The 288,358-nt window shown below is 45.3% G+C and overlaps 3 protein-coding genes, 1 long non-coding RNA gene, 5 other non-coding genes and 1 pseudogene across 10 annotated transcripts; 2 read left to right on the forward strand and 8 right to left on the reverse strand.

Annotated features, from left to right (window-relative positions):
• Positions 1-18,486: 18,486 nt before the first annotated feature.
• On the reverse strand, positions 18,487-215,797 carry LOC139228724 (zinc finger protein 208-like; annotated as a pseudogene).
• LOC139238610 (uncharacterized) lies at positions 91,106-97,757 on the forward strand. Of its 2 annotated transcripts, none has more exons than XR_011588593.1 (3): positions 91,106-91,159; positions 95,155-95,488; positions 97,550-97,757. It is a non-coding gene; the product is annotated as an uncharacterized lncRNA (long non-coding RNA). The 2 variants fall into 2 exon arrangements; XR_011588594.1 differs by having other exon boundaries at positions 95,155-95,484.
• Positions 111,892-116,529, forward strand: LOC139238594 (zinc finger protein 239-like). Its single transcript, XM_070867485.1, has 2 exons — positions 111,892-111,930; positions 115,525-116,529. Exons 1-2 carry the CDS (start codon positions 111,924-111,926, stop codon positions 116,445-116,447), a joined length of 930 nt encoding a protein of 309 aa, XP_070723586.1. The 5' UTR covers positions 111,892-111,923; the 3' UTR covers positions 116,448-116,529.
• A 14,270-nt stretch (positions 215,798-230,067) lies between the features above and the next one.
• LOC139238626 (UPF0729 protein C18orf32 homolog) lies at positions 230,068-240,433 on the reverse strand. Its single transcript, XM_070867486.1, has 3 exons — positions 240,325-240,433; positions 236,054-236,229; positions 230,068-232,260 (listed from the first exon to the last, which is right to left on the reverse strand). The coding sequence occupies exons 2-3, from the start codon at positions 236,225-236,227 to the stop codon at positions 232,156-232,158; spliced, it is 279 nt and encodes a 92-aa protein (XP_070723587.1). The 5' UTR covers positions 236,228-236,229; positions 240,325-240,433; the 3' UTR covers positions 230,068-232,155.
• An 8,756-nt stretch (positions 240,434-249,189) lies between these two features.
• Positions 249,190-258,137, reverse strand: rpl17 (ribosomal protein L17). Its single transcript, XM_070867487.1, has 7 exons — positions 258,088-258,137; positions 254,212-254,261; positions 254,089-254,129; positions 252,366-252,500; positions 251,620-251,718; positions 249,685-249,876; positions 249,190-249,291 (listed from the first exon to the last, which is right to left on the reverse strand). Exons 2-7 carry the CDS (start codon positions 254,249-254,251, stop codon positions 249,244-249,246), a joined length of 555 nt encoding a protein of 184 aa, XP_070723588.1. The 5' UTR covers positions 254,252-254,261; positions 258,088-258,137; the 3' UTR covers positions 249,190-249,243.
• LOC139252845 (small nucleolar RNA SNORD58) lies at positions 249,441-249,513 on the reverse strand. Its single transcript, XR_011591639.1, has one exon. It is a non-coding gene; the product is annotated as a small nucleolar RNA SNORD58 (small nucleolar RNA).
• On the reverse strand, positions 250,950-251,016 carry LOC139252867 (small nucleolar RNA SNORD58). Its single transcript, XR_011591661.1, has one exon. It is a non-coding gene; the product is annotated as a small nucleolar RNA SNORD58 (small nucleolar RNA).
• LOC139252856 (small nucleolar RNA SNORD58) lies at positions 252,150-252,220 on the reverse strand. Its single transcript, XR_011591650.1, has one exon. It is a non-coding gene; the product is annotated as a small nucleolar RNA SNORD58 (small nucleolar RNA).
• LOC139252834 (small nucleolar RNA SNORD58) lies at positions 252,578-252,645 on the reverse strand. Its single transcript, XR_011591628.1, has one exon. It is a non-coding gene; the product is annotated as a small nucleolar RNA SNORD58 (small nucleolar RNA).
• Positions 257,350-257,414, reverse strand: LOC139252823 (small nucleolar RNA SNORD58). Its single transcript, XR_011591617.1, has one exon. It is a non-coding gene; the product is annotated as a small nucleolar RNA SNORD58 (small nucleolar RNA).
• Positions 258,138-288,358: the final 30,221 nt, after the last annotated feature.

Below are 288,358 nucleotides of genomic sequence, written 5' to 3' on the forward strand. Positions count from 1 at the left end.
CTAGTGGAACAGGGGATTTTGGTTCAATGTCAGTCCCCGTGTAATACACCAATACTGGCAGTCCCTAAGCCAGGCAAAACAAATCAGTTCCGTTTGGTCCAAGACCTTCGAGCCATCAATGCTATCGTCCAGCCCTACACGCTCTGGTTCCCAACCCAGCACAGATACTGTCGTTAATCCCAGCAAACGCCAAGATCTTTTCAATAATAGACCTCCAACACGCCTTCTTTGCTTTGCCGCTCGCCCAGACGAGTCAGTACTTGTTCGCCTTCACTTACCAGAGACAGCAATATACATGGACTAGACTTCCCCAAGGATTCATCCACTCCCCGACCTTGTTCTCAAGGTGCCTGCAGGAACAGTTACAATCCCTCACGTTGACTAAGGGATCCACTTTAATCCAATATGTGGACGATTTGCTGGTAGCCAGCGCAGATGAACCAAGTAATTAGGAGGATGCTAATCAGTTACTGAATTACTTGTCCTCCCTGGGATACATAGTTTCCCCATCAAAGGTCAAAATTGGCCAGTCTCAAGTCAAATTTCTTGGGATCATTTTATCAAACACCCACCGAGCCTTGGAGGCTAGCCGAGTCGAACCGATTTGCCACTTTCCAGTCCCGAGCACGGCTAAACAAATACGGCAGTGGTTGGGGATGATCAATTACTGTAGATCCTGGGATCCCTAATGTTGCCCTGATGACTAAGCACCTCACACCGTATACAAATAAGGAAGGCAGCTTTGAAATAGAAACCGCAGACGTCCAAGCCTTTAAGGAACTAAAGACAGCCCTGCTGCAAGCTCCGGCTTTGGGCCGGCCCCTCTATGACCGGCCCTTTCAACTGTATTGTACGATCTTGAAAAATTGTGCTACCGCTGTCTTAACTCAGAAACACGGGGATAAGCATAGGCCTGTTGCCTACTGCTCTTCCAAAATGGACCCCGTTGCCTTGGGACACCCTGTATGTTCTCAAATATTAACTGCCATCTACAACAGCCTTCAATCCGCCGCCAACCTTACCCTCCAGCGGGATATTGTTGCATATACCTCTCACTCCGTAGCTGCTCTCTTGGGTCAACTGCAGACTCAACATCTTACCATGGCCAGGCAAAACAGATATGAGATCTACCTACTAAATAATCCTAAGCTGACCTTTCGGCACTGTACTGCCATTAATCTGGCCTGTTTTCTTACGGAGCCACCCCAAGATGAGGAAGAACTGAGTCACGACTGTTTATCTTTAATTCAAGAGGCCAACTCGGTCAGGGAAGATTTAGTTGATGTACCAATGGAAGACCCCGACTGTATTATGTACGTTGACGGAAGCTCTTCCATTGACCCAGAAGGCGGACGAATTTCGGGATACGCCATAGTAGACCAGGAGAATCAGGTCCTGGAATCTGCTGCCTTTGAGACCGCCTATTCCGCCCAACAAGCTGAACTATTCGCCCTCACTCGAACCTGTATCTTAGCTAAAGACCTCAAGGTCAATATCTATACCGACTCTAGGTATGCCTTTGGGGTAGCCCATGATTTCGGACAATTATGGAAAAACAGGGGATTCTTAACCTCAAATAGAAATGAGATATCCCATAGGCAACTAGTATCGGACTTGTTGCAGGCCCTCATGCTCCCCAAGCGTATTGCCATTGTCAAGTGTACCGCCCACACTACCGGAAAATCTCCGGTTGACATAGGAAACCGCTGTGCTGACAGAGAGGCCAAACAGGCCTCTCGCGGACAACAAATAGTGGTGCCCAGAATGATGAGTCAAATCCTGCAGAGGATAAGTTAGCCTCGGAAAAACCAATGCCAACCATCCAAGATGTCATTAAAGCACAGGAGGACGCTCCTGAAAAAGATAAACTGTTGTGGAAAGATTATGGATGTACTTATGACAATGTTTCTAAACTCTGGACCACTCCCGCGGAACAGACTTGCATGTCTGACGAGTTGGCTCTATAGGTTATTGAATGTATGCACTTTGCTACTCATTGTGGAACAAGGACAACAAGTGACACACTTTTGGCCACTTGGTGGCACCCTAGACTCCAGGTGCTGGCCCAGAACATCAGTAGTCGCTGCCTTGTTTGCCAACAGCATAATCCAGGGAAGGGAGTCCCCTGTGATTGGGCTAAAACGCCCCTACCAGAAGGTCCCTTTGAGACCTTGCAGTTGGACTACATTGAGTTGCAAAGAGTTCAGTGTTACAAATATGTGTTAGTAATAGTAGATGTGTTTAGCAAATGGATCGAAGCTTACCCTACCCTGGACAATAAGGCTCAAACTGTTGTTAAGGTGTTAATGAGGGAAATTGTTCCTAGATATGGTATCCCAGCTCGACTGAGTTCCGATAATGGCCCTCACTTTATTGGTCAAGTTAACAAAGAATTCTGTTCCCAGATGCGCATTAACCAGCAGCTGCATTGTGCCTACCGACCCCAAGCTGCGGGACTAGTTGAACGTGCTAATCAAACTCTTAAAACCAAGCTTGCAAAACTGGTAGCATCAACCGGACTCAATTGGCTTAAACTTCTTCCCATAGCCCTATTCCAGATCCGAACTACTCCCACCGGTAAGGCTAGACTGACCCCCGCTGAGGTCATTTATGGTAGGCCCCTTAGGACCCCATGGAATCAGAATGTCCCCTCTACTGTCCAGTTCCACCACATGACTAAGGAAATGACCACCTATGTTCTTTCCCTGACTCAGGCTCTGCGAATAGCCCACAACCAGGTTCGAGATGCTCACCTCGACCTCCCAGTTTTGCCCGAATCGTCTCACGTGGCACCAGGGAAGTATGTCCTGATTAAGAAATGGATTCGAAAGGGACTAGAGCCACAATGGGAGGGGCCTTTTCAGGTGTTACTTACTACCCCCACTGCAGCTAAGGTTGAGGGGAGAAGCGCCTGGGTTCACCTGCACCACTGTAAACTTATCACCCCATAACGAACCTATTTTACAGGTTGTCCTAACCCCTGTTTCTGTTCCAGACTTCCTCTTCTCCATAGCTGAATAAGGTCATTCCTAGGAGCATCCCGACTAACCGAGTGGGTCCCGAGGAGAACAGTTTGAACCCCTGCCCGTAGTGATAGACAACCAGCTACAGCGACAGTGACCTGAGAAGAGAGGGGAGAAAACCGAACTCTTTGAATCAGCAAAATATTCGGACTATTTATCCTTGTCCATAGAGACGCTACAAGAAACATTTTGTTCTCGAGTAATTGTTAACCTAGAGCGATAAGATGAAACTGTGTCTGTGTGCCACAGTCTGTATAGTAGCGTTGGTGTACGTCAAGTGTGGCGCGTGGGAAGCAAGACTGAAGCGAGAGCTCCATGTAAACACGTTCCTATACATGTCTTATGTTTATGCGCGAAACAGGAACTTTTCTAGTTGCTGGGTGTGCTCACATATCCCTATACATTCCAAAGAGGGAATTCCTTTGCGCCCCGTTCCACTGACCCTAACTGAGACTGTCAAGTGGCTTCTGAGCCAGACTAGCATGAGAGGAGGGGGGCCAATGCAAATACAAAAGATGAAAGGCGGGTCAAGAGAGGGATCACGGAGGGCAGGAGGAGCATCATACTGTTACCGCGTGGACAACCACGGGGGCGTCACCGAGTGGGAGAGTGCTGGATATCCCATTAGTCAAACATTCCAGGGATGGTACCAACCACCCTATGACCATAAAATGGAACCCCCATTCTTAGTCCTGACCAATACCTCGGGGATCGGGAGGCCAACCGGGACCATATGTTTAACCCGAAATGACACCAGCAGCAAGGGACATATCATAGGGTACAGCGATTGCCCACACAACTTCAACATCACAACAGGTGCACGAGTCACTATCCTCTCTCACCTTCCGAATAAAACAGGTGGAGGTCTGTGGGCCCAGTCTTGGGACCCCAACACAATATATAAAAAGGCAGCGTATAACGGCACGTATTTTGTGTGCGGGCATAGGGCATATCCCTGGTTACCTAGGCGATGGACAGGGTCCTGCTATTTGGGATATGTGGTGCCATTTGTGCGGCAAACACGTATCGTGACAGAAGCACATGCCTCCAGCCGACACAGGCGAGCCCTCACCCCTGTCGAGAGGTTCTTTGGGGTCATGATGTTCCCATTCAGGATAGGACACACCATGGATGAAGTACAGAACCTAGAGAGGGTATTGGAACAGATAGCTAACTATACTGCTGAAGCTCTGGAGGACATCACGGCCGAAATGGTAGCAATACGGACCATAGCATTACAAAACCGAAAGGCCCTCGATTATCTGTTAGCTGAGAAAGGGGGGACATGTGCCCTGATAGGATCTGAATGTTGCACTTACATTCCCGATAGTTCAGAAAACATAACCAATCTCGCTGATCACATAAGAAGGGAGGTAAAGAAGTTATCCACGCCAGCAGGAGGATCTGGCTGGTTTAATTGGCTATTAGGTGGATCCTGGGGATCCTATCTCATGCATGGGGCAATTATTCTCATCGTAGTAATAATTACCTGTTGCTTGATTATTGGTTGCTTTAACCTTTGTTGTAAAGTCATGATGGCAAGGTTAGCAAACTCTCTTGTGGCCATGGGCTCCCGGGTTATGATCCAGCAAACTAAAGACCTACTCGACAAGGAGGATCAGGAAAGAGAGTGCGAACGGCTGAATGCGATACTCCTGGAATAGTCACCAGGGTTATCATGGAATGATAAAAGGGGGAGAATGAGAATGTGAATAGAGGGATTGTGAATGTGTCAAGTGGTGAAGAGAATCAGCTGAAAGAAATGTCAATCTGCAATACTTGCAGTGTCGACACAAAGAGAGGTTACTCAGAGTGTGGTCAAACACGAGTTACGCGAAAAGCGAAGTCAGGCATGAGTCAGACGAGAGACAGCTATAACAAGCCATAAAATAGGGAAATACGAAGCCCCGAAACTGTAAACAAGCTAGGCCTAGTGCCCACCCTGTCTGGGGGACCTGTCGGCCTGCCATTGGATGTATTCTGGGGGAAGCAGAAAGTGATTGGATGAACTAAGTGCTAATCAAATGTGTTCTGTTTTGAAAATGTATAACTGCTGTGGTTTTGCGCTGTAACGAGACTTATCCTGAGGGAGTTGAACAAGCTCTAATAGAGTGTGTTCCTTTATCTTGACAAGTCCCGATCGGAGAATCTTCAGTAAAGGTCTTCGTGTCGGTGTATTCGCTGAAACAGATTGAGGGAAAAAGAATCCGTATTATCAGCCTCACCTTGTAAATTGTTTTCACTTTGACTTTGGGGGAGGGAGTGATGTTGTGTAAAGTACGCACTCCCATGTTCCGCCGCCAGGGAGCGCATCCCCTGAAGTCCCAAGGGATCCCAGCACTGTATATAAGCTGGCCCCTAAGGCCTGTTCCTCACTCTGGAGTGTCTTAATAAAGACTGAGGTCACTGTTACTTTAACCTCCCTGTGTGCAGTCTCATCTGTGTTAGGAACACAATAACCTTTATGGTCTCTAATAGGCTCTACTCTTTCTTTAGTTATCCTCTTGCTCTTAATGTATTTATAAAACATCTTTGGGTTTTCCTTGATTTAACTTGCCAAAAATTTTCCATGCTCCCTCTTTGCTTTCCTAATTTCCTTTTTAATTTCAGTCCTGCACTTTCTACAGTTTCTGCAGTATTGAGCCCTCGGTATCTATCATAAGCCTCTCTTCTTTTTCTTTAAGGGAACATACTTGTTCTGAACCCTCTGGATCTCCTCCTTGAATGACTCCCATTGCTCTGACACTGATTTACCTTCAAGTAGCTGTTTCCAGTCCACTGTGGCTAATTCACCTCTCAGTTTATCAAAATTGGCTTTTCTCCAATTGAGAACTTTTATTCCTGTTCTATCTTTGTCCTTTTCCATAACTACCCTAAATCTAATTGAATTATGATCACAACACCAAAATGCTCTCCCACTGATACCCCTTCCATCTGCCCAGCTTCATTCCCTAAAACTAAGTCCAGAACCGCCCCCTCCCTTGTTGGGCTTGCGACATAGTGGCTAAAAACATTCTCCTGAATGCATTTTAGGAATTCCGCACCTTCTATACCTTTCAGACTAATTTTATCCCAGTTAATATTAGGGCAGCTGAAATCCCCGACTATTACTGTCTTATAGTTTTGCACTTCTCAGAAATCTGCCTACATACTTGCTCTTCTATCTCCCTCTGGCTGTTTGGGGATCTCTAGTGGACTCCCAGCACTCCCAAAAGTGATTGCCCCTTTTTTGTTCTTCAATTCGACCCATATGGCCTCATTTGATGATCCTTCCAACATATCATCCCTCCTCACAGCTGTAATTGTTTCTTTAACCAACACTGCGACCCCACCCCCTTCCTTTTTTTACCCCACTCCTTTTTTACCCTCCTCTCTATCCCGTCTGAAAACTCTATAACCAGGAATGTTGAGCTGCCAAACCTGCCCTTCCTTCAGCCATGTCTCAGTAATAGGTATAATATCATACTCCCAAGTGTCTATCTGTGCTCTCAGCTCATCTGCCTTATTCCCTATACTTCTTGCATTGAAGTATATACCATCTAGTACTGCCAAACGCCCTTGTTGAAATGAAATACAGCAAGTGGAGTGTGCTGCAGTCGGAAAATATCTTGGTAATCGTGATCATAGTTTCATAGAAACATAGAAAATAGGTGCAGGAGTGGGCCATTCGGCCCTTCGAGCCTGCACCACCATTCAATAAGATCATGGCTGATCATTCACCTCAGTACCCCTTTTCTGCTTTCTCTCCATACCCTTTGATCCCTTTAGCCATAAGGGCCATATCTAACTCCCTCGAATATAACGAACTGGCATCAACAATTCTCTGCGGTAGAAAATTACACAGGTTCACAACTCTCTGAGTGAACAAGTTTCTCCTCATCTCGGTCCTAAATGGCTTACCCCTTATCCTTTGACCCCTGGTTCTGGATTTCCCCAACATCGGGAATATCCTTCCTGCATCTAACCTGTCCAGTCCTGTCAGAATTTTATATGTTTCTATGAGATCCCCTCTCATTCTTCAAAACTCCAGTGAATACAGGCCCTGTCGATCCAGTCTCTCCTCATATGTCAGTCCTGCCATCCCGGGAATCAGTCTGGTGAACCTTCGCTGCACTCCCTCAATAGCAAGTTCGTCCTTCCTCAGATTAGGAGACCAAAACTGAACACAATATTCCAGGTGAGGCCTCACCAAGGCCCTGTACAACTGCAGAAAGACCTCCCTGCTCCTATACTCAAATCCCCTAGCTATGAAGGCCAACATGCCATTTGCCTTCTTTACCGCCTGCTGTACCTGCATGCCAATTTTCAATGACTGATGTACCATGACACCTAGGTCTCGTTGCACCTCCCCTTTTCCTAATTTTCCACCAATATTCTGCCTTCACGTTTTTGCCACCAAAGTGGATAACTTCACATATATCCACATTGTACTGCATCTGCCATGCATTTGCCTACTCACCTAACCTGTCCAAGTCACCCTGCAGCCTCTTAGCATCCTCCTCACAGCTCACACCGCCACCCAGCTTAGTGTCATCTTCAATTACATTCAATTCCTTCGTCTAAATCATTAATGTATATAGTAAATAGCTGGGGTCCCAGCACTGAGCCCTGCGGCACCCCACTAGTCACTGCCTGCCATTCTGAAAAGGACCCGTTTATCCCGACTCTCTGCTTCCTGTCTGCCAACCAGTTCTTTATCCACGTCAATACATTACCCCCAAAACCATGTGCTTTGATTTTGCACAACAATCTCTTGTGTGGAACTTTGTCAAAAGCTTTTTGAAAGTACAAATACACCACATCCATTGGTTCTCCCTTGTCCACTCAACTAGTTACATCCTCAAAAAATTCAAGAAGATTCGTCAAGCATGATTTCCCTTTCATAAATCCATGCTGACTTGGACCGATCCTGTCACTGCTTTCTAAATGCACTGCTATTTCATCTTTAATAATTGATATCAACATTTTCCCCACGATCAATGTCAGGCTAACTGGTCTATAATTCCCTATTTTCTCTCCCTCCTTTTTAAAAAAAGTGGTGTTACATTAGCTGCCCTCCAGTCCATAGGAACTGATTCAGATTCGATAGACTGTTGGAAAATGATCACCAATGCATCCACTATTTCTAGGGCCACTTCCTTGAGTACTCTGGGATGCAGACTATCAGGCCCTGGGGATTTATCAGCCTTCAATCCCATTAATTTCCCTAACACAATTTCCTGACTAATAAGGATTTCCTTCAGTTCTTAGAAATTTACAGCATTTCGGCCCATCGTGTCTGCGCCGGCCAACAAGAGCTACCCAGCCTAATCCCACTTTCCAGCTCTTGGTCCGTAACCCTGCAGGTTACGGCACTTCAAGTACACATCAAAGTACTTTTTAAATGTGGTGAGAGTTTCTGCCCTTTTAGGCAGTGTGTTTCAGATTCCCACAACCCTCTGTGTGAAGAAATTGCCCCTCAAATCCCCTGTAAACCTTCTACCAATTACTTTAAAATTATGCCCCCTGGCTGTTGACCCCTCTGCTAAGGGAAATAGGCCCTTTCTATCCACTATATCTAGGCCCCTCATAGTTTTATACACTTCAATGAGGTCTCCCCTCAGCCTCCTCTGTTCCAAGGAAAACAAACCCAGCCTATCCAATCTGTCCTCATAGCGAAGATTCTCCACTCCTGGCAACATCCTCATAAATCTCCTCTGTACCCTCTCCAGTGCAATCACATCCTTCCTGTAATGCGGTGACCAGAACTGCACGCAGTACTCCAGCTGTGGCCAAACCAGTATTTTGTACACTTCATTTGCAGATGAGACAAAACTTGGAAGTATATGAACAATGAGGAGGAGAATGATAGACTTCAAGAGAACATAGACAGGCTGATGGAATGGGCAGACATGTGGCAGATTAAATTTAAAGCAGAAAAGTGCAAAGTGATACATTTTTGTAGGAAGAACAAGGCGAGGCAATATATACTAGAGGGTACAATTCTAAAGGTGGTGCAGGAACAGAAAGACGAGGGGGTATATGTGCACAAATCATTGAAGGTGGCAGGACCGGTTGAAAAAGCTGTTAAAAAAGCATACGGGATCCTGGGCTTCGTAAATAGAGGCATAGAACACAAAAAGCAATGAGTTAATGAGGAATCTTTAAAAAAACACAGATTCGGCCTCAATTGGAGTTCTGTGTCCAATTCTGGACACCGCACTTTAGGAAGGATGTGAAGACCTTAGAGTGGGTGCAGAAAAGATTTATAATGGTTCCAGGGATGAGGGACTTCAGTTACATGGGGTTTAAGTTTCAGACTCTCGCTAGAACGGTACACATTGGAGAGTCCCGCCTAATTTGTAGAACAAAAATTACGCCGAATATTTACCTCGCAATTCTCCGATAGCTGTAGGCCCATTTCTAGCTCGGCGCTGCGCAGCAGGAGCTGTTGGGGGCGGAGCTACAGCCCTGCGCCAAAAACAGTGCCGGCAGCTGTGCGCGTGCGCAGTAGCTCCCGGCCCTCCCAGCGTATCCTGTCTCCGGGGCGACGACCCTATCCCTGGCCTAAGGGACGTCACCCCTATCCCCAGCCGAGTGGCCTAACACCGCTTACCTCGTCGGCGGCGGGGCCCGCCCGAAGAGTTGGCAGCAGCAGCAGCCTGGCATCGGCTGCGTGCGGGCCCCGCCCAAAGTCCTCGTCGGGGCCCATTCAGCTTCTTCTTTCCCCCCCACCCCGTTCATCTTTTTCTCTCCCCCGCCATTCATCTTCCCCCTTCCCCCGCCCCATTCATCTTCCCCCTTCCCCCGCCCCATTCATCTTCCCCCCTCACCCCGTTCATCTTCCCCCCATTCATCTTCCCCTCCTGACCCCCCCGTTCATCTTCCCCCCCGCCGTTCATCTTCCCCTCCTGACCCTCCCCCATTCATCTTCCCCCCGTTCATCTTCCCCTCCTGACCCCCCCCGTTCATCTTCCCCCCCCCCCGCCGTTCATCTTCCCCGTTCATCTTCCCCTCCTGACCCTCCCCGTTCATCTTCCCCCCCCCGCCGTTCATCTTCCCCGTTCATCTTCCCCTCCTGACCCCCCCCGTTCATCTTCCCCCCCCCCCGCCGTTCATCTTCCCCGTTCATCTTCCCCTCCTGACCCTCCCCCGTTCATCTTCCCCCCCCCGCCGTTCATCTTCCCCGTTCATCTTCCCCCCCCCCGCCGTTCATCTTCCCCGTTCATCTTCCCCTCCTGACACCCCCATTCATCTTCCCCCCCCCCCGCCGTTCATCTTCCCCTCCTGACACCCCCATTCATCTTCCCCCCCCCGCCGTTCATCTTCCCCGTTCATCTTCCCCTCCTGACCCCCCCCCGTTCATCTTCCCCCGTTCATCTTCCCCCCCCCGCCGTTCATCTTCCCCCGTTCATCTTCCCCTCCTGACCCTCCCCCATTCATCTTCCCCTCCTAACTCCCCCCCCCCATTCATCTTCCCCTCCTAACTCCCCCCGCCTGTTCATCTCCCCCCCCCCCGCCGTTCATCTTCCTTTCCTGCTCATGGCAATGTGTCTAGTCTGTACCCAAACCATCTCCTCTGTGAAGGCCGCCCATTGCTCATTTACTGATTTGTTTGATTCCAATCCACGTGGGCCAGATCACTTTTTAACTATTTGAAATGAGCCCTCCGCCAGTTGAATGATTTCACATTTAATTTTTACTTGTCCTTTACCATAACTACTCAGAACCTAATGATATTGTGATCAGTGTTTCCCAAATATCCACAAAGAAAAAATACAGAGAACATTGAGTACACGCCCCGCCGCCCTGGATAGTCTGATTCACTCTTCCACCACTGCCTCTAGTAGCCTTCCTTCTCTTGGCACTTCCCCGTACAATGGCAGGAGCTCCAACATCTGTCTACATAACATCTCACACTACCAACCAAGGCCTCAACTACTCCTTCCATTTGAGAAATCGATTCATGTGTACTTCCTCCAACCTACTATACTGCGTTCACTGCTCATAATGTGATCTCCTCTACATTAACCAAATGCACAGTAGGTGAGTGTTTTGCTGAAAATCATGGCTTTATATACAAGTCTGACTCTGACATCCCTTGCCACTTTAGTTCTGTTCCATTCCTATTCTGATTATACAATCTTTGGCCTATTCTAGCGATGCTCAATATAGGCTTCAGGACTAGTAACCCATCTTGCCGCTGGGCACTCTGCAGCCATTTGGTTGAAACATTTATTTTAGCAACTTCAGATTATTACTGTACACTCCATTTCCTTCACAGCAAATGTGGAGTAGGTCTCAGTGTCCAGAGGAGAGAAGGCAGCTGAGACCCTTCATCAGATCACAGCACTGGCAGGGGTCCAAGCTCATACAGTAATCCCGTTTTTTTCCTTTTCTTGTGACTGTTGCATTCACCCATTTTACTTGCATTTTTTCCTCTCAATTTCAGATCTAATGATCTTTTACATCATCTACTGAGCAGTTTGCAGGTTATTTAACGTATTAACTATCTCTATGGTTAGTGTATCTATGTATTAGTATATCTGCTGATTCTTTTCCTCCTCCCCTCTCTTTTTCCAACTTTACTAAAACTAATAGAAAAAAAACATTAGTTTAGTTCTAATTTATTCATTATTTAGCATATGCAGACTCAACATACGATTCCAGCCATCTTTGAGCATTGTCACCACCACCACACAATGCGTGTTGGCCACCAGATACTTCAGATGGTGGACATGATTCAATGGCATGGGTATAGTTTGCATTTGTCTAAGGACATTTGTCATTGTTTCAGAGTTCCCATAGGTAAAGATTTGAGGCACATTGTCATTGTCCAGTGCCAGGCGGTGGAGAAGCGCCCAACTAAGACCTGGCCAGTTGAATCCTGGCTGACAGTCTGTCGGGTCAGAGATGATATGGTGGTTTATAGGGACATCATCAGTCCATTTCACACCAGCAAGTTGATAAAGGAAAGTCAAAGGAATCAAGAGAGGTTGACCATATTGGGTGTCTAGAGATTCAAGTGTTGGTGGATAGAACAAATCAGACTAAATTGGCATATGCTTTTGTCACAAAGTTTATTCACCAATTTTGCTACTACATCTGGTCGATGAAGATGTGGACGAGTTATGTTGCAGGGGCAGGGGAGTAGGGTGCACTGTGCCTTACACAAGGCACATAGCAGCATGCAAATGAGTATTCATCAGCTTAATGTGCAATGAGCAAGCTCAGATGGGAGTCCAAATCATCATCGTCATAGGCAGTCCCTCGGAATCGAGGAAGACTTGCTTCCACTCTTTAAAATGAGTTCTCAGGTGGCTGAACAGTCCAATACGAGAACTACAGTCTCTGTCACAGGTGGGACAGATAGTCATTGAGGGAAGGGGTGGGTCGGACTGATTTGCCGCACGCTCTTTCCGCTGCCTGCGCTTGATTTCTGCATGCTCTCGGCGATGACACTCGAAGTGCTCAACGCCCTCCCGGATGCACTTCCTCCACTTAGAAACATAGAAGATAGGTGCAGGAGTAGGCAATTCGGCCCTACGAGCCTGCACCACCATTCAATAAGATCATGGCTGATCATTCCTTCAGTACCCCTTTCCTGCTTTCTCTCCATACCCCTTGATCCCTTTAGCCATAAGGGCCATATCTAACTCCCTCTTGAATATATCCAATGAACTGGCATCAACAACTCTCTGCGGCAAGGAATTCCACAGGTTAACAACTCTCTGAGTGAAGAAGTTTCTTCTCATCTCAGTCCTAAACGGCCTGCCCCTTATCCTAAGACTGTGTCCCCTGGTTCTGGACTTCCCCAACATCGGGAACATTCTTCCCGCATCTAGCCTGTCCAGTCCAGTCAGAATCTTAAATGTTTCTATGAGATCCCCTCTCATTCTTCTAAACTCCAGTGAATACAGGCCCAGTCGATTCAGTCTCTCCTCATATGTCAGTTCAGCCATCCCTGGAATTAGTCTGGTGAACCTTCGCTGCACTCCCTCAATAGCAAGAACGTCCTTCCTCAGATTAGGAGACCAAAAGTGAACACAATATTCCAGGTGGGGCCTCACCAAGGCCCTGTACAACTGCAGCAAGACTTCCCTGCTTCTATACTCAAATCCCCTTGATATGAAGGCCAACATACCATTTGCCTTCTTCACCGCCTGCTTAGAGCAGTCTTTGGCCAGGGACTCCCAGGTGTCAGTGAGGATGTTGCACTTTATCAGGGAGGCTTTGAGGGTATCCTTGTAACGTTTCCTCTGCCCACCTTTGTGCAACTGAATAGCAAAGTGCAAGAGCAGATGAGCATAAAGTGGAGGCATTTACTTCTCAGGCAGAGCTGGCAAGTTGGGTGAGTAGGTTATTTTGAGTTTTGACTTGCTCAGCAGTTTTCAGCAGATGATTTCTGTAGGTTAGTGACCGGTCGAGGATGACCAAGTAAATAAGGTTAGCATCATACTAAGAAGTTGACCATTTAGAATGATAGTGAGTTCACGAGAGGCACTAGTATTGTGCAATTGAAAGATGGAGCACACAGTCTTTGTGATACTCAATTCCAACCAGAGACTGATGTATTAACCTGTGGAATTGGACTTATTTTTTTGGACCTGTTGCACCCCTGTTATAAACCGTTGAGAGATTAAACGCTTGCACATATATTTTGCACTTGGAGTGCCTTATCATGATCTCAAGACATCTCAACACATTTTATACAGTAAATTAGTTTTGTAGTGCAGTGACAGTGCTGTGTGGAGGCAAACCTGGATTCTGAAAAAGCATCACTACACTACAGAAGAGCACAGTTTGAGAAATGACTGGCTGAACTCTTCGCTGGAGGTCAGACACTGAAATGGTTTCTCTCCAGTGAAACTATAACTCCAAAAATCAAATTAAATAAAAACCACCTGCACCTTGCAGGCTCCTCAACTCCATCAACCTCACTGGCTAAACCCAGGAATTCTGTAGACTCAAAGCTCAGCTTCTTCTCAAAGACCAATTAATTGCCATGGCTCCTTTCCACCACTTACAAAATATTGTCCACTTCCACCCCTCCCTCTCTTCCTTTAACACCAAAACATTAACCCACATCATTACCACATTGAAACTCGATCACCTCTCTAAACTAGAAATCATCCAGAATGTTACAGACCACTTTCTCACCTGCACTCCCAACCTCGCCACTGCTTCCTATGTCCCAAAGAACTGGCTACGATCTCAGCCTCAACTTCCAATTTTTTCATGGCCTCCCTATTCTACATCTCCCCCAGCCATATGTCTCTTTTTCACATCCTTTGATCCCAGTTACCTGCCTACTTCTCATTCCCTACTCAACCATCAACAGCCACTCCTTGGGCCACTATGTCCCCAGCTCTCTGGAACTCCCTTCCTCAGCACCTCTGCCTGATCAACTGCTTTCAAAAGTCTCTTATGGGCCCTGCTGATTCACAGTGTTTTTGTCCCTCCTCCCTTTTTCCTTCCCACATGGTGCCCATATCCTCAAAAGTGCTCCTAGACTTATTTCGTACAAGGAGCATTAAAGGAATGCAAGTAATTGCGCTAGTGGTGTTATCTGAGCTGAGCATGATCCTTTTCTCCAACATCTGCCAATATCTTGTTCTCTACTCAACCATCAAGAGCCAGCAACACCATCCTAAAACACCCAGCTCTATCTTACCACCACCTCTCTCATTCCCTGCCTTCAATTTGCCACAGTTTGTCTGACATTCAGTGTTGGGAGCAGAAATTTACTCCAATTAAACATTGCGAAGACTGAAGCCACTGTTTTCAGCCCTCACTACAAACTCCATTCCCTAGTCACCAACGCCATCTCATAAGAACATAAGAAATAGGAGCAGGAGTAGGCCATTTGGCCCCTTGAGCCTGCTCCACCATTCAATAAAATCATGGATGATCTGATCCTGGCCTCAACTGCACTTAGCCGCCCGTTCCCTATAACCCTCGACTCCCTTATCATACAAAAATCTCCACCTTAAATATATTCAAAGACCCAGCCTCCGCAGCTCTCTGGGCAGAGAATTTCAAAGATTCACAACCCTCCGAGAGAAGAAATTCCTCCTCATTTCTGTTTTAAATGGGCAAACCCTTATTCTGAAACTATGCCCCCAGGAGGGGAAACATCCTCTCTGCATCTACCCTGTCAAGCCCCCTCAGAATCTTATATGTTTCAATAACACCTCTTTTTCTTCTAAATTCCAATGAGTATAGGACCAACCTGCTCAACCTTTCTTCATAAGACAACCCCTTCATCTCAGGAATCAACCTCGTGAACCTTTTCTGAACTGCCTCCAATGCAAGTATATCCTTCATTAAATAAGACCAAAACTGTACGCAGTACTCCAGGTGTGGTCTTACCAATGCCCTTAGAAGTTAAAGCAGGACTTCCCTACTTTTATACTCCATTCCCTTTGCAATAAAGGCCAGCATTCCATTTGCCTTCCTGATTACTTGCTGTACCTGCATGCTAACTTTTTGTGTTTCATGTACAAGAACCCCCAGATCCCTCTGTACTATAGCATTTTGTGATCGCTCCACATTTAAATAATAATTTGCTTTTTGCTTTTTTATTTCGCCTACCAAAGTGGATAACCTTACATTTTTCCACACTCACTTATCCTATCTATATCCCTATGTAGATTCTTTGCATCCTCCTCACAACTTGCATTCCCACCTATCGTTGTATCATCAGCAAATCTGGCTACAGTACACTCGGTCCCTTCATCCAAGTCATTAATATAAATTGGCCACTGTCCGAGGCCGAACTAGACTATTCACAACGTTGGCATCCTATTTGACCCCGAGTTGAACTTCCAATCCCATATCCTCTCCATCACCATGACTGCCTACTTCCATCTCGAATATCGCCGATCTCCGCCCCGCCTCAGCAATCTGCGACTGAAACTCTCAACCATGCTATTGTTACCTCCAGAATCGACTATTCTCAGTAAACTACTGCTCATCCAAAACGCTGCTGCCAGTATTCAACTTGCACCAAGTCCCATTCACCCATCATCCCTGTGCTCTGACCTATATTGGCTCCCAGTCTGGTAACGCCTCGAATTTAAAATTCTCATCCTCTTGTTCAAATTCCTTCATGGCTTTGCCCCTCCCTATGCCTGTAACCTCCTTCTGCCCTACAACCCTCCAAAATCTCCGCATTCCTCCAATTCTGGCCTCTGATCAATTTTCATCTCCCCACCATTGGTGACCATGCCTTCGGGTGCCTAGGTCTAAAGCTCTGAAATTCCTGCCCTAAACCTCTCTGCCTCTCTATCCTCCTTGACCCAGCTTTCCTAATATCTCTATGTGGCTCAGTGTCAAATTTTGTCTGATAATGCTCCTGTGAAGTGCCTTGGGACATTTTACTGTGCTAAAGGTGCTATATAAATGCAAGTTGTTGTTGTCCTCACCTGATAACCTTTCTTGCCAAAACCACTGGAGACCATATGCCAACCCAACCCAGCTCAGTTCAATTACTTTGTAAACTCTTTTCTGCCCTTTCCTTTAGGTTTTCGAGGAATATAAACCATTCCTGCTAAAGAGAGTAAATGTGGATTGGCAACCAACTCCACCAATAGATGGATGTTACTAGAGTTGGCAGATGATGTCACCCAAGTGAAATACTTGCTTTGTCTTCCTTTAACTTTTCATCTTTGATTTTAATTTCAATTAACAGTCCCTCTTCCATTAGCTCATCAGGTCAAAAGTTTGTTTTATACTAATTGAGAGTTAACCAAACTTTTTCAAGAATGAAATTGCTCTATAATTACTATATTTTATACAATGAAATTAGCTCTTCCTCAACCTGTAGCGGCAGCACAATTGTGACCATAGTGCTAGCTAAAGTATGTATCTCTCTTCATAAAAATATAGTAAGGGATTTTACTCAAAATCAATTTGGAAAATAAATCAGAGGATATCATTACAAACAGAATAAGAACATAAGAAATAGGAGCGGGAGTAGGCCCTATGGCCTCTTGAGCCTGCTCCATTCAATAAGATCATGGTTGATCATTGACCTCAACTCCACTTTCCTGTGCTATCCCCATATACCTTGATTCCTCTAGACTCTATCTATCTATCCATCTATCTCAGTCTTGAAGATATTCAGAGACTCAGCATCCACAGCCCTCTGGGGCAGAGAATTCCAAAGATTCACAACTCTCTGAGTGAAGAAATTCCTTCTCATCTCTGTCTTAAATGGCCTCCCCCTTATCCTGAGACTGTAACCCCCAGGCTGTGGGATCTTGCGGAGACTGTACATGGCTCAGAGACATGGACCATGTACAGTAAACACCTCATGGTCTGGAGAAATAGCACCAACGATGTCTCCGCAAGATCCTACAAATCCTGGGAGGACAGGCACACCAACATCAGCGTCCTCGTCCAGGCTAACATCCCCAGCATTGAAGCACTGATCACACTCAATCAGCTCCACTGGGCAGGCCACATAGTTCACATGCCAGACACGAGATTCCCAAAGCAAGTGCTCTATGCAGAGCTCCTTCACGGCAAATGAGCCAAAGGTGGACAGTGGAAATGTTACAAGGACACCCTCAAAGCCTCCTTGATCAAGTGCAACATCCCCACTGACACCTGGAAGTCCCTGGCCAAAGACCTCCCTAAGTGGAGAAAGTGCATCTAGGAGGGAGCTGAGCACCTCGAGTCTCAATGCCGAGAGCATGCATAAATCAAGCACAGGCAGCGCAAAGAGCGTGCGGCAAACCAGTCCCACCCACCCCTTCCCTCAACGACTATCTGTCCCACCTGTGACAAAGTCTGTCTCGTATTGGACTGTTCAGCCACCAAAGGACTCACTTTGGGAGTGGAAGCAAGTCTTCCTCGATTCCGAGGGACTGCCTATGATAATGATGATGATGACCCCCCCAGTTCAAGACACTCCAGCCAAGGGAAACATCCTCTCAGCATCTACCCTGTCAATCCCCTTCAGAATCTTGTATGTTTCAGAATGTAAATTGAAGGAATAAATTCCTCATATTTTGCACTGTTAAGATTGCGAAACATATGGTCATCTGGTGTGGTGAATGCTGCTCAAATGAAGCATTCAATGAGGAACTGTATCAATTCCTGATTCAGCATAGTGGAGGGAAGGAGTTTATGGGAGGTGAAAAGATGGAAAATGGATGAAGAGGCAGAAGCTAAGTAGCAAAGCGAGCTGGTGAGCTTCTCAGCAGTTATTTGTGAGTACCTTTACAAAATTATGTCAAATGAGCTTTTGGACTATTTCCTGCAGTCGTGGCATAGATACAGTTCCTCCCTGGTGTGAATGCTTGTGAACTCCCAGTGCCAATTCCCACTTGAAGCCCTTCCCACACCACATTACACTGAAATGGCTGTTCTGTTGTGTGTGTGTGCGCTGATGGCTCACCAGGTTGCACAACTAGCAGAAATCTTTCCGTTGGGCACTGAAATGGTTTTTCTCCTGTGTGCGTGTTCTGGTGCGTCACTAAGTGGGATGACTGTTGCAGGTCAGGCACTGAAATGGTTTCTCCCCGGTATGTATACGCTGATGCTTCACCAGTGAGGACAGTTGGCGGAAGTCCTTCTCACACCTGGGGCATTTGTATGACCTTTCACCGCTGTGAATACGCTTCAGCCGGGACAGGTTTGAGGAATCATTGAAAGCCTTCCCACAGTCTGAACACTTGAATGGCTTTTCTCCAGTGTGCATGCCCTCATGTCTGCGGAGCCTGCACGAGTCATTAAAACTCTTCCCACAAGTCGGGGATTGGAATGCTTTCTCTGCTGTGTGCGTCCCCTCGTGCTTGCGGAGGTTGGATGAATGATTGAAGTCCTTTCCATAGATGAGACATTTGAAAGGCTTCTCTCCCGTATGGACCAGCTGCTGTAATCCGAGGTGAGAGTTTTGGTTGAAGCTCTTTCCACACTCAGAGCAGACGAAGAGCTTCTGCCCATCTTGGAAACACTGTGATATTTCAACCTCTTGGAATTGTTTGAAGTGATCATGTCGTGGAACGTTGATCTTCACTGAAAAACATAGTTTGGTTGAGGCATGCCCTCTAAAACAGATAGATCACAATTACTGTCTTTTACACATTACAGCGAAGCTCCCTCATTTTTAATTACCTTTTTCTTTGTTTCCATCGCAAGATTCCTCTTTAACTAATTTCTACCCTTTATGGATAACCATCCGTGGCTAACTAAGGAAATAAAGAATGGTATCAAATTGAAAACAAGGGCATACAATATGGCCAAGACTAGTGGGAGGCCAGAGGATTGGGAAACTTTTAAAAGCCAGCAAAGAATGACTAAAAAAATGATAGAGAGGGAAGATAGATTATGAAAGTAAACTAGCACGAAATATAAAAACAGATAGCAAGAGTTTTTCCAGGCACATAAAAAGGAAAAGAGTGATTAAAGTAAATGTTGGTCTCCTAGAGGATGAGACTGGGGAATTAATAATGGAGAACAGGGAAATGGCAGAGACGTTGAACAAATGTTTTGTATCGGTAGAAATCACTAAAAACATCCCAATAGTGGATAAACAAGGGGCTATAGGGAGGGAGGAACCTAATACAATCACTATCACTAATGAAGTAGTACTCGGAGATCAGAGGAGGTGGCGCGGGAGTCCGGGGGAGGCCTATAAAAGGCCCGTCATCGGAGGAGCGTCGACAGATCGGAGGAGGCTAGCTGGTGCAGGGAGAGAAGGCAAAAAAGTTTTTTTTTTTTTTAAATCGAATGGTGATGTCACAGCCAAGGAGATAAGTGATTGGCTGGTGAATGGTGAGTAGTTTTTCTTCTTTTTTTTTCCTTTATCAGTAAGTAACCTTTGACATTATTGCCAAATTAAATTAATTAAAGGTTAAGTCATGGCAGGAGAGCCCAGACCCGTGTCATGCTCCTCCTGTGCTATGTGGGAACTCAGGGACGCTTCCAGTGTCCCTGACGACTACATGAGCAGGAAGTGCATCCTGCTGCAGCTCTTGACAGACCGCATTGTGGCACTGGAGCTGCGCATGGATTCACTCTGGAGCATCCGCGATGCTGAGGATGTCATGAATAGCACGGTTAGTGAGTTGGTCACACCGCAGCTAAAGGTTACTCAAGTAGATAGGGAATGGGTGACCATCAGGCAGAGCAGTGGAAGGAAGGTAGTGCAGGGGTCCCCTGCGGTCATCCCCCTCCAAAACAGACACACCGTTTTGGGTACTGTTGGGGGGGATGACTCACTAGGGGAGGGCAGCAGCAGTCAAGTTCATGGCACCGTGGGTGGCTCTGCTGCACAGGAGGGCATGAAAAAGAGTGGGAGAGCTATAGTGGTAGGGGATTCAATTGTAAGGGGAATAGATTGACGTTTGTGTGGCCGCAAGCGAGACTTCAGGATGGCATGTTACCTCCCTTGTGCAAGGGTCAAGGATGTCTCGAAGCGGCTGCAGGACATTTTGGAGGGGGAGGGTGAACAGACAGTTGCCGTGGTGCATATAGGTACAAACAATATAGGTAAAAAACGGTATGCGGTCCTACGAGTTGAATTTACGGAGCTAGGAGTTAAATTAAAAAGTAGGACCTCAAAGGTAGTAATCTCAGGATTTCTACCAGTGCCACGTGCTAATCAGAGTAGGAATTGCAGGATAGCTAAGATGAATACGTGGTTTGAGGAATGGTGCAAGAGGGAGGATTCAAATTCCTGGGATATTGGAACCGGTTCTGAGGGAGCTGGGACCAGTACAAACTGGATGGTTTGCACCTGGGCAGAACCGAAACCAATGGGGGAGTGTTTGCTAGTGCTGTTGGGGAGGGGTTAAACAAATATGGCAGGGGGATGGGAACCTATGCAGGGAGACAGAGGGAAGTAGAATGGGGGCAGACGCAAAAGATAGAAAGGAGAAAAGTAAAAGTGGAAGGTAGAGAAACCCAAGGCAAAAATCAAAAAGGGCCACATTACAGCAAAATTCTAAAGGGGCAAGTGTGTTAAAAAGACAAGCCTGAAGGCTCTGTGCCTCAATGCAAGGAGTATTCGTAATAGGGTGGACGAATTAACTGCGCAGGCAGCTATTAACGAATATGATATCATTGGCATTACGGAGACATGATTCCAGGGTGACGAAGGCTGGGAACTCAACATCCAGGGGTATTCAACATTCAGGAAGGATAGACAGAAAGGAAAAGGAGGTGGGGTAGCGTTGCTGGTTAAAAAGGAAATTAACGCAATAGTAAGGAAGGACATTAGCTTGGATGATGTGTACTCTATATGGGTAGAGCTGCGGAACACCAAAGGGCAGAAAACACTAGTGAGAGTTTTGTACAAACTACCAAACAGTAGTAGTGAGGTTGGGGACAGCATCAAACAAGAAATAATGATGCATGCAATAAGGGTACAGCAGTTATCATGGGCGACTTTAATCTACATATAGATTGGGCTAACCAAATTGGTAGCAATACGGTGGAGGAGGATTTCCTGGAGTGTATTAGGGATGGTTTTCTAGACCAATATGTCGAGGAACCAACAAGAGGGATGGCCATCTTAGACTGTGTGATGTGTAATGAGAAAGGACTAATTAGCAATCTTCTTGTGCATGGACCCTTGGGGAAGAGTGACCATAACATGTAGAATTCTTTATTAAGATGGAGAGTGACACAGTTAATTCAGAGACTAGGATCCTGAACTTAGGGAAAGGTAACTTCGATGGTATGAGACGTGAATTGGCTAGAATAGACTGGCAAATGATACTTAAAGGGTTGACGATGGATAGGCAATGGCAAACATTTAAAGATCACATGGATGAACTTCAACAATTGTACATCCCGGTCTGGAGTAAAAATAAAACAGGGAAGGTGGCTCAACCGTGGCTAACAAGGGAAATTAAGGATAGTGTTAAATCCAAGGAAGAGGCATATAAATTGGCTAGAAAAAGCAGCAAACTTGAGGACTAGGAGAAATTTAGAATTCAGCAGAGGAGGACAAAGGGTTTCATTAGGAGGGGAAAAATAGAGTATGAGAGGAAGCTTGCAGCGAACATAAAAACTGACTGCAAAAGCTTCAATAGATATGTGAGGAGAAAAAGATTAGTGAAGACAAATGTAGGTCCCTTGCAGTCAGAATCAGGTGTATTTATAATGGGGAACAAAGAAATGGCAGACCAATTGAACAAATAGTTTGGTTCTGTCTTCACGAGGGAAGACCCAAATAACCTTCCGGAAATATTAGGGGACCGAGGGTCTAGTGAGAAGGAGGAACTGAAGGAAATCCTTATTGGTCAGGAAATTGTGTTAGGGAAATTGATGGGATTGAAGGCCGATAAATCCCCAGGGCCTGATGGTCTGTATCCCAGAGTACTCAAGGAAGTGGCCCTAGAAATAGTGGATGCATTGGTGATCATCTTCCAGCAGTCTATCGACTCTGGATCAGTTCCTATGGACTGGAGGGTAGCTAATGTAACACCACTTTTTAAGAAAGGAGGAAGGAGAGAAAATGGGAAATTATAGACCGGTTAGCCTGATATCAGTAGTGGGGAAAATGTTGGAATCAATTATTAAGGATGAAATAGCAGCGCATTTGGAAAGCAATGACAGGATCGGTCCAAGTCAGCATGGATTTATGAAAGAGAAATCATGCTTGACAAATCTTCTGGAATTTTTTGGGGATGTAACTATTAGAGTGGACAAGGGAGAACCAGTGGATGTGGTGTATTTGGACTTTCAAAAAGCTTTTGGCAAGGTCCCACACAAGAGATTGTTGTGCAAAATTAAAGCACATGGTAGTAGGGATAATGTGTTAACGTGGATAGAGAACTGGTTGGCAAACAGGAAGCAGAGAGTCAGGATAAACGGGTCCTTTTCAGAATTGCAGGCAGTGACTAATGAGGTGCCGCAGGGCTCAGTGCTCGGACCCCAGCTATTTACAATATACATCAATAATTTAGATGAAGGAATCGAGTGTAATATCTCCAAGTTTGCAGATGACACTAAGCTAGATGGCGGTGTGAGCTGTGAGGAGGATGCTAAGAGGCTGCAGGGTGACTTGGACAGGTGAGGTGAGTGGGCAAATGCATGGCAGATGCAGTATAATGTGGATAAATGTGAGGTTATCCACTTTGGGGGCAAAAACACAAAGGCAGAATATTATCTGAATGGCGGCAGATTAGGAAAAGGGGAGGTGCAACGAGACCTGGGTGTCATGGTACATCAGTCATTGAAAGTTGGCATACAGATACAGCAGGTGGTGAAGAAGGCAAATGACATGTTGGCCTTCATAGCTAGGGGATTTGAGTATAGGAGCAGGGAGGTCTTACTGCAGTTGTATAGGGCCTTGGTGAGTTCAGTTTTGGTCTCCTAATCTGAGGAAGGAAATTCATGCTATTGAGGGAGTGCAGCGAAGGTTCACCAGACTGATTCCCGGGATGGCAGGACTGACATATGAGGAGAGACTGGATCGACTGGGCCTGTATTCATTGGAGTTTAGAAGGATGAGAGGGGATTTCATAGAATTATATAAAATTCTGATGGGACTGGACAGGTTAGATGCAGGAAGAATGTTCCCAATGTTGGGGAAGTCCAGAACCATGGGACACAGTCTAAGGATAAGGGGTAAGCCGTTTAGGACCGAGATGAGGAGAAACTTCTTCACTCAGAGAGTTGTTAACCTGTGGAAATCTCTACCGCAGAGAGTTGTTGATGCCAGTTCGTTGGATATATTTAAGAGGGAGTTAGATATGGCCCTTACGGCTAAAGGGATCAAGGGGTATGGCGAGAAAGCAGGAAAGGGGTACAGAGGTGATGATCAAGCCATGATCTTATTGAATGGTGGTGCAGGCTCGAAGGGCCGAATGGCCTACTCCTGCACCTATTTTCTATGTTTCTATGTTACTTGGTAAAATAATGGGACTAAAGGTGTAAAGTCCCCTGGACCTGATGGTTAACATCCTAGGGTCTTAAAAGAAGTGGCTGCAGAGAAAGTGGATGCATTGGTTATAATCTATCAAAATTCCCTAGATTCTGGGGCGGTCCCAACGAATTATAAAACCGCAAATGTAACATCCCTATTTAAAAAAAAAGAGGCAGACAAAAAGCAGGAAACTATAGACCAGTTATTAAGGAAGCAGTAGCGGGACATTTGGAAAAGCATAATTCAATCAAGCAGAGTCAGCATGGTTTTTTGAAAGGGAAATCACGTTTGACAAATTTACTGGAGTTGTTTGAGGATGTAACGAGCAGGGTGGATAAGTGGGAACCAGTGGATGTGGTGTATTTGGATTTCCAGAAGGCATTCGCTAAGGTGCCACATAAAAAGTTATTGCACAAGGTAAAAGTTCACGGGTTTGGGGGGTAATATATTAGCATGGATGGAGGATTGGCTAACTAACAGATAACAGAATCGGGATAAATGGGTCATTTTCCGGTTGGCAAACAATGACTTGTGGGGTGCCGCAGGGATCAATGCTGGGTCTTCAACTATTTACAATCCATATTAATGACCTGGATGAAGGGACCGAGTGTAATGTAGCCAAATTTACTGATGATACAAAGATGGGTGGGAAAGCAAATTGTGAGGAGCACACACAATATCTGCAAAGGGATATAGATAGGCTAAGTGAGTGGGTCATACGGCCCCTCGAGCCTGCTCCGCCATTTAATAAGATCATGGCTGATCTGATCATCGACTCAGTTCCACTTCCCTTCCTGCCCCCATTACCCTTTATTCCCTTATCGCTCAAAAATCTGTCTATCTCTGCCTTAAATATATTCAATGACCCAGCCTCCACAGCTCTCTGGGTCAGAGAATTCCACAGATTTACAACCCTCCTCATCTCAGTTTTAAATGGGCGGTCTCTTATTCTGAGACTATGCCCCCTAGTTTTACTTTCCCCTTTAAGTGAAAATATCCTCTCTGCATGCACCTTGTCGAGCCCCCTCATTATCTTATATATTTCGATAAGATCACCTCTCATTCTTCTAAACTCCAATGTGTATAGGCCCAACCTACTCAACCTATCTACATAAGTCAGCCCCCCCATCTCTGGAATCAACCAAGTGAACCTTCTCTGAACAGCCTCCAGTGCAAGTATATCCTTCCTTAAATACGGAGACCAAAACTGTACACAATACTCTAGGTGTGGCCTCACCAATACACTGTACAGTTGTAGTCAGACTTCTCTGCTTTTATACTCTATCCCTCTTGCAATAAAGGCCAACATTCCATTTGCCTTCCTGATTACTTGCTGTACCTGCATACCAATCTTTTGTGTTTCATGCACAAGGATTCCCAGGTCCCGCTATACTGCAGCAGTTTGCAATTTTTCTCCATTTAAATCATAATTTGCTTTTCTATTTTTTCTGCCAAAGTGGATAACCTCACATTTTCCCACATTATACACTTAGCCTGTCTATATCGCTTTGCAGATTTCTTGTGTCCTCCTCACAGTTTGCTCTCTTACCCATCTTCGTATCATCAGCAAACTTGGCTACATTACACTCGGTCCCTTCATCCAAGTCATTGATATAGATTGTAAATAGTTGAGGCCCCAGCACCAATCCCTGTGGCACCCCACTAGTTACTGTTTGCCAACCGTAAAATTACCCGTTTATCCTGACTCTCTGTTTTCTGTTAGTTAGCCAATCCTCTATCCATGCTAATATATTACCCCCAACCCCATGAACCTTTATCTTGTGCAGTAACCTTTTATGTGGCACCTTACCGAGTGTACTGTCTTCTGGAAATCCAAATACACCACATCCACCAGTTCCTACTTATCCATCCTGCTCATTACATCCTCAAAGAACTCCAGCAAATTTATCAAACATGATTTCCCTTTCATAAAACCATTTTGACTCTGCTTGATTGAATCCTGCTTTTCCAAATATCCTGCTACTGCTTCCTTAATAATTTTCCAGACAACAAATTTTTAAATAGGGGCGTTACATTTTGAGATTTTTGACAATTTGTTCCAGGAGAGATGCTGGATTCATTTTTATTGTTAGAATAATTTAATGTAATAGCCAAATCTTAATAAAAATGAAATGAATCGAACATCTCTCCTGGGACAAATAGTCAAAAATCTCAAAATGAGATACTTCATTCTCCCCAAAGTTTCCTAGTTTTGGCCTTATTCTGCAATACATCAGGGCAATTTCTGCACGAAGGCCCTTCACCATTTCTTTTCCCTCCATTACTGCCAAAAGTAAATTTGGCCACTCTTACTCAGACTGCCCCTGGTGACTAAAAATGCTCCATTCCTCATACACTGCCTCGAATTTGATGCAGCATTTTGAACCCATGGGTCATTCTGTGTAATGTGGGCTATCACTGCAAGTAAACCGTCACTGGATTGAGAGGGAAGCTGGGAAATGAGGAGTTATAGCACCGATGATAATGGCCCGGATTTTGCGGTGGTAATGAAGATGAAACTGGCAGCGTTTGCTATCATTTACCCCTCTGAAACTGACAGCAACTTCAGGATGTAGCATTAGTCCTGAAGTTGCAGTCAGTCATTCACTGCTCTGCTGCATGTTGTGTTGAGGTACTCCCCATAGCCGGCAATCAATTCAAATCACACTGAAGGAAATTGAATTGAAAAGTAGGGAAGTTATGCTAAACCTGTATCGAACCTTGGTTAGACCACACTTAGGAGAGTACTGCGTACAATTCTGGTCGCCATATTATAAAAAGGATATAGAGGCACTGGAGAGGGTGCAGGGAAGAATTACAAGGATGATACCAGAAATGCAAGGATATATATATCAGGAAAGGATGAACAGGCTGGATCTCTTTTCTCTTGAAAAAATAACACTGAGGTGACCTAATAGAGGTCTTTAAAATTCTGAAAGGTTTTGATAGAGTGGATAGAGAGATAATCTTTCCACATGTGGGGAAGAGCATAACTAGAGGCCATCAATATTAGATAGTCACCAAGAAATCCAATAGGGAATTCAGAAGAAACTTCTTTACCCAAAGAGTGACGAGAATGTGGAAGTCGCTACCACAGGGAGTGGTTGAAGCGAATAGTTTAGATACATTTAAGGGGAGACTAGACAAGCATATGAGGGAGAAGGGAATAGAGAGTTCTGCTGATAGATTTAGATGAGGAAAGATGGGAGGAGGCGGGAGTGGATCATAAAAGCCGACTGGCTGAATGGCCTGTTTCTGTGTCGTATATCCTATTTAATCCTATGCAAAAGGACAAAAATGTCCCCTATTACGCTGGAATATCGCTGTTAAACCCGTCTCTCCTCAAAAAAGTTAAGCCTTGTTGAAAGATGTGTAACTGGGTTTTAACAGCATATTGACTGCCGAACAACTGTTCTGGCCCTGAAAAGCTAATTTTATACTTGTGGAATGTCAAATGTTCCATTAATAGTATTAAGAATTACATATGTTTTTAATATATATATTTTTAAGTTTATAATATTTCAGCTTCTACCTTGATCTTATGTCTATGTCCCAATCTTTATTTTGCTCTCGGTAAAATTTATAAAAAATAAATTAGAATCTGTACGTTTCATCTCCTGCCTTGCTGTCTGAGAATTCATCAATGGTGATTGGCTGCTTAGTGAGCTTGATGACATCATTGGTTCTGGACACTGGAAATTTGTTGGATTTGGCGCCAAATTCAAACTAAGGTCAGGAGAGCTGAAATCGATGCCACAGAAATCGCAAGATCTTTGTGGGCAGCTTGTATTCATATACAGCAGAACACAGTGTGATTTTTCCATTCTTAAGCCCCATGGGGCCTGAGTTAGCACTTCAGCACAGACCAAAAATGGAAGGTGCCAAGTGTGTATGGCTCATTCCACCATTTTACCTCTGTGCATTTACCCCTGAACCATCCATTTTTCTATTATATAATTGTCTGTATTTTACTTTCACTGACCCAAACAATTGTCCCATTTGCCGCATAGAAGCTCCAAATTTAATTCATCTGTACTTCAACCATTGAATATTGAGATTGACCACATAGGCCCTACCTACACTGCTCATATTGAGAAATTCCAGCATCAAAGAGCATAGGCACTGACTACACTGCTCATCTTTAGACATTCCAGCACCAAAGAACACTTGGTCCAGAAATGCTGATGAGGAAAATGTTGATCGTCTCAAGTAGTCACTATGCTGGCCAAGGTTCAACTAGTTTCATTCTTCATGTCTCGCTCTATTTTGTTCATATTACCAGTGAGTGCTACTCTGAACTTTTCTTTCTTCCACCCAAGTTGTAAATACTCCAAGCTACACACACCACCTCATCCCTTCAACCTTACAGTATTGAAATCAACACCCATTACAACGCTCCGTCTATAATTTTCTTTATTAGAACCTCATAATCTGTGGAACTCCATACCTTCCCTCAATCTTTCCTTCATCCCAAAGAACACTGGCTTTTAAAACCCAAGCTTGATGTCGCCTTATCATTACGTCCTGATTTACCTCATCGTCTTTGCTGCTATTCTCTCCCACAAGGGCAAGTTTGCACGTCCCCTGGTTCAAACCCTGCCCGGACATTGCTGCTTCTCCCCCACCTGCTGCACAGAGTGTGATGACGTGCTGAACTCCTGGTCACGGATTGGGTACTGAAATGTCTTCTCTCCCACGTGCATCCTCTCATGCTTGCCAAGGCTGGATCGGTGAATGAAGTTCTTCCAGCAGACAGGGCATTTGAAAGGCTTCTCTCCCATGTGGGTGCAATGGTGCTTCATCAGGTTGACCGATTGGCTGAACTCCTTCCGCAGGTCAAACACTGAAAAGGCTTCTCCCCAGTGTGCGTGCGGTGGTGAATCACCAAATTGGACAAACAGCTGAACTCTTTACTGCAGTCGGGGCACTGAAACGGCTTCTCTCCAGTGTGCGAGCGCTCGTGCTTGTGCAGGCTGGACGGGTGGTTGAAGTCCTTTCCGCAGACAGAACATTTAAATGGTTTCTCCCCAGTGTGTGTGTACCGGTGGAGCACCAGATTGGAGGACTGGCTAAACTCCTTCCGGAAGGTGGGGCACTGAAACGGCCTCTCTCCTGTGTGTGTGCGCTGGTGCATCACCAAATGGGATAGACGACTGAAGCCTTTACCACAGTCGGGGCACTTGAACGGCCTCTCACCTGTGTGTGTGCGTTCGTGCCTTCGGAGGCTGGATGGATGGGTGAAGTCCTTCCCACAGACAGGACATCTGAAGGCCTTCCCCCCAGTATGGATCCTCAGGTGCAGTTTGAGGCAAGAGTATTTATGAAAGCTCTTGCCACACTCAGAGCAGATGAAGCGCTTTTTCCCATCCTGGCAATGCTGCTGATTTTTGAAATCTTTGGATTTGCTCGCAGTGATCTTGCCTTGGATCATTTCCATTGACTGAGGCGCAGTCTCCGGATGGCAGACATCCTCCATTGGGACCGCTGATTTCTTCTAGGACAGATAGATGAAATTAGTTTCCGTTACAGTGGAGTTCGCTCACACTCAATGATCGTTTAGTTCGGACTCTATGTATCACAATCACCCCCTTCCCAAAAATCTTCCCAACCTTAGCTCTGTCTCCATGACAGACAGAAAGAAAGAAGAAAAAGTGCTTGCATTTGTATAGTACTTTTCATAATCTCAGGAATTCCCAAAGAACTTCACAGGCAATGAAGTATTTTTAAAGTATTGTCACTTTTGTAATATAAGGAAACATGGCAGCACACAGCAAGATCCCACTAATAGCAATAAGATAAATAAGCAGATAATCTGTTTTAGTGATGCTTTGTTGAGGGATAAATATTAGTCATGCCCCGGGGAGAACTTGCCTCCTCTTTTTTTGAATAGTTCCATGGGGTCCCTTTACGTCCACCTGAGAAAGCAGACAGGGCCTCAGTTTAACATCTCATCCAAAATATGTCACCTCTGTCACTCCCTTGGTACTGCACTGAAGTATCAGCCTAGATTATGTGTCCAAATCTCTGGAGCGGGGCTTGAACTCACAACCTTCTGACTCAGAGGCGACGTCCCACTACTGAGCCATTGCTGACACCTCCTTACATGGCATGGAAGAATCAGAGGGAGAAAGAGAAAATGGCATGTCTGCCTGCACTTGTACTTCCTCCTAGCAAAGTGAGGTTGAGGCCGATCTGGTTTTTAACTACACCAGGGATAAAGCAGACACTACAATTAAACGGTCAATACTTTTTATCATTTATGTGACTCATTAGTTATTGAGAATTTGATAATTTTTTTTATCATTAGTAACACAACTAAAGCCATGATCCCAACTCCCAACTGGTTTTGGCATACCCAGCTGATAATTTCAGAGTCCCACCACTGATATTGGAGCACCCTGTGCATCCTCTGAACCTTATATTGGAGACACTATAAAGAAAAGCAAAAGCAGAGAACATATCTTTAAAAGATGACTCTCCCTGCCTGGACTATTTCTTCTTGATGTGAGGCACAGCCCTGCATGTAATCTCTCTCTCTCAGCCCATGCACTTTTCACTAAAATGTTTCCAGTCATTTTGTGCTCACTGTCCCCAGAAAACGTAGGCAGAGTGCTGCAGTGGGCAGTTGGACCAGAGATGTTGTAGCTGTGAGTGTATCAGCTACACACTCCTCCACCACAGTCCACAGTGCCATGCACTGTACCTGCACAGGGCCATGCACTGCCATGCACACCAGTGGCAGGTCGGGCCATAAAAGGAGCGGAGGTGCGGCAGCCCAGGAGCAGCATGGAGGCCACTCCAGGAAGCAGCACAAGCTGGTACAGGAGGGCGACGGCAGCGAAGAGTCACGTCATCAAGGTCCAGGTCGGTAATTGGAAGTTGGCAGATACAGCAGGAGCAGCGAGAGACTGTGGAGCGATGTGATCGGAGCCCAGGGGAGGCTTGAGTTCGGGGCCAGGGGCCCAGGGGCAGCACGGGCCTGCCCACACTGTGATATATGTGTGCACTAGGTCCGTGCAGCAGAGCTAGTCTCCAGTCATCCTGGTTAACCCTTGCTACTGGACCAAGACCTAGCTCTGTCAAGCCCGTGTGGTGGCTGGTGTGCAACGGTCACCACACGTTAAAAAAATCCACGCATAGGCATCTTCCACCCCCTCAATTAGAGTTCAGGACTGGAACATTGGGTCCTTCATTGAGACATCTGTGAACTCATGTGGAAGCAAGTCATCCTCGTTTGAGGGACCGCCTAAGATGATGATGATGATGATGATGATGATGAGTGGATACTGGTCGAAAGCCTATCCCCAGAAATGGAGACAGAGAAGTAGAGGAAGGGAAGGGAAGAGTCGGAGATGCACCATGTGAAGGTGAGGGAAGGGTGGAAATTGGATTTTGAGGGGCCTGGATAGAGTGGATAGAAAGGACCTGTTTCCTTGGCAGAGGAGTCAACAACCAGGGGCCATAGATTTAAAGTAATTGGGTGGAGGTATAGAGGAGATATGAGGGGAAATTTCTTCACCCAGAGGGTAGTGGGGGTCTGGAACACTCTGCCTGAACGGGTGGTAGAGGCAGAAAGCCTCACCACATTTAAAAAATACTTGGATGTGCACTTGAAGTGCCATCACCTACAGGGTCACAAACCAAGAGCTGGAAAATGGGATTAGGATGGATAGCTCTTGGTCGGCCGGCGTGGACACGATGGGTGGAAATGGCCTCCTTCTGTGCTATAAATGATTCTATGATTCCTAATCTAAACCTTATGATACGATGATCACTCTGACCCAAGTGTTCCCCCACAGATATTTGGTCCACCTCATTCCCCAGCACCAGATCCAGCAATGCCTCCTTTCTAGTTGGGCTGAGAACATTCTGGTCAAGGAAGTTCTCCTGAAAACATTTCAGAAATTCCTACCCTTCCTTTCCCTTTACTCTAACATTATAACATATAAAAGGGGTCGGAGGGTCTAGTAAGGAGGAGGAACTGAGGGAAATCCTTATTAGTCGGGAAATTGTGTTGGGGAAATTGATGGGATTGAAGGCTGATAAATCCCCAGGGCCTGATGGACTGCATCCCAGAGTACTTAAGGAGGTGGCCTTGGAAATAGTGGATGCATTGACAGTCATTTTCCAACATTCCATTGACTCTGGATCAGTTCCTATGGAGTGGAGGGTAGCCAATGTAACCCCACTTTTTAAAAAAGGAGGGAGAGAGAAAACAGGGAATTACAGACCGGTCAGCCTGACATCGGTAGTGGGTAAAATGATGGAATCAATTATTAAGGATGTCATCGCAGTGCATTTGGAAAGAGGTAATATGATAGGTCCAAGTCAGCATGGATTTGTGAAAGGGAAATCATGCTTGACAAATCTTCTGGAATTTTTTGAGGATGTTTCCAGTAGAGTGGACAAGGGAGAACCAGTCGATGTGGTATATTTGGACTTTCAGAAGGCTTTCGACAAGGTCCCACACAAGAGATTAATGTGCAAAGTTAAAGCACATGGGATTGGGGGTAGTGTGCTGACATGGATTGAGAACTGGTTGTCAGACAGGAAGCAAAGAGTAGGAGTAAATGGGGACTTTTCAGAATGGCAGGCAGTGACTAGTGGGGTACCGCAAGGTTCTGTGCTGGGGCCCCAGCTGTTTACACTGTACATTAATGATTTAGACGAGGGGATTAAATGTAGTATCTCCAAATTTGCGGATGACACTAAGTTGGGTGGCAGTGTGAGCTGCAAGGAGGATTCTATGAGGCTGCAGAGCGACTTGGATAGGTTAGGTGAGTGGGCAAATGCATGGCAGATGAAGTACAATGTGAATAAATGTGAGGTTATCCACTTTGGTGGTAAAAACAGAGAGACAGACTATTATCTGAATGGTGACAGATTAGGAAAAGGAGAGGTGCAACGAGACCTGGGTGTCATGGTACATCAGTCATTGAAGGTTGGCATGCAGGTACAGCAGGCGGTTAAGAAAGCAAATGGCATGTTGGCCTTCATAGCGAGGGGATTTGAGTACAAGGGCAGGGAGGTGTTGCTACAATTGTACAGGGCCTTGGTGAGGCCACACCTGGAGTATTGTGTACAGTTTTGGTCTCCTAACCTGAGGAAGGACATTCTTGCTATTGAGGGAGTGCAGCGAAGGTTCACCAGACTGATTCCCGGGATGGCGGGACTGACCTATCAAGAAAGACTGGATCAACTGGGCTTGTATTCACTGGAGTTCAGAAGAATGAGAGGGGACCTCATAGAAACGTTTAAAATTCTGATGGGTTTTGACAGGTTAGATGCAGGAAGAATGTTCCCAATGTTGGGGAAGTCCAGAACCAGGGGTCACAGTCTAAGGATAAGGGGGAAGCCATTTAGGACTGAGATGAGGAGGAATTTCTTCACCCAGAGAGTGGTGAACCTGTGGAATTCTCTACCACAGAAAGTTGTTGAGGCCAATTCACTAAATATATTCAAAAAGGAGTTAGATGAAGTCCTTACTACTAGGGGAATCAAGGGGTATGGTGAGAAAGCAGGAATGGGGTACTGAAGTTTCATGTTCAGCCATGAACTCATTGAATGGCGGTGCAGGCTAGAAGAGCCGAATGGCCTACTCCTGCACCTATTTTCTATGTTTCTATGTTTCTATCCCAATCGATATTTGGGTAATTAAAGTCCCTCAATATCACCGCTCTATAGTTTTTGCACATCTTTATGATTCCCCTGCAGATTTGCTCCATCTCTCTCTCACTATTTGGAGGCCTATAGAATACCCCCAATCGTGTGATCATACGCATTTTGCTTCTCAACTCTAATCAAAAGGCTTCTGCCGCAAGGACATCCTCTCTTTCCAATACTACAATGTCTTCCCTAATCAGTAATGCCATCCCACCTCCCTTTTTTCCTTCCCCATCTTATCTGAACACCTTGTATCCATGAATATTAAGCACCCGGTCCTCGCCATTTTTAAGCCATATTTCCGTTAATGCCACTACATCATATTCCCACACGGCTAATTATGCTTGTAGCTCAATAACCTTATTCACCACACTTTGTGCATTTACATACATGCATTCTAAACCTGTCTTTGTATTCCTTGCAGTCCTTCTTAGTCTGTTCCTATCTAATATGGTATTACCTCCTTCTCTAGTACTATCCAACACTCTCACTCCTTTATGCACCTTATTCCTCTTTTCTACTTCTATATGTTGGCGCCCACCCCCTTGCCAATTTAGTTTAAACCCTCCTCAACTACACTGGTGACTGAGTATATGTACTGCTCTTGTAGTGGGAAGGTTGTCCAAGTGCCTCAGTCTGTGCCATGCTCTGTCTCCTTTGCCCACTCAAGCTAGTCTGCAGAGAGCAGCAATACCTGTATCCATATTAGTGGCACCTCAGAGCTCTATCTCTGTAGCAATGTGGGGCTCTGGAGACTGTTTCTATGCCAGCTCTAATGATGTGCTAATATTTGTGGAAGCAATCATCGTCATAGGCGGTCCCTCGAATGAGGATGACTTGCTTCCACATGAGTTCACAAATGTTTCAATGAAGGACCCGATGTGCCAGTCCTGAACTCCAATTGAGGGGGTGGAAGATGCCCGTGCATGGATTTTTTTAATGTGTGATGGCCATTGCACACCAGCCACCACACGGGCTTGACAGAGCTAGGCCTTTATCTAGTGGGGGAGAAAGGGCAGCAGCTGTATGTAAATATAGTTGAGACAGCTTCTACAGAAGGAATGGGACAAAATTCAGAATATCAGAGGGAGTGTACGAAAATAAATCAACATGATAGAAATAGTAGAAATCCACTCTTGCACGAAAGAGGAATAGGAAACAAATGCTTGGATAAAATACTAAATTTAAAGGCTAAGAGTATGACTGGAACAAAAGTAAAAATAATGTAACAACAAGCAAGTTGCAAACTGGAATCTGATGAACAGAAGAGACTGTAAAATGAAAGCTCATGAGATTTAAGGCAAATTATTGACTCGGTTAGGAGATTGGTTAGGCAATAGAAGACAGAGTAGGTATAATGGGTACAAACTCGTATTAGAAGGAAATTGTTATGTATGCAACCCTAGGCAACCTGTATCATACCGCCACCAGGGGGCTTACCTGTTGGAGTCCCAAGGGATCCCAGCATCCCTTGGGAGAACAGTATATAAGCAGGTCTCCCATGCAGTACCAACACTCTGAAGTTTGAATAAAGGAGCTAAGGTCACACTTACTCATTGTCTACAGTACTCAGTTGCATCACTTTATTATGAGCTTAACAACTGGCGATGAGATAACGAACAACCGCGCGAAAATGCAAGAACTGTTGGTATCCTGGAGAAATTCTCAGAAGGGGACGATTGGGAGGCCTTCGTGGAGCAACTCAACCAATACTTGGTGGCCAACGAGCTGGAAGGGGACAAGAACGCTGCCAAACGAAGGGTGATCCTCCTTACCATATGTGGGGCAACAACCTACAGCCTCATGAAGAATCTTCTAGCTTCGGTGAAACCAACTACCAAATCCTATGAAGAGCTGTGTACGCTGGTCCGGGAGCACGTAAATCCGAAGGAAAGCGTTTTGATGACAAGGTATCGATTCTACACGTGTCAACGGTCTGAAGGCAAGGAAGTGGCAAGCTATGTCGCCAAACTAAGGCACCTTGCAGAACACTGCGAATTCGATGCATTCCTTGAGCAAATGCTAAGAGACTTTTTTGTGCTTGGTATTGGCCATGAGGTTATCCTTCTCAAACTATTGACTGTTCAACACTATGGCCCCAAGTTTCCACATGATTTGCTCCTGATTTTTAGGAGCAACTGGTGGAGAACGGAGTATCTTAGAAATCGCAATTCTCCACATTTAAGTTTTCTGCAGTTCGAGTCAGGTAGAACAGTTTCACTTTGGAACAGAATTTTTTTTTCCAAAAGGGGGCGTGTCCGGCCACTGACACCTGATTTGAAAGTTTCCACAGTGAAAACGTACTCCAAACTAACTTAGAATGGAGCAAGTGAAGATTTTTGTAGGCCTGAAAAAACCTTGTCTACACATTAAAAAATCAGGCGCAGGTTACAAATTAGGCGTCCGGAACGAGGGGGGGGGGGGGAAGTCATTACATTCTACAATAAATCCTTAGTTATACTTATACAAATAATTCCAACCTGAATAAACATTTATAAGCAAAGAAAAGATTAAATAAACCATGTTCCTACCTGTGTGAAAGTGCTTCAGGCCGGCCTTTCAGGCAGGGAGAAGGCTGCAGGAAGCCTCACAAGTTGAGGCAGCCGTTCCTGACGGCAGGGGGGGGGGGGGGAAGGCAGTAAGGGCCTGACCGACGGCAGCAGCCGTTCCCGATGGCAGGGGGGGGGGGGAAGGCAGTAAGGGCCTGACCGACGGCAGCAGCCGTTACCGACGGCAGGGGGGGGGGGAAGGCAGTAAGGGCCTGACCGATGGCAGCGGGGGGGAGGCAGTGAGGGCCCGACCAACACCAGCTGGGGGGAGGCAGTGAGAAGGCTGCAGGAAGCCTCAGAAGTTGAGGCAGCCATTCCCGACGGCGGGGGGGGAGGCCCCCCTGCCGTCGGTCGGCCCGTCGGGAAACGGCTGCCTTAACTTCTGAGGCTTCCTGCAGCCTTCTCACTGCTGCAAGAAGCCTCAGTGCTGATCATGGAAGGGCAATGTGCTTTTATTAAAAAATGTAAAAAAATTGAACAGCTACAAAGAACTACAAAAATGGCCGAGTGCCAATTTTTCCTTCACACTGCGCGTGCGCGAACGCTCCAACGCGCACGCGCAGGGTTGCCGGCACGAAAAAAACTCATTTAAATGGTACCCGCCCCCTCCTACTGACAAAATCGGCGCGAGTGGTAGGCTCCGCCCCCTGGGCGCCGCGCCAAGCACACATCGAGCTGCAAGGCGCTCGATAATAGCGCGTTTTATTTCAGGCGCCGTTTTCGGCGCGAAAAACGGGTGCCCAGCTCGGTGGGGCGTCTGTTTTGCCGCGTGTGGAAACTTGGGGCCCTAATCTGAGCAAAGCCATAGCGATAGCCCAGATATTTATGTCCACCAACGAGAACACCAAACAAATTTTGCAGCATAGAGAGGTTTCGACTAGGACTGTACACAAAGTAATGTTGTTTTCAGGCAGGAATGCATATGGCAGAACGTACATGCCGGCAGCTGAACGACCTCAGATAAGCCAGAGTCTGCCATCAATCGTTAATGTGAGGCAATTAACACCTTGTTGGCACTGCGGAGGTGATCATCGAGCCCATCAATGCCGCTTCAAACACTATGCGTGCAAAGGCTGTGGAACAATGGGACACCTCCAGCGAATGTGCAGACGAGCTGCAAATGCTGCAAACCACCACGTTACAGAGCAGGATCGATCCATGGCAGATCAGACTGAACTAGAGACTCAAACCAAGGAGTCAGAAGTGTACGGGGTACACACCTTCACCACAAAATGTCCACCAATCATGCTAAAAGTCAAACTGGACGGAATTCCAGTATCCATGAAACTGGACACGGGTGCAAGTCAATCTATTATGAGCAAAAAGGTCTTCGACAGGCTGTCGTGCAACAAGGCACACAGGCCCAAGCATAGCCCCATTCATACCAAGCTAAGAACTTACACTAAAGAGCTGATCCCTGTTATTGGCAGCGCAGCGGTAAAAGTCTCCTATGATGGAGCAGTGCACGGACTCCCACTATGGATTGTACCAGGAGATGGCTCCACACTGTTCGGCAGAAGCTGTGACGATATCCCAGTGCTCTCGTCTGTCGACAACGCCTCATGTGCCCAGGTTCTGAGCAAGTTTCTGTCGTTGTTTGAGCCAGGCATTGGAAGTTTCTCGGGGGCGAAGGTGCAGATCCATTTGGTTCCTGGTACATGACCCATCCACCACAAGGCATGGGCGGTGCCATATATGATGCCAAAGAGAGTGGAAATTGAGCTGGACAGGCTGCAGTGAGAAGGCATCATCGCGCCGGTGGAGTTCAACGAGTGGGCCAGTCCGATTGTTCCAGTTCTCAAAGGCGACGGCAGGGTCAGAATTTGTAGGAACTATAAAGTAACGATTAACCGTTTTTCGCTACAGGATCAGTACCCGCTACCCAAGGCAAACGACCTATTTGCGACCCTGGCTGGACGAAAGACGTTCACCAAGTTGGACCTGACCTCAGCCTACATGACGCAGGAGCTGGAGGAATCTTCGAAAGGCCTCACCTGCATCAACACGCACAAAGGTCTGTTCACCTACAATAGATGCCCATTTGGGATTCGATCGGCCATGGCAATTTTCCAAAGGAATATGGAGAGCCTGCTAAAGTCAATTCCGCGCACAGTGGTTTTCCAGGACGACATACTGGTCGCAGGTCGGGACACCATCGAACACTTGAAGACCCTGGAAGAGGTTTCTAAGTCGGCTCGATCACATGGGACTCGGGTTGAAACGCTCGAAGTGTGTTTTCCTGGCACCAGTGGTCGAGTTCTCAGGGAGAAGAATCGCGGCAGACGGCATCAGATCCACCGACACCAAGACGGAGGCCATCAAGAACGCGCCGAGACCACACAACATGACTGTTATGTATACATATTTGTATTGTTATATGATGTCTGTAACACTGAATATACATTACACTGTACACACCTTACCTGTACACCAGAGGGTGCTGCTGCTGGAGACCTAAGGGTTACCTGCACACTGCAGGTAACCCAGTATAAAAGGGAGCTCACAGCTTGGTGTCCTCACTCGAGGAGCTGCAAATAAAGGACGACAGTCGACACAGTTTAAGTACCATACCCTGCCTCGTAGAGTCATTACCAAAGGTGCCTACATACACAATAGTGACGGAGTTGCAGTCGTTCCCTGGACTTCTCAACTATTTTGGTAATTTCCTATCCGGGTTAAGCACCTTGCCAGAACCCCTACATGTGCTGCTATGCAAGGGAGACGACTGGATATGTGGGAAATCACAAGAGGCTGCTTTTGAGAAAGCCAGAAATCTGTTATGTTCCAACAAACTGTTTGTTCTGTATAACCCATGTAAAAGTTTATTGCTAGCTTGCGATGCATCTTCATACGGGGTCGGGTGTGTGTTACAAGAAGCTAACGAATCGGAAACATTGCAACTGGTTGCCTATGCATCCAGGAGTTTGTCCAAGGCTGAAAGGGCCTACAGCATGATTGAAAAAGAAGCTCTGGCATGCGTTTACAGGGTGAAAAAAATGAACCAGTATCTGTTTGGTCTGAAGTTTGAGTTAGAAACTGACCATAAGCCGCTCATATCGCTATTCTCAGAGAGCAAAGGGATTAACACCAATGCCGCTGCCCGCATCCAAAGATGGGCGCTCACGCTGTCTGCATAGAAACATGGAAACATAGAAAATAGGTGCAGGAGCAGGCCATTCGGCTCTTTGAGCCTGCACCACCATTCAATATGATTATGGCTGATCATGCAACTTCAGTATCCCACCCCTGCCTTCTCTCCATTCCCCTGATCCCTTTAGCCATAAGGGCCACATCTAACTCTCTTTTGAATATGTCCAATGAACTGGACTCAACAACTTTCTGTGGCAGAGAATTCCACAGGTTCACAACTCTCTGGGTGAAAAAGTTTCTCCTCATCTCGGTCCGATATGGCTTACCCCTTATCTTTAGACTGTGACCCTTGGTTCTGGACTTCCCCAACATCGGGAACATTCTTCCTGCATCTAACCTGTCCAGTCACGTCAGAATTTTGTACGTTTCTATGAGATCCCTTCTCATTCTTCTAAATTCCAGTGAGTATAAGCCTAGCCGATCCAGTCTTTCCTCATATGTCAGTTCTGCCATCCTGGGAAACTGATCAGGAGATCCAAGAACTAATAGATCGTAAGCGCAGAACATTTCTGAGCCTCAAGCAACAACCCAACTCGGGAGCTGCAAAGCAACGTTACAGACGGTCCAAGGCTGAGGTCCAACAAAAAACCCAAGACCTAAAGAACGGGTAATATGGAGACTATTCACTGTTCTCAAGTGTGGTCTAACCAAGGTTCTCTGCTTTTTTTAATGGCCTTATTAACTTGCGTTGCTGCTTTTAGTAATATACGTATCTGTACCCGCAGATCCCTCTGCCCCACTTAGACATTTATTTTCCAGGGAGTAAGTGGCCTCCTTATTCTTCCTGCCAAAATGTATCACCTCACACTTAACTATATTGAAGTTCACTTTCCAACTACTCCTTACATAGAAACATAGAAACATAGAAAGTAGGTGCAGGAGTAGGCCATTCGGCCCTTTGAGCCTGCACCACCATTCAATAAGATCATGGCTGATCATTCACCTCAGTACCCCTTTCCTGCTTTCTCTCCATACACCTTGATCCCTTTAGCCGTAAGGGCCACATCTAACTCCCTCTTGAATATATCCAACGAACTGGCATCAACAACTCTCTGTGGTAGGGAATTCCACAGGTTAACAACTCTCTGAGTGAAGAAGTTTCTCCTCACTCCTAAATGGCTTACCCCTTATCCTTAGACTATGTCCCCTGGTTCTGGACTTCCCCAACATTCTCCCGTCAGAATTTTATATGTTTCTATGAGATCTCCTCTCATCCTTCTAAACTCCAGTGAATAAAGGCCTAGTCGATCCAGTCTCTCCTCATATGTCAGTCCAGCCATCCCGGGAATCAGTCTGGTGAATCCTCGCTGCACTCCCTCAATAGCAAGAACGTCCTTCCTCAGATTAGGAGACCAAAACTGAACACAATATTCCAGGTGAGGCTTCACCAAGGCCCTGTACAACTGCAGTAAGACCTCCTTGTTCCTATACTCAAAACCCCTAGCTATGAAGGCCAACATACTATTTGCCTTCTTCATCGTCTGCTGTACCTGAATGCCAACTTTCAATGACTGATGTACCATGACACCCAGGTCTCGTTGCACCTCCCGCTTTTCCTAATCTGCCGCCATTATATTCTGCAGATAATATTCTGCCTTCGGGTTTTTGCCACCAAAGTGGATAACCTCACATTTATCCACATTATACTGCTTCTGCCATGCATTTGCCCACTCATCTAACCTGTCCAAGTCACCCTGCAGCCTCTTAGCATCTTCCAGACAGCTCACACCGCCACCCAGTTTAGTGTCATCTGCAAACTTGGAGATATTACACTCAATTCCTTCATCTAAATCATTAATGTATATTGTAAATAGCTGGGGTCCCAACACTGAGCCCTGCAGCACCCCATTAGTCACTGCCTGCGATTCTGAAAAAGACCCGTTTATCCCGACTCTCTGCTTCCTGTCTGCCAACCAGTTCTCTATCCACGTCAGTACATTACCCCCAATACCATTTGCTTTAATTCTGCACACTAATCTCTTGTATGGGACCTTGTCAAAAGCCTTTTGAAAGTCCAAATACACCACATCCACTGGTTCTCCCTTGTCCACTCTACTAGTTACATCCGCAAAAAATTCCAGATTTGTCAAGCATTTTATTTTTATTCTAGACAGGGATGTACAATTGTTGAAGTTCATCCCATGTGATCTTTAAATGTTTGCCATTGCCTACCCACCGTCAACCATCTAAGTATCTTTTGCCAGTCTATTCTAGCCAATTCACGTCTCATACCATCGAAGTTACCTTTCCTTCAATTCAGGACCCTAGTCTCTGAATTAACTGTGTCACTCTCCATCTTAATAAGGAATTCTACCATATTATGGTCACTCTTCCCCAAGGGGCCTCGCACAACAAGATTTCTAATTAGTCCTTTCTCATTACACATCACCCAGTCTAGGATGGCCAGCCCTCTAGTTGGTTCTTCGACATATTGGTCCAGAGAACCATCCCTAATACACTTTTCTTCTTTCTATCTTTTGCTTCTGCCCCTATTTTAATTCCCTCTCTCTCCCTGTATAGGTTCCCATCCCCCTGCCATATTAGTTTAACCCCTCCTCAACTGCACTAGCAAACACTACCTAGGAGATTGGTTCTGGTCCTGCCCACGTGCAGACCGTCCGGTTTGTACTGGTCCCACCTCCCCCAGAACTGGTCCCAATGTCCCAGGAATTTGAATCCCTTCTTTCTGCACCACTCCTCAAGCCATCAAGCTATCCTGCAATTCCTACTCTGACTAGCACGTGGCACTGGTAGCAATCCTGAGATTACTACCTTTGAGGTCCTACTTTTTAATTTAACTCCTAGCTCCCTAAATTCAGCTTGTAGGACCTCATCCCATTTTTTACCTATATTTTTGGTACCTATATGCACAACGACAATTGGCTGTTCACCCTCCCTTTTCAAAATGTCCTGCACCTGCTCCGAGACATCCTTGACCCTTGCACCAGGGAGGCAACATACTATCCTGGAGTCTCGATTGCAGCCGCAGAAATGTCTATCTATTCCCCTTACAATCGAATCCCCTATCACTATCGCTCTTCCACTCTTTTTCCTCCCCTCCTGTGCAGCAGAGCCATCCATGGTGCCATGAACTTGGCTGCTGCTGCTCTCCCCTGATGAGTCATCCCCCTCAACAGTACCCAAAGCGGTGTATCTGTTTTGCAGGGGGATGAACGCAGGGGACCCCAGCACTACCTTCCACTGCTCTTCCTGTTGGTCATCCAACCCCTATCTGGCTGTGTACTCTTTTCCTGCGGTGTGGCCAACTCACTAAACGTGCTATTCATGACATCCTCAGCATCGCGGATGCTCCAGAGTAAATCCACCCGCAGCTCCAGTGCCGCAATGCGGTCTGTCAGGTGCTGCAGGCAGATATACTTCCCGCACATGTAGTCGTTCCAGAGTCCCTGAGTGCCCACATAGCACAGAAGGAGCTTAACACGTGTCCGAGCTCTCCTGCCATGACTTAACTCTTAGATTAACTTAATTTGGCAACAACAATGCTAAAGGTTACCTACTGATCGGGAAAAGAAAAAGAAAAACTACTCACCAATCACCAGCCAATCACTTACGCCCTTGGCTGTGATGTCACCTTTCAATTTCTTTTTACCTCTTTGTTTACCTTCTGGCCCTGCTGCAGCTGCACCGGTAGGCCTCTCCGACGATTGATGGGCCTTTATAGGCCTCCCGAACTCCCCGGACTCGCGCTGCTCTGAACTCCCACCTCTCCGACAATTGATGGGCCTTTATCGGCCTCCTGAACTCCCTGGACTCGCGCTGCTCCGAACTCCCACCTCTCCGACGATTGATGGGCCTTTATAGGCCTCCCGAACTCCCCGGACCCGTGCTGCCCCTTGTTGGCTTAACGTGATGCGGCGATTGTCGCGGCAAATATGTAACTATCAATTAAAAAGGAAATGATCAATTAGCATCATTGATGAAGTAAGGATGATTAGTACTTGTTCCTTCACTCTCAAGGTGGGGAGTCTGTAAGGATTTAGGAATTAACATCTTTTGCTGTCGACATCACCATCATGCCTTACGTAGTCTAAGGATAAGGGGTAAGCCATTTAGGACTGAGATGAGGAGAAACTTCTTCACCCAGAGAGTGGTGAACCTGTGGAATTCTCTCCCACAGGAAGTTGTTGAGGCCAATTCACTAAATATATTCAAAAAGGAGTTAGATGTAGTCCTTACTACTAGGGGGATGAAGGGGTATGGTGAGAAAGCAAGAATGGGGTACTGAAGTTGCATGTTCAGCCATGAACTCATTGAATGGCGGTGCAGGCTCGAAGGGCCGAATGGCCTACTCCTGCACCTATTTTCTATGTTTCTATGTTTCTAAAAACAACTGCTGATACATTAAGAGGGAACAAAGACTATTGAAACTTCAGTCACATCAGCACCATCAGATACAACTATGCAATTCGCCACAGGCCAGGCACAGAGAACTACGCTGATGCTCTCAGTCGGCTACCATTATCCACCACCGGGGTAGAAATGGCACAGCCTGCAGACTTGCTCTTGGTGATGGATGCATTCGAAAACGAAAAGTTACCCATTATGGTCCGCCAGATCAGGACCTGGACCAGCCAGGATCCTTTACTGTCCCTTGTAAAAAACTGTGTCCTCCATGGGAGCTGGTCCAGCGTCCCAGTGGAGATGTATGAAGAGATCAAGCCATTCCAGCGGCGCAAAGACGAAATGTCCATATAGGCGGACTGTCTTTTGTGGGGTAATCGTGTGGTTTTGCCTAAGAAAGGAAGGGAAACGTTCATACGCGACCTACACAGTACCCACCCAGGCATAGTAATGATGAAAGCTATAGCCAGATCCCATGTGTGGTGGCCCGGCATCGATTGAGATTTAGAGTCATGCGTGCGCCAATGCAACACTTGCTCTTAACTGAGCAATGCACCCAGAGAGGCACCGCTATGTTTGTGGTCATGGCCCTCCAAACCATGGTCTAGGATCCACGTTGACTTTGCTGGCCCATTTCTCGGCAAAATGTTCTTGGTTGTTGTGGATGCTTATTCAAAATGGATTGAATGTGCAATAATATCTGTAAGCACATCCACTGCCATCATCGAAAGCCTACGAGCCATGTTTGCCACGCACGGCCTGCCTGATGTCCTTGTCAGCGACAATGAGCCGTGCTGAATTCAAGGAATTCATGATCCGCAATGGGATCAAGCACGTCACATCTGCCCCGTTCAAGCCCACATCCAACGGCCAGGCAGAATGGGCCGTCCAAACCATCAAGCAAAGCTTGAAACATGTGTCAGAAGGCTCCCCGCAGATCCGCCTGTCCCAAGTCCTGCTCAGCTACCGCACCAGACCCCACTCGCTCACCGGAGTTCCCCAAAGGGCACTCAAATCAAGGCTCTCTCTTGTCCACCCTGATCCCCATGATCACGTCAAGGGCAGGCGACATCAACAAAGCATGTCCCATGATAGCGCAAACATGTCACACGATATTGAAGTCAATTACCCTGTATTTGTACTCAACTATGGACATGGTCCCAAATGGCTTGCTGGCATAGCCAAAGAAGCGAGTAGGGTGTTTCAGGTCAAACTTGCCAATGGACTAACTTACAGGAAGCATTTGGACCAAACCAAACTGCAACTCACAAACAGCCACGAGCAACTCGACGAGGACACCACCCTTCAACACACACACAAGTGGCAACTGACATCACGGTTGACCACAAAGCTGAACTCACCATCCCCAGCAGCCTGGCAAGGCCGGCTGCCCAGCAGCCCAGTGAAGAACCACGCAACTCACCCACACCTGCATTGGTGCCGAGACGATCGACAAGGGAGCGAAAAGCTCCAGATCGTCTCACCCTATAAATAAGTGTACTGTTGACTTTGGGAGGGAGTGATGTTATATATGCAACCCTAGGCAACCTGTATCATACCACCACCAGACGGCTTACCTGTTGGAGTCCCAAGGGATCCCAGCATGGTACCAACACTCTGGAGTTTGAATAAAGGAGCTAAGGTCACACTTACTCATTGTCTACAGTACTCAGTTGCATCACTTTATTATGAGCTTTACAGTAATGACTAGTGTTGTTCCACAAGGATCTGTGCTGGAGCCTCAACTATTCACTACATTTATTAATGACTTAGATAATGCAATAGAGAGCCATATACCCAAGTTTGCTGATGACACAAAGATTAGTGGTATAGTAAGTAGTGTAGGCGGGAGCATAAAATTTCAAAGAGGCATTGATAGATTAAATGATTGGACAAAACTGTGGCAGGTGGATTTCCATGCAGGCAAGTATGAGGTTATCCATTCTGGACCAAAAAATGGTGAAAAGCTAGGAACAGTGGAGGTCCAAAGAGATTTAGGAGTCCATGTCCACAGAACACTAAAATGTAGTAGTAAGGTACAAAAAGTAATCAAAAAGGCTAATGGAATGTCAGCCTTAATAACTAGGGGACTAGAATATAAAAGGGGAGGAGGTTTTGCTACAGCTATACAAAAACCTGGTTAAAGCACATATGGTGTACTGTGTACAGATGTGGGCACCGCACCTTAGAAAGGATATATTGGTCTTGGAAGGAGGGCAGTGCAGATTCACCAGAATGTTAGCAGGGTTCCAAGAGTTAGATTATGGGGAGAGATTACATAAACTAAGCTAGAATATAGAAGGTTAAGGAGGATTTTGAAAGGAATCGATAGGGTAGATAGAGAAACTTTTTCGGCTGGTGGGGGGAGTCTAGGACAAGAGGGAATGTAACCTTAAAATCAGAGCCAAGCCATTCAGGAAAGTAGTTAGGAAACACTTCTTCACTCAAAGGGTAATAGAACTCTCTCCCACAAAAAGCAGTAGATGCTAGCTCAATTAATAATTTTAAATCCAAGATTGATAGACACGGTTAAGGGTAATGGAGCTAAGGTGGGTGGATGGAGTTAGGATGCAGATCACCCATATTCTCATTGAATGGTGGAACAGGCTCGAGGGGCTGAATGGCCTACTCCTGTTCCTATGAAGCAGATCACATGATTTCATAAATAGTTAACATTCAGTGGAAACTAATATTTACAATCCATTCCTGATAATTCAATGTAATTTTTTTGCACTAAGAAAATTGGAATTATCCAATCATTTGAATCAAGCAACATAAGTAACATAGCAAAGTGGGAACTTAGTGCTAAGAAATTGAATTAAAAATAAGACATTATAAGCATTCTGAACAAGGTAAAAGCTGTGTCCTTAGTACCATTTAAATCTCACAATATTAACTGACTTGGAAAATAGAGGGATTTTACTGGGAAAACTGTACTTCTTCTCAGCCGATCCAATTATAGCCTGAATTAGTATCATGAAGCTGAACAATATCTCCTTTTGTCATGCACATAAACATGATCATCTGCTTCTTAGTACATTAAAACTTTACATTATCCCACAACCAGTGGCAACAGACTAAACCTTGATTGTATGTTGCACAACTGAACTTCCTCATTTTTTTGAAGAATTTTATGTTCCTCAGATGAGTGGCATTTTTCTTCATGTGTGAGCCTGGGTAGAGAGTATCAACACGCTATTTAACTTCAGAGCCTCAGGGGGGAATATTACTCTCACTTTCCAGCAGTAGTCATAGGATAGTGATCCTTAGCCCATAGATACTGAGGCCAATTACAGCACCGAAGCATTGTCCTAACCAAGATATACTAAGTGATGAGGAAGTGATTCTCACATCTTCTTGGTCAGTATAGGTCAGTATCACAATTTTGCTTTTACCCACGGAGGTATTATGGGAAGAACCAAGAGAGCCCAGTTATTATAATACAACAACAACTTGTATTTATATAACGCCTTTAATGTGGTGAAATGTCCCAAGGCGCTTCACAGGAGTATTATGAGACAAAATATTTGACACCGAGCCACATAAGGAGAAATTAGGGCAGGCGACCAAAAGCTTGGTCAAAGAGGTAGGTTTTAAGAAGCATCTTGAAGGAGGAAAGAGGTAGAGAGGCGGAGAGGTTGAGGCCGGAAATTCCTAAGCCTGGGGCCTAGGCAACAGAAGGCATGGCCACAAATGATTGAGCGATTATAATCAGGGATGCTCTAGAGGGAAGAATTAGAGGAGCACAAATATCTCAGGGGTGATGGGGGTGGAGGAGATTACAGAGATAGGGAGGGATGAGGTCATGGAGGGATTTGTAAACAAGGATGAACATTTTGAAATCGAGGCGTTGCTTAACAAGGAGCCAATGTAGATCAGCGAGCACAGGGGCAATGGGTGAGCGGGACTTGGTGCGAGTTAGGACACGAACAGCCAAGTTTTGGATCACCTCTAGTTTATGTAGGATAGAATGTGGGAGGCCAGCCAGGAGTGCATTGGAGTAGTCAAGTCTAGAAGTAACAAAGGCATGGATGAGGGTTTCAGCAGCGGATGAGCTGAGGCAAGGGCGGAGACGGTTGATGTTACGGAAGTGGAAACAGGCAGTCTTAGTTATGCTGCGGATATGTAGTCAAAATTTCAGGGTCAACTATGACACCAAGTTTGCGAACAGTGTGGTTCTGCCTCAGACAGGAACTGGGGAGAAGGATGGAGTCAGTGCCTAGGGGACAGAGTTTGTGGCGGGGACCGAAAGCAATGGCTTCGGTCTTCCCCATATTTAACTGGAGAGCATTTCTGCTCATCCAGAACTGGATGTCGGACAAGCAGTTTGACAATTTAGAGACTGTGAAGGGGTTGAAAGAAGTGGTGGTGAGGTAGAGCTGGGTGTCATCAGTGTACATGTGGAAACTGACACGTGTTTTCAGATAATGTCGCCAAGAGGTAACATGTAGATGAGAAATAGGAGGGGGCCATGGATAGATCTATGGAGGACACCAGAGGTAACGAGGCGGGAGTGGGAAGAGAAGTCGTTGTAGGTGATTCTCTGGCTACGATTAGATAGATAAGAATGGAACCAGGCGAGTGCAGTCCCACCCAACTGGAGAGGTATTGGGGAAGGATGGAGTGGTCAACCAAGTCAAAAGCTGCTGACAAGTCCAAAAGGACAAGGAGGGATAGTCTGCCTTTGTCACAGTCACAAAGATGTCATTTGTGACTTTGATGAACACCGTTTCGATTCAGTGGCAGGCACGGAAACTGGATTGGAGGGATTCAAACATGGAGTTGCGGGAAGGTTGGGCATGGATTTGGGAGACACTAACACGTTCAAGGACTTGAGAGGAAAGGGAGTTTAGAGATAGGGCGGTAGTTTGCAAGAATGGAGAGGTCAAGGGTTGGTTTGTTGAGGAGAGGGATGATGACGGCAGATTTGAGGGAGAGGGAGATAGTATCCGAGGAGAGAGAACCGTTAACAATGTCAGCTAACATGGGAGCCAGAAAAGGAAGTTGGGTGTTCAGCAGTTTGGTGGGATAGGGTCAAGGGAGCAGGAAGTGGGTCTCATGGACAGGATGAACTCGGAGAGGTCATGAGGGGAAATAGGAGAGAAACTGGAGAACGACATGAGTTCAGGGCTAGGGCAGGGGGACCTTAGAGGACAAATCTTAGAGACAAAGAAGTCCATGAGCTTCTCACACTTATTATTGGAGATGAGGTTTGTTGAGGAGAGGGGTTTAAGATGGCGGTTAGCAGTGGAAAATAGAAGCTGGAGTTTATGTTTGCATTCCAGAATGATTCTAGAATAGTGAGCAATTTTGGCAGACGAGAGCAGGACCCGATAGTGATCTGGCTGTGAATGACTATACCAGCTGTCCGCCGTATCTGTTCAAGTCTGCGTCCCATGGACTTAAGGAGCAAAGATCAGAACTGTACCAGGGGAATGGCCAGGGTGAGATAGAGGGCGCAATTGTTTTAATAGAGACTAGGGCATCAAAGGTGGTGAGGGTGTGGTTGAGTAGATCGGTAGCTGCAGAAATGTCATGGTGAATGGAGGGCCAAAGGCTGGACAGTTGGGAGTTCATAAGTGCAGTTGTAAGAGAGTGGGATAGTTTTTTCCAAGGGCAGCCACAGAAAGATGTAGGGTTGAGGATGGAAGGGGGAATGTGGGTGGAGAGTGATACAAGGAAGTGGTCAAAGATGGCCTTATCTGCGATTTACACGATAGGAGTAGCAAGGGCACAATAGATGGCTAGGGTCTTGGGAGGCAGGTGGAGAACGAAAATTTTAAATGAGAGGCGAGAGGGGTAGAATAAGGTGAGATGCTCAAAGAAGGAGAGTGTGCCAGAAGAGTAGGGGGACAGACCAAGGTGTGATTTGCTGACATCACCACCATGGCAGTCTGAGCGGGGCAAGTGGTGGAAGGTATAGCCAGGCAGGGAGTCTTCATTTAAGGGTAAGGTGTCATCGCCCCTCAACCAAGTTTTCATGATGTTGATGCAATGATTGACGATAAGCTTATAGAAACATAGAAACATAGAAAATAGGTGCCCTTCGAGCCTGCACCGCCATTCAATGAGTTCATGGCTGAACATGCAACTTCAGTACCCCATTCCTGCTTTCTCGCCATACCCCTTGATCCCCCTAATAGTAAGGAAAACTTCTAACTCCTTTCTGAATATATTTAGTGAATTGGCCTCAACAACTTTCTGTGGGAGAGAATTCCACAGGTTCACCACTCTCTGGGTGAAGAAGTTTCTCCTCATCTCGGTCCTAAATGGCTTACTCCTTATCCTTAAGACATTGGGAACATTCTTCCTGCATCTAACCTGTCTAAACCCATCAGAATTTTAAACGATGAGATCCCCTCTCATTCTTCTGAACTCCAGTGAATACAAGCCCAGTTGATCCAGTCTTTCTTGATATGTCAGTCCCGCCATCCTGGGAATCAGTCTGGTGAACCTTCGCTGCACTCCCTCAACAGCAAGAATGTCTTTCCTCAAGTTAGGAGACCAAAACTGTACACAATACTCCAGGTGTTGCCTCACCAAGGCCCTGTACAACTGTAGTAACACCTCCCTGCCCCTGTACTCAAATCCCCTCGCTATGAAGGCCAACATGCCATTTGCTTTCTTAACCGCCTGCTGTATCTGCATGCCAAGGGATGGCAAAGGCCTTGTTCACGAACGGACATTCTGGAGGGACATTCAGAAAGGGTCGGTGATGGCTACCCCACTGACAGCGTCCACTGGGTCAACGCTGGGGGGAATGAGTTGGATGGGGAGGAGATTGGCAAGATTAGCCCCCCAGTGGGAAGGCTGGGCAGAAAGGTCAGCGAGAGAGTAGGCTGGGACTGTTGGGGTTGCTGCTCGTAAGGAGGCAGGGACAAGCGCCTCGATGGGCCCTTCGTAGAATGCCAAGAGAGGCACAGAGGGAAGCTGTAGGCTTATCTGAGAGGGAGTCAAGCCTGGGGCAGCAGCAGGAGAGTAGGAAGGTCAAAGAGTAATGAAGAATTCGGGTAGGGATTTGGGAGAATAGAGTATCTGAGAAAGGAGAGATGAAAAGAGGCATGACGACAGGAGAGAACGGTCAGGGAGAGATAAAGAGAAATTAAAAGAGGGGAAAAAAGTGGAAAAGTATCAAATGGCTCAGGTCCGAAGCAGCTGCCAAAGTGAGCACGCGAATGGACCGGAGAAAAGCTCAGGTTACAAAGGCCTGCTTAAATGTAGTAGTTAATGGGATACAATAGTAGGGAGACCAGAGTCAAAGTCAGAGGTCTCATTGAAGTGAAAAGCCGACATGAGCAGGATGGGGCCGGCACAGAGCATCGACGAACCCCTGTCCAAAGCAGGCGAGTGAAGTCCAGAAGCTATGTGAAATGCAGAGAGTTCGAGGTTGTGCCATAGGAAGGAGAGTCGGTAGCGATGTAGAAAGTTGATGGAGAAGTTCGTAAGCCACCCTAGATCAAAGCAGTAGAGAAAAAGTAAAACCACAGCCAGTGACCAGCAAAGTTGAGAACCAGTAGAACGAGTGAAGCAGCAGCTGCTAGCTAGAAGCCAGCAGAGCTGAAAAGCCAGTAGAACCAGTTCAGCAGAGATACAAACGCAGTTTAAAAAAAAGCTTTATCAGCAGAGATAGAGAAACAGCAAGTAGTCTTACAGTATAATCCAGTGTAGTTCAAAGCAGAAACGTAGTCTAGATGTCCAGTGAAGTCTAGGAGATCGGAAACTAATTTGACAAAAGAAGTCAGCAGCAAAGGCTTGAAGCGACTAAAAGCAGAGCAAAGCTGCAGCCAATGAGTCAAACAGTGTAGTCCATAGAGCAACGTTCACGAGTGATGGAAATCAAGTTTCTTCAGAGATCCAGCAGTGAGAACAAAGAACAAAGGCACGCCAGGGGATAGGCAGTGGGCTCTGCAGGCTTTGAACTTGGAGCTTTAAACTTGTAGGTTGAACTTGTGGTTTGGGCTGAAATGCCTTCACTATCAGAAGCAGGGTATCTTAAGCAATGGAAAAAAGATTTGGGGAAAAAAGGGCAAAGGATGGCCATGGATGATGACAGATACAGTTGAAGAGAAAAGCAGGTCAGAAAGGAGCTTTCAGCCCAGGAGCCATCTTGCCAGGTCCCCACATGCAAGGACAATTACAATTTGACCTTGAGGTATACACAACATGGAAATCAACACGGAGCAGCTCAGAGCCATGCCTCTCTCCCTAAATGTTTAGGTTCAGCACTCCCCAACAGTTTGTGATAAGCATGTGCAAACTGCTGCTTTCTTACTCCTGCACGCCTTGGGACGGGTAGACTTAAGGGAGAGAAATACAAATCGCTGTAAACTTTTACAAGCCTATTTAGTAGTCTATAGCCTGAACTGCATGGATTGGTGGGGTGTTTAACTGAAGGCTAGAAGAACATGAGAGTGCTTTGTTCATCCTAAACTGGGCAACATTGTTCTTCTACCTTCAAGCAGACAGCATTGTTTCCTCAAGGTGCCCAATTTAATTTTTAATTAAAATAACATAATGGAGATGTTTTGACTCAGGATTTGATGTCCTTTTTGTTCAGCTATCTGAAGTCTAGTGCAGATACAAGTTTCTTTAGATTTTTGGTGTCAAATGCAACAAGTGAACAGTTAAGAGCGACTGGGATGTAGCCTCGCTCAACAGATGGAACGTGGGACCTGTTAAAAAAAATTAAGGAAGTCACCAAACCTATGGTACTTATGCAACCATAGACTTTGCACATGGTAAGAATAAAAGTTGAACCATGCTGAAACCATACATGACAACTGTCCGCAGGTTATGCAGTCAGTACTTTAGACCTAATGTCTGCTTGTCCACATTAACAGATGAAAATGAGTGAAGATTTAAACTTCCTGTGTTCCAGAGGTCACGGCATGAGCTTATTTGTAATACACATGCAGGCAGCTGATGCTACTCCTACGCTCAGAGGATATGAAGATATTTGACTTGCTCTTGAATGTGCTTGTCAATAAGGGACAGATTCAGTTGCTGAGCTGGCTTTCCCTCAGTTCTGAGATTGAAATGGACCTCCTCTGATCCTCCAAGCTCTTCCTCTCACTGTTACATAACATGTGCTTTTCCCATTCCTGCACTTGTAACCGTTACAATTTTAGGGCTTTATCAGATACTTCTTTTGTGAACGGTGACAAAGACTACTCTCCTAATCAAGCCTCACTCTCTTCAAACCAGAGGATATCAAAATATCTGATAATGCTGTGTTGTCCAAGTTCCGAATAGAAACCATGTTACTTTAATCCGCTCACTAGAATCAACACGATCCCGCCCATGTTTCATAGTTTATAAAATTAAATAGCAGCAAAAAACAATATAGCAGATTTCACTTGATTAACTTAAACTTCCTTCTTGGAAACAAAATAATGAAAGACAAAATACTTTGCTAACTCTCAATACCGTTGAACTTGGACCAATGTCTGTAACATAAACTTATATGCAAAGGTTAATTTCTCTCCAAGTAATGTCCAAGTGTATGCCTCTATGTCAATGGCCCAGAAAAATTAAAGATCTACTGCAAGACTGGGTGATATATCTGTTGAAACTGGAACAAAGGAACTCAAATAGGTATCTTTCATGGGGGGGAGGGGGTGGGGGGCTGGACTTGGACAGGTTAGGTGAATGGGCAAATGCATGGCAGATGCAGTATATTGTGGATAAGTGTGAGGTTATCCACTTTGGTGGCAAAAACAGGAAGGCAGATTATCTGAATGGTGACAGATTAGTAAAAGGGGAGATGCAACGAGACCTGGGTGTCATGGTACATCAGTCATTGAAGGTAGGCATGCAGGTACAGCAGGCAGTAAAGAAAGCAAATGGCATGCTGGCCTTCATAGCGAGGGGATTTGAGTATAGGAGCAGGGAGGTCTTACTGCAGTTGTACAGGGCCTTGGTGAGACCACACCTTGAGTATTGTGTGCAGTTCTGGTCTCCTAATCTGAGGAAGGACATTCTTGCGATTGAGGGAGTGCAGCGAAGGTTCACCAGACTGGTTCCCGAGATGGCAGGACTGGCATATGAAGACAGACTGGATCGACTAGGTTTATAGTCACTGGAATTTAGAAGAATGAGAGGGGATCTCATCGAAACATCTGATGGGATTGGACAGGTTAGATGCAGGAAGAATGTTCCCGATGTTGGGGAAGTCCAGAACCAGGGGTCACAGTCTAAGGATAAGGGGTAAGCCATTTAGGACCGAGATAAGGAGAAACTTCTTCACTCAGAGAATTGTGAACCTGTGGAATTCTCTACCACAGAAAGTTGTTGAGTCCAGTTTGTTGGATATATTCAAAAGGGAGTTAGATGTGGCCCTTATGGCTAAAGGGATCAGAGAGTATGGAGAGAAAGCAGGAATGGGGTATTGAAGCTGCATGATCAGCCATGATTATATTCAGTGGTGGTGCAGGCTCGAAGGGCCGAATGGCTCACTCCTGCACCTATTTTCTATGTTTCTATAACTAAATAAAGTTGTCAATCATCTGAAGGATTTAAAATACTGAGTACCTGATGGCATAGAATCTCACCCCGGTTTGTCTCTTTCTCAGAATCAGAATTAAATGTTTATTGAGCTTTTTCTCATGTACTAAACAATCAGCTTGTGTGACTTATTTCAGAAGAAAGCAAGCTGGTAAACAAGGTTGCAATTAATTAATTATCATAATAAGAACACTGCTTCATTGCTCTGGCTCAAGGCAAAAATACATACTGGCTCAATGAAATGCACAGTCCCCAAATAAAGTTTTTTTTTTTAAAAGAACATCTAAACTCCAGAGACACCATAAAGAAAAGGAAAAGGAGGTGATGAGGGAAATTCTCTTTGTTTCACTGACTTCACGAACGGTCACAAATCTGAGAAAGCCTCTAGGCTTCCTATCTGCCACGGTTTCAATTCAACCAACTTCAGTCACATTACTGAATGTGAAGTTACAGCAAATTAAGAACAGATACACAGCTAGAGCACTGTGTGCAGTTCTGGTCACCATATTACACCATAAAGATGTGTTTGCACTAGAGAGGGTAGAGAGGAGATTTACGAAGATGTTGCCTGGACTGGAGAATGTTAGCTATGAGGAAAGATTGGATAGGCTGGGTCTGTTTTCTTTGGAACAGAGGAGGCTGAGGGGAGACCTTATTGAGATGTATAAAATTATGAGGGGCATAGATAGAGTGGATAGGAAGGACCTATTTACCTTAGCAGAGGGGTCAATAACCAGGGGACATAGATCTAAAGTAATTGGTAGGAGGTTTAGAGGGGATCGGAGGGGAAATTTCTTCATCCAAAGGGTGGTGGGGATCTAGAGCTCACTGCCTGAAAGGGTGGTAGAGACAGAAACCCTCACCACCACATTTTAAAAGGACTTGAATGTGCACGTGAATTGCTGTAACCTACGGGGCTACAGACCAAGAGCTGGAAAGTGGGATTAGCTCTTTGTCGGCCGGTGCGGACACGATGGACCGAAATGGCCTCCTTCCATGCTGTAAATTTCTATGATCAATGCTATGTATCTGGAATCAAATTCCCCATGGGAGAAACTAGACCCTGTAATGCTGCATTGAAACTACTTTCTTTTCATCTTTTAAATATCTTTTTTTTAAACTTGCATTTACATTTCAGACCTTTAGGATATCCCAAAGTATTTCACATTCAATCAATTACTTTTGACGTCTAGTCACTCTTACATAAGTAAATGCAGCAGCTGGTTTCGTGCATAGCATCTCATTCAAAAAAAAACAGAAGCTACGACAATGCAACACTTCCTTAGTACTGCACTGAAGTGTCAGCTTAGATTATGAGCTCAAGTGCTGGGAAGGGATTTGAACTTACTACCTTCCTATTCAAGAGGTTAGAGTGATACATTGCTACTACTGAATCAAGTTGAAAAAAATATCTGTAGCCCTTCCGGGATACGTTATTTTAGTTTGAATATCAGAATTATACCTGTAGTAGACTCCAGAAGACTAAACACACCAAATAAAGTGGCAAAAATCACCAAGCAACTAGCATGCTCCCAGACTCCCCTAAAAATATTGTGCTTCAACACACACATCCTGTTAGTCTTTTGTGTGCTGAAGGGCTTTTCTTTTTTTTTTAAGTGTCAGCTTGGTTCAGTAATAGCACTCTCATTCTCTGAATCAGAGGTTGTGGGTTCAAGCCCCACTCCAGGACTTAAGCTAGGCCAACACTTCAGAGCAGGATGTGTTGTATTTTCATAACATAAGAACATAAGAACATAAGAATTAGGAACAGGAGTAGGCCATCTAGCCCCTCGAGCCTGCTCCGCCATTCAACAAGATCATGGCTGATCTGGCCGTGGACTCAGCTCCACTTACCCGCCCGCTCCCCATATCCCTTAATTCCCTTATTGGTTAAAAATCTATCTATCTGTGACTTGAATACATTCAATGAGCTAGCCTCAACTGCTTCCTTGGGCAGAGAATTCCACAGATTCACAACCCTCTGGGAGAAGAAATTCCTTCTCAACTCGGTTTTAAATGGGCTCCCCCGTATTTTGAGACTGTGCCCCCTAGTTCTAGTCTCCCCGACCAGTGGAAACAACCTCGCTGCCTCTATCTTGTCTATCCCTTTCATGATTTTAAATGTTTCTGTAAGATCACCCCTCATCCTTCTGAACTCCAACGAGTAAAGACCCAATCTACTCAATCTATCATCATAAGGTAACCCCCTCATCTCCGGAAGCAGCCTAGTGAATCGTCTCTGTACCCCCTCCAAAGCCTGTATATCCTTCCTTAAGTAAGGTGACCAAAACTGCACGCAGTACTCCAGGTGGGCCTTATCAATACCCTATACAGTTGCAGCAGGACCTCCCTGCTTTTGTACTCCATTCCTCTCGCAATGAAGGCCAACATTCCATTCGCCTTCCTGATTACCTGCTGCACCTGAAAACTACATTTTTGGGATTCATGCACAAGGACCCCCAGGTCCCTCTGCACCTCAGCATGTTGTAATTTCTCCCATTCAAATAATATTCCCTTTTACTGTTTTTTTCCCCCCCAAGGTGGATGACCTCACACTTTCCGACATTGTATTCCATCTGCCAAACCTTAGCCCATTTGCTTAACCTATCCAAATCTCTTTGCAGCCTCTCTGTGCTCTACACAACCCGCTTTCCCACTAATCTTTGTGTCATCTGCAAATTTTGTTACACTACACTCTGTCCCCTCTTCCAGGTCATCTATGTATATTGTAAACAGTTGTGGTCCCAGCACCGATCCCTGTGGCACACCACTAACCACCAATTTCCAACCCGAAAAGAACCCATTTATCCTGACTCTCTGCTTTCTGTTCGCCAGCCAATTCTCTATCCATGCTAATACATTTCCTCTGACTCCGCGTACCTCTATCTTCTGCAGTAACCTTTTGTGTGGCACCTTATCGAATGCCTTTTAGAAATCTAAATACACCACATCCATCGGTACACCTCTATCCACCATGCTCGTTATATCCTCAAAGAATTCCAGTAAATTAATTAAACATGATTTCCCCTTCATGAATCCATGCTGCGTCTGCTTGATTGCACTATTCCTATCCAGATGTTCCGCTATTTCTTCCTTAATGATAGTTTCAAGAATTTTCCCCACTACAGATGTTAAACTAACTGGCCTATAGTTACCTGCCTTTTGTCTGCCCCCTTTTTTAAACAGAGGCGTTACATTAGCTGTTTTCCAATCCGCTGGTACCTCCCCAGAGTCCAGAGAATTTTGGTAGATTATAACGAATGCATCTGCTATACCTTCCGCCATCTCTTTTAATACCCTGGGATGCATTTCATCAGGACCAGGGGACTTGTCTACCTTGAGTCCCATTAGCCTGTCCAGCACTACCCCCCCTAGTGATAGTGATTGTTTCAAGGTCCTCTCTTCCCACATTCCTGTGACCAGCAATTTTTGGCATGGTTTTTGTGTCTTCCACTGTGAAGACCAAAGCAAAATAATTGTTGAAGGACTCAGCCATTTCCACATTTCCCATTATTAAATCCCCCTTCTCATCTTCTAAGGGACCAACATTTACTTTAGTCACTCTTTTCCGTTTTATATATCTGTAAAAGCTTTTACTATCTGTTTTTATATTTTGCGCAAGTTTACCTTCGTAATCTATCTTTCCTTTCTTTATTGCTTTTTTAGTCATTCTTTGCTGTTGTTTAAAATTTTCCCATTCCTCTAGTTTCCCACTAACCTTGGCCACCTTATACGCATTGGTCTTTGATTTGATACTCTCCTTTATTTCCTTGGTTATCCACGGCTGGTTATCCCTTCTCTTACCGCCCTTCTTTTTCACTGGAATATATTTTTATTGCGCACTATGAAAGAGCTCCTTAAAAGTCCTCCACTGTTCCTCAATTGTGCCACTGTTTAGTCTGTGGTTCCAGTCTACTTTAGCCAACTCTGCCCTCATCCCACTGTAGTCCCCTTTGTTTAAGCATAGTACGCTCGTTTTTGACACAACTTCCTCACCCTCAGTCTGTATTACAAGAATGCCATCTTTCAGACTAGTCATTGAATTGTCTGTTAAGGTGGATGCAAAATATTCCATGCTACTATTAAAAAGGAACAGGAAATTCTCCTGGTGTCCTGGCCAACATTAATTTCTCAATCAAAACAGATTAACTGATTTATTTCATTTGCTATTTATGTTTTATGCAAATTGTCTACAAAACACTTCAAAAGTAATTAGTAAATTATGAAACACCTTGGGATATCGTGAAAGGTACTGCATAAATGCAAGTTTGTTCTTCCTTTCTCTACATTATGAATATTAAGCTTGCCTACACCTCACGCCTGTAAACCCCATTGCACTCAGTGTCCACTTGCCACAGTAGATGCTTGTTGTCGTTTTGAGGTTGGCACCTCCCTGGAGGGGAGCAAAGAGAGGAGATTCCAGTCTACAAAGGCATGGTGAATTTAACACAAGTCAGAACAATGTGCAGACTAGACAACTGTACATAATGAGGGCAATCTGGAGAGGACGATGACGATCTGAATGATGTGAGGAGCTGGATGGACCTCACCATTCCCCCAACCCATTTACAGAAAAATGGCGGAGCCAGTAAGCACCCTGAGGGAGGAACCCTCCTCCACAGCTAGAAATTAAAACTATGGCCCCATTTAACGCCCCTGGCCTGCACGGTGCCGACCTCCATCTCACTTACCGAACGGGCTGCATCAAAGCGTCGCTTTTACCAAATTCCGTTCTTTCGCGATCTCCGCCCACAATACACTCGAAGCACCTTTGATGAGGGCGGTTAACGCTTATGCAGATCGGCGGCTTTCTGAAACGCGGAGCACTCTGGGTACAGCAGCTCGCCATTATCGAGGCTTCCCAAGAGTGAAATGCTTGAGAAATTGTCCACAGTTTTTCCCTAGTCATTACCAAGCTACTGTGTTGCGATTCCTTTCATAAATTCATTCTGTTTTTGAAAATTAGAAAATGTTAACTGCAATTTTAGATTTGTGAATCGTTGAAACCTATCAAAGAAAAAAAAAATCATGTCCTATATTAATCATTCCTAGGAAACGTTCACGCAGGGAATCGTTAGAAACTAGACACATTCTCACAGAATTTAAAGATAATACAGCAAACGTGGAGGAATTAAAATTTAAAATGAGACTTAGAAAGAGATGTAACAAATCGAAGGTAATACAACAGAAAATCAAGCCGAATATAGAAATTATACAGGGGAAACAAAAAACTATTTAAAAAGGCTAAGAGAGAAAATGAAGAGAGACTGAAAAGTATGGAAAAATGCGGAGATACTGGCATTGGATCTAAAATGCTAACACAATATAAGGTCAGACATTTGGGTTGCGTTCTCAATGGATGGAAGTAACAAGAATATAAGAAGATCATATTAAAATATGGATAATTATTTTCATATTTAAAAATGATTTGAAAACCAGAGTATTATTGGCTTGAAGTTGAAAGTACAGTGGACTCCCAAACAAACCAAGCGTCAAAAATCTAAATTTTCTGCATGGAAAGGCATGCACCCAGAGCCCGTGAAAGTGTAAATAATTCTGCTTTCACTGTTCACATTTCCTTTCAGAAATTTCTAAATCAGCACTCTATCGCGTACTTTTATGTCATTTTTTCTTTGCAATATAAGCAATGTGTATACCTATCGCTGAAGCTCACTTCCCACTTTCAATGTAACTACTTATTTTCGCATGCTACTGGCTTGCAGTCAAGTTGTTTTTAAGTTACCAGGCCTACTGGTACTGTCAGCTTTTCAGCTTTTGCCAATTTCTAGTTTGGCACATCCAGATTTGGCTAGAATGAATTTTAATTGTAGCCTTATCAACTGTTCCTTTATTACTTACCACTATTTAATTTTGTGGATAGACTTCTAGAGTCCCTAAAGGGGATGAAATTAGTGAACACTAACAAAAGGTATGGGCTACTCAGAGATAGTCTGCATGGATTTTTAATGGGAACCTTGTGTTTGACAAATTTATTTTTTGGAAAGAAATCACCCCAAGCATATAGATAAAAAGAATATACTGTATGTCAACTTTCAAAACGCAATTGATAAAGTGATTAAGCCAGATGGTATTACATTAGGGGCTCTGCACAGAGTGGGATTAAACGGCATGCACTTAAACAGAGTGTTTTATTTGGTAATTTGGGAAGAGTGGGAATTCGGAGAAGGGGAAGGAATTGCTGCTTTTTGCCTGCGCTACTTGTAGTGCTTTGTGTTACAAATAGAAATTTGACTTCATTGCGAGAGGGATGGAGTACAAAAGCAGGGAGGTCCTGCTGCAACTGTATAGGGTATTGGTGAGGCCGCACCTGGAGTACTGCATGCAGTTTTGGTCACCTTACTTAAGGAAGGATATACTGGCTTTGGAGGGGGTACAGAGACGATTCACTAGGCTGATTCCGGAGATGAGGGGGTTACCTTATGATGATAGATTGAGTAGACTGGGTCTTTACTCGTTGGAATTCAGAAGGATGAGGGGTGATCTTATAGAAACATTTAAAATAATGAAATGGATAGACAAGATAGAGGCAGAGAGGTTGTTTCCACTGGTCGGGGAGACTAAAACTAGGGAGCACAGCCTCAAAATACGGGGGAGCCAATTTAAAACCGAGTTGAGAAGGAATTTCTTCTCCCAGAGGGTTGTGAATCTGTGAAATTCTCTGCCCAAGGAAGCAGTTGAGGCTAGCTCATTGAATGTATTCAAGTCACGGATAAATAGATTTTTAACCAATAAGGGAATTAAGGATTACGGGGAGCAGGCGGGTAAGTGGAGCTGAGTCCACGGCCAGATCAGCCATGATCTTGTTGAATGGCGGAGCAGGCTCGAGGGACTAGATGGCCTACTCCTGTTCCTAACTCTTATGTTCTTATGTTCTTATTACTCATAACTTAATCTAGATCAAGTAAGTAGTCAATAAACTAAACTGTAAACTATGTTACTTAAATACAAATTTAATTACATTTAATTAAATAGAACAAGGTCATATAGGGATGGCAGTGTAGGTGGTGTGCCACAACTGCACCATGTGGGAATTTGTGGAGAGCATTGTGATCCCAGACAACCATGTTTGCATCTTGAGGAACTTCAACTCAGAGTTGTTGAGCTGGAGTCTGAAGTGCAGACATTGCAGGGCATTGGGGAGGGAAGAGTTACCTAGACACTTTGATCCAGGAGGCAGTCATACCCCTTAGGTTTGTTAGTGGTACAGGGGCAGGGTTAAAGACATCTCCTCGCAGCTGGAGAAGTATTTAGAGTGGGAAAGAGAGGATTCAGTTGTCATGGTCCATGTAGGAACCAATGACATAAGTAGAACTAGGAATGAGGTTCTGCTGAGAGAGTTTGAGGAGTTGGGGCCCAAATTAAAAAGCAGAACCTCACAGGTAATAATCTCTGGATTGTTACCTGAGCCACGTTATAGGGATAAGCAGATTAGAAGGTTAAATGTGTGGCTCAAAGAATGGTGTGGGAGGCAGTGGTTTTGCTTCATGGGGCACTGGCACCAGTACTGGGGAAAGAGGGAGCTGCTCCATTGGGACAGGCTCCACTTACACCAGGCTGGAACCGGTGTCCTGGTGAATCAAATAACTGGGGAAGTAGACAGGCCTTTAAACTAATGAAAGGTGGTGGGAGGATTCAGGAAAGAGTAAACTTAAAAGCAGCAAGAGGAATGTCAGGGCTCTAGAGCAGAGCAGAGTTTGGGGTAAGAATAAGCAGAGTGGGTCAGGAAGGGACAGAGAGAGTAACAAAGGTAATAGGGCATCAGTGACTAAGGTAGCATCAGGGAAAAATAGAAAAAAGTCAAAGCTAAAGGCCCAAAGCTGAATGCACGAAGCATTTGCAACAAAATAGCTAAATTACTAGCACAGATAGAAATTAATAGGTTAGATCGAATAGCCACATGTTTGCAAAGTGACCAAGGTTGGGAACTAAATATTCCAGGATACTTAACTTTGAGAAGAGATAGGCAAAATGGAAAAGGAGGAGGGGTAGCCCTCAAACAGTAGTTGTAAACTAGGGCAGAGTATAAATTAGAGGTGCATGTAACAAGGGTAACATAGTAATCATAGAAACATAGAAAATAAGTGCAGGAGTAGGCCATTCGGCCCTTCTAGCCTGCACTGCCATTCAATAATTTCATGGCTGAACATGCAACTTCAGTACCCCATTCCTGCTTTCTTGCCATACCCCTTGATCCCCCTAGTAGTAAGGACTTCATCTAACTCCTTTTTGAATATATTTAGTGAATTGGCCTCAACAACTTTCTGTGGTAGAGAATTCCACAGGTTCACCACTCTCTGGGTGAAGAGTTTCTCCTCATCTCGGTCCTAAATGGCTTACCCCTTATCCTTAGACTGTGACCCCTGGTTCTGGACTTCCCCAACATTGGGAACATTCTTCCTGCATCTAACCTGTCTAAACCCGTCAGAATTTTAAACGTTTCTATGAGGTCCCCTCTCATTCTTCTGAACTCCAGTGAATACAAGCCCAGTTGATCCAGTCTTTCTTGATAGGTCAGTCCTGCCATCCCGGTAATCAGTCTGGTGAACCTTCGCTGCACTCCCTCAATAGCAAGAATGTCCTTCCTCAGGTTAGGAGACACGGAAGAAGACACAAAAAAACTCCCAGAAATAGTGGAGAACCAAGGGTCTAGCGAGAATGAGGAACTGAAAGAAATTAGTATTAGTAAAAAAAAAGTACTTGAGAAATTAATGGAACTGAAAGCCAATACATCCCCCAGACCTGATGGCCTACACCCTAGGGTTTTGAAAGAGGTGGCTATAGAGATAGTGGATGCATTAGTTGTCATCTTCAAAAATACCAAAGATTCTAGAACAGTTCCCGGAGATTGGAAGGTAGCAAATGTAACCCCACTATTTAAGAAAGGAGGGAGAGAGAAAACGGGGAACTACAGATCAGTTAGCTTGACATCAGAGTAGAGGAAATGCTAGAATCTAACAGGGCACTTAGAAAATAATAATAGGATTGGACAGAGTCAACCAATTTATGAAAGGGAAATCAAGTTTGACAAATCTGTTATGTTAGAGTTTTTTGAGGTTATAACTAGCAGAATAGATTGGGGGAACCAGTGGATGTGGTGTATTTGGATTTTCAGAAGGCATTCGATAAGGTGCCACACAAGAGGTTATTAAACAAAATTAGGGCTTATGGGATTGGGGATGATATACTAGCATGGATTGAGGATTGGTTAACGGACAGAAAACAGAGAGTAAGAATAAACGGGTAATTTTCGGGTTGGCAGGCTGTAACTAGTGGGGTACCGCAAGGATCAGTGCTTGGGCCTCAGCTATTCACAATCTATATCAATGATTTGGATGAGGGGACCAAATGTAATATAGCCAAGTTTGCTGGTGATACAAAGCTAGGTGGGAATGTAAGTTGTGAGGAGGGTAAAAAGAGGATTCAAGAGGATATAGACAAAGTGAGTTGGCAAGAACATGGCAAATGGAATGTAATGTGGAGAAATGTGAAGTTATCCACTTTGGTAGGAAAAATAATAAAAGCAGAGTATTTTTAAATGGTGAGAGATTGGGAAGTATTGGTGTTCAGAGAGACCTGGGTGTCTTTGTACACAAATCACTAAAAGTAAACATGCAAGTAGAGCAAGCAATTAAGAAAGCAAATGGTATGTTGGCCTTTACTCATACTCAAATCCTCTTGTAATAAAGATGTCTTACTGCAATTATATAGTGCCCTGGTGAGACCATTCCTGGAGTATTGTGTACAATTTTGGTCTTCTTACCTAAGGAAAGATATACTTGCCATAGAGGGAGTGCAACGATGGTTCACCAGACAGATTCCTGGGATGGGGGGATTGTCCTAAGAGGAGAGATTAAATAGACTAGGCCTATATTCTCCAGAGTTTAGAAGAATGAGAGGTGATTTCACTGAAACATACACATTTTTTACAGAGATTCATAGATTTTTGGATATTAAGGGAATCAAGGGATATGGGGATAGTGTAAGAAAGTGGATTTGAGGTCGATGATCAGCCATGATCTTATTGAATGGCAGAGCAGGCTGGAGGGGCCAAATGGCTTACCACTGCTCTTATTTGTTATGTTCTTATTAAATAACAGTGTACAAGAAAGAACTAGTCATTAATTAAAATAGAAAGTGATGACATAATAGCAATAATCAAGATATGACTGCAGCTGCATCAGAATCGGTAATGAAATATTAAAGGTTATGAAACAGTTTGGATTGGGAAGGAAGGAAAGAGGTGTAGTGGTATTAATTCGATATAGTGTCATAGTACTAAAACCTAAAGAATTAAATAAAGAACTGGTCTGAAGGGAATTCCTTTGGATTGAGCAAAGTATCAGTCACACTAATGGGAATTTATTATAGATTCCTGAACAGTGGAAAGGCAATAGATGATGAAGTTTGTCGACAAATCGTATATTAATTGTAGGAGATTTCAGTTCTCCCAAAAGAGACTAGAGGGGAAAAGTTTGTGGTGAGATTAGTATTAGGTGTATGCACAATAGTATGGCGGGCATACGATTGAAGTTTTTAAAATGATAAAGAGATTGGGATACAGCCTAGTTAAATAGGTTCTTTGTAAAGAGATAAGGAAGTATTACGTTTCACGGAGTCATTGACATCTGAAACTAAATCTCAAGTCATGAGGGCCGGTGGTCCAAAAATGGGGTCAGGTCAGTTACTGCCCTGTTTACACTGGTGCTCTAGCCATGATCATCTAGGGTCAGGTTTCAGGTTGGAGGCCACTTATAATATGCAAATTGGGATCCTATGACAAACATAGCATCCTGGTTTGAAATTTTGAGATACATATGGGTGGAGTATGCAACATGTGCTCTACCCATTTGTACGAGACATTGAGCAACCTAACAAGTGGTCCTTAAAGGGACACCTGTAGACTGTGCAGGATATGTTTAGTTTTGTTTTTGTTGGGGCCATGAGGAGCAGGAGTGTTTCTACTGGGGCCACAAAATCTCCCAGCCTGTGCAAGGCCTCCCTAGGGTCATGCCCCCTGAGGCTTCGACTGTCGGCCGCCTCAGTATGGCAACTGACCAATTTCGCACACTCCCACGACTGGCTCGCTGCAATGAGGTGCCTGTGGCTCACTGGTGGCATGTGAAATGAGGCCTTAAAATGGTTGGTTAAAATTGGGACTGTGTTAAATACAGTCCTCGAAAAGGATCTTGACAAGTCTTGACAGAAATGTATATTTCCAGTTACTAAGTTGCTAGTTAGCTGTGATTGTGCTGAGTGATTGGACAACTACTGTCACCCTGCTTGCTTGCCGTAAGGAGTCAGATAGGAATTTCTTGAATTGGCCGCAGGTTTTTTTTTGTTTGCTTGTCCCAGGGGATAGCACAGTGAGTGAACAGTGTGCAAGGTTGCACAACTGACCGAGTGGTGTGGGCTTTGCGTTCTTTTCTCCTTGCAGAACAGGCGTAAGGGGCTAAATGGCCTGAAACTGTTCCTATGTTTTTTGTATATTCAAAAATGAAAACGGGGAGCTCTACTGTAGTACATTCTAGACTGTTATCTCAGTCAATATGTTGCTGAAACTAACAAACACAGATGGTGTTTGGGAGAAGTGAGTAAGGTTCACAGTTGAGCCCTAAACACACCATAAACAACACACTTTGGACACTTTTAGTCTATCATATTGTGTTTATAAGTTACGTTATTATATCCTGAAGACAATTTAATATAAAGTTACAATGTACATACAGGCTTGTTCATTGAACAGTACCTGTATTTTATTGAAAGATGTCTCTATATTTATTTACTCTTAGAATACACTCACACATTTTAGGTTGATTTTCTTTAATATACTGGCGTGTGTACATACAGCCTGTTATATTTTAATATTTAGGTGATTAAAGGTCTATAATTTTGTAAGAACATAAGGAATAGGGGCAGGAGTAGGCCATTTGGCCCCTCGAGCCTGCTCCGCCATTCAATAAGATCATGGCTGATCTGATCATGGACTCAGCTCCACTTCACTGCCCATAACCCTTTACTCCCTTATCCCTCAAAAATCTGTCTATCTCCGCCTTAAATATATTCAATGACCCAGCCTCCACAGCTCTCTGGGGCAGAGAATTCCATAGATTTACAACCCTCTAAGAGAACAAATTTCTCCTCATCTCAGTTTTAAATGGGTGGTCCTTTATTCTAAGACTATGTCCCCTAGTTTTAGTTTCCCCTATGAGTGGAAATATCCTCACTGCATCCACCTTGCCGAGCCCCCTCATTATCTTATAAGTTTCAATAAAATCACCTCTCATTCTTTTGAACTCCAATGTGTATAGGCCCAATCTACTTAACCTATCCTCATAAATTAACCCCCTCATCTCCAGAATCAACCTAGTGAACCTTCTCTGAACAGCCTCCATTACAAGTATATCCTTCCTTAAATAAGGAGAGCAAAACTGTACACAGTTCTCCAGGTGTGGCCTCACCAAAATCCTGTAGAGTTGTAGCGGGACTTCTCTGCTTTTATACTCCATCCCCCTTACAATAAAGGCCAACATTCCATTTGCCTTCCTAATTACTTGCTGTACTTGCATGCTAATTTTGTGTGTTTCATGTATGAGGACCCCCAGATAGAAAGATAGAAACATAGAAAATAGGTGTAGGAGTAGGCCATTCGGCCCTTCGAGCCTGCACCACCATTCAATAAGATCATGGCTGATCATTCCCTCAGTACCGACTTCCTGCTTTCTCTCCATACCCCTTGATCCCCTTAGCCGTAAGGGCCATATCTCACTCCCTCTTGAATATATCCAATAAACTGGCATCAACAACTCTCTGCGACAGGGAATTCCACAGGTTAACAACTCTCTGTCTGAAGAAGTTTCTCCTCATCTCAGTCCTAAATGGACTACCTCTTATCCTAAGACTGCGTCCCCTGGTTCTGCACTTCCCCAACATCAGGAACATTCTTCCCGCATCTAACCTGTCCAGTCCCGTCAGAATCTTATACGTTTCTATGAGATCCCCTCTCATCCTTCTAAACTCCAGTGAATAAAGGTCCAGTTTATCCAGTCTCTCCTCATATGACAGTCCAGCCATCCCTGAAATCAGTCTGGTGAACCTTCGCTGTACTCCCTCAATAACAAGAACATCATTCCTCAGATTAGGAGACCAAAACTGAACACAATATTCCAGGTGAGGCCTCACTAAGGCCCTGTACAACTGCAGTAAGACCTCCTCCTGCTCCAATACTCAAATCCCCTAGCTATGAAGGCCAACATACCATTTGCCTTCTTCACCGTCTGCTGTACCTGCATGCCAACTTTCAATGACTGATGAACCATGACACCCAGGTCTCGTTGCACCTCCCCTTTTCCTAATCTGTCACCATTCAGAATATTCTGCCTTCGTGTTTTTGCCACCAAAGTGGATAACCTCACACTTATCCACATTATACTGCATCTGCCATGCATTTGCCCACTCACCTAACCTGTCCAAGTCACCCTGCAGCCTCTTAGCGTCCTCCTCACAACTCACACCACCACCCAGTTTAGTGTCGTCTGCAAACTTGGAGATATTACACTCAATTCCTTCATCTAAATTGTTAATGTACATTGTAAAGAGTTGGGGTCCTAGCACTGAGCCCTGTGGCACTCCACTAGTCACTGCCTGCCATTCTGAAAAGGCCACTAGTCACTGCCCGCCATTCCATTTGTTCTGCAGCATTCTGTAGTCTGTCTCCATCTAAATAATATTTTGCTTTTCTATTTTTCCTGTTATGTCTTTAGATGCTCTGATAATGACTCCATGAGACAATGTGTTGTACTTGAACTGTAGTGAGGATTACACCTGGTGGACTGCCTTTTATACTAGGCCTGGCACACCTATACAGGTAACCTACAAGTCTCCCACTGAGGTGCCCCTGGTGGCACACCTTGTAATAGTACAAGCTGTAACCATGTAGGATACATGACACTTCCTACCAAAGTGGATAATCTCACATTTTCCCACATTATACTCCATCTGCCAAATTTTTGCTCACTCATTTAACCCATCTATATCCATTTGCAGAGTCTTTGTGTCCTCACAACTTACTTTCCCACCTATCTTTGTATCCTCAGCACATTCGGCTATTCTACACTAGGTCCCTTCATCCAAGTCATTAATATAGATTGTAAATAGTTGAGGCCCCAGCACTGACCCCTGGGGCACCCCACTTGTTAGTTTGCCATCTGTAACAGGACGTTGGTGAGGCCACACCCAGAGTACTGCGTACAGTTTTGGTCTCCATATTTAAGGAAGGATATACATGCATTGGAGGTAGTTCAGAGAAGGTTCACTAGGTTGACTCCTGGAATGAAGGGTTGTCTTATGAGCAAAGGTTGAGCAGCCTGGGCCTGCACTCATTGGAGTTTAGAAGAATCAAAGGTGTTCTTATTGAAACATAAGATTCTGAGGGGGCTTGACAGGGTAGAGACAGAGGATGTTTCCCCTCGTGGGGTAATCTAGAATTAGGGGGCATAGTTTCAAAATAACTGAGGATGTAACTAGTAGAGCGGACAAGGGAGAACCGGCAGATGTGGTCTATTTGGACTTTCAAAAGGCTTTGACAAGGTCCCACACAAGAGATTAGTGTGCAAAATTAAAGCACATGGTATTGGGGGTAATGTATTGAAGTGGATAGAGAACTGGTTGGCAGACAGGAAGCAGAGAGTCAGAATAAAAGGGTCCTTTTCAGAATGGCAGGCAGTGACCAGTGGGGTGCCGCAGGGTTCAGTGCTGGGACCCCAGCTATTTACAATATACATCAATGAGTTAGATGAAGGAATTGAATGTAATATTCCCAAGTTTGCAGATGACACTAAGCTGGGTGGCGGTGTGAGCTGTGAGGAGGATGCTAAGAGACTGCAGGGCGACTTGGACAGGTTAGGTAAGTGGGCAAATGCACGGCAGATGCAGTATAATGTGGATAAGTGTGAGGTTATCCACTTTGGTGGCAAAAACACGAAGGCAGAATATTCTGAATGGTGACAGATTAGGAAAAGGGGAGGTGCAACAAGACCTGGATGTCATGGTACATCAGTCATTGAAGTTTGGCATGCAGGTACAGCAGGCGGTGAAGAAGGCAAATGGCTTGTTGGCCTTCATAGCTAGAGGAAATGAGTATAGGAGCAGGGAGGTCTTACTGCAGTTGTACAGAGCCTTGGTGAGGCCACAGCTGGAATATTGTGTTCAATTTTGGTCCCCTAATCTGAGGAAGGACATTCTTGCTATTGAGGGAGTACAGCGAAGGTTCACCAGATTGATTCCCAGGATGGCAGGACTGACATATGAGGAGAGACTGGATCAACTGGGCTTGTATCCACTGGAGTTTAGAAGAATGAGAGGTGATCTCAAAGAAACATATAAAATTCTGACGGGTTTGGACAGGTTAGAAGCAGGAAGAATGTTCCCATTGCTGGGGAATTCCAGAACCAGGGTTCACAATCTAAGAATAAGGGGTAAGCCATTTAGGACCGAGATGAGGAGAAACTTCTTCACTCAGAGAGTGGTTAACCTGTGGAATTCCCTACCGCAGAAAGTTGTTGAGGCCAGTTTGTTCGATATATTCAAAAGGAAGTTAGATATGGCTCTTACGGCCAAAGGGATCAAGGGGTATGGAGAGAAAGCAGGAAAGGTACTGAGGTTGAATGATCAGCAATGATCTTATTGAATGGCGGTGCAGGCTCGAAGGGGCAAATGGCCTGCTCCTGCGCCTAATTTCTATGTTTCTATGTTTATAATAAGGAGCCGCCCATTTAAGATGGAGATGAGGAGGAATTTCTTCTGAGGGTCGTGAGTCTTTGAAATTCTCTACCCCAGAGAGCTGTGGAAGCTGTGTCATTGAATATATTCAAGGCCGAGGTAGACAGATTCTTGAACAATAGGGGAGTCAAGGGTTATGGGGAACAGGCAGGAAAGTGGAGTTGAGAACAAGATCAGATCAGTCATGATCCCATTCAATGGCGGAGCAGGCTCGAAAGACCATATGGCCTACTCCTGCTGCTACTTCTTATGTTCTTAATCTTTTAATTCCAGAGAATACAACTCTAGTTTGTCTAAACTTTCCTCGTAATTTAACCCTTGGAGTCCAGGTATTATTCTAGTATATCTATGCTGCACTCCCTCTAAGGTCAATATATCCTTCCTTAGGCGTGGTACCCAGAATGGAACACAGCACTCCAGGTGTGGTCTAACTAGGGCTTTGTATAGCTGTACCATGACTTCTAACCCCTTGTATTCAAATCCCCTAGATATAAAGGCCAGCATTCCATTAGTCTTTTAGAATTTTTTTGTACATGTACATTTCATTTAAATGATCTATATACATGGGACCCCAAGTCTCGTTGGATCTTCACTACTTCTAGCTTTTTACCATTTAGAAAGTACTCTGATCTATTTGGGTCCAAAGTGGATGACCTCACACTTGCTATACTGAAATCCACTTGCTACAGTTTTGCCCATTCACTTAATCTATTAATATCCCTTTGTAATGTTATGCTTTCATCTAGACTGCTTCCAATCCCTTCATCTCCTCAATCATTCTGGTTGCTTTCTTCTGTATCTTTTCTATAGTCGCAATAAGCTTATTCTGCTGTAGTGACCAGTACAATGCTGCCATAATCTCGAGTGCAGCTATTCTCACCTCTCCTGCCATTCTGCTCTTGTCCATGCCTGGATTAAGGCAGTGATGAAGTCTGGCGGAGTGATTCTGTCGAAACCCGAACTGAGCGTTAGTGAGCAAACTTTTGAAGAGTAGGTGTTGCTTGATGGCACTTTTGCTAATTGTTTTATTACTTTCTGATGATTGGGAGGAGGCGGATAGGATGGTAATTGATGGATGGTAAAGATTGTAATCAGCAGGGCACAGACAGACTGGTGAAATGGGTGGACACATGGCAGATGAAATTTAACGCAGAGATATGTGAAGTGATTCATTTTGGTAGGAAGAATGAGAAGAGGCAGATTAGGAAAAGGGGAGGTGCAACGAGACCTGGGTGCCATGGTACTTCAGTCATTGAAGGTTGGCATGCAGGTACAGCAGGCGGTTAAGAAAGCAAATGGCATGTTGGCCTTCATAGCGAGGGGATTTGAGTACAGGGGCAGGGAGGTGTTGCTACAGTTGTACAGGGCCTTGGTGAGGCCACACCTGGAGTATTGTGTACAGTTTTGGTCTCCTAACTTAAGGAAGGACATTCTTGCTATTGAGGGAGTGCAGCGAAGATTCACCAGACTGATTCCCGGGATGGTGGGACTGACCTATCAAGAAAGACTGGATCAACTGGGCTTGTATTCACTGGAGTTCAGAAGAATGAGAGGGGACCTCATAGAAACGTTTAAAATTCTGACGGGTTTAGACAGGTTAGATGCAGGAAGAATGTTCCCAATGTTGGGGAAGTCCAGAACCAGGGGTCACAGTCTAAGGATAAGGGGTAAGCCATTTAGGACCGAGATGAGGAGAAACTTCTTCACCCAGAGAGTGGTGAACCTGTGGAATTCTCTACCACAGAAAGTAGTTGAGGCCAATTCACTAAATATATTCAAAAGGGAGTTAGATGAAGTCCTTACTACTAGGGGGATCAAAGGGTATGGCGAGAAAGCAGGAAGGGGGTACTGAAGTTGCATGTTCAGCCATGAACTCATTGAATGGTGGTGCAGGCTAGAAGGGCTGAATGGTCTACTCCTGCACCTATTTTCTATGTTTTCTATGTTTCTATGTTAAACTAAATGGTACAATTTTAAGGTTATGCTCAATCTTTATAAAACATTGGTTAGGCCCCAGCTAGAGTAATGTGTCCAATTCTTGGCACCACACTTTAGGAAGGAGGTAAAGGCCTTTGAGAGGGTGCAGAGGAGATTTACTAGAATGGTACTGGGGATGAAATACTTCAGTTACATGGAGAGACTAGCATAACTGAGATTGTTCTCCTTAGAACATAGAAGGTCAAGGGGAGATTTGATAGAGGTGTTAAAATCGTAAAGGGTTTTGATGGACTAAATAAGGAGAAACTGTTCCAGTGGCAGAAGGGTCAGCAACCAGAGGACACAGATGCAAGGTATTTGGCAAAAGAACCGGAAGTGACAGGAGAAAAAAATTTGTGCAGTGAGGTATGATGAACTGGAATGCACTGCTTGCAAACACTTCAGCTTTGTCTCTTGCACTCATTTGCTGAACTTTGCTGTAGTTGAGGTTGGAGATGTTCATGAAGCCTTATTTTCCCATTTGTTGCCCGATTATGCATCACCAATCTTGACTAGATATGCTTGGGCTATCTATTAGCTGTGAGATTACTTTGCTCTGTTGATAGCCTGCTGCTTTTGTTGTTTAGTGTGCAGGTAGTAGTTTCACAAGGGTAGTGTTCCATTCTAAGGTGTACTTGGTGCTGCACCCATCTATATTTCCTCTTGAACCTGGGTTGGTCTTCTGGCTGGATGAAGATGATGAAGTGAGGGTTGCAATTGAGTGGAATGAACTAATAATCCAGAGAAGATGAGTTTAAATCCACCATGGCAGTTTGAGAATTTAAATTCATGAAAGAAAAATGGAAATAAAAGCTGGTATCAGTAAAAGTTACCACGAAGCTGCCAGATTGTTGTAAAAAAACAGCTGGAACACGAATGTTCTTTAGGGAAGGAAAACAGCTGTTCTTACCCAATCTGGCCTATATGTGACTCCAGTCCCACATCAATGTGGTTAACTCTTAATTGCCCTTTAGCAAGCCACTCTGTTCTATCAGATTACTGTAAAGAATACAGACTGCAGCAGTTCAATAAGGCCCATCACCACCTTCTCAGGGCCACTGGGGAGGGACAATAAAATGCTGGCCTTGCCAGTGACACTCCCATCCTGAGAAAGAATAAAAAATGTGTTGCTGCTGATGGTCCAGTTTGGCTTGCTAAAACTGTGCTCATTCTGCCCCACTTAGCACGGTGGTACTGTCTCCTATATGAAGGAGGGTGTCCTCACTGTGAAGATGGGACTTTGTCGTCACAGGACGTGCAGTGGTTGATGCTCTCATGGAATTACACATCAGCTACAGATAGTTTGATGAGGAATAGATCAGGTAGGCTACTCCCTTATGTTGGTTCACTCACCACATGATGTAACGATCTCCTTCTGGAGATGGTGTGCTTGTCCAGGAGTGGTACTACTAAGCCATTCCTGGTGGAGGACATTGAAGGTCACCCCCACCCTACCCAGGGCATTCTGTGCCCTTTCTTCTCTCAGTGTTTCCTCCAAGTGGTGTTCAATATGGATGTGTACTAATTCATCAGTTGAGGGGTTGTAGTAGTGTTAATAAGCTGGAAGCTTCTTGGGCCTTCTTTGCCCCAAGGCCTTCCTTCATGGGGTCTAGAGTCAATGTTGAGGACTTCCAGGGCTACACCTACCCAAGTGTACACCACTATACATCCACCCCTTATCCTGCTAGTGGGACAGCACATACTCAAAATGATGATGAAGTTGTCTAGGATAGTGACTGTTACGACTCTGTTTGACTGTTCTGTGGGACAATACTCCTAACTTGGACACCAGTCCACAACTATTAGAAGATTTTGTAGGGTTAACTGAGCTGAAAATGCCCATGTTTTGTCCTGAGTTGATAGTTGGGTTGTTTCCAATAGATTTTTCTCTTATAATTCTGTAGCAGTGGAGAATTGAACTGGAAAGACTGGAGCTCTGAGTGAGCAGGAATATTGCAACTATATTTGCACCTGTATCAGTTAAAACTGTTGACAACAACCATGCAGTTGCATTAGCCTGTGGGAGTTGGAGTTTTTAATGTGCCAAGTCTGCATGTTGACTCCAGAGTTTACTCACTGGGTAACTCCACATGAATTCAAAAGTGAGGGAGTGATGCTTCAGTTGTACAGAACCTTGGTCAGATCCCTTCTGGGATATTGCTTTCAGTTTTGGACACCGAACCTAGGGGAAGATATATTGGCCTCGGAAGGGTTACAGTGTAGATTCACCAGAATTATACCACTGCTTAAAGCGTTAAAATATGAGGATAGGTAGCATAAACTTGGCTTGTATTACTTTGAGTTTAGATGGTAAAGCATGATCTAATGGAGTTATTTAAAATGACAAAGGGCTTCAGTAAGATAGATACAGAGAAAGTATTTCATCTAGTGGGGGAATCCAGAACAAAAGGGCATAATCTTGATATTAGGCCATGTTGCAGTGAAATCAGGTAGCACTTTTTCACGTAAAGAGTAGTGGAAACCTGGAACTCACTCCCCCAAAAGTCTGTGGATGCTGGGTCAATTGAAATTTTCAAGACTGTGATCCATAGGTTATTGTTGGGTAAGGGCATCAGGGATATGAAACAAATACAGGTACAGAGGCTCGAGGGGCTGAATGGCTTAATCCTGTTCCAATAAATTGTTACTGAAACAGAGTCCATAAATTCTTTTATAAGCTATTATCTAATTCCTATTTAAAAGTGGAATGTTAAAGGGTATGGGGAATGAGCAGTAGATTGGGATTAGACTAGGTGGTTCATGTGGTGAGGAATTGACCCATTTCTGTGCTGAAACATTCTAAAGTTCCATGGTTGCTGGCAATGCCTTAAAAATTCAATCAAAATGGTTCTTCTTCATATGCAAATCTATACAGCAAATTTCAGCAGGCTATTTAGACCCTGTAGACTGTCACAGCGGAACTCAATCCTGTTTTCATCCAATGCCTACAAAATCCATTTAGCAAGAAAAGGGGGGGGGGGGTCACTCAATGATCCGAAGCAAGAATTGGCCCTTATATTCTCTCTCCCTTCACCCAGAGGCTTTGAGGTCACTGGAAATGCCACGAATGCATCCTGTAACCCAGACACCCTATCCACCGTTCCTTCAACCACCGTCTGCCCCACCTGTGACAGAGACTGTAGGTCCCGCATTGGATTCTTCAGTCACCTGAGAACTCATTTCTAGTATGGAAGCAAGTCATTCTCAACTCTGAGGGACTGCCTATGATGATGCTTCTGAAATAATCCCCTTGTGAGCAGTTTCACAGGAGCCATTATAGGACCACAGTGTCAACGTGTCCTCTTCACACAGGGTGGTGTAAGCAGCAGAGGCCAGGAAGGGGAAAGGCAACAAACTTGGTTTGTACTACTTTGTAGCAGAAAATATATATCTTTTTTAAAAAAAGAAACAAGTTTAGCAGCTTTTACTTTTAAGAGTCCACAAGGAAATACTATTTAAAAGCAGAGATTATTTAAACTGAAGCTGTCTGGATTTCATTACATTTACTTACTCTACTGTGGTTTACAGCCCTGGTCCCTGCCTGATCACATTTCCTGAATGTGGCACAGTGCAAGGAAGTAATAACAAAATCTTGCATTTTAAAGCACTTCCCATGCACGCGGAAGACATCACAGATCACTTTACAATAAGAAAAGATGCAATCGGCACTAAGCATGGGGAAAGAGGAAAGAAAATGGAAAGGCTAAGCCAGGCAACCAAAAGCATGCTTTTTTAAAAACAAAAAAGAGGGTTTTTGAAAGCTGGGAAGGGTATGGCGAGGTGGAGGGAACGGAGTAGAGGATTCCAGAGGTCAGGCGGGTAGTTGATGAATGAGCAGCTGACAATGGTCCGGGGGCGGGGGCATGCGGGGAGTGTTCGCGTGAAAATGTATGCCAGGATCTTTGGCAAAAGGACATTACAAAAGGTAAGCTGGGGTCAGTATATGGAGCAGCTCACAGCACAAAATGGAGCTTCTCCCGTCAGGGTTATGGCAGTTTCATGTCACGTTTCGTCCACTGTGTACAAGAAAATAAAACGGTGCCGCGGTTCTCCATTTGAAGGGGCGACTTCACGTGTGTGTTTTATTTGTTCTCAGGATGTGGGCAGTGTTGATAACGCCACATTTACTGCTCCTCCCCTTCATAAAAACCACAGGTCATCAAATGTGCGCTGTGGATGTGGGGCTCTTCTCTACGCCCAATGATACTGACCCACGGGCTCCAGCTTCCCTCGCAAGGGGCCATTCATGTATCTGCCCAGGCAGTGGGTGTAAGTGGACTATCAGGCCATCGTTGCTGAGCTCGGTCAAGTCCCCAACCAATGTCCATGCACACATTTCCAACAAAAGCCACAGAATTGACCCCTTCATCAGCTCAGCTAACAGCGCAGAGCAGGGGTGGAAGAGTCCAGCACTTTGAACCTTCTGGGTGTGTATGGCTCATTGTGTTACCTGTATCGGAGAACGCCCAGCAGGGTGCGTTGAAGGCTAGTCTGGTACAGACACCGTACTGAGGGGAGCCAGTGCACCCGATCGCCCTTCCCTGTGAAAGGTTTATCTGCTGTGTGTGCGCTGGTGACTGGTCAGATTGGAGGAGCTTTTGAAGCCCTTCCCACAGTGGGGGCATGGATAGGGTCTCTCGCCAGTGTGTGTGCGTTGGTGCTTTACCAGGGACGAATGCTGGTTGAAGTCCTTCCCACACACCGAGCAGGTGTACGGCTTCTCTCCGGTGTGGATGCGCTGGTGGGTCGCCAGGTTGTGCGACAGACGGAATGCCTTGCTGCACACCGGGCACTTGTAGGGCGTCTGGCCGCTGTGGAGCAGCCGGTGCTTCGCCAGCGAGGAGTACTGTTTGAAGTCCTTCCCACACTCGGCGCACTGGAACGGCCGCTCTGCTGTGTGCGTGCGCTGGTGTTTCACCAGCAAATGGGACAACTTAAAGCCCTTCCCGCAGACCGAGCACAGGTAGGGCCTGTCCTCCGCATGGGTGCGCTGGTGGACCAGCATGGTGGACGACTGGCTGAAATCCTTGCGGCAAATTGGACACTGGTACGGCCTCTCGCCTGTGTGTGTGCGGCGGTGTGTCACCAGGTGGTGCGAGTAGATGAACGCCTTCCCGCACACCTCACATTTAAAGGGTCTGTCCCCTCGGTGGACGCGCTTGTGGCGGGACAGGTTGGAGGAGTCATTGAAGCTCTTGCCACAGTCCAGGCACTGGAAGGGTTTGTGACCAGTGTGCTGGACCTGATGGGTTTGCAGCTTGGCACGGTGAATGAACTGCTTTTGGCACTCCGGGCATTGGAAGAGCTGCTCCCCAGTGTGAAGCAGCTGGTGCAGTTTCAGCTGCGAGTACTTGTCGAAGCTCTTGCCACATTCAGAGCAGATGAAGAGCTTTCGCCGGTCTTGAAAATACTGCCAATGTCCCGAGTGCTGGGAGTTGCACGGCTTTGAGCCACCTTGCTCTGGCTCCCTCGCTGAAAGTTCAGCCTCCACTTGGCGCGTCTCCACTGAGCTGTCGAGCGCTCCTGCAACAGATAAAACCACTTCAATTTAATTTTTCAATGTTGTTAAATAACACAATCTAATGTTCTCCCCTTCCCTCCTAAAATAATGTCAGTTGTGGCTCAGTGGGTAGCACTCCCACCTCGGAATCAAAAGATTGAGGGAATCGAGCACATAATCTTGGCCAACACTTCATAGAAACATAGAAACATAGAAAATAGGTGCAGGAGTAGGCCATTCGGTCCTTCGAGCCTGCACCGCCATTCAATGAGTTCATGGCTGAACATGCAACCTCAGTACCCCATTCCTGCTTTCTCACCATATCCCTTGATCCCCCTACTAGTAAGGACTACATCTAACTCCTTTTTGAATATATTTAGTGAATTGGCCTCAACAACTTTCTGTGGTCGCGAATTCCACAGGTTCACCACTCTCTGGGTGAAGAAGTTTCTCCTCATCTCAGTCCTAAATGGCTTACCCCTTATCCTTAGACTGTGACCCCTGGTTCTGGACTTCCCCAACATTGGGAACATTCTTCCTGCATCTAACCTGTCTAAACCCGTCAGAATTTTAAACGTTTCTATGAGATCTCCTCTCATTCTTCTGAACTCCAGTGAATACAAGCCCAGTTGATCCAGTCTTTCTTGATATGTCAGTCCCGCCATCCCGGGAATCAGTCTGGTGAACCTTCGCTGCACTCCCTCAATAGCAATGTCCTTCCTCAAGTTAGGAGACCAAAACTGTACACAATACTCCAGGTGTGGCCTCACCTGTACAACTATAGCAACACCATTCAGATAATATTCTGCCTTCGTGCTTTTGCCCCCAAAGTGGATAACCTCACATTTATCCACATTATACTGCATCTGCCATGCATTTTCCCACTCACCTAACCTGTCCAAGTCACCCTGCAGCCTTTTAGTGTCCTCCTCACAGTTCACACCGCCACCCAGTTAAGTGTCATCTGCAAACTTGGAGATATTACACTCAATTCCTTCATCTAAATCATTAATGTATATTGTAAAGAGCAGGGGTCCCAGCACTGAGCCCTGTGGCACTCCACTAGTCACTGCAGTATTGAAGCAGTGCTGCACTGTCAAGGGTGCCATCTTTCGGGTGAGGGGTTAAAAATCCCATGGCACTATTTCGAAAACGAGCAGGGGTGTCCTGGACAATATTCATCGCTCAACCAATACCACTAAAACAGATTATCTGGTCATTATCACATTGCTGTTTGTGGGATCTTGCTGTGTGCAAATTGGCTGTCGCATTTCCCTTTCTCACTGCCCCTAGCCTGAGCACTGTGACCTTACCCCTGCACCCAGAGGAAAAAGCCCTACTCCCGACCGGACACAGGAGCCATTTCTTAGTTCTCTAAAGTATTTGCGTCACTTATATATAGATAGTGAAATGTTTGTAGGCAATGTGTGACATGTACCTCTGAACGTAGCTAAACCACTTTTATTAACGGCATCTCACGCCCTGGGATTCACCTTTATAATACCTGCACACCCAGTGGCATCCTCTTGCCCAATGCTCCCATATCCCACTACCATCATGCTCACAAGTCCCAACATCACCACTTCCACACTCCTAACTCACCATTCTCAGATCGCAGAATTTCTCTCCACCCCCACCCCCACCCCCACCCACCCCCCCCCTCCCTCCAATATTCTGACATCCAAGTTGCTCCAGCTGATGAACTCACACACCCTTACACTACAAAACTACATCACATCTCCTTCTCCACACATCTACAAGTCTCCTATCAAACTGCAAACTCTTCCCTGCCATCTTCCTATGGATTCTGGACTTTCATTTTTTTTTAAAGACATAAAAATGAGTATTTCAGATATGGATTTACTCACAAAATTTGAACCTTAAAATGCTTCTAACACTCATAATATTTTGCAATAAACACAATTTCATTTATTGAATCAGTGGACATAAAAGATCCTGTGGCCACTTTCAAAGAAAAGTAGGAGTTTTACATACACACATTGTGTTTCTAATCGTGAAGTGGCGATTCCCAGTGGCCCACAAGTTTCCTTGTCTCCTTCAAAAACCTAAGCCATCTGGTTCAAACGATTTGTTATGGTTGTAATGTTCTGCAAAACCAACCACGGAGACATGTGGCAGGGAGAATGGGAAGATGCCATGTTTAAAATGACCAACTGCAGCCAACAACCTGTAAACCACGGAGGATGATGGGACTTTGGCCATCCTGGCCACCCTGTTGCAGGGGCACGGAACCGGACGGGGGAGGAGCCAGCTACCGTAAGGGGGAAGAGTGTACATTCGGTTCTTCCAGGAAAATGGATACAGGCAACTTTATATTTTAAAAGGACATTTCTCCAGCTTTTCATGTAAAACCCTCACAGAAGAGGCAACATGTCCAGGCAAAATCTCCCCAGTAATACACAAGGCAACACAAAGGGTGTCAGTTTGAATAATTAAACAAAGGCCCACAGGTCTGATGCAATCATTTTGGCCAGCCCAGACAGAGTGGCACCTCTGTCGAGATAGTGAACAATCATCTTCATTCACCCCATCAGCGAGCGACAGGATACAGATGTGGCTAATCTCCCATTTCAGACAGATCGATACACATCGAACTGCCATTCACACCCCATTTTATTCAAGGAAGACCCAAGACAATGGCATGCAGTTTTGGCACGAAGATGAACGGACTATAAGAAAAGCTGCAAAAACACACAAGGAGGTTTTTTTTTTTGAGGTTGGAAGTTGGAGTCAGCTTTTGCATTGAGTTGTAGAGTTGAGTTAAGAAGGTGGGAGTCAGATTTCGTTGTGGTTGAGTTGAGTCAAAGGGGAGTTGAGTCAGCTCTTCACAGGGCCCTCGCTCTGGGGAAGGTATGCTTAACTCCAGCAGCTTTTTGCTTAGGAGCCAACCGAGAGACAAATAGATGAAACCGACGCAACATCGAGGAGGAAAACCGAACCAACCAACAACGTAAAACCCAACCCAGAGGGATCCCGAGCTGAAATAAGCGCCCCCAGAACCCCGGAGTTGATGGGGTTTGGACTATACTCACAATCCTCTCAGACTCAATTTATGATAGGAATTGGTAAGAATGGTGGAAGTGGGAGGTGGGGTTGTGTGTGAGTGGAATATTTCAACCTCTTATCTTCCCCTTCCCTGTTGTGAGAATTTTACGTGTTGTTGAGTGAGATTGCGCCATTACTCCTATTTGCGACCTCTTCCTATGTCCTCTATCTTTGTGTTTATTATTCTAAATAAACAACATTAGCCATTTTGCACTCTTACCCACTGTGTCTGGTGCCTCATTACTCACCCATCCTCATAAATCGCACGTACAGAACCTCAGGGGAGTGTGGATTTGAACCCACAGCCCAAGCTCCCCTTACTGGGTCAGTTCCTTCATCTCATCAAATATGGCGAGAAAGCAGGAATGGGGTACTGAAGTTGAATGTTCAGCCATGAACTCATTGAATGGCGGTGCAGGCTAGAAGGGCCGAATGGCCTACTCCTGCACCTATTTTCTATGTTTCTATCTCTGCAACACTGATTTTAAAAATCCTCTAGGATACAGAGTGTGCTGGAACAGCTTTATCCTGGAGTTGACCCCTCTTCAGGAAGGGATACTGTGCCTTCAGATGTGCTATAAATTTAAGAAGTGCATGAAACTCCTCCTGCAGACAATGCACACCACACAGTTTCTTGCCACACATGAATACATTAATGATTGATAAATGGGTGAGTGATACTCAAGTGCTGGATTGGGTGAAACCTTTTCTACAGGTGGTTACTGGAGTGACTCCTCCCTGGTATAGAGGCACGAGAGTGCAGGACTGGCCGAAGGCCTTGTCACAGGTTGTGTGTTTCTCCAGCTACAATGCACAGATCAGTATACCACAGTTGTTGAAGCTTTTGTGAAACATTAAGCACCTGTATAGCTTCCCACCACTGCATATCTTCTTGTATTCAACTGAACAAAGTTCTTCCAGTGGGGGGGGGGGGGCGGGCGGGGGGAAAAGAGATGTGTATGTACTCGTAATGATTGTTGGCCAGCTGCTACAAAGGGAACATTTATAATCATCTTCTTCACTGACTGGCAACTAGTATCCTGTGTCAATTAAATGGATGAAGTGTGTCTTGGGGAAGGGAATGAGACACCTCAGCCAATTTATTTATAAAAGAACATAAGAAATAGGAGCAGGAGTAGGCCATTTGGCCCCTCGCTCCGCCATTTAATAAGATCATGGCTAATCTGATCATGGATTCAGCTCCACTTCCCTGCCTGCTCCCCCTAACCCGTTATTCCCTTACCGCTCAAAAATCTGTCTATCTCCATCTTAAATATATTCAATGACCCAGCCTCCACAGCTCTCTGGGGCAGATAATTCCTCAGATTTACAACCCTCTGAGAAGAACTTCACCCTCATCTCAGTTTTAAATGGGCAGCTCCTTATTCTGAGACTATGGCCCCTAGTTTTAGTTTCCTCTATGAGTGGAAATATCCTCTCTGCATCCACCTTGTCGAGCCCCCTCATTATCTTATAAGTTTCAATAAGATTACCTCTCATTCTTCTGAACTCCAATGTGTATAGGCTCAACCTTTCATAAGTCAACCCCTTCATCTGTCGAATCAACTGAGTGAACCTTCTTTGAACAGCCTCATGGAAGTATATCCTTTCTTAAATACAGAGACCACAACTGTACACAGGACTCAAGGTGTGGCCTCACCAATACCCCGTACAGTTATAACAGGACTTCTCTGCTTTTATACTCTATCCCCCTTGCAATAAAGGCCAACATTCCATTTGCCTTCCTGATGACTTGCTCTACCTGCATTTGTGTGTTTCATGCACAAGGACCCCCAGGTCCCTCTGTACTGCAGCACTTTGCAGTTTTTCTCCATTTAAATTATAATTTGCTTTTCTATTTTTTCTGCCAAAGTGGTTAACCTCACATTTTCCCATATTGTACTCTATCTGCCAATTATTTGCCCACACACTTAGCCTGTCGATATCCCATTGCAGATTTTGTATGTGTCGCTCACAATTTGCTTTACCACACATCTTTGTATATCACTAAAAGATACCTGCAATTAGTGAGCAACTGGGCATGAATGGTAAAGATTAAGTATTGAAGGATGTAGAATAGGCATCACTGATGGCTTAATGATTAAATACAGCAACTGGAATTGAATCATGCAGATCAGGATACTTCCAGCATCAAACTTTGTCTGTGCTGAAAGTTGATCTTAGTTGGTGTGCTATCATTGATCTTAGTGCTCCGAGATTAGCAAAAGGAAACACTTTGCCAGGGCTCCTCCTCCTGATCACTACCCAGTAATGCATGCATCTAAGGATGTTGGGTAAAGCCATGGTAGCACATAAGATAGAAGTAGGTGAGCTGTTTGGATAATCATTATAATCTGGTTAGACCCAAGGGTGGTGCAAGAATATTGGACTTTAAAAGGAGGAGCCTTTATAAAAGGCATGCCTAGTAACTATCAATAAATGCTGGATATGGGATGCACATGCTCTTCCTATTGGACACATTCCCACTTACATTCAGAGAACTTTGGTTCAGTTGGCAGAGTGTGCGCAGGAATACTGCTGTGGTTTAATCAAAGAATCAGAGATTTACAGCACAGAAGGAGGCCATTCGGCCCATCATGTCCATGCCGGCCGACAAAGAGCTATCCAGCCTAATCCCATTTTCCAGCTCATGATCCGTAGCCTTGTAGCTTATGGCACTTCAAGTGCATATCCGAGGACTTTTTAAATAGTATGATGATTTCTGCGTCTGCCACCCTTTCAGGCAGTGAGTTCCAGACCCTCTGGGTAAAAAAGGTTTCTCCACAAATGCCCTCTAAACATTCTACCAATTACTTTAAATATATGTCCACTGTTTATTAACCCATCCACTAAGGGAAATAAGTCCTTCCTATCCACTATCTGGCCCCTCATAATTTTATACACTTCAATAAGGTCTCGCCTCAACCTTCTCTGTTCCAAATAAAACAAACCCAGCCTACCCAATCAATAGCTAAAATTCTCTAGTCCAGGCAACATCCTTGTAAATCTCCTCTGAACCCTCTCTAATGCAATCACATCTTTCCTGTAATGTGGTGACCAGAACTGCAGGCAGTACTCTAGATGTGGCCTAACTAGTATTTTGTTCAGTTCAAGCATAACCTCCCTGCTTTTATATTCTATGCCTCAGCTAATAAAGACAAATATCCTGTATGTCTTCTTAACCACCTTATCTACTTGTCCTGCTACCTAGGGATCTGTGGGCATGCAATGCAAGTTCCCTCTATTCCTATACACTTCTCAGGTGTCTTACAATTTATTGTGTATTCCCTTTCTTTGTTAGCCGTCCCCAAATGAATTACCTCACACGTCTCCGGATTTAATTCCATTTGCCACTGTTTTGCCCACCTGACCAGTACATTGATGTCTTCCTACAGTCTACAGCTTTCATCTTCATTCTTCAAAAGTGTCAGCTGTGGCTCAGTAGTTAGCACGCTCGCCTCGGAGTCAGAAGATTGTGGGTTCAAGTCCCACTTCAGGTACTTAAGCATATAAATCTATGCTGACACTCCACTGCAATGCTGAGGGAGTGTTGCACTGTCGGAGGTGCCGTCTTTCGGATGAGATGTTAAACCGAGGCCCCGTCTGCTCTCTCAGATGGATGTAAAAGATCGCATGGCACTATTTCGAAGAAGAGCGAGGGAGTTATCACCGGTGTCCTGGCCAATATTTATGCCTCAATCAACATATTTTGTATTGGTCTTCACGATAGAAGACAAGAAAAATATCCCAATAATGGATAATCAAGGGGCTATAGGGAGGGAAGAACATGAAACAATAACTATCACTAAAGAAAAAGTACTCAGTAAAATAATGGGACTAAAATAATGGGACTAAAATCCCTTGGACCCGGTGGCTTGCATCCTAGGGTCTTAAAAGAAATGACTGCAGAGATAGTGGATGCATTGGTTATAATCTACCAAAATTCCTTGGATTCTGGAGAGGGCCCAGCAGATTGCAAATTGCAAATGTAATGCCCCTATTTTTAAAAAAAAAAGGAGGCAGACAGAAAGCAGGAAACCATAGACCAGTTAGCATATCATCCGTCATTGGGAAACAGCTGGAGTCCCTTAACAAGCAGGCAGTAGCAGGATATTTGGAAAAGCAGAATACAATCAAGCAGAGTCATCATGGTTTTATGAAAGGGAAATCATGTTTGACAAATTTGCTGGAGTCCTTTGAGGATGCAACGAGCAGATTAGATAAGTGGGAACCAGTGGATGTGGTGTATTTGGATTTCCAGAAGGCACTTGATAGGGTGCCACATAAAAGCTCACGGGGTTGGGGGTAATATATTAGCATGGATAGCAGATTGGCTAACTAACAGAAAACAGAGAGTCGGGATAAATGGGTCATTTACTGGTTGGCAAATGAACTAGTGGGGGTGCTGCAAGGATCGGTTCTGGGTCCCAGCTATTTATAATCTATGTTATCAATACCATCATCATAGGCAGTCCCTCGGAATCGAGGAATACTTGCTTCCAGTCTAAAAATAAGTTCTTAGGTGACTGAACAGTCCAATACGAGAATTACAGTCTCTGTCACAGGTGGGACAGACAGTCGTTAAGGGAAAGGGTGGATGGGACTGGTTTGCCGCACGCTCTTTCTGCTGCCTGCGCTTGGTTTCTGCATGCTCTCGGTGATGACTCAAGGTGCTCAATGCCCTCCCGGATGCACTTCCTCCACTTAGGGTGGTCTTTGGCCAGGGACTCCCAGGTGTCGGTGGAGATGTTGCATTTTATCAAGGAGGCTTTGAGGGTATCCTTGAAACGTTTCCTCTGCCCACCTTGGGCTCATTTGCTGTGAAGGAGTCCAGAGTAGAGCGCTTGCTTTGGGAGTCTTGTGTCAGGCATTCAAACAATGTGGCCCGCCCAGCAGAGCTGATCGAGTGTGGTCATATTAATGACTTAGATGAAGGGACCGAGTGTAATGTAGCCAAGTTTGCTGATGATACAAAGATGGGTGGGAAAGAAAGTTGTTAGGAGGACACAAAAAATCTGCAAGGGGATATAGATAGGCTAAGTAAGTGGGAAAACATTTGGCAGATGGAGTATAAGGTGGCAAATTGTGAAGTTATTCACTTCGGCAGGAAAAATAAAAAAGCAAATTATTTAAATGGAGAGAAATTACAAAATGCTGCAGTAGAGGGACTTGGGAGTCCTTGTGCATGAAACACAAAAAGTTTATATGCAGGTACAGCAAGTAATCAGGAAGGCAAATGGAATGTTGGCCTTTATTGCAAAGGGGATGGAATATAAAAGCTGTACAGGGCATTGGTGAGGCCACACCTAGAATATTGAGTACAGTTTTGGTCTTATTTAAAGGAAGGATATAGTTGCATTGGAGGCAGTTCAGAGAAGGTTCACTAGGTTGATTCTTGAGATGAAGGGGTTGACTTATGAAGAAAGGTCGAGTAGGTTGGACCTATACTCATTGGAGTTTAGGTGATCTTATTGAAACATAAGATACTGAGAGGGCTCAACAAGGTAGATGCAGAGAGGATGTTTCCCCTCGTGGGGGAATCTAGAACTGGGGGCATAGTTTCAGAATAAGGGGTTGCCCATTTAGAATGGATATGGAGGAGGAATTTCCTCTCTGAGGGTTGTAAATCTGTGGAATTATCTGCCCCAGAGAGCTGTAGAGGCTTGAATATATTTAAGATGGAGATAGACAGATAATGGAGTGAAGGGTTATGGGGAGCGGGCAGGGAAGTGGAGCTGAGCCCAAGATCTGATCAGCCATGATCTTATTGAAAGGTGGAGCAGGCTCGAGGGGCCAAATGGCCTACTCCTATTTCTTATGTAAGAAAGGTATGGCAATAATCATGGATGATTTTAATTTTCATATTGTTCGGCTAACTAAGGAAGTAAAGGATGGTATCAAATTGAAAACAAAGGCATACAATGTTGCGAAGAATAATGGAAGGCCAGAGGATTGGGAAACTTTTACGTGGTACTTTGTCAAACGCTTTCTTAAAATCCATATAGACAACATCCACTGCATTCCCTTCATCAACCTTCTCTGTTACTTCATCAAAAAATGAAATTAGATTAGTCAAACATGATCTGCCTTTTACAAATACGTGCTGGCTCTCCTTAATTAACTAACACCTCTCCAAGTGCCTGTTAATTTTTTCCTGATTATTGTTTCTAAAACCTTACCTACCACTGATGTTAAACTGACCAGCCTCTAGTTACTAGGATTGTCCTTACACTCTTTCTTGAATAAGGGTGTCACATGTTTCACTTTCCAATCACCTCCCCCGCATCTAGAGAAGATTGGAAGATTATGGCAGGCCCTTCCGCTATCTTCATCCTCACTTCCCTTAGCAACCTGGGCTGCAAGCCAACCGGACTAGGCAACTTATCCACTCTAAGCACATCTTGCCTATTAATTTTCACCCCATCAATTACCTCTACCTACCATCTCCACTTCTACCGATATTTTGTCAGCATCCTCTTCCTTAGTGAGCACCAATACAAAATATTCATGAAGTATTCTATACTTGCCCTGCGCCTCTAATCGTATATTATCTTCTTTGTCCCTAATAGGCCCCATCCCACATCTTACTACCCTCTTACTATTTACATGCTGATAGAAGATTTTTGGATTCCCTTTTATGTTAACTGCCATTCTATTCTCATGTTTTTCTCTTTGCCAGTCTTATTCTCCTCTTCACTACCCCATTCAACTTGTTGTATTTGGCCTGGTTCTCACTTGAAGAATCCACCCAACATGCATCATACGCACACTTTTTTTGTTTCATCATATTTTCTATCTCCCTCCACATCCAAGGAGCCTTGGCTTTGGTTCCTTTACCTTTCCCTCTTGTTGGAATGTACCTAACCTGTACCTGAAACATCTCCTCCTTAAAGATCACCCATTGTTCCCTTACAGTTTTTTTCTGTCAATCTTTGGTTCCATTTTACCTAGGCTAGATCCCCACTCATCCCATTGAAGGTAGCCCTCTTCCAATTTAGAAGTTCCACTTTAGATTGTTCCTTGCTCTTCTCCATTCTTTTGCATTTGGGGAGGTCTAACAGGGCAAGGGAAGACACATTAAATGGTACGACAATGAAACGTGTAGAGGAATAAAGGGACCTTGGAGTGCAGGTCCACAGATCCCTGCAGGTAGCAGGCCAGGTAGATAAGGGGGTTAAGAAGGCATAAGGAATGTTTGACTTTATTAGTTGACGCATGGAATACAAGAGCAAGGACGTTATGCTTCAACTGTACAAAACAGGTTAGACCAGAGCTGGAGTACTGTCTGCAGTGATGGTCACCACATTACATGAAAGATGTGATTGCACTGGAAAGGGTGCAGAGGAGATTTACAAGAATGTTACAAAAGCAAAATACTGCGGATGCTGGAATCTGAAATAAACACAGAAAATGCTGGAAATCTCAGAGGGTCAAGCAGCATCTGTAGAGAGATAAACAGAGTTAACGTTTCGGGTCGATGACCCTTCATAAGAACATAAGAATTAGGAGCAGGCCCCTTGAGCCTGCTCCATCATTTTATGGTTATGGGGAACGGGCAGTGAAGTGGAGCTGAGCCCAAGATCAGATCAGCCATGGTCTTATTAAATGGCAGAGCATGCTCGAGGGGGCAAATGGCCTACTCCTGCTCCTATTTCTCATCATCATAAGCAGTCACTCAGAATCGACTTGCTTCCACTCTTAAAATGAGTCCTTAGGTGGCTGAACAGTCCAATTCGAGAGCCACAGTCCCTGTCACAGGTGGGACAGATAATCGTTGAGGGTAAGGGAGGGTGGGACAGATTTGCCACATGCTCTTTCCCCTGCCTGCGTTTGATTTCTGCATGCTCTTGGCGATGAGACTCGAGGTGCTCAGCACCCTCCCGGATGCACTTCCTCCACTTAGGGTGGTCTTTGGCCAGGGTCACCAAAGGATGATGTCATTATGCGGGTAGCATTAGCCTGTGTATTGCCTCTTGGCGCCTCTACTAAAGAGCCTACTCAATTTCAGCCGGGGTTTGGACGCCGCTTAACGACGATGGTAGACATTTGCCGCCCGTTTGCCACCTACCGCCAGCGGTAACAGGTGGCGTCCACAACCCAATTTCGACCCCCTAATGCCTACAGTTTTATAGCATGTGTAGGTTATTCATAGTGATTTACTAATACATGCTTGCTAAGGATGGTCCTGACCTTGAGTTCGTTGCATCCTTTTTATAGCAGCATTGGAATTCTCCTGGTGTTCTATCTCAATGTTTGAACCTTGACCAACATCATTAACACAACTTATCTAGTCAATTATCTCATTCAGGTCCCATTCCAGAGACTTGAGCACATACATCTAGGCTGACACTCCAGTGCAGTGCTGAGGGAGTGCTGCACTGTCAGAGGTGTCGTCTTTCGGATGAGGCGTTAAACCGAGGACCCATCTGCTCTCTCAAGTGGATGTAAAAGATTCCACGGCACCATTTCAAAGAAGAGCAGAGGAGTTATCCCCCGTGTCCTGGACAATATTTCATCATCATCATAGGCAGTCCCTCGGAATCGAGGAAGACTTGTTTCCACTCTTAACATGAGTTCTTAAGTGGCTGTACTGAGCAGGCATTGATGCCGAGATCCAACAGTGCCTCCAGTGCGCCAGTGCAGCCTTTGACCGCCTGAGGAAAAGAGTATTCGAAGACCAGCCCTCAAAATTGTCACTAAGATCATGGTCTTTGTAGTAATACCCGCCCTCCTGTGTGGCTCAGAAACATGGACCATGTACAGTAGACACCTCAAGTTGCTGGAGAAATATCACCAACGATGTCTCCGCAAGATCCTAAAATTCCCGAGAGGACAGGTGCACCAACATTAGCATCCTCAACCAGGCCAACATTCCCAGCATCGAAGCCTTGACCACACATGATTAGCTCCGTTGGGCAGGCCATATAGTTCGCATGCCAGACACGAGAATCCCAAAGCAAGCGCTCTACTTGGAACTCCTTCATGGCAAACAAGCCAAAGGTGGGCAGCGGAAACGTTACAAGGATACCCTCAAAACCTCCCTGATAAAGTGCAACATCCTCACTGACATCTGGGAGTCCCTGGCCAAAGACCGCTCTAAATGGAGGAAGTGCATTCGGGAGGGTGCTGAGCTCCTCGAGTCTCGTCGCCGAGACCATGCAGAATTTAAGCGCAGGCAGCAGAAAGAGCTTGTGGCAAACCAGTCCCACCCACCCCTTCCCTCAATGACTATTTGTCCCACCTGTGACAGAGACTTTGGTTCCTATTTCTAATGTTCTTATCCTTTCTTTAGGTTTTATAACTGAAATCACATGGTTTTCTATTGCTTATGACCTTGTCCCCTTCTGCTTGAACCTGCAGAGTGTAGTTTTTACTTGTTAACTTTCATTGGTTTAAAAATGCATTTACTCCTATGTGCTTTGTTGCTTTGGCTTGCAGAATTGTCTGGAGTAGAGTAGAAAAATTCCAGCCTCAGTGTCATGTCTACCCTTCCAAGCTGGCTGGTCAGTGATCAATTGTAAATACTGTGGACCCACTTGGCTGAGGTATCAGATTATGGAGCATAGATTATCAGATTATAGAGTTGAACTAACTCAAGCCTAAAAGAGACTCTTTACATCACCTTCAGCCCCACATCCCCAAAGTAGGATAGTCCCTTGTTTGTTATTGAACAGTTTAAAAGTGCAGGGTTTTAGATACCATGAACTTGTCAAGATTGGTATAATGAGCAACAGAATTTACCATAAAATGTGAATGTATTGCCACCATTATCCTGACAAAAAGAGCAGGTGTCAAGAGGAATATTTTAGATTGCTGAGAAAAACCTCAAGAAAAAGCAGCAAAGCGCATAGGAACTAATGCCTTTCAAATCAATGAAAGATAACAAGCAAAAACTACATTTTGCAGGTTCAAGCAGAAGGTGACAAACAATACCTTGTCTAATAAAAATAATTTCCGAGAAATGGTAAATTCTACCTTTTGTAATTTAGGATAGCAGTACTAAATGAGAAGTTTACCTGCCGTTGTGTGTAGCATCTCCAGGAATTTTAAATGTTTCCTTTATTTTGATCCTGTTCCCTGCTGCAGTATCAATTCATAATGAACCACACCTCTCCCTTTAGCTCATCCCATCTACATCCGCATATGCGCACTTCTTCTGCCTCACAGCAGCAGAGAATTTTCTACTGAACGCTGAAGTCTGGGTAACGTATTTGCCATTTCAGTACTGCTGTAGTAGATTATTATATACATTTAAGCGAACTTAGGTGGGAATGTCAATATAATGAAATTAAAATTTTAGTTAATTTCTGAATCGCAGCGAGCGTGATAACGCCCGCGCTGATTGATAGTTTGATTGACAAGACAAATAGTGCATAAAGTAGTTAACGTAGAGCTCTGGATAATCCTCAGTGCGGTGTCGGGAGTATTCTCAAAGGAAAATTCTGTGTATGATGCGGTCTGACATTTTAACAAAATCTAAATTATTGGTTCTGCCTATGTGCACAATCTTCCTAAAGCAGTTCCCCGCCCTGCCCCAGGATATGTTGGCAATGACGCCTCATCTGACCCAGAATGCATTACGCTGCTAAAGGTCCTCTATCGCCAAAAGCGCAGAGCGCCTGAGCATGCGCACAAGCCGGCCGCGGGTCACGCTGGGAGCAGGAGAGGAAAGGAACAGATTTGAAGCCGCTGTGGGCGCTCGGTGAGTGAGTGAAGCTGGTTGCGGTTGCTGCTGGGGGGTGATTGAAATAGGGGTAGCTGACGGAAAGAAGTTCTAATTTCCAGCTGTGGAAGGACGGCTCTCCGTGTTATTTGGTTCTGTCATTATGGCCGCTTTTCTGCTACTTTGAACAAAAAGCGAAAAATGCCCTGCTGGAAATCTGGAACCGGAATAGAAAATGCTGGAAATATCCAGCAGGTCAGGCAGCATCTGTGCAGAGAACAGTCAAGTTGATTGAGTCTTGACAAAGGTCCGCACACCTAAAATCTCAACCTGGCGGTTTTCTTCACAGATTCTTTCTTAAAAATGTATTGGTTCATGGGATGTGGGTGTCGCTGGCAAGGCCAGCATTTATTGCCCATCCCTAATTGCCCTTGAGAAGGTGGTGGTGAGTCGCCATCTTGAACCGCTGCAGTCCGTGTGGTGATGGTACTCTCACAGTGCTGTTCAGGAGGGAGTTCCAGGATTTTCACCCAGCGATGATGAAGGAATGGCAATATATTTCCAAGTCAGGATGGTGTGTGACTTGGAGGGGAACGTGGAGGTGATCGTGTTCCCTTGTGCCTACTGCCCATGTCCTTCTTGGTGGTGGAGGTTGTGGGTTGAGAGGTGCTGCCGAAGAAGCCTTGGCGAGTTGCTGCAATGCATCCAGTTAAGTTTCTGGTCAGTGGTGACTTGCTTTCCCCCCTCTTCCCCCCCTCCCCCCACAAGATGTTGATGATGGGGGATTTGGTGATGTCATGGGGTGGTATCTAGACTCTTGCTTGTTGGAGATAGTCATTGCCTGGCACTTGTGTTGCGCAAATGTTACTTGCCACTTATCAGCCCAAGCCTGAATGTCAAACAGGTCTTTCTGCCTGTGGGCATGGACTGCTTCAGTTTCTGAGGAGTTGCAAATGGCACTGAACACTGCAGTCATTAGTGAACATCCCCACTTCTGACATGATGATGGGAAGGTCATAGATGAAGCAGCTGAAGATGTTTGGGCTTAGGACGCTGCCCTGAGGAACTCCTGCAGTGAGGTCCTCGAGTTGAAATAATTGACCTCCAACAACCACAACCATCTTCCTTTGTGCTAGTTATGAATCCAGCCAGTGGTGAGTTTTCCCCCTGATTCCCATTGACGTCAGTTTTACTCTGGCTCCTTGATGTCACACTCGGCCAAATGCTGCCTTGATGTCAAGGGCAGTCACACTCCCCTCCCTTCTGGAATCCAGCTCTTTTGTCCATATTTGGACCAAGGCTGTAATGACATCTGGAGCTGCGTGATCCTGGAATACCCAAACTGGGCATCGGTGAGCAGGATATTGGTGAGTAAGTGCCGCTTGATAGCATTGTTGACGACACCTTCCGTCACTTTGCTGATGATTGAGAGTAGACTGAAGGGGTGATAATTGGCCAGATTGGATTTATCCTGCTTTTTGTGGACAGGACATACTTGGGCAGTTTTCCACATGGTCGGATAGATGCCAGAGGTGTAGCTGCACTGGAATAGCTTGGCTAGAGGCACTGCTAGTTCTGGAGCACAAGTCTTCAGCACGACAGCTGGGATGTTGTCAGGGACCAAAGCCTTTGCTGTATCCAGTGCGCTCACTGCTGGGTGTTTACAGAATTTTCTGTTTCTGCTTCCCTCAGCTTGGCTGTTTTCATTTCTGTTGCCCAGCCTGGAAAATTAACCCAAATACTCCAGTCTGAGTAAAGACAATTCCAAAATATTTTACATTTTCTTCTCATCACAGTTTATGATCCTATTGAAGCAACACTGAGTTTCTGTTGTTTATCTTTGTATATATTATACTTATTTTGGATACAGGTACAATGTTATACCTGTATCAAAATAAGTATAATATATACATACAGGTACAGTACCTGTATCCAAAATAAGTATAATATATAAAAAGATATTGAAATCCGGAAACCTCGGGACCGAGACCGTGCCGGTTTTTGAATTTTGGACCTTGTTGGCACTCCTCACCGCCCGCCGATCTTATGCTCGCTGATTCTCACTGCCAGCACTGCGCTTTTTACTGGTTTTCTCGTCCCTCGTCGCCAGCTTAGCCACCTCAAAAATGTTCGGTTTTCGGACAATTCCGATCTTCGGACAGCCAGATTTGAGATGTTGTACTTATACCTTAATTGACACAACTCTCTTTAACCATCTTCTCCAGAATATTTAAAAAAATATATATATTTTCTGTGGGCAATTTTAATGGTCATCTATGCTGCCCCTCTGACATTATCTGCAGCAATGGGGTCAGTTTTCACATGTTTGCTGATGTAAACACACCCAGTGCTACCTCTCGGGCATCACTCAATTCCATAGCCATCAGAATCATGCTGTCAGATTGTCTGTTTAACATTTAAGTGGAAGAACTATCTCCAGCGTTGGCAAGACTGAAGCCATACTTTTTGGTTCCCATTTTAAAAACGGTATCCATCTAGCCACCTGGCTACTCACTCAGGTTGAAACCAAAGATGTACCCCATTTACCCTTGAGCTGAGTTTCAAAATCATGTCCTAGCCATAAGCAGGGCCATTTGCTTCTAGCTCAGTGACGTTGCCTGCCTTCATCTTTACCTCTGTCCCACTGAAATCCTTATCTACAGTTGCATTAACTCCTGTCTCGATTCTCCAATGCCAGCCTCCCAAGCTCCTCCTTGCATTATCTCCAATTATCCAAAACTCAGTTTGCCAACAAGCCTGCATTAGCTTCCTGGTCTCCAACTCACTGAATTCAACATCCTTATTCTTATTTGCAAGTTCCTCCACAGCCTTGCCCACCCTAACTCTGCAACTTTCTCCAGTGCTATGTCCTGACCCATGTTCTTTGCGGTGCTTCAGCAGCTGATTGCCTCTCGGCAACCCAATCATAGTAGGTACCAAACCATGGATATATGAATGCATATTTTCATTGCCAGCCTCCAGCAGTTGTTGTTCCAAGTCTCGGGGTTTCCTCATCAGCAACAGGCAAACCACTTTGAGCCTGGTAAAATAACTTGCACAAGACAATTGGGATGTGACTTATTGGTCAGATAATAGTTTGTACATTTTAATATCTTTGCACAGGAGCCTGGCAGTTATTTTGAATGTTGGCTACTGCTAACTGCTTCCTCAAGCTGCAAAGAATATTGTGCCACTTCAAAGATATCCAAAAAAGCACTCTGATGTCTATCTGCTTACATTTTGTTCTGGTCAATTTGGTCAGCATGACTGCTCAGTTGGATACAGAGGGATAAGCTAAAAGATGCCTTTGAACCCTAGTGAGTGGCAGCTGTATTTGTGTGAGCAAACACTGCTTTAAATCCAGTATCTGACTGCCCAGTGAGAGAGGAGGTATTAAGGGGGTTAGCAGCTTTGAAAGTGGGTAAGTCCGCAGGTCCAGATGAAACGTATTTCTGACTGTTAAGCAAAACAAAAGAGAAAATAGCAGAGGCTTTGACCATTATTTTCCAAACCTCTCTGGCTTCAGGTGTGGTGCCAGAGGACTGGAGGACAGGAGGACTGCTAATGTGGTACCTTTTGTTTAAGAAGGGAGAAAGGGATAGACCGAGTAGTTACAGGCCAGTCAGCCGAACCTCGGTGGTGGAAAAATGATTGTAAAAAGTACTGAAGGATAAGATAAATCTTCATTTAGAAAGATGCAGATTAATCTGGGACAGTCAGCATGGATTTGTTAAGGGAAGGGACAACTTGATTGAATTTTTTGAGGAGGTAACCAAGAGGGTCGATGAGGGTAGTGCGTTTGATGTAGTGTATATGGATTTCAGCAAGGCTTTTGATAAGGTCCCACATGGCAGACTGGTCATGAAAGTAAAAGCCCATAGGATCCAGGACAAAGTGGCAAGTTGGATCCAAAATTGGCTCAAAGGCAGGAAGCAGAGGGTAATGGTTGATGGGTGTTTTTGTGACTGGAAGACTGTATCCAGTGGAGTTCCGCAGCGTACAGTACTAAGTCCCTTGCTTTTTGTGGTATACAGGTTGAACCTCCCTTATCTGGAAACACCCATCGTCTGGAACCATTCTCGGCCACCGGGTGGCGCATGCGCAGAACTCCGACATGAACAAATTGAAGTCCTTCCTCGCTGCCGACTCCCACAATCGCTGGCCTGACCCCGCGATCCAACCCCCCCAATGATCTCTCTGCTGCATTCCCAGCCCCAAGCCAGCCAGCCCCGATATCCCCTTGCTTCGTACCTATACCATCCAATTTAACGTGACCACCCCTCGTCTGGAAAAATCTCTTATCTGGAACAAGCCAGGTCCGCGGGGTTCCGGATAAGGGAGGATTAACCTGTACATCAAGTCTAGTGGGTATGATTAAGAAGTTTGTAGATGATACTAAAATCGGTTGTGTGGTTGGTAATGAAGAAGAAAACTGAAAGTAGCAGGCCAGTTAGATAAGGTGGTTAAGAAGGCATACTTCAGGAATGCTTGCCTTTATTAGTCGAGGTACAGAATACAAGAGCAGGGAGGGTTATGCTTGAACTGTATAAAACACTAGTTAGGCCACAGCTAGAGTACTGCGTGCAGTTCTGGTCACCACATTACAGGAAGGATGTGATTGCACTGGAGAGGGCACAAAGGAGATTTACGAGGATGTTGCCGGGAGTGGAGAAACATAGAAAATAGGTGCAGGAGTAGGCCATTCGGCCCTTCGAGCCTGCACCACCTTTCAATACGATCATGGCTGATCAGTACCCCATAGAATCTTGGCTACGAGGACAGATTGGATAAGCTGGGTTTGTTTTCCTTGGAACAGAAGAGACTGAGGGGAGACCTCAATGAGGTGTATAAAATTCTGAGGGGCCTGAATAGAAAGGGCCTATTTCCCTTAGCAGAGGGGTCAACATTCAGGGGGCATAAAATTGGTAGAAGGTTTAGAGTGGATTTGAGGGAAAATTTCTTCACCCAGAGAGTTGTGGGGGTCTGGAACTCACTGCCTGAAAGGGTGGTAGTGGCAGAAACCCTCATCACATTTTTAAAAAGTACTTGTATGTGCACTTGATGTGCTGTAACCTGCAGGGCTACGGACCTAGAGCTGGAAGGTGGAATTAGGCTGGAGAGCCTCTTGTTGGCTGGCATGGACACAATAGGCTGAAATGGCCTCCTTCCGTGCTGTGGGAGTCCCTGGCCACAGATCGCCCTAAGTGGAGGAAGTGCATCTGGGAGGGCGCTGAGCACCTCGAGTCTCATCACCGAGAGCATATAGAAACCAAGCGAAGGTAGCGGAAAGAGCGTGTGGCAAACCTGACCCACACACCCCTTCCCTCAACGACTATCTGTCCCACCTGTGACAGGAACTGTGGTTCTCGTATTGGACTGTTCAGCCACCACACCTAAGTACTCATTTTAAGAGTGGAAACAAGTCTTCCTCGATTCTGAGGGACTGATGATGAAACTTCTATGATTCTATGACCAGGTATATCTGTTGAATGTCCCTGTCTGCTGCAGTTTCTAAGTATTTTGAATGTTATTTCTTAGGCTGACTTTTTCCTCGCCAGCAGTTATTCTGAAACCAGCAGGGATGGAGCAGTCCAGACTCCATGGTAGTAGTTATGTAAGGGACTCCATTTCAAGGATTGGTTTTATGTAGAATGTTAGTGCAGGTGCACGCCTTAGATGTTTTTGATACTCTGAAGAGAATAATGACTGTAAATCTGCTGTTTGTATTTAATTCTATTCATTTAAATGTTTAATAAATTAGTGTATCAGTTTATAGTCTAAAACACTTTGATAGAGCGTTTATTCTTTCACTTACTAAAGTTAAAGGAATCATGCGTGGGCACCTGGCATAACCATATGCTGGACTGTGAGAACGTTTCTCTGTTTGACCTCTGGGATTGCTGCATTTACCTAGATGTTGGGCAAGTAAAGACATGCTGGGTCTTGGGGCTTCACTTACGGAAATGGTTAGTGTCACAGAATTGAAGGAAAATATCTAATGTAATGTGGAACCATTCTGAGTGATCTTTGCTGTACTGCTCCCAATGTATCTCCTTTGTGTGGCATGGTGACCAGAATTGAACACTTTACTCCGAGCGTGCTTTGACCAGTGTGCGTTGTAAAGTCTCAGCATAATATCTGTAGATTTGTGTTCTTCTGTTGTTGCTATATATGCCAACATTCTATTTGCTTTTTTAAACTGTTTTGTCATATTGCCTTGACATTGAAAAACAGCCATTGTTCCTGGATCTATGTCTCTCTGCTCATTTTATTCCATTCATTGTGTATATATTTTTGTTTTTTTCACCCAAAGTGCAATACTTTACATTTTTCTCCATTCCATTTTATTCTCCATTTACCTGATCATTTTCAAAACGAATTGAAATACTTCTGCAAACCTAACGAACTTCTGTCTCTACTCTATTGTAGTATTGAAAGTTTGTACTTGATCTCATCATCCAGTAATTGTGATCCATCTGCTCCGGGAGAGGTCTGCGGCCCCAGTGAAGGACGTGGACTCCATCAATGGCGGTGTTCCAAGATAGGATGATCGCATCAAGTAACTCCAAGGAATTGGGATGTTGGCAGCATTGCCAAGATGGGCAGAAGAGATTCGTTTGCTCTGACTGCAGCAAGAGCTTCAAGAAGCAATCTCAACTCAAACTGCACCTGCGGGTCCACAGCGGGGAGAAGCCCTACAATTGCCTGATCTGCGGGAAGCCGTTCAGCCATCCGTCCAACCTAGTGATGCACCAGCGCACGCACACTGGAGAGAAGCCGTATCGGTGCCAAGACTGTGGGAAGCAGTTCAGTCGCTCGTCCAATCTGGCGATGCACCACCGCACAAACACTGGAGAGAAACCATTCCAGTGCCCAAGCTGCGGCAAGGAATTCAGCCAGTCCTCCTCGCTGTCGCTGCACCGGCGCACCCACACAGAGGAGCGGCCATACCATTGCGGAACATGCGGGAGGGGCTTCCAGCTCCTGCACCACCTGGTGATTCACCATCATCGGCACACCGGAGAGAGGCCATTTCAGTGCCCAACCTGCGGGAAGGAGTTTAGCCAGTCCTCCAGTCTGCTGATGCACCAGCGCATGCACACTGGAGAGAGGCCATTCAGGTGTTCGGTCTGCAGCAAGGGCTTCCTGAACTCATCCACTCTTATCCAGCATCAGCACACACACACGCAGGAGAGGCCATTCATATGCTCCGTGTGTGCGAAAGGCTTCCGCCAACGATCATCACTGGTGAAGCATCAGCACACACATAGACACTTTCAATGTGAGAAAGTGATTCCTTCAGTTAAATTGAGCTGATGGATTCTTCAGTTTATAATCCTGTCTTATCTTTTGCACACAACACATTAGTATCAGAATGAAATACATATAGTACCAAGTACTATAGTCAGTGTGACACTTGGCCAGATGCATCTGAACAGATACATTAATTCTGCTACAGCTTGAGAAAGTGCTTGTTTTGTCCAGCAATGTGAAACTGCTCCATAGCTAGACGTGACTGGGCCAAATGGCAACTTCTGTGCTGTAAAATTCAATGATTCAAGATCCCTCATCAGTGCAATTACAGGTAAATTATGTGTCTTTTTTTTAATACAAAACTTACTTTTGTCCACCTGGAAAGGGAGTAGGAGAGAGACAGATAAGGGAAATTAAAACCAAGATAAAAGTAAACGGCAAACAACCAAGTCAGGTGTTTCCTGAGTGACATAATCCAAAAACACATCAGGTTTCACATGTACGATGATGATACCCATCTTTACTTCACCACTTCTTCTCTCAACCCCACCACTGCCTCTGTTGTCAAACTGCTTGTCTGACATCCTGTCCAGGATGAGCCGGAATTTCCTCCAATTAAACATTGGGAAGGCTGAAGCCATTATTTTTGGTTACCGCCACAAACTCAGTTCCCTTGACACTGATTCTCTCCCCATCTTCAGCCACTGTTTGCAACCTCAGCATCATATTTGACCTTCAACTGAGCTTTAAACCCCATCACAAAGATAATCTACCATCTCCATAATATTGCCCTGCGTCGGCCCATCTGCTGCTGAAACCCTCATCGGTGTTTTTTACCTCCAAACTCGACTATTCCAATGCTGTCCTGGCCTGCCTCCGATCTTTTACCTTCCATAAACTTAAGCTAATCCAAAACTCTATTGCCTGTATCCCAACTCTCCCCAAGTTCCGTTCACCCATCACCCTTGTCGCAGCTGACTTACATTGAATCCTGGTCCAGCAATGCCTTGAGTTTAAAATTCTCATCCTCGTGTTCAAATCGCTCCATGGGCTCACATCTTCCTATCTCTGTAATCTCCTCCAGACATGCAGCCCTCCAAGAAATCTACGTTCCTTCAAATTTGGCATCTTGTGCTGCATCTACTTCCTTCGCCCTACCATTGACGGCCGTGCCTTCAGTCATCTATGCCCTAAGCTCTGGAATTGTCTCCCTAAACCCCTATGCCTCTCCATCTCTCCTCCTTTAACATGCTCCTTAAATCCCAACTCTCTGACCAAGCTTTTGGTCACCATTCCTAATGTCTCCTTTGGCTCAGTGTCAATTTTTATCTGATATTGCTCCTGTGAAGCCCTTAGGAATGTTTACTGTATTAAAGGTGCTATATAAAAGTTGTTGTTGTTATAGTCTGGGCTCTTCTATAATGTGAAAAAGGGGAGGGAAATTTGTGTCTCACTTTTGAACGGGGACAATAAACAGTCTAATGTTATCGTTAATTTTGTCTGACTGAGTAATATCGGGATGGGCGAGGGGGGGGGGGTCCCTCCTGCTGCTGTTACGTTGTTTCAAATCACATGTTTGTAGAATTTTTGTACTGTTGTATTCCACAGTGGTAAGATTAAGCAATACAAATAATATTTGTCACCCTTGATAGCTTAATGAATGCCAATCCTCATTATCTCGTGACCCTTCAATAAAGTATATGTATGTTGCTTTCAGATGAGAACTGGTTCAAGTTCGGTTGTGATGCATTCGATATTCAAAAAGCTCATTGGCACACAGTCAGTGCTCTCACATGAAGAGGGCCACTTGACTAAGGTACTGGCGTATGCCCAGCATCTGTGCAATCATTTCTCATGATTGAATATATTTAAGGTGGAGATAGACAGATTTTTGAATGATACGGGAGTTGAGGGTTATAGGGAGCGGGCAGGAAAGTGGAGTTGAGTCCAAGATCAGATTAGCCATGATCTTATTGAATGGCGGAGCAGACTCGAGGGGCCAAATGGCCTACTCTTGCTCCTATTTCTTATGTTCTTATGAGTCAATGCTAGGGAGTCTTGTGCTGCCATCTTCACTCCAATACATAAATAATATAAACATACACACGATCAACATCTGCTTCCAGATGAGAGATTAGAGAAGGAACATTAGCAATATATCTGGAAAAGGACATGGAAAGTATAAAGGATAAATTTAAAACTTTTTGCAAAGTTTGCATTAAATGGTATTGTTACGCGATGCAATTCACATAACCAATAGGAAAAATCCCATTTAAACCAACACACTTTAATATTGTATGCCACATTTCTTTGATACTGTAAATTCATCACCTCACATTGCTCCAGCTACCAGTGACTGATCTGTAATGATCACTGCTTCACTCTTATGCCATACAGCTCAAAGATCTCTCCAGTTTGGAAGGACGAAATGCACAGTCGTGCTGCTAGGTATTTTTCACAGTTGAAATGGACATAGTCAGACAATGCCCTACATCCATCCTAGTCGCAAGACTGAAAACAATCCTAATAGTACCAACGGCAATTGAAAGTTTTTAAAGTAAGGCTGAAGAAATTCTTGCGCAAATGGCTGTACCACGATTGGTCCTTAACAGTACCTGATCTCTATGGTATTGTTGTACACCAGCACAGGACAGAAGTTTGCACTGTTTTCAAAATGACCTCTGAAATTCCTTGCTGTTTTTTGAGCACTGTTCTTCCATAATTTCATTGGCCGAGAATAGTACGTACTTGTGGCAACCTCCATGCCTGACCCAAGTCAGATTGGATACTGACTGGAGTTAGACTTCAACTAGGGTGGATCCCTGTTCCAAGGTACTAGGCTGAATTTTCTGCTCTTGGCCACCTATTCTACTGTCATAAATCGGGTGGCTAGAAGTGGAAAATGGATGTGATACTCGTCTGCCAGAACTGCACCCACTTTGATGCCCACCTGAAGTGGATGTTCACAATTGCTAAAGAATCTCTTGTACTGAAGATAATTCAAAGGACAATGAATCTGCAACTTTTAATTCATTTTTTTTTTCTGCTGACTCTCTCGGTTGGTTTTTAGTGCCAAGTCCCTGACTACTATGTGTGCAGGAAGTGTGTCCAGCTGCAGCTCCTGACAGACCGCATTCTTGCGCATGGATTCACTCGAGCATACGTGAATAGCACGTTTAGTGAGTTGATCACACTGCAGGCAAGGTTACACAGCCAGATAGGGAATGGGTGACCATCAGGAAGAGCAAGGGAAGGAAGGTAGTGGAGGGGTCCCTTGCGGTCACCTCCCTCCAAAACAGATATACTATTGGGGGAAGTGGCAGCAGCCAAGTCCATGGCACCAGGGGTGGCTCTACTGCACAGGAGGGCAGGAAAAAAAATGGGAGAGCTATAGTGATAGGGGATTCTATTGTAAGGGGAACAGATAGGTGTTTCTGCTGCCGCAAATTAGACTCCAGGATGGTTATGTTGCCTCCCTGGTGCTAGGGTCAAAGATGTCTCGGAGTGGCTGCAGCGCATTCTGGAGGGGGAACATCCAGTTGTCATAGTGCATATGGGTACCAACGATATAGGTAAAAAACGTGATGAGGTCCAACAAGCTGAATTTAGGGAGCGAGGAGTTAAATGAAAAAGTAGGACCTCAAAGGTATTAATCTCAGGATTGCTACCAGTGCCACGTGCTAGTCCAAGTAGAAATAGGATAGTTCAGGTGAATACGTGGCTTGAGGAATGATGCAAGGAGGAGGGATTCAAATTCCTGGGGCATTGGAACTGGCTCTGGGGGAGGTGGGACCAGTACAAACTGGACAATCTGCATTTGGGAGGACTGGAACCTATGTCCTAGGCAGAGTGTTTGCTAGTGCTGTTGGGGAGAGGTTAAACTAATATGGCAGGGGGATGGGAACCTATGTAGGGAGGCAGATGGAAGCAAAAAAGGGGCAGAAGCAAAAGGTAGGAAGGAGTAAAGCAAAAATGGAGGGCAAAAATCAAAAAGGGCCACATTACAACATAATTCTAAAAGGACAAAGAGTGTTAATAAAACAAGCCTGAAGGCTCTGAGTCTCAATGCGAGGAGCATTCATAATAAGGTGGATGAAGTAACTGCGCAGATAGCTATTAACGGATATGATGTAATTGGGATTATGGAGACATGGCTCCAGGGTGACCAAGGCTGGGAACTCAACATCCCGGGGTAAACATAGAAACATATAAAAATTGGTGTAGGAGTAGGCAATTCGGCCCTTCGAGCCTGCACCACCATTCAATAAGATCATGGCTGATCATTCACCTCCATACCCCTTTCCTGCTTTCTCTTCATACACCTTGATCCCTTTAGCTGTAAAGCCATATCCAACTCCCTCTTGAATATATTTAATGAACTGGCATCAACAACTCTCTGCGGAAGAGAATTCCACAGGTTCACAACTCTGGGTGAAGAAGTTTCTCCTCATCTCGGTCCTAAATGGCTTACCCCTTAGCCTTAGACTGTGACCCCTGGTTCTTGACTCCCTCAACATCGGGAACATTCTTCCTATATCTAACCTGTCCAATCCTGTCAATTTTATGTGTTTCTATGAGATCCCCTCTCATTCTTCTAAACTCCAGTGAATACAGGCCCAGTTGATCTAATTCTTCTCATATGTCAGTCCTGCCATCCTGGGAATCAGTCTGGTGAACCTTCGCTGCACTCCCTCAAGAGCAAGAACGTACTTCCTCAGATTAGGAGACCAAAACTGAAAATATTCCAGGTGAGGCCTCACCAAAGCTCTGTACAGCTGCAGTAAGACCTCACTGCTCCTATACTCAAATCCCCTAGCTATGAAGGCCAACATGCCATTTGCCGCCTTCACCGCCTGCTGTACCTGCATGCCAATCTTCAATGACTGATGTACCATGACACCCAGGTCTCGTTGCACCTCCCCTTTTCCTAATCTGCCATTCAGATAATATTCTGCCTTCGTGTTTTTGCCACCAAAGTGGATAACCTCACATTTATCCACATTATACTGAATCTATCATGCATTTGCCCACTCACCTAACCTGTCCAAGTCACTCTGCAGCCTCTTGGCATCCTCCTCACAGTTCGCACCGCTACCCAGCTTAGTGTCATCTGCAGACTTGGAGATATTACACTCAATTTTTTCATCTAAATCATTAATGTATATTGTAAACAGCTATGGTCCCAGCACTGAGCCCTGCGGCACCCCACTAGTCACTGCCTGCCATTCTGAAAAGGACCCATTTATCCCGACTCTCTGCTTCCTGTCTGCCAACAAGTTCTCTATCCACATCAATACATTACCCCCAATACCATGTGCTTCAATTTTACACACCAATCTCTTGTGTGGGACTTTGTCAAAAGCTTTTCATAAATCCATGCTGACTTGGACCGATCCTGTCACTGCTTTCCAAATGCCCTGCTATTTCAATCTTTAATAATTGATTCCAACACTTTCCCCACTACTGATGTCAGGCTAACCGGCCTATAATTCTCAGTTTTCTCTCTCCCTCCTTTTATTAGTCAGGAAATGGTGTTGGGGAAACTGATGGGACTGGAGGCCGATAAATCCCCAGGGCCTGATAGTCTGCATCCCAGCGTACTTAAGGAAGTGGCCCTAGAAATTGTGGATGCATTGGTGGTCATTTTCCAAAATTCCATGGACTCTGGATTAGTACCTATGGATTGGAGGGTAGCTAATGTAACCCCACTTTTTTTTAAAAAGGAGGGGGAGAGAAAACGGGGAATTATAGATCGGTTAGCCTGACATCGGTGGTGGGGAAAATGCTGGAATCAATTATTAAAGATGTAATAGCGCATTTGGAAAGCAGTGACCGGATCGGTCTAAGTCAGCGTGGATTTATGAAGGGGAAATCATGCTTGACAAATCTAGAGGTTTTTGAGGATGTAACTAGTAGAGTGGATAAGGGAGAATCAGTGGATGTGGTGTATTTGGACTTTCAAAAGGCTTTTGACAAGATCCCACACGAGATTCGTGTGCAAAATTAAGGCACATGGTATTGCGGGTAATGCATTGACGTGGATAGAGAACTGGTTGGCAGACAGGAAGCAAAGAGTGGGAATAAACGGGTCCTTTTCAGAATGGCAGGCAGTGACTAGTGGGGTGCTGCAGGGTTCAGTGCTGGGACCCCAGCTATTTACAATATACATTAATGATTTGGTTGAAGGAATTGAATGTAATCTCCAAGTTTGCAGATGACACTAAGCTGGGTGGCGGTGTGAGCTGTGAGGAGGATGATAAGAGGCTGCAGGGTGACTTGGTCAGGTGAATGGACAAATGCATGGCAGATGCAGTATAATGTGGATAAATGTGAAGTTAACCACTTTGGTGGCAAAAACAGGAAGGCAGATTATTATCTGAATGGTGACAGATTAGTAAAAGGGGTGGTGCAACGAGACTTGGGTGTCATGGTACATCAGTCACTGAAGGTAGGCATGCAGGTACAGCAGGCAGTAAAGAAAGCAAATGGCATGCTGGCCTTCATAGCGAGAAGATTTGAGTACAGGAGCAGGAAGGTCTTACTGCAGTTGTATAGGGCCTTGGTGAGACCACACCTTGAGTATTGTGTACAGTTTTGGTCTCCTAATCTGAGGAAGGACAGTCTTGCGAGAGAGGGAATGCAGCGAAGGTTCACCAGACTAATTCCTGGGATGGTAGGACTGACATATGAAGAAAAACTGGATTGGCTAGGCTTATTGTTGTGTATGCCCGCCTGTTTACTGTGTGATGTCTGTAACACTGTTATGCCACACTGAATGTACCCGTATACTGTACACCAGAGGGTGCTGCTGCTGGAGACCTAAGGGTTACCCAGTATAAAAAGGAACTCTCAGCTTGTCCTCACTCAGGAGCTGCAAATAAAGGACTACAGGTCTACACAGTTTAAGTATCATACCCTGCCTCGTGGAGTCATTACTAAAGGTGCCTACATACATGACACTTATACTCACTGGAATTTAGAAGAATGAGAGGGGATCTCATAGAAACATCTAAAATTATGATGGGACTGGACAGGTTAGATGCAGGAAGAATGTTCCCGATGTTGGGGAAGTCCGGAACCAACGGTCACAGACTAAGAATAAGGGGTAAGCCATATAGGACCGAGATGAGGAAAAATGTTTTCACCCAGAGAGTGGTGAACCTGTGGAATTCTCTACCACAGAAAATTGTTGAGGCTAGTTCGTTGGATATATTCAAGAGGGAGTTAGGTGTTGCCTTTACGGCTAAGGGGATCAGGGGGTATGGAGAGAAAGCAGGAATGGGGTACTGAAGTTGCATGATCAGTCATGATATTGAAAGGCTGAATGGCCTACTCCTGCACCTATTTTCTATGTCTCTATGTTTCTCTCCAGCATCATTACTGCCAGCTCCACCAAGTGTTTTCCTCTGGTATTTTCCCTCTAACAGTATTACTGGCACATGAGGGATTTCTCAAAGAATCCCTCATTTGAGGTGTTTGGAAGAAGAGCAGAATCTATGCAGGGATGCCAAATTGCCAAGCATCACAAAAGAAACTCCCTGCCCCCTATTGGTATCCTCACATTTGCATCTGCAGATGTATGTGACCTGACCTCACTTTGGCAGACAATTGGGGCATGGTGAGGCAAAGTAAGGTGGGACAGAAGACATGATACCACTAAGAGATGCAAATGCCTAATTAATTCCAATGCTAGAAGCTTCTGTGGAAACATCCCAGTCACAGTATATTATGTTTATAGTGGTACTGCCTTGAAGAAAGTATGCCAGGGTGATGAACAGACAGGGTACTTTGACTGGCTGTACCTGCCAAAATGCCACCAACCATAGTTGGAGGCCCTGATGCCCCAACCTGACAATTACCTTGTGGAACTTTTGTCCTATGTGCAATATGTAAATTGGGGTCCAAATCATCAGACTGAGATGAAAGCTGTGACATCTGCAGTTTTTATTTCAGATTTCTAGTTTTTCTTATTTTATTTGTTTTCCTTTGGTTAGTCGGCAATGTCTTTGAAAGTTAGGTCAGGATATGTATAGTACTTGCACATTGTTAATTAAACACTAGATGGCACTGATTGTAGCAATTATACTCCTAGAAACATAGGAACCTGACTCCGAGCTTAACCATTGTCAATCCTGCTGGAAAATATCCTCAAAGGTCAAGGAAACCTCCAAATCGTTTGGACTTGTAGATAGATAGTAGTGGTTTTCATTATGGTTCTGGTGTTGGCATAATCCATCTTTCCTGTGCACTACCGGAGAATGCTATGGTTATTTTTAAAATAATTTTATTGTAAGGTGTAGCTGCTGAATTTCTTTGCTTTTTTTTTAAGCTGTTAACATGCTTATTTTTTGGAGATTATTTATTTTCACCTTGTAATTCTGGTACTTGCATATTGTTAATTGAACATTAGATGGACCCTGATGGGAGTAAGCACTTTGCAGCAATTACACTCCATGGTCTCTTTTGTAATAAGAACATAAGAATTAGGAGCAGGAGTAGGCCATTCGATCCCTCATTCCTATCATTCAATAAGATCATGACTGACTCACTTTCCTGCACTATCCCCACAATCCCTTGATTCCCTTAATTTCCAAAAATCTATCGATCTCTGTTTTGAATATACTCAAAGATTGAGCCTGCAAAGTTCTCTTGGGTAGAGAATTCCAAAGATTCACCACCCTCTGAGTGAAGAAGTTTCTCCTCATCTCAGTCCTAAATGGCCGATCCCTTATTCTGAGACTGTGACCCCTGGTTCTAGACTCCTCAGCCAGAGGAAACATCCTCCCTGCATCTACCCTGTCAAGCCCTGTAAGAATTTTGTATGTTTCAATGAGATCACCTCTCATTCTTCTAAACTCTAGAGAATGTAAGCCTAGTCTACTCAATCTCTCAAAGGTCAATCCCCCCAGCCCCCCCCCCCAATCCCAGGAATCAGTCCGGTGAACCTTCACTGCACTCCCTCCATGGCAAGTATATCCTTCCTTGGGTAAGGAGACCAAAACTGTACACAATACTCCAGGTGTGGTCCCACCAGGGATTTATATAGATATCTTTACTCTTGTACTCAAATCCTCTTGTAATTAAGGCCAACATAACATTTGCTTTCTTAATTGCTTGTTGTACCTGCCTGATAACTTTCAGTGATTTGTGTACAAGGACACCCAGGTCCCTCTGAACACCAACATTTCCCAATGCTTTTGTTATTCTTTGATTGAATATTCTCGAGGGTATGGAAATTAAAGCACCAATTTGCATGTATATTGAGACATAACACAGGTGATTGGGGGTTCCAAGGAATGAGTCCGTATTGGCAGGCATGTTCAATCACACAGAAAAGTTTGGAAACCACTAAATTACAGTAATGAATTTGTGAAACAGACGTCCAGCAACAACAATTGATATCAGTTAACTCCTATACAAGGCCATTGGATTGCCACATGTATAAGTGTTTATATGAGTTTGTTGCAGTGTGCCCCCATGCTAGATGGGGCTATCGTTATGAGTGCTGAGCAGCACAGAAAGATATTGACTCCTCCCATGGTCATTGCTTGCCTGTGGCTAAAAGGGGTTTGGAGGATTTGTAGGGGATTGGGAAGAATATGCCTGCAGGAAGTAGCCCCACATCTCCCGCTGCCTTAAAAACAGAAAATGCTGGAATTCTCAGCAGGTCAGGCAGCATCTGTGGAGAGGAAGCAGAGTTAATGTTTCGGGTTGATGACCCTTCGTCAGGCCACCATAACCAATGCCTGACACAAGACTCCCAAAGCACGCGCTCTACTTGGAACTCCTACATGGCAAGCGAGCCCCAGGTGGCCAGAGGAAATGTTTCAAGGTCACCCTCAAAGCCTCCTTGATAAAATGCAACATCCCACTGACACTTGAGTCCCTGGTCAAAGACCACCCTAAGTGGAAACATAGAAACATAGAAAATAGGTGCAGGATTAGGCCATTCGGCCCTTCGAGCCTGCACCGCCATTCAATGAGTTCATGGCTGAACATGCAACTTCAGTACCCCATTCCTGCTTTCTCACCATACCCCTTGATCCCCCGAGTAGTAAGGACTACATCTAACTCCTTTTTGAATATATTTAGTGAATTGGCCTCAACAACTTTCTGTGGTAGAGAATTCCACAGGTTCACCACTCTCTGGGTGCAGAAGTTTCTCCTCATCTCGGTCCTAAATGGCTTACCCCTTATCCTTAGACTGTGACCCCTGGTTCTGGACTTCCCCAACATTGGGAACATTCTTCCTGCATCTAACCTGTCTAAACCCGTCAGAATTTTAAACGTTTCCATGAGGTCCCCTCTCATTCTTCTGAACTCCAGTGAATACAAGCCCAGTTGATCCAGTCTTTCTTGATATGTCAGTCCCGCCATCCCGGGAATCAGTCTGATGAACCTTCGCTGCACTCCCTCAATAGCAAGAATGTCCTTCCTCAAGTTAGGAGACCAAAACTGTACACAATACTCCAGGTGTGGCCTCACCAAGGCCCTGTACAACTGTAGCAACACCTCCCTGCTCCTGTACTCAAATCCCCTCGCTATGAAGGCCAACATGCCATTTGCTTTCTTAACCGCCTGCTGTACCTGCATGCCAACCTTCAATGACTGATGTACCATGACACCTAGGTCTCGTCGCACCTCCCCTTTTCCTAATCTGTCACCATTCAGATAATAGCCTGTCTCTCTGTTTTTACCACCAAAGTGGATAACCTCACATTTATCCACATTATACTTCATCTGCCATGCATTTGCCCACTCACCTAACCTATCCAAGTCACTCTGCAGCCTCATAGCATCCTCCTCGCAGCTCACACTGCCACCCAACTTAGTGTCATCCGCAAATTTTGAGACTACATTTAATCCCCTCGTCCAAATCATTAATGTACAATGTCAACAGCTGGGGCCCCAGCACAGAACCTTGCGGTACCCCACTAGTCACTGCCTGCCATTCTGAAAAGTACCCATTTACTCCTACTCTTTGCTTCCTGTCTGACAACCAGTTCTCAATCCACGTCAGCACACTACCCCCAATCCCATGTGCTTTAACTTTGCACATTAATCTCTTGTGTGGGACCTTGTTGAAAGCCTTCTGAAAGTCCAAATATACCACATCAACTGGTTCTCCCTTGTCCACTCTACTGGAAACATCCTCAAAAAATTGCAGAAGATTTGTCAAGCATGATTTCCCTTTCACAAATCCATGCTGACTTGGACCTATCATGTCACCTCTTCCCAAATGCGTGCTATGACATCCTTAATAATTGATTCCATCATTTTACCCACTACTGATGGCAGGCTGACCGGTCTATAATTCCCTGTTTTCTCTCTCCCTCCTTTTTTTAAAAAGTGGGGTTACATTGGCTACCCTCCACTCCATAGGAACTGATCCAGAGTCTATGGAATGTTGGATAATGACTGTCAATGCATCCGCTATTTCCAAGGCCACCTCCTTAAGTACTCTGGGATGCAGTCCATCAGGCCCTGGGGATTTATCGGCATTCAATCCCATCAATTTCCCCAACACAATTTCCCGACTAATAAGGATTTCCCTCAGTTCCCCCTCCTTACTAGACCCTCTGACCCCTTTTATATCTGGAAGGTTGTTTGTGTCCTCCTTAGTGAATACCGAACCAAAGTACTTGTTCAATTGGTCTGCCATTTCTTTGTTCCCCGTTATGACTTCCCCTGATTCTGACTGCAGGGGACCTACGTTTGTCTTTACTAACCTTTTTCTCTTTACATATCTATAGAAACTTTTGCAGTCTGTCTTAATGTTCCCTGCAAGCTTCCTCTCGTACTCTATTTTCCCTGCCCTAATCAAACCCTTTGTCCTCCTCTGCTGAGTTCTAAATTTCTCCCAGTCCCCAGGTTCACTGCTATTTCTGGCCAATGTGTATGCCACTTCCTTGGCTTTGATACTATCCCTGATTTCCCTTGATAGTCACGGTTGAGCCACCTTCCCTTTTTTATTTTTACGAGGAAGAGCATCTGGGAGAGGCGCTGAGCTCCTCGAGTCTCGTCGCCAAGAGCATGCAGAAAACAAGCGCAGGCAGTGGAAGGAGCGTGTGGCAAACCAGACTCCCCACCCACCCTTTCCTTCAACTACTGTCTGTCCCACCTGTGACAGAGACTGTAATTCCCATATTGGACTGTTCAGTCACATAAGAACTCACTTTGAGTGGAAGCAAGTCTTCCTTGATTTCGAGGGACTGCCGATGATGATGATGGACTAGACACGTTTTTAAACTGTTTCCTACAGTCAGTGCACGGATCCAGTCTTTCCCTTGTGTGAATTTGCCTGATGTTTTACCAACGACAGCATTTAGTGCACACCCCTTTAATCATATGATATAACCATCAACCTGAAACGTTAAATCTGTTTTTCTCTCCACTGATTCTGTCTGACCTGATGAGTATTTCCAACATTTTGTTTTTGTTTCAGATTTCTAGCATCACAGTATTTTACTTTGAGAAGATGGGGTTGGTCTCCTTAGAACAGAGAAGGTGAAGAGGAGATTTGATAGGTGTTCAAAATTATGAACCATTTTAATAAGAGTAAATAAGGAGAAACAGTTTCCAGTGGCAGAGGACACTGATTTAAGGTAATTGGCAAAAAAAACAGGCAAAATGTTTTTAATGCAACGTGTTGTTGTGATCTGGAATGGACTGCCTGAAAGGGTGATGGAAGCCGTTTCAATAGTAACTTTCGAAATGTAATTGGATAATTATTTGAAGGGAAATATTTACAGGGCTATGAAGAAAGAGCAGGGGAGTGGGACTAATTCCCAAAGAGCTGACACAGGCACGACTGACCTCCTGTGCTGATAAAGGCGTCCCGGCCTGTGCGTTAAATGCTGTAGTTACAGTGAAGATAAAAGGGCCCGGTCTGTGCACTAATTGCTGTACTTGTAGTGCAGATAAAGGGTTGTGCATAAATGCTATAATTACAGTGCCGATGAAAGGAACTGTGCATTAAATGCTGTACTTTTAGTGTTGATAAAGGGGCCCGGAGTGTCTCGCGCGCTTTCAATAACCCTCAATGATAAATGCAATGTGCGTTGCAAATGACAGCCAGCACGAAACCTCTCCTTACACCTTCCACATTTAACCAAACGGTCTGGGTCCATCTACTCTGCTCGCTTTCCGCGTTTCCGAGAGGACCTCAGCACACAATACATTTGTGTACATGAGCTGTTGAGATAGAAGGCTTTCACATACGCCATGCACTCTGGGTGACGTCATTCGCCATTGTACTGGGGCCTTGAGAGCAAACGGCCGAAGAATTTGCCTATGTGGCATAGTCATCTATAAACTCTCCTATTTCGTTGTAAAACAATAGTCAGAGAATGGGAATTTAAAACTTTGTCTGAAATAATAAAATTCACGTCGATACATTTATGAAAACCCAAAACATAAAAATACATTACCCAGAGTTCCGAGCGCAACAGACACTTCCAGTCCTAGAAAAAAGCACTGCGCATGTGCAGAAGTGTATTAAATGAAGTGGCAATGCATTGTGGATGGAGTTTGTGGGTTGGTGCCGACAATGGCAGGTAAACGTTTCGTTCAGTTAACATTTAAATACAATGAGGGCCGTCAATTTATTGGAGCGTATTTTTTTTAAGTATTTAATTTTTAAGCAAGACCTTATTTTAATTCCCTTCTGCCTAGTTACAGGATCTAATTATTAACATGGTCATTATTATATAATTATTGGTTTGATTTGTACATATTCATGTATTCCCGTGTCATCTATTGCCTGTGTCCAAAAAGTCATCTGTGTGATCTCTTCTTACAGCTCTATGACCACCACCCTCAATACACACCGAGAAGCTTTGGTTCGATTTGTCTGTAATAGCTTCTAGTATCTCATCCAAGGCTATAGTGAGGGGATGTCATTGCCCTTATCACATAGTGGTTTTAAAAAAAAATCAGCTGAGGTACTTACTCCTTAATTAGAAGGACTTAGACAGCATTTACAAATGGATAGAATTATCGCAGACAAAATTCAATGCACCTTGAAGCTGAGGTAGTCACCTTTGGTGAGACTATCTTATGGTGCAGAAAAGGTTTACGAGAATGATTCCAGGAATGGGGGACTTCAGTTACATTGATAGACTGGAGAAGCTGAGGTTGTTCTCCTTGGAGCAGAGAAGGTTGAGAGGAGATTTGATAGAGGTGTTCCAAATCATGATTATTTGTTAACCTAATTAGTTTTTGGTGATGTTGGTTGAGAGATCAGTATTAGCCAGGACACTGGGGAGAATTCCCCTGTTCTTCTTCATAATAGTGCTGTGGGATCTTTTATGTTCATCTGAGAGGACACATTGGGTCTCAGTTTAACGTCTCATCTGAAAGATGACACCTGTGACAGTGCAGCACTCCCTCAATCCTGCATTGGAGTGTTGGCCTGGATTATGTGCTCAAGTCTCGAGTGGGGCTTGAACCTACAAACTTCTGACTCAGGCGAGAGTGCTACCAACTGAGCCACGGCACGCATGCTAATACAGTACTACAATGAATAGAAAAGTTTAATCCCGAGTGGTGTTTCAAATTAAACCACAATTGCAGGACAAGGGGACAGAGGTAGAAACTGGTAAAAGGCAAGTTCAGGACTGATATTATGAAGCATATAATCAACTAATGAGTGATTTGTACCTGGAGGTAAGGTAGTAGAGGCACAACTCTATTCACTTAACTAAGCGTCATTGATGCTGTATTGGGGGATTGTATGTTTCCATGGAAGAATGGTCTTCCTTGTCTGTACTTAGCTTTGTGATTGCTATCCACTGACCTCTATTGTAAAGAGTACATGTGTTGGCATTGGGTGAGGGAAACTTTGGGCTTGGCTGTGATAGTGCCATCTCCCCCACCCAGGGGTGCAAACATGGAAAGGGTTGAAATACTTGAGAGTCCTCAACTGTGAACTGTATCCCAGCAACAATCAGCACTTCAGGGGAGGAGGGTAAGAATAAATAATTGTCCCATTTCACCCAAGCACTCTACTTGAGGCAGCCCATTTGGACGTGTTCAACCTACAGTTTGATCTGTTGACATCTCTGAGCTAGGCATATCAGGATTGTATCTCCATAATTGACAGTTAATTGTTCACTTTGCTTAAAGTAGAAATGGGGGAGACAGAATTATACTACAACGGACAATTACAGCATAGGTTAGAAGAGCAAAAGACTTACTTAACATAGCCAATCAATTCCCTCTGTAACTGGAAAACCCTTGGTCCCCACTCCAGCTCCCTAGGTTTCTCAGACCCAGAACCCCCCCTACCGAGTTCTTAGTCTTTAAGCCCTGGGCAGAGGGTGCATTCAGTGGATCTATCACTTTCCCAGTGATCCCAAATTCTATCCCTGTAGAGATGACTAGGGGGACAGGAAGCAAAGAGTAGGAATAAATGGATTTATGGAATGTGGGTAATGATGTGCCCCTGAGATCTACTCTGGGACCACTTTTGTCATATAAATGTTTTGGATATGACAGAAAAAGAATGATACTGAAGCTTGTCAATGCCACAAAATTAGGGTGCATGGCAAATTGAGAGCAAGAAGTTGCAGGAGGATATCGACCAGTTAGCAGAGTGGGCAGATGGGAGCCAATCTCAAATTAATGCAGAGAAATGTGAAGTAGTACATTTTGATGAAATACGATAGTGAATGGAAATACAAGGTATACCCTAAATGATAAGAGTCTTAATAGAATGGAGGAACAAGGAGATGTAGGGATGCAGAAACATATACCGTTGAAGGTGGGAGTGCAGATAGAAAGGCCATTTGTCTGATTCAGTGCTGTGGGAGAAGTGGAAACTGGACTCAAATGTCTGGATTTTCAGGTGCTTTGCGACCGGGTTTTCGCCACGTTTTGACCCTCCGCGGTGAAAGCCTGGTTGTGATCCTCGGTTTCTTGTTTGTGGCGGCGCTTGGAAGCACCGCTGGGGAGAGCTGCGCCGGACGTGTAACAACTTGGATTACATTACCGTCTGAATTTCGGCACTCTCCTGACCCGTACGGCGCACCCTGAAGACCACCAGGTAAAACCCAGCAGTGCAGCCTTGCCAGCAGCGGTAAGTTAGAAAACCTGAAAAAAAGGTAGGTTAAAGTTTTTATTATTTTTTTTGCAGCGATTTGTTAGGAAAGGGTCTTGGTGATGTTTCTTAAATGTTTAAAAACAAATTTTTTTCCTCCTTCCAAGGCTTCTCTCGCAGCGCTCCCAGCCCCGCCACTAAAGTTGGCAAGGATTGCGTTTTTGTGCCACGAATAATTGTGCAACGCCTCTCTGCGAGGCGTAGACCCCAAAGGCCAAATGTTAGGCCTTAAATCGGTAACTCAGTGAAAATGGTAATTTTCACGTATCGCTTATGTTTTCGCCCAATAACGGAGAAACCCAAAAATCCAGCCCAAAGGATTTGAACAGGGAGTTACAGGAGAGATGTGCATAGAGCTGGGAGGCACAACATGTTCAAAGACCTTAGACAGAAAAGAGAGGTTGGAGATAGGCTGGACAGAATAGTCAAGTATTTTGAGAGGGGATAATAATGGTGGTTTTAAAGAGGTAGGGATGTTATTTGAGGAAAGGGAACTATTGTCAGTTAGCTTGGGGAGCTAGGAAGTAGAGCTGGGTGGGAACTTAATTGAGGGAGCAGGACAAGGGTTTCCTAGACAAGATAAGCTTGGAGAGGGTAGAAGCGGAGATGGGTACAAAGTGCGGAGAGATGGTGGTGTAGGACTGAAAACGAGAGGATACAGCAGAGGCAGCTTAATTTGTAGAGCTACCACCCACTGGCTCCATCTAAGCCTTACACTCTGGAAATTCCTCGTCGAACCCTCTGCCTCCAACTTCCTCACCTCTAAGACCTTAAAACTCACCTCTTTGACCAAGCTTTTGATCTCCCATCCTAATATTTCCTTCTTTGGCTCAGCATTCATTTTCTCTGAAGCATCTTGGTACATTTTTCTGTGTTAAAGGCACTATACAAATGCGAGTCGTTGATGTTTAATCATGATTTTTCCTGACTCAAAAACAATGTAATTATTGTCGGCCCACTCACTAGTTGCCGTACATAGATCTGGGCCACTGCTTCAAACGGTTGGCTCTGCCTGCTGTAATAGGCAGTAATTGTGATCCATCTGTTCTAGGAGAGGTTGATAGCCTTAATCATGGATGCGAGGATGGCTCCGAACCAGACATTGTCCATCGGCCTGCAGGAATACTCCAAGAAAGGAATACTTTAAACAATTCCAAGGAAATTAATCATTCCCAAGATGGACAGTCGAAGGGTATCCATGCTGAGTACAGTCTCCACAGCCACGAGCGTGTACACACCGGTGAGCCATCCTTAAAATGCCCTGAGCGTGGGAAAGAATTTGCTCAGTTGTTCCCCCTGGTGATGCACCAGCGCACATTCGCAGGAAAGAAGACGATTCAGTGTGAGACATGTGGCAAGGATTTCAGTAACTTGTCCAGCCTCCATAGTCATAAGAAAACACACGCTGCGGAAAAGGCCTTCAAGTGTCCTGATTGCGAGAAGGGGTTCTGCCAGTCGTCAAGCCTGGTGGTGCATCAGCACACGCACACTGGAGAGAGGCCGTTCCAGTGCCCTGCGTGTGAGAAGAGCTTTAGTGACCCATCCAACCTCGCCAGGCACAAACGTAGTCACACCGGGAAGAAACCTTTCCAGTGCCCGGATTGTGCCAGTGAGTTCAGCCAGTTGTCCGATCTGGTGAGGCACCAGCGCATGCACACGGGAAGAAGCCATTTCGGTATGAGATTTGTGAGAAGGATTTCAGTATTGCCTCCAGTTTCCGCCGCCATAATCGTGTGCACACTGGCGAGAGGCCCTTCAAGTGCCCTGACTGCGGGAGGGGGTTCCACAAGTTGTTCAGCCTGGTGCTGCATCAGCACACGCACATGGGAGAGAGGCCGTTCCAGTGCCCAACGTGCGAGAGGAGTTTTAACAACCCATCCAACCTCGCCAGGCACAATCGCAGCCACACGGGGGAGACACCGTACCAGTGCCCAGATTGTTGCAGAGCATTCAGCCAGTTGCCCTATCTGCTGAGGCACCAGCGTGCACACACAGGGGAGAAACCCTTTCAGTGTAAAGTTTGCAGGAAGGCTTTCGGTACGGCCGCTAGCCTCCGCAGCCACCATCGTGTGCACACTGGTGAGAGGCCCTTCAAGTGCCCTGACTGCGGGAAGGAGTTCAGCCAGTTGACTAACCTGGCAGTTCACCAGCGCACTCATTCAGGCGAGAAACCCTTCCAGTGTTTGTGCTGCAAGAAAAGGTTCAGTCAGCTCACCAGTCTGGTGATGCACCAGCACACGCACACAGGGGAGAGGCCGTTCCAGTACCCAAGCTGCAGCAAGAGTTTCAGTAACTGGGCCAGCTTCCGCAAGCACGAGCCCGTGCACACGGGAGAGAAGCCGATCCGTTGTGCCACCTGCGATAAATGTTTCAGCAGCTCGTACAGCCTCTGCGTACACAGACGCATTCATGCCGGGGGGAAAGCGCTTCAAATGTCCTGACTGCGGGAAGGGGGTTCTGCCAGTTGTCAAGCCTGGTAGTGCACTAGCACATGCACATGGGAGAGGGGCCGTTCTAGTGCCCTACATGTGACAGGAGTTTTAATAACCCATCCAGCCTCTACTGACACAAGCGCAGTCGTGCGGGAGAAACCTTTCCAGTGCCCTGACTGTGGCAAGATTTTCAGCCAGTTGTCCGATCTGGCGAGACACCAGCGCGCGCACACGGGAGAAACCCTTTCAGTGTGCAACCTGCGGGAAGGAATTCAGTACCTCGTCCAGCCTCCGCAGCCACTATCGTGTGCACACTGGGGAGAGGCCCTTCAGATGCCCTAACTGCAGGAAGGAGTTCGGCCAGTTGACTAGCCTGGTGATTCACCAGCGCATTCATTCAGGCGAGAAACCATCCACTGTCTAAGTTACAGCTGTGAGCTGTGAGGAGGACGCTAGGGGGCTGCAGCGTGACTTGGACAGGTTAGACGAGTGGGGAAACGAGTGGCAGATGCAGTATAATGTGGATAAATGTGAGGTTATCCACTTTGGTGGCAAAAACACGAAGGCAGAATATTATCTGAATGGTGGCAGATTAGGAAAAGGGGAGGTGCAATGAGACCTGGGCGTCATGGTACATCAGTCATTGAAAGTTGGCATGCAGGTTCAGCAGGCAGTGAAGAAGGCCTTCATAGCTAGGGGATTTGAGTATAGGAGCAGGGAGGTCTTACTGCAGTTGTACAGGGCCTTAGTGAGGCCTCACCTGGAATATTGTGTTCAGTTTTGGTCTCCTAATCTGAGGAAGGACGTTCTTGCTATTGAGGGAGTGCAGCGAAGGTTCACCAGACTGATTCCTGGGATGGCAGGACTGACTAATGAGGAGAGACTGGATCGACTGGGGCTGTATTCACTGGAGTTTAGAAGGATGAGAGGGGATCTCATAGAAACATATAAAATTCTGACGGGACTGGACAGGTTAGATTCAGGAAGAATGTTCCCAATGTTGGGGAGATCCAGAACCAGGGGACATAGTCTAAGGATAAGGGGTAAGCCATTTAGGACTGAGATGAGGAGAAACTTCTTCACTCAGAGAGTTGTTAACCTGTGGAATTTCCTACCGCAGAGAGTTGTTGATGCCAGTTAATTGGATATATTCAAGAGGGAGTTAGATATGGCTCTTACGGCTAAAGGGATCAAGGGGTATGGAGAGAAAGCAGGAATGGGGTACTGAGGTGAATGATCAGCCATGATCTTATTGAATGGTGGTGCAGGCTCGAAGGGCCGAATGGCCTACTCCTGCACCTATTTTCTATGTTTCTACAAGAAAGGGTTCAGTCATTCGTCCAATTTGGTGATAACACCAGCACACGGGAGGAAAACACATCCAGTTTTCAATCTGTGGGAAGGAGTGCTGCCAGTTCTCCAACTGGGTAGTGTATCAGCACACACAAACTGAGGAGAAGCCATTTCAGTGCCTGTGAGAGGTGTTGTAGCAGCCAGTCGGTGCCTGACCTGCGGAAAAAGGTTCACCCAGCATTCATCTTCTTGATGTACGAGAGAACGCCGTTGATGAGAAGTCATTTCGGTGCCTGACTTGTGGAAAGACTTTTATCAACTCATCCAATTTCCACAGGCATGAACAATTAAAAACAAACATTCAGTCTCTGGCGTACGCATCATTGGCAAGCCTGGCATTTATTGCCCACCTCTGTTTGATACAACTGAGTGGCTTGCTGAGGCCACTTCAGAGTACTGTTGTGAGTCAGCTACATTGGCATGGGACTGGGTTCTAACGACAATCTGACCGCTTTGTGCTTTTTATTTCCAGATTTGTTTTAAACCAAATAGTGGGATTTGAACTCAAACTTATTAGACCAGGTTGCTGGATTACTAGTCCAGTACCATTGCCACTATATGATTGTACCTTTTCTAAGATAGCCATGGGAAGTTTTAAGCAGCCCCTGAATACACCAACACATGCACAGAGAATAGAAGTTCTTCCAATGCCTTAAACTGTAGTAATGAGTGTGATGAATAATAAATATCTCGTTTTTATATTTAATGGGATTTTGGTAACTGGCCATCTGATGACCACTTTAATTGGATTTCTTCCTGCTGGACACATAGTGCCTGTATTAGTGTGTTGATGTCATTTCTGAATGATGTCACTCTACTGAATATGATAAGTAGCCAAAGCAGTTTCCTTGATACCTGTGAAACCTAATTTAATTGATCACTCTGTCACTACGTAACCATTTTAATGGCTGGTCACGTTTGGTTAACTGTAAGCACTACTTGTCTCAATTTTGGGATAATTGTGAAAGATACTCTTTGCTTCAGTTCTATTCAGGCTTTGAAGCAAAACAGTGAATATAACTGTTGCCCCTTAGCTAGACTTCTCAGTGACTTTCCACTCACCAGGCAGTTGGATAAGCTACAGCTGGTCAATAATGCTTTGTGAATATCTGATGACTGATACAAACCTTTCCTCCTAGATGTATATTCCAAGCTAGGAGAATTGTTTAACACTGCATGTCTGAGGACTTCTGATCTCCTGCAGTAACTTAGCAGGACATTGTGAACATCTGAAGAAACAGTGTTAATAAATGTTTTTAGCCATTTGTGCCTTTTCTGTGGGAGTTCCATCGATCTCCCGCTGGACAAACCCTGTGGAAATTCCAGGTGTTACTACTGTTGAGAAGAGTTTAAAGTACAGATGAGAAATCAAATGTCCTTTTTACTGTAGTATAGAGATATATGCTGTCCTTATTCTTCTGTCTAATTTTACTCCATAAAGGACCCTAATTCATAGTTCAATGCCTGAGATATACAGTTTCAGTATCATTTGTCTGTCTAGCCGAGATTGAGTAATTTATATTAGATTCGGTCTTTGATACTCAGACTAGTGGGAGCCTTGTTCCAAAGTATGGATGTTTATTACAGTTATAAAAGAAGCCAATACATGTAAAGCAGTTAAAATACAAACATTATACTTATAACATAGTAAATAAGTAACAACATCTACAAGGTTTTGAGGTGATCAATCCCAAGTGGTCTTGTGGTAACAGTCTCAGTCCAGTCTCACTCCGAGAACGTTCTAATATTTCTGCATTATATACATTAAATCACTCATTATGGGGACTTCAGCCGGCTTTTGTGCCTGTATGTCAGTCAGTTTCCAGTTTGTTTCTGCACATTTTGAAATGTGCAATCAACCAGCAGTTCCCGTGTATGATCCCATAAACATAACATAACCACAGTAGACAGCGTCTTCTGATATAGATTACAGTTACACAAACTGCTAACAATAACATTGAATTTAAAGGGCCTATTCTACTGAAAAACCTGCAAAAAGTGCTTTTCTCACAATCAGTATGTGTATTGGCACCTACTATTTTCAGTGAGTTTATTGGCTATATTAGGGGTTTATTGTTCAACTCTGGTGTGGATATCTGAACGGAATATATGGAATTAAGGACAGTAAAGTAAACTGGATATATGAAAATGTATAAAGCCATGGAAGAATAGCTGGGAGAATGTCAGATTGCAAATAGTGCAACATCAGCACAGTTAACAGTCTTTCTCAAGGTTTCAAGTTACTAATCCTGCCAATAACATAAATTGTAACATGAAATGAATATATGGATAAATCTGCAGAATTGCAAGGTCTCAGCTGGTAGTCACACCACTAAATTGAAACATTCAGAGGCAATGCTTGAGCTTTCGTAAAAACATCTCATATAGATTGACTAATGAGTGGCTGAGTTAGAATGTCAATCTAATTGTATTTTGTTATCTATTTTCAAAACTGTATAACTGTTGTCGCTTTACGATGTAACTTCACTTATCCGTAGGGAGTGTGTATGCTCGATCGAGAAAGTATATCTTCTGTCTGATAAGTTTTGCCGGCCGGTAAAATAAAGACTGCTTTGTTTAAAGCACAAGAGGTATTCGACTCAGTAATTTTACTGAACCAGATTGAGAGAAAAGAATCTACATTTACACTGGCATTGCTACCTCATAGATTACTTTGTACATAAGATCACTGTGCCAAGTTTGATTTTTGCCCATGTTTTTCTTTATTAATGTTTCTATATTGTTAGGATCATCATGGAAGGATTTAAATCTAGGCTGCCTTGGGATGGGGTGGAGTGGGGAAGAGGCACAGTAACCCTACTCTAGACATGATGGTTCAGATATTACTTGTTATGCAAGTTACTATAGTTGTAGATAACCCACAGGGGTCAGTTAGCGGAAATAGGTACATTCATTGTCGTCATTGGTGTAATAAATAAAAAGTATATTGTTTACATACACTTCTATGGGCAATGTCTGTCTGTGTATCTGTTTTTTCCCCCCAGTCAGTGTGGTGTGTGAACCAACAGAAAAAAATATTTTTGAAGAGTTAAGCTCTAAGGTGAGCCCCTGTAAGCAAGCTGTATCTTGTCTTGTTTTCATAACTTGAGGGTAAGTAATATGTTGCCACTGTAGAACTGCATACTGTTCATTCATGTATTTAAACCAGCAGTTGGCTCAAAGTCTGTGCCTTCTCTTAATAGAGCGCTATTTCAGTTCCTTCTGTAGAACTGTACACTGTTCATTCATGTATTTGTACACAAATAAACCAACAGTTGGCTCAAAGTCTGTGCCTACTCTTAGTAGAGTGCTATTTCAGTTCCCCTTCTGTAAAGCATAATTTAAATGCTGGCATGTTACAGAAAAAGCGCTCTGTAAATTGCCTGAAGGGTATCTTCAAGATTCATCTGAAATATGTTTTCAGAGTGGAGTTTTAGCCTGACAACTGGGGTCAGTAGTTGAACTGAATGTTGGGAACGACATGCAAATAAAATCAATGTAAAACCACAAAGTTTCCCAATGTCAAACCATAAAGGCTTCTATGGTAATCAAGTTATAAATGTTCCTACAGACAATAAAGCCATTCTTTGCGAGTGTTTGAAAACCATTTCGAAGGTTCATCTAGGAAATAGTTGACACAACATGTCATGTCACGCCTTATCATAGCTGCATGGACACCTGTGTGAAAGAAACAAGAGCCCACAACTGGCACTTACTGAGACTTAAAGATAGTGGACCATTAAACGGCTAATGGGAGGAGGAGGCTCCATGAATATCCCCATCCTCAATGATGGCGGAGCCCAGCACGTGAGTGCAAAAGACAAGGCTGATGCGTTTACAACCATCTTCAGCCAGAAATGCTGAGTGGATGATCCATATCGGCCTCCTCCTGAGGTTCTCACCATCATAGAAGCCAGACTTCAGCCAATTCGATTCACTCCATTTGATATCAAGGGGACCTGTAGGTCACATTCTCGTTATGTAGGCCAGAACTAGGTTAGCCGATAGCATATGGTTCTATAGTAGACCTATGGAACAAGCTACCGGCTCATGTGGTAGATGCTGATTCACTGAATTCCTTCAAGTGAGAGCTGGATCTGTTTTTGAGCAGTGAGATCACCTCATACAAAAGGTAGGTACTGTATAATAATCCGGGCCAGAGTGGTCTCCTCGACTAGTTTTGCTTGCGTAAGTGGGGCGGGAGAATTTTGTTTCCTTGATTGGTCTGGGTTTTTTCTTTTTCACCTCTTCCAAGAGATTACATGGCTTTTGGGTGCATGAGAAATGTGTATATTGTGATGCACAAGGCATTGCAGTTGTGTGGGACAGGTTGGGTATGCCAGTGGATCTTTTCCTGTCCGTCATTGTTCGATTCTGCTAATTGGCTTAGCTCTGACATACCCTGACCTTCAACACATATACATTTAAGCCTTAAAATGCCCTGACTGCAGAAAGTTCAGCCAGTTGACTTGTTCAGCAGAGAAAATATTCCAATGTTTGATCTGCCAGTAGTTCAGTTTTGTAATAAGAGTCTGAGATGAGGGGCGGTGAAGGCTAAGCCAATTGGAAGATATCATTATCCATGCAAAAGCGGATGGCCAGATCCAAGTGGAACAGATCACTCTGCTGCCAAAGAGGCTCATTGACCGAACACACCAGAAGCCAACACCTGCATCCCAGAGAAGGATGGAGATTCACTCAGTCACACCGATTGTAAGGACATGGTTGTACAGCTCTAAACATTGCTAAACACAGACTTTAATCTATCCAGTAGACTGATAATCCAATGCTATTAACCTGTCAGTTATCTAGAGGCTTACCTCACCGATTTATAGTAGTCTCAGAAACTGGCCTCAACTTTCATTTAATACTCAGAGCCCAGTTAGTTCTGAATTAGTGACATTACTGAATTGTTGTTGCAACTTCTGTTACTCATTTTGTTAAGTACCTCTGACCGTACATCTATTGATATCTAATTGCTTGTATACGCAATGTTCAACTTTAAGTTGTGATCTCATAGTCAATAAATAGTTGTTAGTGCATGATTCATTGTCTGGCTTCTTCTTTGCATTAACTCTTGCCAAATTCATCATTCAGTCTGTACCAAGTCCTGGTCACCAATCACCCTGGTGCTTACTGACCTACATTGGCTCCTGGTTAAGCAATGCCTCAATTTTAAAATTCTTATCCTTGTTTTCAAATTCCTCCATGGCCTCGCCCTTCCCTATCACTAATCTCCTACAGCCCCACAACACTGAAATATCTGTGCTGCTCTAACTCTGGCCCCTTGCACATCAATTGCTCCAAAAGTGGTAGCTATGCTGTCAAGGCCCTAAACTCTGGAATTCCCTCCCTAAACCCCTCTTCTTTTAAGATGATCCTTAATACCTACCTCTTTGACCAAGCTTTTGATCATCTGCCGAAATATCTCCTTAAGTGGCTTGGTGTTTAATTTATTTTTATTATAAGGCTCCCGTGAAGCACCTGGGGATGTTTGTTTATGTTAAATGTGCTATATAAATGCAAGTTGTTGTTGTAGCCTGTGAATATCCCAATTAAGAGTTGGTAAACTGAAATTCAGTCGAAACTGTGGTTTAAGACAGTTCAGCGAACCAACTCTGGCATCCTTCACTCCAGGACCTACGCTGGGTCTTAAATCCGATTGTTCTTTAGTGAGGAGTTAAGAGAAGGGGTTAATAATTTGCAGATTCCTTAACCTACATTTGTTAGGATACCGAAGGATAAGAGGTAAGCCATTTAGGACTGAGATGAGGAGAAACTTCTTCACTTAGAGAATTGTTAACCTGTGGAATTCTCTACCACAGAAAGTTGTTGAGGCCAGATCATTAGATATATTCAAAAGGAAGTTAGATGTGGCCCTTGCGGCTAAAGGGATCAAGGGGTATGGAGAGAAAGCAGGAATGGGGTACTGAAATGGGATACCGAAACCCAGTATTCTGATATATTTCATTAGCTGCTATATGGAGTAAGGGGCCTTTGTTACGATTACTGGGTCATGGTAGTGTATTTAAGTAGATACTGGGTGGAAAAGGAGCATTCTGGATCATAGAGAACATGAGGTCTGCTTACATGACTGGCCCAAGAGAATATCTATCATAGAAACATAGAAAGTAGGTGCAGGAGTAGGCCATTCATTCCTTTTGAGCCTGCGCCCCCATTCAATATGATCATAGCTAATCATGCAACTTCAGTACCCCATTCCTGCTTTCTCTCCATACCCCTTGATCCCTTTAGCTGCAAGGGCCACATCTAACTCCCTTTTGAATATATCTAATGAATTGGCCTCAACAACTTTCTGCGGCAGAGAATTCCACAGGTTCACAATTCTCTGAGTGAAGAAGTTTCTCCTCATCTTTGTCCTAAATGGTTTACCCCTTATCCTTAGACTGTGACCCCTGATCCTGGAGTTCCCCAACATCGGGAACAATCTTCCTGCATCTAGCCTGTCCAATCCCATCAGAATTTTATGTTTCTATGAGATCCCCTCACATTCTTCTAAATTCCAGTGAATATAAACCTAGTCGATCCAGTCTTTCTTCAAATGTCAGTCCTGCCATCCTGGGAATCCGTCTGGTGAACCTTCGTTGCACTCCCTCAATACCAAGAATGTCCTTTCTCAGATTAGGAGACCAAAACTGCACACAATACTCAAGGCGTGGTCTCACCAAGGCCCTGTACAACTGCAGTAAGACCTCCCTGCTCTTACTCAAATCCCCTCGCTATAAAGGCCAGCATGCCATTTGCTTTTTTACTGCCTGCTGTACCTGCATGCCTCCCTTCAATGACTGTGTCATGACATCCAGGTCTTGTTACACCTCCCCTTTTACTAATCTGTCACCATTCAGATAATCTGCCGCCTTGTTTTTGCCACCAACGTGGATAACCTCACTTATCCACATTATACTGCATCTGCCATGCATTTGTCCATTCACCTAATCTGTCCAAGTCCCCCTGCAGCCCCCTCGCAGCCTGCACTGCCACCCAGCTTAGTGTCATCTGCAAACTTGGAGATATTACATTCAATTCCTTCATCTAAATCATTAATGTATATTGTAAATAGCTGGGATCCCAGCGGCACTCCACTAGTCACTGCCTGCCATTCTGAAACGGACCCGTTTATTCCCACTCTTTGCTTCCTGTCTGCCAACCAGTTCTCTATCCACGTCAATACATTACCCCCAATACCATGTGCCTTAATTTTGCACACTAATCTCTTGTGTGGGACGTTGTCAAAAGCCTTTTGAAAGTCCAAATACACCACATCCACTGGTTCTCCCTTATCCACTCTACTAGTTACATCCTCAAAAAATTCAAGAAGATTTGTCAAGCATGATTTCCCTTTCATAAATCCATGCTGACTTGGACCGATCCTGTCACTGCTTTCCAAATGCGCTGCTATTACATCTTTAATAATTGATTCCAGCATTTTCCCCACCACCGATGTCGGGCTAACTGGTCTAATTCCGTGTTTTCTCTCTCCTTTTTTAAAAAGTGGGGTTACATTAGCTACCCTCCAATCCATAGGAACTGAACCAGAGTCCATGGAATGTTAGAAAATGACCACCAATGCATCTATTTTTAGGGCCACTTCCTTAAATACACTGGGATGCAGACTATCAGGTCCTGGGGATTTATCGGCCTTCAGTCCCTTCAATTTTCTTAACACCATTTCCTGACTAAAGGATTTCCCTCAGTTCCCCCTTCTCGCTCGACTCACGGTCCCCTAGTATGTTCGGGAGGTTATTCGTGTCTTCCTTAGTGAAGATAGAACCAAAATATTTGTTCAATTGGTCTGCTATTTCCTTGTTCCCCATTATGAATTCCCCTGATTCTGACTGCAAGGGACCTACGTTGGTCTTCACTAATCTTTAATCTTTTTCTCTTCACATATCTATAGAAGCTTTTGCAGTCAGCTTTTATGTTCCCTGCAAGCTTTCTCTCATACTCTCTTTTCCGCTCCTAATTAAACCCTTTGTCCTCCTCTGCTGAATTCTAAATTTCTCCCAATCCTCAGGTTTGCTGCTTTTTCTGGCCAATTTATATGCCTCTTCCTTGGATTTAACACTTTTCCTAATTTCCCTCGTTAGCAACCTTCCCTTTATTACTCTTATGCCACACAAGGATGTACAATTGTTGTAGTTCATCCATGTGATATTTAAAGTGTCTGCCATTGTCTATCCACTGTCAACCCTTTACATATCATTCTCCAGTCTATCCGAGCGAATTCACATCTCATACCGTCAAAGTTTCCTTTCTTTAAATTCAGGATCCTAGTCTCTGAATTAACTGTGTCACTCTCCATCTTTATGAAGAATTCTACCATTTTATGGTCACTCTTCCCCAAGGGGTCCCGCATGACCAGATTGTTAATTAATCCTCTCTTGTTACACAAGACCCAGTCTAGGATGGCCTGCTCTCAAGTTGGTTCCTCGACATATTGGTCTAGAAAACCATCCCTTATACACTCCAGGAAATCCTCCTCCACCGTATTGCTACCAGTTTGGTTAGCCCAATCAATATGCAGATTAAAGTCACCCATGATAACTGCTGTACCCTTATTGCACGTGCCCCTAATTTCCCGTTTGATGCCATCCCCAACCTCACTACTACTGTTTGGTGGTCTGTACACAACTCCCACTAACATTTTCAGCCCTTTAGTGTTTCGCAGCTCCACCTATATAGATTCCACATCATCCAAGCTAATGTCCTTCCTTAACTATTGCGTTGATTTCTTTAACCAGTAACGCTACTCCATCTCCTTTTCCTTTCTGTCTGTCTGTCCTTCCCGAATATTGAATACCCCTGGTGTTGAGTTCCCAGCCTTGGTTACCTCGGAGCCACGTCTCCGTAATCCCAATTACATCATATCCGTTAACAGCTATCTGCGCAGTCAATTCATCCACTTTATTACGAATGCTCCTCACACTGAGACGCAGAGCCTTCAGGCTTGTTTTTTTAACACACTGTCCTTTTAGAATTATGTTGCGATGTGTCCCTTTTTGATTTTTGCCCTTGATTTCTCTGCCCTCCACTCTTGCTTTTCTCCTTCCTACCGTTTGCTTCTGCCCCCTTTTTATTTCCCTCTGCCTCCCTGCATAGATTCCCATCCCCCTGCCTTTTTAGTTTAAACCCTCCCCAACAGCACTAGCAAACATTCTGCCTAAGGTGCAGACTGTCCGATTTGTACTGGTCCCACCTCCCCCAAAACCGGTTCCAATGCCCCAGGAATTTGAATCTCTCCCCCTTGCACCATTGCTCAAGCCACGTATTCATCTGAGCTATCCTGCAATTCCTACTCTGACTAGCATGTAGCACTGGTAGCAATCCTGAGATTACTACCTTTTGAGGTCCTACTTTTTAATTTAACTCCTAGCTCCCAAATTTAGCTTGTAGGACCGCATTCCATTTTTGTACCTATATGTACCATGACAGTTAGCTGTTCCCCCTCCCCCTCCAGAATGCGCTGCAGCCGCTCTGAGACATCCTTGACCCTTGCACCAGGGAGGCAACATACCATCCTGGAGTCTCGTTTGCGGCCGCAGAAACACCTATTTATTCCCCTTACAATAGAATCCCCTATCACTATAGCTCTCCCACTCTTTTTCCTGCCCTCCTGTGCAGCAGAGCCACCCCTGGTGCTATGGACTTGGCTGCTGCTGCCTTCCCTTGATGAGCCATCTCCCCCAACAGTAGCCAAGCTGGTGTATCTGTTTTGGAGGGAGATGACCACAGGGGACCCCTGCACTACCATCCTTCCACTGCTCTGTCTGATGGTCACCCATTCCCTATCTGGCTGTGTAACCTTTACCTGCGGAGTGACCAACTCACTAAACTATTCACGACATCTTCAGCATCGCGGATGCTCCAGAGTGAATCCATGCGCAGCTCCAGTGCCGCAAAGCTGTGACAGTCATGTTTTGGTTCATATTGAATGTGGTCCTGTCTATGGAAGTGGGCCATTGCATTTTGCATGAGAAAAAGTATCTGTAGTGTAGCTGAATTGTGAAGCTCAGCCAGTTTCCCAACCTGGTGATGCAACAGCACATATCATGTGCACACACACACACACACACACACGCGAACATTAATTAACAAATGCTGGAAACACTCAGCATGTCAGGCACAGAATCTGTGGAAAGATGTGACAAGTGAACATTTCTGGCATAACCTTTCATGAGAACTCAGTTCTTCATCGGAACTTATTTCTGATGAAAGGTTATTTATGCCTGAATTGTTAACTTGTCACTTCTTTCCACAGATGCCCTACCTGACTTGTGTGTTTCCAGCATTTGCCATATTTTGTTCTTTGACTTTTAATTAAGCCAGGAAAAAATTGTTGGCTGGTGTGAATGACACACTCTTGTATCTCACTGGATAATGGACTGTCAAGGGAAGTATTAAGCCATTAATACATTTTTCCTATGTTTACTCAGAATTCACCATGCAAAGGTGAATAGGCCATTTAAGCCTCTGGCCCAAGAACGAGAAAAGATTGAACCACAAAAGCATGGGGAATTAGGGTTTTACTGAGTGAAACAACCAAAAGTTAGTTTGGTGCGTGGTCGAGAGCTGTTGATAAAGAGACTCACTCCATTGACTGTTAAGAGCAGTGTAGCTTTAATCCAATATATACCATTTACTGCTGCCATTGTAAATAAAAATGTTGTGCTGTTCTGTATGTGTCCTACTTCTTTCATTTCTGTAAATAAATAGAATGAGGTAATTTAGAATCCAAGGCCAGCCCATATTGTGTGTTGATATCATCTTCTGAAGTAGCTTGGAGAGAAGTATAGGGCAGTGATCTCGGATTGTGAATCAGCTGAAGGATACCAGGTCTCTACAAGGGCAGAAACATCTGGTTCATAGAGGGCGAGACCTATTTGGAGACCCAGGAGATCACATGGGGTGGAGTGTAGAATGTTTCAGTATAAGGGATGTCGCAGTTGTGTGAGGCGGACGGGTGGGCTGGGTGCTCTTTGCCTTTGTTCATGGGTTTATATGTAACCTTAAGGGCTGCTGACCAATGGCCGTGTGGCTCTTTTTCGGCCACAATGGGCCGAAATGGCCGTCTCCTACGCTGTAAATTTCTATGTTTCTATTTACAGGAAGTGTGGCAAGACCACTAAGATGAAAGGCTCATTAAAGTATCAAATTACATAACACTGGTGCAGTGAATTAAGAGAGATAACTCTTCCCTCCCAAAATAACAGCCGAGAAAATCAAAGCAAGCAACAAGAATTGAAATGACAATCACAACTGGTCACTATTTATTAAAACTCAAAATCTAAAGTTATACTACTTTGCAAACTGTCAATCTCAAACTTCACAAAGTCCATCTCTAACTACTGAAACAATTTATTTTTCATAATATAACTCAGGCTAGAGTATGATTCCACGGGTATCGGCCATCCCGTCATACTTATCCAAGTGGTTTTTCTTCATATGCAAGCCCAATCAACACATGTTGGCAGACTATTAAAAGTATAGGGGTACATTACAGTCAATAACATCTTGCATTTATATAGTGTTTTTAAACATAGAAAAGAGTGTCCAATGGTGCTTCACAAAGGCATAAACAAAAAAGTGGTTGCCGATCTAAAGAAAGAGATATTCGCAAGTGACCAAAAGCTCGGCAAAGAGGTCAGTTTTAAGCAGGATTTTAAAGGAGGAGAGGCACAGGGAATTTGAGCAAGGAGCCTAGGAGGTTACCAATGGGGGAAGTAAAGGGAGAAGAGGTGCACAAGAGACCAGAGCATCAGAGAGTTTGAAGGGTCTGTAGGGTAAGAGAGAGCCCATACAGAGCAAGGCCATGAAGAGCTTTAAATACACAGGTGAGAATTTAAAATTTGGGGGACTGGGAGCCAATGTTCATAAAATGACGTAAAATCTACAGCACAGAAACTGGTTATCAGGCCCAACTAGTCTATACTGCTGTTTATAATCATGAGCCTCCTCCCGTATCTCTCTCCCCTTCTTCCTCATGTATGCATCAAGCATCTACTTAAATGCATCAATGTTATCTGCTTCAGCCACTGCATGTGACAGCAAGCCCCAAATTCTCACCAATATATGTGTAAAGAAATTCCTGCTAAAGTTTTTATTTAATCTGTTTGGGTCAATGGGGACAGGGGTGACATGTGAGCAGGGTTTGGTACAGGATACGATATAGGCAGGAGAGATTTAGATGAATTGAAGTTTGTGCAGGGCGGAGAATGGGATGCCAGCTAGGAGATCATTCGAATAGATGAGTTTAAGGTGACAAAGCACAGATGAGGGTTTCTGCGATAGATCGGCGGGATGCGGGCGTTACAGAAGTAGGTGGTCTCTGGGATGGAGAGGATATAGGATGGGAAGTTCCGCTCAGGGTCAAATCGGACGCAGAGGTTCAAAACAGTCCAAGACAGAGAGAGAGGCATAGAAAGTGAGTAGAAATAATCTACTACTGTCACAAGGGATGTAATTTATGACTAATTAGGGTTGTTTCGGTGATATGCAAGGGTGGATCAAGGCCTTAGCACAACTGCATCTAGAATAGTGTGTCCAGTTTTGGTCCCCTAACATGGCTGAGGATAACTAGGTCTTAGAGAAAGTTCAAAGGATAGCAAGAGTCTGAGGTTATTAAGCTATCAAAATAGGTTCAAGGAAGGGGATCTGTTTTTTCACTGGAGAAGCAAAGACTTCAGGGTGCCATGATTTAAGCTTTTAAAATGATGGTGGGAACAGATTCTTCATGGGTGGATAGGTTGTTTCATCTAGATAGGGATGGAAGAACCACGGAGCATCAGTATAAAATACAAAAACAGGGTTTGGCTAGATGCTAGGAAATATTCCTTTTGGTAGTGTCATCAGTCTCTGGAATAGAATGCCTAAACATGCCCAAGTATGGATTCACTGCAGTTCCTCAAAAAAAGGGAGCTGGTTAAGTTCCTGAGAGTTGAGAGCTCCAATTATGGAAGTTTGATGAGGGATAGATGTACTTATGGATATCAGTTACTGCAGGCTCCTGGAGCTTGCTCGATTGTCTAGGGGTTGAGAAACTTACATAACATAAGAAATGGGAGCAGGAGTAGGCCATTTGGCCCCTCGAGCCTGCTCCGCCATTCAATAAGATCATGGCTGATCTGATCATGGACTCAGCTCCACTTCCCTGCCCGCTCCGCATAACCCTTTACTCCCTTATCGCTCAAAAATCTGTTTATCTCCTCCTTAAATATATTCAATGACCCAGCCTGCACAGCTCTCTGGGGCAGAGAATTCCATAGATTTACAACCCTGAGAAAGTAATTTCTCACCTCAGTTTTAAATGGGCGGCCCCTTATTCTGAGACTATGTCCCCTAGTGGAAATATCGTCTCTGCATCCACCTTGTCGAGCTCCCTCATTATCTTATAAATTTTAATAATATCGCCTCTCATTCTTCTGAATTCCAATGTGTATAGGCCCAACCTATCCTCATAAGTCAACCCCCTCATCTCCGGATTCAACCTAGTTAACCTTCTCTGAACAGCCTCCAATGCAAGTATATCCTTCCTTAAATGCAGAGAGCAAAACTGTATGCAGTACTCCAGGTGTGGCCTCATCAATACCCTGTAGAGTTGTAGCAGGACTTCTCTGCTTTTATGCTCTATCCCCCTTACAATAAAGGCCAACATTCCATTTGCCTTCCTGATTAATTGCTGTACCTGCATATTAACTTTGTGTTTCATGCACAAGGACCTCCAGGTCTCTGTACTGCGATACTTTGCAATTTTTCTCCATTTAAATTATAATTTGCTTTTCTATTTTTTCTGCTGAAGTGGATAACCTCACATTTTCACACATTATACTCCATCTGCCAAATTTTTGCCCACTTATTTAGCCTGTCTATATCCCTTTTCAGATTGTGTGTGTCCTCCTCGCAATTTGCTTTCCCACCGATCTTTGTATAATCAGCAAACTTGGCTACGTTACACTCGGTCTTTTCATCCAAGTCATTGATATAGATTGTAAATAGTTGAGGACCCAGCACCGATCCCTGCAGCACCCTACTATTTACTGTTTGCTAACCGGAAAATGACCCATTTATTCTGACTGTTTTCTGTTAGCATGGATAGAGGATTGGTTAACTAATATATTACCCCCCAACCCCGTGAGCTTTTATCTTGTGCAGTAACCTCTTATGTGGCACCTTATCGAATGCCTTCTGGAAATCACATCACATCCACTGGTTTCCCCTTATCCATGCTGCTCGTTCTATCCTCAAAGAACTCCAGCAAATTTATCAAACTTGACTTCCCTTTCACAAAACCATGCTGACTCTGCTTGATTGAATCATGCTTCTCCAAATGTCGCAGTTTTTTTCTAAATTGGCACAATATATTTTGTGTGCTGAAGGGACAGGCTGGGTGAACTAGTAGGTCTTTTCTTGTCTTTTTTTCATATGCTCGTAATATATTTTCATATAAAACTGGGATAGAAGAACTGGAAAATACGGTTACAAACTGAGGAAAAAACAATCTCAGTTGGCTTAAAGAGGACTGATTTGCTCAGGCGTTCGAAGTGCTATAAGTCGTGTAAGCTTTATCCACCTAAAGGCATGCAGGGTATCAGCATATCAGAAATTCAAACAATGGTTCCAGGGATGAGGGATTATAGTTACGGTGGGTAGACTGGAGATGCTGGGGTTGTTCTCCTTAGAGCAGAGAAGGCCAAGAGGAAACATAGAAACACAGAAAATAGGTGCAGGTGCAGGCCATTCGGCCCTTCGAGCCTGCACCACCATTCAATATGATCATGGCTGATCATGCAACTTCAGGACCCCTGTTTTCTCTCCCTTTTTTAAAAAGTGGGGTTACATTAGCTGCCCTCCAATCCATAGGAACTGATCCAGAGTCCATGGAATGTTGGAAAATGACCACCAATGCATCCACTATTTCTAGGGCCAGTTCCTTAAGTACTCTGGGATGCAGACTATCAGGACCTAGGGATTTATCGGCCTTCAATCCCATCAATTTCCCTAACACCATTTCCTGACTAAAGGATTTCCCTCAGCTCCTCCTTCTCGCTCGACCCTTGGTCCTCTAGTATTTTCGGGAGGTTATTCCTTAGTGAAGACAGAACCAAAGTATTTGTTCATTTGGTCTGCCATTTCCTTGTTCCCCATTAGGAATTCACCTGATTCTGACTGCAAGGGACCTACATTAGTCTTCACTAATCTTTTTATCTTCACATACCTAAAAATGCTTTTGTAGTCAGTTTTTATGTTCCCTGCAAGCTTACTCTCATACTCTATTTCCCCCCTCCTAATTAAACCCTTTGTCCTCCTCTGCTGGATTCTAAATTTCTCCCAGTCCTCAGGTTTACTGCCTTTTCTGGCCAATTTATATAGAATCATAGAAGTTTACAGCACGGAAGGAGGCCATTTTGGCCCATCGTGCCTGCACCGGCAGCCGCGCCTCTTCCTTAACGATCCCTAATTTCCCTTGTTAGCCACAGTTGAGCCACCTTCCCCATTTTATTTTTACGCCATACAGGGATGTATAATTGTTGTAGTTCATCCATGTGATCTTTAAATGTCTGCCATTGCCTATCTACCGTCAACCCTTTAAGTATCATTCACCAGTCTATCCTAACCAATTCACGTCTCATACCATCGAAGTTACCTTTCTTTAAGTTCAGGACCCTAGTCTCTGAATTAACTGTGTCACTCTCCATCTTGAAGAATTCTACCATATTATGGCCACTCTTCCCCAAGGAGCCTCACATGACAAGATTGCTAATTAATCCTCTCTCTTTACACAAGACCCAGTCTAGGATGGCCTGTACTCAAGTTGATTCCTCGACATTTTGGTCTAGAAAACTATCCCTTATACACTCCAGGAAATCCTCCTCCACAATATTGCTACCAGTTTGGTTAGCCCAATCTATATGTAGATTAAAGTCACCCATGATAACTGCTGTATCTTTATTGCACGCATCCCTAATTTCCTGTTTGATGCCATCCCCAACCTCACTACTACAGTTTGGTTGTCTGTACACAACTCCCACTAATGTTTTCTGCCCTTTGACATTTTGCAGCTCTACCCAAATAGATTCCACATCATCCACGCTAATGTCCTTCCTTACTATTGCGTTAATCTCCTCTTTGACCAGTAGCGCTATCCCACCTCCTTTTCCTTTGTCTATCCTTCCTGAATATTGAATATCCCTGGATGTTGAGTTCCCAGCCTTGGTCACCTTGGAGCCATGTCTCCGTAATCCCAATTACATCATATCCATTAACAGCTATCTGCGCAGTTAATAATTAATGAAAAATATATTCCAGTGAAAAAGAAGGGCGGTAAGAGAAGAGATAACCAGCCATGGATAACCAAGGAAATAAAGGAGAGTATCAAATTAAAAACCAATGCGTAAAATAATAAGGTGGCCAAGATTAGTGGGAAACTAGAAGATTGGGAAAATTTTAAACGACAGCAAAGAATGACTAAGAACGCAATAAAGAAAGGAAAGATAGATTACGAAAGTAAACTTGCGCAAAACATAAAAACAGATAGTAAAAGCTTTTACCGATATATCAAACGGAAAAGAGTGACTAAAGTAAATGTTGGTCCCTTAGAAGATGAGAAGGGGGATTTAATAATGGGAAATGTGGAAATGGCTGAGACCGTAAACAATTATTTTGCTTCGGTCTTCACAGTGGAAGACACAAAAACCATGCCAAAAATTGCTGGTCACGGGAATGTGGGAAGGGAGGACCTTGAGACAATTAGTATCACTAGGGGGGTAGTGCTGGACAGGCTAATGAATCTCAAGGTAGACAAGTCCCCTGGTCCTGATGAAATGCATCCCAGGTTATTAAAAGAAATGGCAGAAGTTATAGCAGATGCATTCGTTATAATTTACCAAAATTCTCTGGACTCTGGGGAGGTACCAGCGGATTGGAAAGCAGCTAATGTAAAGCCTCTGTTTAAAAAAGGGGGCAGACAAAAGGCAGGTAACTATAGGCCGGTAATGGGGAAAATGCTTGAAGCTATCATTAAGGAAAAAATAGCAGGACATCTAGATAGGAATAGTGCAATCAAGCAGACGCAACATGGATTCATGAAGGGGAAATCACGTTTAATTAATTTACTGGAATTCTTTGAGGATATAACGAGCATGGTGGATAGAGGTGTACCGATGGATGTGGTGTATTTAGATTTCCAAAAGGCATTCGATAAGGTGCCACACAAAAGGTTACTGCAGAAGATAAAGGTACGCGGAGTCAGCGGAAAATGTATTAGCCAGCCAATTCTCTATCCATGCGAACTGAAAGCAGAGAGTCGGGATAAATGGGTCCTTTTCGGGTTGGAAATCGGTGGTTAGTGGTGTGCCACAGGGATCGGTGCTGGGACCATAACTGTTTACAATATACATAGATGACCTGGAAGAGGGGACAGTGTAGTGTAACAAAATTTGCAGATGACACAAAGATTAGTGGGAAAGCGGGTTGTGTAGAGGACACAGAGAGGCTGCAAAAAGATTTAGATAGGTTAAGCGAATGGGCTAAGGTTTGGCAGATGGAATACAATGTCGGAAAATGTGAGGTCATCCACCTTGGGGGGGAAAAAAAAAAAAAACAGAAAAAGGGAATATTATTTGAATGGGGAGAAATTACAACATGCTGCGATGCAGAGGGACCTGGGGGTCCTTGTGCATGAATCCCAAAAAGTTAATTTGCAGGTGCAGCAGGTAATCAGGAAAGCGAATGGAATGTTGGCCTTCATTGCGAGAGGGATGGAGTACAAAAGCAGGGAGGTCCTGCTGCAACTGTACAGGGTATTGGTGAGGCCACACCTGGAGTACTGCGTGCAGTTTTGGTCACCTTTCTTAAGGAAGGATATACTAGCTTTGGAGAGGGTACAGAGACGATTCACTAGGCTGATTCCGGAGATGAGGGGGTTACCTTATGATGATAGATTGAGTAGACTGGGTCTTTACTCATTGGAGTTCAGAAGGAAGAGGGGTGATCTTATAGAAACATTTAAAATAATGAAAGGGATAGACAAGATAGAGGCAGAGAGGTTGTTTCCACTGGTCGGGGGGACTAGAACTACGGGGCACAGCCTCAAAATATGGGGGAGCCAATTTAAAACCGAGTTGAGAAGGAATTTCTTCTCCCTGAGGGTTGTGAATCTGTGGAATTCTCTGCCCAAGGAAGCAGTTGAGGCTAGCTCATTGAATGTATTCAAATCACAGATAGATAGATTTTTAACCAATAAGAGAATTAAGGATTATGGGGAGCGGGCGGGTAAGTGGAGCTGAGTCAACGGCCAGATCAGCCATGATCTTGTTGAGTGGCGGAGCAGGCTCGAGGGGCTAGATGCTAGATGGCCTACTCCTGTTCCAAATTCTTATGTTCTTATGTAATTCACCCACCTTATTACGAATGCTCCTTGCATTGAGACTCAGAACCTTCAGGCTTGTTTTTTTAACATTCTTTGTCCTTTTAGAATTATGTTGTAATGTGGCTCTATTTGATTTTTTTCCCTTGATTTCTCTGCCCAGCACTCTTAGAGAAAAATAGAAAATAGGTACAGAAGCAGGCCATTCAGCCCTTGTGAGCCTGCACCGCCATTCAATATGATCATGGCTGATCATTCAACCTCAGTACCCCACCCCAGCCTTCTCTCCATACCCCCTGATCTCTTTAGCTGTAAGGGCCACATCTAACTCCCTTTTGAATATGTCCAATGAACTGGACTAAACAACTTTCTCCTTCTGCCCCATTTTTACTTCCCTCTATCTCCCTGCATAGATTGCCATATTAGTTTAAACCCTCCCCAACAGAGGTGTTAAAAATTATATGGAGTTGGATCACAGATTAGCCATGATTTCATTGAATGGCAGAACATGCTCAAGGGGTTAAATGGCCTACTCCTGTTTCTAGGTTCCTATGAAGGGTTTACAAATGGTAAATAAAGAGAAACTGTTTCCAATGGCTGAAAGGTTGATCAACCAGGAGACCCAGATTTAAGGTATTTGGCAAAAGAACCCGAGGCGACAGGAGGAAAAACATTTATTATGCAACAGAAATCTGTGTGTGGAGGCGGAAGATGTGGGTAGGATTCTTAATGAATACTTTGCTTCTGTTTTCACAAAAAGAGAGGGGTGATGCAGACTTTGCAATGAGGGAGGAGGAGTGTAAAATATTAGACAGGATAAATATAGTGAGAGAGGAAGTATTAAGGGGTTAGCAGGTTTCAAAGTGGATAAATCTCCAGGCCCAGATGAAATGTATCCCAGGCTGTTACGAGAAGCAAAATAGGAAAGAGCAGAGGCTCTGACCATAATTTTCCAATCCTCTCTGGCTACAGGTGCAGTGCCAGAGGACTGCTAATGTTGTACCTTTGCTTAAAAAAGGAGAAAGTGATTGGCCTGTAATTACTCGGTCTGTCAGCCTAACTTCGGTGGTGGAAAAATTATTGGAAAAAATCCTGAGGGACAGGGTTAATCTTCATTTGGAAAGACATGGATTAATCAAGGACAGTCAGCATGGATTTGTTAAGGGAAGGTCATGTCTGACTAACTTGATTGAAATTTTCGTGGAGGTAACTAGGAGGGTCGATGAGGGCAGTGCGTATGATGTAGTGTATATGGATTTTAGCAAAGCTTTTGATAAGGTCCCACATGGCAGACTGGTCACGAAAGTTATAGCCCATGGGATCCAGGGCAAAGTGGCAAGTTGGATCCAAAATTGGTGTTTTGGTGACTGTAAGGCTGTTTCCAGTGGGGTTTCGCATGGCTCAGTGCTGGGTCCCTTGGGTTTTGTGGTATACATCAATGACTTGGACTTGAATTTTGGGGATATGATTAAGAAGTTTGCAGATGACACTAAAATAGGCTGTGTGATTGATAATGAAGAAAGCTGCGGAATGCAGGAATATATCAATGTACAGGTAAGGTGGGCACAACAATGGCAAATGGAATTCAATCCGGATAAGTGTGCGGTAATGCATTTGGGGAGGTCTAACAAGGCAAGGGAATACACATTAAATGGTATTACACTGAAGTGTGCAGTGGAACAAAGGGATCTTGGAGTGCAGGTCCACAGATTCCCTTAAGGTAGCAGGCCAAATAGATAAGGTGGTTGAGAAGGCATATGGAATACTTACCTTTTATAAGTTGAGGCATGGAAAACAAGAACAAGGAAGTTATGCTTGAACTGTATAAAACACTGGTTAGGCCGCAGCTGGAGTAGTGTGTGCAGTTCTGGTCACCACATTACAGGAAAGATGTGATTGCACTGGAAAAGGTGCAGAGGAGATTTACAAGAATGTTGCCTGGACTGAAGAATTTTGGCTATGAGGAACGATTGGAGATGCTGGGTCTGTTTTCTTTGGAACAGAGAAGGCTGAGGGGAGACCTCATTGAGGTGTATAAAATTATGAGGGGCCTGGATAGAGTGGATAAGAAGGACCTGTTTCCCTTGGCAGAGGGGTCAACAGCTAGGGGCATAGATTTAAAGTAATTGGAGGAAGGATTAGAGGAAATATGAGGGAAAATATCTTCACCCAAAGGTTGGTGGGGGTCTGGAAATCACTGCCTGAAAGGGTGGTAGAGGCAGAAACCCTCACCACATTTAAAAGATACTTGGATGTGCACTTAAAGTGCTGTAACCTGCAGGGCTATGGACCAAGGGCTGGAAAGTGGGATTGGGCTGGATAGCTCTTGGTCAGCCAGCGCGGACACGATGGGTCGAAATGGCTTCCTTCTGTGCTGTAAATTTCTATAATTCTATGATTCTAATGAGTGGTCAGGATTTGGAATGCTCTACCTGATAGGGTGGTGGATACAGATTCACTAGTAGCCTTCAAAAAGGATAAACACTTGAAGGAGAAAAAGTTTCAGGGATATGGGGAAAGAGTGGGGTAGTGGGACTAACTGCATTGCTCTTGGAAAGAGCCGGCGCAGACTCGATGAGCTGAATGGCCTCCTTCTGTGCTTACTATTTTATGATTAATTCTTTTCATTGCATTCATTGAGTTGTGGAGCAGATTGTTAACTGGTGCATTGGATGCTTCACAGTTAAAGGAATCAAGAAAGGAAATCGATTATTTCTTGATTCGGGTGGATGTTAGGTGGGGTCGAGGTATAAAATGGAGGTCCTGAGGCTGGCCTCGAGCCAGTTCTGACGAAAGGTCACCGACCTGAAACGTTAACTCTGTTTCTCTCTCCACAGATGCTGCCTGACCTGCAGAGTATTTCCAGCATTTTATTTATTTTTTTTTTTTTTAAATTTCAGATCTCCAGCATCCGCAGTATTTTGCTTTTGTAACTGAGTTGATTAGCTTCCGAGTGATCACTTGGCTTTGTGCACAAGCTGATGTCTGTGCAGCCACAATAAGCTCTTGAATGGTTTCCCACAGTCAGTGCACAATTGCAGTCTCTTCCTGTCATGCGTGCGTTGGTGCTTCGCCAGCGAAGACACATGACGGAACTTTTTCTCACACTGGTACAAGGGGCAGGCGAACGGTCTCTCCTGTGTGTGCGTGCGCTCGTGCTGCAGCAGGTTGGACGAGATCCTGAAGCCCTTGCCACAGTCAGGGCACTTGAATGGCTTCTCTCCTGTGTGGATGCGCTGGTGCAGCACTAAGCTGGACAACTGGCTGAACTCCTTCCCACAGGTCGGGCACTGGAACGGCTTCTCCCCTGTGTGAGTGCGCTGGTGTATCACCAGGTTGGATGACTGGCTGAAGTCCTTCCCACACACAGCACACCGGAAGGGTTTCTCCCCGGTGTGAGTGCGTCGATGCAACAACAGGCTGGACGAGTGGCTGAAGTTCTTCCCGCAGGCCGCGCAGTGATATGGCTTCTCTCCGGTGTGGGTGCGCTGGTGCATCACCAGGTTGGCTGAGTGGCTGAACTCCTTCCCGCACTCGGGGCACTGAAACGGCTTCTCCATCGTGTGGATGCCCTCGTGCCGGCGGAGGTTGGACGCATCGCCGAAACCCTTGCCACAGGTCGGGCACTGGAACATCTTCGCTGCCTGTGGCGGCTTGATGGGCACGTGCACGCGCCGCTGGTGCACCGCCAGAGCCGAGGACTGGCTGAAGTCCTTCCCGCAGCTCGGGCACCGGAACGGCTTCTCTCCCGAGTGCGTGCACCCATGCCGGCGGAGGTTGGACTCCTGGTTGAAGTCCTTCCCGCAGAGGAGGCATTTAAAGGGCTTCTCTCCAGTGTGCGTGCGTTGGTGGATCAGAAGCGTGGATGACTGGTTGAATGCTTTGCTGCAGTCTGTGCACCTGAACAGCTTCTCTCCCAGGTGTGTCCGTTCGTGTCTGTGGAGACTGGAGGGGTATTTGAAGTCTTTGCCACAGATGGGGCATCTTAAGGACGTCTTCCCTGCGTGGACCTGCAGGTGAAATTTCAGGTGTGAGTATTTGGTAAAGTTCTTGCCACACTGGGAGCAGATGAAGCACTTCTGCTTCTCCTCCACACGCTGATGATATTCTGACGCTTTGGGATTTCTCAAAGTCATTCCATCATGGAATATCTCTGTCGACCGAAGGTCAGAATCCGGTTGAGGTGTGTGCTCCATTGGGACTCTTTCCTAGAATAGAGAGTTTGCAATTATTGTCTGTTACAGGTCACAGTGGAGCTCTCTCGCTCTTATTAACTAGTCCTTCTTCTGTGGGAACTATGATGTAGTCGGAATATCAGAAAATGACTAAATCCAGAGAAGAGAAATGAATATAGAATTCAAGGGTGCAGAAATGTCCACTTTCCTTGATTCACTTGCAGAGTTTGAGAAGTACCTACAAGATTCAATGAACAAGTATAAAACCTGTTGATTATTCAACTCTACCTCTGAGACAAAGCAAATGTTAAAAATACATTTGATTATGAAAACTTGCATTTATAAAGCACCTTTCACAACCTCAGGACATCCCAAAATGCTTTACAAACAATGAAGTACTTTAGAAGTGTAGTCACTTTTGAAATATAGGAAACACGCCAGTCAATTTGCTCACAGCAAGGTCCCACAAACAGAAATTGGAGCAGGAGTAGGACTGTCGGCCCCATGAGCCTTCTCTAACATACAATAACATCTTCTATCTTAACTCCCCTTTCCCACCCTATCCCCATATCCCTTGATTCCCTTCGTGACCAAAAGTTTATCGATCTCAGTCTTGAATATACTCAATGACTGAGCATCCACAACCTTCTGGGGTAAAGAATTCCAAAGATTACAATCCACGGAGTGCAGAAATTTCTCCTCATCTCAGCCCTGAATGGCCGACCCCTTATCCTGAGACTATGACCCCTATTTCTAGAAATGGTCTCTTTTATGTTGGTGGTTGATGGTGGATTTAAATTATGGATTAAAACTAAGGATTGTAAAATTAATAAAATGTGGCTGAGACAATCTGCTTGAACATGGTATAAATAAGACCAAACAAATTTTTACCCAGGATCTTTAGTTTAAGAAAAACCTGGTATAGCAGGGAAAGATGTACACATTTGCTGTAACCAATGCAGGGGTTGGAGGACCACTAGAAGAGGAAATGATAGGTGGAAAATTAGGCTTTTTGAACACATGCAGTCAACACAGCATGAAATGTTTTTGCTGGAAACCTGTACCACATATTCACTTCTCTGGAGAAAAATTCTTCCAATGTAATCTAGTACTGTTACTCTCCTTCATGAAGTAATTCCACTCCCTCATTTGACATTTTACACTATATGTGGAGTTAACGGTCCGTGCATCAAAATGATCTGCCGTTTTACTTAGCTCAGTGTTGTTACCACAAGACAAGTCGCACATTATTTCCAAATGACCTCTTTCAGCAGAGAGTTTGTGGGATTGGAATAAAATGCCCCACCCCAGCACTTTCTCCCCCTCACTCCTGATGGTGCTAATTGTTGTTGGGTTATCTAGCTCCACAGACACCACCCACCCTCAGTGACCTCACCTCAGTGGCTATTCGTTTTATGTGAGCCCAGCTAATGGGTCAGCAAGCCAATTAAATGCAGGAACCTTACCCCGCTAGCAATCAGCAAAGAGCCAGTGAATATCATCATCACAGGTGGTCCCTCAAACGAGGATGACATGCTTCCACAAGAGTTCACAGATGTTTCAATGAAGGACCCGATGTTCCAATCCTGAACTCCAATTGAGGGGGTGGAAGATGCCAGTGCGTGGACTTTTTTAACGTGTGGTGACGGTTGCACATCATCCACCACACAGATGCGAGAGAGCTAGGCCTTTATCCAGTGGCAAGGGTTGAACCAGGACGACTGGAGACCTGCTCGGCTGCACAGACCTAGTGCGCACACATATTGCAGTGTGGGCTGGCCCATGCTGTTCCTGGGCCCTTGGATCTTCTGGGCCCCGTACCTTCGCCCATGTTGCTCCAGGGCCCGGCGCTCCAACTCTGTTTATAGCCCTGACCTGCGATGGTGTTCTCACACAGGTCAGGGCAGCCCACAATGTAGACCACGATAATGTGCATGAGGCAATAGTCAGTCACAGTTAGAGTACCATGTGCTGGGCTGGGCACCCCATTAGAGAGAGGATAAAACCACACAGTGCTGATTCATCAGGATGCGATCATGGACAAGATACTGTGACTATTTCCACTGCAGCAGAGAAGGCCAAGAGGAGATTTCATGGTTTTTTTTTTTAATTATGAAGGGTTTTGATAGGGTGACCAGGGAATCAGTGATAAGGGGGCGGGGTTATCAATTTAAAATTCACTGAACGCGAGGTTCACTGGGAGTTGCTCGGGAGTCAGTGAGGCAGAAACCATCGCATCTTTTAGGGGAAGATATCATGAGGATGCCAAAGGGGCTATAAAAATGCAGGTTTTTCTGTCTCACATGGATGTGTTGGAAGTACAACAACAAAACAACAACTTGTATTTATATAACTCCTTTAACATATTGGTGTCAGCCATAGCTCAGGTTGGTAACACCCTCACCTTGGAGGCTGAAGGTTGTGGGTTCAAGTCCCACTGCAGAGATTTGAGCACAAAAATGAAGGCTATTCATTGAATGACACAGTACAGAAGGAGGCCCGTCAAGCCCGTGCTGGCCATCCACAAGAGCACCTCAGCTAATCCCACTACCCCGCCCTTTCCCTGTAGCCCTGCAATTTTTTTTCCTTCAGGTACTTATCCAATTCCCTTTTTGAAAGCCATGATTGAGTCTGCCTCCACCACCCTTTCAGGCTGTACATTTCAGATCCTAACCACTCATAGAATCATAGAAATTTACAGCACGGAAGGAGGCCATTTTGGCCCATCATGTCTGTGCCAGCCGACCAAGAGCTATCCTGCCTAATCCCACCTTCCAGCTCTTGGTCCGTAGCCCTATAAGTTACGACACGTTAAGTGCACATCCAAGTATTTTTTAAATGTGGTGAGGGTTTCTGCCTTTCAGACTGTGAGTTCCAGACCCCACCACCCTCTGAAGAAATTTCCCCTCATATCCCCTCTAAACCTTCCCCCCATATCCCCTCTAAACCTTCCCCCAATTACTTTAAATCTATATCCCCTGGTTGTTGACCCCTCTGCCAAGGGAAACAGGTCCTTCCTATCCACTCTATCCAGGCCCCTCATAGTTTTATAAACAGACCCAGCATCTAATCTTTCCTCATAGCCAAAACTCTCCAGTCCAGGCAACATCCTTGTAAATCTCCTCTGCACCCTTTCCAGTGCAATCACATCTTTCCTGTAATGTGGTGACCAGAACTGCACGCAGTACTCCAGCTGTGGCCTAACCAGTGTTTTATACAGTTCAAGCATAACCTCCTTGCTCTTGTAGTCCATGCCTCGGCTAATAAAGGCAAGTATTCCTTATGCCTTCTCAACCACCTTAGCCACCTGGCCTGCTACCTTTAGGGTTCTGTGGACCTGCACTCCAAGGTCCCTTTGTTCCACTACACTTTTCAATGTCGAACCATTTAATGTGTATTCCCTTGCCTTGTTCGATCTCCCCAAATACATTAGCTCACACTTATCTGAATTGAATTCCATTTGCCACTGTTCTGCCCACCTGACCAGTACATTGATATCTTCCTGCAGTCCGCAGCTTTCTTCTTCATAATCAACCACACAGCCTTTTTAGTGTCATCTGCAAACTTCTTAATCATACCACCAACATTCAAGTCCAAGTCATTGATATATACCACAAAAAGCAGGAAACCCAGCACTGAACCCCACTGGATACAGCCTTCCAGATACAAAAACACCCATCAACTATTACCCTTTGCTTCCTGTCTCTGAGCCAATTTTATGATCCACCTTGCCACTTTGCCCTGGATCCCATGCGGTTTTATTTTCGTGACCAGTCTGCCATGTGGGACCTTATCAAAAGCTTTGCTAAAATCCATATACACTGCATCATACGCATTGCCCTCATCGACCCTCCTGGTTACCTCCTCGAAAAATTCAATCAAGTTAATCTGACACGACCTTCCCTTAATGAATCCATGCTGACTGTCCTTGATTAATCCATGTCTTTCTAAATGAAGATTTATTCTGTCCCTCAGGATTTTTTCCAATAATTTTCTCACTACTGAGGTTTGACTGGCCTGTAATTACTCAGTCTATCCCTTTCTCAACAAAAGGTACAACATTAGCAGTTCTCCAGTGCTCTGACATCACACCTGTAGCCAGAGAGCATTGGAAAACTATGGTCAGAACCTCTGCCAATTCCTCTTTTGCTTCTCTCAACAGCCTGGGATACATTTAATCTGGGCCTGGGAATTTATCCGCTTTCAAAGTTGCTAAGCCCCTTAATACTTCCTCTCTCACTATGTTTATCTCGTCTAATACTTCACACTCCTCCTCCCTCATTGCAAAGTCTGCATCGCCCCTCTCTTTTGTGGAAACAGATGCAAAGTATTCATTAAGAATCATAACCACATCTTCTACCTCCACACACACATTTCCTTTGTGGTCTCTAATAGGCCCCATGCTTTCTCTAGTTATCCTCTTGCTCTTAATGTATTTATAAAACATCTTTGGCTTTTCCCTGATTTTACTTCTCAACATTCTTTCATGCTCTCGCTTTGCTTTCTGGATCTCTTTTTTAATTGCACCCCTGCACTTTTTATACTCCTCCAGAGTTTCTGCAGTATTGAGTTCTCAGAATCTGTCATAAGCTTCCCTTTTTTCTTTATCTTACCGTCTGTCCCTTGACATCCAGGGGGTTCTAGATTTGTTAGCCCCACCTCTTTTTTTTTTAAATAAAGGGAACATACTTGCTTTGTACCCTCAGGATCTCCTCCTTGAATGCCTCCCACTGATTTACCATCAAGTAGCCGTTTCCAGTCCATCTTGGCCAAATCGCATCTCAGCTCAGTAAAATTGGTTTTACCCCAATTGAGAACTTTTTTTCCCTGGTCCACCTTTGTCCTTTTCCATAACTAACCTAAAGCTTACTGAATTATAATCACTAGCACCAAAATGCTCTCCCACTGATACCCCTTCCACCTGCCCTTCTTCATTCCCCCTAACCAAGTCTAGAACCGCCCCCTCCCTTGTTGGGCTTGTTACATACTGGCTAAAGAAGTTCTCCTGAATGCATTTTAGGAATTCTGCACCCTCTACCATTCACACAGCTTTTTTCCCAGTTAATATTAGGGTAGTTGAAATCCCCCACTATTACAGCACTGTAGTTTGTACACTTCGCAGCAATTTGCCCACATATGTGTTCTATCTCTCTCTGACTATTTGGCGGTCTATAGTACACTCCCAGCAGTGTGATCACCCCTTTTTTGTTCTTCAATTTAACCTATATAGCCTCATTTGATGACCCCTCTAACATATCATGCCTTCTCACAGCTGTAATTAATACAGCAAACCCCCCTCCCCTTCTTTTTTACTCCTCTCTCTATCCCGTCTGAAAACCCTGTAACCAGGAATGTTGAGCTGCCATACCTGCTTTCAGACATGTTTCGGTAATGGCTAGATCATACTGCCAAGTGTCTATCTGTGCTCTAAGCTCATCTGCCTTATTCCCTATACTCCTTGCATTGAAGTATGTACCATTTAGTGGTGCCAAACTCCGTTATTGATATTTTCAAACCCTTGATCCTTCTGTCTCCCAAGTTCACGTTCTACTTTTCTGCTGCCCAGCTTTGCTTCTCTCCCCACTGAATCTATTCTCCGGTTCCTCCCCCTGCCAAGCTAGTTTAAACCATCCCCAACAGCACTGGCAAACCCTCCTGCGAGTATACTGGCCCCGGCTCTGTTGAATTGCAACCTGTCCAGCTTGTACAGGTCCCACCTCCCCCAGAAATGGTCCCAATGCATCAGGAATCTAAATCCTCTCGCCTGCACCATCTCTCCAGCCATGCGTTAATCTTCTCTATCCTATTTCTGTATTCACTAGCACGTGGCACTGACAGTAACCTAGAGATTATTACCTTTGAGGTCCTGCTTTTTAATCTTTCTCCTAGCCCCCTAAACTCTGACTGCAGGACCTCATCCTTCTTCCTATTGTCATTGGGTCCGATGTGGACCATGACCTCTGGCTGTTCACCCTCTCCCCCCAGAATGTCTTGCAGCTGCTCAGTGACATCCTTGACCCTGGCACCAGGGAAGCAACATATCATCCTGGAGTCACGTCTGCGGCCGCAAAAATGCCTGTCTGCTCCCCTGACTATCAAATCCCCTACCACTGTTGCTCTTCCATTCTTCCTTCCCCCCCCCCCCCCCCCCCCGAGCCATCCGTGGTGCCGTGGACTTGGCTCTGGCTGCATTCCCCAAAGGCACCATCACCCACACCAGTACTCAGAACAGAATATTGGTTGGAGAGCGAAATGCACTCCGGAAACTTCTGCCCTACCGGCCTAGTCCTCCTCTTCTGTCTGGTGGTCACTCACTTCCTCCCTGCCTGCACACTCTTTAGCTGCGAGGTGACCACCTCTAGAAACGTGCTACCCATGAAATTCTCAATCTCGTGGATGCACTGCAGTGGCTCAAGCTCCGAAACACGAAGCTCAGGTTGCTGCAGCTGACTATACCTCCTGCACACATGGCTGCCTAAAAATGTTTTTCTTCATGTCGCCTTTGGTTCTTTTGCCAATCACCTTAAATCTGTGTCCTCTGGTTCTCGACCGTTCTGCCAATGGGAACAGTTTCTCTCCATCTACTGACTAGACACCTCATGATTTTGAACACCTCTATCAAATCTCCTCTCAACCTTCTCTGCTCTAAGGAGAATAACCCCAGCTTCTCTAGTCTATCCACATAACTGAAATCCCTCATCCCTGGAATCATTCTCGTAAATCTTTTCTGCCTCCTCTTTAAGGCCTCCACATCCTTTCTAAAGTGCAGTACCCAGAATTGGACACAATACTCCAGTTGAGGCTGAATTAGTGTTTGTAAAGGTTCATCACAACTTCCAGTGCAGTACTAAGGGAGTGTTGTACTGTCAAAGGTGCCATCTTTCAGATGAGATGTTAAACCGAGGCCCTGCCTTCCCTCTCAGGTGGGCATAAACAAGCGCTTGGCACTATTTCAAAGAAGAGCAGAGGAGTTATCCCTGGTGTCCTGGCCAATATTTATCCCTCAATCAGCATCACTAAAACAAATTATCTGGTCATTGCAACATTGCTGTTTGTGAGCGCTTGCTGTGCGCAAATTGGCTGCCGTGTTTCCTACATTACAACGGCGAATACACTTCAAAAAGTACTTCATTGGCTGTAAAGCATTTTAGGATGTCCTGCAGCCGTGAAAGGCGCTATGTAAATGCAAGTCTTTCCTTTAGTAAAACATCCCAAGGCACTTCACAGGAGCGTTATTAGAACAGGTGGCCAAAAGTTTGGTCAAAGAGGTAGGTTTTAAGAAGCGTCTTAAAGTTGGAAGGAGAGGTTTAAGGAGGAATTCCAGAGCTCAGCGCCTTGGCAGCTGAAGGCACGGCCGCCAATGGTGGAGCGATTAAAATGAGGGATGTACTTGGTAACCAGTGGTTTTAAGTTAAAGGCAGACAAAATAATCTTTGTATAAAAAAAAGCAATTTACTTTTTTTTTAAATCGATTATTTCACTTTAAACCTCCAGCCCTGTTTCGGACACTGACACCAATCACCTACCATTGTTTACAGAGGCTCCGGAGATCCTGCAGCCCCCATCCACACTGCACTGTGACCTGTCCGATTCAACTTCCGCACATGCGCGGCGCCATCCTCGAGCCGCTGCTGCCATAGAGGACTTTCTGCCCGCTCTGAATGCTGGGTAATGTCGATCGCCATGAAAAGCGCAAAGAAGAAATCCTGCAGTTATTTGTATTATATAAAAAATGCTTATTTTCCAGAGAGATCATTTTTTTCGAGAACTGAGTTTTAATTATTAGGTTCGAGAAATTTAATTCTGTTAGAAGGTTAATGACTTCCTGCAATATTCGTTTTATTTATATTTTATAGATTTTTTTTCATATTTAATATTTAATTGCAAAGAGCTTAATAACCACAATTTATGTTGAAGATTCGAATCAATTTCCAAAAATTGTTAATCCTGCTGATAACATTCTTGGGAATGGAGTATTACAAAGAGAAGGATAGGTGGATGGAGGAGCCCAATTCCTGCTCAGAAACTTACTGTCACTGAGCTCGTCGCTCAAGTCGGGTGGGATTTGAAAGCGAGATCGGGCATGGCGAGCTTCGTAAAAGGGTGGCTGCAATTCGAATGAGCTGTCTGGGTTGGGAGGAGCATGGAATCAGTGGCAAGGGAGTGGAGCTTACAGTAGAGCCTTGGTCATCCCATTGTTCAGTATGAGGAATTTTTGACACATCCATGACATGATATCAGACAAGCAGTCAGATAGCACTGAGTATTGTAAGGTCATCGGTGGGAGAGTTGGGTGTTGTCACCCTATATGTGATAGCTAGCCACTGCAGCAGCAGAATCAACAACACGGCGGTCGGAAGCAGCTTGGAGCGGAGGTCGGAAGCAGCGAGGAGCGCAGGTCAGAAGCAACAAGGAGCGCAGGTCGGAAGTGGGGAGGAGCAGAGAGATAGACCGACGAGGAGCGGAGTTCGGGTCCGGCGAGGTCCGGATGTCGGGACCAACGAGATCCGGAGGTTGGGACTGGGTCTGGATGAGGCATGGAGGAGTGGAGAGATCGGAGCCAGAGGTGGAGCAGCTTGGAGAAGACCAAGGGAAGGTGCAGCACGGGCCAATAGTGAGGCTGTGAGGTCATGAAAGCTCACATTGCCTACTATGAATTCCATGTAGCGAGAGGTCCTGTGGGAAGGAGGAAGGAAGGACAGTAGGAGTATGTTTGAGTTTGTGTGTATTTATTAGCATATGCGGCAGAGCCTGGTCTCCATATGTCTTGGATCTCCTTGCCACTGTACCAAGACCTTGCTCAGTCTAGTCCATGCAGTGGCTGGTGTGCAACGGCCACCCCATGATAAAATAATTCAAGCACAGGCATTTTCCACCATTTAAAATGAGTTCATCCTTTTGAGTGTGGAAGCAAGTCATCCTTGAGCCGAGGGACTGCCTATGATGATAAAGATAGGTACTTCATGCCTGTGAGTTATGTCACCAAGGGGCATCATGCAACTGAGTAAGAGGAGGGATTATGGCTAGAGGAAAAAATAAACAACTAAAAGTTAAGAACATAAGATCATAACAAATAAGAGCACGAGTAGGCCATATGGCCCCTCGAGCCTGCTCCGCCATTTAATACGATCACAGCTGATCTGATCATGGACTCAGGTCCACTTCCCTGCCCACTCCCCATAACCCCTTATTCCCTTATCAGTTAAGAAACTGTCTATCTCTGTCTTAAATTTATTCAATGACCCAGCTTCCACAGCTCTCTGAGACAGTGAATTCCACAGATTTACACCCTGCTGAGAGAAGAAATTCCTCCTCATCTCAGTTTTAAATGGACGGCTCCTTATTCTAAAATTATGCCCCCTAGTTCTAGTCTCCCCTATCATTGGACACATCCTCTCTGCATCCATCTTGTCAAGCCCCCTCATAATCTTATACATTTCGATAAGATCACCTCTCATTCTTTAAATTCCAATGAGTAGAGGCCCAACCTACTCAACCTTTCCTCATAAGTCAACCCCCTCATCTCCAGAATCAACCTAGTGAACCTTCTCTGAACTGCCTCCAAAGCAAATATATCCTTTCCTAAATGTGGAAACCAAAACTGCATGCAGAATTCCAGGTGTGGCCTCACCAATACCCTATATAACTGTAGCAAGACTTCCCTGCTTTTATACTCCATCCTCTTTGCAATAAAGGCCAAGATTCCATTGGCCTTCCTGATCACTTGCTGTACCTGCATACTAACTTTTAGTGTTTCATGCACCAGGACCTCCAGGTCCCGCTGTACTGCAGCACTTTGCAATTGTTCTCCATTTAAAAAATAACTTGTTCTTTGATTTTTTTCTGCATAACCTTACACTTTCCAACATTATACTACATCTGCCAAATTTTTGCCCATTCACTTAGCCTATCTATATCCTTTTGCAGGTGTTTTGTGTCCTCCTCACACATTGCTTTTCCTCCCATCTTTGTATCATCAGCAAACTTGGCTATGTTACACTAGGTCCCTTCATCCAAGTCGTTAATATAGATTGTAAATAGTTGGGGTCCCAGCACTGATCCCTAGTTACTGATTGCCAACCCGAGAATGAATCATTTATCCCAACTCTCTGTTTTCTGTGAGTTAGCCAATCCTCTATCCATGCTAATATATTACCCCCAACCCCATGAACGTTTATCTTGTGCAGTAACCTTTTATGTGTCACCTTGTCAAATGCCTTCTGGAAGTCCAAATACACATCCACTGGTTCCCCTTTAATCACCCTATTTGTTACATCCTCAAAGAATTCCAGCAAACATGATTTCACCTTCATAAATCTATGCTGATTCTGCCTGTGAATTATGCTTTTCCAAATGTCCTGCAACTGCTTCTTTAATAATGGACTCCAACATTTCCCAACCACAGATGTTAGGCTAACTGGTCTATAGTTTCCTGCTTTTTGTCTGCTTCCTTTTTTAAATAGGGGCCTTACATTTGTAGTTTTCCAATCTGCTGGGACCTCCCCAGAATTGCAGGGAATTTTGGTAAATTACAACCAATGCATCCACTATCCCTGCCGCTACTTCTCTTAAGACCCTAGGATGCAAGCCATCAGGTCCAGGGGATTTATCTGCCTTTAGTCCCATTATCTTACTGAGTACCACAATCTTAGTGATTGTGATTGTGTTAAGTTCCTCCCTCCCCCCCGCCCCCCCCCTCAACTCCCCATAGCCCCTTGACTATCCACTGCTGGGATATTTTTAGTGTCCTCTACCGTAAAGACTAATACAAAATATTTATTCAGTGTTTCTGCCATCTTCGTGTTCCCCATCACTAATTTCCCGGTCTCCTCCTCTAAGGGACCAACATTTAATTTAGACACTCTTTTCCTTTTGTAGAAACTCTTGCTATCTGTTTTTTCTTCAGATGCTGCTGTGTATACCCAGCATTTTCTATTTTTATTTCAGTTCTTTAGCCTTTGGGCAGGTTTCTTTCTTTATTTCACAATGTAACTGTTGTATATGAAAACTTGTGTTTACTCTGTACAGCCAACAGAGGGCTCATCCCTGGAGTCCCAAGGGATCCCATAATCCCTTGGGAGCACAGGTATTTATGGAGGCTTCACACTTTGGAGAGGCACTCTGGAGACCTGCAATAAAAGACTATGGTCACACTTTACTTTGAGCTCACAGTGTTCAGTCTGATTCTTTCTCCATACACAACAACTGCCGATGAGATACAGATAGCCAACCCAAAGATGCAGAGAACCGTGGGCATCCTGGAGAAATTCTTGGAGGGAGATGATTGGAAAACTTTTGTGGAGCGACTCGACCAATACTTCGTGGCCAACGAGCTAGATGGGGAAGAGAACGCTGCCAAACGAAGGGTGATCCACCTCACCGTCTGTGGGGCACCAACGTATGGCCTCATGAAGAATCTGCTCACTGCAGCGAAACCCATGGAGAAATCGTACAACGATTTGTGCACGCTGGTCTGAGAGCATTTGAACCCGAAGGAAAGCGTTCTGATTCGAAGTACCGGTTCTATACCTACAAAAGGTCTGAAGGCCAGGAAGTGGTGAGTTATGTCACCGAGCTAAGACGCCTTGCAGGACATTGCAAATTTGAAGGACATTTCGAGCACATGCTCAGAGACTTTTTCATACTTGGCATTGGCCACGAAACCATACTTCGCAAACTTTTGATTGTAGAGACCCCAACCTTGAGTAAGGCCATAGCGATAGCCCAGGCATTCATTGCCACCAGTGACAATACGAAGCAAATCTCTCAGCACACAAGTACTGTGAGTACAGGGCAGGTCACACATACCTGCAGCTACATGTCCGCAGATGTCTCAGAGTCCGCCATCAAGGGTGATGAATGCAAGGCCATTAACACCTTGTTGGCACTGCGGGGGTGATCATCGTTTCCATTCATGCCGATTCAAAGAGTACGTTTGCAAGGGCTATGGAACAATGGGACTCCTCCAATGAGTGTGCAGGCGAGCTGCAAAGCCTGTTAAACCTGCAAACCACCATGTTGTAGAGGAGGACAGATCCATGGAGGATCATGACGAACCAGAGCCTCAGATTGAAGAGACAGAGGTACATGGAGTGCACACATTCACCACGAATTGTCCCCCGATAATGCTGAATGTTGAACTAAATGGATTCCTGATATCAACGGAGCTGGACATGGGCACGAGCCAGTCCATCATGGGCAAAAAGACTTTCGAAAGGTTGTGGTGCAACAAGGCCTCAAGGCCAGTCTTAACTCCAGTTCGTACGAAACTAAGAACTTACACGAAAGGACTGATATCTGTAATCGGCAGTGCTACCGGAAAGGTCTCCTACGATGGAGCGGTGCACAAGCTACCACTCTGGGTGGTACCGGGCCATGGTCCCATGCTGCTCGGCAGGTGCTGGCTGGGAAAGATACGCTGGAACCGGGACGACGTCTGAGCACTATCGCCCGCTGATGACACTTCGTGTGGCCAGGTCTTAAACAAATTTCCTTTGCTGTTTGAACCAGGCATCGGGAAATTTCAAGGAGCAAAAGTGCAGATCCACCTAATTCCGGGGCATGACCCAACCATCGCAAGGCAAGAGCAGTACCGTACATGATGAGAGAAAGGGTAGAGATTGAGCTAGACCGGCTGCAAAGAGAGGGCATCATTTCCCCGATCGTGTTCAACGAGTGGGCCAATCCTATCGTCCCAGTCCTCAAGGAGACGGCACCATCAGAATCTGTGGCGATTACAAAGTAACTATCAATTGTTTCTCCCTGCAGGACCAATACCCACTACCAAATGCCAACGACCTCTTTGCAACGCTGGCGGGAGGAAAGACGTTCAAGAAGCTGGATCTGACTTCAGCCTACATGAGGCAGGAACTGGAGGAATCACCGAAAGGCCTCAACTGCATCAACACGCACAAAGTTCTTTTTGTTTATAACAGATGCCCGTTTGGAATCCGATTGGCGGCTGTGATATTCCAGAGAAACATGGAAAGCTTACTGAAGTCGGTCCCGCACACTGTGGTCTTCCAGGACGACATCTTGGTCACAGGTCGGAACACAGTCGAGCAACTGCAGAACCTGGAGGGGGTTCTTAGTCGACTCAACCGCATGGGGCTCAGGTTAAAATGTTCGAAGTGTGTTTTCCTGGTGCCTGAAGTGGAGTTCCTGGGAAGGAGGATTGCGGTGGACGGCATCAGGCCCACCAACGCGAAGACGGAGGCAATCGAGAATGCACCCAGGCCACAGAACATGACGGAGCTGCGGTCGTTTCTGGGACTCCTGAACTACATTGGTAACTTCTTACCGGGTCTCAGCACCCTGCTAGAACCACTGCATGTCTTACTATGAAATGGGGACGAATGGGTTTGGAGCAAAATCCAAGAAAATGCCTTTGTAAAAGTGAGAAAATTGTTATGCTCAAACAAATTGCTTGTGTTGTATGGTCCATGTAAGTGTTTGGTACTAGCATGTGATGCGTCGTCATATGGCGTCGGTGTGTATTGCAACAAGCTAATGATTTTGGGAAACTGCAACCGGTTGCTTATGCATCCAGGAATCTGTCTAAGGCTGAGAGAGCCTACAGCATGATTGAGAAAGAAGTGTTAGTGTGTGTTTATATGGGGTAAAGAAAATGCATCAATATCTGTTTGGGCTAAAATTCGAATTGGAAACTGACCATAAGCTACTTGTATCCCTGTTCTCTGAGAGTAAAGGGATAAATACCAACGCATCAGCCCGCATCCAGAGATGGGTGCTCACATCCGCATACAACTACACTATCCGTCACAGGCCAGGCACAGAATATTGCGCCGATGCTCTCAGTAGGCTGCTATCGCCCACCACGGGGGTAGAAATAGCGCAGCCCAGGGGAGATCTAGCCATGGTTATGGAAGCATTTGAGAGTGAGCAATCACCTGTCACTGCCTGGCAGATCAAAACCTGGACAAGCCAGGACCCCTTATTATCTCTAGTCAAAAGCTGTGTGCTTCACGGGAGCTGGTCCAGTGTCCCAGTGGAAATGCAGGAAGAGATAAAGCAGTTCCACCGGCGCAAAGATGAAATGTCTATACAGGCAGACTGCTTTCTGTGGGGCAATCGAGTAGTGGTCCCCAAGAAGGGCAGAGACACCTTCATCAGTGACCTCCACAGTACCCACCCAGGTATCGTAATGATGAAAGCGATAGCCTGATCCCACGTGTGGTGGCCCGGTATCGATGTGTTCACAGATGTAATACATGCTCGCAGTTAAGCAATGTACCCAGGGAGGCGCCGCTAAGTTTATGGCCTTGGCCCTCCAAACCGTGGTCTAGGGTACACATCAACTATGTAGGCTCGTTCTTGGGTAAAATGTTCCTCGTGGTTGTAGACGCGTACTCCAAGTGGATTGAATGTGAGATAATATCGGCTAGCACATCCGCTGCCACTACCGAAAGCCTGCGGGCCATGTTTGCCAATCATGGCTTACCCAATGTCCTGGTGAGCGACAACGGGTCATGTTTACCAGTGCTGAGTTCAAAGAGTTCATGACCCGTAATGGGATCAAACATGTCACATATGCCCCATTTAAACCAGCATCCAATGGTCAGGCAGAGAGAGCAGTGCAAACCATCAAGCAAGGCCTGAAGAGGGTAACTGAAGGCTCACTGCAGACTCGCCTATCCCGAGTCCTGTTTAGCTACCGCACGAGACCCCACTCACTCACTGGGATCGCACCTGCTGAACTGCTCATGAAAAGGGTACTTAAGACGAGGTTCTCGTTAGTTCACCCTGATCTACATGAACAGGTAGCGAGCAGGCGGCCGTAACAAAGTGTATACCATGATCGCGCAAATGCGTCACGCGAGATTGAAATCAATGATCCTGTATTTGTATTAAATTATGGACAAGGTCCCAAGTGGCTTCGCGGCACTGTCATGGCCAAAGAGGGGAGCTCGGTGTTTCGGGTCAAACTTTCAAATGGACTTATTCACCAGAAACACTTGGACCAAATCAAACTCAGATTCACGGACTATCCTGAGCAACCCACCTTCCCTATCTTTTTTGATCCCCCAACATATACACCAGTGGCAACTGGCACCATGGTTGACCACGACGCAGAACCCATCAGCCACAGCAGCCCAGCAGGACTCACCACACTAGGCAGCCCAGCAAGGTCAGCTGCACAGCAGCCCAGCGAGGGCCCAACAAATGATTCAACAACATCAGCTTTCACACCGAGATGATCAACCAGGGCAAGAAGGGCCCCAGATCGACTCACATTGTAAATAGTTACACTATTGACTTTGAGGTGGGGAGGCGGTGGGGGGGGGGGGCGGGTGTTGTTATATATGTAAACTTGTATTTACTCTGTACAGCCACCAGAGGGCTCATCCCCTGGAGTCCCAAGGGATCCCATAGTCCCTTGGAAGCACAGGTATTTAAGGAGGCTTCACAGGTTGGAGAGGCACTCTGGAGACCTGCAATAAAAGACAAAGGTCACACTTTACTTTGAGCTCACAATGTTCAGTCTGACTCTTTCTCCATACACAACAGTAACAACAGATGTAACTCTTGTGACAGATATAGTCAACAACCAAGTAATCATTGGAATACATCCTTTGCCTAGAAAACAACAACTTGTATTTATACAGCGCCTTTCACGTAGTGAAACAAGGTGCTTCACAGGAGTATTATGAGACAAACATATTTGACACCAAGCCACATAAGGAGAAATTAGGGCAGGTGACCAAAAGCTTGGTCAAAGAGGTAGGTTTTAAGGAGCATCTTGAAGGAGGAAAGAGAGGTGGAGAGGTTTAGGCAGGAAATTCCAGAGCTTAGAGCTTAGGCAACAGAAGGCACAGCCATCATTGGTTGAGCGATTATAATCAGGGATGCTCAAAAGGCAGAATTAGAGGAGCACCGACATCACGGGGTGGGGGGTTGTGGGGCTGGAGGAGATTACAGAGATAGGGAGGGGTGAGGCCACAGAGTGATTTGGAAACAAGGATGAGAATTTTGAAATCAATGTGTTGCTTAACTGAGAGCCAATGTAGGTCAGCAAGCACAGGGTGATGGGTGAGCAGGACTTGGTGCGGGTTAGGACATTGTCAGCCGAGTTTTGGATCACCTCTAGTTTACGTAGGGTAGAATATGGGAGGCCAGTCAGGAGTGCATTGGAATAGTCAAGTCTAAAAGTAACAAAGGCATGGATGAGGTCTTCAGCAGTGGATGAGCTGAGGCAAGGGTGGAGACGGGCAATGTTTTGGAGGTGAACATAAGCCGTCTTAGTTATGCTGCGGCTATGTGGTCGCAGATAATTTTAGGGTTATATATGGCACCAACGTTGCTAACAGTCTGGTTCAGGCTCAAATAAAAGTTGGGGAGGGGGATGGCATCAGTGGCTAGGGAGCGGAGTTTGTGATGAAGACCAAAAACAATGGCTTCAGTCTTCCCAATATTCAGTTGCAGAAAATTTCTGCTCATCCAGAACTGAATGTAGGACAAGCAGTCTGATAATTTAAAGACTGAGGAGAGTTCCAGAGAAGTGGCAGTGAATAAGAGCTGGGTGTCATCAGTGTACATGTGGAAACTGATGCTGTATTTTCAGATGATGTCACCAAGGGGTAACATGTAGATCAGAAATAGGAGGGGGCCAAGGATAGATCCTTGGGGGATACCAGAGGTAACGTTGCGGAGACGGGAAGAGAAGCCGTTGCAGGTGATTCTCTGGCTACGATTAGATAGATAAGAATGGAACCAGGCGAGTGCAGTCCCACCCAACTACACATCTCAACTGTTGCTCAGTCAAATAATGAAAGCTGGAAGCAGGGCTTTTGTTTCACAGAAGAAAACCATTTTGCAATGTAATACAATACATAAAAATGCCACTGTGCTGCAAGTGAAAAAAAATCAGCTAGCACCATATTCCTGCCTACTCCCAGACTTCAGCAATGCTGTTCGTAGGATGTGCTAGAGTTGGTCTCCCCTGAAGGGCAGTGGGGTTTGGTTTCCCTTCTTCCATGGGGAAACCGCCAGCTTCACCCCGATTAAGACCGGCATCTTGCTGTGTGGGAAAAGGCAGGGGACTGCGTTCGAGCTTTCACCTACCTAACGCATTTACAAAGTGAGTGAAATGGATTTTATGTGCTGCAGCCGAGAGTGGATGAAAATTCATTTTACATAAATTCCTTCTCTTGCTGCATAGGAACTAACAAAATAATGTCTTCCTTTTTGCAGCTAAACAAAAAAAAAGCAAATATCTGGTGGAGATCTGAAAGAAAGATTTACAGCGGTTTATTGTTTGGTTTCGCATTACAGCAGAAAACAAATTAGAAGTATCTGGAATGCATTAAATATAAATGTCTTTGATTTCACTGCAACAGTTTGTTCTACATATTTTAAGTATTGGTCATTTCGGATATATACCGGTGTGTTTTTAATTTGCATATGTCATGATGGTCAATATGATCTTCAAGTTCCACTGGTTCTAAAAGAGGCAGTAAACACACTCGTTCATTAAAATGAACACGTACTACATCATTGCTGTTAGTTACATGATAGTGCCTGTTATGTATGAATAAAGAGTCTGACCAGATACTGTGAGCTCAAAGTAAAGTGTGACCTTAGTCTATTATTACAGGTCTTCAGAGTGCCTCTCCAGCCTGTGAGGGCTCCTTAAGTACAGGTGCTCTCAAAGGATTGTGGGATCCTTTGGAACTCCAGGGGATGGGCCCTCTGGTGGTTACACAAGGTATTTACAAGTTTACATATATAACAATACTCCCCTCCCCACACCCCCCCCCCCCGCGCCCCCCATAGTCAATGGTGTAACTATTTACTAGGTGAGTCGATCTGGGGCCTTTCTTTCCCTGGTTGATCATCTCGGTGCAAATGCTGGTTTTGGTGAGTCGTTTGTTGGGCCCTCGCTGGGCTGCCTGGTGTGGTGAGTCCTGTTGGGCTGCAGCGGGTGATGGGTTCTGCTTCGTCGACAACCGTTGTGTCGGTTGCCACTGGTGTGTGTGTTGGGGGGTCAAAAAAGGTAGGGTCTAATGTGGGTTGCTCTGTATAGTTTGTGAATTGAGTTTGGTTTGGTCCAACTGTTTCCTGTAGATGAGTCCATTTGAAAGTTTGACCCGAAACACTCTACTCCCCTCTTTGGCTACAACAGTGCCAGGAAGCCACTTGGGACCTTGTCCATAGTTCAACACAAATACAGGATCATTAATTTCAATTTCCCGTAACACATTTGTGCTATCATGATATGTACTTTGTTGAAGCTGCCTGCTCTCTACCTGTTCATGTAGATCAGGGTGGATTAACGAGAGCCTTGTCTTAAGTGCCCTTTTCATGAGCAGTTCAACGGGTGGAATCCCAGTGAGCGAGTGGGGTCTCGTGCGGTAACTAAGCAGGACTCGGGATAGGCGAGTCTGCAGTGAGCCTTCAGTTACCCTCTTCAAGCTCTGCTTGATTGTTTGTGTAAGGTTCTGCAAAACCAACCACGGAGACATGGGGCAGGGAGAATGGGAAGATGCCATGTTTAAAATGACCAACTGCAGCCAACAGCCTGTAAACCACGGAGGATGATGGGACTCTGGCCACCCTGTACAGTAACAGACAGAGTTGCAGGGGCACGGAACCGGACAGAGGATGAGCCAGCTACCGTAAGGGGGAAGAGTGTACATTCGGTTCTTCCAGGAAAATGGATACAAGGCAACTTTATATTTTAAAAGGACATTTCTCCAGATTTTCATGTAAAACCCTCACAGAAGAGGCAACATGTCCAGGCAAAATCTCCCCAGTAATATACAAGGCAACACAAAGGGTGTCAGTTTGAATAATTAAACAAAGGCCCACAGGTCTGATGCAATCATTTTGGCCAGCCCAGACAGAGTGGCACCTCTGTCGAGATAGTGAACAATCATCTTCATTCACCCCATCAGCGAGCGACAGGATACAGGAGGTGTGGCTAATCTCCCATTCCAGACAGATCGATACACATCGAACTGCCAATCACACCCTTTTTTTATTCAAGGAAGACCCAAGAGAATAGCATGCAGTTTTGGCGCGAAGATGAACGGACTATAAGAAAAAGCTGCAAAAACATACAAGGAGGTTTTTTTGGAGGTTGGAGGTTGGAAGTTGGAGTCAGCTTTTGCATTGAGTTGTAGAGTTGAGTTAAGAAGGTGGGAGTCAGTTTTTGTTGTGGTTGAGTTGAGTTAAAGGGGAGTTGAGTCAGCTCTTCACAGAGCCCTTGCTCTGGGGAAGGTGTGTTTAACTCCAGCAGCTTTTTGCTTCGGAGCCAACCGAGAGGCAAATAGAAGAAACCGACGCAACATCGAGGAGGAAAACCGAACCGACCAACAACGTAAAACCCACCCCAGAGGGACCCCGAGCTGAAATAAGTGCCCCAGAACCCCGGAGTTGATAGGATTGTGAGTATAGCTCAAGCCCCCTCTCAGACTCAGTTTAGGATAGGAATTGGTAAGAAGGGTGGAAGTGGGAGGTGGGGTTGTGTGTGAGTGGAATGTTTCAACCTCTTATCTTCCCCTTCCCTGTTGCGAGAATTTTTCGTGTTGTTGAGTGAGATTGTGCCATTACTGCTATTTACGACCTCTTCCTATGCCCTCTATCTTTGTGTTTACTATTCTAAATAAACAACATTAGCCATTTTTCACTCTTACCCACTGTGTCTGGTGCCTCATTACTCACCCATCCTCATAAATCGCACGTACAGAACCCCAGAGGAGTGTGGATTCGAAACCACACCCCAAGCTCCCCTTACAATGGCGACCACGAAGGGACGTGCATTGAGTGAGGGTGAAGAGACAGTCAGTCTTGGTGGAGAGGAGTATAAAATGGAGGGTAGGATTGCTAGGTATGTAACAGCAAGGATAAACTGCTCAAGGAAGTGGGTGCAGGCGCTGCTGAGGGCTGAACGGCCTGAGAATGCAGCAGCCAGGTAGACCCAGAGTAAACATAGAAACATAGAAACATAGAAACATAGAAAATAGGTGCAGGAGCAGGCCATTCAGCCCTTCTAGCCTGCACCGCCATTCAATGAGTTCATGGCTGAACATGAAACTTCAGTACCCCCTTCCTGCTTTCTCGCCATAACCCTTGATCCCCCGAGTAGTAAGGACTTCATCTAACTCCCTTTTGAATATATTTAGTGAATTGGCCTCAACTACTTTCTGTGGTAGAGAATTCCACAGGTTCACCACTCTCTGGGTGAAGAAGTTTCTCCTCATCTCGGTCCTAAATGGCTTACCCCTTATCCTCAGACTGTGACCCCTGGTTCTGGACCTCCCCAACATTGGGAACATTCTTTCTGCATCTAACCTGTCTAAACCCGTCAGAATTTTAAACGTTTCTATGAGGTCCCCTCTCATTCTTCTGAACTCCAGTGAATACAAGCCCAATTGATCCAATCTTTCTTGATAGGTCAGTCCCGCCATCCCGGGAATCAGTCTGGTGAACCTTCGCTGCACTCCCTCAATAGCAAGAATGTCCTTCCTCAAGTTAGGAGACCAAAACTGTACACAATACTCCAGGTGTGGCCTCACCAAGGCCCTGTACAACTGTAGCAACACCTCCCTGCCCCTGTATTCAAATCCCCTCGCTATGAAGGCCAACATGCCATTTGCTTTCTTAACCGCCTGCTGTACCTGCATGCCAACCTTCAATGACTGATGTACCATGACACCCAGGTCTCGTTGCACCTTCCCTTTTCCTAATCTGTCACCATTCAGATAATAGTCTGTCTCTCTGTTTTTACCACCAAAGTGGATAACCTCACATTTATCCACATTATACTTCATCTGCCATGCATTTGCCCACTCACCTAACCTATCCAAGTCACTCTGCAGCCTAATAGCATCCTCCTCGCAGCTCACACTGCCACCCAACTTAGTATCATCCGCAAATTTGGAGATACTGCATTTAATCCCCTCGTCTAAATCATTAATGTACAATGTAAACAGCTGGGGCCCCAGCACAGAACCTTGCGGCACTCCACTAGTCACTGCCTGCCATTCTGAAAAGTACCCGTTTACTCCTACTCTTTGCTTCCTGTCTGACAACCAGTTCTCAATCCACGTCAGCACACTACCCCCAATCCCATGTGCTTTAACTTTGCACATTAATCTCTTGTGTGGGACCTTGTCGAAAGCCTTCTGAAAGTCCAAATATACCACATCAACTGGTTCTCCTTTGTCCACTTTACTGGAAACATCCTCAAAAAATTCCAGAAGATTTGTCAAGCATGATTTCCCTTTCACAAATCCATGCTGACTTCGACCTATCATGTCACCATTTTCCAGATGCACTGCTATGACATCCTTAATAATTGATTCCATCATTTTACCCACTACTGAGGTCAGGCTGACCGGTCTATAATTCCCTGTTTTCTCTCTCCCTCCTTTTTTAAAAAGTGGGGTTACATTGGCTACCCTCCACTCCATAGGAACTGATCCAGAGTCAATGGAATGTTGGAAAATGACTGTCAATGCATCCGCTATTTCCAAGGCCACCTCCTTAAGTACTCTAGGATGCAGGCCATCAGGCCCTGGGGATTTATCGGCCTTCAATCCCATCAATTTCCCCAACACAATTTCCCGACTAATAAAGATTTCCCTCAGTTCCTCTTCCTTACTAGACCCTCTGACCCCTTTTATATCCGGAAGGTTGTTTGTATCCTCCTTAGTGAATACCGAACCAAAGTACTTGTTCAATTGATCCGCCATTTCTTTGATCATAAAAGACCAGTGGAAAAGACAGTGTGGCTGATTTGCTTTCGGAAGCAAATACAGATCTTGGACAGGCAGGTAGACATCCTGCAGACAGAGTTAGCTGAGCAGAGAGAGGAGCTAGTATAGACCAGCAAAGAAAGGGAAAAGCTGGATCAGGATTTAAAGTGGGAGAGGCAGGAACGAGAGAGGGATGGAGAAAGCTATCGCAACCACAGGGAGTACCTTCAGTCCCATGTAACTGAGGGAAAAGGTTACGTCAGGGGACTACAGGAGGAACTTGCCCAGGCTCAGAACCAGGGAAGGTTGGGAGAGGGTAAGAGTCTCCAGCTACAGGCTGCGCTGCAGGCGTGCCACAGCAGGGCAGAGGCTGATCGTCGTTCCTTTCAGGAACAAATTGATCGGCTCACCCTGGCTCTGGCTGAAGCCAAAGCAGCCCTTGTTCTAGCCGGAGCAAAAGCTCTGGAAGTGCCCGAGACTCAAATCCCCACCCAGCCTGACACCAAAGCTCTGACCCTAGCTGAGGCAAAAGCCCTTGGCTGGGCTGAAAGCAAGGCACCCAGTAAAGGAGTGGTGTGCCTTATCAGCCCAGCCGAGGTGCAAAGGGGTAGCATAGTGAAACAGGCTGTGGGGAGGATGATTGGGTGGAAGAATCCTACAGGCCCTCTCCCACAGCCCCATTGGGGATCCCGGAGGAGAGGCAGGGTGAAATGCTGGAATCTAAACCTCCGGGACCAGCCCCAATGTGCCCCATCAGGCAGAGTAGATTCGGACCACCCGCAGTGGGTCAGGCTGAGGGTCCCCTACAGAACCAATACGTGCTTCCCCACAGTGCGACCCAGCTGCGGCAGATGGTGGCCCATGTGAATAAACTTACCCAAAAAGGAGACCCCTCTGTTCACTTTATAGAAGTAGAGCAGGTAGGAGACATAAATGACTGCGATGAAGCCGAACGGAGCAAACTGCTTCTGTTCTCACTGGACCCAGCCCTGTGTCAGGCTCTCTCTGCTGTGAGTAAGAGGGGTCAGCGAACAGTGGCCGCTCTCCAGGAGGATATCCTGGAGGCCATGGGGTTGAACGATGGCTGTCCGTTCGACCGGGTACAGGCCACTGTCCAGAGACCCGGGGAGACCCCCCAGGCGTTCGCTGATGGACTGTGGCCAGTGTATGAGGAAGCCAGTGGGGGTAATTTGGACCGAACCCAGCTGGATGCACACCGACGTGGTCGCTGGTTGCGTGCACTGGTGGCAAACAGCCTACCTGAGTTGCGCGCCCAGGCCAACCTGTGGTTCGATTTCAGAGACCCCCAAGCCACAGAGGAGACGGTGCTGAGGCAGCTGGCCCCCTCTTTTCGCAATGGCAGAATCGGGGGGGAGAAACCCACCAAGGGGAAGGTGTGTGAGATCCGCCCCAGCTCTGATAAGAGAGAGTGGAGGCAAGAAGGGAATTGGCAGGCAGGCAGAGAGGTGGTTTGCTACGGGTGTGGGAAGACAGGGCACATGAGAACGGAATGCCGGGCTCCGAGGCAGGAAAAGAGAGGTCCACGGGCCCCAACCTCAGCCCCAGTCCCCATGGCCGCAAGCCCATCCAAGCCAGCTGTGTCCAGCCCTGCCACCCTACTCGAGGGTCTCCTCGCGGCTCTGCAGGCACTCTTTACCCAGACTGGGAAGGTCGCAGCCGTGACCGGGGGAGAAGTCCCTCAGGCCCAGACCAACAGCCCCCCAATGACTAGACCCCAAGGAACCCATGTACCTCTGCCCAGTCACCTATGATGCGTGGAGCAGACCACGTGTCATGATGGGGGTTGAGGGGGTCCGGGGGGAGTATCTGCTGGACACAGGGGCCTCGTGCACCCTGGTTCATGTAGACAACCCGATCACCTCACCTCTATCCAGTGGGATCCCCTACTGCCTAACCAGCTTCACTGGAGAAGAACGCGAGGGCTTCTTCTCCAAACCACTGAAGATACACATAGGCACCCTCCACACCATGTGGAAGTGTGTCCTTCTGCCATGGGAGGGAGTGGGTAAAGGCATCCTAGGGGCAGATTTCCTCAGCGGCCAGAAAATTCTGGTCGACCTGAGGAACCACTGTCTGTGGGGCACAGCTGACACCGGGGAGAGGGAAGGTACAGCAGTCATCCAGGGGAAGCAGGGGAAGGGTTCCCTCTGCACTGTAAAGCCGAAGGAGGGATATGACCTCGGCGCTCTGGTAGATGGCGCCCCGATGATCTATCAGGCTTTTGTGCGGGCCAAATTGGTGGCATTTGCTAGGCATAAGCATGACTGTGGACGGGTAAATGCGGTCAAGGTCAGAGTAGATGGGGACCTCTGATCTCGACCCAGAAGCAGTATAATTTTCCCAGGGAGGCTGAGGCAGACCTAGAGGTCGCATTGAGATCTCAAGTAAGACAGTGAGTGTTGAGACCAATAGCCACACATGTGAACTCTCCACTTTGGCTGGTTTGGAAAACGGACAATTCTTGGAGGGCCACGGTGGACTACCGAGTCCTCAATAAAAATATCCCTGCCTATGCGCCCACAGTGGCAACCGTAGCCGACCTAGTCGCAGCCATCCCCGCGTCCGCAGCCGTCTTTACGGTGCTGGACATCTCGAATGGGTTCTGGTCCATCCCGCTGCGGCGGGAGGACCAGTACAAATTCACCTTTATATTCAAAGGACAGTAGTATACCTGGAACTGTCTTCCCCAGGGCTTCCACAACAGTCCGAGCATTTTTCATCAGTGTATGGCCAACTGCCTGAAAGAGTTCATCAGACCCAGACAGCTAGTCCAGTATGTGGACGACCTGCTGTTATTCTCCGATTCAGAGGAAGAGCACGGTCCGCTGCTGGCAGAGCTGCTGGGACTGCTGCACGAGGAGGGTTTTAAAGTAAACCCTAAGAAAGCACAGATCGGCCGGACAGAGGTAAAATTCCTGGGGCTGACTGTGCAGACAGGGGAGAGAGCCATTGATGAGGCTAAGAGGAGGGCAGTTCAGGAGTTACTGGCTCCGACTACAGTTACAGGGGTGAGGTCGTTCCTGGGTCTGACCGGTTACTGCAGGGACTTCATTGAGGATTACGCAGCCATTGCAGCCCCCCTATTCCGGCTCCTGCGCAAAGGCATGGAGTGGGAGTGGGGACTGTGATGCAGCGTTTACCCGCCTCAAGGGAGACCTGCAGAAAGCTCCGGCTCTGGGAGCGGTAGATGAGGGTGAGGAATTTTTCTTGGAGGTAGCAGCCAGCGGGGATAGCTTAAGTGCTGTGTTGATGCAACAGCGGCACGGCCAGCTGAGACCAGTGGTCTACTCCTCCAGGGTCCTCACTGAGGTTGAGAGGGGTTACTCAAACTGTGAAAGGTATCTGCTGGCCACCCACTGGGCTGTGAAGCGGTCGCAGGTGTTTACAGGAGTGTCCCCAATCACCCTCCTCACTCATCACACCCCCACTCAGATGCTGCTGGATGGGAGAATTAAGGATGGGACAGTGAGCAGCGCACGCATTGCTCGCTGGATCCTTCTGCTCTCACAGATGGATTTGAGAGTAAAAGGGATGTGTGAGCCCCGACTGGCAGCCAACATGCTGTACCCCGGGAAAGCCCACCATTGCTCCTTTGAGGGGGTCTGGGACGTGGACATAGGGCTCCGGGCAGTGATCCATCCCCACGGCCGGGTGATCTATATTGACGGGTCCAGCACAGTGGTGGCGGGGGAAAGGCTCACAGCGTGCGGGATTTATGATCCCCAGGCAGGCATTGCCAGGGCCATAAAGCTCCCAACCACCATGAGCGCCCGGCATGCTGAACTGTCGGCAGTCATGTATGTAGTCACCCACCCCGATGAATTCCCACGGCCCTATACCATCTGTTCAGATAGTATGTTTACCTGCAATGCCTGCACGGAGTACCTAGCCATCTGGTCCCGTTGGGAGTATACATCTCCAGAAGGTAAGCCCCTGGCCATAAAACCCCTACTGCAGCACATCATGCAGGCAGTAAGGACCGGGGCAGACATTTGCATTCACAAAGTAAAGGCCCATTACAAACATGAGCCCAGGGCTGCAGGGAACCAAAAGGCAGATCAACTGGCCAAAGAGGGAGCCCGAACAGGAACCAAGTGGAACCCGCTCGAGGCAGGCCCCATAGCAGCTATCTGGGGTGGACAGGGGACACAAGGGAGCGCAGGGGTGGCTTTGGCCCCGGACCTCCAGCAGGTACAGGCGCGAGATCCCGTCCTCAAATCCGTCATGGACAAGCTGACTGCGGGAGAAAAGGTCAAAGGACCGTACGGAGGCACAGGCATCCGTGTTAGGGAGAAGATGTTGTTTAAAGGAGAGCAGTGGATAGTGCCCCAGCTGCACCAGAGGGAGTTCCTTCAGCTGGCCCACGCAGGCCCTGGAGCTGGACACCCCGGACCGGAGGTCAGCTGGCAACGGGTGGAACAGGTCGGGTGGTGGCCCCAGCTCCGGGAAGACGCTCGTGAATTTTGCGCGAACTGTCTTGTCTGTGCAACCAATAATCCAGATCCCCAGAAAAGAAAGGTATCTCTAAGACATGCAAGGAGGGTAGAGGGACCATGGCAATTGATACAAATCGATTACATAGGGCCCATACCTGTGGCTAAGGGAGGGTATCGGTACTGCCAAGTTTTGGTGGACACTTTCACAAAGTGGGTTGAAGCCTTCCCTTGCCAAACAGCCACAGCAGCGGGGACTGTCAGGATTTTGGTTCGGGAGGTGTTCCCCAGGTGGGGACTTCCACAGTACATGGTGTCCGACTGGGGGAGCCACTTCACGGGACAGGTCATGCAGGCAATCCTTAAGGTGCTGGGGATTGAAGGGAAGTGGCATGTCGCCTACAACCCCCAGTCCTCGGGGCTAGTGGAGCGTATGCAAAGGACCTTGAAAGAAAAACTCAGGAAGGAGACTGAGGATTCCCCGCAGAGGTGGGTGGAGAGGTTGCCCCTGGTTTTGATGGGGATCCGGGCCAGCCAGTCGAAAAGCACGGGGTATTCCCCATACGAGCTCATGACTGGAAGAGCCATGCGAACCCCCACCCATGTACTTGCCCCGGTCCTGACGGAAGCTCAGTTAATCGAGGTGAATAGGGACCGCTTTACCAAGCACCTCAATCGGGTTCACTGGCAGGCGGCCACTAACATGAGGAAGCAGCATCAGACCAACCGATTGCTGCTGGAACCGAGCAAACACCACGAGTGGCAGGTGGGGAACCAGGTCATGGTGCGCAACTTTGCCAGGGCGGGAGTCTTTGAGCCACTATACATGGGGTCTTACAGCATTGTCGACAAGGCAAGCCCCATGGTATACGCGGTCAAGATGCCCCGCCGGGTTAAATGGTTTCACATTAACCAATGTAAGCTGTTTAACCCCAACAAGGCAAAACTTCATGGGAAAGGGCAGCCCAGAGGGATAATCCCGACAGGAAGCCCAGGCCCCCAGCCCACCACTGTAGCCCTGAGAATGTATACAGACATTGAAGTTGAGAATGTGGGAAAATGTATAGAAACAGTGAAATTGAACAAAGGATTCATGGAGGAATAGCCTTAAGAATCTCAGACTGCAAATGTTACAACATTGACACAACTAACAGACTAACTCCAAGGTCTTGCTAAGTCACACCAGTAAACTTGAAACAATATAGGGTGAGAAAGACTCTGAAAGGCTCCTTTGTGTAAAAACAGCCCATACAGATGTCGGCTCATGAGTGGACAAAGGGAAGGAGGGATCAAAGGGGATAGGCTGAACTGAATGTCACTCTAATTGTATCTTGTACTCACAATGTAAAGGCACAACGGTTATACATTTTAACGGCACTTGTCCGTAGGAAGTGGGTGCGCTCTATAGGGAGAGCATTCCTTCTTTCTGATAAGTCCCGGCCGGTGAATCTAACAATAAAGTCTGCTTTGTTATAAGCGGCAACAGTGTTCGACTCAGTGAATTCACTGAACCAGATTGAGGGAAAAGAATCCACATTTACATTTGGTGTCAGAAGTGGGATCTCAACAGACGACTGCCGAAAACATGCAAATTAAGAGCCAGACTAGCCTTGGACGAGACGGGAGGAAAGTGGCTACTGGAGTGAGTATAATTTAAATAACGCTCCAGTTTCCTTCGGTTTCAAAAGTCTGAGGAAAGTTTGGCCACTCGCTGGTTCTCAGGTAGTGTCTGAACGAGATCCAGGACAATCTGGCGAATACCTTCTAAACTTAGAATAGGGAAGGATAGGTAAATCGCGCGGCGACGCGAACCGGGCGGTGACTCGGAAGGCTAGGTTAGAATAGGTAAATCTGGAACCTAGAACAAATTAAGTAAGGCTAATCACGCGGCGACGTGAACCGGGCGGCGACTTGGAGGGATAGACAATTAAGTAAGGCTAATCGCGCGGTGACGCGAACCGGGCAGCGACACGGAGGGATAGACAATCGCGCGAACTGCGTGGGTGACGCGGAGGTTAGGGAATTACGTAAAATTAAGCCGCGGGGCGACGCGGGACTGTGTAAATTTAAAATTGTACTTATTTCAGGTATGGCGTCGATCTTGTATATCACTTGGTCCGCCTAGGCTCTGGATAAGATAACTTAAACCACCGCGGGGCGACGCGGGGACAATCGGGACTAATTAGGACCCTGATCCTACGTGGGGCGACGCGAGGATGGGTAATTTAGATAAAACTACGAATTCCCTGAAAGGTCATGGATCCAAAAATAGAGCCGGCCAAAACAATTAATAGGAAAGAAGAGAGACTTTTGTGAATGTCTGTTTTGAATGAGAAGTGCCTGTGTGATTTTGACTGTGGATAAGAAAGCCTGTTTGGGAAACCGGGGAGTTGTGGTTTGTTTTAGCTCCACTCACTTTTTCAAACAGAGTGAATTTTTTTTTAACCCTTCGTAGTGTTGTCCTGTATGTGGGAAGTTTAAGAGTGTGAACCTTATTGAATTACATATATTCGGATGATAAGTTACGGAGCTAGGAAATGCACAAAGGATAGGTTTGTTGAGTAAAAGATAAGAAATACATGGTCCCGGTGGTTGAAAAAAAAAGAATTATTTGACACGCTCCCTTACTTGTCGAAAGAAAACATGCAATGATTGATTACATTGGGTTGAAAGACATAAATTTAGTCTTGGAATGGGATAAAGAATGCCTTTTAAAAAAAGCTTCTAAGCTCAAAAAAAGTTTTAAATAAAGATTGAAATTACAAAGTTTGAATTGGGATTTTGAGATATTCAGAGAAGACACAGCAAAATACTGAGGTGGATTCAAAAAAAATTATTATTATATTAAATCTGCAGTTTAGAAGAGACATTGTAACGACCTTGAGGCTGGAACAATTGAGATAACGAAAAGCAGCCCTCAGCCTACGTGCCAGACTTCCCTCTAGTTATGGAAAAGATGGAAAAAAAAGACGCAACCTTGAAAGAAAACAAATTGAACGAATTTGAAAGAAAAAGTGTCTTCGATTGCCTGAGATTTTAAATTAACAAATTTACCGAGACCCGAGCCCTCTGTGTAAAATACAAAACCTAATTTGAAGAAAGGAGATCTTAAAAAAAAAGACGTAACGTACTAAATAGGTGCTGAAAGGAAAAAAAATGTTCTGAGATTTTAAATTATGAGAAAGTTCCACTGCAGTTTGAAAAGATGCATCACTTCTGTCGAGTTGGCAGGAGAACGCCACTAAATTAGGGCTCTCATTAATGGAAGGAGGACATGTTAAAACCGTAGACGTCTTAAAGAAAGAGTGGACGCACGAGAAACGTACTAAGAGTTCCACTGGGACCTCTGAGAAAGGTATCGATAGACTACGTAGTCAAATGGTTGGCTTTGCATTGACCGAGGCTGATGGCGAAATTGAATTTCAGTAAACAAATAGCTATTAAAAATGTGTGGTCTCGTTTTAAATCAATTTAAAAAAAAATCTTTGGCAAGTACTTGAATTAGAAGTTAAAAATTGGAGTTTAATCTAAATGCTGCCTTTCCTGATGAGAGGACTTTTATTATGACGGCTTTACTAATGATTTCTGCTGTTTAACGGATTCCTAATTTCTAAGCAAGTTTTGAAGGCACAAAGACTTTTTTTTTTCAGATGATTACGTGAAGTTACGTAATGACATCAGGTCTTCTTACAAACCTGTAAAGGAGTTAATCCTTTCCATTGGCAGCCATTTTATACTGAACATTATTAATTTGGATTTCTTAATAGAAAAAAGACTCACCTAACAGAGGAAATGGTGCGATAGTCAGAATAAAAATAAAAACAGAACTAGCTTATGTAATAATACTTGCCTGATACAATAAAGAAATTGTTAGTGTTAGTGTTTTATCAGAAGAATCACTCAACACTCAGAGACGGTTCCAACGCCAATGCGGCCTTTATTAACGCCAGCGGGGAGGAAGCCTCAGGACTGGATCCAGGCACTTCTCTCCACCGAACAAAGAAACTCATCGATATTTATATGTTTTACAATAGTTCTTTACAGTTACTCAGCCCACTTCGGCTGGACACAATCCAATCATAACGATTATAGATTACATATAGGTTTCTTTAACCCAATAGAATTCCCCTGATACCTCAGGAACTGCATGTTCGTTTTTTGTCAGCTCGGGCTGATTAATGACCTCATTATGTGAGGCAGGTTCTCCCCTTATCTCTCTCCTCGGGCTTCGGCTGTGTGAAATCACTGGTTCATTATAATTATCTTGTATCCAAGGCATTCCTGGTAGTGGGCCTCACAGAGTCATTGCTCGGTCATTGCTCGGTCAGCCCCAGTTCATTACTTGACTAACGGGGTTCCCATCATGCTTGGGCAGCCATTTTATATGTGGCCGCTTTAAACTTATATGAGTTTAGATATATTCAGCAGGTGCCTAATGCCTAGTGTTTTATATATTCAGCAGGTGCCTAATGCCTACAACAGAAATAGATACTCAAACAAAACAAATTGAAGAGTTAAAAGGCTAAGATAAATAAGCTGAAAGAGATTAAAAAAACGGGACCAGACAGATACAGATAGTACAGTGCACAGCCATAGCACCATCACCTGTGCCAAAAGTGCCAATGTACCCCACGGTGGGGAATCCATAAACCCAACCTAACCCTGACCTCCGATTTCATGGAGTGACCTCGACATGCATGGATAAATGATGAGTCAGACAAAAAATCCTGCAAAGGATAACTTAGCCTCGGAAAAACCAATGCCAACCATCCAAGATGTCATTAAAGCACAGGAGGACGCTCCTGAAAAAGATAAATTGTTGTGGAAAGATTATGGATGTACTTATGACAATGTTTCTAAACTCTGGACCACTCCCGCGGAACAGACTTGCATGTCTGATGAGTTGGCCCTATGGGTTATTGAATGTATGCACTTTGCTACTCATTGTGGAGCAAAGACAACAAGTGACACGCTTTTGGCCACTTGGTGGCACCCTAGACTCCAGGCGCTGGCCCAGAACATCAGTAGTCGCTGCCTTGTTTGCCAACAGCATAATCCAGGGAAGGGAGTCCCCTGTGATTGGGGTAAGACGCCCCTACCAGAAGGTCCCTTTGAGACCTTGCAGTTGGACTACATTGAGTTGCAAAGAGTTCTGTGTTACAAATATGTGTTAGTAATAGTAGATGTGTTTAGCAAATGGATCGAAGCCTACCCTACCCTGGACAATAAGGCTCAAACTGTTGTTAAGGTGTTAATGAAGGAAATTGTTCCTAGATATGGTATCCCAGCTCGACTGAGTTCCGATAATGGCCCTCACTTTATTGGTCAAGTTAACAAAGAATTCTGGTCCCAGATGCGCATTAACCAGTAGCTGCATTGTGCCTACCGACCCCAAGCTGCGGGACTAGTTGAACGTGCTAATCAAACTCTTAAAACTAAGCTTGCAAAACTGGTAGCATCAACCGGACTCAATTGGCTCAAACTCCTTCCTATAGCCCTATTCCAGATCCGAACTACTCCCACCGGTAAGGCTAGACTGACCCCCGCTGAGGTCATTTATGGTAGGCCCCTTAGGACCCCATGGAATCAGAATGTCCTCTCCACTGTCCAATTCCACCACATGACTGAGGAAATGACCACCTATGTTCTTTCCCTGACTCAGGCTCTGCGAATAGCCCACAACCAGGTTCGAGATGCTCACCTCGACCTCCCAGTTTTACCCGAATCGTCCCTCGTGGCACCAGGGAACTATGTCCTGATTAAGAAATGGATTCGGAAGGGACTAGAGCCACGATGGGAGGGGCCTTTTCAGGTGTTACTCACTACCCCCACTGCAGCTAAGGTTGAGGGGAGAAGTGCCTGGGTTCACCTGCACCACTGCAAGCTCACCACTCTCTAACGAACCTATTTTACTGGTTATTCTAACTCCTGTTTCTATTCCAGACTTCCTCTTCTCCATAGCTGAACAAGGTCCTTCCTAGGAGCGTCCTGACTAACCGAGTGGGTCCCGAGGAGACCAGTTTGAACTCCTACCCATAGTGATACACCGACGGTGACCTGAGAAGAGAAGCGAGAAAACCGAACTCTTTGAATCAGCAAAATATTCGGACTATTTATCCTTGTCCATAGAGACAATACAAGAAACATTTTGTTCCCGAGTAATAAGATGAAACTGTGTCTGTGTGCCACAGTCTGTATAGTAGCGTTGGTGTACGACAGGTGCGGCACATGCGAGGGAAGACTGAAGTGAGAGCTCCATGTAAACACCTTTTTGTACATGTCTTATGTTTATGCGCGAAATGGGAACTTTTCTAGATGCTGGGTGTGCTCACATATCCCTATACATTCCAGAGGGGGAATTCCTTTGCGCCCCATTCCACTGACCCTAACTGAGACTGTCAAGTGGCTTCTGAGCCAGACTAGCATGAGAGGAGGGGGGCCAATACGAAAGATGAAAGGCGGGTCAAGATGTTGGTCTGGAAGCAACCAGACTTTCAGCTGCGAGGCGGCCTGCCCTTCGGAGCTTTCCCCCAACTGTGAAAGAGATAATAACGATACTTGCTTCACACGTATCCCTCTTGCTTTCAAAGATTGCAATCTAACAGGTATCGTCAGAGGGATCACGGAGGGCAGGAGGAGCATCATACCATTACCGTGTGGACAACCACGGGGACGTCACTAAGTGGGAGAGTGCTGGGTACTCCATTAGTCAAACATTCCAGGGATGGTACCAACCACCCTATGACCGTAAAAAGGAACCCCCATTCTTAGCCCTGACCAATACCTCGAGGATCGGGAGGCTAACCGGGAACATATGTTTAACCCGAAATGACACCAGTAGCAAGGGACATATCATAGGGTACAGCAATTGCCCACACAGTCTCAACATCACAACAGGTGCACGAGTCACTATCCTCTCTCACCTTCCGAATAAAACAGGTGGAGGTCTGTGGGCCCAGTCTTGGAACCCCGAAACAATATATCAGAAGGCAACGTATAACGGCACGTATTTTGTGTGTCGTCATAGGGCATATCCCTAGTTGCCTAGGCGATGGACAGGGTCCTGCTATCTGGGATATGTGGTGCCATTTGTGCGGCAAATACGTACCCTGGCAGAAGCACATGCCTCCAGCCAACACAAGCGAGCCCTCACCCCCGCCGAAAGGTTCTTTGGGGTCATGATGTTCCCATTCGGGATAGGACGCACCATGGAAGAAGTACAGAACCTAGAGAGGGTATTGGAACAGATAGCTAACTATACTGCTGAAGCTCTGGAGGACATCACGGCCGAAATGGTAGCAATGCGGACCGTAGCATTACAAAACCGAATGTCCCTCGATTACCTGTTAGCTGAGAAAGGGGGAACGTGTGCCCTGATAGGATCTGAATGTTGCACTTACATTCCTGATAGTTCAGAAAACATAACCAATCTCGCTGATCACATAAGAAGGGAGGTGAAGAAGTTATGCACGCCAGCAGGAGGATCTAGCTGGTTTGATTGGCTATTAGGTGGATCTTGGGGATCCTATCTAATGCATGGGGCAATTATTCTCATCGTAGTAATAATTACCTGTTGCTTGATTATTGGTTGCTTTAACCTTTGTTGTAAAGTCATGATGGCAAGGTTAGCAAACCCTCTTGTGGCCATGGGCTCCCGGGTTATGATCCAGCAAACTAAAGACCTACTCGAAAAGGAGGATCAGGAAAGAGAGTGTGAACGGCTGAATGCAATACTCCTAGAATAATCCCAAGGGTTATCATGGAATGATAAAAGGGGGGAATGAGAATGTATACAGACATTGAAGTTGAGAATGTGGGAAAATGTATAGAAACAGTGAAATTGAACAAAGGATTCATGGAGGAATAGCCTTAAGAATCTCAGACTGTAAATGTTACAACATTGACACAACTAACAGACTAATTCTAAGGTCTTGCTAAGTCACACCAGTAAACTTGAAACAATATAGGGTGAGAAAGACTCTGAAAGGCTCCTTTGTGTAAAAACAGCCCATACAGATGTCGGCTCATGAGTGGACAAAGGGAAGGAGGGATCAAAGGGGACAGGCTGAACTGAATGTCACTCTAATTGTATCTTGTACTCAAAATGTATAACCGTTGCGCCTTTACATTGTAACGGCACTTGTCCGTAGGAAGTGGGTGCGCTCTATAGGGAGAGCATTCCTTCTTTCTGATAAGTCCCGGCCGGTGAATCTAACAATAAAGTCTGCTTTGTTATAAGCGGCAACGGTGTTCGACTCAGTGAATTCACTGAACCAGATTGAGGGAAAAGAATCCACATTTACAGCCCCACCGATCCCACCACAAGGAGCAGTGAGTTGCTTCACAGGTACAAACTACCCACAGATTTGGGACCCATAGGAAGGGGGATTCGCACCTTACATATGGGACGAGGACTCACCTCCACCCGTTAGGAGATCCGCTCGGACTCTGCAGCCAAGGGTGTCACCGTCCCTAGCAGCCTGTTTTACTTTCCCGAGAGGTACTAGGGGGAAAAGGGCCACGCAGGGCAGGCAGCCAGTCACTGGACGTGACCCCGCAGCCAAGGTCTCCTGACGGGGAAGGGGTTGTACCGGAGACATGGGCCGCCGACAGTGAGGAGCCTGTCTGGGCTAGCCTAGCCTAGCCTTCGGTGCGGACAGCTCAGAGCCTACAAGCGAGATAGTGGCGGCGGGTCCCAGTAGTGAGTGGTCCCTAGAAGAACTGAGGAAATGCTGTGAGAGTATTAGCTGCGAGTGGTTTCGGGTGGAACCCTTGTACAACCCAAAGCCCCCAGAGGATACAGGTGTCCCCGGCAGTGAGGAGCCTGCCGGGGGAATTTTCGTTGCTCCCGAGGGCAGTGAGCCATCCTTGGAGTGGGTGAGGGGCTGTACCAGCCCAGTAAGCACCACCCGAAGCTCGGGGGACACCTTGACAGGGGAGACAGAGGGGCCGCGGAGGTCGGTCCGGCCCAAGAGGCCAAAGGAGAGGTAGTCTCCCCCCTACATTCCCCCGCATAAAAGGAAAACCAAGGAGTATCCCAGGGATTAACACAGCCACCCGGGAAGGGTGGCAAGCAGGTTAAAAAGGAGAGCAGTAGGTGTGTACATATATATATATATATAAAGATTTCTCTCGTGTAGTGGGGCTTAAGTGGCCTCTGCAATATAGGGAGTATAACAGTGAGGCTTTTGAGCCAATAGTATAGGGAGCCTGGACTTCTTTCTTTCTCTCACTTTCTCTTTTGTGTAAGGTTTGTTTGTTGTTTCAAGTGTTTGTTAGATGAAACCCCTTGATTTCCACAGTAAAATTGCGGTTTGCGGCCAGACCGATAGGCACACACAGTTTAAACCCGTGCAGGGGTACTGTGAGGTGCAGACAGAGTGGAAAATGGGGGAGGGATGAGCCAGGGGGCTCAGGGGTTTTGAACCAAATGAGGTTTTGTCTTTCAGAAGAGGAACCAGAGATGAGGAAAATCCTGCTCCTGTGCACCTACATCAGAATGTGCATCGGCTACCGGGGAGAGACTGAAGAAGCCATCATTTTTGGATGCTCAGGTGGGGCAGGCACCGACTGTCACCACATGAGGAGGGACACCAGGGGTAGAGGGGACCGCAATATATACCCACAGGGGAAGGTGGCCAGGGTGGTTGGGGTCCAATTCCACTAGATACTCCAGCCACCTCGGGGTCACGTATGGGGAAGCATCAGTCTCCTGCCCCAGCATTGAGGTGACCACATCCCGGGTTAGGGTAGTGGTTGGGAAGAGAGTTCGCCTGACCTGTAAGGGACACATCCCGGTGGGAAGGTGGTGGTGGCTCAGGAAGCTGAGCAAGGACATGGGAAACCCGACAGCAGATTGGGAGAGATTGGACAACAGCACCTACCGGACCATCACGGGCACCCAAGGGGGAGTGAGTTTGTGTTGGAATAAATGGTGGGAGGTGGAGTTAGGAGTGTATGTGTGCATGTGGGAATCAGAGAAGATATGCCCGGCAGGCATCTCCATAGCGTTTTCCCGACAGTGTTGGGATAAAGGGGAGGGGATGGGCTGGGACCGGAGCATGGTCGCATGCATAGTAAGCTACCCCAGCTCCATCCATGCCACCGAGTTAAGCGCACACCCCAGACAGCCCCTGCCCACAGCCCCAACCGAACCAACTGACACGGACAGATGCCCTACCACCACCCAGGGACCAGAGAATGGTTTGGTTTTGGTTCCCACGGATAAGCTGCCATACCAGGGGGTCCACTACGCCGTGGCCTCCCTCATCCTAAACCTTACCGAGGTGCACCTACCTGAGTGGTGCCCAAAAGAGACAGAACGCCTCGACCAGGCTCTCCTTCGAGAAATGTTCAGGAAATTCTATGAGCTCGATTTTGGCTATTTGAATAAGACTCTGCTGTACCGTCTACAACCCAAAGACAACGTCAAACCGAAAAAACACAGAAGAGGGATCTGGAATGGTGTTTTTACCGGTTTCAACACCGGGGCATCAATGATTAATAGCATGGACAATTATGTAGCATATTTCAGATACCACATTCCATTTTTACCAGAGCACCTGACAGATCTGTTCAAAGCAGCACAAAAATCCCAGAAACATTATTTCACCCTACAACAAAAAAACCCAGTAAAATTGGGAGCCCAGAAAGCTGACATAAATTCAAGGCCCTGGTGGGATTGGGGGTTGGACGTAGAGGTCCTGGCCTGGGACCGCATCCACTCTCACGCCCTGGTAGTGGCACAGCTGATCACCATAGCCGATTTGCTGGCGATCCGCTGCCAGCTTAGGAGAAAGGGCCATCGTTTAAAAATTGAGAAAGCTATGCGGGAGGCCAAGTCAAAGGCCAAACGAAAAGGGAGGGCTAGCAAAGTCTATGCAGTATGACAGGACTGATTGTGCGAGCCGAATGTATTGCACTGTAAAGAAAAGTCTGTAGCTTGTAAAAGGTCCGTACCTACCTATCTGTAATACTATGATGTGTGATACTATGTACTATTATGATTTTGGTGGAGGGTATTGGTTGAGAAGCATTTTTACATTTTCAGTATTGTATTGATTCCAAATGTATGAATACCATTGGTGTATTTTAATGGTTTATCGTGGGTTTAGGTAAGATTTGGGGAAGATTGGCTCTGTGAGAGGGAAAAGGTTTTGCTTCACATTTTGAAAACACCCTGAGACAGAGTGTTTTAACGGGGGACTGTAAGGTTCTGCAACACCAACCACGGAGACATGGGGCAGGGAGAATGGGAAGATGCCATGTTTAAAATGACCAACTGCAGCCAACAGCCTGTAAACCACGGAGGATGATGGGACTCTGGTCACCCTGTACAGTAACAGACAGTTTTGCAGGGGCACGGAACCGGACGGGGGAAGAGCCAGCTACCGTAAGGGGGAAGAGTGTACATTTAGTTCTTCCAGGAAAATGGATACAAGGCAACTTTATATTTTAAAAGGACATTTCTCTAGCTTTTCATGTAAAACCCTCACAGAAGAGGCAACATGTCCAGGCAAAATCTCCCCAATAATACACAAGGCAACACAAAGGGTGTCAGTTTGAATAATTAAACAAAGGCCCACAGGACTGATGCAATCATTTTGGCCAGCCCAGACAGAGTGGCACCTCTGTCGAGATCGTGAACAATCATCTTCATTCACCCCATCAGCGAGCGACAGGATACAGGAGGTGTGGCTAATCTCCCATTCCAGACAGATCGATACACATCGAACTGCCATTCACACCTTTTTTATTCAAGGAAGACCCAAGAGAATGGCATGCAGTTTTGGCGCGAAGATGAACGGACTATAAGAAAAAGCTGCAAAAACATACAAGGAGGTTTTTTTGGAGGTTGGAGGTTGGAGGTTGGAGTCAGCTTTTGCACTGAGTTGTAGAGTTGAGTTAAGAAGGTGGGAGTCAGTTTTTGTTGTGGTTGAGATGAGTTAAAGGGGAGTTGAGTCAGCTCTTCACAGGGCCCTCGCTCTGGGGAAGGTGTGCTTAACTCCAGCAGCTTTTTGCTTCGGAGCCAACCGAGAGGCAAATAGAAGAAACCGATGCAACATCGAGGAGGAAAACCGAACCGACCAACAACGTAAAACCCACCCCAGAGGGACCCCGAGCTGAAATAAGTGCCCCCAGAACCCCGGAGTTGATAGGATTGTGAGTATAGATCAAACCCCCTCTCAGACTCAGTTTAGGATAGGAATTGGTAGGAAGGGTGGAAGTGGGAGGTGGGGTTGTGTGTGAGTGGAATGTTTCAACCTCTTATCTTCCCCTTCCCTGTTGCGAGAATTTTTCGTGTTGTTGAGTGAGATTGTGCCATTACTGCTATTTACGACCTCTTCCAATGCCCTCTATCTTTGTGTTTACTATTCTAAATAAACAACATTAGCCATTTTGCACTCTTACCCACTGTGTCTGGTGCCTCATTACTCACCCATCCTCATAAATCGCACGTACAGAACCCCAGGGAAGTGTGGATTCGAAACCACACCCCAAGCTCCCCTTACATTTGCACTGCTCTCTCTGCCTGACCATTGGATGCTGGTTTGAACGGGGCAGATGTAACATATTTGATCCCATGGCGGGTCATGAACTCTTTGAACTCGGCACTGGTGAAACACAGCCCATTGTCACTCACAAGGACATCAGGCAAGCCGTGCGTGGCAAACATGGCCCGCATTATCTCAATTCAATCCATTTGGAGTACGCACCTACAACCACTAGGAACATTTTACTCAAGAATGGGCCTGCATAGTTGACATGGACCCTAGACCACGGTTTGGAGGGCCAAGACCATAAGCTTAGTGGCCCCTCCCTGGGTGCATTGCTTAACTGTGAACCTGTGTTACATTTGTGCATGCAGGACTCTAATTCTGCATCGATACCGGGCCACCACACGTGGGATCTGGCTATCACTTTCATCAGTACAATGCCTGGGTGAGTACTGTGGAGATCACTAATGAAAGTGTCCCTGCTCTTTCTTGGTACCACTACCTGATTACCCCACAGAAGGCAGTCTGCCTGTATAGACATTTCATCTTTGCGCCGCTGGTACGGCTTTATCTCTTCCTGTATCTCTAATGGGACACTGGACCAGCTCCCGTGAAGCACACAGTTTTTTTACTAAGAACAGTAAGGCGGTCCTGGCTCGTCCAGGTTCTAATCTGTCGGGCGGTAACGGGTGATTGCTCACACTCGAATGCTTCCATTACCATAACTAAATCTGTGGGCTGTGCCATCTCCACCCCAGTAGTGGCCAATGGTAACCTACTGAGAGCATCGGCACGGTTTTCTGTGCTTGGCCTGTGGCGGATGGCGTAATTGTATGTGAACAACGTGAGCGCCCATCTCTGGATGCGGGCCGATGCATTCGTCTTTATCCCCTTACATTCAGACAAGAGGGATATCAGTGGCTTATGGTCAGTTTCAATTCAAATTTGAGCCCAAACAGATATTGATGCATCTTCTTTACCCCATAAACACACGCTAATGCTTCTTTTTCAATCATGCTGTAGGCCCTCTCAGCCTAAGAAACATAGAAATATAGAAAATAGGTGCAGGAGTAGGCCATTCGGCCCTTCGAGCCTGCACCGCCATTCAATGAGTTCATGGCTGAACATGTAACTTCAGTACCCCATTCCTGCTTTCTCGCCATACCCCTTGATCCCCCTAGTAGTAAGGACTACATCTAACTCCTTTTTGAATATATTTAGTGAATTGGCCTCAACAACTTTCTGTGGTAGAGAATTCCACAGGTTCAACACTCCCTGGGTGAAGAAGTTTCTCCTCATCTCGGTCCTAAATGGCTTACCCTTTATCTTTAGACTGTGACCCCTGGTTCTGGACTTCCCCAACATTGGGAACATTCTTCCTGCATCTAACCTGTCTAAACCCATCAGAATTTTAAACGTTTCTATTAGACAGACTTCTGGATGCATAAGCAACCGGTTGCAGTTTCCCAAAATCATTAGCTTGTTGCAATACACACCCGACACCGTATGACGACGCATCACATGCTAGGACCAAACGCTTACATGGATCATACAACACAAGCAATTTGTTTGAACATAACAGTTTTCTAGCTTTTACAAAGGCAGATTCTTGGCTTTTACCGCATACCCATTCATCTCCTTTATGCAGTAAGGCGTGCAGTGGTTCTAACAGTGTGCTGAGACCCGGTAAGAAGTTACCAAAGTAGTTCAGAAGTCCTAGAAACGACTGCAGCTCTGTCATGTTCTGTGGCCTCGGTGCGTTCTCGATTACCCCCATCTTCGAATCAGTGGACCTGATGCTGTCCGCCGTGATTCTTCTCCCCAGGAACTGCACTTCAGGCACCAGGAAAACGCACTTCGAGCATTTTAACCTGAGCTCCACGCGGTTGAGCCGACTAAGAATCTCCTCCAGATTCTGCAGATGCACGACTGTGTCCCGACTTGTAACCAAGATGTCGTCCTGGAAGACCATGGTGCGCGGGACCGACTTCAGTAAGCCTTCCATGTTTCTCTGGAATATCGCCACGGCTGATCGAATCCCAAACGGGCATCTGTTGTAAATGAAGAGACCTTTGTGCGTGTTGATGCAGGTGAGGCCCTTCGATGATTCCTCCAGCTCCTGCGTCATGTAGGCCGAGGTCAAAGCCAGCTTCGTGAACGTCTTTCCTCCCGCCAGCGTCGCAAAAAAGTCGTCTGCCTTTGGTAGTGGGTATTGATCCTGCAGGGAGAAACGATTGATAGTTACTTTGTAATCACGGTGCCGTCTCCCTTGAGGACTGGAACAATCAGACTTGCCCACTCGTTGAATTTGATCGGCGAAATGATGCCCTCTCGTTGCAGTCGGTCCAGTTCGATCTCCACCCTCTCTCTCATCATGTATGGTACTGCTCTTGCCTTGTGATGGATGGGTCGCGCCCCCAGAATTAGGAGGATCTGCACTTTTGCTCCTTGGAACTTCCCGATGCCTGATCCAAACAGCGAGGGGAACTTGTTTAAAACCTGGGAACACAAAGTGTTGTCGACGAACGAGAGCACTCGGACGTTGTCCCAGTTGCAGCATATCTTTCCCAGCCAGCTGCTGCCGAGCAGCGTGGGACCATCGACCGGTACCACCCAGAGTGGTAGCTTGTGCAGCGCTCCATCGTAGGAGACCTTTACAATAGCACTGCCGATTACGGGAATCAGTTCCTTTGTATAAGTTCTCAGTTTAGTGCGAATGGGAGTCAGGACTGACCTTGAGGCCTTGCTGCACCACAATTTATCGAAAGTCTTTTTGCTCATAATGGACTGGCTCGCGCCCATGTCCAGCTCCATTGACACCAGGAGTCCATTTAATTCAACCATCAGCATTATCGGGGGACACTTTGTGGTAAATGTGTGCACCCCGTATACCTCTGCCTCCTCGGTCTGAGGCTCTGGTACGTCGTGATCCGCCGTGGATCTGTCCTCCTCTGCAACATGGTGGTTTGCAGGATTAGCAGGGTTTGCAGCTCGCCTGCACATTGTTCCACAGCCCTTGCAAACAATACTTGTAGCAGCACTTGTGCTGAGAGATTTGCTTGGTATTGTCACTGGTGGCAATGAATGCCTGGGCTATCGCTATGTCTTTACTCAAGGTTGGGGTCTCTACAGTCAAAAGTTTACAAAGTATCACATCATGGCCAATGCCAAGTACAAAGAAGTCCCTGAACATGTGCTCCAAATGTCCTTCAAATTCGCAATGTCCTGCTCGCAACTTCCTGGCCTTCAGACCTTTTGTACGTGTAGAATAGGTACCTCGCCCCAGAACGCTTTCCTTCGGGTTCAGATGCTCCCGGATCAGTGTGCACAAATCATCGTATGACTTGTCTGTGGGTTTCGCTGGAGCAAGCAGATTTTTCATGAGGCCATACGTTGGTGCCCCGCAGACGGTGAGGAGAATTACCCTTCGTTTGGCAGCGTTCGCTTCTCCTGAAAAGGAAATCATGCTTGACAAATCTTCAAGAATATTTTTGAGGTGATAACTAGTAGATGAAAGGGAAATCATGCTTGACAAATCTTCTGGAATTTTTTGAGGCTGTAACTAGTAGAGTGGACAAGGGAGAACCAGTGGATGTGGTGTATTTGGACTTTCAAAAGGCTTTTAACAAGGTCCCACACAAGAGATTGGTGTGCAAACTTAAAGCACATGATATTGGGGGTAATGTACTGACGTGGATAAAGAACTGGTTGGCAGACAGGAAGCAGAGAGTCGGGATAAACGGGTCCTTTTCAGAATGGCAGGCAGTGACTAGTGGAGTGCTGCAGGGCTCAGTGCTGGGACCCCAGCTATTTACAATATACATCAATGATTTATATGAAGGAATTGAGTGTAATATCTCCAAGTTTGCAGATGACAGTAAGCTGGGTGGCGGTGTGAGCTGTGAGGAAGATGCTAAGAGGCTGCAGGGTGACTTGGACAGGTTAGGTGAGTGGGCAAATGCATGGCAGATGCAGTATAATGTGGATAAAAGTGAGGTTTTCCACTTTGGTGGCAAAAACACGAAGGCAGAATATTATCTGAATGGCGGCAGATTAGGAAAAAGGGGAGGTGCAACGAGACCTGGGTGTCATGGTACATCAGTCATTGAAAGTTGGCATGCAAGTACAGCAGGTGGCGAAGAAGGCAAATGTCATGTTGGCCTTCATAGCTAGGGGATTTGAATATAGGAGCAGGGAGTTCTTACTGCAATTGTACAGGGTCTTGGTGGGGCCTCACCTGGAATACTGAGTTCAGTTTTGGTCTCCTAATCTGAGGAAGGACGTTCTTGCTATTGAGGAGTGCAGCGAAGGTTCACCAGACTGATTCCGGGATGGCAGGACTGACATATGAGAAGAGACTGGATCGACTGGGCCTGTATTCACTGGAGTTTAGAAAGATGAGAGGGGATCGCATAGAAACATATTAAAATTCTGATGGGACTGGACAGGTTAGATGCAGGAAGAATGTTCCCGATGTTGGGGAAGTCCAAAACCAGGGGACACAATCTAAGGATAAAGGGTAAGCTATTTAAGACTGAGATGAGGAGAAACTTCTTCACTCAGAGAGTTGTTGAGGCCTCCTTAGGTAGAGGTGCTTCCAAGGGATTGTGGGATTCCTTGGGACTTAAAGGGATCAGCCCTCTGGTGGTTACACAAGGTGTTTACAGGTTTACATATATAATAGTGCCTATCTGGTAAAGTACAAAATTATAAATGCTAGTTTGATCCATAAATTCTTCTCATTTTCAGAAAAGTAAATAGAATAAATAACACTGCTGCCCTGTATAGAACTGTTATAAGGCAGTAAAATATGAAATTATAATGGTCAGTGATCCTGAACTTCCTCTTATTTCCAAAAGGGTAGCGGGTAACCGCAGCAATAAAAATCAAAGTGGCACCGCAGCTACTTCCTGAAAAGTTAGTATCGCCACCCTATCAATTAAAATAACACAGGACCACGATGCTGCAGTGACAGAATCAAATTCTGTTTTTTATTGCATGTGATTTCTAGATTTTTAGCTTTGTCTGGCATATCTTGACTCTAATTACAATGTCGATCAGTTGTTTGCTCATCATTCGTTTCTTTTAAAAAAGCATCCTTGCTTTGTCCTTCCATGTAAAGTTGAACCCAATTTTCCATATAGAATACATTTAGTTCTAAACATCTATATTAACACCAAAGCTCTCCTGATCATGAGCTAACAAGAATAGTATGAGAAGGTACCTAGTGCTTGTGGAATTGAAATCTTGCAAGTCAACTGCACCACCTGGGCACTCTCACCCGTTGTTGAACCATCTCGATTTTTAATCATTTAAATGGGATGATTAACAGTCACTTGGATAGGGGTGGATTAATTAAGTAAAGCCAGTATGGATTTGTTAAAGGTAAATTGTGTTTAACCAACTTGATCGAGTTTTCTGATCAGGTAACAGAGAGGGTTGAAAAGGGCAACGTGATTGATGTAGTGTGCATGTATTTCCAAAAGGCAAAGGATGTGCTTATTTGTACTGACAAAATGGCTGCCATGCCCCACCCTTTGTCTATGATTGGTCCCCTTGGAGGATAAGCCACACCCTGAAGTTTCACTGGAATATGTCACTGGAACCGCCCATCCCAAGGTCTCACTGACTTTGCAAATTGTAACTCGATTTACTTTAAGTTCCTGAAGCGACAGAGGACAGAGTTCCCCAGAAGACAGCAAGGGCCAGCCAAAGTGCCTTACCCCAGTCCAGGTACATCCCTCCCCCACCCCACTATAGATGGGGCAGCCATTGTGTATGGATTGTTAATAGGTTTATTGGGTATGAAGTGTGTTACGCTCATAATAAAGGATGAAACTGAATACTGTAAGCAATGAGTAAGTGTGACCTTAGCTCCTTTAACTCGACTCCAGAGTGCAGGTACTGCATGGGTGGCCTGCTTATATACAGTGTTCCCAAGGGATGCTGGGATCCCTTTGGACTCCAACAGGTAGGCCCTCTGGTGGAGGTGTGATACAGGTTGCCAAGGGTTAAATACATAACATCACTCCCTCGTAAAGTCAATAGTACACTTATTTACAGGGTGAGACAATCTGAGGCTTTTCGCTCCCTTGTCGATCATCTCAGGTGTGGGTGAGTTGATTGGTTCTTCACTGGGCTGCTGGGCAGCCGGCCTTGCAGGGCTGCTGGAGATGGTGAGGCCGGCTTCGTGATCAACCGTGATGTCGGTTGCCACTTGTATGTGTGTTGGAGGGTTGAAGTTGGTGGTGTCCTCTTCAGGTTGCTCGTAGCTGTTGGTGAATTGCAATTTGATTCGGTCCAAATGCTTTCTGCACATTAGTCCATTGGCCAATTTGACCTGAAACACCCTACTCCCCTCTTTGGCTATGACCGTGCCAGTGAGCCATTTGGGACCATGTCCATAATTGAGTACAAACACAGGGTCATTGACCTCAATATCGCGTGACAAATTTGCGCGATCATGGTACAAGCTTTGTTGATTCCACCTGCCCTCGACGTGATCATGCAGATCAGGGTGGACAAGAGAGAGCCTTGTTTTAAGTGCCCTTTTTCATGAGCAGCTCGGCTGGGGGAACTCCAGTGAGCGAGTGGGGTCTGGTGCGGTAACTGAGCAGAACTCGGGACATGATGAAAGCCATAGACAGATCCCATGTGTAGTGGTCCGGCATCGACTCAGATTTAGAGCCATGTGTGTCCCAGTGCAACACTTGCTCTCAACTGAGCAATACACCCAGAGAGGCACCGCTAAGTTTGTGGTCGTGGCCCTCCAAACCGTGGTCTAGGATCCACATTGACTATGCGGGCCCATTTCTAGGCAAAATGTTCTTGGTTGTTGTGATGCTTATTCAAAATGGATTGAATGTGTAATAATGTCTGTAAGCACATCCATTGCCACCATCGAAAGCTTATGAGCCATGTTTGCCACACTCGGCCTGCCTGATGTCCTAGTCAATAGGCCGTGTTTCACCAGTGTTGAATTGTGCAGGGAGCCTTCTGACACGTGTTTCAAGCTTTGCTTGATGATCTTAACTGTCCCTTCTGCCTGGCCGTTGGATGCGGGCTTGAACCGGGCAGATGTGACATGCTTGATCCCATTGTGGGTCATGAATTCCTTGAATTCAACACTGGTGAAACACGGCCTATTGACTAGGACATCAGGCAGGCCGAGTGTGGCAAACATGGCTCATAGGCTTTCGATGGTGGCAATGGATGTGCTTACAGACATTATTACACATTCAATCCATTTTGAATAAGCATCACAACAACCAAGAACATTTTGCCTAGAAATGGGACCGCATAGTCAATGTGGATCCTAGACCACGGTTTGGAGGGCCACGACCACAAACTTAGCGGTGCCTCTCTGGGTGTATTGCTCAGTTGAGAGCAAGTGTTGCACTGGGGCACACATGGCTCTAAATCTGAGTCGATGCCGGACCACTACACATGGGATCTGTCTATGGCTTTCATCATTACAATGCCTGGGCGGGTGCTGTGTAGGTCATGTATGAATGTTTCTCTGCCTTTCTTGGGCAAGACCATGCAATTACCCCACAAAAGACACTACGCCTGTAAGGATATTTCGTCTTTGCACCTGTGGAATGGCTTAATCTCTTCCTGCATCTCCGCTGGGACGCTGGACCAGCTCCCATGGAGGACACCGTTTTTTACCAGGGACAGTAAAGGATCCTGGCTGGTCCACGTCCTGATCTGGCAAGCCGTAACAGGTGACTTTTCATTTTCGAATGCATCCATCACCATGAGCAAGTCTGCAAGCTGTGCCGTTTCCACCCCAGTGGTGGGCAATGGTAGCCGACTGAGAGCATCAGCGCAATTCTCTGTGCCCGGTCTGTGGCGGATTACATAGTTGTATGCCAACAGCGTGAGCGCCCATCTTTGGATGCGGGCAGAGGCATTGGTATTAATCCCTTTGCTCTCTGAGTATAGCAATATGAACAGCTTATGGTCAGTTTCAAGCTCAAACTTGAGACCAAACAAATACTGGTGCATTTTTTCACCCCGTAAACGCACGCCAGAGCTTCTTTTTCAATCATGCTGTAGGCCCTTTCGGCCTTGGACAAACTCCTGGACACATAAGCAACCAGTTGCAAAATCCACGATTTGTTAGCCTGTTGTAACACACACCCGATCCCATATGACGACACATCGCAAGCTAGCATTAATTGTTTAGATGGGTTATACAGAACTAGCAGTTTGTTTGAACATAACAGATTTCTGGCTTTCTCAAAGGCAGCCTCTTGCGAATTCCCCCATACCCAGTCGTCTCCCTTGCGCAATAGCACTTGTAGGGGTTCTAGAAAGGTGCTTAACCCAGGTAGGAAATTACCAAAATAATTGAGGAGTCCCAGGAATGACCGCAGCTCCGTCACGTTCTGTGGTCTTGCCGCGTTCTTGATGGCCTCCGTCTTGGCGTCGGTGGGTCTGATGCCGTCTGCTGTGATTCTTCTTCCCAAGAACTCAACCTCTGGTGCTAGGAAAACACACTTTGAGCGTTTCAACCCGAGTCCCACGCGATCTAGCCGACTTAGAACCTCTTCCAGATTTTTCAAGTGTTCGATGGTGTCCCGACCTGTGACCAGTATATCGTCCTGAAAAACCACGGTGCATGGAACCGACTTTAGCAGGCTCTCCATGTTCCATTGGAAAATTGCCGCGGCCAATCGAGTCCCGAACGGGCATCTGTTATAGATGAACAGACCTTTCTGCGTGTTGATGCAGGTGAGGCCTTTCGAAGATTCCTCCAGCTCCTGCGTCATGTAGGCCGAGATCAGGTCCAACTTGGTGAATGTCTTTCCTCCAGCCAGGGTCGCAAATAGGTCGTCTGCTTTGGGTAGCGGGTACTGGTCCTGTAGCGAAAAATGGTTATAGGTTACATTATAGTCCCCACAAATTCTGACCGTGCTGTCACCTTTGATTACCGGGACAATCGGACTGGCCCACTCGTTGAATTCCACCGGCGCGATGATGCCTTCTCGCTGCAGCCTGTCCAGCTCAATATCCACTTTCTCTCGCATCATATCTGGTACCGCCTGTGCCTTGTGGTGGATGGGTCGTGTACCGGGAACCAAATGGATCTGCACTTTGGCCCCCAAGAAACTTCCAATGCCTCGCTCGAACAATAATGGAAATCTGCTTAGAACCTGGGCACATGAGGCGTCGTCGACGGACGAAAGCGCTCGGATGTCGTCCCAGTTCCAGCGGATTTTTCCCAGCCAGCTTCTGCCAAACAGTGTGGGCCATCCCCTGGCACGATCCATAGTGGGAGTTCGCGCACTTCTACCTCATTGGAGACTTTGACTTCTGCGCTGCCAATTACAGGGATCAGTTCTTTGGTGAAAGTTCTTAGCTTGGTGTGAATGGGGCTGAGCTTCGGCCTGTGTGCCTTGTTGCACCACAGCCTGTCGAAGGCCTTTTTGCTCATTATGGACTGACTCGCACCCGTGTACAGTTCCATGGATACTGGAATTCCATTCAGTTCAACTTTTAACATTATTGGTGGACATTTCGTGGTGAAGGTGTGTACCCTGTACACTTTTGCCTCCTCGGTTTGAGTCTCGAGTTCAGCCTGATCCACCGTGGATCAATCTTCCTCTGCAACGTGGTGGTTTGCAGAGTTTGCAGCTCGCCTGCACATTCGATGGAGGTGTCCCATTGTTTTGCAGCCATTGCACGCATAGTGCTTGAAGTGGCATTGATGGGCCCGATGATCACCTCCACAACGCCAACAAGGTGTTAACTGCCTTGCATTAACGAATGATGGCGGACTCTGGGTCATCTGAGGTCATGCAGCTGCCGGCGTGTATATTCTGTGATGTATATTCCTGCTCGAAAACAACATTATTTTGTGCACAGTATTGGCTGAAATTTCTTTATGCTACAAAATTTTATTTGGTATTATCGCTGGTGGACATAAGTGCCTGGGCTATCGTTATGGCTTTGCTCAGATTCGCTGTTTCAACAGTCAATAGTTTGCAAAGGTGAGAGGCGACAGTCCGAGGTGCGTGGAGGCCTACAAAAGGCCGCGAGTGCAGGAGTCAGGCAGCGTCAGCGAGAGGCGACAGTCCGGGGTGTGTGGAGGCCTACAAAAGGCCGCGAGTGCAGGAGTCGGGCAGCGTCGGTGAGAGGCGACAGTCCGGGGTGCGTGGAGGCCTACAAAAGGCTGCGAGTGCAGGAGTCGGCGAGAGACGACAGTCTGGGGTGTGTGGAGGCCTACAAAAGGCTGTGAGTGCAGGAGTCGGCGAGAGACGACAGTCTGGGGTGTGTGGAGGCCTACAAAAGGCTGCGAGTGCAGGAGTCGGCGAGAGACGACAGTCTGGGGTGTGTGGAGGCCTACAAAAGGCGGCGAGTGCAGGAATCAGGCAGCATCGGCGAGAGGAGACAGTCCGGGGTGCGTGGAGGCCTACAAAAGGCTGTGAGTGCAGGAATCAGGCAGCATCGGCGAGAGGAGACAGTCCGAGGTGCGTGGAGGCCTACAAAAGGCTGTGAGTGCAGGAATCAGGCAGCATCGGCGAGAGGAGACAGTCCGGGGTGCGTGGAGGCCTACAAAAGGCTGTGAGTGCAGGAATCAGGCAGCATCGGCGAGAGGAGACAGTCCGGGGTGTGTGGAGGCCTACAAAAGGCCGCGAGTGCAGGAGTCGGGCACCGTCGGTGAGAGGAGACAGTCCGGGGTGTGTGGAGGCCTACAAAAGGCCGCGAGTGCAGGAGTCGGGCACCGTCGGTGAGAGGCGACAGTCCGGGGTGTGTGGAGGCCTACAAAAGGCCGCGAGTGCAGGAGTCGGGCACCGTCGGTGAGAGGCGACAGTCCAGGGTGTGTGGAGGCCTACAAAAGGCCGCGAGTGCAGGAGTCGGGCACCGTCGGTGAGAGGCGGAGCTTGTGCAGCTGCAGGGAGAAGGCAAAAAAGAAGTAGAAAGAAATAGAAAGGTGACGTCACAGCCTAGGGTGTAAGTGATTGGTAAGTAGTTTTTCTTTTTTCTCTTCTAGATCAGTAAGTAACTTTTAGCATTTTTGTTGCCAATTTAAGTTAATCTAAGGGTTAAGTCATGGCAGGAGAGCTCGGACACATGGTATGCTCCTCCTGTACCATGTGGGAACTCAGTGACACTTCCGGTGTCCCTGATGACTATGTGTGCGGGAAGTGTATCCGCCTCCAGCTCCTGACGGTCCGCGTTGCGGAATTGGAGCTGAGGGTGGATTCACTCTGGAGCATCCACGATGCTGAGAATGACGTGAGTAGCACGTGTAGCGAGTTGGTCTTACCTCAGGTGAAGGGTCCACAGCCAGCTAGGGAATGGAAGACCAGCAGGAAGAGCAGTGCAAGGAAGGTAGTGCAGGGGTCCCCTGCGGTCATCCCCTGCAAAACAGATACACCGCTTTGAGTACTGTTGAGAGGGATGACTCATCAGGGGAGGGCAGCAGCAGCCAAGTTCATGGCAACGTAGCTGGCTCTGCTGCACAGGAGGGCAGGAAAAAGAGTGGGAGAGCGATAGTTATAGGGGATTCAATTGTAAGGGGAATAGATAGCGTTTCTGCAGCCGGAACCGAGACTCCAGGATGGTATGTTGCCTCCCTGGTGCAAGGGTCAAGGATGTCTCGGAGCGGGTGCAGGACATTCTAAAAAGGGAGGGTGAACAGCCAGTTGTCATGGTGCACATTGGTACCAACGATATAGGTAAAAAAAAAGGGATGAGGTCCTACTAGATGAATTTAAGGAGCTAGGAGCTAAATTAAAATGTAGGATCTCAAAAGTAGTATTCTCGGGATTGCTACCAGTGCCACGTGCTAGTCAGAGTAGCAATTGCAGGATAGCTCAGATGAATACGTGGCTTGATCAGTGGTGCAGCAGGGAGGGATTCAAATTCCTGGGACATTGGAACCGGTTCTGGGGGAGGTGGGACCAGTACAAACTGGACGGTCTGCACCTGGGCAGGACCGGAACCAATGTCCTAGGGGGAGTGTTTGCTTGTGCTGTTGGGGAGGAGTTAAACTAATATGGCAGGGGGATGGGAACCAATGCAGGGAGATAGAGGGAGACAAAATGGAGACAGAAGCAAAAGACAGAAAGGAGATGAGTAAAAGTGGAGGGCAGAGAAACCCAAGGCAAAAACCAAAAAGGGCCATTGTACAGCAAAATTCTAAAGGTCAAAGTGTAATAAAAAGGCAAGCATGAAATCTCGGTGCCTCAATGCAAGGAGTATTCGGAACCCAGGAGAGGGCTCTGAGCTAGTTAGAGTGGGTGAGAGCTCAGATGAACAGGACCCCAAGAAAGAATGCAAAAGGCAGGAGGCAACAGAGCAGAGTAGCGCTGGGGTAAGTGTAAACCACAAGGTGATAGGAAGGGACAATATGTATGAATATAAAGGGGCTGCAGGAGGGGTCAAAACTAAAAATCATGGTTTAAAAACTTGTATTAAAACACTCTACCTAAACGCATGCAGCATTTGAAATAAAGTAAATGAGTTGACGGCACAAATCATTACAAATGGGTATGATTTGGTGGCCATTACAGAAACGAGGTTGCAGGGTGGCCAAGACTGGGAATTACACATACAGGGGTATCTGACAATTCGGAAAGATAGACATAAAGGGAAAGGAGGTGGGGTAGCTCTGTTAATAAAGGATGGTATCAGGGCAGTTGTGAGAGACGATATTGGCTCTAATGAACAAAATCTTGAATCATTGTGGGTGGAGATTAGAGATAGTAAGGGGAAAAAGTCACTGGTGGGCGTAGTTTATAGGCCCCCAAATAATAACTTCATGGTGGGGCGGACAATAATCAAGGGAATAATGGAGGCATGTGAAAAAGGAACGGCAGTAGTCATGGGTGATTTTAACCTACATATCGATTGGTCAAATCAAATCGCACTGGGTAGCCTGGAGGAGGAATTCATAGAATGCATACAGGATTGTTTCTTAGAACAGTATGTTACAGAACCTACAAGGGAGCAAGCTATCTTAGATCTGGTCCTGTGTAATGAGACAGGAATAATAAACGATCTCCAAGTAAAAGATCCTCTCGGAATGAGTGATCACAGTATGGTTGAATTTGTAATACAGATTGAGGGTGAGGAAGTAGTGTCTCAAACGAGCGTACTATGCTTTAACAAAGGGGACTACAATGGGATGAGGGCAGAATTGGCTAAAGTAGACTGGAAACACAGACTTAACGGTGGCACAATTGAGGAATAGTGGAGGACTTTTAAGGAGCTCTTTCATAGTGCTCAACAAAAATATATTCCAGTGAAAAAGAAGGGCGTATGGGAAGGGATAACCAGCCGTGGATAACCAAGGAAATAAAGGAGAGTATCAAATTAAAAACCAATGCGTATAATAAAGTGGCCAAGGTTAGTGGGAAACTAGAAGATTGGGAAAATTTTAAACAACAGCAAAGAATGACTAAGAAAGCAATAAAGAAAGGAAAGATAGATTACGAAAGTAAACTTGCGCAAAACATAAAAACAGATAGTAAAAGCATTTACCAATCGATAAAACAGAAAAGAGTGACTAAAGTAAATGTTGGTCCCTTAGAAGATGAGAAGGGGGATTTAATAATGGGAAATGTGGAAATGGCTGAGACCTTAAACAATTATTTTGCTTCGGTCTTCACAGTGGAAGACACAAAAACCATGCCAAAAATTGCTAGTCACAGGAATGTGGGAACAGAGGACCTTGAGATAATCACTATCACTAGGGGGGGGGGGGGGGGTAGTGCTGGACAGGCGAATGGGACTCAAGGTACACAAGTCCCCTGGTCCTGATGAAATGCATCCCAGGATATTAAAAGAGATGGCGGAAGTTATAGCAGATGCATTCGTTATAATCTACCAAAATTCTCTGGACTCTGGGGAGGTACCAGCGGATTGGAAAGCAGCTAATGTAACGCCTCTGTTTAAAAAGGGGGGCAGACAAAAGGCAGGTAACTATAGGCCGGTTAGTTTAACATCTGTAGTGGGGAAAATGCTTGAAGTTATCATTAAGGAAGAAATAGCGGGACATCTAGATAGGAATAGTGCAATCAAGCAGACGTAATATGAATTCATGAAGGAGAAATCATGTTTAACTAATTTACTGGAATTCTTTGAGGATATAACGAGCATGGTGGATAGAGGTGTACCGATGGATGTGGTATGTTTAGATTTCCAAAAGGCATTCGATAAGGTGCCACACAAAAGATAAAGGTACGTGGAGTCAGAGGAAATGTATTAGCATGGATCGAGAATTGGCTGGCTAACAGAAAGCAGAGAGTCGGGATAAATGGGTCCGTTTCGGGTTGGAAATCGGTGGTTAGTGGTGTGCCACAGGGATTGGTGCTGGGACCACAACTGTTTACAATATACATAGATGACCTGGAAGAGGGGACAGAGTGCAGTGTAACAAAATTTGCAGATGACACAAAGATTAGTGGGAAAGCGGGTTGTGTAGAGGACACAGAGAGGCTGCAAAGAGATTTAGATACATTAAGCAAATGAGCTAAGGTTTGGCAGATGGAATACAATGTCAGAAAATGTGAGGTCATTCACCTTGGGAAAAAAAACAGTAAAAGGGAATATTATTTGAATGGGGAGAAATTACAACATGCTGCGGTGCAGAGGGACCTGGGGGTCCTTGTGCATAAATCCCAAAAAGTTAGTTTGCAGGTGCAGCAGGTAATCAGGAAGGCGAATGGAATGTTGGCCTTCATTGCGAGAGGGATGGAGTACAAAAGTAGGGAGGTCCTGCTGCAACTGTACAGGGTATTGGTGAGGCTGCACCTGGAGTACTGCGTGCAGTTTTGGTCACCTTACTTAAGGAAGGATATACTAGCTTTGGAGGGCGTACAGAGACGATTCACTCGGCTGATTCCAGAGATGAGGGGGTTACCTTATGATGATAGATTGAGTAGACTGGGTCTTTACTCGTTGGAGTTCAGAAGAATGAGGGGTGATCTTATAGAAACATTTAAAATAATGAAAGGGATAGACAAGATAGAGGCAGAGAGGTTGTTTCCACTAGTCGGGGAGACTAGAACGAGGGGGCACAGCCTCAAAATATGGGGGAGCCAATTTAAAACCGAGTTGAGAAGGAATTTCTTCTCCCAGAGGGTTGTGAATCTGTGGAATTATCTGCCCAAGGAAGCAGTTGAGGCTAGCTCATTGAATGTATTCAAATCACAGATAGATAGATTTTTAACCAATAAGGGAATTAAGGGTTACGGGGAGCGGGCGGGTAAGTGGAGCTGAGTCCATGGCCAGATCAGCCATGATCTTGTTGAATGGCGGAGCAGGCTCGAGGGGCTAGATGTCCTACTCCTGTTCCTAATTCTTATCTTCTTATGTACCTCATGGCCAATGCCAAGCACAACAAAGTCTCTCAGCATTTGTTCAAGGAATCCATCAAATTCGCAATGTCCTGCAAGGCGCCTTAGTTCGGCAACATAGCTCGCCATTTCCTGGCCCTCCGATCGTTGACGAACCGATACCTCGCCATCAAATTGCTTTCCTTAGGATTTAGGTGCTCCTGGACCAGCGTACACACTTCTTCATAGGATTTGGTTGTTGGTTTTACCGGAGCTAGAAGATTCTTCATGAGGCCATAGGTTATTGCCCCACAGATGGTAAGGAGGATCGTCCTTCGTTTGGCAGCATTTTCGTCCCCTTCCAGCTCGTTGGCCACGAAGTATTGGTCAAGTCTCTCCACGGAGGCCTCCCAATCGTCCCCTTCTGAGAACTTCTCCAGGATACCAACTGTTCTTTGCATTTTTGCATGGTTGTTCGTTACCTCGTCGCCAATTGTTACGCTCATAATAAAGGATGAAACTGACTACTGTAAGCAATGAGTAAGTGTGACCTTAGCTCCTTTAATTCGACTCCAGAGGGCAGGTACTGCGTGGGTGGCCTGCTTATATACAGTGCTCCCAAGAGATGCTGGGATCCCTTGGGATTCCAACAGGTAGGCGCTCTGGTGGTGGTGTGATACAGATGGCCAAGGGTTAAGTACATAACAAAGTGAATAGTGACAGTGTCGTGACTTCTGGATATCATCCCCCAGCCTCTCTCACTCTCCCCCCAGCCTCTCTCTCGCTCTTTGGGTCATACCTGCCGCTCTCGGCCGCAGTCTATCAAAAAATGTGCAGTACAAATAGTTACATCGCTCGACAAAGTCCACAGTGGCAACCTGGATACGAAATTGGCTAAGTGACAGGAAACAGAGTAGTGGTGAACGGTTGTTTTTCCGACGAGAGGAAGGTTTACAGTGGTATTTTCCAGGGGTCGGTTCTAGGATCACTGCTTTTCTTAATATATATTAATGACTTGGACATGGGTGTACAAGGCACAATTTCAAAATTTGCAGTTGGCACAAAACTTGAAAGTGTTGTGAACAGTCAGGAGGAGAGTAATAGACTTCAGGAAGACATAGACAGGCTGGTGAAATGGGCGGACATGTGGCAGATGAAATTTAACGCAGAAACATGCGAAATTATGCATTTTGGTAGAAAGAATGAGAGGAGATATAAACTAAATGGTACAATCCTACAGGGGGTGCACGAACAGAGAGACGTGAGGGTATGTGTGCATAAATCGTTGAAGGTGGCAGGGCAGATTTAGAAAGCAGTTAAAAAGGCTCACATGACCCTGGGCTTCATAAATAGAGGTATCGAGTACAAAAGTGTGGAAATTATAATTAACCTGTATAAAACACTGGTTCAGCCCCAACTGGAGTACTGTGTCCAATTCTGGGCACCACACTTTAGGAAGGATGTGAAGGTTAGAGAAGGTGCAGAAAAGATTTACGAGAATGATTCCAGGAATGAGGGACTTCAGTTACGTTGATAGGTTGGAGAAGCTAGGGTTGTTCTCCTAGGAGCAGAGAAGATTAAGAGGAGATTTGATAGAGGTGTTCAAAATCTTGAGTCTGGATAGAGTATTAGTGAAGACAAAAGATTAGTGAAGACAAACGTAGGTCCCTTGCAGTCAGATTCAGGTGAATTTATAATGGGGAACAAAGAAATAGCAGACCAATTGAACAAATACTTTGGTTCTGTCTTCACGAAGGAAGACACAAATAACCTTCCGAAAGTACTAGGGGACCGAGGGTCGAGTGAGAAGGAGGCACTGAAGGATATCCTTATTAGGTGGGAAATTGTGTTAGGGAAATTGATGGGATTGAAGACTGATAAATCTCCGGGGCCTGATAGTCTGCATCCCAGAATACTTAAGGAAATGGCCCTGGAAATAGTGGAGGCATTGGTGATCATTTTCCAACAGTCTATCAACTTGGGATCAGTTCCTATGGGCTGGAGGGTAGTTAATGTAACACCACTTTTTAAAAAGGGAGGGAGAAAGCGGGTAATTATAGACCAGTTAGCCTGACATCAGTGGCGGGGAAAATGTTGGAATCAATTATTAAGGATGAAATAGCAGCGCATTTGGAAAGCAGTGACAGGATCGGTCCAAGTCAGCATGGATTTATGAAGGGGAAATCATGCTTGACAAATCTTCTGGAATTTTTTGAGGATGTAACTAGTAGAGTGGACAAGGGAGAACCAGTGGATGTGGTGTATTTGGACTTTCAAAAGGCTTTTGACAAGGTCCCACACAAGAGATCGGTGTGCAAAATCAAAACACATGGTATTGGGGGTAATGTACTGAGTGGATAGAGAATTGGTTGGCAGACAGGAAGCAGAGAGTCAGGATAAACGGGTCCTTTTCAGAATAGCAGGCAGTGACTAGTGGAGTGCCACAGGCCTCAGTGCTGGGGCCCCAGCTCTTTACAATATACATCAATAATTTGGATGAAGGAATTGAGTGTAATATTTCCAAGTTTGCAGATGACACTAAACTGGGTGGCGGTGTGAGCTGTGAGGAGGACGCTAAGAGGCTGCAGGGTGACTTAGACAGGTTAGGTGAGTGGGCAAATGCATGGCAGATGCAGTATAATGTGGATAAATGTGAGGTTATCCACTTTGGGGCAAAAATGCAAAGACAGAATATTATCTGAATGGTGGCAGATTAGGAAAAGGGGAGGTGCAACGAGACCTGGGTGTCATAGTTCATCAGTCATTTAAAGTTGGCATACAGGTGCAGCAGGCGGTAAAGAAGGCAAATGGTATGTTGGCCTTCATAGCTAGGGGATTTGAGTATAGGAGCAGGGAATTCTTACTGCAGTTGTACAGGGCCTTAGTGAGGCCTCACCTAGAATATTGTGTTCAGTTTCGGTCTTCTAATCTGAGGAAGGACGTTCTTGCTATTGAGGGAGTGCAGCGAAGGTTCACCAGACTGATTCCCGGGATGTCCGGACTGACATATATGAGGAGAGACTGGATCAACTGGGCCTTTATACATTGGAGTTTAGAAGGATGAGAGGGGATCTCAAAGAAACATATAAAATTCTGACGGGACTAGATAGGTTAGATGCGGATAGATTGTTCCCGATGTTGGGGAAGCCCAGAACCAGGGCTCACAGTCTTAGGGTAAGGGGTAGGCCATTTAGGACTGAGATGAGGAGAAACTTCTTCATTCAGAGTTGTTAACGTGTGGAATTAGCTGCTGCAGAGTTGTTGATGCCAGTTCATTGGCTATATTCAAGAGGGAGTTAGATATGGCCCTTATGGCTAAAGGGATCAAGGGGTATGGAGAGAAAGCAGGAAAGGGGTACTGAGGGAATGATCAGCCATGATCTTATCGAATGGTGGTGCAGGCTCGAAGGGCCAAATGGCCTACTCATACATAGAAACATAAAAAATAGGTGTAAGTAGATAGAGAGAAACTGTTCCCATTGGCAGAAGGGTCGAGAACAGAGGACACAGATTTAAGGTGATTGGCAAAAGAGCCAAAGGTGATGTAAGAAAAAACTTTTTTACGCAGCGAGTGGTTAAGATCTGGCATGCACTGCTGGTGGAGGCAGACTCAATTTTATCTTTCAAAAGGGAGTTGTATAATTATCTGAAGGGAAAAAAATTGCAGGGCTACGGGGAAAGAATGAGACTAGCTGAGAGTCGGCACGGGGTCAATAAGGCAAATGGTCTTCTTCTGTGCTGTAACCATTCTATGATAAAATAAAGTTCTGATTTCAAAAGAATATTCTTTATTCAACAAGCAATGCATATTCAAATACTCAGTTCAGTTATCGTGCACCGTTGGAAGGGCATCTGTAAAGTAAGTGCTCAAGTAATCTGTATACATCTACATTCAGCTTCCAATAGATACATGGTTTAGTCTCAGAATGCACTTTGTCACAGATGTGCAATCATGCATATTGGGTTATTGTACACATGATAAAAGTTATTCTGCCTCTGCATCACCTGATTTTATACATCACACATTTTAATTCTGCATTAACATTGTGTAGATTTTCTTCAGTTTTTTTTTTCATGTCCCTGCTTTCCTGTAGTCTGCAATTTGGGTTAAGGATAAGACCCCCAATTGTAGGCAGGGGTGAGGAAGCTGGATTACTACTTGATGTGTTGCTGCCACACAATTTTCCCTTCAGGCCATAGCTGTTATATTCTGGGCCAGTCACTGTAGTGTTGTTTCTTGCAGCCTGAGTCCATTCCAAGCGGGCCAGAAGTGGTAGCACACATAAGACTTTAGTGGGTTATTGTCTGAGGGTTGTGGCAATGATTAGAGCTGCATGAGCAGTAGGAAATCAGTCAGTCCATATCGCTTTTGGCTTACTAACACTACATAAGAACATAAGAAATAGGAGCAGGAGTAGGCCATTTGACTCATATAATAAGATCATGGCTGATCTGATCTTGGGCTCAGCTCCACTTCCCTGCCTGCTCCTCATAATCCCTTAGCGTTCAAAAATCTGTCTATCTCCACCTTAAATATGTTCAATGACCCAGCCTCCACAGCTCTCTGGAGCAGAGAATTCCAGATTTACGACCCTCAGAGAAAAAATTCCTCCTCCTCGCAGTTCTAAATGGGCAACCCTATTTTAAAACTATGCCCCGAGTTCTAGATTCCCCCACGAGTGGAAACATTCTCTCTGCATCTAACTTGTTAAGGCCCCTAAGTATCTTGTATGTTTCAATAAGATCACCTCTCATTTTTCTAAACTCCAATGAATATAGGTCCAACCAACTCAACCTTTCTTCATAAGTCAACCCCCTCATCTCAGGAATCAACCTAGTGAACCTTCTCTGAACTGCCTCCAATGCAAGTATATCCCTCCTTAAATAAGGAGACCCAAACTGTACGCAGTACTCTACGTATGGTCTCACCAATACCCTATACAGTTGTCGCAAGACTTCTCTGCTTTTATACTCCATCCCCCTTGCAATAAAGACCAACATTCCATTTGCCTTCCTGATTACTTGCTGTACCTGCATACTAACTTTTTGTGTTTCATGCACAAGGACCCCCAGGTCCCTCTGTACTGCAGCAGTTTATAATCTCTCTCTATTTAAATAATCATGTTTTTTTATTTTTCCTGCCAAAGTGGAAACCCCACTTACCCACATTATACACCAAATGTTTGCCCACTCACTTCGCCTATCTATATTCCTTTGCAGATTCTTTGTGTCCTCCTCAAAACTTGCTTTCCCTCCCATCTTTATATCACCTGCAAACTTGGCTACATTACACTCGGTCATCAAAGTCATTAATATAGATTGTAAATAGTTGAGGCCCCAGCACCGATCCCTGTGGCACCCGAGTAATTAGTTTGCCAACCAGAAAATGACCCATTTATCCCGACTCTCTGCTTTCTGTTAGTTAGCCAATCCTTTATGCATGCTAATATATTACCCCCAACCCCGTGAACTTTTATCTTGTTCAGTAACCTTTAATGTGGCACCTTATTGAATGCCTTCTGGAAATCTAAATACACCACATCCACTGGTTCCCCTTTATCCACCCTGCTCATTACATCCTCAAACAACTCCAGCACATTTGTCAAACATGATTTCCCTTTCATAAAACCATGCTGACTCTGCTTGATTGAATCATGCTTTTCCAAATGTCCCGCTACTGCTTCCTTAATAATGGACTCCAGCATTTTCTCAATGACAGATATTAGGCTAACTAGTGTATAGTTTCCTGCTTTCAGTCTCCCTCCGTTTTTAAATAGGGGCTGTAAATTTCCGGTTTTCCAAGCGGCTGGGTCCTCTCCAGAATCCAGAGAATTTTGGTAGATTGCAACCAATGCATCCACTATTTCTGCAGCCACTTCTTTTCAAGACCCTAGGATGCAGGCCATCAGGTACAGGGGACTTGGCCACCTTTAGTCCCATTATTTTAACCGAGTACTTTTTCTTTAGTGATCGTGATTGTTTTAAGTTCCTCCCTCCCTATAGCCCCATGATTATCCACTATTGGGATGTTTTTAGTGTCTTCTACCATGAACACTGATAAAAAATATTTGTTCAAAGTCTCTGCCATTTCCCTGTTCCCCATTATTAATTCCCCAGTCTCATCCTCTAAGGGACCAATGTTTACTTTTGCTGCTCTCTTGCTTTTTATATACCTGTAGAAGCCCTTATTGTCTGTTTTTATATTTCTTGCTAGTTTACTTTCACATACCATCTTCTCTCATTTTTTAAGTCGCCCTTTGCTGATTTAAAAAAATTTCCCAATCCTCTGGTCTCCCACTAATCTTGGCAACATTGTATGCCATTGTTGCATCCAATGATTTCTTTAAAATCTCTAGGGTTTTTGCCTCCATTACTCGATCTGGGAATCCGTTCGGGTATTTTGGAGTCCTTGTGCGAAGAACTCCCTTTTACTAGTTTGAAGCTGTGTCCCCTTGTTCTTCTCTCACAATTTAGTTTGAGGTGATTTTTTACAGATATACCTTTTCAATGCCTTCTGAAAGTTCATGTGTGCAATATTCATTACTTTAGCTACACTCTGATTTCTTCAAACAAATGAATGACATTTTTCAAACAGGCCTGTCCTTTTCAAATCCACGCTGAGTAGTCCTACTCACCCTTAGCTTTCTGTTTACTAATTGTTACCATATAATGGACCCTATAAAAGTTTGCACACAACTGAGGTAAGATTGGCTGGTCAATAGAAAGCCTGGTTAATAAATTTTCTCTTCCTTGAACCAGGGGTGTAGTATTGCCACCCTCCAATCATTCAACATCATTTCTTGTTTTTGAATATTTTCTGAAAATCACTGTGCCATTACTATTTCTTCCCTAACCACCTTGTATATTCTGTGATGCGTGCTAACTGGGTCTGGTGACTTTTTAAATATTTGTTCATGGGATGTGGGCATCATTGGCAAGGCCAGCATTTATTGCCCATCCCTAATTGTCCTTGAGAAGGTGGTGGTGAGCCACCTTCTTGAACTGCTGCTGTCCGTGTGGTGAAAGTACTCCCAACAGTGCTGTTAGGTAGGGAGTTTCAGGAATTTGATCCTCTAGCACCTAGACAAGGGCAGCAGGCTCATGGTAACACCACCACCTGCAAGTTCCCCTCCAAGTCACATACCATCCTGACTTGGAAATATATCACCATTCCTTCAATGTCGCTGGGTCAAAATCCTGGAACCCCCTACCTAACTGTGGGAGTACCTTCACCACACTCTGCAGTGGTTCAAGGCAGCAGCTCACCACCATCTTCTCGAGGGCAATTAGGGATGGGCAATAAATGCTGGCTTTGCCAGCAACACCACATCCTGAGAATGAAGTAAAAAAAATATGGTTTATATATGAGACCGATTTGGAGTATTATGTATCCTTTTTGGCTCTGAAGGAGGACATTTTGGCTTTGGATAAGATTCAAAGAGAAACAAAAATGTTGTCCAACCTAAGTTCACTGAGCTATGTAGACTTCATGCCTTTGGTTTGGATTCACTGGAAAGGCATAGACTTAGAGAGTATCTTATTAAAGGTTATGACATCATTAAAGGCATTGATAAAATACAAGTGAACACATTGTTTGGTGAGGTGTGGTTGGTGAGTTACTTTGGATGTTTTGAAGTTTTATTTTTCCTCCACCCGAGCAACAGTATTCCAGAGCCAGTAGTAAGGACTGACTCCTTCCAGTCCTTCAAGCAGGCAACAAACACATTATTAGAGAACTTTGAGATCACTGCAAAAGGAAGGCAACTTTTGGGTAATAAATGATAGGGGTTGGGGGCCCCTGATTGCTTTTGAATGATCAGAGAAGAATTTTTGACAGCGGTTTCTTGAATTGGTTATGGCTTTGGGGGTGGGGGCGGGGAAAGAGAAGCTACAGGAAAATGTGTAAGCTCATATGGGCCCCTAGTCTTTTAGCATTTTGCGTGCATAACATAACTCATTGTTTAAGCTTAGAAGCGAACAGCACAGAATCCCCAGGTAAGTTTGGTAACATCATCATCTGAGAGAAGTGGCATAATTCTTTCAGCAATGACTGGAGCAGACACTCTGGGAATGTGCTGAAATTTAATGAAGACATTAAATAGGATGGGTGACAATGAATAAATTTGCCTCAATACCAGACAAATCCAAAATTTGGTTGTAGATTTCCACCTGTCGATAAAAGCCATATAAAAATCGATGAAAGAAATGTAAATGGGATTCCTCTGTGCCTTAGATATCCTGCAAATAACAACCTGCCCTACATCGTCCTCAGGAATTAAATATTACACCATAGGCCTAAAAATATTGATATACATGCTCCAACAATCGAGAGAATATTGTTAAAAACTACCAGTGACATAAGGAGAAACGGTTTCCAGTAGCAGAAAGGCAGAAAGGTCGGTAACCAGAGGTCACAGATTTAAGATGATTGACAAAAGAGGCGACATGCAGAAACGTTTTATTATGCAGTAAGTTATGATCTGGAATGCACTGCCTGAAAGGGTGGTGGAAGCAGATTCAACAGTAACTTTCAAAAGGAAATTGGATAAATACTTGAATGGCAAAAATTTACAAGACTATGGCAAAAGAGCAGGGGAGTGGGACTAATTGGACAACTCAATCAAGGAGCCGGCACAGGCACGATGGCCACCTTCTGCTGTGCTGTATCATACTGGATACTATGAAATAGGAATTAAAAATCAGCAAGATCCCAGTTCAGGCCAAACTGAACCTACATGGTCTGAATGGGCAATTATAATACTGGGATAGGCATTTACCACTGAGCTATTGATACGGCTTCTCTTCAGGATATTGTAAACTTGGGTTATATGTCTGCCTCGGTTTTTCCTAATGAGAAATAACTACTCACCCAGCAACACAATAGATGTTTACAAGAGAGAGTGCATACACTGTTTATTTTCTAAAGTTTACATATACACACTGAAAAATATTTTCACCTTGAAGATACCTTCAGACAGGAATCTCTCTGTGCTCATCCTAAGCACAACCATTCAGTAACTGTTTTCTGTAGACGAATGGACCATTTGATGTAATCTTTCCACAATACCAGCCCATTGCACCTTTACCGCCATGTGGCCAAGTAGACCTTGGTTTGACGTCTCCTCCAAAGAATGGCATCTATTATAATGCTGCACTAGAGTGTCAGCCTAGGTAATGTGGCCAAGTCCTGGTGGCAGAATCAAACCCATAAATCTTCTGCCCCAGAGGAAAGAATGTTACCAACTGAACCATGCTGACAAAGGTATCACCCCTAAAATATTTGGGATTATGGATGGGGCCATTTCAGTAGAATAAAATTCCTGCAAGATTTGGGAGATTTTTCCTTCCATGGTCTCTTTAGAAAAAAAAAATGGTATTTTGGGAGCCATTAAGATTTACTGCTTCAATCCCATCAAAATACTGGAAAAAAGTTTTGGCAGACATGCATCTGACATATCTGCACATTTCTAGGTTGTGATTTTACTTAAAATGTTTCCAGAAATGGGAGATGTAGTAATGCTGAGGTTTAGTGCACTCAAAAGTGTAAGCAGTTAGCTGGGGAAAATGTTGGGCCTATTAAGGACCCAAAAGGAAATCTTCATGTTGTGGCAGAGGACATGGCTAAAGTATTAAATGAGTACTTTGCACCCATCTTCACAAAGGAGGCGGATGAGGTGACGGTTATAGTAAAACAGAGGAAAGTTATGGACAGGATAGCAACAGATAGAGAAGACGTACTAAAAAGATTAGCATTACTGAAAGTTGGTAAATCACCTGGTCCGGATGGAATGCATTCTAGGTTGCTGAAAGAAGGTAGAAATAGCAGAGGCATTGGTCACAATCTTTCAATCCTCATTGGATACAGGAGTAGTGCCAGAGGACTGGAGGGTTGCTAATGTTATACCACTATTCAAGAATGGGGATAGGGATAAACCAGGAAACTACAGGCCAATCAGCCTAACATCGGCGGTGGGACAGTCATTGGAAACCATTATCAGGACAAAATAAATTTTCATTTGGAAAGGAATGAGTTAATCAAGGAGAGCCAGCATGGATTTATTAAAAGGCAAATCGTGTTCGACTAACTTGATTGAATTATTTGATGAGGTAACAGAATGTTGATCAAGATAGTGAGTAGATGTTGTGTATATATAAACTTTTGGAAGGCATTTTGACAAAGTGCTACACAAGATGCTTATTAAGATGGAAGCTCTTGGAATTATGGGGGAAGTGGCAGTTTGGATACAAAATTGGCTCAGTAACAGGGAGAAAAGGGCGGTGATGTTTTTCAGACTGGGAGGTGGTTTTACGTGGTGGTGCCCAATGGTCAGGTTTGGGTCCATTCAAACTTTTATAAACTACCTACATTCCGACCAAAGTGTCTCCCTGACAACGGAGGTAGCATGAGCCGGGAACAGCTGGAGGGAGATTTAAATATCAGCGTCTCCCTGACAACAGTGGCAGCTTGAGAGAGATTTAAACATAAGTGTCTCCCTGACAACGGAGGCAGCTCGAGCCTGGAGCTATTCCAGGTCCTGTCAAGAGGATAACATGAGAAATAAAAAGTAATAAAATTATGACATCACAAGGATGGAGGACAGTGATTGGTTCTTCCAGATTAATTGAATCACTGGTCAGGGAATTAATCTTAAAGACAGCTAATAACAGATTTAATTTGATTCAATTGCTGATTTTCTAATTTTAAACTTAATTTATTATAATTATGGTATATCTTTTGTTTAATTATAATTAATCTTTATTATATTGATTTTACTATTGTATACTCCTTATTGAATAATTTACAATGTAATTTAAATGTCGTCTTTTTTGTTTTTTCGCCTGTGTCTATCTGCGTGCGCATTTTGGCTGTCGCTTCGGACCCGAGCCTTTAACCTCTTTTTACATTTCCTTCTCGCGCTCTCAATGATCAATATCGAACATGTTGTAAAATTCTTGTGAAGGACCTTGGGACGTTTTACTACGTTAAAGGAGCTATATAAATAAAAGTTATTATTATTACACTCGGGTGTAGGGAGCAACATTATAAAGTTTGCAGATGATACGAAACTTGGCAAAGTAGTAGATAGTGATGAGGATAGTTACAGGCTTCAGGATGACAGAGGATGGTGAAATGGGCAGAAGCATGGCAAATGGAGTTTAATGAAGAGTAATGTAAAGGACTAATATGGAAAGATAGTACAGGTATACAATAAATGGCACTATTTTGAAAAGTGTAGATGAACAGAGATACCTTGGTGTCCATATACAAAGATCCTTAAAGGTGGCAGCGCAAGTTGATAAGGTGGTTAAAAATGCATATGGTTACTTGGGTTTATAAATAAAGGAATAGAATATAAAAACAAATAGATCATGCTAGAACTTTATAAATCACTGGTTAGGCCTCAGCTGGTGTACTGTGGACAATTCTGGGCACCACACTTCGGGAAAGATGTCAAAGCCTTAGGAGGGGTGCAGAGGAGGTTTACCAGGATGTTACCAGAATGAGGGACTTCAGTTATGAGGAGAGGTTGGAAAAGTTAGGACTGTTCTCCTTGGAACAAAAAAGGTTAAGAGGGGACCTAATACAAGTTTTCAAGATGAGAGGTTTTGAAAGAGAGAAAAATTATTCCTTTTGGCGAGTGAGTCAATAACTAGAGGTCATGGATTCAAAATCATTAGCAAAATATCTAACACGGGAGAGGAGGAGAATTAATTTTTTCCATTGAGTTGTCAGGATCTGGAATACTCCACCTGAAATGATGATGGAAGCTGATTACATAAATCATTTAAAAAAGTTGGATAGGTACTTGAGGATGAGGAAGTTACAGGGTTTTGGACAAAAAGCAGGGATGTGGGACTAAGCACAACTGGTCTTTCAAAGAGCCAGCACAGCAAGGCCGAATGGCCTCCTTCTGTGCTGTAAGTTTCTATGATTCTATGATTCTATGTTCAGTGTCCCAAAGCAGGGACTTCTAATCTGAGCTGTGTTCGGCATGGAGGTGTCGAGAGAGGTGGTTACTCAGGTGAAGACACCATGGAAGAAAAGTCGCCTTCTGCCCCATGCATGCATGGATGGATGGATAGAGACTAGACAATTAAAGGAGCTCGGCAGTGGTTCAATGCTAGGGTATCTGCTCCAGCCGCCCTCGTGTGTACCTGTCTACAGAAGAGAGTAATCCCTTACACATTGGGCGCATTCAATGAATCAATATAGAAACAGCTTTTTTAATATTCACTATTAAATATTTTCTTCACTCTGGTCACTCAGGCAAATGGGAAGGGAAAAAAAATGAGATTGTTCTCAATGTTATCATTAGTATTTCAGCAATATGAAACAGTGAGTGCGTGAAATATTCATACCGTGCAGCACAATTAGAAAGTCTGGCTTTCTAAACTTGGGCTGTTCCAAGGGAGAGCATTTTGAGTTCCATAAAACTAGACACAAAGACTAGTTTGGTGAAGAGTTAGGTTTATCACACAAGAAGCATACTATGCAAAATTAAAATGTGCTATCTTAAGTGCACTTTTTCCTATTGCATGTTGGTACCAGTATCTGAAGTACATCTGCTGACAATACTTCTTTCTGAAGATTCTGCAAAGACTAACTAACTTTTCCTTTATTTCCCCATGTCCTTTCCTGCATATCTCCAGTATTCCCTGAAAGCAGAAAAAAAATGAAATTTGCAAACTTGGGAGGTGTTTGGGCTGTTGCATGGAAACAAAATGTTCAAAACAATGGTCCTGAATTGCCTTGGGGCCAGCTGGGGTGGAAGTCCAGCAGCCAAATCATACCTGGGCAGAAAATAGTACACGACATGGTATTGGCAGGTTTGTGTCCGAAGATCTAATAGCAGAAGCTCCAACTGCCTCTGAAGTCTTGGCAATGAAAAAGGCAGATCCGGTGAGATGGCATCATTTATTGATTTCTGGTAGCTCTCACCTCAAGCGCCGAAAGTTTAAGACCCTGTTCAGATACTGGTTTCCCATACTATGGTGCAACAAAGTGGGGCCCACAGGAGTGTTCCAGGCTTGGACCATGGCCTGGAACACACCATAAAATTACAGGTTGCTAAATTTCAATTATATGGGGCCAATCTCATACTTGACAGAATTTTTAAAGCGGTCCCACCAGTTTTGCTCTCAAATGCCACATTTTTCTCCCTTATAAGCGGGTGTCCAAAAAGCACCGATACTGGTGCGGACATCCGCTTAACTTGCACAAATTGCCTTACCCCACAAATTCCAGTGGGTCAGTACCTCCTTCAAGTGGCACATTGCAATTCACATTCCATCACACTTACGGCAGCCGAACAGAGATTGTGGATATTCATGGCCAATGTCTCATCCAGGTGCTGATCTTGTGTGTAATGAGGTGAGCGTAGGGAGAAAGAAAGGAAGGTGACAAGATCGCACGGACTGTGGCTGTGCTGGTGATGTTACAGATTGAAGGCAGTTTTAAAGCTTTTCCTGCATCTCGTACATTTGAATGGAGTCCCTCCTGTATGGACTTTCTGATGGCTCAATAAATTGTGCGCACGATTGTATGCTTGTATGGCCGCTCTTCTGTGAGATTGGATGAGTTCTTGAAACCCTTTCCACAGCCAATGCAACAATAAGGGCTGTCGCCTGTGTTGACTTGCTGGTGTGCCACCAGTGTGCTGGAGCCCTTGATCCCTTTGTTGCAAGTTGAACACAAGTATGGTCTCTCCCCACTGTGTGTGCGCTGGTGCTTCACCAAGGACAATTGCTGGTTGAACTCCTGCTTGATTGAGGGGCACTGCTGTGGCTTTTTGCCAGCGTGCTTACGCTTGTGGGTCATTAGGTTGTGTGACAGACGGAACATCTTGCTGCATTTATACTGCAGCTCTCCCGTGTCGATCCGCTTGTGTTTCACCAAACTGGAATCCTGCTTGAACTCCTTCCCACTTTCGAATGGTTTCTCTTTTGTGTGTGCACGCCGGTGATTCACCAAGTGGCGTGATAGCTGGAACCCCTTCCCACATGTGCCACACTTAAAGGGCCTCTTTGGCGCGTGTGTACGCTGGTGCATCACCAGTGTGGATGACTGGCTGAACTCTTTCCCGCACGTTAGGCATTGAAATGGCTTCTCTCCTGTGTGTGTGCGCTGGTGCGACACTAGATGATGAGAATAGGTAAACTCTTTGTCACACGTGTTGCACTTGAATGGCTTCTCACCACTGTGAATGCGCCTGTGCCGGGACAGATTTGACGAGTCATTGAAACTCTTTTCACAGTCGGGACATTTGAACGGCTTCACTCCAGTGTGTGTGATCTCGTGTTTGCGGAGGCTGGACGGATGGTTGAAGTCCTTCTCACAGACCCGGCATTTGAAGGGCTTCTCCCCTGTGTGGACCAGCAGGTGCAGTTTGAGGTGCGAGTATTTGTTAAAGCTCTTGCCGCACTCAGAGCAGATGAAGAGCTTCAATCTATCTCGGGAACGCTGCCGACGTTCTGACCCTTTGGAAATGTTCAAAGTCATCCCTTTTTGGCACATCTCAGGTGACTCAAGAACAGAGTCTGATTGCCGCGTGTTTTCCATCGGCACTGTTAGAATCTCCTAAAACAAGTAGATCATAATTATGTTACAGTAGTGCCCAATTATTGCGGTCACAGATTACAGTGCAGATCAATTGCTGCCTGTTGAGAGTGATGCCCAATTACGGTCACAAGTTACAGAGGAACTGTCTGTCTCACCAATTGTTTTGTTAACCTTTTAACCTCCTCCTCCCTCCATCATAAACCTTTTACTCTCCTCCTCGCCCCCCCCCCCCATCATAACACTGACTCATTCTAGTATACTTTCTTTCTGTACCAACCACTCTCCGGTTTCTTGCCCAACTAAGTGTCCATTCTTCATACGTGCTTTGATAATGAATGTCAAAAGGCTATTGAATTACAGCCATGCTCAATTAGGAATTAGGACATGGCAAAGCGTAGTCGATCCGTCAGGTCCCCATCATTAACATCTGAGGGACTGGTGCCAAAGTTGGGACAACTGCCCCACAGAATAGTCAAGCAACAGTCTGACATAGTCATACCCACAGAATCATACCAATCAGCCAATGTCCCAGACTCCTCCATCATCATCCCTGTGTATGCCTTGTCCTATCGGCAGGAGAAACCCACCAGAGGTGGGGTCACAGTGGTATAAGTAGGGTGGAAGTGGTCCTGGGAGTCTTCAAGTCTTGTGGTTTCAGATCAAATATGGAAACGTGCTGCTCATTACAACCATCGCCCTAACTCAATTAATGTATCAGTACTCCTCCGTGTTGAACATGTTGGAGAAAGCAGTGAGATAGCAAGGGCACAGACAGTACTCTGGTTTAGGGACTTCAATGTCCATCACCAAGAGTGGCTCGGTGAGAGAACCAGTGACTAAGCTGGCAGAGTCCTGAAGGACATAGCTGCCAGACTAGACTTGTAGCAAATAGCAGAAACAAACAATTGTATAACCTGCTTGACCTCGTCTTCATCAAACTACCTGTAGCAGGTGCGTCTATTCATGACCGTATTTGGCAGGCATGACCACCACACGGTCCTGGTGGAGACCATGCCCCGTCTTCACACTGAGAACACCAATCATGTTGTATGGCACTAGCATCGTGTAAGTCGAATAGATTAATAGATCTTGCAGCTTAAAACTGGGCACCCATGTGATGCCATGGGCCATCAACAATGGCACAATCTGGTCTGACATATTCCTCACTCCTCCAAACCAGATGACAAACCCTAGTTTAAGGAGAAGTGTAGAAGAGCATGCCGGGAGCATGAGCAGGTGTACTTAAAATGAGGTACCAACTTGGTGAAGCTACAAGACAGGACTATATGCATGCTAAACAGCAGAAGCAGCATGTTATAGACAGAGTTAAACAATCCCACACCAACAGATCAGGATTAAAGCTCTGCAGTCTTGCCACATCCAGTTCTGAATGTGTGGTGGATAATTAGGCAACTAATCAAAGGAAGAGCCAACGGTTCCCTATAAGCTGCGCAGCCCTCTGCTGGTCTCACAGCCCAGGACCGGCATTTGCAATATTAAAGCATGAAATTGTGAGTAGGCCGTGCCCCCCCAAAAAATTACAGGAAACATTGGAGGAGACTCCATGAACATAGAAACAGAAAATGGGTGCAGGAGTAGGCCATTCGGCCCTTCGAGCCTGCACCACCATTCAATAAGATCATGGCGGTGCAGGCTAGAAGGGCCGAATGGCCTACTCCTGCACATATTTTCTATGTTTCTATGTTTCTATGTTTCACCTCAGTACCCCTTTCCTAATTTCTCTCCGTACCCCTTGATCCCTTTAGCTGCAAGGACCATATCTGACTCCCCGTTGAATATATCCAATGAACTGGCATCAACAACTCTCTGCGCTATGGAATTCCACAGGTTAACAACGCTCTGAGTGAAGAAGTTTTTCCTCATCTCAGTCCTAAATGGCTTAGCCTTTATCCTTAGACTATGTCCCCTGGTTCTGAACTTCCCCAACATCGGGAACATTCTTCCTGCATCTAACCTGTCCAATCCCATCAGAATTTTATATGTTTCTATGAGATCCTCTCTCATCCTTCTAAACTCCAGTGAATACAGGCCCAGTCGATCCAGTCTCTCCTCATATGTCAGTCCTGCAATCCCTGGAATCAGTCTGGTGAATCTTCGCTTCACTCCCTCAATAGCAAGGACGTCCTTCCTCAGATTAGACGACCAAAACTGAACACAATATTCCAGGTGAGGCCTCACTAAGGCCCTGTACAACTGCAGTCAGACCTCCCTGCTCCTATACTCAAATCCCCTAGTTATGAAGGCCAACATACCATTTGCCTTCTTCACCGCCTGCTGAACCTGCATGCCAACTTTCAATGACTGATGTACCATGACACCCAGGTCTCGCTGCACCTCCCCTTTTCCTAATCTGCCGCCATTCAAATAATACTCTGCCTTTGTGTTTTTGCCACCAAAGTGGATAACTTCACATTTATTCACATTATACCGCATCTGCCATGCGTTTGCCCACTCACCTAACCTGTCCAAGTCACCCTGCAGCCTTTTAGCGTCCTCCTCACAGGTCAGACTGCCACCCAGCTTAGTGTCATCTGCAAACTTGGAGATATTGCACTCAATTCCCTCATCCAAATCATTAATGTATATTGTAAATAGCTAGGGTCCCAGCACTGAGCCCTGCGGTACCCCACTAGTCACTGCCTGCCATTCTGAAAAGGACCTGTTTATCCCGACTCTCTGCTTCCTGTCTGCCAACCAGTTCCCTATCCACATCAGTATATTACCCCTAATACCACGTGCTTTAATTTTGCACGTCAATCTCTTGTGTGGGACCTTGTCAAAAGCCTTTTGAAAGTCCAAATACACCACATCCATTGGTTTCTCCCTTGTCCACTCTACCAGTTACATCCTCAAAAAATTCTAGAAGATGTGTCAAGCAGGATTTCCCTTTCATAAATCCATGCTGACTTGGGCCGATCCTGTCACTGCTTTCCAAATGTGCTGCTATTTCAAGGTCCACATTCCTGATCAGATCAGATCATATTTTTCCAAGAGCTCAGTCACTGTCACTAATAATTCTCATCATCATCATAGGCAGTCCCTCGAAAATCGAGGAAGATTTGCTTCCACTCCAAAAGTGAGTTCTTAGGTGACTGTACAGTCCAATACGGGAATTACAGTCTCTGTCACAGGTGGAACAGACAGTCGTTGAAGGAAAGGGTGGGTGGGGAGTCTGGTTTGCCGCACACTCTTTCCGCTGCCTGCGCTTGCTTTCTGCATGCTCTCGGCGACAAGACTCGAGGTGCTCAGCGTCCTCCCGGATGCTCTTCCTCCACTTAGGGCAGTCTTGGGCCAGGGACTCCCAAGTGTCGGTGGGGATGTTGCATTTTATCAAGGAGGCTTTGAGAGTATCCTTGGAAACGTTTCCTCTGCCCACCTGGGGCTTGCATGCTGTGTAGGAGTTCAGAGTAGAGCGCTTGCTTTGGGAATCTTGTGTCAGACATGCGAACAATGTGGCCTACACAATGGAGCTGGTCGAGTGTGGTCAGTGCTTCGATGCTGGGGATGTTGGCCTGATTGAGGACACTATCTTTGGTGCATCTGTCCTCCCAGAGAATTTGCAGGATCTTGCGGAGACATCGTTGGTGGTATTTCTCTAGCGATTTGAGGTGTCTACTGTATATGGTCCATGTCTCTGAGCCATACAGGAAGGCGGGCATCACTATAGACCATAAGCTTGGTGCCAGATTTGAGGGCCTGATCTTCGAACACTCTCTTCCTCAGGTGACCGAAGGCTGCGCTAGCGCACTGGAGGCAATGTTGAACCTCGACGTCAATGTCTGCCCTTGCTGATAATAGGTTCCCGAGGTATGGAAAGTGGTCCAGGGCTGTGCCGTGGATCTTGATGACTGGGGGGAGCAGTGCTGTTTGGTGGGATCAGGTTGATGGAGGACCTTTATCTTACGGATGTTTAGTGTAAGGCCTATGCTTTCGTACGCCTCAGTGAAGATGTTGACTACGAGTTGGAATTCAGCCTCTGAATGTGCGCAGACACAAGCGTCGTCTTCGTACTGTAGCTAGATGACAGAGGATGGGACAGTCTTGGATCTGGCCTGGAGACGATGAAAGTTGAACAGGTTCCCACTGGTTCTGTAGTTTAGTTCCATTCCAGCGCAGAGCTTGTTGAGTTTGAGGTGGAGCATTGCAGCGTGGAAGATTGAGAAGAGGTTGGCACGATGACGCAGCCCTGCTTGACCCCAGTACAGATGTGGATTGGATCTACATAAGAAATAGGAGCAGGAGTAGGCCATACGGCCCCTCGAACCTGCTCCGCCATTTAACACGATCATGGCTGATCCGATCATGGACTCAAATCCACTTCCCTGCCCGCTCCGCATAACCCCTTATCGGTTAAGAAACTGTCTATCTCTGAATAAATTTAAGACAATGTCCTGGCTTTCACACCTCGCACGACTTCCATAGATTTACAACCCTCAGAAGAAATTCCTCCTCGTCTTAGTTTTAAATGGGCGGCCCCTTATTCTAAAATTATGCCCCCTAGTTCTAGTTTCCCCTATCAGTGGAAACAACTTCTCTGCATCCACCTTGTCAAGCTCCCTCATAATCTTATACGTTTCGATAAGATCACCTCTCATTCTTCTGTGGTGGATCCGTTGGTCAGGATCACGGCTTGCATGTCGTCGTAGAGCAGGTGGAGGATGGCGACAAACTTTTGAGGCAGCTGAAACAGAGGAGGATGCTCCATAGTCCCTCGTGGTTAACAGTGTCAAAGGCTTTTGTAAGGTCAAAGAAGGCCATGTACAAGGGTTGGTGCTGTTCCCTGCATTTCTCTTGCAGTTGTCACACCGTAAAGATCATGTCCGTTGTACCCCGTAGTGGACGGAATCTGCACTGTGACTCTGGGAGGAGCTCCTCAGCCACAGGGAGAAGACGGTTGAGGAAGATTCTAGCAATGACCTTCCCAGTGGCTGATAACAGGGAGATTCCGCTGTGGTTGCCGCAGTCGGACTTGTCCCCTTTTTTAAAAGATGGTCACGATTACTGCATCTCTGAGATCTCCCGGCATGCTCTCCTCCTTCCAGATGACAGAGATGAGGTCATGCATTCGTGCCAATAGTGCTTTGCCACCATACTTTCGTGCCTCAGCAGGGATTCCATCCTGATGCCTTGTTGGTCTTGAGCTGACAGAGCTTACTCTGTCGCTAATAACGGATTCGAGTAACTTCCCCACAACAGGCATTAGACTAATAGGTCTATAATTTCCTGGTTTCTCTCTCCCACTTTTAAATAATGGAGTGACATTGGCAATTTTCCAATCTAAGCGGACAATTTCTGAATTAAGAGTTTTGTAAGATCATGACTATAGCGGACTGAGTAGACCAGCCATATCAACAATGTAGCTACAAGAACCTAGCAGAGGTTGTGTGTTCTGTGACAAGTGGCTTACCTCCCGATTGTTCAGAGCCTCCCCACCCTCTAAAATGAATGTTAAGAATGTTCCTGGGTGCTGCCGCAACAAAATTCAACATGTTTGATGCCAGCTAGGACAAAGCAGTCTGTCTTGATTGGTACCCCGGACACTGATCTTTATAACCACCACAGGAGCTTCAGTAGGTACTATGTACAGGATGCACTGTAACAACTCTCCAAACTTGCTGCAACAGCAACTTCCAGCCCCAGCAAGGGGGTCAAGAACAGCAGGATCAAGTTCCCCTCCAAATCTCACACCATCCTGAGTTCGACATAAATTGCTGGTCCTTCATCGTTGCTGGGTCAATATCCTGGAATTTCCTACCTAACACCATCACCACAAAGACTTCAGCAGATCACTACCACCATCTCAGGGCAACTAGGGATGGGTAATAAAAATGTGGCCATGCCAACAGCACTCTCATCCCAAGAGTAAATTAATAAAACACTTGCAGCCATTCTGTGCAACATCCCAGGAACAGCAATGTGATGAATGTCCAGCCAATCTGTCTTTGGCGGGGTGTTGGTTGGGACAGAAACATTTACCTACAGACTAGGAGAGCTCGCCTGTGAACACTGCCATGAGACCTTTGACCTGTCCTGAACAGTCAGACTGGGCCTGTTTAACGTCCTATCCAAAGGTTAGGGCCTCTGCTGCTGTCACACTCCCCCAGTACTGCTTAAGCGACGTTTTCAAGTCTCGCAACGTTACCCATTGGGCTTAACCGAAACGACTAATTTAATGCGAATGCAATTCGGTTTAATTTCCGACCAAAGCGGTTAAAATGGCGGATCCAGCAAACTGCCTGATTGGGGGATGGGGAGCGCTCCCTCCCCGCTGGAAATTACAACGATCTTTATAACGGCCATCCTTAATTCAAACCTTTTCCCCCGCACAGATTGGTACCGTGGCCTTACTTACCGGGACGCGGCTTTAAGAGTAAAGATGCTCCGGCGACGCCTCTCTCCGTCTCCCGTCTCCACGCAACCGCTGCTCGCAAGCGGCTGGGTGCGCGCGCAGGCGCGTGTGTAGCTGGCTGGGTGCGCGCGCAGATGGGTGGCTGCCGCTCCGGAGATCGGCGACCATCCATCGGGAGCGCGGCGCACTCTGGGTAATTCCTTCAATCAACAAAGAAATGAGGTCCGGCAGCCTCTGTGGAGGGAGGGCGCCGATTTTTTTGTCAGAAGTTGCGCTATTTCTTCACTCCGGTGGAAAGAAATAGCACAAGCAAATTGCCCACGTCTTTCGGATGAGACGTTAAACCGAGGCCCATCTGTTCTCTCTGGAGTGGACCTAAAAGATCCCATGGCACAGTTTCGAACAAGAGCACGGGAGTTATCCCTGGTGTCCTGGCCAATATTTATCCTTCAAACAACGTAACAAAAAAAAGCAAAATACTGCGGATGCTGGAATCTGAATTAAAAACAGAGAATGCTAGATATCTCAGTGGGCATCTGTGGAGAGAAAAATAGAGTTAACGTTTCAGGTCGATGACCCTTCGTCAGAACTGGCAAATGTTTGAAAAGATATCTCGACTCTTTTTTCTCTTCCCACCTATATCTGCGACTCCTCCAACGATCTCCGTCACTTTAACAGTTTCCTGGCCCCCACCAAGATGGCCTGAAGGTGCTCCACTTCTTCGCGCAGAGGCCCAACCAGTCAACATCCATCACCACCCTCCTCCGCCTGGCTGAACTTGTTCTCACATTGGACAACTTCTCCTTTAACTCCACTCACTTTCTCCAAATTAAAGGTGTTGCTATGGGAACCTCATGGGTCCGAGCTATGCCTGCCTTTTCGTGGAACATTCTTTGTTCCATTCCTACTCGGGTACCTTCCCGCACCTCTTTTTCCAGCACATTGATGACTGTATTGCATACCGTTTCCTGCTCTCGCCCTGAACTAGAAAATTTTATTCACTTTGCATCCAATTTCAACCCTTCCCTCCCCTTCACATGATCCATCTCCAACTCTTCCCTTCCCTTCCTCAACTTCTCTGTCTCCATTTCTGCGGATAGGCTTTCAACCAGTATCCGCTATAAGCCCACTGACTCCCACGGCTACCTGTTCTTTCTCCCAGTTTCTCCATCTCCGTCGCATCTGCCCCGACGACGCCACCTTTCACACTAGTGCCTCTGACATAAGAACATAAGAAATAGGAGCAGGAGTAGGTCACCTGGCCCCTCGAGCCTGCTCCATCATTCAAAAAGATCACGGTTGATCTGATCATGGACTCAGCTCCACTTCCCTGCCCGCTCCCCATAACCCTTTACTCCCTTATCGCTCAAAAATCTGTCTATCTCCGCCTTAAATATATTCAATGACTCAACCTCCACAGCTCTCTGGGGCAGAGAATTCCACAGATTTACAACCCTCTGAGAGAAGAAATGTCTCCTCATCTCAGTTTTAAATGGGCTGCCCCTTATTCTAAGACTATGTCTCCTAGTTTTAGTTTCCCCTATGAGTGGAAATATCCTCTCTGCATCCACCTTGTTGAGCCTACTCATTATCTTATATGTTTCAATAAGATCACCTCTCATTCTTCTGAACTCCAATGTGTATAGATCCAACCTACTCAACCTATCCTCATCACTCAACCCCCTCATCTCCAGAATCAACCTAGTGAACCTTCTCTGAACAGCCTCCAATGCAAGTATATCCTTCCTTAAATATGGAGACCCAAACTATATGCTGTACTCCAGTTGTGGTCTCACCAATAGCCTGTACAGTTGTAGCAGGACTTCTCTGATTGTATACTCTATCTCCCTTGCAATAAAGGCCAAAATTCTATTTGACTTCCTGATTAATTGCTGTACTGGCTTTCTGACTTTTTATGTTTCATGCACAAGGACCCCCAGGTCTCTCTGTACTGCAGCACTTTGCAATTTTTCTCCATTTAAATTATAATCTACCAAAGTGGAGAACTTCACATTTTTCCACATGAGACTCCATCTGTCAAATATTTGCCCACTCACTTAGCCTGTCTATATCCCTTTGCAGATATTTTGTGTCCTCACAATTTGCTTTCCCAACCATCTTTGTATCATCAGCAAACTTGGCTACATTACACTTGGTCCCTTCATCCAAGTCATTAATATAGGTTGTAAATAGTTGAGGACCCAGCACCGGTCCCTGCGGTACCCCACTAGTCACTGTTTGCCAGCCGGAAAATGACCCATTTATCCCGACTTTCTGATTTCTGTTAAGTTAACCAATCCTCTATCCATGCTAATATATTACCCCCAACCCCGTGAGCTTTTATCTTGTGCAGTGACCTTTTATGTGGCACCTTATCGAATGCCTTCTGGAAATCCAAATACACCACATCCACTGGTTCCCCCTTACCCACCCTGCTCGTTATATCCTCAAAAAAACTCCAGTAAATTTGTCAAACATGATTTCCCTTTCATAAAACCGTGCTGACTCTGCTTGATTGAATCATACTTTTCCAAATATCCCGCTACTGCTTCCTTAATAATGGATTCCAGCATTTTCCCAATGACAGATGTTGGACTAACTGGTCTATAGTTTCCTGCTTTTTGTCTGCCTCCTTTTTTAAATAGGGGCGTTACATTTGCGGTTTTCCAATCTGTTGGGACCGCCCCAGAATCCAGGGAATTTTGATAGATTACAACCAATGCATCCACTTTCTCTGCTGCCACTTCTTTTAAGACCCTAGGATGTAAGCCATCATGTCCAGGGAACCTGTCCGCCTTTAGTCCCTAGTACTAGTTCATTAGTGATAGTGATTGTATTACGTTCCTCCCTACCTATAGCCCCTTGATTATCCACTATTGGGATGTTTTTAGTCTCTTCTACTGTGAAGGCCAATACAAAATATTTGTTCAACGTCTCTGCCATTTCCCTGTTCTCCGTTATTAATTCCCCAGTCTCATCCTCCAGGGGACAAACATTTACTTTAGCCACTCTTTTCCTTTTTATGTACCTGTAAAAACTCTTACTATCTGTTTTCATATTTTGTGTTAGTATACTTTCATAATCTTTTATCCTCAACCAAGGATTCCCCTCTGCCATAGAAACGTAGAAAATAGGTGCAGGATTAAGCCATTCGGCCCTTCGGGCCTGCACCACCATTCAGTATGATCATGGCTGATCATGCAACTTTAGCACCCCATTCCTGCTTTCTCTCCATACCCCTTGATCCCTTTAGCCGTAAGGGTCACATCTAACTCCCTTTTGAATATAACTAACGAACTGGACTCAACAACTTTCTGTGGTAGAGAATTCCACAAGTTCACAATTCTCTGAGTGAAGAAGTTTCTCTTCATCTCGGTCCTAAATGGCTTACCCCTTATCCTTAGACTGTGACCCTTGGTTCTGGACTTCCTCAACATCGGGAACATTCTTCCTGCATCTAATCTGTCCAATCCCATCAGAATTTTATACGTTTCTATGAGATCCCCTCTCATTCTTCTAAATTCCAGTGAATATAAGCCTAATCGATCCAGTCTTTCTTCCTATGTCAGTCCTGCCATTTCGTGAATCAGTTTGGTGAACCTTTGCTGCACTCCCTCAATAGTAAGAATGTCCTTCCTCAGATTAGGAGACCAAAACTGTACACAATATTCAAGATGTGGCCTCACCAAGGCCCTGTACAACTGCAGTAAGCCCTCCCTGCTCCTATATTCAAAGGCTCTCGCTATGAAGGCCAACATGCCATTTGCCTTCTTCACCACCTGCTGTACCTGCATGCCAACTTTTAATGTACCATGACACCCAGGTCTCGTTGCACCTCCCCTTTTCCTAATCTGTCACCATTCAGATAATATTCTGCCTTCCTGCTTTTGCCACCAAAGTGGATAAACTCACATTTATCTACATTATACTGCATCTGCCATGCATTTGCCCACTCACTTAACCTGTCCAAGTCACCCTGCAGCCTCTTAGCATCCTCCTCACAGCTCACACTACCACCCAGTTTAGTGCCATCTGCAAACGTGGAGATATTACATTCAATTGCTTCGTCTAAATCATTATAAATAGCTAGGGTCCCAGCACTGAACCTTGCGGTACCCCACTAGTCACTGCCTGCCATTCTGAAAAGGACCCGTTTATTTCTACTCTTTGCTTCCTGTCTGCCAACCAGTTCGCTATCCATGTCAATACATTATTCCAGTACCATGTGCTTTAATTTTGCACACTAATCTCTTGTGTGGGGCCTTGTCAAAAGCCTTTTGAATGTCCAAATACACCACATCCACTGGTTCTCCCTTGTCCACTCTACTAGTTACATCCTCAAAAAATTCTAGAAGATTTGTCAAGCCTGATTTCCCTTTCATAAATCCATGCAGACTTGGACCGATCCTGTCACTGTTTTCCAAATGCGTTGCTACTTCATCTTTAATAATTGATTCCAACATTTTCCCCACTATCGATGACAGGCTAACCGGTCTATAATTCCCTGTTTTCTCTCTCCCTCCTTTTTTAAAAAGTGGTGTTACATTAGCTACCCTCCAATGCATAGGAACTGATCCAGAGTCTATAGAATGTTGGAAAATGACCACCAATACATCCACTATTTCTAGGGCTACTTCCTTAAGTATTCTGGGATGCAGGCTATCAGGCCCTGGGGATTTATCAGCCTTCAATCCCATCAATTTCCCTAACACAATTTCCTGACTAATAAAGATTTCCTTCAGTTCCTCCTTCTCGCCAGACCCTCGGTCCCCTAATATTTCCGGAAGGTTATTTGTGTCTTCCTTAGTGAAGACACAATGAAAGTATTTGTTCAATTGTATGCCATTTCTTTGTTCCCCATTATAAGTTCACCTAATTCTGACTGCAATTTGTCTTCACTAATTTTTTTCTCTTCACATATCTATAGAAGCTTTTGCAGTCAGTTTTTATGTTCCCTGCAAGCTTACTCTCATACTTTATTTTCTCCCTTCTAATTAAACCCTTTGTCCTCCTCTGCTGAATCCTAAATTTCACCCAATCCTCAGGTTTGTTGCTTTTTCTGGCCGATTTATATGCCTTTTCCTTGGATTTAACACTATCCCTAATTTCCCTTGTTAGCCATGGATGAGCCACCTTCCCCATTTTATTTTTACGCCAGACAGGGATGCACAATTGTTGAAGTTCATCCATGTGATCCTTAAATATCTGCCATTGTCTATCCACCGTCAACCCTTTAAGTGTCATTCGCCTGTCTATCCTAGCCAATTCACGTCTCATACCATCGAAGTTACCTTTCTTTAAATTCAGGATCCTAGTCTCTGAATTAACTGTGTCACTCTCCATCTTAATGAAGAATTCTACCATTTTATGGTCACACTTCCCCAAGGGGCCTCGCACAACAAGAATGAATCCTCTCTCATTACACAACACCCAGTCTAGGATGGTCAGCTCTTTCATTGGTTTCTCATCATATTGGTCCAGAAAACCAGCCCTTATACACTCCAGGAAATCCTCCTCCACCGTATTGCTTGGTTAGCCCAATCTATATGTAGATTAAAGTCACCCATGATAACTGCTGTACCTTTATTGCACGCATCCCTAATTTCCTGTTTGATGCCATCCCCAACCTCACTACTACTATTTGGTGGTCTGTACACAACTCCCACTAGTGTTTTCTGCCTTTGTTGTTCCGCAGCTCTACCCACACAGATTCCACATCATCCAAGCTACTGTCCTTCCTTACAATTGCGTTGATCTCCTCTTTAACCAGCAACGCTACCCCACCTCCTTTTCCTTTCTCTATCCTTCTTGAATATTGAATACCCCTGGATGTTGAGTTCCCAGCCACGGTCACCCTGGAGCCATGTCTCCGTAATCCCAATTACATTATATCCGTTAACAGCTATCTGCACAGTTAATTCATGCACCTTATTACGAATATTCCTCGCATTGAGACACAGAGCCTTCAGGCTTGTTTTTTTAACACTCTTTGTCCTTTTAGAATGATGTTGTAATGTTCATTCTTTTATTTATATTTTTTTAAATTGTGATCATTAATTTCTCCCAATTAACTTTAAATAAATTAGTATTTAGAGAATAAACCAAAGCTTTATGTTTTAAAATTTACCAATATCACAAAATTATTTTATAGCATTGTTGAAATGACTGTTAATGGACACATAATATAGATTCTAGAACGGTTCCCGCGAATTGGAAGATAGCCAATGTAACCCCACTATTTAAGAAAGGAGGGAGAGAGAAAACGGGGAACTACAGACTAGCTAGCCTGACATCAGTAGTAGGGAAAATGTTAGAATCTCTTAATAAGAATGTGGTAACAGGGCACTTAAAAAAGAATACTAGAATTGGACAGAGTCATCATGGATTTATGAAAGGGAAATCATGTCTCATGAATCTGTTAGAGTTTTTTGAGGTTGTAACTAGCAGAATAGATGAGGGGGAACCAGTGGATGTGGTGTAATTTGATTTTCAGAAGGCATTCGATAAGGTGCCACACAAGAGGTTATTAAACAAAATTAGGGCTCATGGGATTGGGGGTAATATACTAGCATAGATTGAGATTTGGTTAACGGACAGAAAACAGAGAATAGGAATAAACAGGTCATTTTCGGGTTGGCAGGCTGTAACTAGTGGAATACCACAAGCATCAGTGTTTGGGTCTCAGCTATTCACAATCTATATCAATGATTTGGATGAGGGAACCAAATGTAATATATCCAAGTTTGCTGATGATACCAAGTTAGTGGGAATGTAAGTTGTGAGGAGGATGCAAAGAGGCTTCAAGGGGATATAGACAGGCAAAGTGAGTGGACAAGAACATGACAAATAGAATATAATGTCGATAAATGTGAAGTTATCCACTTTGCTAGGAAAAATAGAAAAGCAGAGTATTTTGTAAATTATGAGAGATTGGCAAATGTTGGTGTTCAGAGGGACCTGGGTGCCCTTGTACACAAATCACTGAAAGTTAACATGCATACAGCAAGCAATTAAGAAAGCAAATGGTATGTTGGCCTTTATTACAAGAGGATTTGAGTATGAGAGTAAAGATGTCTTGGTGTGATTGTATCATCATCATCATAGACAGTCCCTCGAATCGAGGATGACTTGCTGCCACCTCAAAAAGTTCACAGATGTTTCAATGAAGGACCTAAAATTCCAGGTCCCGAACTAAATCTTGAAGGGTGGAAGATGCCTGTGCATGGATTTTTTTGACGTGTGGTGGTCGTTGCATACCAGGCACCACACGGGCTTGACAGTGCTCGGTCTTGGTCCAGTGGCAAGGATTAATCAAGACGACTTGAGACCAGCTCTGCTGCATGGACCTAGTGCACACACATATCACAGTGTGGGCAGGCCTGTGCTGCCCCTGGTCCCTCGCCTGGGCCCCAAACTCGCGCCTCTCCTGGACCACGATCACATCCCTCTACAATCCCTATAAGGCCGGGGAGTGGAAGGAGCAGCGTGGCGGCCTGGCCCAGCAGGTTGAGCGCCCCCCCCAGCCTGCGAGCACTTAAGGCGCAGGCCGGGGAGTGGAAGGAGCAACGTGGCTGTAATTATATAGGGCTCTGGAGAAATCACACCTGGAGTATTGTGTACAGTTTGCTCTCCTTGCCTAAGGAAGGATATACTTGTCATAGAGTGAGTACAACAAAGGTTCAACAGACTGATTCCTGGGATGGGGGGATTATCCTATGAAGAGAGATTTGGGTAGACTTGGCCTATATTCTCTAGAGTTGAGAAGAATGGGAGGTGATCTCATTGGAACATACAAAATTCTTACAGGGATTGACAAGGTAGATGCAAGGAGGATGTTTCCCCTGTCTGAGGAGTCTAGAACCAGGGGTTACTGTCTCAAAATAAGGGGTCGGCCATTTAGGACTGAGATGAGGAAAAATGTCTTCACTCAGTGGCTGGTGAATCTTTAGAATTCTCTACCCCAGGGCTGTGGAGGCTCTGTCAGTGAGTATATTCAAGACAGAGATCGATAGATTTTTGAATATTAAGGGAATCAAGGGATATGAGGACAGTGCTGGAAAGTGGAGTTGAGGTAGAAGATCAGCCATGATCTTATTGAATGGCGGAGCGGGCTTGAGGGGCCGAATGACCTACTCCTGCTCCTATTTCTTATGGTCTTTACCCAGAATTCTGAGCATGAAAAGAATTGCCACTCAGGGGCGGCTGGCACATGTGAAATTGTGCCTCATTGAGACTCAACACCTGTGCAACTATAGCCCAGCGAGAGTGGGTACAAGGAGACCTTGGCAGCAGAGATTTATCAAGGCTCAATTATAAGAGAGTGAGTAGATTGTGCCTACTCTCTGGAGTTTAGAAGAATAAGAGGTGATTTCATTGTAAGGGGTTTGACAGGGTAGATGCGGAGAGGTTGGTTCCCCTGGCTGGAAGGTCTAGCACTAGGGGACATAGTACTACGATATGGGGTCAGCCATTTAAGACCTGAGAAGAGGAGGAATTTCTTCACTCGGAAGGTTGTGAATATTTGGAATACTCTACTCCAAAGGGCTGTGGATGTTGAGATAGATAGATTTTTGGACTCTAGGGGAATCAAGGGAAATGGGGATTGGGCTTGAAAGTGGAGCTGAGATCGAAGATCAGCCATGATCCTATTGAATGGCGGAGCATGTTTGAAGGGCCATAAGGCTTACTCCTGCTCCTAATTCTTGTGTTCTCATGATCATACCACAGCGAGCAACAGTGCCAGGAGAACCATACCTCACTGAGAGTCTGTGCCTTCAGAAGAGGGAAAAATTGGGGGAAACAAACAAAAATGCTCTTGGGAAGGGGAGATTATTATAAGGTGGAGGAGGAATTCCCCTTTAAATTATAGCTATTTACATATACGCCCTTTAAGAGGTGTTGTGTTGCTAACCTTTCCAACATATGGTCCCAAGCATTCAAATTGATTTTTTTTCCTGAGCCACAGGCAGCTCAGTGACTTAGTGAGGTTCCAGAATGGCCTACTGATGCACCAGCCATTGGGTAGGTCGATCCACACCAGCCCCACTTGCTCGGCAATGATGAGACAATTTGTCCCGTCTTTGGTTGGCAGCATAGCCATCGGGTTCTGAAGCCCATTGATAAATTCCTGCAAGCAGCCCTCGGAGTCTCTGAGCTCGGGAAGTCAAGGTGCGCAGACGAGAACCGTCAACGCAAAGTGTTTTTCTCCCGGGTTACTAGCAGCAGTGCTGTTTTCCATTCTGGGTGACTCCTGGACAACTTGGGAGAGTTGGCAACCCTAATCTGTACTTGTTAAAATAAATGTTTTTAAACAAGGAAACAATTTTCCACTTCTACCTTTAAAGCTGCAGTGGTTCATTCTTTTATTACTTTGATTTGAAGGTATTTGCTGCCATGTCACTCACTTTTTATTTACTTGGCTCTTGTAAGAAATTGTGTGGATAGGGCTGGATAAATAGTGCACGAGGTGGAACTAGATCCGAATGGTCAGGCTTCAGGGACCTAATGATCTTTTTCTGTCGTATTTGTAAGTTCGATATATCTGAGATGGAGAGGGAGAGCAGGCACATTGGCGATTTTCTCCCATATTTCCAATAACACCAATCTCAAACTATGATTTTGCAAGAGAGCCGTACAGACCAGGAAGATTACAGGTTCAATCTGGTTATTGCTGAATTATCTAAAGGCAATGTAGGGCAATGTTGTTCGAACTACAATTAGGCTTCAACATCGGAGGAAAAAAATATCAGTCAGCATTACCTCTTCAGACTGTTACCTAGTGAGTCTTGTTGGAAAGCACATGTGTGGTCATTGGTGAGGCCAGGATTGAGCTCAATATTGACTCTCACTGGCAAATAACCTGCTGACACTTGCTATTTAGGCTCACACTTGGAGAATAGACACTTCGGCAAGGTATTGGAGGATGCTGCCCCTCTTGGAATTGTACCCCCCAGCCTGAGTCAGGAGAGGGAGAAAAAATAAATTTTACCTTCAAAAAAAATTTTGGCTAAAGCTCAAAGAGGAAGGAATTTTTCTTTTCAGCCTTTCCAGAATCAGACTGCTCAATTCCGCCACCTCTGATCCTTTGATGGAAATGCCTCGTCAAGTGGTAAGAATCCTGGATGATACAGGCTTCATTAATGTTCATTTTGGTCTATTCACCTATTAGTACAGGTAATAAATGGTCTCTGTACTGTTTGGGCTTTAAATGAGGAACCCAATAGCCAAATCTATCTATGACTAACAAGCAGAAACTCCCGAGTGGAGGGAGGATCTGTCCTCCGGATGCCAGGGCGAAGATTAAAAAATGATTACAATAATTGATCGTCTGTCTCCTGATAGCCCCTGAACCAGTCAAGTGAGGAAGATCTCAGGTTTGCTCCACGGCCTATTCTGCGTTAACTGCTGGACAAGGCTCGGTTGGGAACTAGAAAAGGCCTCAGCAGTGCTGTACTATGGAGAAAGAAAATCAGACTCCTAATCGTCATCTTAATGGCTTTTGCTGCAAAGTGCACCGACGCCGAAGTTAGCTGAGGTCAGAATTGGGCTTTTCATTGTATATCCTGTCGACATTCATTATCTAGGCTCACACTTCAGGAATTGCTGCTTCACTGAGGACCTGAGCAGTTTTGAAGTGTCAGCACTGTCATCAGAGAAGATTAGACCGGCTGAGAGCTGCGCGGCCGTGCACCGGGAACATCGTATCCAGCCTAATCCCACTTTCCAGGTCTTGGTCCATAGCCCTTTAGGCCACGGCCCTTCAAGTGCATGAGCATCTCTACCTCTACCATCCTTTCAGGCAATGAGTTCCAGACCCTAAACCACCCCAACAGCAAAGCGGCACATCTCGGATAGCAACTTTTGGATTTTTGCATTTAACTGACATTGGCTGAAGTTGATGTAGCATTTGTGCATAAATAACAGTACATGCCTGTTATTTTGATAGCAAATTGTGGCCCATAGTGACTGAATTGCAATGTTTGTATGTTTCCTTGTGGTTTTGAAATAATGAATTTCACTCAATTAATAAATTACAAAATAAAGGTTATTTAACAGCCTTTTTGAGAAAACAGTTTTAGCATTTTAGACTAACATGCCTTTACTGAAGATCTGAGGAAATATGTTTAACAAGTCTATAATTAGAAATCAAATGGTACAATTTTAAAGAGGGTGCAAGAACAGAGAGACCTGGGCGGTTCACATTCACAAATCTCTGAAGGTGGCAGGACAAGTTGATGAGGCTATTAAAAAAGCATTCTTGGGTTTATAAATAGAGGCACAGAGTACAAAAGGGAGATATGGTAAACCACTATAAAATCACTTATTGGGCCTCAGTTTGAGCATTGTGTCCAATTCTGGGCACCACACTTTAGGAAGGGTGTCAAGACCTTGGAGAGAATGCGGAGATTTACCAGAATGGTATCAGGGATGAGGGACTTCAATTTTGTGGAAAGACTAGAGAAGCTAGGATTGTTTTTCTTGGACCAGAGGTTAAGGGGAGATTTGATTGAAGTGTTCAAAATTATGAGGGGTTTTAATAGAGTGGATGGGGAAAAACTGTTTTCACTGGCAGTAGGGCAGGTAACCAGAAGATACAGATTTAAGATAATTGGCAAAAAATCCAGGAGAAAAACGAGTTATGATGATCTGGATTGCATTGCCTGAAAGGGCATTGGAAGCCGATTCAACAGTACCTTTCAAAGGGGAATTGGGTATATATTTGAAAAGGAGAAATTTGCAGGGCTATGGGAAAAGAGCAGGGGAGCAGGACTAATTGGAAAGCAGTGACAGGATCGGACCAAGTCAGCATGGATTTATGAAAGGGAAATAGTGCTTGACGAATCTTCTGGAATTTTTTGAGGATGTAACTAGAAGAGTGGACGAGGGAGAACCAATGGATGTGGTGTATTTGGACTTTCAAAAGGCTTTTGACAAGGTCCCGCACAAGAAATTGGTGTGCAAAATCAAAGCGCATGGTATTGGGGGTAATGTACTGACGTGGATAGAGAACTGGTTGGCAGACAGGAAGCAGAGAGTCGGGATAAACGGGTCCTTTTCAGAATGGCAGGCAGGGACTAGTGGAGTGTCGCAGGGCTCAGTATTGGGACCCCAGCTCTTTACAATATACATTAACGATTTAGATGAAGGAATCGAGTGTAATATCTCCAAGTTTGCGGATGACACTAAACTGGGTGGCGGTATGAGCTATGAGGAGGACGCTAAGAAGCTGCAGGGTGACTTGGACAGGTTAGGTGAGTGGGCAAATGCATGGCAGATGCAGCATACTGTGGATAAATGTAAGGTTATCCATTTTGGGGGCAAAAACACAAAGGCAGATTATCTGGATGGTGGCAGATTAGGAAAAGGGGAGGTGCAACGAGACCTGGGTGTCATGGTTCATGAGTCACTGAAAGTGGGCATGCAGGTACAGCAGGTGGTGAAGAAGGCAAATGGTATGTTGGCCTTCATAGCTAGGGGATTTGAGTACAGGAGCAGGGAGGTCTTACTGCAGTTGTACAGGGCCTTAAGTGAGGCCACACCTGGAGTATTGTGTACAGTTTTGATCTCCTAACTTGAGGAAGGACATTTTTGCTATTGAGGGAGTGCAGCGAAGATTCACCAGACTGATTCCCGGGATGGGGGGACTGACCTATCAAGAAAGACTGGATCAACTGGGCTTGTATTCACTGGAGTTCAGAAGAGTGAGAGGGGACCTCATAGAAACGTTTAAAATTCTGACGGGTTTGGACAGGTTGGATGCAGGAAGAATGTTCCCAATGTTGGGGAAGTCCAGAACCAGAGGTCACAGTCTAAGGATAAGGGGTAAGCCATTTAGGACCGAGATAAGGAGAAACTTCTTCACCCAGAGAGTGGTGAACCTGTGGAATTCTCTACCACAGAAAGTAGTTGAGGCCAATTCACTAAATATATTCAAAAGGGAGTTAGATGAAGTCCTTACTACTCGGGGGATTAAGGGGTATGGTGTGAAAGCAGGAAGGGGGTACTGAAGTTGCATGTTCAGCCATGAACTCATTGAATGGCGGTGCAGGCTAGAAGGGCTGAATGGCCTACTCCTGCACCTATTTTCTATGCATCCACCTTGTCAAGTCCCCTCATAATCTTATACGTTGATAAGATTACCTCTTATTCTTCTGAATTCCAATGAGTCGAGGCCCAACCTACCCTCATAAGTCAACCCCCTCATCCCCGGAATCAACCTAGTGAACCTTCGCTGAACTGCCTCCAAAGCAAGTATATCCTTTCGTAAATATGGAAACCAAAACTGCACGCAGTATTCCAGGTGAGGCCTCACCAATACCTTATATAGCTGTAGTAAGACTTTCCTGCTTTTATACTCTATCCCCTTTGTAATAAAGGTCAATATACCATTGGCCTTCCTGATCACTATCCTTTTGTGTTTCATGCACAAGTACTTCCAGGTCCTGCTGTACTGTGGCACTTGGCAATCTTTCTCCATTTAAATAGTAACTTGCTCTTTGATTTTTTCTGCCAAAGTGCATGACCTCACACTTGCCTTATACTCCATCTGCCAAATTTTTGCCCACTTAGCCTGTCTATGTCCTTTTGCAGATTTTTGTGTGCCCTCCTCACACATTGCTTTTCCTCCCATCTTTGTATCAACAACAAACGTGGCTACGTTACACTCAGTCCCTTCTCAAAGTTAATATAGATTGTAAATAGTTGGGGTCCCAGCACTGATCCCTGCCGCACCCCACTAGTTACTGGTTACCAACCAGAGAATGAACCATTAATCCCGACCGTTTTCTCTGTTAGTTGCCAATCCTCTAACCATGCTAATATATTACCCCCAACCCCATAAACTTTTATCTTGTTCAGTAACCTTTTATGTGGCTTCTGGAAGTCCAAATACACCACATCCACTGGTTCCCCTTTATCCACCCTGTTTGTTACATCCTCAAAGAATTCCAGCAAATGTGTCAAACATGACTTCCCCTTCATAAATCCATGCTGACTCTGCCTGACCGAATTTTGCTTTTCCAAATGTCCTGCTACTGCTTCTTTAATAATGGACTCCAACATTTTCCCAACACAAATGTTAGGCCAACTGGTGTATAGTTTCCTACCGTTTGTCTGCCTCCTTTATTTTAATAAAAAAGGGGGCATTACATTTGCAGTTTTCCAATCTGCTGGGACTGCCCTAGAATCCAGGGAATTTTGGTAAATTACAACCGATGCATCCACTATCCCTGCCGTTACTTCCCAGTCTTCTGTCCTCCCACTTCAATCTCGTTTAATTTAAACTCCATTAAATCATCCGTTTCAGAACATATAGTATGCAACAATGTGAATGTATTTTTGTAAAGATTAAATGCCAACATACTATACAACAATCACTGTGAATTTATTTTTCAAAATAGTTTTGCATCACTTCTTGCCACAGTGCCTGCTGACAAATTAAATATTTAAAATACAATTTAAATAAAATATTTTTTTTCTCTCTTCCTCTCTGTCTCCTGCACCATCTCTGGGTAAGAAAGTAAATTCCAGGCTTCTGCCAATGGTGCTCCACAACTGATACATGAGGATGGACACGGTAGGTACTTCCACAAATGGCAAGTGCACCTGGCTTTTGGACAATCACCCAGCAGAGATTAGGTCCCTAACATTGCTAGTGATACAGTGCGTGGGGAAATCACATTTGCACATTCTAACATTCCAGAAATCAGTATGCATCACACTTCAATGTTGGTTTCAATACATGGTCCCTGAAGAACAGCCTCTCCAGTGTCTCAAAAGGAGCAGAAACATACTACCGCGTCTACGTGCAGCGTTTGAGCTCAACTGTGCTGCTCAGCAAAGGGACATCTTCAGGTCACTCTCATCTGTTAGCAGCAGCTGCAAGAGTATTGGAGATCTGGAAGCAGATGGCATAGAGGTCAAAAATACCTTTTTAAATAGAAAAAAAAGTAGCCTAGCTTGAATTTCCCTACCTCCAAGTGTAGCTAGGATTGAAAACTTGTTTGCACACAACACTCCAATTCCACAGTAAATCTTTGTACAACCAACAGCCAGAACATTCAGACTATCAAGATCTCATCCATTTCCCCCCAGTTTTGTTTCTCTTCTCCCGAGGGTACTGGATTATAGTTATCCAGGTAGCAATTACCCTCTATTACCCTCACCATGCTTCATGTACGAATCAAGATCATGAGTGTTAGACTAATAGCTTGAGAAGGACATCACAGCTATGTTGAATGCTGTCCATAACCAATTATATATACACAATATAATTTGGGCAGCAGCCAGAAGTTTAAAAACCTCAGTTGAGATCTGTCCTAGCACAAGAGTTTGAGGCTATTTCTACCAGTTCAATTTCTGCCTCAGCTGAGATCAACACAGTGCAGAGCAGGTATTAGATCTGGAACCTTCGAGTCAACGTGGCTTAATGCTGCTATATGCATCAGGAAAATGCCTCAAAATAGTTTAAATAAAACTGCAAACCTTTCGATCTCCTTGCACCAGATGGGCCCCCTGCTAATGTTGCTCCCAAGATCATCCTACACTTTTCCACTTTTAAAAAGGAAGTGCCCAAACTCTGACTACATGGCTAGCATTTATTATCTATTACTCCACTTTTAGCAAAGTGTTATCTTTCACTAACTCAATAATAGTATCCATCTGCTACCTCAAACTCTTTACATGGCTGCAGGTTACTCAAATGCAAATGGCAGTACTGTCTATCCTGCCCTCACCCAATATCTATGCATGCATTCATTAATAGGTGTTACCAAATTGAAACAAAAATTTGCCATTATATGGTGGTTCAACATCACTGAAACCTCTCAATGTGGTTCATAGTGAATTATAGCAAGACAAATGAGCAGGAACTCTGCTGATTGATGGAGAGGGAGATTTTGTAAGATTACACTCACTCAGCACCTTGGGACATTTTACTACGTTAAATACACCACATAAATGCAAGCTGTTATTCAAGGGGCACTACGGCCAGTTATATTTCCTTAAGTCAGCAAAGACCAGGGAATTGAAGCAGAGATCTACTGGTCCACATGTCTTGGTACTATGCCAAACTTTGGCCACAAGGGGGTGCTTTTTCCTCAGATTTAACTAGGACACATTTCCCTTTAACTAGATTACAACAGTGCTAACATTGTAGGGTTTGGTCTCAACCAAGGAGAAGTACACATCAACACAGCAATAACACCTCTATTAAAGAGTTTAAGATCAGGAGATATATATATATATATATATGGGATAATTGTCCAAAGAAATAGGAATTATATTACAGCATTACATAAAAGAAAGTCGCTAAACAGCATGATAAAGTGCAACACAACACAAAGTGGCGAGACATCATTAGACACTTTATATCAATTGCAAGCTGGTTAGCAAAACTACTTCCATTTTTTTTTAAATATCAGGACACATATTATGCTTGACAGAGGTCTTAATCATTCTTTTTGTCCGCAGCATCTGGTGGTCCTTCTGTGGTGATGCAGTCTGTAGCTTTGCTAATGCAATTCCCATCTCCATTCATAGTCGAATGTTCAGACTAAAGAAAAAGAGACGTGATCAGTTGAAAGACTATTTGTGGGGTGAAAATAGGAAATCAAAAAAAAAAGCACAACTGCTTGTTACTTTTCCTCTTTTTCTACCCGTTTTCTCCCCAGGAAACATCCACTGTTTTGACCTAGTGGCCATCAGTGGCAGAACAAATGGGAGGGGTTATGACTTCCCCCAATCACTGAGGTTGGATAATTTTGACTGCAATTATTTAATATTGAACTTTTGAATTCTATGTCACCTTGCTATTTTGAGTAACACAAATTGCAATGTGGCATTGGAATTTGATGTCATGGCTGTGCTGTGCCAGGTCATCCAAATCTGGAGTTGGCCACCACCTCCCTCCTCTAACTTTCACTCTGCTCCAAGCCATGTGAGCTTGGCTGTTTGACTTGTTGATGGGAGAGGGGGACATCACAGCTGAGCTAATCCTATCATCTTATATCCAGCAGGAGTCATCAGGAACAGAAACATTGACCAGTTTCTCCCCCGCATGCATCTTGAAGCACATTCAGGTGAATTCTCATAGCCCTGCTATTAACCTAGCTGCCCAAGCCTAAACCAAAAATTGAACAGGGTACCATCTTGATCTGTTTTGCTCACTGCAAGGAGTAAATAATGGGGAGCATCAACCACCACATTCAGAATTTGAGGTAGGCTGGTGAAAAATGAAGGGGGTTCACGGGCAAAAAAGACAATAAAATTATAAAGTGAAATTGTAGCAAAAAACCCCACACACAATGAAAGCAAAATACATGTTCAGACAAGACAATTCATGCAAAAATCCCAGTTAGCAGCAGGAACTATTGAGAAAGGGGGAATGGGTTAAAACGTTCTCCTTAGTGGTTGCAAGTCCAGTCCAGGTGGAAGAGATAAAAAAAAGTCTTCTCCCTCGTCAGCTGTGTGGATCCAAAGCCAATAAAGTTTGCTGTGGCTTCAAATGAGGATAGGTCTTCAACGCAAACTACCTACAATTCAGCACTAAAGTGATAATCTCAGCGGGCGCAAGCACGTTTTCTGAGAACTGGAAATGTCACGTATGCAGCCAGGAATTTCCTCAAACCTGGGATTAAAGTAATTTATTGGAGAAGAGTTAGAGAGAGAGAGTTTCACTGGCCTAGAATTCCATACCTTGATGAATTTCTACAGTTCTGCACCCATGGTCTAGGAAGGAATAGCAAAACTAAAAAAACAAAAATTGGATTAAACTGTTCATTATGGAAGGGAATAAATAAAATTAATTTTAAAAGGCACAGTTGGCCAAATACAAGATGCTTTCTCAACAGTGGGGGGGGGGGTGGGGGAAGAGGGGGAGCGCTCACTGCATCTCTGTTGTAGAGATTTCAGCAGCCGCTTACAAAACAGTGCCTGCAAAGAGTCTGGGAACAGGTATTCTGCCCATCAGCATGGACCTTGTGTGTGGCAACCTAAAGAGGAAGAGGGGAATATAAAATTTTAAAATAGGGCAACAAAAAAGTACTGAGCTTCCTGTAATATTACTGAAGTTGTAGAGATCAATAAAAGAAATAGGGTGAAAATGACCATCTCCAAAAATAACTACAAAGCTGTACATCTCAAGGCCCCAACGCATTAGCCACGTTTGAAACTCACCCGTCAATGCACTGCACCACCTGATTGTTGACTCAAGCTTTTACAAGGCAGTAAACAAACTTTCTTCTCAGAATCGGTGCTGCATTATTACCAGAATCTTGCTGTGGCTGGGTCTCAGAGGGTCCCACTGAATGTGCTTGTAATGCTGCAGAGTCGCGATTTAGGAGTATTTGATGGTGATGGGGCATGGAACATATTCCCCCACTACGACAGATCATTTGAGCAAACATATAAAAAGACCAAAAATGCATCTTAACCAACCAAAACAAAAAAAGCACATGCACGATGAAGCAGCCAGACTGATGAGGTACAGCACTGGTTTGTGCCTATGATTTCCCAAGCTAAGTTATCTTAGCCAGGGTACCAGGAAAGGAAGCAGAAATTATACACAAACAAGTGAGCTCAAGGTACTCTCACCCATTGAGAAATAGATCTACAGTGCCACTGGTAGAGTGGCAAATATACATCTGCCTTCGCAGTTAGGAGACAGTAGATACCGACTGTAAATTTTAAATAGAAGCTCGCGTTGGAAAGAGTTTGAACTTCGGTGTTGCTCCCAGTTCAGCATGCATTTCACCCTTCACAAAAACTTCTTCCACATTATGTACAATATTCAAGCCCTAGTGACTTTGTACTGGTACTAGAATCTCACCAATCAATACTGCAGGTTTGCTTGAAGGGGAGAATGGATGGTGGATGTGTGGAATTTCAAGGATAAGGTGAAATCTACCAGTGTTGGAAGGATCTATGGGAGATTTCACTTTGCTCAGATCTAGGAGTTTAAAACTTTGTTTGAACATATACACCCTTCTTGTCCTGGACTATAAAGAACTACTACAGCAGATAAATATTTGGTTCCTTTATTAGTGCCAGATGGTTAATGATTTCATTCAGTGGTCGGTGCAGCACTGTAGATATTATCTGTGCTAAAACTCTACAGTTAGCAGTTTCTGAGCTTTGATCTCACATGCCTTCACTTTCTTACGTTTGTTCTTTCTCCCCTGTAACAATCATAAAGAAAAGTGAGTATTGAAAAAATAATGCAAGGAGTCAGCATGGAGCAGGACAACATCGAAGCAGATAATGACTAGAATCTTATTTCACTCAATGCCTGCTCGATTTTGTTACTAAATTCTAACCCAATGCAGACATTCCTATTGTATGCCAGCTTGGTTACTTATAACAAACCCATCGACATCCCAAGACTCAATCCAATCGGCTGAACCATATGAGCCACGAGATCCCCGTTTGGATCATCAGTCTGTACTGAGTTAGGCACAATTGGACTCCACACTCCTGGCTCGGAGAGGAAATTGACCAAAGGTTTCATTCCTGACTTACCAACAAAACCTGCTGCATTGGTGGAAGGCAGAATATGGGTTGGCTGTGGTGCCCTCTGCAGTTGAGTAGTCTACAACATTCTTGAATGAAAAACTGCATCACTACCTCAGCAAGGAGTCAAGACCATTAAATATCAGAAAGGAGGGAGATTTTGGTTGAAAGATAGAATGAAAAGCAAGCCAGCCTTTTTGAAAGTCAAGAAATTAATATTTTCTATTTATAACACTGTTTAAAAAAAATAATGATAATCCTGTGTTAACACATAGCTTGAAAATAAAATGGAGGAATTGTGTCCTGTAGTTTCTAACTCATTCTCCATAATACAAGGCTGTTTAAAGTCTCCCTCAAACTAAGTGTAGCTAAGCAATAGGATATCACATCAGGAGACATCTTAGGCCTACCACTTAAATGACAATATTCCCAGCTAATTGTCAGTGTTTCCATGGGGTGCAAATGAATTTCCCCTCCCATCCCCTTTCCCTACCAAAACGATTGGCTGGGAATCTGTTCCGAGACGCTGGACACTTACCAGAATGAGTCCCAGAGCACCCAAGGTTTGGAAAGGAGTAAAGAGCACAGGCTTTCCCTGTTATTTTCCCTCAGAAGTGCCTGGCTTCAGCTCAGAACCGTTCTTTGGTGGCACAGTTGAAATCTGTAACTCATGGATGCAAATCCATTTCTATGAATCCATGGCAACAGAAACTTCACTGGGCAAATCATGTTCCTTATCAGCCCATTTAAAAATTCTGCACTTAAACCCACGGTATAAAATTCCAGGACGCAAAATAAATCTAGTGTCTACAATAAAGTTAGAAACATAGATGCATTACCTTCATTGTTCCATTACATGCTCCCCCTTTCGGTGTAGAGATGTCCTCTTTCACAGCTCGTTTGGGCCATAGACGGGAAATAAAGGGAGAGATGAAAGGATACAAGATAGGCTCCAAGAACTTCTTGTAAACCCACAAAAGGACTGGAATGACTATGCAAGGAATGCAGACCATTGCTGTGGATCAGAGTGGGGAGGAAAAAAAACTCAATTTAAGTTATCACAAATGCAGCTCATTTATAATTTTCTCAACATATCCATCAAGTGGGCAGGCATGTAATCAATTTCCTAGCTCGTCAATGCCAACCGCCTGTTTACAAGAGCAACTTAGGGCGACTCAAAAATTCATACTATTTGATATTGAAAAAGCTAGTTTATTTTTTTTTTCCTACCCTCTTTTACTGATTACCCAGTGGAACTGTATGCCAGTGAAATGCAATGCTAGGGCCCCTGTACTTTTGCCCATGGTCATTCTTCACACGTAATTCTAAACATGCGTGTCAGCATCAAGTGGAGCATCATAACCGAGATCAATCTTAAGAACATAATAGGAGGAGTAGGCCATTTGGCCCCTCAAGCCTGCTCCGCCATTCAATAAGATCATGGCTGATCTGATCATGGACTCAGCTCCACTACCCCACCCGTTCCCCATAACCCTTTACTCCCTTATCGCTCAAAAATATAAATATATTCAAAGACACAGCCTCCACAGCTGCCCAGGCCAGAGAATTCCTTTGGTTTTCAACCCTCAAGAAATTTTTCCTCATCTCAGTTTTAAATGGGCGGCCTCTTATTCTAAGACTACGTCGCCTAGTTTTAGTTTCCCCTATGAGTGGAAATATCCTCTCTGCATCAACCTTGTCAACTCCCCCCTCATTATCTTAAGTTTCAATAACATCATTTCTCATTCTTCTGAACTCAAATGTGTACAGGCCCAACCTACCTTCATAAGTCAACCCCCTCATCTCCAGAATCAACCTAGTGAACCTTCTCTGAACAGCCTCCAGTGCAAGTATATCATTCCTCACTAGACACCCATACAAAGCATTACTAGATTCAGAAACAGGTGTGGGAAGCGTGGCCTAGGGAACCAAGGTCAATAAAGACTGCCTAGATCAGCTAAGAACAGACCAGAAATCACGCTCGAGACCTTCTAGTCTGTTTAGCTCAATATATCATACTAACCAGAAGAGCAATGCTGGTGACAGACCTAAACAATTGAATCACATGCCTTTTAATTGATGTTCTATTGTATTCTGAAATGGAAGTGATGCCGTCTGCATCACAGGGCAACAAGCTGCTTTGGAGCAGTGTGTTACAAGGGACCAATACATCCTCAGGATCCTTTTAAATGAACGTGCAACAAAATACACTGTGCTATATTACTGAATCACTAATGCCCTTCAGGGAAGGAAACCTACTGGTTTGGCCTATGACTCCAGTCCGACACCAATGTGGTTGGTTCTTAACTGAAAGAAAGAAACTGCCCTCGGAAGTGGCCAAGCAAGCCCCTTGGTTGCATCAAATCACTAAAAAGAATGCAGCGGCCCACCATCTCAGAGCAACTAGGGATGGCCAATAATGCCCACTTCCCAAGAATGAATTTTTAAAAATATGAGATCAAATGATGCAATAGTGAACTGACAGAATTGAGATACATTTTATATTGGGCACATAATCAGCTAAAATTGCACCTCATTTTTACATAGCTGTATTTTAAATCTGCATTATAACATTTTTAAAATTAAAAATAATTTGGAATATAATTCTACAATACTGTTGTATAATAGATTCTTGTATGCAATACACCACACACAGCTGTTTTTGCCATCACTGTTGAATGAAAATTATATACCCAAGATAACATTTTGAAACAACCAGACATTAGATGAATATACAGCTTAAGATAACATTTTATAATTAGATAGAATTATGTAACACACAGAGGCACTTCTATAACAGCTCAAACTATACTGCAGGTACAATTTTTATAAATGAGAAAAATAAGATAATGTACTGCATTAAATTCAACTGTGTAAGATACTGTGACTCAGGGGTATATCACTAGATCTGACGATAACATACTGTGGATTGTGGATATATCCTGCAGTATACATTAGCTACATTACTACATAGTTATGCAAGACACTGTGGGACAGGCTTATACGATTCCTGTTTAACTCCGTATATGCTAGTTACTTTCCTGCATCAGTTTTCCTAAATGGGTGTGCATATTTCAGCAGTGTCAATAGAGTGTATTCAGGAATCCCAGCAAATTTGCCAGCTACAAACCCAAATTTTAAATAACCAGTCAATACATCCCATTTTAACTCCCTCATTACATCTGAACTCACAAATTAAAACAATGAGCTTGAAATCCTGGATCCAGCACAAAAAACATTACCTTTAGGAAGTGGTAGAAGTGGTGTCACCCTAGCTCCCTCTCCATTAGATATAATGAACTGCTTGATCAAACAGTGGACAGTGTAGGTTGGGGGTTATACCTTATGTATCAACTAACTAACTGATCCTCTAAACTATACACCACAACACTGTTCAACAGTCATTTTCAAACTTTACAGTAGGGGGAAAACCTCTACAAATATTGATACACTTTAAGTAACCCATATCCTAATGTCTAAAAAAAGATAAAAGGATACAGTTATGGTTACAGAAAACTTTACATTTTTTAAGCAACAAATTATAACTCACTGGCAAGTCAACAGAATGAAATCTGATGACCCAGCAGATCCTAGTTGAAAACCCATGATATAATGCCCCGTATATTATTGGGCAAGTACAGCCAATGCCAATTCCAATTTGGGTGGCTCCTTCTGTATACACTGATAGTTGCAATCAGTGTACATAACGGAAATTCAAAACACAACCCATCGATCATTACATAGAATAATCAGCACAGAACAGACCATTTCGATCACCTAATCTGTGGTGGTGTTTATATTTTGAGTCTCTTCCCATTCCATCCACCTCATCTCAGCACTTCAACAGATCTTTCTATTCCCTTTTCTCTCATGTACTCGAGTTTCCTTTTAAAAGCATCTAAGCTATTGGTTTTAAACAATTCCTGTGGTACTAAGTTCCACATTCTAATCGCTCCGAGTAAAGAAAGTTCTCCTTATTTCCCCATTAGATTTATTCATAAATCTTGTACTTCTGGCCCCTAGTTTTGGATTCTCCCACAAGTGGAAACATTCTCTCTACATGAACTCTGTCCAATCCATTCATAATTTTAAAGACCTCTATCAGGTCACCTCTAAGTCTCTTTTTTTTTTAAAAAAGAAAAAACCCACACCCTGCTCAATCTTTCCCAATAGCTGTAATCTCTCAGTTCTGGTGCCATCCCTGTAAATCTTATTTTGCACTTTCTCCAGTGATTCTATGTCCTTTTATAGTATGGAGACCAAAATTGTGCACAGTACTCCAAGTGCAGCTTGACCAGGGTTCTATGAATTTAACATAACTTTACTATTTTAGAATTCTACACCTCTAGAATTAAATCCCAGTGCTTTGTTCACATTTTGAATGGCTTTGCTGACCTGCAATGCTATTTTTACATGATTTGCTCACCTATATCCCTAGATGCCTTTGCTCTTCTACCCCATTCATTTTCTTACTTTTTAAGGCGTGGGTAAATTTCTATTTTCTTACCAAAGTGCAGCAACTCACATTTATCTATGTTAAAGTTCATTTGCTACTTAACTGCCAAGTCTGCAAGTTTTCTAATGTCTTCTTGTAATATGTTGCATTAATCCTCAGTGTTAGCTGTACCCTCTCCCTCCCCTTTAGGTATCACCTGCAAATTTTGAAATTGTGTTACTTATTCCTAAATCATTAATGTAAATTATAAACATAGGCCCCAGTACTGATCCTTGTGGAACATTGCTTTCTACCTTCCTCCATTCTGAATAACTACCCTTTACCCGCTACTCTCTGCTTTCTATTTTTGGTCAATTTGCTATCCATTCAGCTATTTGCCCCTTGACTCCACATGCCCCAACCCTTGTCACGGAGCTCGACATTTCGTTAGCTCTAGCAATATGGCCCAAGAAGCCCCAGCAAGTCTTTTCTATTTGCACTTGTAATTCCTGCTGCTTAGTTTGTCCTGTTTGCATTTCCTGGGCCTACAAGTGACAAGGATAAAACTGACGGCGTCACGGGTCCAAGCGCCGAGTGCGGCTCACTGGGGCGCAGTGTTTTAAGGAAAAATTTCTCCCACCCTGGGGGTAACACATGGCCAGCCCGAGGACTCACCGACACCCGCTCAAAGCCCGACAACTTCGCCGACCCAATTCCACAACAATGCTCCGAAAGCCAGCGACCCTCCCACTCCTCCTCGCCTGACGTCCGAGTCACGAGGGCAGCCTCCTTCCTGAGTGGCTGCTTCGCAGAACCCAATGTGCTTCGTCGCCGTCGCTTATTGGTTGTTCATCAGCCCAGGCTGGAAAAGCAATACTGGTTGGTTGACTAGTTAGGGCTGCATGTCCCGATTGGCTGCCGGCATTTAAGTGACGTCATAAGCCCGCGACGTCATAGAGATCGTGTGACCAAATGCCTGGTTGGGATAGTCAAAAGCCACCTGGCCAAGGGACTGAACCAGGGCTGCCCACTTTGGTGGAGGCATTCCTGGAGGTTTGATCACCTGATCCTCTGGCCAGCTAATGCCAGATCACACAACCTCTACAAATCTTATTGAATTTACCCTGTAACGCCTGGGTCCCCCTATGTTGAGAATCTTTATTGGTGGGCAGCTGTTGGGTGACGAGTTTCAAGAACCCTCCCTCCATGGAGGTATCCCTCCATGGAGGAAGACCCATTCCCGTCTCCGTCTTTCCCCCCCAACCTCCAATTCCTGAGCTCTCTGCCGTCCCCTCCCCACCCACAATTTCCAACTGCACACCAATCAATCGTGACTCTCTGCAGGTATCACTGAGCAGCAGCTGATGGAACATAGGAACAGGAGACAGGAGTAGGCCATTTAGCCCCTCCAGCTTATTCTGCCATTCAATGAGATCATGGCTGATCTGTGACCTAACTTCATATCCCTTAATACCTTGGTTAAGAAAAATCTATCAATCTCAGATTTAAAATTAATAATTGATCTAGCATCAATTGTCATTTGTCAGTTTCAAACTTTACACCTTTTGTGTGTATAAGTGTTTCCTAATTTCACTCCTGAAAAGTCTGGCTCTAATTTTTAGACGATGCCCCCTAGTCCTAGATTCCCCAACTAGCAGAAATAGTTTCTCTCTATCTATCTTATTTGTTCCCCTTAATATGTTGAAAACTTTGATTAAATCACCTCTTAACCTTCTAAATTCTAGGGAATTCAACCCTAATTTGTGTAATCTCTCCTCGTAATTTAAACCTTGGAGTCCAGGTATAATTCTGGTAAACCTACGTTGCACTCCCTCCAATGCCAATATATCCTTCCTAAGGTGTGGTGCCCAGAACTACTCACAGGTGTTGTCTAACCAGGGCTATGTATAGCTGTAGCATAACTTTTACACCCCCCACCCCCGTATATATAGATATAAAGATACAGATGTGTCCTTGAGATATAAAGGCCAGTCTTTCGGATGAGAGATTAAACCAAGGCCCCATTTGCTCTGAGGTGGACGTAAAAATCCTATGGCACTATTTCGAAGAAGAGCAGGAGAGTTATCTGCAGTGTCCTGGCCAATATTTATCCCTCAATCAACATAACAACAAACTCCAGATTATCTGGCCATTATCACATTGCTGTTTGTGGAAGCTTGTTTGTGCGCAAATTGTCTGCCACGTTTCCCACAGTGACTACACTCCAAACATACACTCCATTGGCTGTAAAGTGCTTTGAGACATCCTGTGGTTGTGCTATATAAATCCAAGTCTTCTTTTTATTCCATTAGCCTTTTTGATCATTTTCTGTACCTGTTCATACCATTTTAATGATCTATGTACCTGGACCCCCAAGCCTTTTTGGACCTCCACTGTTTTTAGCTTTTCACCATTTAGAAAGTACCCTGGTTGATCCTTTTTAGGTTCAAAGTGGATGACCTCGCTGAGTCAAAAACCTGGAACTCCCTCCCTAACAGCAGTATGGGAGCACATTCACCACACGGACTGCAGTGGTTCAATTAGGCAACTCACCGCCAACTTCTCAAGAGCAATTAGGGATGGGCAATAAATGCTGGCCTTGCCAGCGACACCCACATCCCAGGAACGAATACAAAAATTTGCCTACATTGAACATAAGAAATAGGCGTAGGCCATTTGACTCCTTGAGCTTGCTCCGCCATTTAATAAGATCATAGCTGATCTGATCATAAACTCAGCTCTACTTCCCTGCCCGCTCCTCATAACCCTTTATTCCCTTATCGCTCAAAAATCTGTCTATCATCACCTTAAATATATTCAATGACCCAGCCTCCACAGCTCTCTGGGGTAAAGAATTCCACAGATTTACAACACTCAGAAGAAATTCCTCCTCATCTCAGTTTCAAATGGGCGGCCGCTTATTCTGAGACTATGCCCCCTTGTTTTCGTTTCCCCTGAGTGGAAATATCCTCTCTGCATCTACCATGTCGAGTCCCCTCATTATCTTATATATTTCGATACGATCACCTCTCATTCTTCTGAACTCCAATGAATATAGATCCAACCTACTCAGCCTATCTTCATAAGTCAATCCGCTCATCTCCGTATTCAACCTAGTGAACCTTCTCTGAACAGCCCCCAATGCAGGAATAATCCTTCCTTAAATATGGAGACCAAAACTGTACGCAGCACTCTAGGTGTGGCATCACCAATACCATGTACAGTTGTAGCAGGATATCTCTGCTTTTATACTCAATCCCCCTTGCAATAAAGGCTAACATTCCACTTGCCTTCCTGCTGTACCTGCATACTAACTTTTTGTTTCCTGCACAAGGACCCCCCAAGTCCCTCTGTACTGCAGCACTTTGCAATTTTTCTACATTTAAATTATAATTTGCTTTTCTATTTTTTCTGCCAAAGTGGATAACCTCACATTTTCCCACATTGTACTCCATCTGCCAAATGTTTGCCCACTCACTTAGCCTGTCTATATCCCTTTGCAGATTTTTTTGTGTCCTCCTCACAATTTGCTTTTCCACCCATCTTTGTATCATCAGCAAACTTGGCTACAATACACTTGGTCCCTTCATTCAAGTCATTAATATAGGTTGTAAATATTTGAGGCCCCAGCACCAATCCCTGTGGCACCCCACTAGTTACTGTTTGCCAACTGGAAAATGACCCGTTTATCCCGACTGTTTTCTGTTCGTTAGCCAATCCTCGATCTATGTTAATATATTACCTCCAATCCCGTGAACTTTTATCTTGTGCAATAACCTTTCATGTGGCACCTTATCGAATGCCTTCTGGAAATCCAAATACACCACATCTACTGGTGCCCTTTTATCCACCCTGCTCGTTACATCCTCAAAGAACTCCAGCAAATTTGTCAAACATGATTTCTCTATCATGAAACCATGTTGACTCTGCTTGATTGAATTATGCTTTTCCAAATGTCCTGCTTCCTTAATAATGGACTCCAGCATTTTCCCAACAGATATTAGACTAACTGATCTATAGTTTCCCGCTTTCTGTCTACCTCCATTTTAAATAGGGGTGTTACATTTGTGGTTTTCCAATCCGCTGGGACCTCCCCAGAATCCAGGGATTTTTGGTAGATTACAACCAATGCATCCACTATCTCTGCAGCCACTTCTTTCAGGATCCTAGGATGCAAACCATCAGGTCCATGAGACTTGTCCACCTTTATGCCTATTATGTTAGCGAATACTTCTTTAGTGATAGTGATTGTAGTAAGTTCCTCCCTCCCTATAGCCCCTTGATTATCCACTATTGGGATGCTCTTAGTGTTTTCCATTTGCCAATTTTGCCCATTTACTTAATCTATCGATATCCCTTTTTAATTATATGCTTTCATCTACACTACCTACAATTTCTCTATCTTTGTGTAATCGGCAATTTTGGATATATGGCTTTCTATGTCATTATCTAAATCACTAATAAATACCGCAAATAGTTCAGGCCCCAACACAGATCCCTGGAGAAGGCTGTCAAACGATTGTTTAAAATTAATGAAGTTTAAGCTCATTCTGATTCCTGATGCTGGACTAACAGCAATTATTTACATTACATCATGTCTGTTGCCATGAGAAATTTAAATTGCTGATCTCCCGGGCTGCTAGAGGCAACTCTCACGACAGGCACCACAATTCTGGGAGGGTTGGGAACCTCAGCCTTAATGCATCAGTATGGACCACTCTCAAAGTACTGTAGCGACATAAGCAACAACTTAGATTTATATAGCACCTTTAATTAGTAAAACATCCAAAGGCATGTCACAGGAACAATTATAGGCTGGGTAGGCTGTGGCGAGTGACTCACCTCATGACTTCCCAGAGACTTTCCACTATCTACAAGTCAGGAGTGTGATGGAACATTTACCTGGATGTCAGTCATCATCAGTCATAGGCAGTCCCTCGGAATCGAGGAGCACTTGCTTCCACTCCCAAAGTAAGTTCTTTGATGGCTGAACAATCCGATACGAGAGCCACAGACCCTGTTACAGGTGGGACAGACATTCGTCGAGGGAAGGGGTTGATGGGGCTGGTTTGCTGCGCGCTCCTTCCGCTGCCTGCGCTTGGCCTCTTCATGCTCTTTGCGTTGAGGCACAAAGAGCTCAACGCCCTCCCGGATGTACTTTCTCCACCTCGGGCGGTCTTCGGCTTGGGTCTCCCAGGTGTCAGTGGTGATATCGCACTTTACCAGGGAGGCTTTGAGGGTGTCCTTATAACATTTCCGCTATCCTCCTTTGGCTCGTTTACCATGAAGGAGCTCCGCATAAAGCATTTGCTTAGGGAGTCTAGTATCTGGCATGCGAACTATGTGGCCTGCCCAGCGAAGCTGATCAAGTGTGGTCAGTGCTTCAATACTGGGGATGTTAGCCTGGTCGAGGACACTGATGTTGGTGCGCCTGTCCTCCCAGGAGATTTGCAGGATCTTGCGGCGACATCGTTGGTGATATATCTCCAGCGACTTGAGGTGCCTTCTATATATCGTCCATGCCCCAGATCCATACAGGCGGACGGGTATTACTACAGCCTGTAGACCATGAGCTTGGTGGCAGTTTTGAGGGCCTGGTCTTCAAAGACTGTTTTCCTCAGAAGGCCGAAGGCTGTGCTGGCACACTGGAGGCGTTGTTGAATCTCTGCATCAATGTCTGCCTTTGTTGATGAGAGGCTCCCGAGATATGGAAAATGGTCCATTTTGTCCAGGGCCGCGCCGTGGATCTTGATGTTTGGAGGGTAGTGCTGTGCGGCGGTGACAGGCTGTTGGAGGACTTTTGTCTTATGGATGTTAAGTGTAAGGCCTATGCTTTCATGTGCCTCAGTGAATACATTGACTACATCCTGGATTTCAGCCTCTGAATGTGTGCAGACATAGGCATACTGCAGCTCAACGACAGAGGTTGGGGTGATCTTGGACCTGGCCTGGAGGCGGCGTAGGTTAAACAGCTTCCCACTGGTTCTGTAGTTTAGTTCCACTCCAGCGGGGAGCTTGTTGATTGTGAGGTGGAGCATGGTGGAGAGGAAGATCGAGAAGAGGGTTGGAGCGATGACGCAGTCCTGTTTGACCCCGGTCCGGACGTGGATTGGGTCTGTAATGGATCCGTTGGTAAGGATCACGGCCTGCATGTCATCGTGAAGCAGGCGAAGGATGTTGACAAACTTTTGGGGGCATCCAAAACGGAGGAGGACACTCCATAGACCCTCATGGTTGACAAGTGTCAAAGGCCTTTGTAAGATCGAAAAAGGCCATGTATAAGGGTTGGTACTGCTCCCTGCATTTTTCCTGCAACTGTTGCACTGCAAAGATCATGTCGGTTGTGCCCCGTAGGGGACGAAATCCGCATTGTGATTCTGGGAGGAGCTTCTCAGCCACAGGGAGAAGACGATTGAGGAGAACTCGAGCGACAACTTTCCCAGTGGCTGATAGTAGGGAGATTCCCCTGTAGTTGCCGCAGTCGGACTTGTCCTCTTTTAAAAAATGGTCACAATCACTGCATCTCTGAGATCTCCCGACATGCTCTCCTCCCTCCAGATGAGAGATGAGGCCATGTATCCGCGCTAACAGCGCCTCTCCGCCATACTTTAGTGCCTTAGCAGGGATTCCATCCGCACCCGTAGCCTCGCTATTCTTGAGCTGTTTTATGGCTTTGCCTACCTCGTGCAATGTTGGAGTTTCACTGAGTTGGTGGCGGGTCGTATGCTGCGGGATGGAGTTGAGAACACTCGAGTCAAAGGCAGAGTCTCGATTGAGGAGATCTTCAAAGTGCTCCTTCCATCGGGCCCTGACAGCCTCGGTGTCCTTGATGAGTGTTTCCCCGTAATTGGCCAGGAGTGGGATGGGGCCTTGGGAGTTTGGACCGTAGGTGGCCTTGTCTGCAGCGAAGAATCCTCACATATCGTAGCTGTCGACCAGTTGTTGTATTTCCTGTGCTCTCTCCATCCACCACCTGTTCTTTAGGTCCCGGGTTTTTTGTTGGACCTGAGCCTTGAGCCGTCTGTAATGTTGTTTGCAGCTCCCGAGTTGGGTTGTTGCTTGAGGCTCAGAAAAGCTTTGTGCTTGCGATTTATTAGTTCTTCGATTTCCTGATCATTTATATCAAACCAGTCCTTATATTTTCTGGTTGAGTGACCAAGTGTCTCTTCACAAGCACTGATTATAGAGGCCTGGAGGGCAGACCAAGTGCTATGGGCATTCAGCATCTCAGGGTCATCAAGGCACGCCAGGTTGGCTGTGAGGCGCTGGCTGTATAGGGCTCTCTTAGCTGAGTCTTTAAGTGCTCCGGCATTAACTTTTTTGCGGAACTGCTTCTGCTGTCCCCTCTACTTTGGGGCAATGTTAACGTTGATGGTGGATCGGATTAGGCAGTGGTCCGTCCAGCAGTCATCAGCTGTGGTCATGGCGCGGGTGATGCGCACATCCTTGCGATTCCTAGTTTGGATGATGACATAGTCAAGCAGGTGCCAGTGTTTGGAGCGAGGGTGTTGCCACGATTGGCGGAACAGGGTGTTGGTGATGAGTTCATGTTCTAGACATTTTGTCAGGAGTAGGGTACCGCTGGAGTTGGCTTTCCCTACCACTCTGCCAATCACACCTCCCCAGAGGGCTGTCTTTGCCAACCCTGGCATTAAAATCACCCAGGTGGATCAATTTGTCACCCATGGGGACGCGAGACAAGAATGACTCGAGGTTGGAATAAAAACCCTCTTTAGCCTCATCCGTTGCATCGAGTGTAGGGGCATACACACTGATGACTGTGGTGCATTGGTTCTGATAGGATAATACGAAGAGTCATGAGGCGTTCGTTAACCCCACAGGGGGAGTCATTGAGGCGGTCGACCAGCTCATTCTTGACGGCAAAGCCGACTCCATGAAGGTGGTGTTTTGCCTCTGGTTTCCCTTTCCAGAAGGTGTAACCTCCACCATGTTCCTTCAACTGACCTTCTCTTGCCCGCTGGGTCTCGCTTAGGGCAGCGCTATCAATGTCAAAACATTTGAGTTGCCGGGCAACTATGGCGGTGCCACATTCCTGCCTGTTGCTGTTAGGATGAATTCAGCTCCAACACTCGAAGCTTGACACTATCCAGAACAAAGCAGCCTACTTGATTAGTACCCTATCCACTCCCGCCACCACCAACACAGCTTGTAGCATCAAGATGGACTACAGCACCTCCCAAACCCACAACCTCTACCACCTAGGACTAGGGCAGCAGGCATATGGGAACAGCACCTGCACGTTCCCCTCCAAGTCACACACCAGCCCGACTTGGAAATATATTACTGTTCCTTCATTGTCGCAGGATCAAAAGCCTGAAACTCCCAGGCTAAGAGCACTGGAGAAGTATCACCACCACATGGACTGCAGCAGTTCAAGGTAGCGGCACACCACCACCTGAAGGGCAATACATGGCGGCCTGGCTAGTGATGCCCATATCCATTAATGAATATAAAAATGAACAAAATTTGACACTAAGCTATATAATGAAAGAGCTAAGTTTTAAGGAACATCTTAAAAAGGAGTTGGAAAAGTTTATTGAGGGAATTCAAATTAGGGAGTGAATAAGTGACTTAAGCACAAACGGTGGAGCAATGAAAATTGGGGTCCACAACAGGGTAGAATTGGATATCTTAAAAGGTTGTAGGGCTAAAGGGTGAAGATATGGGTCAGAGGAGGCCGTGGAGGGATTTTAAAGCAAGAATCTTAAAATTGGGACATTAGCAGGTATCACAGATCTGGCAGACAGTTAACGTTTCAGATCGATGACCCTTCGTCTGAACTGATTGATCTACAGTTGGAACTATTGCCCTGAAACGTTAACTCTCCAGATGCTGCATGACTGTGATTTCTAGCATTTTCTGCTAAATCTTTTATTCCTGATTTCTTTACCTTCCACCTTGTCTTCTAATACCTTTCTGGTTTATCATTGCAAGTTCCATCCCACGTAACCCTCAGTGGCAGCCAAATTATTGGCAAAATTTCTGAGGGAAAGTATTAATCTTCATTTAGAAATGCAGATTAAGGAAATCAGCATGGATTTATTAAGGGAAGGTCATGTCTGACTAACTTGATTGAATTTTTCTTTTGCAGAGTTAACAAGGCTCCTATTTCTTATGTATCCCTCCTCTTAAGCAACCGTTTTCTCCCGTTGTGCATCTTGGACATGTTAAAGGAATTAATTACATAAATGCAACTAGTTGTTCCTGAATTCCTACAATGCACCTGCCTCAGTCCTTGTATATCAAGTTTGCTGAGATCAATGTCAATATGGTTCCATACAACTCCAGCATGTGATATGGTTTCCACTGTATGACCTGCACTATTCTGATTTCTACATGGTTGGTGCCATTAGATCTCAACCCAGACAAGTTATAATTTCTAACATGGTGCTGTGAAGGAGACGAGATTTACCATGAGAAGGGTGTTCCTGCATCCAGAAATTCAGAATAATTGCAATCACCTTCACAAGAACTCTTATTTCTCAACTCAGTTGAAAGAGATGGAACAAAAGGCACAAGTGGTTTCCAATAGCTTTATTATATGTACAGAAGTTGCTGCAAAATTAGTAAAATCTAATCCCGTGCCATGAGCTTTTGCTTCTTCAGCTTCTTCTGGGAAACCTAAAAAATAAAATTGGTAAAAGTTAAGAGCTTATTTTACTCTGAAGCAGTCCATTCTGCACAAATGGGATGTATATTCTGAACATCCAAAGATTTGAAATTTTACAACAGTGTAAAATTGTGCTTTGTAGGTTGTGGAGCTGAATGCAGTTGCTCAGATTATAATCAGTTTGTTTTCATGGTTAATATCCAAAAGGTGTCCTAAGATGGTCATCACTGCAACTACAAATAACAGCAACCACAGTATGGGACATTGGTCATACACTATTTACAACCAACATCCAATTTGAAACCTAGAAGCAGATACGTTAAGGTTGGTACGGTTTTAAAAATAAGTAATTTTGACATGAACCCAATTATCTTGTTAATCAGTGGGAGGAAACAAGAAATCACCTTTTTCTTCTGAACAACTTCCTCCTCTGGTTTCGGGACAATCTGTTCCTTTTCAGTGAGGATCATCTCTATGTGGCATGGGGAGCTCATGTACGGGTTGATACGTCCATGGGCACGGTAGGTCCGTCGGCGCATCTTTGGAGCCTTGTTCACTTGAATGTGCTCAATCACTAGGGAATCAACATCCAGACCCTAAAAACAAAAATCACAATTACTCTAAATAATGGAATCACTTAAAAAAACAACACATTGTGCTCATTCTAGTGGACTTAAAATTCCAAATCAGCTAACACTTATAGTCCAACCTGCTATAAATACATTGCTCGACCCATTTATTCCTATAATCCACAAAACTACAGCAATGGCACAATTCAAGTGTAAATGTATTAATTGTTACTGCAGGAATATTTCACTATATACAAGTCGATAAATATCAGTGCGGTCAGTAACTTTATAAGAGGGCTAACTTGATTGATTTGCATCTTCTAGTTCACAAGTGTAAAGAGCAAGAGACACAGATGCATGGATGTATTTTCAGGCATATAACAGTAAAGGGCATACAAGATTTGCCAGTCTGCATTTAAGTTATCACATCTATTGTAATTAATTGAGCTTTTAAAAAAAGTAAACGGGGGGGGGGGGGGTTTGGAAGTAAAATGTTCAACCTTTATAAAACAAAATAAGGAGACAAGTAGAAAAAAGGTATTGCAGGAAAATGGGTGACAAGCCTTAACCCACATTTAACATATTATGCAGTTTATTTTGCAACTTTGACATGTTTCAGTGACAGCACAGAAGCTTACAAGAAAATCTAGGCTATGGAGGCAGAATTTCTCCAGAATGTTTGACTCCAAATAAATGCACAACCGATTCAGACATAACTACAACTTAGTCAGTTTGTATTTTTGGCCGATTGTTGCTTTGGTCATTCTTGCTTAATCCAGATGTCAAAAATATACTCTTGCATTGCATCTTTACTATAGATACATAAACACTCATTTTGAAAAAAAAAACTAAACCAGTATCAACTTTCCCCTCACCACAACTGCTGTCTACAAACAGTGTTCAAACTGCAAATACTTTCAATCTACATCAATGCCAGTTTTCAAATTGACACCGCAACAAAAGCAAGATTTGCTGGATGGGTGCAGCTGCAACACTAAAGAACCATGACACTATCCATGGAAACTTGTTATTGAGCCATGGCAAAAATGAGAGATTTGACTATAAGCAAGGCAATTATTCAAGATAATAATGCAGATGTGGTCACTCAGAACAATACACTGTTTTCATGTATAATCCAAAGGTGTCCTAAGATGATCATCATCATAACCACAATGCATTTTAAAACCGTCAATGGAACGTTGAAGTGTTCCCCAGGTTACACATCGCAAGATCAATGAGTAACCTAGGAGACCAAGCTGAATGCTTAAACTACAGCTACTATATCAAGTGTTGGCACATGAGCTGTACTAAAGATTCATATTTTCCTTAAAAGCAGTTGATGCACAATATGCACCCGATTTTACAGTACGAATCTCAATACAAAATATAGCCAGAGCAACAGCACAAGGAGCTAAGGCAGAGACCTCTATATTCTTTAAAAGGAAGAGTAGATAACATGTCAAGCAAAGGAACATAAATGGCCAATGAAGGCAGAATATTGGGATTATTTTTGAACAAACCAGTACATGCGGTGGTCTAACTGGCCTCCCTTGTGCTATAATCAACTTGTACAAGGACATAGAAGCAATAACTTCTGCCCAGAAGAGGCAATGAGACATTCTCCAACAACAGACAAGCTGCTGGCCACAGCCCCAGTATAAATCAGAAGGGACAGAGAAAGTTGCCGTGGAAAACTATTTTCCTTCAAAATGGCAGACTACAAGGCACCAACTGGTGAAACCAAGACATGCACTTATCAATGCCACTTACCTTGAGTTCAGCATTGCTCTCTGCATTCTTCAGCATGTGCAGCAGGAACTCTGCGCTCTTTTTAGGCCAACGGCCTTGCGTCCAGCCCCAGGCTTTAGCCTTTACAACAAAATAAAATAAATTCATTCCACATACCACACCTACATAACTGCAAGCTGAAAAATAAATATTTCCCCTTTATGTAGAAACGGGCCACACATCAGCACAAGCTATTCTCAATTCCCAGCAACAATTTAGCTTGGTCCTTTCCTTGGTTTAAAACTAGCAATAACTTTCAATGGAGAATTGAGAAACAGACCACGCAAGTTTGGCTTCAGAAGCTCCCATGGCCCGTGCTTTTAAATTATGTGCCAATTCATTTATGTCTAACCTGATTTTGGCAAGAGTGTTTAATGACCCATTAACTCTAATAAATGAAAAACTCAAGAATTACAGCTGTACTCTGCTCATAGATTATATCTTCATCAGCCTAGGTCTTGGGAAAAATAAATTCAATACTAGATCTTTTCTTCTATAAAATCCAAAATGTGGAAGCTCACAATGTTAACAGCATTGTTTTCATGATTATTCCAAAGATGTCCTAAGATAGTCATCACTGCAACCACATTCTGGGGAAGTTAGAAGTGCAGAACATTGCTTAGGCTTAAAAAAAATAGTACAGAACACTGCAAAAGCTTACTTTAAGCGATATACATGGCAACATATTTATTGTATGCCACTCATTTTGCTATAAACTTCAAACTCACTTGAGCACACCTGCCAACTCCACCATTGTAGCGTCGGAAAGGGACACACTGCCTCTTGATCACAACATCCTTCAGGAACTTGGTTGCTTTGCGAATGTGCATGCCTTTGATGGTCTGGGCAGTCTCACGAGTATTCTAGGACCAGAATATTTTCGTTTACAGATTAAACAAGCTACACTCACCGCACCAGTCACATTGTCTATCTGAATGTGGGTGCTCAGAACATTCTGTATTATTTCATGGTCATTCCAAAGGTGTCCTAAGATTGTCATCACTGCAACCACATTCTGGAGACATGAACACAGCAGTCACTTTCCCTGCTCAATAGTTCAACCTTATTAAAGGAGAATACAAAATGGGACAACAAGCCAAAAGAGAGAGAATACATTCCTTTCCTCCAATTTCCTCTCGCAGCAAGTTGTGAAACTCCCCAAGTATCCAGTATCGCTATGGTATCTCATCCATGGGATTCTTCATTTTGATTGTCAGTAAGTGCCAACAGGAATACAAGAGCAAAATACCGCGGATGCTGCAGTGCCAAAAGGATTACAATCCAAATCCAATCCTGCCCTATGCCATCTTTTGGCAGAGCGAAAGTCATCAAAAGGTTATCATAGGCAGTCCCTTGGAATCAAGGAAGACTTGCTTTCAGTCTTAGCATGAGTTCTTAGGTGGCTGTACAGTCCAATACGAGAACCAGGCTCTGTTATAGGTGGGACAGAAAATTGTTGAAGGGAAGGGTGGGCGGTGAGCCCGGTTTGCCGCACGCTCCTTCCGTTGCCTGCGCTTGATTTCTGCATGCTCTCGGCGAGCTCAGCACCCTCCCAGACGGACCACTTAGGGTGGTCTTTGGCCAGGGATTCCCAGGTGTCAGTGGGGATGTCGCACTTTATCAGGGAAGTTTTGAGAGTGTCCTTGTAACGTTTCCTCTGCCCACCTTTGGCTCGTTTGCTGTGGACGAGTTCCGAGTAAAGCGCTTGCTTTGGGAGTCTCGTGTCTGGCATGTGAACTATGTGGCCAGTGCTTCAATGCTGGGGATATACTCATCTTCCCAAAGCACAGGGTATTTGTAAAGACTCTCTACCCAATGTTCCCCTTGGTATATGGGATGGAGTAGCAAGGCAGTATTTATTGCTCTTTCCAGTTAGGCCAATCAGGTAAAAGGGACTGTAATCACGAGTAGGGTGCAAGTCCAAGCATGGGTCCCTTACCTTGCACAATACAGTGAAACCTGTAAATTACAGATATCCAAGGGACTGGCATCAGCTGTTCTTATTTTTAAAACTGTCACTGCATGCATTGTGGGGGAATTCAAACCCCAAAACTGTCAACAAATGTCTGTTTTTACAGTTTTCACTGGGTTTTGATGTTAGCCCACAAATCATCAGATTAGTTGAATTTAATTACACAATTTACCAGTGAGATTTCAACTCAACTTCTGGGTTGGTAGTACAGTACATTAACCACTAGGCTACCACACCCAAGTAGAGATCAACTGCCCCAGCAAAGACTTTTTGGGGTGCATGGTGTAGTGCATTATACAATCCAACAAACCAATGAACCACCAGGGGAATATTGATACATTCTAGTCCACCCACCCAAAATCACATTGCAAATATTGCCGCATTATCATTGACTCTTTGCAAGCAATTGTATTCTGTTCGCGCTCTCTTTTAGCTCCTTGTAAGAATTTTAATCAGAATAACATTCAAGTGAAACTTACCTTGAAGTGTACTCGCAAGTTGGAACCCCTTGCCTTGCATGCTGTGGAAAATACAACAGCAGGTAAACCAGTTGCATTGCATACTCAATACAAGTTAAAGTTAGGAAGTAAATAATTACTTACATTTAGTGGGGTTCTCGGGGTCTAATGAGTAGCGGACCATTTTCAGAGACCTAGGATGAAGAAAGCCAAAGTAAATTTAAGGCTTGTAAAAAAGGAACGGCAATAATCATGGGCAATTTTAATCTTCAAAGAGATTGGACAAATCAAATTGGCCAAGGTAGCCTTGAGGAAAAGTTCCTTGAACAGTACGTTGCGGAAGGAACCAGGGTGCAGGCTATCTTAGATCTGGTACTGTGTAATGAGACAGGATTAATAAATGATCTCCTAGTATAGAATCCTCTAGAAAAAAAATGATCATAGCATGGTTGTATTTCAAATTCAGTTGGGAGGGCGAGAAAGTTGGATCTCAAACCAGTGGTTAAATAAAGGCGACTACAAAGGTATGAAGCAGAATTGGCTAAAGTGGACTGGGAAAATAGATTAAAGTGTAAGACAGTTAATGACCAGACATTTAAGGAGCCATTTCATAACTCAACAAAATATTCCAATGAGAAGGAAAGACTTTAAGAGAAGGGATAATCATCCGTGGCTAACTAAGGAAATAAAGGATGGTAGGAAATTGAAATCAATGGCATACAAAGTGGACTGAGAAACATTTAAAAACCAGCAAAGAACTGAAAAGAAGAGGGAAGATAGATTATGAAAGCAAACTAACAAGAAATGCAAAAACAGATAGTAAGAGTTTCTACAGGTATAAAAAAAAAGTGTGGCTAAAGTAAATGTTGGTCCCTTGGAGGATGAGACCAGGGAATTAATAATGGGGAACAGGGAAATGACAGAATTTAAACAAATATTTTGTATCAGTCTTCATGGTAGAAGACATTAAAAACATCCCAATAATGCATAATCAAGGGGATGTAGGAACTTAAAACAATCACTGTCACTAATGGGACTAAAGGTGGACAAGTCCCCTGAACCTGATGGCTTGCATCCCAGGGTCTTGAGAAATGGCTGCAGAGATAGTGGATTGGAAAACAGCAAATGTAACACCCCTATTTAAGAAAGGAGGCAGACAGAAAGCTGACCAGTTAGCCTAAAATCTGTTGTTGGGAAAATGGTGGAGTCCATTATTAAAGGAAACAGTAGCAGGACACTTGGAAAAGCATAATTCAGTCAAGCAGAGTCAGCATGGTTTTATGAAAGGGAAATCATGTTTGACAAATTTGCTGGAACTCTGAAGATGTAATGAGCAGGGTAGATAAGGGGGAATACCAGTGGATGTGGTGTATTTGGATTTCCAGAAGACATTCGATAAAAGTGCCACATAAAAGGTTACTGCACAAGATAAAAATTCACAAAGTTGGGGATAATATATTAGCATGGATAGAGGATTGGCTAACAGAAAGTCAGGATAAATGGGCCATTTTCCAGTTGGCAAATAGTAACTAGTGGGGTGCCACATGGATAGGTGCTGGGGCCTCAACTATTTACAATCTATATTAATGACTTGGACGAAGGGACCAAGTGTAATGTAGCCAAGTTTGCTGATGATACAAAGATTGTGAGGACACAAAAAATCTGCAATGGGATATAGATAGGCTAAGTGGGCAGGCAAAAATTTGGCAGATGAAGTATAATGTGAGAAAGCACAAAGAAAAAGAAAAAAACAAATTATTTAAATGAAAAAAAATGACAAAATGCTAGAGGGACCTGGGGATCATTGTGCATGAAACTCTTTTGAGTTTACCTGCAAAAACATAAACATTAAAACCATGCCACCCGACCTGGGTGACACAGCAGACATTTTCAAGGCCCCTTTTTTTTTTAAACTTTATTTTTTTTGGGGCACTAAAATCAAATTTTTCCAGTGCCCCCTATAAAAGGGGAGGGGGACACTAAAAGCACCGGCAATGAAAACAAATTAAACTTTAAAACGTAAAATCAAATTAAAATTTGGTTGCCGGGCGTGATGATGCACTCCAGTCCCTCCGGTGCCCACCTCTCGCGGAAGGCCGCGAGCGTCGTTGTGCATGAAACTCTTTTTGGAGTTCACCTGCAAAACATAAAACATTAAACGGTGCCACCCGACCTGGGTGACACTCCAGACATTTACAAGGCCCTTTCCCCCCCCCCCCCTTGTTTTTTTGTGTTTTTCTTTTTTTGGTTACTAAAATCAAATTTTCCCCAGTGCCCCCTATAAAAGGGAAGGGGGACACTAAAAGCACCGGCAATTAAAACAAATTAAACTTAAAAACGTAAAATCAAATTAAAATTTGGTTGCCGGGCGTGATGATGCACTCCAGTCCCTCCGGTGCCCACCTCTCGCGGAAGGCCGCGAGCGTCGTTGTGCATGAAACACAAACAGTTAGTATGCAGGTACAAGTAATCAGGAAGGCAAATGAATGTTGGCCTTTATTGCAAGGGGGATGGGGTATAAAAGCTGAGAAGTCCTGCTACAACTGTACAGGATATTGGTGAGACCACACCTGGAGTACTGCATACAGTTGTGGTCTCCTTATTTAAGGATGGATATACTTGCACTGGAGGCAGTTCAGAAGGTTCATTTATGAAGAAAGGTTGAGCAGGTTGGGTCTGTACTCATTGGAGTTCAGAAGAATGAGAGGTGATCTTATTGAAACATGCAAGATAATGAGGGGGCTCGACAAGGTGGATGCAGAGAGGATATTTCCACTCATAGGGAATCTAGAATTAGGGGCATAGTTTCAGAATAAGGAGTCACCCATTTAAAACCTGAGACGAGGAGGAATTTCTTCTGAGGTTTGTAAATCTGCAGAATTCTCAGCCCCAGAGAGCTGCAGAGGCTGGTTCATTAAATATATTCAAGGCAGAGATAAGACAGATTTTTGAGCAATAAGGGAGCAAAGGGTTATGGGGAACAGACAGGGAAATGGAGCCGAGTCCATGATCAGATCAACTATGATTTTATTAAATGGAAGAGCAGGTTCAAGGGGCCAAATGGCCTACTCCTATTTCTTGTGTTCTTACATTAAATACATGCTAACCAGTGTTAGGGCAAAGCTTTTGAAAACTAAATGATTAATAGGCCTCAATTTCCCCACTACATTAGAAGTGGAACTTCTGAATTACTGTGTCCATAGATTATGACTTGAAAAGCCAGTTGCCTTGGGGGGGGGGGGGGGGAAGAGAAGGAGTCAGTATCTCCAAGTCTCACACGTGGAAGCTCAGAATAGCATTGTTTTCATGATTATTCCAAAGGTGTCCTAAGATAGTCATCATTGCAGCCACGTGTGCAGAAGTCAAGCTTCAAAGAGGGCCTTTTAGTAAAAGTACAGATCACTGATGAAAACTCCCCAGCGAAAACAGCGGATCACAATATAGACTGAATATCAGAAGGCATTCAAATCGGATTATCTAAAACACATTTGAACCATGAACCACCCGGTTTACCCCAACAGTCCCACGACTCGCCATTTAAAGTACAACATAATAAAAAAAAACGGGCACCGGACGCACCAAGTCCTTCTATGCCGCAGATCTGTGCGATTGAATTCCACCGCGGATCACAGGCAAGAGCTGGCAGTTTGTGCCCCAGGCCAAGGCTCGCCTGCAGCGACAGGCTGATACCGGGAGACCCGCCTGACCGAGCCGCACCCACATATAAACGTGAAACAAAACTCAAATCAAAGATAAAATCGGCAACGTGAAGACTCCTCACTGCGACTCCTACCGGCCCCTCCAGGCCGCCATTTTTTCGTGCACTAGGCCCTGGAGTTTTCACCATCTTCATTTTTCTAGGTAAAAAAAAGACCGACTCGAATAGCAATACTGGGCAAGTGTAGTAGTTTATCGAACCGCGGACCAGTTCTGAGTGAAGCCGGGATATGTCGGGTTCAGATGCCGGAGATTGCCAGCCGATTCCGTGCTCCCCTGACTCCGGCTCCATAACTGACTTACCCTCACCTCCGGCCGCCAACAAGGAAAGAGCGAGCAAAGGCTCGCGGGACCGCAAATCACGCTGCCCATCTCGCGAGATTTCCTTACTCTGGCACCGCCCCTCGCGAGATCTCATAATCGGGACCGTGTGCATTCATCGCTCGGGTCGTTTCGAGAGCACATTGCTCAATGTGTTAATCCAGTGTGGTGTTAGTCAAACATCTAACAATCTCTGCCTTGAATATACTCAACGACTCAGACTTCACAGCCCTTTGTTATAGATGAAATCGGTGCGGTCCCGGCCTGCAAGACCATCAGCAGGCCGGGGCCATTGGAGGGAGCAGTGTGCAGCGGCATACCACTGCAGGGAGCATCGCGTCCTGCTGCAGGAGGGCGAAGGCTGCAAAGCCAGCTCGCTGATTGCAGTGCGGGCAGGCACAGCAGGAGGGGAAAAGCAGCGGCAAGAGGGAAATGACCGGGGCCCAGGAGAGGCGTGAATCTGGGGCCCGGGGCAACACGGGCCAGCCCACACTGTGATATGTGCACGCGCTTGGTCTGTGCAGCAGAGCTGGTCTCCAGAAAGTCTTGGGCAATCCTTGCCACTGGACCAAGATCTAGCTCTGTCAAGCCCGTATGGTGGCTGGTGTGCAACGGCCACCACACGTTAAAAAAATCCATGCACAGACATCTTCCACCCTTCAACATGTAGTTTGGGATCTGGAATATTAGGTCCTTCATTGAAACACCTGTGAACTCATCCCTTTTGGCGTGGAAGTAAGTCATCCAAGCTTCGAGGGACTGCCCATGATGATGACGTTTCTAGAATAATAACAACAACTGGTATTTATATAGCACCTTTAACATAGTAACATATCCCAAGTTGCTTCACAGGTGCGTAATAAGTCAACATTTTTTGACACCGAGCCACATAAGAAGCAGTTAGGGCAGATGCTTGGTTGAAGAGGAAGATTTTAAGGAGAGTCTAAAAGGAGGAAACAGATATAGAGAGGCGTAGAGGTTTAGGAAGCGAATTCCAGAGCTTGGTGCCAAGGTAGCTGAAGGCACGGCCGCCAATGATGGAGCGATTAATATCAGGGATGCTCAAGAGGCCAGAATTGGAGGAGCGCAGATAACTAGAAGGGTGGGGGGGGGGGTTGTGGGGCAGCTTACATTGATAGGGAGGGGCGAGGCCATGGGGGGATTTGAAAACAAGGATGAGAATTTTAAAATCAAGGCGTTGCTTTACCAGGAGCCAATGTAGATCGGCGAGCACGGGTGATGGGTGAACGGGACTTGGTGCGAGTTAGGACACGATTTTTTGGATGACCTCAAGATTACATAGGGTAGAATGTGGGAGGCCGGCAGGAGTGCATTGGAATAGTCAAGTCTAGAAGTAACAAAGGCATGGATGAGGGTTTCAGCAGCAGATGAGCTGAGGCAGGGGCAGAGAGAGTGGAGTTTGCCCCAGTCTCACCAACCGAAAACCAAACAAAAGTGCCTCTTTAAAGGGGCGCAAGTAATAAAGAACTTAATCACAAAACAAAAGGAAACTTCTAAACTTAAATAATATTGTTATTACTATTATCGCCTGCCACAGAAAAATCAATGCCTTGCACTCAAAGACCCAGCTAAGAGAGCCCTATACAGCCAGCGCCCCACTGCCAACCTGGCGATCCTCGATGACCCCGAGACGCAGTGTGCCCACAGCACTTGGTCTGCCCTCCAGGCCACCATAACCAGTGCCTGCGAAGAGACGCTTGGTCACTCAACCAGGAAACATCAGGACTGGTTTCATGAGAATGACCAGGAGATCCAGGAGCTAATAAACCGCAAACGCAGGGCATTTCTGAACCTAAAGCAACAACCCAACTCGGGAGTAGCAAAGCAGCTCTACGCACAGCTGAAGGCTGAGGTCCAACAAAAAAACCACGATCTAAAGAATAGATGGTGGGTGGAGAAAGCACAGGAGATTCAGCACTTGGCCGAGAGCCATGACATGCAAGGATTCTTCACCGTAGTTAAGTCCACCTACAGTCCAAGCACCCAAGGCCCCACCCCACTGCTGGCCAAGAATGGGGAGACACTCATAGAATCATAGAAGTTTACAGCATGGAAGGAGGACATTTCAGCCCATTATGTCCGCACCGGCCAACAAGAGGCTATCCAGCCTAATCCCATTTTCCAGCTCTAGGTCCGTAAACCTGCAGGTTGTGGCATTTCAAGTGCACATCCAAGTACTTTTTAAATGTGGTGAGGGTTTCTGCCTCTACCACCCTTTCAGGCAGTGAGTTCCAGACCCCCACAACCTTCTGCATGAAGAAATTTCCCTTCAAATCCCCTCTAAACCTTCTACCAATTACTTTAAATTTATGCCCCCTCTGGTTGTTGACCCCTCTGCTAAGGGAAATAGGCCCTTCTATCCACTATATCTAGGCCCCTCATAATTTTATACATCTCAATGAGGTCTTCCCTCAGCCTCCTCTGTTCCAAGGAAAACAAACCCAGCCTGTCCAATCTGTCCTCATAGCTTAGATTCTCCACTCGCGGCAACATCCTCATAAATCTCCTCTGTACCCTCTCCAGTGCAATCACGTCCTTCCTGTAATGCGGTGACCAGAACTGCACGCAGTACTCCAGCTGTGGCCTAACCAATGTTTTATACAGTTAAGCATAATCCACCTGCTCTTATATTCTGTGCCTCGGCAAATAAAGGCAAGCATTCCGTACGCCTTCTTAACCACCTTATCTACCTGGCCTGCTACCTTCAGGGATCTGTGGACCTGCACTCCCAGGTCCCTTTGTTCCCCTACACTTCTCAATGTCCTACCATTTAATGTGTATTCCCCTTCCTTGTTAACCCTCCCCAAATGCATTACCTCACACTTCCCTGGATTAAATTCCATTTGCCACTGTCTGCCCACCTGACCAGTTGAGTGATATCTTCCTGCAGTCCGCAGCTTTCTTCTTCATTATCAACCACACAGCCTATATTTGTATCATCTGCAAACTTCTTTGTCATATCCCCTATATTCAAGTCTAGATCATTGATGTATAACCACAAAAAGCAAGGGACCTAGCACTGAGCCCTGCGGAACCTCACTGGAAACATCCTTCCAGTCTCAAAAACACCCATCAATCATTACTCATCAAGGACACCGATGCAAGGCCTTCGGTGCGCCAGCGCAGCCTTCGGTCAACTGAGGAAGAGTGTTCGAAGTCCAAGACCTCAAATCTGGCAAGAAGTTTATGGTCTACAGGACAGTGGTACCCGCCCTCCTATATGGCTCAGAGATGTGGACCATATACAGTAGACACGTCAAATCGTTGGAGAAATACCACGAACGCTGTCTCCGCAAGATCCTGCAAATCCCCTGGGAGGATAGACGCACCGACGTCAGTGTTCTTGATCAGGCCAATATCCCCAGCATCGAATCACTGACCACACTCGACTAGCTCCGTTGGGCAGGCCACATCATGAGCATGCCCGACACAAGACTCCCAAAACAAGTGCTCTACTCAGAACTCCTATATGGCAAGCGATCCACAGGTGGGCAGAGGAAACGTTTCAAGGACACCCTCAGAACCTCCTTGATAAAGTGTAACATCCCCACCAACACCTGGGAGTCTCTGGCCAAAGACCACCCTGAGTGGAGGAAAAGCATCTGGGCGGGCGCTGAGCACCTCGAGTCTCGTCGCCGAGAGCATGCAGAAAACAAGCGTGGGCAGCGGAAGGAGCGTGCGTCAAACCAGACTCTCCACCCACCCTTTCCTTCAATGACTGTCGGTCCCACCTGTGACAGAGACTATAATTCCCGTATTGGACTGTTCAGTCACCTGAGAACTCACTTTCAGAGTGAAAGCAAGTCTTCCTCGATTCCGAGGGACTGCCTATGATGATGATTATCCAGTCACTTCGGTGTCCAATGGTTGCAGAAGGCCTCGAGCGGACAGTGCGTGCTCCCTTTCCAGGGGCACCTGGGCGTAGACAAGACCGCAGAGGTGAGGCAGACAGCCAGAGCGACCACCTCCACTGGCCTCATTCAGGTACTAACATGGTGGTAAAATGCTATTGTAATTGAAGGTGCATTGTTCATTTAAAAATAGGGAAAAAATCTTTTAAATTTTAGCCTGAAAATAACACAGTTGCTGGACAAAAAAAGGCCACGGTCCATCTTGTTCACCTTCTACTATCCTGGTTGTCGCATGATGCAATGCTAATGGAGTTGTTGATTAATCACCGCAATCAATCTATCAATTTATCTACAACAGACCCAGACATGGCGCAAGAGAAAACGCAATGGTGGAGAGCTTTGGTAACCCTAGGTCCTCCCAAGCATTCTACACATACCACAAGTCATGTCTCAAATTACTGTATCACAAAATGTTATTTTCTGAAATAAATTTATCTAATTTGAATGCATGCTAACTGCTTCCACCATCTCCCTAGGGAGCCTGTTCCATAGATTGACCATTCGCTCACTGAAATATTGTTTCCACAGACTCGTTTTGAATTTACAACCACAGGCATGCCCTCCGGTTCTACTGCTCTGGACAAGGTGAAATAGCTTGTCATGGTTTACATTATGTAATCCCTTTTGAATCTTAAAAATAGCAATCATATCACTTCTCAACCTCTTCTAGTGCCTAATTTACATCATCAACAACTTGTATTTATATAGTGCCTTTAACGTAGTAAAACGTCCCAAGGCGCTTCACAGGAGTATTATGAGACAAAAAAGTTGACACCGAGCCATGTAAGAAAAAATTAGGGCAGGTGATCAAAAGCTTGGTCAAAGAGGTAGGTATTAAGGAGTGTCTTAAAGGACGAAAGAGAGGTGAAGAGCTTAGGGCCTAGGCATGGCTACCAATGGTTGAGCGATTATAATCAAGGATGCTCAAGAGGGCAGAATAAGAGGAGCGCAGACATCTTGTGGGGTTGTGGGACTGAAGGAGATTACAGAGATAGGGAGGGACGAGGCCATGGAGGGATTTGAAAGCAAGGATGAAAATTTAGAAATTGAGGCTTTGCTTAACCGGGAGCCAATGTAGGTCAGTGAGCACAGAGGTGATGGGCGAGCGGGACTTGGTGTGAGTTAGGACACGGGCAGCCGAGTTTTCGATCACCTCAAGTTTATATAGGGTAGAATGTGGGAGGCCAGCCAGGAATGCATTGGAATAGTCAAGTCTAGAGGTAACAAAGTTATGGATGAGGGTATCAGCAGCGGAAGAGCTGAGACAAGGGCGAAGACGGGCAATGTTACGGAGGTGGAAATAGGTAGTCTTAGTTATGCTGCGGATATGTGGTCAAAAGCTCATTTGCGGGTCAAATATGACATTGAGGTTGCGAACAGTGTGGTTCAGCCTCAGACATGTTGGGGAGAGGGATGGAGTCAGAGGCGAGGGAATGGAGTTTGTGGCAGGGACCGACAACAATGGTTTCGGTCTTCCTAATATTTAATTGGAGAACATTTCTGCTCATTCAGAACTGGATGTCGGACAAGTAGTCTGACAATTTAGAGACCGTGGAGGGGTCCAGAGAAGTGGTGGTGAGGTAGTGCTGGCTGTCATAAGAACATAAGAACATAAGAATTAGGAACAGGAGTAGGCCATCTAGCCCCTCGAGCCTGCTCCGCCATTCAATAAGATCATGGCTGATCTGGCCGTGGACTCAGCTCCACTTACCCGCCCTCTCCCCGTAACCCTTAATTCCCTTATTGGTTAAAAATCTATCTATCTGTAACTTCGATGGTATGAGATGTGAATTGGTTAGGGTAAACTGGAGAATGATACTTAAAAGGTTGACGGTGGATAGGCAATGGCAGACATTTAAATATCACATGGATGAACTACAACAATTGTACATAAGAATAAAAAAGGGAAGGTAGCTCAACCGTGGCTAACAAGGGAAATTAGGGAAAGTGTTAAATCTAAGGAAGAGGCATATAAATTGTCCAGAAAAAGCAGCAAACCTGAGGACTGGGAGAAATTTAGAATTCAGCAGAGGAGGACAAAGGGTTTAATTAGGAGGGAAAATAGAGTAGGAGAATAAGCTTGCAGGGAACATAAAAACTGACTGCAAAAGCTTCTATAGATATGTGAAGAGAAAAAGATTAGTGAAGACCAGTGTAGGTCCCTTGCAGTCAGAATCAGGTGAATTCATAATGGGGAGCAAGGAAATGGCAGACCAATTGAACAAATACTTTGGTTCTGTCTTCACTAAGGAAGACACGAATAACCCCCCGAAAATACTAGGGGACCGAGGGTCTAGTGAGAAAGGGGAACTGAGGGAAATCGTTATTAGTCAGGAAATGGTGTTAGGGAAATTGAAGGGACTAAAGGCCGATAAATCCCCAGGGCCTGATAGTTTGCATCCCAGAGTACTTAAGGAAGTGGCCCGAGAAATAGTAGATGCATTGGTGGTCATTTTCCAACATTCCATGGACTCTGGTTCAGTCCCTATGGATTGGAGGGTAGCTAATGTAACCCCACTTTTTAAAAAAGGAGGGAGAGAGAAAACATGGAATTATAGACCGGTTAGCCTGACGGTGGTGGAGAAAATGCTGGAATCAATTATTAAAGATGTAATAGCAGCGCATTTGGAAAGCAGTGACGATCGGTCCAAGTCAGCATGGATTTATGAAAGGGAAATCGTGCTTGACAAATCATCTAGAGTTTTTTGAGGATGTAACTAGTAGAGTGGATAAGGGAGAACCAGTGGATGTGGTGTATTTGGACTTTCAAAAGGCTTTTGACACGGTCCCACACAAGAGAATAGTGTGCAAAATTAAGGCACATGGTATTGGGGGTAATGTATTGACGTGGCTGGAGAACTGGTTGGCAGACAGGAAGCAAAGAGTGGGAATAAACGTGTCCTTTTCAGAATGGCAGGCAGTGACTAGTGGGGTGCCACAGGGTTCAGTGCTGGGACCCCAGCTATTTACAATATACATTAATGATTTAGACGAAGGAATTGAATGTAATATCTCCAAGTTTGCAGATGACACTAAACTGGGTGGCAGTGCGAGCTACAAGGAGGATGCTAGGAGGCTGCAGGGGAACTTGGACAGGTTAGGTGAATGGACAAATGCATGGCAGATGCAGTATAATATGGATACGTGTGAGGTTATCCACTTTGGTGGCAAAAACAGGAAGGCAGATTATTATATGAATGGTGACAGATTAGTAAAAGGGGTGGTGCAACGAGACCTGGGTGACATGGTACATCAGCCATTGAAAGTAGGCATGCAGGTACAGCAGGTAGTAAAGAAAGCAAATGGCATGCTGGCCTTCATAGCAAGGGGATATGAGTATAGGAACAGGGAGGTCTTACTGCAGTTGTACAGGGCCTTGGTGAGGCCATACCTTGAGTATTGTGTGCAGATTTGGTCTCCTAATCTGAGGAAGGACATTCTTGCTATTGAAGGAGTGCAGATAAGGTTCATCAGACTGATTCCCGGAATGGCTGGACTGACATATGAAGAAAAACTGGATCGACTAGGCTTATATTCATTGGAATTTAGAAGAATGAGAGGGGATCTCATAGAAACATATAAAATTCTGATGGGTTTAGACAGGTTAGATGCAGGAAGAATGTTCCCAATGTTGGGAAAGTCCAGAACCAGGGGTCACAGTCGAAGGATAAGGGGTAAGCCAGTTCGGACTGAGATGAGGAGAAACTTCTTCACCCAGAGAATTGTGAACCTGTGGAATTCTCTGCCCAAGGAAGCAGTTGAGGCTAGCTCATTGAATGTATTCATAGAAACATAGAAAATAGATGCAGGAGTAGGCCATTCGGCCCTTCGAGCCTGCACCACCATTCAATATGATCATGGCTGATCATGCAAATTCCTTCTCAACTCAGTTTTAAATTGGCTCCCCCGTATTTTGAGGCAGTTCCCCCTAGTTCTAGCCTCCCCTACCAGTGGAAACAACCTCTCTGCCTCTATCTTGTCTATCCCTTTCATGATTTTAAATGTTTCTATAAGATCACCCCTCATCCTTCTGAACTCCAACGAGTAAAGACCCAATCTACTCAATCTATCATCATAAGGTAACCCCCTCATCTCCGGAATCAGCCGAGTGAATCGTCTCTGTACCCCCTCCAAAGCCAGTATATCCTTCCTTAAGTAAAGTGACCAAAACTGCACGCAGTACTCCAGGTGCGGCCTGTCATCAGCGTACATGTGGAAACTGACACTGTGTTTTCGGATGATGTCGCCAAGTGGCAACATGTAGATGAGAAATAGGAGGGGGCCAAGGATAGATCCTTGGGGGATACCAGAGGTAATGATGTGGGTGTGGGAAGAAACATAGAAAATAGAAACATAGAAACATAGAAAATAGGTGCAGGATTAGGCCATTCGGCCCTTCGAGCCTGCACCGCCATTCAATGAGTTCATGGCTGAACATGCAACTTCAGTACCCCATTCCTGTTTTCTCGCCATACCCCTTGATCCCCCTAGTAGTAAGGACTACATCTAACTCCTTTTGTATATATTTAGTAAATTGGTCTCAACAACTTTCTGTGGTAGAGAATTCCACAGGTTCACCACTCTCTGGGTGAAGAAGTTTCTCCTTATCTCGGTCCTAAATGGCTTACCCCTTAGACTGTGACCCCTGGTTCTGGACTTCCCCAACATTGGGAACATTCTTCCTGCATCTAACCTGTCTAAACCCGTCAGAATTTTAAACGTTTCTATGAGATCCCCTCTCATTCTTCTGAACTCCAGTGAATGCAAGCCCAGTTGATCCAGTCTTTCTTGATATGTCAGTCCCACCATCCCGGGGATCAGTCTGGTGAACCTTCGCTGCACTCCCTCAATAGCAAGAATGTCCTTCCTCAAGTTAGGAGACCAAAACTGTATACAATACTCCAGGTGTGGCCTCACCAAGGCCCTGTACAACTGTAGTAAGACCTCCCTGTCCCTGTACTCAAATCCCCTCGCTATGAAGGCCAACATGCCATTTGCTTTCTTAACCGCCTGCTGTACCTGCATGCCAACCTTCAATGACTTATGTACCATGACAACCAGGTCTCGTTGCACCTCCCCTTTTCCTAATCTGCCACCATTCAGATAATAGTCTGTCTCTCTGTTTTTACCACCAAAGTGGATAACCTCACATTTATCCACATTATACTTCATCTGCCATGCATTTGCCCACAGACCTAACCTATCCAAGTCACTCTGCAGCATCATAGCATCCTCCCCGCAGCTCACACTGCCACCCAACTTAGTGTCATCCGCAAATTTGGATATACTACATTTAATCCCCTCATCTAGAAGCTGTTGCAGGTGATTCTCTGGCTACGATTAGATAGATTATAATGGAACCAGGCGAGTGCAGTTACACCCAGCTGGACGACGGTGGAGAGGTGTTGGAGAAGGATAGAATGGTCAACCGTGTCAAAGGCTGCAAACAAGTCAAGAAGGACGAAAAGGGATAGTTTTCCTTTGTCACAGTCACAAAAGATGTCATTTGTGACTTTGATGAGAGCCGTTTTCGTACTGTCGCAGGCACGGAAACCCGATTGGAGGGTTTCAAACATGGAGTTGCAGGACAGATAGGCACGGATTTGGGAGGCGACAACACATTCAAGGACCTTGAAGAGGAAGGGACGGTAGTTTGCAAGGACGGAGGATCATCAGTTTTTTGAGGAGAGGGGTGATGACGGCAGATTTGAGGGAGAGGGTGCCAGTACCTGAGCAGAGAGAACCGTTAACAATGTCAGCTAACATGGGAGCCAGAAAAGGAAGTTGGATGGTCAGCAGTTTGGTGGAATAAGGTCGAGGGAGCAGGAAGTGGGTCTCATGGACAAGATGAGCACGGAGAGGGCATGAGGGGAGATTGGAGAGAAACTGGAGAAAGAGGTGAGGTCAGGGCTAGGATGGGGGAAATCTTGAGGAAGTTTGGTCCGGTGGGCTAGTGGAAGGAAGGGAAGTAGCAGAGGCAGCTGAATGGATGGTCTCAAGTTTAAAGACAAAGAAGTCTATGAGCACCTCATACTTGTTGTCAGAGGTGAGGGTGGAGGAGACAGGGGAGAGCGGTTTAAAAAGACGGTTAGCAGTGAAGAATAGAAGCTGGGGTTTATCCCTGCATTCCAGAATTATTCTGGAATAGTGAGGGACTAGGACATCAAAGGTAGTGGTGAGGGTGTGGCTGAGCAGATCGGAGACTGCAGAAGTGTCATGGTGAATGGAGGGCCAAAGGCTGGACAGTTGGGAGTGCATCAGTGCAGTTGTAAGAGAATTGGGAGAGAGTTTTTTCCAGGAGTGGACACAGAAATAAGCAGGGTTGGCGGGTGTGGGGGGTGGAAGCGGGATGTAGGTGGAGAGCAATAGGAGGAAGTGGTCAGAAATGACCTTATCTGCGATTGACATGATGGGAGTCATCATCATCATAGGCGGTCCCTCGAACGAGGATGACTTGCTTCCACATGAGTTCACAAATGTTTCAATGAAGGACCGGATATTCCAGTCCTGAACTCCAATTGAGGGTGTGGAAGATGCCTGTGTGTGAATTTTATTATTGTATGGTGACCGTTGCACACCAGCCACCACACGGGCTTGACGGAGCTCGGTCTTGGTCCAGTGGCAAGGGTTAACCAGGACGACTGGAGACCTGCTCTGCTGCACGGACCTAGTGCACACACATATTGCATTGTGGGCTGGCCTGTGCTGCCCCTGGGCCCTCGGCTCGGCCCTGTAAATCTACTGCCATGATGGGAGTAGCGAGACCATGAGAGATGCAAGGTTAAAGGGTTGGCCATGAATATCGGTTGGGGAGTTTACATGGAGGGAGCTATTAAGGGTGGATAGGAGGCTAGTGAATTCAGAGGAGAGAGAGCATGATGAATTGAGATGGAGGTTGAAATCACCACGGATGAAAAGTCGTTCGGTGCAGGGGCTGAGGGAGGAAAGCAGTGAAGATATCTTGGAGTAACATTTTTATAGTACTTGGGTGGGCGATTATGGTACTTGGGTGGGAGAGTCGAGAATTAGGGGGCATAGTCTCAGGATAAGGGGTCGGAGGCTTAGAGGATTGAGAGTCTTTGGACTCAGAGTTGTGGATGCTCAGTCGTTGAGTATATTCAAGGCTGAGATCAATAGATTTTTGGACTCTAGGGGAATCAAGGGATATGGGGATCGTGCGGGAAAGTGGAGTTGAGGTCGAAGATCAGCCATGATCTTACTGAATGGTGGAACAGGCTCGAGGGGCCGTATGGCCCACTCCTGCTCCTAATTCTTATGTTCTTATGTTCTCCTTATGTTCTTATAAGTGACTATCATGTTCATGACCTCTAGTTTCGGACTCCCTCACAAGTGGAAACATTTTCTCTACATTTACCCTATCAAACCCTTTCAGAATTATAAAGATCTTTATTAGGCCACATCTTGGCTTTCTCTTTTCTAGTGATTATATTATGAATGGTGGTGGACAGTTAAGCAACTAACAGGATGATTGGGCTCCTTGAACATCCCCGTCCTTAGCAAGGGCAGAGCCCAGTACATGGGTGCCAGATCCAAGGCTGAACATTTGCAGCGATCTTTGACCAGAAGTGCTGAGTGGATAATCCTTCTTGGCGTCCTCCTGAGGTCCCCACCATTATAGATGCCAGTCTTCAACCAATATGATTCACTCCACGTGACAGAGCAAAGTCGACAAGTTCCGACAACATTCCAGCTGTAGTGCTGAGGACCTGTGCTCTAGAACTAGCCCCAGCCAATCTTTTCCAGTGCCAGTACAACAGTGGTATCTACCCGACAATGTAGAAAATTGCCCAGCAACAGGTATTTCCTGTCCACAAAAAGTAGGACAAATTCAACCTGGCCAATTATCACCATATCAGCCCTCCCCCAATCAATATCCAAGTGATGGAAGGAGTCGTCATCAGTGCTAGCAAGTAGCACTTACCAATAACTTGCTCACTGATGTTCAGTCAGGAAACCGCCAGGATCACTCGACTCCAGACCTCATTAGAGGCAATAATCAGGGATAATTAAAACACATGCTAACTGTCAACATAACATAGGTGATAATTATGTGGTGGCCGCAATGTTGTGGTACCGGCTGGTCACTTTGACCCCTCCCCCTGCGTTTGTCGCCAAGATACAGAAGAAGCTGGTGGACTTCTTCTGGAACAACAGGAAGCACTGGGTCTCTGCCGCGGTCTTGAGTCTCCCGCTTGAGGAGGGCGGTCAGTCGTTGGTGTGCGTCAGCGCCCAGCTCGCGACTTTCCATCTTCAGACCCTGCAGAGATACCTTTACGTCGAGCCCCCTCCTAGGTGGTGCGCTCTGGCGAGGTATTTCTTCCGCCAGCAGCGCGACCTCAATTATGACACGCAGCTCCTGTTTGTGAACTTGGGGGGTGCCAGGACCGCCCTCCGGGAGCTGCCTGTCTTTTACAGGGAACTCATCAGGGTCTGGAACAAAGTCTCCACCAAGCGCAGCTCTCCGCCGGCTGGAGTGGCGGCCGTCCTGCAGGAACCGCTGCTCGGGAATCCGTACCTCCACGGCCGAGGTTTTATGTGGCGGTCAGAAGAGAGGGCTGTGGCTGGTGAGGTGACCAGGGTCAGGGACCTGCTCGATGGCGGAGGAGCGGGCTGGATGGCGCCAGACACGCTGGCGCGGCGCCTAAATTCTGCCAACGTCCACCACGCGGCCGATGCCATCGAGTCGCTAAAAACAGCTCTGGGCCCTGACTCCGTTAGGTGCATCGAGGAGGCTCAAGCACGTGGGGAGATCCCGTCCGAACTGACCCCCGTCCGGACGGAATTCCTCATCGGCGCCAAACCCCGGAACCTCCCTCGGGGGCCGGTGCCTCACAACTTGAGCCGCCTCGGGGAAATCCCCTCCGTGCCTTTCAGTTCCGCCCGGAGGGGTTTCCTGTACGGGCTGCTCCTGCACACCCTCAACTTTGCCATCCTCGCCGGCCGTCCGGACACGCCATGGCGTACCATCTTTCCGTCCGGAGGAGGCGGGGGTCCCCGATGGAGGGCACTCTACGCAGGGGTCCTCCCACTATTCATCGGGGACTTGGCCTGGAGGGTGGTGCACGGAGCAGTGCCGTGCAACAAATTTTTAAGCCGGTTCACGGACTCCCAGGCCGTCTGCAATTTCTGCGGTCTGGAAGAGTCCGTGTTCCATGTTTTTATGGAATGCACAAGGTTGCAGCCCCTGTTTTATTATTTGAAGGGGCTGCTCCTGAAATTCTGGCTGCACTTCAGTCCCACTCTCCTGATCTTTGGGCACCCTGTGCGGAGGGGAGCGGATAGGTCCGAAGGCCTCCTCGTAGGACTGCTCCTGGGCACGGCCAAGGGTGCCATCAGCCGGTCCAGGCAGCGGGCGGTCGAGGGGGTCGTTCAACCTGACTGCCTGCCTCTCTTCCGCTCTTACATCCGGTCCAGGGTGTCCTTGGAGATGGAGCACGCGGTGTCCACCGGTACGCTCGCGGCCTTCCGCGAGAGGTGGGCACCGAAGGGACTGGAGTGCATCATCACGCCCGGCAACCAAATTTTAATTTGATTTTACGTTTTAAAGTTTAATTTGTTTTAATTGCCGGTGCTTTTAGTGTCCCCCTTCCATTTTATAGGGGGCACTGGGGAAAAATTGTGATTTTAGTGCCCAAAAAAAAACCAAAAAAAGAAAAAAAAAAGGGAAAAAAGGGCCTTGTAAATGTCTGGTGTGTCACCCAGGTAGGGTGGCACGGTTTAATATTTTATGTTTTGTAGGTAGACTCTAAAAGAGTTAGGTGATAATTATGTCATAATTAGAGACTGTTCTAATAACCATGGACTATTACAGGCTGTTGGCTTCAAAATTTGCCTTTTTTGTTTTTTTTAAAAGGACCTCAAACTAAGATGAAGAAAGAAATTCTGTCTCTCTATGATCATAACCTTTTTTTTAAGTTTGTAGAACAAAAACAAAAGCTACAACCGGTTTCTAATCAGCAGTCTACCTTTCCCCTCACATTACAACAGTCACTACACTCCAAAAGTACTTCATTGGCTGTAAAGCGCTTTGAGACGTCCGGTGGTCATGAAAGGCGCTATATAAATGCAAGTCTTTTTTCTTTTCTCACACATGCGGCCTTTATATTTTATAAGCATTTTTGAAATTTGTCCTGCAGTTTTTTTCCAAAAAATTTGAAAAATAAATAAGCAGAAACTGCTTGCAGCTAAAGAAAAATATTGATTGGTACTGATGCATCATAGGAATTGAGTTGCATTACGTCACTACAGCATCTACATTCAGCTCACAAGTTCAGAGCTCTGGATAAAAATATTGGGGGAAATTCATTATCGTCTCATTGGCGGCGGTAACATCCAGGAGACGCGAGTCTTAGCGCCAGGCATGGAAGTCCTGCCCCTCTCGGAAATTCGGGTTACATTCCCCGGAAGGAAGTGCTAAATCAAGCACTCCACTTCCTTCCTGGGGAGCTAATGGGGCGGACGCCTCAACAGCGCTGCACACTGGGTCATGCTGCGTGTGAGGGGCTGTTCCCTTACTTAAAGGGAAGGTGCCCATGCTGCATACTCTGCAAGGAGAAAAGGCACCGACCTGGAAACTCCAGGGAACGGGGGGTACTGCGCGATCAAGCAGAGCGCTGGGCTGAGAGGTCGTAGTCAGAACCTCACGAAGAAAACGGAGCAGCAGCGGGAAACATAAAGTAAGTTTATTTTTTTCCGACCCTGGCCACCTCGCCTTTAATTTTCGCCCCATTAGCAGCCAGCTGCCCGATCCCCGTCTCCTGTAGCTGCTGGTGTTTTCGCCCGACTCTGCTGCAGGGGCGAAAGTGAATTTCAGGGCCGGGGCGCTAACGGGGTGAAGTGCGCGGCGACGATGTCACGACCTCCGTGAGCAGGAGCTCAGGGCGCAACACTGTAGCTGAATATGGCGGGAGTCATTGTCAGGGGTGCGGCCAGCCGGTAAGACATTGGGAATGGGAATCGGGAAAAACTCTCCACTGGCTGGAGTCATATGTAGCACAAAGGAAGATGTTGGTGGTTGTTGGTGTCCAATCATCTCAGCCCTAGGACAGCGCTGCAAGAGTTCCTTAGGGCAGTATCCTAGGCCCAACCATCTTCAGCTGCTTCATTAATGACCTTCCCTCTATCATAAGGTCAGAAGTGGGGACATTCGCTGATGACTGCACAGTGTTCAGTTCCATTCACAAATCCTCAGATAATGAAGCAGTCCATGTCCACATGCAGCAAGATCTGAACGACATTCAGGCTTGGGCTGATAAGTGGCAAGTAACATTCGTGCCACACAGGTGCCAGGAAATGACTATCTCCAACAAGCAAGAGTCTAATCATCTCCTCTTGACATTCACTGGCTGAACCCCCCACCATCCACATGCTGGAGGTCACTGTTGACCAGAAACTTAACTGAACTGGCCACATCAATACTGTGGCAAAAAGAGCAGGTTAGAGGCTGGGTATTCTGCAGTGAGTGTCTCACCTCCTGAATCACCAAAGCCTTTCCACCATCTACAAGGCACAAGTCAGGAGTGTGATGGAATACTCTCAACTTGCCCAGATGAGTGCAGCTCCAACAACACTCAACAATCTCGACACCATCCATGACAAAGCAGCTCGCTTGATTAGCACCCCATCCACCGCCTTCAACATTCACTGCCCCCACCACCCTTGCACTGTGGCTGCAGTGTGTGCCATCTACAAGATGCACTGCAGCAACTCACCAAGGCTTCTTCGTCAGCACCTCCCAAATCCATGACCTCTACCATCTAGAAGTCCATCACCACCAAATTACATACCATTCTGACTTGGAAATTTATCCGCGTTCCTTCATAGAAACATAGAAAATAGGTGCAGGAGTAGGCCATTCGGCCCCTCGAGCCTGCACCGCCATTCAATAAGATCATGGCTGATCATTCCCTCAGTACCCATTTCCTGCTTTCTCTCCATACCCCTTGATCCCCTTAGCCATAAGAGCCATATCTAACTCCCTCTTGAATATATCAAATGAACTGGCATCATCAACTCTCTGTGGCAGGGAATTCCATAGGTTAACAACTCTCTGAGTGAAGAAGTACCTCCTCATCTCAGTCCTAAATGGCTTACCCCTTATCCTAAGACTACGTCCCCTGGTTCTGGACTTCCCCAACATTGGGAACATTATTCCCGCATCTAACCTGTCCAGTCCCGTCAGAATCTTATACGTTTCTATGCGATCCCCTCTCATCCTTCTCAACTCCAGTGAATAAAGGCCCAGTTGATCCAGTCTATCCTCATATGACAGTCCAACCATCCCTGGAATCAGTCTGGTGAACCTTCGCTGCACTCCCTCAATAGCAAGCATGTCCTTCCTCAGATTAGGAGACCAAAACTGAACACAATATTCCAGGTGAGGCCTCACTAAGGCCCTGTACAACTGCAGTAAGACCTCCCTGCTCCTATATTCAAATCCCCTAGCTATGAAGGCCAACATACCATTTGCCTTCTTCACCGCCTGCTGTACCAACATGCCCACTTTCAGTAACTGATGAACCAAGGTCTCGTTGCACCTCCGCTTTTCCTAATCTGCCGCCATTCAGATAATATTCTGCCTTCGTGTTTTTTCCCCCAAAGTGGATAACCTCACATTTATCCACATTATACTGCATCTGCCATGCATTTGCCCACTCACCTAACCTGTCCAAGTCACCCTGTAGCCTCTTAGCGTCCTCCTCACAGCTCACACCACCACCCAGTTTAGTGTCATCTGCAAACTTGGAGATATTACACTCAATTCCTTCATCTAAAACGTTAATGTATATTGTAAAGAGCTGCGGTTCCAGCACTGAGCCCTGCGGCACTCCACTAGTCACTGCCTGCCATTCTGAAAAGGACCCGTTTATCCCGACTCTCTGCTTCCTGTCTGCCAACCAGTTCTCTATCCACATCAGTACATTACCCCCAATACCATGCGCTTTGATTTTGTACACCAATCTCTTGTGCGGGACCTTGTCAAAAGCCTTTTGAAAGTCCAAATACACCAGTACCACTGGTTCTCCCTTGTCCACTCTGCTAGTTACATCCTCAAAAAATTCCAGAAGATTCGTCAAGCATGATTTCCCTTTCATGAATCCATGCTGACTTGGTCCGATTCTGTCACTGCTTTCCAAATGCACTGCTATTTCATCCTTAATGATTGATTCCAACATTTTCCCCACTACTGATGTCAGGCTAACTGGTCTATAATTACCCGTTTTCTCTCTCCCTCCTTTTTTAAAAAGTGGTGTTACATTAGCTACCCTCCAGTCCATATGAATTGATCCACAGTCAATAGACTGTTGGAAAATGATCAACAATGCATCCACTATTTCTAGGGCCTTTTCCTTAAGTACTCTGGGATGCAGACTATCAGGCCCTGGGGATTTATCGGCCTTCAATCCCATCAATTTCCAGAACACAATTTCCCGCTGAATAAGGATATCCTTCAGTTCCTCCTTCTCACTACATCCACTGACCCCTCGTACATTTGGAAGATTATTTGTTTCTTCCTTTATGAAGACAGAACCAAAGTATTTGTTCAATTGGTCTGCCATTTCTTTGTTCCCCATTATAAATTCACCTGAATCCGACTGCAAGGGACCTACGTTTGTCTTCACTAATCTTTTTCTCTTCCAATTTTTATAGAAGCTTTAGCAGTCAGTTTTTATGTTCCCTGCAAGCTTCCTCTCGTACTCTATTTTCCCCCTCTTAATTAAACCCTTAGTCCTCCTCTGTTGAATTCTAAATTTCTCCCAGTCCTCAGGATTGTTGCTTTTTCTAGCCAATTTATATGCCTCTTCCTTGGCTTTAACACTATCCTTAATTTCCCTTGTTAGCCATGATTGAGCCACCTTCCCCGTTTTATTTTTACTCCAGACAGGGATGTACAATTGCTGAAGTTCATCCATGTGATCTTTAAATGTTTGCCATTGCCTATCCACCGTCAACCCTTTAAGTATCACTCGCCAGTCTATTCTAGCCAGTTCACGCCTCAAACCATCGAAGTTACCTTTCCTTAAGTTCAGGACCCCAGTTTCCGAACTGGTAACCAAACTGGTAGCAATGTGGTGGAGGAGGATTTCCTGGAGTGTAATAGGGATGGTTTTCTAGACCAATATGTCAAGGAACCGACTAGAGAGCTGGCCATCCTAGACTGGGTGATGTATACTGAGAAGGGACTAATTAGCAATCTTGTTGTGCAAGGCCCCTTGGGGAAGAGCGACCATAATATGGTAGAATTCTTTATTAAGATGGAGAGTGACACAGTTAAGTCAGAGACTAGGGGACTGAGTTTAAGGAAAGGTAACTTCGACGGTATGAGGGCGTGAATTGGCTAGAATAGACTAGCAAAGGATACTTAAAGGGTTGATCGTGGATCGGCAATGGCAAACATTTAACGATCACATGGATGAGTTTCAACAATTGTACATCCCTGTCTGGAGTAAAAATAAAACGGGGAAGGTGGCTCATATGTTGGCTAACAAGGGAAATTGGGAATAGTGTTAAATCCAAGGAAGAGGCATATAAATTGGCCAGAAAAAGCAGCAATCCTGAGGACTGGGAGAAATTTAGAATTCAGCAGAGGAGGACAAAGGGTTTAATTAGGAGGGGGAAAATAGAGTATGAGAGGAAGCTTGCTGGGAACATAAAAACTGACTGCAAAGGCTTCTATAGATATGTGAAGAGAAAAAGATTAGTGAAGACAAACGTAGGTCCCTTGCAGTCAGAATCAGGTGAATTTATAATGGGGAACAAAGAAATGGCAGACCAATTGAACAAATACTTTGGTTCTGTCTTCACGAAGGAAGACACAAATAACCTTCCGGAAATACTAGGGGACCGATGGTCTAGCGAGAAGGAGGAACTGAAGGAAATCCTTATTAGTCAGGAAATTGTGTTAGGGAAACTGATGGGATTGAAGGCCAATAAATCCCCAGGGCCTGATAGTCTGCGTCCCAGAGTACTGAAGGAAGTGGCCCTAAAAATAATGGATGCATTGGTGATCATTTTCCAACAGTCGATCGACTTGGGTCAGTTCCCATGGACTGGGAGGTAGCTAATTATAACACCACTTTTTAAAAAAGGAGGGGGATAGAAAACGGGTAATTATAGACCGGTTAGCCTGACATCAGTAGTGGGAAAAATGTTGGAATCAGTTATTAAAGATGAAATAACAGCGCATTTGGAAAGCAGTGACAGGATCAGACCAAGTCAGCATGGATTTATGAAAGGGAAATTAAGTTGACAAATCATCTAGAATTTTATGAGGATGTAACTAGTAGAGTGGACAAGGGAGAGCCAGTGGATGTTGTCAGGTATGTAACCACAATGTAACACCACTGTATTACTGTATACCCACAACCTAGATGCACATCTTGACCACAAGGGGTGAACTTGTGGGAGACACTCCTTATCTGATCACCCAGGTATATAAAGGGAGGTCCCACACAGGGTCATCACTTGTGGAGTGCTGTGAATAAAGAGTTGAGGTCACGGATTGATCTTGTCCCCAGAATGTGCCTCGTGCTGCAGAGTAAGGACTTTACATTGGCGACGAGAAACGGGAATTCACGACCCACGAGAATGGCCACAGGTAGCACAAAGGAACGGTACTGTGTTGGGGAAGACTGGGACGATTTTGTCGAGAGGCTTCAGCAAAGCTTCGTTACGAAAGACTGGCTGGGGGATGCAGCGGCCGACAAGCGAAGGGCTCATCTTTTGACCAGCTGCGGACCAAAGACTTACACGCTCATGAAGGACTTACTAGCACCCGAAAAGCCGTCGGACAAAACCTTTGAAGAACTTAGCAAACTGATCGGGGAGCACCTCAAACCGGCGAGTAGCATACACATGGCCCGACACAGATTCTACACCCACCGACGTCGTGAAGGATGGAGCATACTGGACTTCGTAACGGACCTCCGGCATTTGGCCAGCCTCTGTAAGTTCACAGACGCCTGCAGGGGGGAGATGTTAAGGGACTTCTTTATCGAGGGCATCGGTCAGGCGGGAATTTTCCACAAATTAATTGAGACCAAGGATTTAACCTTGGAAGCGGCGGCGTTGTTCGATCAAACTTTCATGGCGGGGGAGGAAGAGACGAAAATAATATACGCGCACAATTCTGCTTCTAACGCGGCGATGGATCAGGGAGTCTACATCATCAATGCGACTCAGAGCCCCACAGGCTGACAGGGGCAGTCCGACATTCCCCAGACAGCAATAGACCCCAGAGTAGGACTCCAACAGAGACAATGGCAGGCTGAACGGACGTTCACGCCATCACAGCGGACAATGCTGCCCGGGATGGGGCCATTGACACCCACTAATAGGATACTTAAGAGCAATCAAAGGGACAGTCAGTGCAGAATGCCTGGCCGTAGTCCCTTTGTCCCCAACAATGGAAACTTTAACTCATGCTGGAGGTGTGGGGGAAAACATTCAGCCAGATCTTGCAGATTTCAACAGTTTGTCTGCAGAAACTGCAACCTCAGTGGCCATTTAACTCAAATGTGCAGGAAGCCTGCAACCAGACTAATATATGAGGCGGAGGGACCAGAAGAGGTCCTTTGAGGCAGGATGACTTTTGGGGCAAATCGATGGACGCCGAGGTTCAGCGGGTCCATGCGGCGAACAGTTCATACACCAAAACGCCATCAATGATGATGAGGTTTTTATTAAACGGCATCCCAGTACGCATGGAACTGGACACTGGGGCCAGCCAGTCACTCATGGGCGTTCAGCAATTTGAGAAGCTATGGCCACTTAAAGCCAGTAGACACAAATTAGCACGTATTGAGATACAATTACGGACTTACACTAAAGAAATCATTCTGGTGCTAGGCAGTGCGATGTTGGCTGTCACACACAACGGGTTAGTGAATCGGCTGCTGCTCTGGATTGTCCCGGGCAATGGTCCCGCACTGTTGGGGAGGAGCTGGTTAGCCGAGATGAACTGGAAATGGGGGATGTTCACGCAATGTCATCTGTGGAGGGAAGTTCGTGCTCACAAGTCCTACAACAATTCGATTCACTATTCCAACCTGGCGTTGGGACTTTCAAAGGCACTGAAGTAGTGATACACATCACCCCGGACGCCAGGCACCACAAAGCCAGAGCGGTGCTGTATGTGATGCGGGAAAAAAATCGAGAGTGAATTGGACTGGCTGTTGAGAAAGGGCATCATCTCGCCTGTTGAATTCAGCGACTGGGGGCGAGCCCCAACGTTCCCGTCCTAAAAGTGGATGGCTCTGTCAGGATCTGTGGCGTCTACAAGGCCACCATCAATCGGGTGTCGCTACAAGATCAATACCCACTCCCGAGAGCGGAGGACCTTTTCGTCACGCTGGCAGGCTGTTCACCAAGTTGGACCTCATGTCAGCCTATATGACCCAGGAACTGGCCGACGAATCTAAACTACTGACCACCATCACTACGCACAAGGGACTGTTCGCTTATAACAGGTGCCCGTTTGGCATTCGATCAGCGGCTGCGATTTTTCAACGAAACATGGAAAGCCTGCTTAAATCCATTCATGGAACGATCGTATTCCAGGTCGACATCCTCATCACGGTCGACACACCGAGGAACACCTCCATAACCTGGAGGAGGTGCTACGCCGACTGGACCGGGTAGGCCTGCGACTCAAGAAGTCTAAATGTGTGTTCTTAGCTCCTGAGGTTGAGTTTCTGGGCAGGAGGGTCGCTGCAGATGGGATTCGGCCCACCGAATCCAAAACAGATGCGATTCGACGAGCGCCCAGGCCTGGCAACACATCGGAGTTGCGTTCATTTCTGGGACTCTTGAACTATTTCGGGAACTATCTGCCGAACTTGAGCACGTTGTTGGAGCCGCTACACGTGCTCCTGTGTAAGGGTTGTGATTGGTTTTGGGGGGACTGTCAGGAACGGGCTTTTGATTGGGCGCGAAACCTACTTTGTTCAAACAAGTTGTTGACCCTGTATGACCCCTGTAAAAAATTGGTTCTGACATGTGATGCATCATCCTATGGGGTTGGGTGCATGTTGCAGCAGGGCAATGCTGAGGGTCAACTACAACATGTGGCTTATACCTCCAGGTTGCTTTCTCAAGCAGAACGGGGATATGGGATGGTCGCGAAAGAAGCGCTTGCATGTGTCTATGGTGTAAAATAAATGCATCATTACCTCTTTGGTAGGAAGTTTGAATTAGAGACGGACCACAAGCCATTAACATCCCTGTTGTCAAACAGCAAGGCTGTCAATGCCAACGCATCAGCCCGCATACAGCGATGGGCTCTCACGCTGGCTGCTTATGACTACTCCATCCGGCACCGGCCCAGCACTGAAAATTGCGCTGATGTGCTCAGCAGGCTTCCACTGGCCACCACTGAGGGGGCAGCGGAGCAAAGCACTGAGATGGTCATGGCTGTCGATGCCTTTGACAGCACAAGCTCCCCCATCACAGCCCGCCAGATCAAAATCTGGGCAAACAGAGATCCCCTCCTATCCCTGATTAAGAAGTGTGTCCTGATTGGGGATTGGGTGCCTGCACACGGAGCATGCCTGAGGAGGTCAGATCGTTCCACAGACAGATGGATGAGCTCTCCATCCTAGCCGACTGCCTACTATGGGGCAGCCGGTTAGTTATGCCCCAGAAGGGCAGGGAGGCATTAATCAGGGAACTTCACAGCGAGCACCCAGGCATTGTGCTGATGAAGGCCATTACCCGGTCACACGTTTGGTGGCCTGGAATTGATTCAGACCTGGAACACTGTGTTCGCAGGTGCACGACGTGTACCCAGCTGGGCAATGCCCCCAGGGAGGCCCCGCTCAGCCCGTGGCCCTGGCCCACCAGGCCATAGTCACACATTCATGTTGACTACACGGGCCCATTCATGGGAAAGATGTTGTTTATTGTGGTAGATGCGTACTCGAAATGGATCGAGTGCATCATTCTGAATTCATGCACGTCATCCACCACCGTGGAAAGCCTACGTGCGATCTTTGCAACCCATGGCTTGCCGGACATCCTGGTTAGTGATAATGGCCCATGTTTCACAAGCTACAAATTCCGAGAGTTTATGTCGGGCAATGGCACCAACCATGTCAAGACTGCGCCGTTCAAGCCAGCCTCCAATGGCCAGGCGGAACCAAATCATTAAGCAAGGTATGGTCAGGATTCAAGGACCCTCCCTACAATGCCGCCTATCGCGCCTCCTGCTGGCCTATAGATCCCGACTACACTCGCTCACGGGGGTCCTGCCCACAGAGCTACTCATGAAATGGACACTCAAAAGCCGTTGTCCCTCATTCACCCAGTCCTGACCGACATAGTTGAGGGCAAGCGCAAGTCACAAAACGAGTACCATGACCGTAATTCGAGGGGGAGATGTATAGAAATAAATGATCCTGCATTCGTCCTCAATCACGCCATGGGGCCCAAATGGCTTGAGGGTACTGTAATTGACACAGAGGGGAACAGGGTCATCGTGGTAAAACTCAACAATGGTCAGATATGCCCAAGCATCTGGACAAAGTAAATAAAAGGTTCAGCATCGACACGGAGGAACCTGAAGAAGACCATGAGATGGAGCTCACACCACCGCCAGTGAACGAGCAACAAGAGCAATCAGAAGAATGCACAGTCTCTGCGGTCAGCCCGGACAGGAAGGAATCACCACAGGTGACAGACACTTATGTCAGTGTCCAACAACCAGAGCCCCAACTGCGGCGCTCCAGGAGGGAGCGTAGACCACCTGAAAGATTAAACCTATGATCCTAACAAGACTTTTAGGGGGGGAAGGTGATGTCATGTATGTAACCACAATGTAACACCACTGTATTACTGTATACCCACAAACTAGATGCACACCTTGACCACAAGGGGTGAACTTGTGGGAGACACTCCTTCCCTGATCACCCAGGTATATAAAGGGAGGTCCCAGGCAGGGTCATCACTTGTGGTGTGCTGTGAATAATGAGTTGAGGTCACGGAGTGACGTTGTCCCCAGAATGTTCCTCATGTGGTTTCATGCTGTAGAGTAAGGACTTTACAGATGTGGTGTATTTGGACTTTCAAAAGGCTTTTGACAAGATCCCACACAAGAGATTGGTGTGCAAAATTAAAGCACATGGTATTGGGGGTAATGTACTGACGTGGATAGAGAACTGGTTGGCAGACAGGAAGCAGAGAGTCGGGATAAACGGGTTCTTTTCAGAATGGCAGGCAGTGACTCAATGCTGGGACCCCAGCTATTTACAATATCCATCAATGATTTAGATGAAGGAATTGTGTGTAATATCTCCAAGTTTGCAGATGACACAAAGCTAGGTTGACGGTGTGAGCTGTGAGGAGGATGCTAAGAGGCTGCAGGGTAACTTGGACAGGTTAGGTGAGTAGGCAAATGCATGGCAGATGCAGTATAATGTGAATAAATGTGAGGTTATCCACTTTGGTGGGAAAAACATGAAGGCAGAATACTAAATGACTGGCAGCAGATTAGGAAAAGGGGAGGTGCAACAAGCCCTGGGTGTCATAGTACATCAGTCATTGAAAGTTGGCATGCAGGTACAGCAGGCGGTGAAGAAGGCAAATGACATGTTGGCCTTCATAGCTCGGGGATTTGAGTATAGGAGCAGGGAGGTCTTACTGCAGTTGTACAGGGCCCTGGTGAGGCCTCACTTGGAATATTGTGTTCAGTTTTGGTCTCCTAATCTGAGGAAGGACGTTCTTGCTATTGAGGGAGTACAGCGAAGGTTCACCAGACTGATTCCCGGGATGGCAGGACTGACATATGAGGAGAGACTGGATCAACTGGGCCTGTATCATTAAGGAAGAAATAGCGGGACATCTGGATAGGAATAGTGCAATCAAGCAGACGCAGCATGGATTCATGAAAGGGAAATCATGTTTAACTAACTTACTGGAATTCTTTGAGGATATAACGAGCATGGTGGATAGAGGTGTACCGATGGATGTGGTGTATTTAGATTTCCAAAAGGCATTCGATAAGGTGCCACACAAAAGGTTACTGCAGAAGATAAAGGTACGCGGAGTCAGAGGAAATGTATTAGCATGGATAGAGAATTGGCTGGCGAACAGAAAGCAGAGAGTCGGGATAAATGGGTCCTTTTCCGGTTGGAAATCAGTGGTTAGTGGTGTGTCACAGGGATCAGTACTGGGACCACAACTGTTTACAATATACATAGATGACCTAGAAGAGGGGACAGAGTGTAGTGCAACAAAATTTGCAGATGACACTAAGATTAGTGGGAAAGCGGGTTGTGTAGAGGACTCAGAGAGGCTGCAAGGAGATTTGGATAGGTTAAGCGAATGGGCTAAGGTTTGGCAGATGGAATACAATGTCGGAAAGTGTGAGGTCATCCACCTTGGGAAAAAAAACAGTAAAAGGGAATATTATTTGAATGGGGAGAAATTACAACATGCTGTGGTGCAGAGGGACCTGGGGGTCCTTGTGCATGAAACTCTTTTCCTTTTTTCCTGAAAAACATAAAACATGTATCCGTGCCACCCGACCTGGATGACACACCAGACATTTACAAGGCCCTTTTTTTTTTTTTTTTTTTGGCACTAAAATCAAATTTTTTCCTTTTTCCAGTGCCCCCTATAAAAGGAGAGGGGGACACTAAAAGCACTGGCAATTAAAACAAAATAAACTTTAAAACGTAAAATCAAATTAAAATTTGGTTGCCGGGCGTGATGATGCACTCCAGTCCCTCCGGTGCCCACCTCTCGCGGAAGGCCGCGAGCGTACCGGTGGACACCGCGTGCTCCATCTCCAAGGACACCCTGGACCGGATGTAAGAGCGGAAGAGAGGCAGGCAGTCAGGTTGAACGACCCCCTCGACCGCCCGCTGCCTGGACCGGCTGATGGCACCCTTGGCCGTGCCCAGGAGCAGTCCTACGAGGAGGCCTTCGGACCTACCCGCTCCCCTCCGCACAGGGTGCCCAAAGATCAGGAGAGTGGGACTGAAGTGCAGCCAGAATTTCAGGAGCAGCCCCTTCAAATAATGGAACTCCTTGTGCATGAATCCCAAAAGGTTAGTTTGCAGGTGCAGCAGGTAATCAGGAAGGCAAATGAAATGTTGGCCTTCATTGCGAAAGGGATGGAGTACAAAAGCAGGGAGGTGTTGCTGCAACTGTATAAGATATTGGTAAGGCCGCACCTGGAGTACTGCGTGCAGTTTTGGTCACCTTACTTAAGGAAGGATATACTAGCTTTGGAAGGGGTACAGAGACGATTCACTAGGCTGATTCGAGAAATGAAGGGGTTACCTTATGATGATAGATTGAGTAGACTGGGTCTTTACTCCTTGGAGTTCAGAAGGATGAGGGGTGATCTTATAGAAACATTTAAAATAATGAAAGGGATAGACAAGATAGAGGCAGAGAGGTTGTTTCCATTGGTGGGGGAGACTAGAACTAGGGGGCACAGCCTCAAAATACGGAGGAGCCAATTTAAAACCCAGTTGAGAAAGAATTTCTTCTCACAGAGGGTTGTGAATCTGTGGAATTCTGTGCCCAAGGAAGCAGTTGAGGCTGGCTCATTGAATGTTTTCAAGTCAAAGATAGATAGATTTTTAAGCAATAAGGGAATTAAGGATTACGGGGAGAGGGCGGGTAAGTGGAGCTGAGTCCACGACCAGATGAGCCATGATCTTATTGAATGGCGGAGCAGGCTCGAGGGGCTAGATGGCCTACTCCTGTTCCTAATTCTTATGTTCTTATGTTCTTATGTATTCACTGGAGTTTAGAAGAATGAGAGGGGATCTCAGAAACATATAAAATTCTGACGGGACTGGACAGGTTAATTGCAGGAAGAATGTTCCCGATGTTGGGGAAGTCCAGAACCAGGGGTCACAGTCTAAGGATAAGGGGTAAGCCATTTAGGACCGAGAAGAGGAGAAACATCTTCACTCAGAGAGTTGTTAACTTGTGGAATTCTCTACCGCAGAGAGTTGTTGATGCCAGCTCGTTAGATATATTCAAGAGGGAGTTAGATATGGCCCTTGTGGCTAAAGGGATCAAGGGGTATGGATAGAAAGCAGGAAAGGCGTACTGAGGTGAATGATCAGCCATGAACTTATTGAATGGTGGTGCAGGCTTGAAGGGCCGAATGGCCTACTCCTGCACCTATTTTCTATGTTTCTATGTTGCTATATAGTTTCATGTTCACTGTTACTGATACTAGCTTTTTATTCCAGATGTATTTAATTAACTGAAAAAATTCAATCAAGTTCGTCAGACATGACCTTCCTTTAACAAATCCATGCTGACTGTCCTTGATTAATCCATGTCTTTCTGAATGAAAATTTATCCTGTCCCTCAGAATTTTCTCCCATAATTTTCCAACCACCGTGGTTAGGCTGATTGACCTGTAATTACTTGGTCTATCCCTTTCTCCCTTTTGCAACAACATTAGCAGTCCTCCAGTCCTCCGGCACCACACCTGAAGCCAGAGAGGAAAATGATGGTTAGAGCCTCTGCTAATTCCTCTTTTGCTTCTCTTAACAGCCTGGGATACATTTCATCCGGGCCTGGGGATTTATTACCTTTCAAAGCTGCTAAACCCGTTAATACCTCCTCCCTCACTATGTTTATTTCATCTAATATATGACACTCATCCTCCCTGATTGCAATGTCTGCATCGCCCCTCTCTTTTGTGAAAACAGATGCAAAGTATTCTTTAAGAACCATACCCATGTCTTCCACCTCCACACACAGATTGCCTTTATGGTCTCTAATCGGCCCTACTCTTTCTTTAGTTATCCTCTTGCTCGTAATGTATTAATAAAACATCTTTGGGTTTTTCTTGATTTTACTTGCCAAAAGCGTTTCATGCTCTCTCTTTGCTTTCCTAATTTCCATTTTAATTTTACCTCTGCACTTCCTATACTCCTCTATGCTTTCAGTTGTATTGAGCCCTCGGTATTTATCATAAGCCTCCCGTTTTTTCTTTATCCTACCCTGTATGCCCCATGACATCCAGGGGGCTCCAGATTTGTTAGTCCCACCCTTTTTCCTTAAAGGAACATACTTGCACTGAACCCTCACGATCTCCTCCTTAAATGCCTCCCACTGCTCTGACACTGATTTATCTTCAAGTAGTTGTTTCCAGTCCACTTTGGCTAAATCACATCTCAACTTAGTAAAATTAGTTTTTTCCCAATTGAGAACTTTTATTCCTGCTCTATCTTTGTCCTTTTTTATAACTACCCTAAATCTAACAGAAATATGATCACTAGCACCAACATGCTCTCCCATTTGACACGCCTTCCACCTGCCCAGCTTCGTTCCCTAAAACTAGTCCAGAACCGCCCCCTCCCTTGTCGGGCTTGCTACATACTGTCTAAAAAGGTTCTCCTGAATGCATTTTAGGAATTCTGCACCCTCCATATCTTTCACAGGAATTTTATCCCAGTTAATATTAGAGTAGTTGAAATCCCCTACTATTACTGCCTTCTGGTTTTGCTATAATCCTTACATCTTCACTAAGGAAGACACAAATAACTTCCTGAAAATACTAGGGGACTGAGGGTCTAGCGAGAAGGAGGAACTGAGGGAATCCTTATTAGTCAGGAAATGGTGTTAGGGAAATCGATGGGATTGAAGGCCGATAAATCTCCAGGGCCTGATAATTTGCATCCCAGAGTACTTAAGGAAGTGGCCCTAGAAATAGTAGATGCATTGGTGGTCATTTTCCAACATTCCATGGACTCTGGATCAGTTCCTATGGATCGGAGGGAAGCTAATGTAACCCCACTTTTTTAAAAAGGAGGGAGAGAGAAAATAGGGAATTATAGACTGATAAGCCTGACATCGGTAGTGGGGAAAATGCTGGAATCAATTATTAAAGATGTAATAGCAGCGCATTTGGAAAGCAGTGACAGGATCAGTCCAAATCAGCATGGATTTATGAAAGGGACATCATGCTTGACAAATCTTCTAGAAATTTTTGAGGATGTAACTAGTAGAGTGGATAAGGGAGAACCAGTAGATGTGGTGTATTTGGACTTTCAAAAGGCTTTTTAAGGTCCCACACGAGATTAGTGTGCAAAATTAAGGCACATGAGATTGGGGATAATGTAGTGTCGTGGATAGAGAATTGGTTGGCAGACAGGAATCAAAGAGTGGGAATAAACGGGTCCTTTTCAGAATGGCAGGCAGTGACTCGTGGGGTACCGCAAGGTTCAGTGCTGGGACCCCAGCTATTTACAATATATATTAATGATTTAGACAAAGGAATTGAATGTAATATCTCCAAGTTTGTAGATGACACTAAGCAGGGCGGCAGTGTGAGCTGTGAGGAGGATGCTAAGAGGCTGCAGGGTGACTTGGACAGGTTAGGTGAGTGGGCAAATGCATGGCAGATGCAGTATAATGTGGATAAGTGTGATGTTATCCACTTTGGTGGCAAAAACAGGAAGGCAGATTATTATCTGAATGGCGGCAGATTAGGAAAGGGGGAGGTGCAACGAAACCTATGTGTCATGGTACATCAGTCATTGAAAGTTGGCATGCAGGTACAGGAGGTGGTGAAGAAGGCAAATGGTATGTTGGCCTTCATAGCTAGGGGATTTGAGTATAGGAGCAGGGAGGTCTTACTGCAGTTGTACACGGCCTTGGTGAGGCCTCACCTGGAATATTGTGTTCAGTTTTGGTCTCCTAATCTGAGGAAGGCCGTTCTTGATATTGAGGGAGTGCAACGAAGGTTCACCAGACTGATTCCTGGGATGGCAGGACTGACATATGAAGAAAGACTGGATCGACTGGGCTTATATTCACTGGAATTTAGAGGAATGAGAGGGGATCTCATAGAAGCATAAACAATTCTGACGGGATTAACATAGAAACATAGACATAGAAAATAGGTGCAGGAGCAGGCCATTCAGCCCTTCTAGCCTGCACCGCCATTCAATGAGTTCATGGCTGAACATGAAACTTCAGTACCCCCTTCCTGCTTTCTCGCCATAACCCTTGATCCCCCGAGTAGTAAGGACTTCATCTAACTCCCTTTTGAATATATTTAGTGAATTGGCCCCAACTACTTTCTGTGGTAGAGAATTCCACAGGTTCACCACTCTCTGGGTGAAGAAGTTTCTCCTCATCTCGGTCCTAAATGGCTTACCCCTTATCCTCAGACTGTGACCCCTGGTTCTGGACTTCCCCAACATTGGGAACATTCTTTCTGCATCTAACCTGTCTAAACCCGTCAGAATTTTAAACGTTTCTATGAGGTCCCCTCTCATTCTTCTGAACTCCAGTGAATACAAGCCCAGTTGATCCAATCTTTC

The sequence above is a fragment of the Pristiophorus japonicus genome, chromosome 2 (assembly GCF_044704955.1).
Source record: "Pristiophorus japonicus isolate sPriJap1 chromosome 2, sPriJap1.hap1, whole genome shotgun sequence".
NCBI classification, from domain to species: domain Eukaryota; kingdom Metazoa; phylum Chordata; class Chondrichthyes; family Pristiophoridae; genus Pristiophorus; species Pristiophorus japonicus.

What these genes read in the sequence shown, in the direction of transcription:
- LOC139238626 (XM_070867486.1), bottom strand. Translation starts at nt 236,227, where the DNA reads ATGGTCTGCATTCCTTGCATAGTCATTCCAGTCCTTTTGTGGGTTTAC. An exon ending in CATGTAATGGAACAATGAAG is followed by an intron (nt 232,261 to 236,053) that starts GTAATGCATCTA and finishes CTTTTTCTTTAG; the next exon opens with TCTGAACATTCGACTATGAA.
- rpl17 (XM_070867487.1), bottom strand. Translation starts at nt 254,251, where the DNA reads ATGGTCCGCTACTCATTAGACCCCGAGAACCCCACTAAAT. An exon ending in ACTTGCGAGTACACTTCAAG is followed by an intron (nt 252,501 to 254,088) that starts GTAAGTTTCACT and finishes TTCTGGTCCTAG; the next exon opens with AATACTCGTGAGACTGCCCA. An exon ending in GAGTTGGCAGGTGTGCTCAA is followed by an intron (nt 251,719 to 252,365) that starts GTGAGTTTGAAG and finishes TTTGTTGTAAAG; the next exon opens with GCTAAAGCCTGGGGCTGGAC.